General features: G+C 38.7%; 7 protein-coding genes across 10 annotated transcripts; 2 read left to right on the plus strand and 5 right to left on the minus strand.

Annotated features, from left to right (window-relative positions):
• Positions 1-47,607: 47,607 nt before the first annotated feature.
• On the plus strand, positions 47,608-81,351 carry nckap1l (NCK associated protein 1 like). The gene is made up of 31 exons (XM_042506038.1): positions 47,608-47,781; positions 49,228-49,338; positions 50,125-50,217; positions 50,843-50,899; positions 52,435-52,577; positions 53,978-54,068; positions 55,691-55,828; positions 57,061-57,109; positions 57,508-57,664; positions 58,730-58,786; positions 58,916-59,012; positions 59,292-59,401; positions 60,378-60,510; positions 60,675-60,756; positions 60,865-60,923; positions 61,008-61,153; positions 61,275-61,407; positions 62,447-62,566; positions 63,025-63,164; positions 64,539-64,670; positions 67,004-67,222; positions 68,910-69,040; positions 70,478-70,575; positions 72,068-72,161; positions 73,778-73,860; positions 75,052-75,132; positions 76,348-76,441; positions 76,551-76,667; positions 77,275-77,384; positions 78,754-78,843; positions 80,798-81,351. The coding sequence occupies exons 1-31, from the start codon at positions 47,692-47,694 to the stop codon at positions 80,912-80,914; spliced, it is 3,372 nt and encodes a 1,123-aa protein (XP_042361972.1). The 5' UTR covers positions 47,608-47,691; the 3' UTR covers positions 80,915-81,351.
• Positions 81,352-86,998: 5,647 nt separating this feature from the next.
• Positions 86,999-106,084, plus strand: LOC121957469 (calcium/calmodulin-dependent 3',5'-cyclic nucleotide phosphodiesterase 1B-like). Its single transcript, XM_042506049.1, is given in 15 exon segments — positions 86,999-87,202; positions 89,230-89,343; positions 93,128-93,310; positions 93,755-93,821; positions 93,955-94,071; positions 94,442-94,582; positions 95,443-95,543; positions 97,959-98,084; positions 101,176-101,277; positions 101,474-101,594; positions 103,855-103,936; positions 104,126-104,243; positions 105,066-105,202; positions 105,595-105,649; positions 105,651-106,084. Coding segments are annotated over 15 exon segments (1,557 nt in total). The 5' UTR covers positions 86,999-87,149; the 3' UTR covers positions 105,691-106,084.
• A 17,877-nt stretch (positions 106,085-123,961) lies between these two features.
• On the minus strand, positions 123,962-166,472 carry LOC121952994 (protein phosphatase 1 regulatory subunit 1A-like). Of its 3 annotated transcripts, XM_042499900.1 has the most exons (9): positions 166,317-166,472; positions 165,847-165,936; positions 157,849-157,940; positions 142,221-142,281; positions 133,268-133,305; positions 133,040-133,103; positions 131,383-131,565; positions 128,594-128,719; positions 123,962-124,929 (listed from the first exon to the last, which is right to left on the minus strand). In XM_042499900.1, exons 2-9 carry the CDS (start codon positions 165,881-165,883, stop codon positions 124,850-124,852), a joined length of 681 nt encoding a protein of 226 aa, XP_042355834.1. In that variant the 5' UTR covers positions 165,884-165,936; positions 166,317-166,472; the 3' UTR covers positions 123,962-124,849. The 3 variants fall into 3 exon arrangements, with proteins under 3 accessions (XP_042355834.1, XP_042355850.1, XP_042355842.1); XM_042499916.1 differs by lacking the exons at positions 165,847-165,936; positions 166,317-166,472 and adding an exon at positions 158,194-158,236 and having other exon boundaries at positions 157,849-157,936; XM_042499908.1 differs by lacking the exons at positions 165,847-165,936; positions 166,317-166,472 and adding an exon at positions 158,194-158,236.
• Positions 166,473-169,567: 3,095 nt separating this feature from the next.
• Positions 169,568-172,701, minus strand: npffl (neuropeptide FF-amide peptide precursor like). Its single transcript, XM_042494689.1, has 3 exons — positions 172,428-172,701; positions 171,501-171,616; positions 169,568-169,693 (listed from the first exon to the last, which is right to left on the minus strand). Exons 1-3 carry the CDS (start codon positions 172,572-172,574, stop codon positions 169,573-169,575), a joined length of 384 nt encoding a protein of 127 aa, XP_042350623.1. The 5' UTR covers positions 172,575-172,701; the 3' UTR covers positions 169,568-169,572.
• Positions 172,702-177,184: 4,483 nt separating this feature from the next.
• itga7 (integrin, alpha 7) lies at positions 177,185-221,578 on the minus strand. Its single transcript, XM_042506082.1, has 26 exons — positions 221,093-221,578; positions 200,257-200,384; positions 199,347-199,426; positions 198,882-199,137; positions 197,422-197,553; positions 196,624-196,731; positions 192,281-192,488; positions 191,380-191,576; positions 190,640-190,728; positions 190,402-190,529; positions 190,069-190,164; positions 189,822-189,883; positions 189,370-189,539; positions 188,889-189,035; positions 188,012-188,127; positions 187,035-187,221; positions 186,839-186,913; positions 186,515-186,594; positions 186,277-186,354; positions 185,469-185,571; positions 185,110-185,325; positions 184,457-184,573; positions 184,200-184,313; positions 183,485-183,583; positions 182,308-182,433; positions 177,185-178,780 (listed from the first exon to the last, which is right to left on the minus strand). Exons 1-26 carry the CDS (start codon positions 221,302-221,304, stop codon positions 178,625-178,627), a joined length of 3,480 nt encoding a protein of 1,159 aa, XP_042362016.1. The 5' UTR covers positions 221,305-221,578; the 3' UTR covers positions 177,185-178,624.
• A 7,032-nt stretch (positions 221,579-228,610) lies between these two features.
• On the minus strand, positions 228,611-231,743 carry LOC121952035 (protein shisa-4-like). Of its 2 annotated transcripts, none has more exons than XM_042498558.1 (5): positions 231,581-231,743; positions 230,816-230,975; positions 230,557-230,717; positions 229,735-229,884; positions 228,611-229,505 (listed from the first exon to the last, which is right to left on the minus strand). In XM_042498558.1, exons 1-5 carry the CDS (start codon positions 231,645-231,647, stop codon positions 229,366-229,368), a joined length of 678 nt encoding a protein of 225 aa, XP_042354492.1. In that variant the 5' UTR covers positions 231,648-231,743; the 3' UTR covers positions 228,611-229,365. The 2 variants fall into 2 exon arrangements, with proteins under 2 accessions (XP_042354492.1, XP_042354491.1); XM_042498557.1 differs by having other exon boundaries at positions 230,557-230,720; positions 231,581-231,742.
• A 1,413-nt stretch (positions 231,744-233,156) lies between these two features.
• Positions 233,157-245,242, minus strand: LOC121957496 (protein shisa-5-like). Its single transcript, XM_042506094.1, has 5 exons — positions 245,142-245,242; positions 243,825-243,963; positions 243,218-243,357; positions 236,497-236,721; positions 233,157-235,718 (listed from the first exon to the last, which is right to left on the minus strand). Exons 1-5 carry the CDS (start codon positions 245,209-245,211, stop codon positions 235,540-235,542), a joined length of 753 nt encoding a protein of 250 aa, XP_042362028.1. The 5' UTR covers positions 245,212-245,242; the 3' UTR covers positions 233,157-235,539.
• Between the last annotated feature and the right edge of the window lie 396 nt (positions 245,243-245,638).

Raw genomic sequence — 245,638 nt, forward strand, 5'->3', positions numbered from 1 at the left:
GGGTGGCCAGTCAGATTTCAAGGGTTGCCCATGCCATCCCAGGCCACTCCCTGGACATGCCCCGGCTATTGTCGACTCCATTTTTCCTAGGATGATGAGGGCATGATTCTCCCTGCCTAACTCTGCCTCTGGTTTGCATACCTTGACATTCTTAACCTAAACAATCTCACTTCTCTTGCCTAAACAAAGCCAATCTAACCAATGAAAGGAATGAGTAACCCGTCAGAAGGAGAGTAGGGTGAGTCGAAAAGATTTCATCCCCCATATCACTCTGCTGGTTGCAGCACTTCCGTTACTTTTTATTTGATGCTGTTGTTGTGTGTTGCATTGCAAGTGACACAAAGCACTTTACAATCTGATTTTAGCAGCAAGGGCACCCGGACTTAGACACATCTATAGAAATTCATCTAGTTCACTTTCAAACCACTTCTAAATGTAATTCTAAGATCATTCTAGATACTGTATATGCCAAAAAAGGCTTTAGGCTGGCAGTCTGAAAACACATTGTTGGGTGCTTGGCACCCTTCAGAGGCAGTATGAGACACACCAGCAGCAGATTTTTTTTATGCTTTCCAAGCAATTGTCATAGCATATTGATCGAGAAAGTGGTTGGTGAGTGGGTCAAGCAAACTCTGGACTTTCATGTGGGTAGGGCCACTGCAAAGAATCAGCATTTAAAGATTTGGCAGATATTTTTTGCTATTTTCTAACCTTTTAAGTCCAAATGATTGATAGAATAATTGACTAAAGTCATAATACATTTGTTGGAACTATGTTCAGCTGCTCATTTCTTCTTCATCATAATGAAGAAGCATGTCAGCCATGTAGAACAGTGTATTTAACAGTTTCTGGACAACATGGAGCTCTGTGGTACAGAGTTTTAAGATAAACTAGTCTTTAGCTACACAGACACTTTGTTTTGGTTTTATCCCCAATTTAACTCATCTCTTCTTGTGACTTAAGTCTTTTTGCACATCACATTACATCATGTCTGAATCATCGGCCAGCAACCTCTAATTAGCAGCAGTAAATTCTGCAGTCTTGTCAGATGAATTTAGATGTTTATTGATGGAGCATAAAAAAGAGGCTGGGAACCATCAGTCTTATGGTTTTCCAGCGTGGCCAAATAAACTATCCACTAAACAAACTGCAGCTTATTGATGTCGAACATCGCCATGACAGTTATGGACTTATGGGCAAATGGGTTAATTATGTTTGTAAGCAGAGATGCTTTCACTATGCGCTCTTAGTGTTTTGCACTGGATGTTATAATCCTTCCTCTGCTTTGATATTGATATTAATGTGCTTCTGAAAGTTTAATATATTCCCCTGATCAGGAATTGCAGGATTTGAATAGTACGATGTCAACAAGGTCTTAATTTTCTTTAACATATACGTACTAGTGCTCTTCTACAACAGTGAACTACTGACCCAGACAGACTCATAAAAGTATGCTCCCTGAGGTGCACTTTGAGGTGTGGCAATGTTGACCACCAAAGAGGCGCTTTCATTGCTGTTTTATCATATTATTTGTGTGTCTGTGTGACTGAGTGTGAATGCAGACATCTGTGTGTGTATGTTTGAGTGACCACCTCTGTGTACCTGATGATTCAGCCTGTGAGACACCCCTCTGTCTGGCTTGAAGCACATCAGTCAACAACACAGCCCAATTATGTTTGCAGAAGTCAATGAGCGTCTCGCACAAAGCCCTCACTATTTGAATTAGCAGCAGTTGACACCAAAGTGTGAGCCCGAGTTTAAAAAGATGAAGTTACACTCACAGCGAGGGTCATGGAAAGAGAAAACCTTTTACCTAATTTAAGGTAATAACTGATATAACGGTGAGAAGAAATATATTTTTAAAAAGAAGAGACAGATTTCAGATATTGACCACATGATCAGTGCAGATGAGTTAAAAAGACAGAGTCAGAAAGTGAGAGGAAAATAGAGGAAAGCAGCAGAATGTGGCAGCATCTGTGGAAATCTCTTCAAGGAGTCGGGGGCGGGGAGCGCTCTGAAATAGTCCAAATCTCTGGAAGAGCTTGGTTTCAGTGGTCCGGGCATGTGTTTCTGAGAGAGAAAGGGGAGCGATGATGATGAGGGAGAAAGGTGGGGGGAAGGAGTGGAAACTTCATGAGCATTTGTGAATGCTGACGTACACATTACTGAACTGCTTCACATATTTTCAAAAGAAAGTATTTTTTTGAAGTATTTTAAAGTTGGATATCTTCTCAAATAAAGACCTCAAGAGTAATGATGAGAATTCTAATTAAGAAAAGCACTTGCAGTGTTTGGTACGTCTGGATTTGTGAGTATGTAGTAGACAGAAAGACACCGGAGACACCTCAGGTACGAGGAGAATCGATTTTCAACTGGAAATGAAAAATTAAACTTTGATTTAGTCCTTTTTCTCTGAGTGAATGTCTCTTCAGTGGCACAGATTCTTTATTCTCCTCACTCTCTTTCTTCCTTTCTCTGAATGTGTCTGGTTTGTCTATCAGTGTGACCAGTGTTCCCACCTCTCGAACGGGCTCAGCTTTGGGATTTGGGGAGGTTTTTCTTTCTGCAGGGCTGTCAGGTTTCCTGCTAGCTGTTTTCAATACTTCAGACACATCCAAAAAGTCCAATATTTTTCATCCCCAGGAACACTGTATCCTGTCGCAACACTGAGTCCACGAGCCAAAGATAACTGACATGCTCGAGAAATTATAAACTCAATACAACTTTTATATGCTGATGAGAGTTTCTGACTTGCCTCATCTCTGATGGTTTATTTCGGGTGTTGCATTAAAATAATGAAAGCTGCAGTAAAGACATGTTTTGTCCTTTAGTTTCACTTTTTCAGATTTAAAAGGTGACTAAAGCTTTTGTGCCATGCTGTGTTCAGGGACCAGTGTGGTGAATGGTATTAAAGTTACTTACTGAGAGACAACTTGACAGTTTAAGTGTCCATGAAGACACGGGGTCTTGCACGTGTGCCAACCCATCACATCTGCTCTCCATGGCCTCTTGAGATTTCCAACAGCATCCGTCTGAGGAGCTGGCATTTCACTGAACTGTAAACTGCTCTCTGCCTGCTACCTTTCTGCTTTGTATTTTATCCTCGGAGTAACATTTTTAATTTAAAAAAAGTCATCAAACAAATAACCAAGACTTTAAGAAGCAATTGTATGAAGGCGATTTCCATCCACCTGTCCATATGTGCAAATTACAATTTCCACTCTAAAAACCTCTATGCAACTGAGCATGTGAGCAGAGTGGTGCGATGAGAATTTCCATTCCTTGGTCACAGAGCTGTTTGCTTCCCCAGTCAATGCTGCTCAAGTCTCCCTCACTTAGTATCTCTCTGTGCTCAACTTAGATTTCAACCTTCTTCACTCAAATCACTCAGCTGTGTTGTATTTTAATTTTAGCGTACAAGAATAATACACCTACATGACTTCTCAGTTTCCCTGTAAGAGTACCTAACTGCTGAGCTCACAGCAGCTGATTTTTGAAAGACACTGATGTGCACTCAATATGCATTCTTTGTTGGGCATGCTTCAATGTTTTGAGTGGTATTAGAGCAAACTGAGAGTGCGATGGAGAGCAGTACATTTGTTAACACTCCAAGTTTTAAAAGAAATCTGCCTTGTACTCAGTCCAAAATCCCTCTACTCACATGCAGAAAAACTTTTTAACATTTGGCTGAGGTGGAAAAGCTGGTGTATCAATAAAAGCAAAGCAAAGTCCAATGGAAACCAACTTAGCGAAAAAGTCATGATGTACAAAAAGCATGTGACCTTAAAGTCATTCGTCACTAAAGAGACGAAAATTTGTGACATGAAACTGCTCTTTTAAGTACGTCATCTTGCTGTGCGTTCATCTTCTGGAGTGCTTTGATGACATGTTATTGGAGAACTGGTGCCAACAGTTTATCTCTATGATACCAACTCATAATTTTTACATAGCAGTTATTGATGGAAACATGAATTAGTTCACATTTTGCTTTGATGACTTTCAGGGACTTCTGTTAAAATTTACATTCCTTTTTGACTTAAGATATGAAAGGAAAGCTGGTTTAACGAGACAAAATAATGTAAACACTTCATAGACAAGAACTTAAACCATGAACTGACATAGTCAAAGTTAAAAACACTATGAGGGTGGTTATATGAGATTTAATTCCAATCAGCAGTATTTATCCGCAATAAGAGGGCTGTTAATCAACACTGTGGCACACGGGTCATAAAAAGAGTCAGTTATGCAACCCAAACCAATATAATTCTCCTGTGCGGCAGCGTTCGCAAAGGTGATTTTCTTGTTCTTCTTCCATCACCCCCTGCAGATTAACACCCTCACTAAACAAAAAACTGAAGAAAAAAACATGCTGCATATAGGATAATAAAACGTAGTTCAGTGTTTCTGAAATTGTCTCCTCTCATTGGCTATGCTCACTGATTGCGCCATCAACGTGTATGTTGAGAGGCTAATCGGTGACAGCTGCACTGATGTGTAATCCCCATTATAAAAGGCCAAACAAACAATTGGAGCAAAGACGAGGAGGAGCGAGTGACAAACTGTCTCGTTGTAAACTATGAAGATCCATCTGGGAATGATTCACTTGCTCTGATTTAAAAAGATGCTGGCAGCGTATTTATTGCCCTCATGGATGCTTTTTTCTTGGGGGAAAAAATACTTTTCAACCTTCATCTCTTCAATGAATTCCACAAGTGTTACTACGAGCTAAGATTCGATTATGAAATTACATTAAAGTAACATAATTTTTTTTTAAAAAGGGAATCTAGCCCTCTAGCCTATTATGCATTGTTCAGATGATGTTTCACTATGGCGGTCTCATAAAAAAAACACAGTTTAGCACATTCAAAACATGTCCTGGTTGATATGCATCTCATAATTGATGGTTGTGACACAATCAAAACACTGGAGGCCATATTTGTGAGGGGGCACTGTACTGTGTGGTCTCTGTGCCCGGTTTGTATGGAGCTCATTTCCTGCAGTAGATCAGTGTAGGTTACGCACATGAATAGCCCTATTTATGGTAGCTGAGTGGTCCTGAGGATCAAACCAGGTGGTGAAATCTTAAAGGTGGTGAGAGAAGAGAAGACTTGAGTAGAAACTCAAGCTGTTGTTTATTGTGTGTATGATTTTCATGTCAAGAGATTTTGTTAAATTATTAAATAAAGCCCCTATATGTAAGCTTTAAAGGGACAGTTTACCCTCAAAATTCAAAAATGCACATTTTTCCTCATACCTGTAGTGCTAGTTATCAAAGTAGAATGTTTTGGTGTGAGACTGTAAACACAGCCAAATAATAACATATATTTTCCAAGCTCTAAACTTGTGCCCTTGTATTAATTGTTGAGCTATGGTGTTTGCAAAATCCATGGAAAAAACTCACTACTGCTCTGTATCATGCTGCTATTTTGAGTTTAATAATTCAAACTGAAGGATCTGATTTAAATCTCTCTTGTAATTATCACTGTTTCACTCAGAATCACTGCATGTCACACTACAAAAGACCAGGATGTTTTAATTTCTTTGTTACTGACTATAGTGGACTGGAAATGAACATTTACTGTAGTGCTGTCTGTCTCTGCTATGTCTGTAGTCTGTACATGGTGGATCATACTTTCTGACAGTTCCTCATTTGTGTTGTTGCACTCAGTTGTACACATAAAAAGAGACAGAAGTTGAAAACTAAAAATTTAGACCTTGAAAGAGAAATTCAAACCCTTCATACGTTCACACCTCTGCACACCTAGCCAGATGAAGACAAAATTTGATGCACACAGCATCTCCCAAGTCAGTATTCTGAGAAAAGGTCATTTTAGACACTTCTAGTATTTCAGTTTAAGCCTTATAACGCCTTTTCTTTCATGGTCTGAAGTTCAGTGTCCAGGTAAAAAGCAGAAATGACTGCAGCTGCAGTCATGTACCAGGGGTGTGTCTAGGGAGTGGCCTGGGGTTGGCCACCCCTGAAATCTGATTAGCCACCGCAGGTGCCTTCCCATTATGATTTGCTATTAGCCCAGTCAGTTTGAATGGTTTGAGTCCATTTTCGTTTACAGGTGCAATGCAGTTTTAAACTGAGAGGCAGTAATGTGCCAGAGTAGTCTCTAGTCTCAAATTTTACATGCAAAAAAAAAAAAAAAAATCGGAGAAAAGGTCAAAATAGACACTTCTAGTATTTCAGTTTAAGCATTGTTTTGCATATTTGTTAGCACTGTACTATTTACTTATAATAATAATAATAATAATAATAATAATAATAATAATAATGATAATAATAATAATGATAATAATAATAATAATAATAATAATAATAATAATAATAATAATAATAATAATAATATATACCTCTTATATGGCGCTTTACAGAGTCCTTAAAAACGCTTTACATAAGAGGTATAAAAACAAGAAAAAAATAAATGATAGAAAACAAACAGTACATTCTTTAATGTTGTAACAGTCTGATGAAGTGGGTTTTGAGGGCCTTTTGGAGGAACAATTTGTATGGGACTTTTAGCTTATGTTTGTGTGGTGCCACTCTGCTGTGTTGTGATTGGTAGGTCTATTTCTCTTTTAACTAAACTATGAACAGGAATTTAAAACACTGCAATGTTAATAAATAAGGTATCCATGGGTAATGCAGACAAAAATGGTAAATTAAAGCTGTGCCGACATGTGTGCCCACAGCAGCACTCATACTTTATGCCACCCCTGCTGGTCTCTCTGGTCCACATTCTTGCCCTCAGGAACCCCCATAGAACCAGTCCTGGCCCCTCCCCCTTTTTTTAGGGCAACAGCTGTATAAGATGACCTCAACATGCTGGGCCTCCCTGACCGATGGTGGCCCTTCACACATTTGACAGGTTGCAGTGATAAACTTTTTGACATGGTTCACTCAAAAAAACTAAAGATCAAGGAAACACATAGTCACCATGTCTTGTACCTCTGGTCTCTCTTCTGTATGGATCCTTTTTTTTTTGGGTTAGATTTTGCTACCAGACTCTGGATGAATATCATTGCTGTGCATCTTCCTGAAGCTATCAATTATGGTGATGAAAAAGAAAAATATCAAAGTGAGACCACCACCTCTTTAACCAGAAAATTACCCATCAAATGACAGGAAGTCACAGCGACCCGAGCTTTAACTCACCACACCTACATGTGGGAATAATTATAAGGCCGTCAGTCACATTAATTGGTGTCATGTTGCAGGGAACATACAGTACACAGATTCAGACAGTCCTCTCTCTCTCTTCATCTGTCTCACACACTCACAAGAGTAAACTCATACACACACTACTGTATACATATAAATGGCCACTTTCTTCTCAGACTTCACCAAACTTTATTTGAACACGAGGACCTATAAAAAGCCACTGGTACACCAGCCTTTGAATGAGGCAAGTATTCTTGTATATTTTGATAATAGGGTCATGCTGCACAGCCTACAGTAGGTTGGGTAATCCACCAATCACAGCGTCTCCTTTTTAGGGGGGTAATAGTGGGGTTAAAGCACGCCAGAACTTCAGATGACAGATACTTGACTGAAAACATGCCATTAAGTCAAAGAACGCCTGTTTTTTATCCCTGAAGTTACATTTCAGGGGGTGTGTATTCAGTCCATGCCAGTCATTCAGCGCCCTGTTAAATGGGACGGTTGTGGAGACAACTTGGCTCGTAGTGCAATAACGTACATGCCAATTTTATATGAAAAACTAAGTTTTGCCAAAAAAAGAGGAATTCCAAAGTAATTTGAGTCAAATAAAGAAAAAGCTAAAATAGAGACTACTGGATATCTGCATTAAAGCAACTCTCTAGAAGACATTGAGTCTATGAGTCTGGGCTGGGATTTCCTGCGCTCAGCTCTCAACCTGAAGGTGGCTGAGACGGCAGCTGAACAGATTCGAACTGGAAACAAAATTCAACCCTGGCAATTTTCCTCTGGACTGGCCCTGTTGCTTCCCCACCCCATGCTCCACCTTTTTGCTTTTAACATCCTTTATCCATCCCATTTGTGTTTTTATTCCTCATACTCCGCTCTTCTCTTGATTTTATTTATTTTCCGCTTAAACTCTTCTACTTGAACTCTGACATTACTTGACGGACCAATCCACTTGAAGGAGTGGGGGGAGGTGACGATGGCTGGTGCAGTAGGAAGGCTGTAGACAATTTTGGGACTGTGAAATCCCTGATCAGGAGGGCTATTCCAAAATTAAGTGAGAGCAGCCCACAGGTCTTTCTATTTTTTTTCCCCCCAATTTTTTTTCCCAACGTAATAGTGGTGGCCATGCAGCCCACAATCTGGAATGAAGCATGAACAGTGCTAACAATGGTGTTTAACGTGGGGAACCTGAAAGTGCATGTAAGGCTTACTTAGGTCAGAACGCCTGTATCAGTGGTAACCGCCATATGAACACAGTACAGAGTGTGAATTTCTTGCAAGTGGGGTGCACCCACACAGGAACACACACACACGCATACACACACAGAGGGAGCATGAATTCATCCCTTGCTCAGGATGTCATTAGATTCAGATTGTTCATTGTCCTTTAAGGAGGAAATTTGTTTGCACAGTCTGTTCAGATAACACTCAGAAACAGTTAAACACACAGGATGTACACAGACAGAAACATCACAGTAAACATGAACACAAATCTATTGGATCGATGGAGTTTTGCCTCTATCTGCAGCCAAATGGGAGGAGGATGAAGCATGAGTTGGGGGGGGGGGGGGGTACAAGGGTGGGGGGCTTTGATCAGTGCTCTACAGGTGATGGTGGTGTCAGTGAGAGCTGTCAGGTCGGGAGTGGGGGACCAATTATTTTAGAGGATATGCTGGTGAGCTTATTATTGGTGATGGTGAGCATGGCAGGTGGCGCAGTACAGGAGGATGGGCTCGATGATTCTGCGTAGGAGCAGGAGGTGGTGTTTTACCGAGAGAGCTCTGAGTTTGTGGGTGCCAGAGAGTCTTTGTTGGCAGTGTTGAATGTGAACACCACATGAATGTCTGTGGTGTGGTTAAACTTTATCTTTACATAGCAAATAGTTTGCAGCTATATTAATACTGTTGTATAACCTACAAAGGAATAATTTTACATTTTGGTAAATACACTTATTCTCTTCCTTGCTCTCAATCCTCTGATGAGAGGTTTGAGAGCACTCACATGTTTATTTGATAGTAATGAAGTTATGGCCAACAGCCTGTTAGCTTAGCTTAGCGCAAAGACTGGAAACAGGGGAAAATGGCTAGCCTGGCTGTGTCCAAAAGTAACAAAAACAATCTGCCTTCCAGCACCTATAAAGTTCACAAGTTGTAGTTTTACAGAAGTTTTGTGCCAGTTATGTATGGGGAGCTGTGGGTCCCGGCGCTGTAATTTCAGGAGTCACCGTTGAGTGCCTGGCAACCTCACAGTGACAATAATGTGCATATTAATGAACTTTTGTAGCACTGGTGGGTGGATTTTTTATCTCTAAAAAGAGCCAAGCTAGCTGTTTCAGGGCTTTATGCTAAGCGAGGCTGATGGCTATAGCTTCATATTTATTGCACAGACACTAGAGAGGTATCAACCTTCTCATCTAAGTCATGGCAAAAAAGCAAATAAGTATATTTCCTATGTACTTTTCCTTTTCAATATGGTACCCGGAATGAAAAGTGTAAAATAAAGGTACAGGTTTCTAATCATTTGCTGCCATTATACAGCTAAATTAATCATTAAATTTCTTTGCAACAGTATAAAATTATCAGAAATGCTTCAAAAGTTCAGAATATTGTTGTGTTGTGAACGGTTGCATAATCACAAGGCAAATACTGTCAGCTGCTGTTAATGGAATGTTCCACATATAACTGCACTGCAGCTACCGGCCAAAATCCATGAATGATGGGATCGACATACATCCAGGAGCATAGAGAGGGAGAGAAAAAGGGAAGAAGTGGGGAAAAGAGAGTGAGAGAGAGAGAGAGAGAGGGATAAATAGTAGATTTCTCTCCCTCCTGTTTAAGGTGTTGTGGAAAATATATAAACTCTTGGCACAGTTGCATCCATGACAGCTCTGACTTTGAGGGAGTTTTTCCAAAAGAAACAGACCCCAATTTCAAGAGAAGGAGGACAGTTCTCCTCTGGAAAACAAAGACACATTGAGAGCTGTGCCTGTGTGCTGGAAAGATGAACTGATTCCCGGTGCCTCAAGCTGGACTGCGTTAGAGACAGAAAAAAGGTAACCTCGAGTGTTAATGAAAAACAGAAGAGCTGTGGGTTCTCTGTGTCCTGTTGTGGGACATCCTCAGTGTCGCTGCACTGGAGTGACTGAAAGGATTTTGTGATCAGTAAACAAACTAGATTGTTCCCCAGGCACTTTTTTTCCCTTTCTGTCTTTGTCTCTGCTCATCTTTCTATTTATTTATCCACTTCTTTCTTTACTTTTGCACACTTTCTGCACAACCACCCACACTGACTGGGCAGCGTCTCTTCGAGTCTGAGCTGTCATGCCCCTTTGAAAAGCTGTGAAGGATCTCCCCACCTCAGCTCATCCTGACTCCCATCTGGAATCACTTTCTTAATAAACTCAAGCACTAAACAGGCAGCTGTGGTCGGCCCAGCTGCTGTGCCCCTGCAGGTCTGAGGAGAAATGACAAAGAAAACAGGATCAGGGAGTAGAAAAAATGGGAAATAGTTCCTCAAAGCTAAACCAGTACAGGCTTTACCTCAAACAATCCCCCAAGAAAACTTTTCAGTTTGAAGCTTAGAGCAATGAATATTTATTATTATATCTCAGTATTGCACTCTGTGTTACATAACTGTACACACCTGTGTGAAGATTCACCGTGCAGTTATTCCCAATATTCATCAATTCTAATGAATCAACATGCCAGCCAATACAAAACAATGTACAGTACACTAGACTCCCCAGGCATAATTTTATATTCCAAGAGCTGGAGTATCTTAGTTTTTAGGTTCTAGTTTTTAGTATTGGAAGCTAAAATTTTAGTTGTTTTATCATGTGTTTGGTCATATGTGTGTGTGTCTCTGTGTGTTTGCAGGTACCTTACAAACTACTGGACCAGTCAGCCTAATAGTTTGTGTTCACATTTATGGCTGTATGCTTGAGGTCCTCTAATGGTGGCAGTGATCTATAATTGTTGAAAAACCTTTTTTATGGACTGTTTTATGCCGTCATTCACTACTTACTCCTCACCCCCTTAACCAGCCAGTAGGAACCATAAGTTAGTAGCTCACCTGAAAACAACACACCTAATTGTCTGTTGAGGGACACATTTTGGTTTTTGTTGTAGCTCTGAAACTGACATCCATAGTAAGGTTTGGTCTTAATTCAAACCTGGACATCTGCAGATTAATTCCATACCTGATATGTTATGATCCACAAAAATAAGGCACATTAATAGATGAATTACTCCCAGTTATTTGTATCTTCGCTGCCATCTTGATTGTAAGGGAGCTGAGAGGGACGATTGCGCTGGGCGTGGACATGCAGATTTAGTTAAAATGTTCATTTTTCATTAATATTTTTGTTTCTACCATAAGTTAGTGAGAAGCCTCTGAAACTTGCTGCAGTGGATCTGCTGAAATTACAGGAATTGTGTGGAATAGTGTCACTGTAGAGTGCTTTGTTACTTGCAGCACTTTCCCTTTAGGATTGGTAAAATACTTCATCTATATGGATGGTATAGCATATAAACTGAAATGCAGTTTGGCCTTATCTTCTCCTTAACGTGATATTGTTTTAAATGTATGAATATTTCACACCAATGACCAGTTGTGCAGGGAGTTTGTGCAGAATGAAGTTTTGAAGTAAATTTTGTGGTGGAAATCCTTTGGACACTGGCCTGTAGTACTTCTGACATTTGCAGCTCTCTCGCCCCAGCTGAATCAATAAAAGCCAGCACTGTCACAATGCTGCACTCCCGACCCCCCGCCCACTTACAAGCATCCTTGTGCACATTCACACAGACACACACAAACATGCGCTTAGTCATGCAGGAAGGCAGTGGCATACAGACAAAGACACACACTCACATATACAAGACACCAGACCGTTCCCAAATATGTACATTCCTCACACTCAAATGAGATCCTCGGCCTCATGCCCTCTTGGACAAGGAGTCTTGTTGCATGAGTCCAGCTAGCGGTTCTCTTATACACTTTGTGTTTCCGCAGAGAAGTGCTGACATCATGTAGTCAACCGTTTTGATGGATGTTTGGCTCCAGCGCCCTCCAGGTTTTACCAGTACACAGGCCCAAAAAAAATATTTCTACCTTTGAGTTTTAATTCTTCGTCTAATATTATGTCTCAAATAGATTTATGAGCCAAAAATAAAGTTAATTGAGGTATTAACACCTGGAAATTCAGCTAAGGGCATTGAGTATCAGAGAAGTGACAACTCTTCAAATCTGTCAATAAAGATCCCCAACTGGTGCAGCCGTTGATTTGGGTTGTTGTATCACATAGTCAGTGGTTACTAATTGCTTGCAGGGAGAGGCGACCAATAGTCATCAGTCAGACCCTCACAGAGGAGGAGAAACCACAGAGTTGAATGTTGAACTTACCGCAGCAACACTGACAAAAATGTAGATATAAATGCAAAGACACATACCTAAAAAAAGAGCACAGAAACATAGAAAAACACACAGTTATGGTCCCACATACAGTACAGTATATTCATACAGTTTAGCATATTTTTTGCTGCTGAAGCGTTTATACATTTTCTGATGTGTCAAATATAGCAAACCCAATTGACGGTCTCTAGGATCACCGGCAGGCTTATTTGTCTTTGTCTGAGGTTACCAGTGAAATCTTTTCTAATTTACGGAAACTGATTGTGATGTAAAAGTCCAATTAAAATTGAGACTGCAAAATGGTACAAAGGCAGCATGTTCTAAAGATCCTTTCATGTTTCCCAATTAAGACACCATGACCAGATATAGATTTTAGTTTGAAATTGAGAACAATGCATAGAATAATTAGACCTTCATCTCCTCCAGTTCACATTTATATGTATTAGGGCAGATTCGGGTTCTCAGGATGCACTTTAAGGACATGTTAAAACTGCCATGTGTGGTCTGAGAAGCAACCACCATGGCTGAGTGGTGAAGCCAGTGCAGACGCACATTACAGTAATCTGCAGTTCCTCTCATGGTGAATCTAAGAAAAGACTGATGAAGTCACTGGGTAACTTCTCTCCAGCTAATTTTACTTCTTCTAATGTGTGTTTTGGTGGCCATTTTTGTCTTTGGTGGCTTTGTTTTGCTTTTCTGGCTCAAGTAATGGTGAAAAAGATGACGCTGAGCAGTAAATCAAACTAAAATCTTCAGATGATTCATGTAGAAACTTCTTGGTTAAGTCAGAAGTGCTATGTTCTTGTACATAGTCTATGGCCCTGCTTTTGTTATTTATTCTGCTTTATGTTAACATGTGGCCACCTGACATTATTTTAGTAGATAAATTACACCTTGCAAAGTTCAACTTATAATATCATTAATGCACACACCACGTTCAAATATGTAATTCAGTATGAGCATAAAAAAAATTGTTTATCCAAAAAGACTACCTTCTCTTTGAACTAATCTTTTAAAATACATATTTGTGATCAGAAAACAACCAACCATTTGTTTTGAGAGTGACGAATGAGTCCTGAGAGAGCAGGTTTTTAACTTCAAGACCAAAGAATTTCAGGAAACTGAAGTTATTTGTCTTTAATGACAAGTGTTTATAATTATTGTATTTTATTGGGGAACTGCAGCTGATAATTGTTTTGGACAAGAAGAGACTTGGTGTGGATGTGAGCCTAAAGCAAAATACCATGGAAGTGCATTATAAAAGTATTTTTCCCACAGTAAAAGTGTTAAATTAATCTGTTTCAATCATTTATTATAATGCCCTTGTGTTTGTTTAGTTTGGACATTGGGCTTTACTGCTTAAATAAATGAATTAAAATTGTCCTATCTTCCAGTGCATATCGCTGTCTATCTCAAACCCTTAGCAGTAAATAAGCGTTACGCAGCAGACAGAAGTAAATTATGATAACAACATACTGTAACAGCACACGCTAATCTGCCTGTTTTGAAAAGTGATACTCGTGTATTTCTCTCTTTCTCCCAGCTCTATCCTTCCAGTCCTCAGGTCACGCTGAGAGCTCTGGCCGACTCTATAATCTGGCTGAAAGCAGGCCACATGGCTCTCTATCTCGTGAGGAGATCCCTCTGTGTGGCTGCTCATTCTTTTCAGCCGGCATCTAAGCCTCTCAGGAATGCTGGACTCAGACTGATTGTGCAGAGTGTGCATGTGTGCAGAGTAAGACAGCGTTTGTATGTGTGCCAGTGGCATTTGTTGGTGTGTGTATGATGTTCATGAGCCCTTCATTATTATGAGATACAATATAGATTATAGCCTTTTTTGTTGAATTGGAGACTGAAATATCAGAGTAGTAAAGGCTTGACTCTATACTCTTTTTTTAAATTTACACAAAAAAGTGTGGAGATATAACATATAAAGCTTTTTAGCAGTGAAAAAACAACATTGTTGTTCAGACTGCTGGCCCTTCTGGACTCTCAGAGTCTTACAGAATTATGTTTCTGAGTCACACGTGATAATCTCTCAAATGAAATGGGTCCAATTGAACTCATTAACCTTGAGGCCAGTGAAATGGGTCAATTCTTGCACCACAAAAAGTTTGCACAGACTTTCCCTTGTTGTTGCCCTAAAAGGATTTGATTATGCCTCTATAAATAAAATTACAAAAGGAGAAGAAATTAATGAAAAAATTCTGCTTTGTGTTGCACATTTAATTGAATTACCAGTGTTGGAGAGTAAGCACATCATTAAGTACATTCACAAAAGTTCTGTACTTAATGCAGGTATAGTCCTCCCAAGGGGGTCCAGGGAGGGCCATAGCCACCTGACTTGGCTGTTCAATATGAATATTCCAAGATTTGTTTTGTTTTCCATGTAAAGTTTGAACAGACTCAGTGGACTGTACAGTACAGTGTGGCAGTGGCATTCACATAATATAATAAATATGCTAATTTTTTTGCAGACAAAAGCCAGACTTCAGCGTATTACCTTGCTGTGAGCTGTAATCCCACCACCTCTAGACAGAAGAGCAGTCTGTCTCTCCCTCCATGCCAAGTATCTCCTCTGTGCCGCAGCTACTTAATGAAATAATATTGTGAAAGTCAAGAGTACTCACTCCACAGCAAAATCTGGAGATCGAAACGTCCCAAGAAGCACACTGCACAGCACACTGACTGGAGGAAACAAAACAACAACAACAGCAACAAAAAAACTACTGCTCAACTTGATGCAGTCTCAGACAACTGAGGGGTCTCTAACTGATGATTCGAATTGCTACTTTAAAGGGGCAGCCCTATACATTAGAAACCTTGACATGATACATATGAAATGTATAAATACATATTTGTGATATGCAGAAGCATACGATGCCAGCATTTATTTCTGGCAGCTGGGCTGGCTTAAGGAGTTGTTTGCTAACAAGTTCCCTTTATCAATTTTATAGGGACATAATGTGTCAGTGTTGTGTTATAGCTTGTTTTTGCTGCCTCCAAGTGGCCAAAAACGTTCATACAAGAAATGTAACACCAGAAACTCTATATAAAGGAAATTTATGGTAAAGCTACTTTTTACTGACATTTTTGGAGAACAAGCCTGAATTTACCTGGTTGTCTTTACAAAATGACATTTAGAGGCCCACAAATATCTTTCAAAGTCAAAGAAATAAATAAACAAATGACAGTGAAACCTCTCCCGTTTTCACATCAATGCTGAATGCAAAAATTGTTGATTAGCAGCAGGCCAGGACGCTGTGATTCTCTTCAATACAGCCTTTAACTGGAACAGCCTTCTTTACTTGGCTATTTTGGACCCAGTTTGAGTGGCAGGACAGGGTGGAGGTCTTCCCTCTGGCACCTCAGGTATTTTATACAGGAGAACATGGCCCCTCAAAATATACCTCCCCCTCATCCCTCCCTTCCTTCCATCCCTCCTCCTCCTCCTCCTTAAGGTATGCTTGCTCACTGCTTTGAAAGAGTCTCATCAATAGCCTTTTTGAGCAGTGATGTTTGGCTATAAACACTGGTTTTGAAAAAAGGAGGCTGTAGCCTGTTGATGGTGGCTCAGTTCCAAAAGCAGTGGAAGTGTGAGCGGAAGAAAAGTGAACGAATTGTGGAATCGGAGATGGAGGAGAGAGATGGAAATGAGGGAGGAAGTGGAGACAGAAAGAGGCAAGGTGTGTGTGTATGTGTGCGTGTGACTGTATGTGTGTAAAAGCTGTACAGTAGTTTGTGGCCTCCTAAGGTGAGTCCAGCGGCAGCACATGGTGAGAGGTTGGACTGTGCGCTCCCTCCCTAACCCACTGACACAATGGGACTCTGTGTGGCGGACCTGAGGAATGCCGAGAGATGGCAAAGCTTGGGAGACGAGAAGGGCAGAGGGGGCTATGGAGAGAGGGGATGGATGGGTTGGGTACGGGTAATGGATAGGGAATATACTGTGGAGATATGACCGTGAATAAGAACATACACTACATTCACACTGCAAGCCTAAGTGCTCAAGTTTGATTTTTTTCTTGATTTATTTGTTTTTAATGTTGCTGCTCACATTATCATTTAAAATGTGGCCACTGTCAGACTCCAATGTTAACTGGTCATGGCCCTGATGTGGCCCACATGCCCAGAAGAACAACAAGACATCACAAAAGAGGCACAGGCGGTGGGTAAATGAGGCAAAGGACTTTGTTAGTCTCTGCCCATGGCAATTCTCAATGACCATGTGCAATTTCTGATTGTTTTCAACAGCTGTGAAAGAATCGAAAAAAATAGCACTTTATTTTGGTTACTTATGCTACATTTCCACCTTCGACCACAAATTGGGTTGCAATGGCAGAGTGGCACTGTCTGTGTTTTTACACACTGACTCCAGGAGCGACAGAATGAGCAAGTTAACCTTATTCGGAAGTATTTTAAGTATTTTTATACACAGTTAGCACGGCCAGTGGGTGAATGAGACAAAGAGCTTTGTCAGTCTCTCTCTCTACCAATGGCAATTCTCAATTGCCATGTTTTCTTCATTTTATAGAAGGATGTCGTTCTAGATAGATGTAAAAGATGCATTGAACTGAGATACAGGTCTTATGGCTGTTCAGACTGAGGTCACATCTCAAAAAGTCAGATAATTGCCGCAGTTTTTCTAGGGAACCAACTGTCATGGCCATGATGGCTGATAGCTGTTCATACTCTTCACTAGTACGAATATGCAAACCTGTCCCCTTCTGTTATGTAATGTATTATTTGCCTTACTTTTTAGAGATTATTTGCACCATGTCTTATCTTTTTTGAACAGCTTGAAAATAGAGTCTTGTCATGACATAATTAAAATAAATAAATATGAGGGATTGAGGTTTGCTTACGTTTAGGCAGGAAACCCATTAAGGCAGACATGAACCCTGAGCTCTAAAGTAAAGAGAAAAAGTATAGAGAGAGAGAGTGGTGTAGAGTGTGGTATGAGATCTTGGTAGGATAAGAAGAAGAGGAGGGGGTTGAGGCGAGAAGTGAAGAAAGGGCAAAGTAGGGATGGAGTCATTAAGTAGGAGGCGGTCAGTAAAAGACTTAGAAATGGTAGGTATAACAAGGAGCAGGAAATTACTGTACTGAAGTAACATTTTTAGATACTTGCACAGCATTACACTATTTCCATCCTTCACTTTATTCTTATACTCACAGAATTTTAGTGGGATTTTTGTGCTTTTCACTCCAATGCATTTATTTTAGAACTATGTTTAATACATAGACACAAAATTATAAAATATATACAAACACACAAAATCATACAATAAATCACCACAGACATTAAGAAAAGTGGATGCAGTGCAAAATATTACTCAATACCTATTACATTCAGCGTTTGACTCAGAGACACTGAGGCTGCCTAAAATGAGTACTAATAGAATAAACGACCCAACTGTATATAAAAGGTTTTCATATAAACATCTACAATAGCTCAATAAAAAGCTGCTTATTCAGTAATAATGATACAAGAACAAAAAAATAACATAATTTAACACTGGATCATTCTTATAGCCCTTTTCTTTTTGATACTTAAAAGTACATTTTGCTGGTAAAACTAATATATTTACACAAGTAACATTTTTAGTACAGAGCTTTGACTTATAATGGAGTATTTTTACATTGATGTGCTTTTGCTTAAAGGACAGGATGGCTCCAACTGCAGGACATGTAAGAAGAAGCTTGTACAGGGGGACAAATGGATAAGAGCTGGACACAGAGAGCTAAGAGGTGAGAGACAGGATACGATGAAAAAGAGGGCTGAGGGTAGAGATCACAGTGAGGATTGGAGGTGGATTTGGGACAGCAAGATGAACAAGATGTAGGAGGTAGCTGTAGCATGTGATATGTGGGGTGATATTAAGGAAGGTGAGTAAGGTTAAGGAAAAATGAGTAAAAAGGAAGAGTAAGAGAGTCAAGTAAGTGATGGTGGAGAGAGAGAGATAGAGAGAGAGAGAGAGAGAGAAAGAGAGAGGTGATGGCAGATGTGTTTACAGACTCCCCCACACTGAGCAGGCTCCAGGGGTCTAAAAGGAGACTGGGACTGTGCAGTTGGCTGACCTGCCGAGGGCCGTTATAAGGTGTTTTTTGATGGCTCAGATAGAGGAGGGTTTGGATTGAGCTCTGATTGTGGGGTAAGTTTAGAAAAACAACCGCTAGCCAAAAATGTGACCTGAACTGTATCTCATAACAGGGGGAGGTCAGAAAAAAATGTTATCCAGTTTACACAAGGAACTATTGGGCACAGTGTCACGAAATAAGATGTTTAAAAGCACCTGGTAGGGAAAAATAACTACAAGACAGTAAAATGTTCAGCCTATTTGCCAGAAGAAAATGTGGCATTGTACATTTCTGCAAATCACGAACATGTTACCTTTGCGCTGTCATACATTTAACACCTCTAATGTGACGTAATATAAGGTTACATTACCGATGGGAGATGAAAGCGGATGGTGGAAGATGTGCCACCAAGATGAGATCCTGCCAAGCTGCAGGCCACTGTTCTAGACTAAAAAATAACAAATCTTGTTGTGTTTTGGTGACCAGTAACAATATATTCAGCGGGGATAGTGTAACGAAAAACAGTTGTTTTTACTGAGCCAGTGCTGCATTTGTCTATGCCCCCCAAAGCTGAGTATTTTAAAGGTCCCTTGTGTAGGATTTAGTGGGATCTCCTAGTGAGTTTACTAAATATAATTTTTTTCCCATGTGCCCAGTGTGTAGCGGTATGATGTCCGACGTGAAACACTAAAATGTTAATGGCCCCATCGTGTTTGGTTTGTCTGTTCTGTGCTACTGTAGAAACAACATGTCGGACTCTGTGAAGGTGATTACACACTAATGAAAACATAGTACTAAAGATTATACTCCATTTCTGCCTATATACACCCCAATAGACTGGACCTGTAAAGTCCGTTATCTGTTATTCATTTTAACAAGATCACTGCCTTATCTTTGCTTTGTGATGGGATTTATAGTCCAGCAGACATTTGACAACAGTGCAGATTAGAGACTTTAGTTTCACCACATGTTCACCAGACTGCACTGCCGCACACTCCTTCATTTTGCACGACATGTGTAAGTGGGCTGAAGGTTTCATTCACTGTTCAAATGTGAAGTCACTGGGGAAGAGCAAACTCAACACTGAAACCAAAGTGTGAGTGGATTTGATTTCAGCCTGTGTTGTTTATTACATGTGGATTTTGTCATGTACATTTTCTTCATTGCACATTTCAGACAAAAACAAGACAGATGAATAGGAACAGACGACACAATATGTTTTCAATCATGTATGAAAGTGTCTTGCTTTCATTAAATAGATCCACCAAGCTTAATATGACGTGGTAGAGTTGTAGAGGCTGGCTGCATAACTCTGGCACCCAATTTTTTGTTTCTTCGCAGAAAAGCTCTTAATAAACTAACTCAAGCCAGTTATTCTCATGGCATTATGCATGCATTTTTATTTATAGATTTATGTATTAATTAACAGTAACTGTCTGTTAAATCTGACTTTATTCAACATGTGCTGCAAAGGATATAAAGATGCTACATGGGAGAAAAGGATAGAAAACATGGGGATGCATGTGCACTAACATGAAATGTTACTTAAAGCTCTATTAAACAATAACTTTGTTATTAACTTCAAATAAATTATAAAAAGTTTGCTTGCTGCATTGAACTCACTGAGAACTGACAGCCGGCTCTGTGGCTCTATGCAACTATTAGTATTTTTTACCTCACTGATTTGGTTTGTTGTGTGGTTAAGTCTTACAGCTTTCACCATCTGCTGCAGACTTTTTTTTTTTTTTGTAGCAGTTTCAGAAAAAACACCTTAGACTTAAACCATTCTTAAGAGTAAGTGGATCAAACCAGAGCAATAAGATGATTTGGGGGATTTTATCAGATAGAAATAAAAACACCACTGTTGCTGCTGCATTGTGTGAAGTATCCAATTTGGTAACACATAAGTCATTTTAGAGTTTTACTGTGTCTTCATTTTGAAGTTTTTTTGCCCCCAAGTGGTCCATCAATCAGAATAATTTTATGCAGATTTAAGAATTTAGGAAGTACGGTACCACTGCCACTTATATCTCTTGTCTGTCAGTGGACAGATTTTGTTTTTCAACCATATCCTTGCATCTGTGCGAGGTACAGTCACAAAACTTTACAGGTCAGTAGTTGAGATCAAAACAAAGGTTGAGGTCCAACATGGGTGTGGTCCAAGTGATGGGGCCAGAAGTAGGGGAGTAGGAAGAAAGTGAAAGGCCATTGGCGCCCCACTCAACATTCGTTTTAAGCCATGGATCATTGAATCATGGAGTGATCCCATCGCAATACAGACTCTAGTTCCTTAGTGCTACTGGTGGTAAAAAACTCCAGAGGTACCACATGAAATCTATCTGTTTCTCCTTTATTTCCTCCCATCTTATGGTAATGTGAGTTTCTCTGTATCTCTCTTCATACTGGTTTGGATCATCTTGCTATCAAGGCCTGTGCACTCCTCCTGCCACCAGAAAGGGTTGAAAGCCACCTTAATACAGCTCTGCAGTCATCTGTAATCCACTCCACCTCCAGCTGAGAGGAGAAGCACTTAAGGCCATGATCAGGGCTGCTTGGGAAGGCAGGAAGCAGGTCACTGGGCCAGCAGAGAGGGCTACTTGCATGGCTGGACAAAAGGGCAGTGTTCAGTTTATAAGCTGTACATATGGTGGTGATAACTCTTAAATAGATAAAAAGAAAACCAAGTACACATTGGCATATTTGTCCTGTGGTTTCAGTTATTCATAACATGTGTCTGTGAATATGAATCTCTTACACAGAGAGGTGTGTGTGTGTGAGCTGGAAATAGTGAAGCAGCGTTATATTTTGGTATCCTGTAGGGAATGAGTGTGCTGTGTGTGTGAGAGTGCAATTCATAGGCACCTAAAGAGAGACTGTGTATTGTGGTGAACGATGTGTGTGTGTGTGTGTGTGTGTGTGTGTGTGTGTGTGTGTGTGTGTGTGTGTGTGTGTGTGTTTAACCAGGCAACATGCATTCCTAAGGACCAATATTCAGTGTACTGTATAACAGTGTAACACTGCAAAGCCTCAGATTAAAAGGCCCCCTTGTGGAAGAAATGCATGTCGACCTTTCCAGCAAAAGAGCAACAATCCTCTAAGCTGATTATAGTGCACCATTAAACAAAATGAATCAGGAATTTCTTGCCAAACAAGTCGGAGGTATCCAGCATGGCAGCGCTGGCATTATCATCTGTTTTTAATGGGCTTATTCCAGCATAATGGACTTAGTCACACAAAGTGGGGGTTTAATTTTTAAAAGAGAAATCTGCTGTTTTTGGTTCCGTGTTTTTCTTTTTTAAACGAGCGTAATGTTTCTGATGGACAGTACTGTTGTGTGAAAGTACAGTTGTGGAAAAAATATACCACAAGAAGTGTCAAGAAAGGGGTGGATTTTCACGTCATATTACTGTACCACTATACCACCACACTTGTTCACTTATTTCAAATTTTGACTCTTTTACGTGTCAAAAACTTAATTTAACTCTCTACCTTAAAATATAGCATTTCAGCCTCATCTGTTTAGCACCTGACTGTGCGGGTACAGAGTGTTTCAAAGCTCCAGCATGGACCCCCCTCAGTGGATTAGTTTGTTAGACCAGTGAGCTCTAATCGGCCGGTGGCAGAGCTCCAGTAAATAACTTGAGAAATTAGTTGAATGGCTGCTCTGTTCACCTGTGGTGAGTCAGATGAGGCATTTTCCAGTAACTCACATGAAAACAGGTCAAAGAGATCAGAGAGAAGATGTCTGGTGATTTGAGGAAAGGGAGTTGAGTTTTGATACTGGAGTTAAAGAAGTATTTCACTGCTGGATAGGAAGTCTTTTAAAAAAAACTGGGCTGTCTATGCAGTAGGAAGATGCAAATATTTAATAATAATTGGTGTTACATGACTAGAGAAAAAAAGAAGATGACAAAAACAAAATGAGGTTATTTCGATGGCCAGGAGTGGTTTTTTCACCAGCATTGGGGAATAGGATTTGCAGCACATTTAATACAACTAAAATAAGACACAAAAATGACCAATAATGTGGTGTTAGCTGACTGTTGGCAAAACTACACATTTACTTTTTGCATGATTATTTATTTATTTGTTTATTTATGCAGCTGTTTTCTCATTATGTTGGTGATGTCTTTTAAGATCTAACATAAGAATTTGATAAATTATTCAGTACAGATCGTGTAGATTTCTTCCCTCAGTATCTCAAGCATGCGCAGTTGTCTCCCCCAGAGGTCTTTTATTTTGACAAGATAAAAGATATTTCCAGCATAAATTCTAGAAAAGGCACAAACTGATACATAAACACTCACCAGAATAAAGGAAAATTAAGTGTTTGACAATCAAAATTTCCTGGGGGAGGACCTCAAACTCCCTATTTAATGTGTGTGTGTGTGTGTGCGGGCACATGCCTGTGTTTGTGTCCATGCTCTTGTTAAAGACCTTGATGGGGAAAATGCCAAAATGGGCACTGTTTCCTGAACGTGTTGGTGTCTATGCTCGCTTCATTGACTGTAGTTGACTTAACGGTCAGTGAAGCCTGTGTGTGGAACAAATAACTGATTTACTTCTTCCAGTAGATGCCTAATTGATGCACTGGGTGGCCATTTGACTGGCTGAGTAGCAAGTTAATTGGAATTTTTTTCTTAGTGATTAATCGTTATATCTGGTGTTGAGGGACAATTATGGTTATTTGAGCTTCTCCAGACATTTTGCAGGTGCTTTTCTAATCGATAGGTACAATAGTCGTCTCATAAGAAGGCATTTCAGTGCTGATGAGCCCATATTCGGTTTCATCTGGGTCATTTTCATGTGTCTTAAGATGAAGGAGGAGGAGGAGGTGGGGGTGGGAATGTTTGAGCGGAGGGATGACAAACATATCCTCCCTGTGTTTTGGTTCCAAACAGTGCAGAAAAGAAAAAGAGCCGTTGACGTTTGCTAGGGTGCCAGTTGTGATGATTCTACCCCCCACTCTGGAAACTTAATCCAACTGCAGGTTTATTGTGGGAGTAGAAAGTGAAATTCCCTCTCTGGCAGCTCTATTTTCTTTGAGTGGGCCAGGATCTGGGGATTTAAAAAGTCCCCCTGTTTATGATGTTTCCACAGGTAAACTCAGCTCTGGTGCTGAGGTATTTTCTGACGCTGCACAAACTCTGACGGCTGGGATGAAATGTGGCTAGCCCTAGATGCTCTGTTTGCTCCTCCAAACACACAAGTTCAGTACAGCAAATGTTTGATGAGAGCCTCAGTTCCAGCTAGGGAAATAAACCATCCTTGGCTGCAGTCATAATACTGCATTCTCCTGCATAAATGTACATTTTTATTAGATCCGCTCCATTAGCAAGACCATTATACCCTGTTTATTTTACTGGACTTTTGAATTAACAGTGCAGTGAAGGTAATTCTGTGAAAGCAAACACTCACAGACACAGATGAACTGCTTTTGCTGAGTAGCAATATGTACAGATGCTAAAATAATCCTGAGTTATGTCTAGTAATTACTCAACTGACTTTGCTGATTGCCCAGCCCCACCTCCCTTAGTTAATGCTGTTGAGCTGTCCATTCATCACACAGTTTTCAACGATGAACGTGGCAGATTTACAACTCAAAATTCATAAAACACGTCCCTGATTTCAAACACGAGAAGATAAGTCAGTTTCTCAACTCTAGTCTACAACTGTCAATTTTGTCAGTAAAAATGACATTTGTCACTAGCATATTTAATCATCTTAAACGTTAGATAAACTAGCACGCTCATTAAGATGACATTAGCATTAGCTCTATGAGATGTTTACGTGTCTTCAGCTGCATTTAAATAAACAATGTGTTCTCTTGTTGCAGTGTAGTGCCAGGTAGCCCTAGTATCATAAGGATGAAAAGGAAAAATATGAGATTGTACTGTTAAGCCCATTTTATTCAAACACAACCCTGTTTAGATGCTTTACTTATACTTGGACAAGAAAGACAAGGGTTAGATGCATAGGCTTACAACAATGTAGCTAACTAATGACTTGCTATCTGTTTGACTAGAAAGTAACACTGGGTTAGGTTATGAAACTAGAAAGGTAGTTAGACATATCCAATAGATATAGCTGTGACTGATTTCGTGACCTCCCCACCAGCTACTACCTGGCTGCACTATCAGCCTCTTTGGTCTGAAACAGGCCCCCAGGAAAGCAGCTCAGCTTTGCTTTCAATTTTTCCCAGTCCATTGGGAATAAATCCACTGCGGCCCAAAAAGCATTTTCCCCACAGGCCACCAAGTATAAAACTGTTGTCAGGAAAACTTGAACTGCAAACAAGGTCAATTATTACTTTTTTGTTTTTGGTTAATTAATGTTTTATATTTAAGAAAGCGAAGAAAAGGCTTTAAAAATCTGTTACACCATCACAATATAAAGTCCATTAGCTGAGTGGAAACTTGGGGTTAGGGCCAGCAGGAGAAACACTTCTGCCCATATTCAGTGGACCACATACCACAAAATAAAATCCGGAAGCTGAAAAACTTTTTTGGCGTACGCGCCAGCGAGCAATTCCATTGGAATGATAAATGCCATCTTGTCATCTGCTATGTAGATATTTTAAAAATCTATGACATAAACACACCTCCTTTTTCATTCCTTTCAATTTTGCTAGTGAGTTGTTTGTTTTTGGAAAGGCTCTTACTACAGCCCATGGATGTATGAAGAGAACTGGACACAGCGTTGGAGGCTGGGCCCTGTTGGTTCCTATTAAAACTGCTCAGTGGTGCATGAGGCCAAAAAAAGTTCGACTTCTGGGTATAAAACTAACTGGATCTTCTACGTTGTGGGCCTGGGGGCAACCACACAAGCGTTGTCTTTAGTTAAACCCACTGCCTAACTGCTTGGTCTCCTTCACAGTAATGACAATAGGAAAATTACTGTAAATTTACCTTTTTAGTGAATTTCACAACTTTGAAGACACAGTGACTCAAATGGGGGCAATTATTTGAGTCATTGGACAATCACTGTTTGGGGCAGTTTAATCAGATCAAAATTTCTCTTTACCCACCTTCTCTTTGTTTGATTCTCTCTCATTCTCTTGTTTTGTCGCAGATTCTGCTTTAGCATTATCTGCTGAAGCGTTATGTTTATGTTAGTTTATGCATCTAAATATTTATTTGACTACTTAACTTATTTGAGGTGTGGCTGAATGGTCTGCACAGGAATGTTACACAGATTATAGGTGCAGTTGTGCCTGAGCACAGTACCGTATTTAAACACTTATTGCATATGTATACAGCTCTTACCTGTAATGTGCCAGGCAATCACAAAAATGCTTCAATTAGTTTTGTGGCTCGCTCAGAATGAAGCAGCATTGTTTCTGTGATTAAGTCTCAGACTGGCAGAAGGTTGTTAAACCAATTAGACTTTGGCTCTGTGTCCCACTGAAGTCTCCATGTCTGCACAATTACTGCCCAGATTGTTGGGTTTCATAATGACACATTGAAATGGCCTCAAAAGTCTGAGAATAGAAGCACTGATTGAGAAATTCTGGTTGTGTGTGATTGTTGTTGCAAGGTCAGTTATTGGTTGTTATTTTTTAGATTTAGAAGTACACGTAATGAACAGCTTAAATTCACAGTGAAATTCTCACTTGTGTTTCTGAAAGTTCAATCTTCCCACTCCTTTTATAGACTTTTCTATGTCCAATAATTTGTATAAACCTTCATTATGAAAACAGCTTTCCAACCCTGTGCACATTTTTTCTTTACAGAGAGCCCTCTATACGTCCTGCTTGTTGGATCCTTTGGTCGTCGAGGTGGAACTCCGCAGTGCTCAGGTGAGTAAAAGTCTGGATTGTGAAGTGTTCACCGTGCACAGACAGTGACAGCTTTTCAAGCAACAGAGAACAGGCCTGTGTCAATACTGGGCAAGACAAGGTCCTGATTTATCCAAGCCTCTGACGCAGTAGAATTAGCTGAATTACCAGTTTCCAGGCCTATCTGAAATGCCTCCTTTTCCAAGAATTACTTAGTGAAATGAAAGAGAAGCCAGTTGCTGCACAAAATTTCCTTATGGTGTTATAAGCATACAGGAATGACAGAGTAGGAAGGGTTACAGCTCAGCGCTCAGGTGTAATAAATAGTAAGAGTCTATGTTTCTCACGGGGCTCCCTTTATAATAACTGCAACATCAATCAGCCCAAAGTATGTGAAGCAAGGACTCTCTGTTTTTTATTTTCCAGCTCTGAGGAGAGTGACTTTGAAATGCTCCCAAAGGAAACTGAGAAGCAGAGATTCTTGCTCGTGCAGTGAGTGACTCTTTGTGTATAACAATACAACATTCATCCTCGAATATCTCCACTATTGCTGAGGTGATTGAATGAATTTGCTTGCTTGCCTAATCCCAAAACATATTTTAAGTTTTTTTTTTTTATATATCGCTCAGTTCTTAGCTCGACTGTTTATGTATCAGCCTGCCAGAAAAATTAACAGATTGGCTGTACTTTGAAGAACAGAAAGATTTAGGAGAAATTCAATCATAAGGAAGTGCCAGGGATCATTCAGTTTACCCGTCAATGTTTCCCTCCAATCTATTGTCTGATTGGAGGCCAATACTTTATGGCCCATCTGTAGATTGTTTGAGTGCAATGGATAAGATCAACTTTCCTGGCAGCAATTATTCATCTATGTGCAAACCTTCACTGTTCACATCCAGCACTGTAACAACTGGCTCTAGGACGATGAGTTTAGTTATAAAAACTTGTGGAGGTCTGGCTTTTCATTGCAAGCATCACTGCAACAGAATAGCATCAGATGTTATTAAAGTAAAGACCTTAGGTAACCCTTTTTAAAATGTCAGATGAGAGTTAATTTGCAGATTAAGAGCCAAGATCACATCCTCTCCTCCTTGCCTCTCAATTATCTGAACACTTTTATCTGAACACTATTTTAACAATCTATAGTGCATGGTCTAAAGTAGATGGTACATGTGCATTTAAGGGTGTCCCACTCCACTTTGGCTAGCCAATTAGAGTGTCATCTCCCATTCCCTTTTACAGTTACAGTTACAGATTCAGCAAATTGGACAAGCAACGGTTTTCTGTTGAGAGTAATGCAGTAAGAGTCACTGCAGAAAATCTCATGGGACATTTAAGCAGCAAAACTAAAAACTGCAGTTATTAACTTGACAGGGGAAACAGAACTAAACGTACGACTTCTGAAATAATAAAGTTATGCTGTTCCTCATGTGTAAATGACCAGGTTTTTTTTTTTTTTTTTGGTCAATGGTGGTATCACTGTCTACTGTTTCAAAACGGCACCAATGCGCCTAGTCAAACCTCATTTAAAGCAGGACCTACACTCCCAGGGGCACACAGTTGGGCGCAAGTACATTTTCTACATACATTAAGTGGGCACAGGTTGTTGAAATGACAACTGTGTTGGTCTGAAACTAATAGCAATGACCGTTGCAATGTGCTGTGCACCACTTTGCACCAGCTGGGTTTAAGAAAGGGCCCTCGCACACATTTTACACCTGTCCTCTGAGCAACCTCTTTTATCTTCTTTGTTTGCTGCCCCTCTCATGCTGTCATTTTGCCCATTAGACTTGATCGAATTTCACCCATCTAAGGCCCATTTTCACTGATTTCCTCTCCTTCTGTTCCAATACGCATTACTTATAAACATTTTGTTTGCTAATTTAGTCTTTAATAGTAAATGACTAACTTTGTTTTTGGGAATAAATGGGAAAGTGCAGACAACACATTGCAGGTACTATATGGTATAGAAATAAAATGATAGTATTGATATCATATGAGAGAAGTAGGGCCGTATGCACATACACTCATCCAGAGCACCTTTTAAGGTTAATCACATTTTTTCTAGATATATAGATGGCAAACTCACAGGTTATACAGAATATTCTCACTTGCCCTGATGTTGAATTCAAACAGGATATTGCTGAATTCTGTGTTTTTCATACAGTGTACCACAGAAAAAGATCAAATCATGTGACGTCTATCCTTGATTAGAAAGGCCCTCTGAAAGAGCTTGTTGTATTAAGACATTTCTTTTGGGCGTTGAAGTAATTAAACCCCCTGAATTACTGACTGTAGTAATTATTAGACGGATATAGTCGGCACACATTTGAGTGTGGAGGAAAAAACAGCTCCTTTTTTCACGTGCAAGAAATCTCTGAACAGCATTGACCTTTGTCTCATTGTTGGTGTTCAGTGATCTTGAAATCTTTTATTTGTAGATCATGAAACACGCATGTTGAGACTTATTTCTGTGTCTATTTGTGTTGGTGTGATGCAGTCTGGGCTGTGATTAAAAGCCTAAGTGTTACACATGGTATGTTTTATTTAGAGAAAACTTTCACCCATTCCAGTTCAACACCTACATTTTTGGATCGTTTCCAAAAATTAATCAAGCGTCTTCTGAAAGAAATACCGACCCGCTCTACAGCACAGTAGAAGCTCAGACAAAACAAAACACTCTTTCTCTCTCACTTTGAAGCACAAAAAAGACATGGAGCTTGAGAGAGGAAACAAATTCTCCTTTTATCTGTTGCCTCTCTGCATAAACTGAGCACAATCTCTGTGTTGATTTTGGATCAGCAGCAGAAAAGTTCTAACTCAGGAAACCAGAAGTATCTCATAATTCAGAGAGCGGGACACAGCATACAGAGAGCAAATGTACCCATATTCTCTCACCCAAATATAGGTCAGTCCACAAATCCTCAGTTCATATTTCTTGTGATGCAAACAGCAGAATTTAGGACTACTGTAAGTACTTTCACAGCATGTATTTTTATTAACCATGATAGCACCATGTATCTATGGAAGGCAATATAGGTTGGTCATATCATATCATCTTTTTACATGTATTAACAGTGCTAATGGCCATCTAGTGCATTATATTTTTGTATAATGCCATTTTTGATCTTGATTGACTGACGCAGATCTTACTCAAGACGTGAACATAGGATACACTGTTCGAGACCAACAAAAGTTGATGTTTTTTTAATAATAGTTTAGGCCTTGCCCAGCCATTTTTGTAGCAACAAAAGCAGGTGTTTTTTAGTGGAAGTTCAGAACATGCCCAGCCATTTTTGTAGGAACAAAAGCCAGTGTTTATTAAATAGTTTGGGACATGTACAGCTGTTTTTATAGTGACAAAAGCAAGTGTTTTTAACAAAGAGTTTGAGACATATTCAGCTGTTTTTGTAGCAACTGTTAAAATATATGTCAAGCTGTTTTTGGATGAAAAAAGTTCAGTTCAGGAAATATTCAGTTATTTTATAGCAACAAAAGCAGGTGTTTTTAACAAGAGTTCAAGATATATCCAGCTGTATTTGTCATGACAAAGGCAACTTTTTTACTGATAGATCTGTACATATACAGCTGGTTTTGTAGTGAGAAAAGGGGTGTCTTAACAATAGTTCGGAGCATGTCCTGTTTCTGTTGTGAGAAAATCATGTATTTTTAATGATAGTACCTGACATGTCCTGCCAAAACAAAAGTGGGTGTATCTAAGAGAGACTTTGGAACATGTCCCGCTGTTTTTGTAGCTAAAAACAGGTTTTTTCAAGAGAGTTCGGGAAATGTCCAGCCATTTTGTAGCAACAAAAGCAGGTGTGTATGAGAATTCAGGATATGTCTAGCTGTTTTTGTTGCAACAAAAGTGTGTAAGGATAGTTTGGGACATGTCTAGCCTATTTTGTGAGTATTTTAAGCCCAACTATATTGCTTTTATGCCTAAACCAAACCACACATTAACCACAGAACTGTCACAACATCAAATTAAGAGTTTAAATGTAAAGAAATGTAAAAATTTCAACATATCTGCTTATCCAAAATGTACAAATTTAATATGTGAATTTCAGAAACGTGCAACGAACATTGAAGATTCATTCTGGCGATTGGGTTGTAGGTACACCTTTTAAAACGAATGCAGTCTAAAACAACATACCTGCAATAAATCCTACCTTAATTAAGGTTATAATAGTTTTAATTGAAACTATATCTAAATGCATTCCTCCGACTATATGACTAGTCATCAAGCTCTCATCTTCGAGGGTTCATAATCGGCTGACCAAATACTATGCAAAAGTTAGGACACTAACACATTCAATATGCTGCAGAAATCTGCAGTCAAAGTGTAAAACAAGGTCAGCAAATCAAGAGGATTTGTCTGCTTTCATTTAATGGTGTATCAGCAAATCTCTCACTCTGGGAAAACTCATCGGGTAGCTCGATAAAGTCCAAGGGCTCAAAGCAAACTCAACCCTGTATAAATTTCTCTTGCCTCCTTTTGAGGGTCTTGGGAGAATAAAGCACAATAAACAGAAGCCCCCCCTCTCTAAAGGTCCACAACAAAAGCAAATAGCCCCAGCCTGGCTATAGCTTTATTAGTGGTCAGCTGGTTCCCATTAGAAAGGCTTTGTGAACTGCTATCTCCTCTCAAGAATCCCAAACAAACTGACCCTCGGCTCTGTTTGTCTCCCACTAACCTCTCTCTGCATCCGTCATGCTTCCCCAAGCAATATCCCCGGATACCACCGGCCCTCCCACAAACAGGGGTCGGCCTTAGTGACCTCTACGACCACTGATGTCGTTACAAAGCCACTTAGGTGTAGCTGCTGTTGAGTGATTCTGGGAACATCTGTCTCAGTTATGTACTATTGCATCAGAACAATGGCTTCTTGTGATATTTTATTTCCTTTTTTGTTGTTTTGTAAGTTGAAGCTATGTGCATAAATATATATATTTTTAGGAAAATTACACCTTCTGTATTTAGAGGAACAGTTTGACTTTTTGGGAAATAAGTTAGATGATAAGTCGTTTCTGCACAGTAAATGTGATGCTAAAGCCAGCAGCTGGTTAGCTTAGCTTACCCCAAATAGTGGAAAAGAAGGGAAACAGAAGGCCTGCCTCCCTCCAAAAGTAGAAATATCCACTTACCAGTAACTCTAAAGCTCACTGATTAAAACTTTATGTACCATGTTTTTAATCCATAAAAAATTGAAGAATACAGAAATATAAAAGGACTACTTCTCGCAGGGTGTCATAACCTCCTAAAGTCTGACAAGGTGAATAAATTATCCCATTAATTTTAATGTTTTAAGGTTCTAGAGCACAGGTCTCTGGCAGGATATTACATTGAGCAATGACGTTCACATTTGGATTTCAAAGGTCCAGTGTGTAGGATTCCTGGCAGTGAGGTTGCAGAACTGAAACTTTTTCCGTGTCAAGACTGTAGGAGAACTACAGTGGCTGACCCAAAAATGTAAAATGCAGATGACCTTATCTAGAACCAGTGTTTGGTTTCTAACCACACACAGACCTGGTCTGTATGTGGTTAGAAACAGTTAATTCCAAGGTAAGGAAAACACACCAATTCTTTGCTTTTGATGATTAACTTATAGCTTCGAATAATATCTATTCATTTCTGCCCCTAAATTCTTCACATTGGACCTTTATGTAGCTATGATGTTTACCACGTTCAATATCTTAGTTTAGTGTTTTAGCTTGCTAACATTTCCTGCCTAATGTCCTTAAAATGTCCTTAGTTTTTCATGTATTAGGTCCTCAAACAGATAAGTGGATGAATTGAAATTTGACATCATGTTTGTGAAAGATTAAAGTCGAGGGATCCAACAGTTATTTAAACATTTCATTTAAATTCACAAGCCAACCTCTTGTTGGTGCCTTCAGGAAAAGTCAGCAAATCATTAGAATTCATTATCTGGGGATCATAAATATAAGTACAAAAATTTGTGGCATTACATCAAACAGTTGTTGAAATTTTTCAGTTTGTCTAAAAGTGGTTATTAATTTGCCAAAGCATATTTAAGCAAAACGTTTTGGCTGCTATAAAGAACCATTCATAGATTGTGTAAATTCTCTGCATTTAAGTCTAAATCAAATAGAAGTTCTTGGTAAGGAATGTGCTGAAGTTGACATATGGGAGATGAAAACATAGACTCTTTCCTTCACTTCATCAAATAAAGTCGGTCAGGCCTGCAGCACTGAGCATCCTTTGTTGAGCCCTGGCTCTTGGGTCTTACTCATGCTCTGAGACGGCCCCATCTGGATCAAAGCTCCACAAGTCCTGCCCTGTACTTCTTACTTCCTGTGATCATAAGAAGAGAGATAAACAGAGAGAGAGTGGTCAAAAGAAAGGAAAACAGATATAAATCTTTATTGTGTCAGGAGAACAGATGAAGACAAGGTGGTAAGAGAAGGATAATCATAGAGTTTTGGGGGTATGCAGAGGTGGTGGTTGGGTGAGGGTGGCTGAAAGACCTGACCAAACCAACATGAAGACCAGCCAACAAGGCTACTATTCATGTTCTTTCACCAGTGATGGAAAACGTTTCCCCTCCGACGCCGAAAACAGAGCAAGGGGCAAATCTGCAAAGACAACAGAGAGGGAGAGGTCCCCGCCGGTGTGGATTAGGATCTGCTCGCTGTGAGCCACATTCAGATCTCCACACAGGCGAAAGGAACCAGGCATCTGCACCACAGAGTGCAGAGCAGGGAGGAAATGAAAGGCCCGATCGTTTTCCTCCATGGGCAGGGGGATCATATGGCCTTGGAGGCCAGGGGGACCTGGTCTGGATCGTGGGCCTGCTCAGACTGTTCCTCATGATGCTGCTGGGTATAAGTGAATAACATCTTTACTTCAGTTGCCTTTAAATGTAGTGTAATCTGTACCACGATCACAGCAGATAGATTCTACTTCTCAGACTTAGTACAGGAGGATGGACACCAACAAGAATGAGATACAGGGCGAGTCCGATCAGCAGACTGATTGCAGGATGTTTAAAATTTACATATTACTTTTTATCAAAGCACAGTCCCTCTTCATCTTATGAATGAGTTTGCAGAAAGCCTGTTTAACTTGGAACCGTCTCTGCTTCTGAGAAGATATGAAGACACAGATGAGGGGATGATCAAAAGGTTGAAACAGCTTTGGGTGGCCCCCAAGCTTCCGATTGCCCCATATTGTGTTTTGGAAAAACTTAATTTTGTTTGAGGGTCTGAGTCTGCTGAGGGCGCTTGTGTGAGTGAGGACATCCTGTTTCCTGAGGGGAAGATGGTTCTCTTTTTGCTTGTCTGTCCCGAGGTGCTGCCTACAGTGCTGGAGACACTTGAAGGCCACGATTGTTGATTTTTTTATGTTTTTTTAAAAAAGTGTGTTGTAATTGGATGTGAGATCAAAGTGCCCGGCACAGAGGAACTAATTAGATCAATATATCTTAGCTGCTGTCAGTGTGTGGAATCCTGCGGTTATAAAGATAGTGAGATAAACTGTTCAACTTTTTACTCTAGTATGACACAACTGTACCATATACAGTTTGTTTGAAAAGTCAAAATAAATGCTTCTGCGAGAAGTTAAATGTTTTGTTTATTCAAGATAACATCACTTTTAAATTATCTTCTTTGGTATATTACTATACAGCATCATACATCATCCGTTGATATCCTTAACTTTTTTACTGAGGAGGATAGCTTCCGTTAATTAATATTTCCTGTTTTAATACATCTTGGATCTTGATTCTATTGTTTTGATCACCATTCATATTAGTAAACATAACTTTGCACTTATTCAACTAACTGTTGGGAACAGGGCAGCATCCCTGCAAAGGGAAAATGGTGACAATCAAAAGCAAACAATTTAACTAGATGACCCACAAAGAATTAGCACCAAACATTGCTTGTTTTGGTTTAACAGACTGCAACTTAGCTCTTCCGTGTCAGTGCTCTCGTCAGTGTTGTTTCCAGCAGCAGCCCCGGCCAGCTGGATAGGTCAAACAAACACCGGGCTTTCATTCAGGAGGCCAATGTTTGCATCCCAGAATCAACATTAAGTTCTTTAAATAACAATGAAGCCTTTTATGCTAGTATGTGCAGCATAAAACGTGTCTTATGTCACCAAACCATGATACATTTTGTAAATTGTACATTTTGTTAATAGACCTGTCCAAAACATTGTCAATTAAGTTGTTTTGGAGGTCAGTGGAAATCGACCTGTTATCTTGTTCAGGTATGACAGAGCTTTGGTTCATAACATTAACTACTTATAATAACAAATAATAGCTTACAGAGGATGAACAACAAAAGAGTCAACCAAATATTGTATTATATTTATGGAAAGGAAGAAAATACATGGCAGGTAAATTGGCTGAAGTGTGAAAAGGAATATTTTCATTTGATTTTCCTAACATGAGGAAACCCAGGATGTATTTCTGAGCTCTGTCTGCAGCACAGTAATGAGACACCAGTGCTTTGTAGTCTGTTGAAGCTTTGAATTGTATTGATCCTCCTCTAAAACACTGTGCTGTGTCTCTCTCCTCTGTGCAGGTATTTTCACTGCACTTCCCTAAAAGATGTCTCCTCGGGCATCCCTTTCCTATTCACTTTTCGACTCCAAAGAGCAGGTTAGGAAGAAAGGAATGTGGTAATTTGAGTTAATGGTGGTGAGGACGGAGGGGGGAAGTGCAGCTGGGCTGGGTCTCAGGAATTACCTGAGGAATGACAGAACATAGCTACACGCTCCTGCGCTGACAGATGTTATTCTGCAGACTGCTAGGGTGTGTGGAAACAACAGTCCATCTCATAGTGTTTTTTTAGGTAAAACACTGACCGAATTGCTGGGAAAAGGTAGAATAGAACAGTTCAGCCAACATGATGGAAGTGCGTTTCAAGCATGCTTTGGTAAAGGTTTTGATTTGGTTACTGAAAAACTAACATATACAACAATCTTTAAATAACCTTAACCAGGTACTTTGATTGCATAAACATAAGCATAAAAACATAAACTGCTGTAGTTACTACAAGTGGATGTTTTACGAAAAAGACTGAACAGTATTCTACTGTTCTTTTTTTTTTCAAAATGTATTTGCTCTTTAAATTAGTTTTATAAAAATAATTTCTAGGAGACAGATCTAAAAAATGCATACATTAAATCTTATTTTCTTTTATGAGGCATTGTCCTGTAATAAAAAATGAAGTGCGACCAGTCCTTTCATAAAGACCACCAAAATTTTTTATTTTTTTATTTTTAACATACATGGCTTACCTGAGACTCAGACTTTTACTTGGAGGAAACACGATAGCAAGGAAAAACATACGAGTATTTGCTGAGTTATTAAGCATTTCTTGGGAGTCTTGGAGAAGAACTGCTTACTGAGGAGCTCCCTCGAGAACTACATACCCTTGAGGGCTTTTTTTAAACATTTTTTTTTTACTATATTTCCATCCCAAATAGGAAGTGACATATTGTAAACCATTCAGCAGTTGGTATAGCAGTGTCACTTTGCTTTGACATGTCAAAATCACACATATGTTCAGTAAAATATGGACTTCACTGTCGGTCCATTTATTTATGTTATTTTGTTTGTTTATGAGAGTTTTTTGTTTTTTTTGGGAGGGGGGGTTCCTAGAATGATGAAAAAGTTCCTTTGGTCCAAAAACTCCCATTTATTAAATAGAAAAAGACTGAAAAGTGAACCCTAGAAAATAAAATCAGTTCTCAAAATTTCAAGATTTTATGTAAATCTCACAGCTAACATTTTGCAGCTAATCAAATGTTGCATGGCGGCGCTCATTTGGACAGCTGTCTTCTTATGTGCTTCACTGGGCATTATGACGGAGACCTGAGAAGGCAGAGATCACCCAGTCTGACAGACATAATTACCTTGTCGGTCATCACTTCCCTCCTACAGCACCCTCATCAGCTGCCATCCTCGTGTGATGACAGGTTAATACAGCTCGCTGGCTGACCTGTCGACCATCGGGTGAGGGAGTCGCCATGGAAACAGATGGATATCCATGTCAGCTTTTCATAATACAGAAGACAGGCAGTCCCTCCACTCATCTGTGATCCTATGACCTCAATAGTATTCATGTGAGTTGCAATAATAACTTGGATAGACTTATTGTGAGATTACTGTACAATATTTACAGAGTTGCAATCTGTGAGCACATCACAGGCAAGTAAGTGGCAGTAAATGTCAGGGGGAGTTGAGAGATGATGAGGCTATAAGTGTGTTGAGGACTCTGTTTGGTGTAATTAGGACAGAGACAGTAAAACTGAGAGAGAGAGAGAGAGAGAGAGAGGAGGGAGAGAGAGAGAGGAGGGAGTGGGCGGTAACCAGAGGGAGAAGAAAAAACAGAAATAGAGAGAGTCGTCAGGGGGAGCAGAGCAGAGTTTTCAGCCAGTCGCTGAGCTCTCATTCATGGGCGGTTGGATGTGAACACTGGGCACTCTGTCCATGGAGGTGATGTCCACTGGGAGATGCTATCTTTACCTCATCGATACAATGGCCTCATAGACAGCAGACAGTGGGCCAGAGCCACAGGTCTCCATACTGAGCATCAGTGCTCGGCCACAGCGACTGCCAGGAAGAGTGCGCCACCTATAGGTGCTGATAAAGAGTGAGAGTGTGGGACAAAGACAAAGTTTTGGGGGTAAACTGATCAGTCTTTGTGAGCAATTAATGGTATAACACTGTGGTTCCATACTTGGATCTGCTAATATTGATATAATATTGATAATAATAGAAAAAAAAAGTCACAAAAAAGCCATTTTCTCCGGGGGGCCAAGAACGCATTTGTTTTAAAACATAAGGCTGGTGTAAGCCTACTGTATATTTCCTACAGTGTATGTTTATTCTGTATACGTCTTTCTAAAATCTGTTTCCTTCTGACTTTCCTAGTCCTCTGTAGCCATACTTATCTCCACAGTAGTGTGTCAGGCCTGGAAACACACATTATCATTCTGCTATAGCAAAAAAGAAAAAAAAAAAAAAAGAAGCTTAGGCTCATTTGTATTTCTTTAAACCAATCACTTTCATCTAAGCCCAGGATGCAGCAGCTGTGACCTTGCAAAATAGTGTTGGGGTACTTGTTTTGAGGGAACATTTGCACAACAGGAGGCGAGGGCTGTCATTAAAATGGCTAAATCTCTGCCAGAGAAAATGCCACAAAACACAGTAACAGATGTATGCCCACTAAGTGATTTAATTGTTGGGCTACTGATAAAAAGACAAACATAAGGTAATAGTCTTCACCTTGCTCCGGAAGAGCTCACTGGACCTGTTAAACCACAGACAAGCTGTATGTGGCTCTGGCAGAACATTATTACAACGATATCACAAAAAATTGTTTAAGATAGAAAAAACATTACATTAGTGAGTCTAATGTCACTTGTGCACGCTGTTGTCAGCGTAGAGATAAAGATAAAACCAACCTCAGCTGGCTGTGTCAAAAAAATGAATCAACACAGGACATTAGAGTCCTGTGAGACAGAGTGATGCGTTTACCAGTTTTTTATTCATTGTAGATGCCTATAACAATTCACAAAAGAAACAGTCATGCCTTATTGCACAATCCAAATCTTCATAAAATTTGCCATTTCAGAATACTGTACGTGCAAATAGAAGAAGAAGGGTAAAATGCCAAGCTACATAGCTAGTCAATGACAGACTTATAATAACAGTCTACATTCAAGTGAAACGACAAAATGTGTAGGTAACATGTAATATGAAAAGATAAAATGTATTCAAGAAAGTTGAAAGAGAGAAAAAGTAATTGAGTTTCTTTTTTACTGACTTCTAATGTCCTCTGCACAGTAAGTCTCAGCTTTTTTAAAAAAAAATAATAGAGCCTTAGTGCTGAAGCTCTTATAGGTTTGGATGCATGACTGCTAGAGCTATTTCCCCTTGGCACACCTTAACTCTCCTCTCATGACGAGACGTTCTGGCAGGCGGGAGGGGAAGATGAGAAGAGAGACGGGGGCAGAATGGAACATTTGGCTTTTTTCTAAATGAACCGATGCCAGGTGTCATGAAAAAAAAATACATGAAGGCACACACACAATACACTGCAAAACACTGCAAATACTCCCTCAGTCACTTGCTATGTTCCATGTTCAGAGGATTTTGTCAAGAAGGAAACTCTACATCAGTGAAGGAATTTCTCCTCACCTCCTCTTTTTCATGATTGCCTCCTCCCAGTCACTTTTCTCTCCTCCCACCCTCCCACCATTAACATTTTTCTCCTTTTTCACCCTCTGCTGACCCAATTATCTCACTCTCTTTATTTGTAACTTTTTAGCTCCTCCCACTCTGATCATTTTCTTTCTTATCAGCTGATGCTGAGTCCTTAATCATTTTAAAGGAGTGTGTAGTTTTTCAGGAAAAAAAGATCTTGCAACAACTGTAGTTTTTATTGCATTGTGTAAATCAAAAGCATAAATACAGCATTAGGCCTTGCATTGGTAAAATGTTATAAGATGTGGCTAGTGGAGTCAGTGTGGATGATATTTTACTGATAATAACACTCCTAGAAAGACTTCACCACAGAAACCACAACCCTCAAACATTATGCAACTCTGTCATCCGCCTTTACACACACACACACACAAACACAAATCATAAATTATGACCCATGCACTTTCTGCTCCAAGTATCTGCCACAAAGCCTTTCTTTTTATGCTTGAGCTGTCAGTGAGTCAGAGCGGTGGTCACTGTAATGGTAAAAGTCAAAAGAAAACTGCAAATGGAACCACCTGTTATTTAATCTGCGCTACCAGCTGAGCGGCTGGCAGACAGCTGACCTGTTTCCGATGTGGGGCCAGGCCGTCTGTGAGCAATTTGCATTCTTTTCACTGAGGGTTTGACAATTTTCAGCCACCTTGTTAATATAATAAAAGAAAATACATCAGCCTAAAACACACTGACAATAACAGTGTGCCCAAAGGTTTTATAGCTACAAAAGCGGACCTTTGTGAAACATTTTTAGCCCTCTGAAGCACGGCTATGTTGCTTTTTCCTTCAAATTTGGGCAGTCCCAATATTATCTTGCTCACTAAACAGAGACAAAGTAGGTGGAAAATAAAAAGAGGTGGGGGTGTTCTGAGTGGGAGAAACTGGTCCATTAATATAGCTCCAATTTGTCCTTTGAAAAGTGCAATGTGCAGTGAAGGGACACACCCCGGCTAAATGAGCCCTGACAGGCTCTCAGAGATGCCAGAGCAAAGGAGGGTGCAGGAGGAAAAAATACTTGAAATGAAAAAAAAAACCCTGAGATTTTTTCTACCCAGAGCATTGCAGAGATATAAACTTGTGTGTATGTGTGTATGTGTGTGTGTGTGTGTGTGTGTCTGTGTTTCTGTCTTTAATTTTCTTTTATATGTCAAGTGTTAATGTGAATTATATTGTTTGGGTCTAATGTGGTGCATGTGCATTATTTTGTATCAATATTTTGGTTAAAAAAAAAAACAAGACAGTTTAATTAACAGTGTGTAAGATTTAGGTGGATTTAGTGGCATCTAGCTGTAAAGATTGCAGATTGCTATCAGCTGAAGCTTCTTCCAGTTAGAATTCCTTCTGTGTTTTGGAGGATTTTGCTGCAAGCTGAATTATTCACAGAGGTCTCTTCTTCTCCAAAACAAATGACTTGGAGATTTAAACTGGTAAATACACTGAACAAAGCAGTTTCAGTGTTAAAAAAAAATCTGTGTTTTGCCCTTACAGCTTGTCATGGAGGGGCTGCATACAATGGTGGTTAATGCAAAAATGTGAATGGCCCTATCTAGAGCCATGGTTTGGTTTGTCCATTCTAGGCTACTGTAGAAACATGGTGATGCAACATGTTGATCTTAGTGGACAAGAATGTGCTCCCTATGTAGATATAAACATAATGTTCTGAGGTAATTAAAACAAAACACTTCTTATTTTCAGGTGATTATCTACTAAGGAAAACATCCTTAATATATTATTCTCCATTTCGGCCAAAATCGATCAATCAATCAGTTTCGGCCAATATGTCCCCCCTGGATCTTTTACACTGTTCCTTTTAAATGTGGTCCTCTTTGGTTGTGCTGTATTATGCATACACAGGGCCCACATGATCAGCAAATGAAGCTATCACATGACAGTTCTGCTGTGTTTTGGAAAGTCTTGCAAACAGTTGATGGCATTACCATCTGCACAGTGCGAACCATCGAACAATTCCACACATTTCTCAACTTCTGCTATGAATATGCCCTAACTATCAACATGGCTTATTTATCAGTCCTTTGCTATATAAATGAAATCTTTTTCACTATCATCTCTAATGACGCTCTCTCAGTCTGAGTTTTGACCGCATTTTACAGGTCACTTTCCCAGACAGAATCTGGAATAATCAGTTGGTAGCTGAACCCCCGGCCAGGTGAGGGGATTACTGTCTAACTCCATCCTTCAGAAGGCACCACCCTCCTTTCATTTCAGTCCTCTGACCTGCATTTCCACCTCTCATGTCTTTCTGTCTGTGTGCCTGGTTCTGTCTGCCTCTCAGCTGTGTGTGTGAAGTCTTGCCAGGTTATTGGATTTACAAGTCTGTGAATGTCACTCTGTCATGCATTTACTGGAGCTGCCCACTGGCACACCCTGTAGTGTCAAGTAAGTGTGCACTTGCACATATGCCACGTATATCCCCATATTTTGCCCTCCACACTTCATCAGTTCGCTTTGTAATTATCAGACTAAGTAGGAGGGCGGTTCTGGTGACCTGCAGTTACACTTAGCTGAGGAAACCAGCCTTGGGTCATCTAGGTCGTTTGGTCACTCTCACTTTCTCTCTCTCACTTTCTCTCTCTCTCTCTCTCTCTCTCTCTCTCTCTCTCTCTCTCTCTCTCTCTGTAGGTTTTTTGCTCTCTCTCACTGTTTCTCCTGTCGGTCTCTCAGTTTGAATCTCTCACACCCTGCTGTTATCCCACCTTCTCTGGCATTAGTAAGCAGCTGCATTCCTCTGTCAGTTTGACATGAAAACCTGAGAGGAGAAAACTACTGACTCAACATGGAAATACCTCCTAATGTACAATGATAACATGAAGGAGACTAGTAAACATGAACATACAGTAAAGCGTTTATACATTAGAATTCTATGTGAATTTAAATTATTTGTAGAACATAAATCCAGCTACACTGATCCCAGCTAACAGGACCCTGATAATCCAACCATAAATACTCACCAGGGCATGAATAATGGCATAAATTTCTAAAGGAGTTTTCTATTAGTTTTTTAGCAGTCCTGTATAATTTTTGATTGTTGTTCCGTGGTGGCAACAAGTACATTTATTCAAGAATTTTATTTACTGTTACTGTTAATTTGGAAATTGCACTTTACTCCAGTATTTTCACTTGATGCTTTTTTAAATTCTATAATACTCTTAAAGTCTTTTAAAATAATAGTGTCTCTTTTAGTTGCGCTGTGTCTCTTTGAGGTAATTTTGGGTCTTTTTTGTTGTTTTGTCTCTTCAAAGTACTTTTGTGTCTTGTTTAGTTTTATGTCTCTTTGAGGTGATTTTGTGTTTTCTTTAGTTGTTTTATGTGTCTTTGGGGTAATTTTGTCGCCCTTTTGATTGTTTTGTGACTCTTTGACGTAATTGTATATCTTTGCATCTCTTTGCATCTCTTTGTGGTCTTTGCAACTGGGCACTTTGGGCCCCTGCGCTGGTGCCTAGTAGACCTGTTCAGTAAACCATCCATGCATTTTAGATGGAATTAATACACGTTTTAACCCTCTGAATTGGTCTGACAGATATAGTAGCTAGTTACTTCATGATTCAGATTGCCATATGCCATGCAGGCTATTGTCAGTTTACGTAATAGGATGCATTGTCACAGATTAAAGTGCCTAAAAAGTTGTTAGAAATATCACCACTTCAACCACACCACCTAAAATGTGACTTTAACACTGGAAAATATAGGACTTTTACTTTTACCTCAGTAAGGGAGTACTTCTGTTACACTGATGTGCTGATTCTGATGCATATTTTCTATGATGCATTACAATGTTTTTCAGAGTTTGTTTCTTTATGTTTTATCAGTACACTAATAAAGAACACTGCTGTGTTTCAACAAAGGAGGAACTAGACTAAACCATTTAACTCCTACCAGCTGAAGAGAGCACAGACTTTGGTCCTCTTGGGGATGGAGTTTAAGTGCAGTATAAAGAGTATAAATCCAGCCAGCATGCAAAAAAAAGTGACTTTGCGAAAGCCAGTAATTCTTGTAATTTATATATTTAGCAAATAAAGTGAGTCTGATTCTGAAGAGATAATCATCAGTCATGTTTATTTGAACTTGTAGCCTATGCATGCATTTTCACTCATCACATACATTCCCTGCTGCCTGTAAGTAGTAAAAGTGTGAAGATTTAATGCTGATGTTATTGCTGCCTGCCAAAGATGTTTGAGTCTTTTCATCGGCGCTGTATATTATCCTCAGTGTTTTATTTTCCTTTCAGTCTGCTTACCATGTCCCAACGTGTCAAGGAAGAATGCTGTCTCTTTTAACTCCTCTATATGTTTAACCATTTAGATGTGTAATTACATGTTGTGCAGGATGTCAAACCCAGGGGCCAAATTTACTACACTTTTCTATAGAGAGTAACTGCCTAATCCTTTGATAAGTTAATAGACGAGGCTGAAAAAGTCATATATTTACAGACTTGTTAGATTGTTGGTATATCAACACCAGAGGTGGTGTTCTTGTAAACTGTTGCATACTGTATATCTGATCAGTGGTGGACATCAACGAAGTACATTTGGCATGCAGACTATTGTCTGTTTACTCAAGTACTGTACTTAAGTACATCATTTGAGTATCGGTACTTGAGTATAATTTTTTTGGGAACATATTACTTTGACTCCACTACATTTGAAAGACAAATATTGTATTTGGAGTCTACTTAATACTTATTACATGTGCTTTGAAATCAGCAGATTTTTTTTCCTTTCTTAAATGTTAACTGTGATTATGCAGTTCTGTGTTTGGTTTGGTTATTGAAGCAGTTTCTTGTACCTCTGCCTTGTGCATGCACAGCTCAGATTGGACAGCTCATTGGTAGAGACAGGTAGAGCAGCCAGGTCATCAGCAAGCGGTTGTGTTTGGTTAGCTATGGTCGCAGATGGAGATTAAGATTCCCTACCAGATTACCCATGGTGATACCTCAGGTCCATGTTTGAAGTTTTTAAAATGAAAAATTTGTGTCGTCGTAAGTGTTTGCTCTGTTTGCTGCACACAAACTTCATAATGGCATGATGAGGTAGTAAGTAAACATTTTCTTAATTCCAGATTAGTATTTTGAACAAAGTTGTCTGTTCTTATAGTAGTTGCAGTTTTTGTTCTATGTTTGGTCAAATGACTGTTAATGGATCTGACTTAATTAGTCCTTATGTTACCATAGATTGCAGTGCAGCAAACTGTTCTATGACCTTTGGTGTTTCCCTCTACAACTACAATTGCTGTTGGAGCTACCACACCATCAACCACAGTTGTAAAATTTGTTTTTTTTTCTATTGTCATTCATATAAGCCTGAGACTGAACTATTAGGAGTTGGGTTAAAGGAAACACTAGTTGATCGCTCTATGGGCCTGTGGATGTGTAAGTTAAACTTTCAAATGAATGAACAGGGTTAGGTTAAGCCAGAGTCATGGTTTCAGTTAAAATGGCATTGACTTTTAGTTTCACATGGGACAAGCATGGTGGTCTCTTTCTGGTCTTTTACCATGGATGGGTTTACATTGCAGTTAGTTAAAAGCCTGGTGTGTTCTATACAGACACTAAAGGAAGCATTTTGCATAAGTATCAGACACTGAGGGGCATGACCAATTGTTGGTATTTGGCAATCTATGAAAGAGATTGCTTTAATATACAGATGTTTTGATTATAGCTGCTTTAAGCACAAGTGAAGTGTGACAATTATATACTCATACATATTGTCAAATAGTCCTGCGAATATAGAATAACGTTCATACCACAGCAGCCTACAGTACACTTGCCTATATTGTATTTATTAGACAGGCCCATGTGTTTTGCCATCTCTCCCCCTGACATCTGGGCTGCAGCCGGAGCTGCGAGCACTTCCTCAAATCTTTCCCCTATCATTATCATTACCTCCTCCTGCAGCCCTGCTTACACACTGCAAGGAATACCCTGTAGTTGTCTTCAGTGTCTTACGCCATTTTATCTGTTTGTGTCTTGTTTTAATAATGCATGTACACAAAGATTTTTGTGGAATATCCAACCATTCATTATAAAAATCTCCCTCAATGGTTGATTTTCTACTTAAACAGTCACACTAAAAGTAAAGACAGTCAGTCGTCTCATGTGTTTGCCTCTTCTATAGATCCTTACTTTATGACTCAATCATAATTTCTGTTGTCGTGCATAATATGTCATTGGACCTACACCAACAAATGGGTTAGTTTAAAAATTCTTGTTTTAAATACTTTCTGCACTGTCCTTGTAATGTTGCTCTTTTCAAAAACGTATTTATTCTGTTCTACAAAGGGATAATTGATGTAAGTTAATTCAGTATTACATGAGATGTATTGAGCTTTAATCATACCATTTTACACTGGACACCTGCCCCTTTGTCCATAGCTCATACTTTAAATTCAAGCCATCCTCCAAACTGACCCAGAAAAACCCAGTAGTCTATCCAGCACAGCCTAACAGTATCTTTTTTTTCCACTCTGTACTCCACAGTTCAATCCTTAACCTCACATCTGTATTGGTGACCAGCAGCTTGTGCATCTGGCGCAGGTTCCTGGTCTCAGCAATAATGTGCTCATACAGGTCCATGCAGCTCTCTCTTATAATAAGCCATTTAAAAATCCATTTTTCTTACTCGGTTCACAGAGGGTAACAGTTTTATAAACATTGTACCCCCTCATTCACCAAGCCCCATCCCCTGCATACTCTCTCTCCTCCCTCATCCACATCCTCCTGTCTGCTTTCCCAGACAGCCTTGTTAACATGTCTACTGCTCTCTGAGCTTCTGCCAGTAGGGAAATAATAAACAGATTATTTCTTCGAGTCCACTTAACATCAATCATCGCTTCGCTTAGCTCTGCGCCCGCTGTGGTTGACTTTAGTGACTCTCATTAAGAAAATTACTCTCTCTGAGCACTGCAGTACTCTCTGTTGCACTCCTCAGTTTACACTTTACTGAACCTGTCACTAAATTCCAAGAGGAGTTATTGGGGTCTTGCAGGGAAAAAGCAGAAAACAACACTTGGCTGCTGAATAACTTGGGGCCTTTCTAGTTTACATGACAAAGTCTTTAGTCTCAGTAATTATGCTGAACGTGAGAATGGCTTGATGTGGAAATAATCTGACTGCTGCCAGGCTGCCTTCCAGGTAACAGAGGTTTTTATAGCTGTTTGCGCACATAAATGCTGATTTATACGTGACATATTTTTATTATATTGTCTTAAGAGCCAAATTGCAGAGACAAAGTCTGGACTAGGGCCAGCTCTAGACTTTGGGGAGCCCTGGGTAGGGTTTGGTTTGCTCCCACCCCCTTATTGTAATGTGTTCACATGGCACTGAACCAACTTGCATTGTATCATGTATTGTAAATATTTGTTTACACAAAGCACATAATGTACCAAAAGAATGTGAAGACAGAGACCTATAAGCAGCAACACTATCTTTGAAAACACTGCAGTAACTACAGTATTTGTCCATTTGTCCTAACTCGTTCATTGATTTCCTTTTCCTGTCACAGAATCCTGGGAGTGCATCATTGGTAGGGGACATCAAAGTACGTATTTTTCCTGCCTGTAATTGTCCATTTTGCCTGTCTTTATTGGCAAAAATGATACAAAATGAAATACAAAAGTCCAATTTCTGTTTCCTTATTGTCTCTTTTCAAAAACCTTTTAAAGATCAGGGGGTGCTGAGCAACTGCTTATAAAAAAAGAAATTTAAACTGAAAAAAAACAGTGTGCAACTAGTGGTAAGGATTGTAGATTGCAACCAGTCGATACTATTCACATTTGACAAATGTAAATGTGAAAATGTATCTTTCATGACACCTTTAATTTTATAAGACAAACCTTTTTATACAAATATGTACATAATGCACTGTTAATATAGTTCTAGTAGTTGTCTATCCTGTTCTATTCAATCTTATCCTATCATATCAGGCATTGTTGTTATTTGTTACCAGCATGGGTGGATTATTAGAAAGTGGGCCTCTTGGGACAGATATGCAAAAGCCTCCACAACCTCTCCTCCATAGGAGCAAGACACACAGACTGTTGATTTTCCTCTCTTTTTTGTTGTTGTTGTTTTATATCTAGTTAATATGCATGTTTTTGTGGTTTTCTGTCTCTGTTGACATTTTGAATCTCCTCCAGGTCGTGATGTGTTACACTAATTTTAGTGACATATTGCAGATGAAAGCCTGGTGGGCCCCCCTGATGCTTTGGGCCCATTTCCCTGTGCCCGGTAGGCCTGTTCAGTAATCCATCCATGATTATTCTGCCAGAGAAAGGTATTGTCACACACTCACCCTTTGTTGCATAATTGATCCCCCAGTCTCTCAGAAAACACAGTTTCAGTTGGTTAATAGTGCCATCTTGTGACGGCTGCTATACTCAAAGTTAATTTTTTCCTATTTTTCTTTACTGGTTTGTTACTTTATTCCCTGCAAAACTGTTACATTCAGTGCACTCTGCTTGAATAACTTGAATATGGTTTGTACCAACATCCCCTTTCACAGGACTCATTTCCAGAGCAAGAGGAAGTAACTCAAAATGCACACAACAAAGGAAGCAGTTAGACAGACACAGTTTTTCATTCATTTGAAAAACTATATGTTATAACTAATGTATGTGTTCTCTCCAGCATCAAATCAAAAGTTTTGAGTGATAAACACATGAATTGTGAAAACAAATTTCTTCCTGAAAGTCTAAATATAGCAAAGTACTTTAAATACAACACTTCTGCCAACTTATTGTAATTTTGTTACTTTTTTTTAATTTTTTTTTTAAATGTCTTAAATTCATATCCATATTTTGAATTACAGTTACAGTATGTGGCTGATTTTACCTCTCAGCCCAACTCAACTCATGGCTCCACCCCCACCCACGAGCTCATGTGACCGAGTGTCAGGGTGAGGCTCTGGGTGCACTTGTTTCCGAGGGTTTGAACACCACACAGGACCTGGAGGCCAAGGCTTGAGCGGAGGAAAAGGTGCCGTGTTTCTGGAGCCATGGACTACCAACAGAAACTGGCTGAAAAACTCACTATCCTCAATGAGAGAGGGAACGGGGTGTTAATACGCATGAACTACATTAAGAAGGTGAGGGACATTCATAGAGGCAAGTTATCTGTGTAACAGAAATAAGGAACTTGAGTTACATCTCATACGCTTACGTCTGTATTTTTCTCAAAATTTGCACCCACATTTAGTTATTTCACAATACGAAGATACATTTAAGAGTAAACATATCAGTACACGGTTATACACTGCTTAGGAATAAACTAAAATTAAATCATATTTACAATTGTATGTTTTCATTTATATTGTTTGATCACATAGAGCTGTAAAAAAAGGAAGAGCTTGATTGTACAGATAACAATTTGCATTTGTATCTACAATACAAATAATAATGATCGGTAAGACCAAAGATGTTCAAATACTTAATCTGCAATACACAAAAGTACAACATTGTGTAATGATGCAAACCACCAGTAATAACTGATTAATTCACTACTTCTTTAAAGCCAAGAAACTCTCTAGGAACTGTATTTCCAACAATTGTGATAAAATTATGTCAGATAGTTGTAACAACTGTGTATTTTGTTGTTTAGGCAGCACTGTGTTCCAACTCCCATCTGAGCTCATTTCTCAAAAACGGAAGTGCAAACAGGAAGTCTGACTTGTCAGTCACCTCAAATTTCAGTTACTCCAAACTGAATTCTGTGAAACTAAGCCATCAGATCAGGCATGTGCAGAGAGGAAGGCTGAGGGTGCTTGAGCACTTGTCCCCTTATGTACTTGTACTTATGACAAGTGTTTGTGAGGTCTTATGTGTGTCTGAATGCATGCATGTGCATGCGATAGCTGCAATTGAGTATTCATGCATGTTTTGACAACCCAGACATATCTGAGTGTGACATACAGGAAGTGACTCTCATGAGAAAATAGAATATCTTTTGTGTATTGTATGTGTACATGCACACACATCTCTCCGTCTGTGACCTTGTATGAGCATGCATGCACTTTATTATGGAATTCATAAGGGAAAAGAAGTGGACGAACAGCCTTATTTTGAGCCAGTGAAGATGTGCTGAGCATGCATGCATTTTTTATTTTCACAGGCAGACTTCACACTCTGAAGCTGCTGCACAGTATTCAACTGTCAGCCTCTAAACAGGCCCACAGGAGCCGTTCAGCGGTAACTATTCTGTTCAAGGTCACCTTCGGGGTAGTTGCTGCTTGCGGTGGGGAGAGTCTCATTACCCACTCTGCCCAAAATGTCCCCAGCTATCGTGTGGATTCTTCCTCTGGCAATTTTGATTTTCTAACCAGTGACTAGATGCCACTCAAAATGTAAAAAAAACCATTTTAATCCTGTTAAGAGCACCTACAGTGCATGATGGCAGGGCATGAAAATGTGTTAAAAATCAAGGATTTTACTGCCAAAACCTGAGTGAAATATGACAAAAATTTGTCAGGGTGTGACGGTATGATGTGCAAACGTATCGCATGACATCCTCACATCTCTATCTTTTCCTGTTACAGATCTGTGCAGACCCCAAGATGCGGCCTCCCCTCCTGACTGATAAAACCATGGAGTCCGCTGTCAAATACATCAACAAGAAATTCCCCAACATTGACTTCAGAGGAAACATCGTAAGTGCAACTGCAACCCTTTTTTGTGTCTTGCTTTTTCTACAAGGATACGCAAGTACTTGTTTTTTATTTTGTTCTTTTCTGCTCTCAAAAGAAGAAATGTCTTATAATAAAATCATGAAACAACTGAATCATGAACACAAAATGTTAAAAAATGATCAGTGCATGTCTTCTCTGGCCTTCCAAAGCTCTGTAACACAATCTTAACAAGAAGTATTTATGATACGCTTCACCTTAGTGCAGGCAGCAGAGCTGTGGTAGTATATTGCATGATATTTGCTCTGACATACTGGTATAAGCCACGGGTAATTTTAGATTTTTGTTTGCAATATGATAATAATGCATCCCTCTTGTTAACATGCCATCTCTTCCATCCGGTCAAGCTCCAGACACCCTTTGACAGTGGAGATTCTAAAACTTTCAAACGATAACACTAATTTTTTTGTACTCCAAATATTTACCAAAATATGTTACATTACCTAATGATTGTCAGTGAGCTATGACTTACCCATTACCCATTAGCCTTTGAAACAGGGATTGCATGCTATACCTTGGGGGCTGTGTTACACATAAAAGCGCTTAAAAATTAATGACTCGCCCACTGATTATATGTTATTGTTTAATATTTGTTTAATTCATGTAAATATTTGCATGTGGCTGATGGTTTAATTTATACAGTATATTGTTTAATCAAGTAGGACTTCAAGAAATAGTCCACTTGCCACACATTGTGAAGTTCTGTATTACCTGGCCAGTAATTAAAAAGTTGTCATTGTTTTTTTGCAGCAAAATCTGACCAGCATACAGCGACAGAAATCGGAGGTGTTGGCAGCCACAACAAGCTACTATGACTCTTTCTTGGACGTCATCGAGTTCAGGGTGATAATCTCTCTCTTTCTCTTATTTCTTGTCAATTCCAATTATCATTTTTTCACATAACCCGACAAGGACCTGCATAACAACAACAGTGGAAGAAACAGGAGCATAACATAACAAATGTCTACTTTAATAACTAGTGAAAAAAAACAATGAAAAATAAACAATATTCATTATGTCTGAAATATGAAAACACAAATCTGATAATAGAAAGGGCAGTGGTGGTGTTTACAGTGTTTCCTTTATTCTCTCTCTTTGTTTTCTTTCTGCTATTTTGGCTTCCAGAATAAATTTACATATAGAGTGGTTTACTCTTATAGAGAAAAATAATTTATTTTATTCCAAACATCAAGGACAGCTCACTGTGGTTTGGTGTAGTTTGTTACATGTCCCCTCACATTTGCATGTTTCTGTGATGGAGGTAGCAGCCAGGCTATAATGTATCACCAGTATTTGTAAGATTGAGAATAACTCATTCATGTTATAGAAATATGCAAATGTGTAATGATTATTAGGCTACAGGAATCTATGAAAATGAGAAGATGTTTAGGAAATCATATTAAAGGCATAACATGATTTGAATATTTGTCTGTTTTCTAATCAAATCCTTTCTCTGTTATTTATTCAGGACCACGTTTATGAGCTGCTGAACACCATTGATGCCTGTCAGTGCTTCTTCGATATTGTAAGTAAAGGTTACAATATATTTATGTTTATTTATAAGTCGGGAAAACACTGAAGTCAAACAAAACATCTGCTGATAACCTGACAAGCTGTCACTCATTTTTATTCATTATACTACAATGCTGTTTACTCCCTCATGCTTCATGCTGTAGGTCTCTGCCTGCCGCCCCCGGCCTCCTGCTATTCAGTTTGTCAGGTTTTTTATTATCATTATTTAAGTGGCACCTCTCGCCTTGTGCATTGTGTATGTCCTACTGGATATTTCAGTGATCCGTGTCTCTTGTGATCTGATCTGCACAGTTAATGTGAGCATTTTAAGAACCTTACGGTGGTTGGGTTTATTCGGAGAGCGCCTCAGCTCAGGACTTTTTTATTTATTTTATTTTTTAAACCAAATATAACTGCAGATCAACTATAAAAGTGACTTAAGTTGATTTGAATGAATTCTTGTTATTGCAGTTTTACCTCATTTTGCATTCAACTTTCTCAAAATGATTTGTGCTGTAATTCCCTTTTTAAACAGACAAATATTATTAACTGGATATTTTACCTCAAAGTTGTCATAATCTAGTTACCTTCCTCTCGACACAAAAAACATTTTGGAAGATATCATGTTTTGACTTCTTTGGCATCGGTGGCACTATCCTGTCTGGCAACGCAGCAACATATCCTCATGCAATGATTCTTGGGAAATGCACAATCAACGTTTTGTGTGATATCCCATGAAACATGTTAATGTAAAGTTACGTAATTAACATGACGTTACAGAGCTTAGGTTAGGCAAGTAAATTTACTGTGGTTAGGTTTAGGAGAAGAAACATGGTGACAATGTACCTTAAAAGTTCATTCAAAGTTCACATGATTCTGAGCACTGATCTCCTGGACACTCCTGAAATGTCCTGTTGTGTGACCTATGCACCTCCCCCTCAGCGCATTGGTCATGTGATTGCAGCCTTCCCAAATACATGGGTTATTGCACAAATTACTGGCTTATGATTATGTGGGATATTTACAGATTTTGGTGCAAAATGTATGAACAAATAACACGGACAGCAAATCATACAAACACGGTATGAGAACAACTTTAACCCTTTTGTGGCACTATCCTCAGTGAAAAAATGATGCTTAAACACAACGTCACAAAAGAAACATTGATATTATGCAAATGAATCATGAATAAAACTTAATTGTGGTTTGCAGAAATGTGCCAACAATGCCTTCAGGTGACTAGGGTGATGCCTGCCTATTTATGCTAACATATACTGTAGCTAAATATAGTTCTTCCATGAATGCTTAACTAATATTCTCTGTCAGTTACAAAACAGCCACCTTTACAAGTCTGCAGGGTATATGCGTGTCTTATTGTCATTGTTATGTTTTCAAATTGAAAGGGACAGTTTATTATTGGATCCATTCCTGATGTTTTACTAGAAATGTCTTCCTGTTAGGTTTCCATACAGCGCCACTGGACTTACAGCAGTTTGAGGTAGTTTCAGTAATTTCATAGCCTCTGACTAAACTGAAATTTGATTTTAGGCAATCAACTTTGACTTTACCAAGAACTACTTGGATCTGATCATCACCTACACGTCTGTTATCATAACGCTCTCCCGCATTGATGACAAGAAGGCACTGGTGGGCATGTTCAACTGTGCTCATGAGATGACCAACGGGAGCAGGTATGAAAACATGAAACTGCATAAAGAAGCGACATCATACTGTATAAGGAGCACAAATTAAACTGATGGATAGATGTGTTTTCAATGTACTCACTCCTATTGATCAATATAGCATTCAGTCAGGTTGTATTTGCTAAGTGCAGCTTTTTATCTACGACAAACACTCCGTTCAGGAGCTTTAATTAAATCCATTATGAGGTTCCACATCCATCAATACGGCCGTTTCTCTGATCCTCATAATTAATTAGAATTTTAATTGCTGCAGACATCAACAGCCCACCACTAACCTTTAGTGAGTGCCAAGTGGTGATCTGACATTTGAGTCCGCCCACTTTGAATGATATTTATTTATTCCCTCTAAATGGATGCTTATGTCAATTTGAGATGTGAGCAGGGAACATAAGCGCATACAGTGTTAGTTAACATTACATTTGACTTGCACACAACACACAGCTAAACTCAGTTGTGTATTGTAACTGAGTACTGTACTTAAGTACACATTTAAGGTAATTGTACTTTACTTGAGTATTTTTCTTTTTATACTTTTACCACACTACATTTCAAAAGGGAAATATTGTACTTTTTCACTACATTTATTTGACAGCTTAAGTTAGTGTACAAATTAAGATTTTTGCATAAAAACCTTACAAGAGTCTATAAAATATGATGCTTTGTTACCAAATAGTTTATGCAAGTACAGCTGAAATGAGTAGTTGATCAACTGACTGATAATCAATTACCTGGTTGTCAGATAATTAATTGGCCACTATTCTGATAAACATTTAAGTCATTTTTTCTATATTGTTTAAATAATTCTATTTTTAAACAACAATAATAGTTTTTCCCCCATGTTTTCCCTTTTTTGAGTTTTGGGGTGTTTCTTTCTATTTTTTAATAATTTCGAGGGTTTTTTGGGGTGTATTTTTCAAATTCTTTTCAGTTTTTTGGTGTCTGAGGTCTTAAGGTGTTGTTTTTTTCTTTTTTCTAATTTTTTGAATTTTTCAAAAATAATTTTCAGGTTGTTTTTTTTTTAAATGATTATTTTTCTACATTTGGTAATTTTCCTTTTAATACTTTTTCTGATTATACTCACTTACTTTTACTTAATTAACATTCACAGTGCAGAAAATTTACTTGTGATGAAGTATTTTCACAGTGTGCTATTAGTACTTCTACTTAAGAAACTGAGTTGTTCTTTCATCACTGGCTAAACTCTCTGAACTGGAACAGCCTCTGCTCTTAATTTCAGCTTCCCAAAAATGAAACTGTAGAAGATGATTATGAAATCCAACACTTTCATCATCAGTTACATTCTAGATTTACACAGTATTGTCATAATCATAAGGTCTTACTTCTTTTCCTTCTTCTTGATTAATTCCTCACTGTAATTAATCTTGCAGTGACCCGTCTTACCCTCGGCTCGGCCAGATGTTTGTTGAGTACGAGCATCCTTGGAAGAAACTCACTGAGGAGTTTGGCCCCCACACAAGGGTAAGCTCAGTGTGTCACTGATTAAATATATACAGTACAGTACAAAGATACTAAAATTATGGCTGTCAAACTATTATTTTTTTAATGGCAGAATTTCAGTAGTTTATCATGATTAATCACATTTTTTAATCATGTTTCAATTCCATTATTCTGCATTACAAATCAGTTGCAATGTCCATATTAAAAAGGTAAAGCAATTGTTACCAGATTATCTTGATAAGCATTTAAATGGCAAGAAGAAAAAACAAACTGCATGGGACGAGCATAAAGTGGTTTCTGAACACTGCAAATTGGCTGTTTGTTTTAAGTTTGTTGCCTGTTGCTTCTGTGTGAATTTTTATCCTGTTTGCTGTTGTGTTTTTACTGCATTTTTAGTCTGCTTGTTCTTTTACATGAAATTCTTTGTGCTGCTGTCTGGACTCCCTTGGAAGACAGATTCTGAATCTCAGTGGGACTATTCCTGCTTAAACAGAGGTTAAATAATAATAAAAATGTCTGTAGGGCAGACTCATAAGTACCCACAGAATCCATTTTCATTCAGATATCTTGAGGTCAGAGGTCAAGAGAATATTTTTATGGTTGAACATTTCATTCCAAAACCTCTGTTACTGATTTGTTGCTTCACCTCTTATTCCTTTGGCCTCTGGCTCAGGCCTCTGCTTGAAACTTACATGCCCAAAATAAGTGTTTCTCTGCAACTACAAGGGCTATATGAATAAACCTGGTATCATAATAAAGGTAGCACTTGGGAGATTTACTGCAGAGGTGTAAGCATTAGTATAGATGTTACTGGGTCAGAGTAAATGAAGAAATAGGACAGAATACAAGGCAGAATTGTAAAAAAAATCCCTTTGGAAGTACGCGGTCACTGCCAAAAACCTCCACAACGTCTGAATATTACATATAAATAGACAAATGCTTATAAAGTGAAGAAAAACAAATTTAGAGAAGTTTTAATAAAGGCATGTAAGGGCAGAACTTTCAAATTGTCCATTTTAGGTACATTTGTGTACCATCTGTGCCCCTCAGAGAACTGTAAAACTCATTCAGTATCACTTAAATGGCACCAGGTATAAGTATTAATGCCATCTAAAAATAACTTTTTTTTGCATCAGTTTTAGAAAATCAATCAGACCTCTCGACATGTTTCCATTCTTAGAAAACCATAAATAAAAGGGCGAAATAAGAGCTTTAAATGTTCCATATCACGTCTTTATGGACATCACATGGCTTTATGAGTGTTTCAGATGTTAAAACAGGGTCTTCACCAAACTGTTGCCACAAAGTTGGAAGCACAATTTTATCTGCAGTATTATCATGTGCAGTAGAATTAAAGACTTCCCTGAACTGGAAATAAGGAGCCAACTGTCAAAGCTTTATATTGCTTTACAGCTTTACACATGACCACACAAAATATAACAATACAAATAACAGTTACAAGGGTATGTGCAGTGGATCATAAAATAAACCCATATGCAACACAATTATAACAGCTGTTGAGCCTTCAGCTTGATTTCACTATAAATAAGTGTGATATGTCTGTATCTTTGTCTTTTAACGTTCTTTTCCTCTCTCTAACTTCTTTATTCACGTTTCCTTTTTCTTCTCTGTCTCTCTCCTAGTCTGTGACGGCAGCCTTGCTGTCTCTGAAGATGGTCTACCCACGCAGGAACCTGCCAGCAGAGCAGTGGCGGGGCGCCCAGCTCCTCAGCCTGCTCAGTGCTCCGGCTGCCATGCTGGACCCAGCGTGCTGTGACACTGTGAGTTTGCCCTCCCAGCACCTCTCCTCTTTTTACCTCTGACTGAGGGCAAAACAGAGAGGAAGGGGAGGAAGTATCTAAAGCGTGTTTTTTGTAGTGACTTCAGGCACAGAAATGAGAAAATATTTCACAGCTAAATGATGCAATAATAGTATATGTGCTGTTTTGAGGGTCAGACATGGTCTACTTAACATTAGTAGCTCTCTGTCCTCCCATTACAGTGCTATCATTTAGAAAATGATTTATTTTATTGCCCTCGGACCGCTCTGCTTATCCCTAAACTTTTATTTCTACTTACACTGTAAAAAATTTAATGTAAGTAGGGTGAAATATATTAAAGCAAGGCAATATATGCTTTTTTGCTTGACTTCAATGAGGCAAAATGTGACATTAACACATTTCTTTGTATTTACCCAGATGTACTTGTTTTTAATGTACCTGTCTGGTTTTAAGGTATAAATCCTAAACCAAGGCAATGCTTAATTTGAGCACATTTCCCTACATATTAAAAAAATAATTCTTAAGTGTTTTCTTTATGTCTTGACAAATGGACTTGTTTTTAGTATGGCCACACTATTTTTACAATATCTGCAGGTTTTTTTGAGATGAGATATTTTTAAGTTGTTTTGTTTAGTAGAAGTAATATTTTCCTCCATTTTATTGCTTTTTTTTCTTGTTTTTGAGAGCTGACTTTTCGCAGTGCATCTCTCTTTTCTGCAAGGTTCAGTCCTCATTCATCCTCTCCGCTGTCTCAGCACGGCCATTACAGCCCCCGTGATGTAATGTCATGATCCCAGTTGCCTGTGGCCTTTTTCTTATAATAACCACTAGACGAGCCATGAAAGGGACTTCCAGGCAACAATTTCTTATCAAAAGATACCAAATATTTGAAAGCAAATGGCAGCTACTCATTTCAAGTCTATAGAGAATACAGATAGGTCTCTTGTGCTGTATTATTAAATGTGCATTTTTTACCATATTTAAGGAGGGTTGTCACTATTTTTGAGGAAAAAAAATACTGTGCATGACATAAAGATGTTCATATGATGTAGAAGCTCCAAAGACTATAGTCTTCTTTTTCTTTTGAATCATAACACTAGCTATGTCCATGCTGATGACTACAATATAGTTTAACTGACAGGATTCTACTTCATCATACATAGGCTCAGTACATGTACAACTATTGTGAGTGTGTCTGTATTGGCAGTTAATACGCATGTTGTTCACCACAGATGGCATGTGAATACCTGTCTATGGAGGTGATGGAGCGGTGGATCATCAGTAAGTATTACCCATCCTGAATAACTTCCTCTATCTGTTCACTTTATACAAATATTTAAACATTATGCAGCATTTTAAGATATTTGTAGCTCAAACACATTTTAGACATTATCCTAAAAGGACAGTGTTACTTGTGAAAGCATATACCTTCAGAAGCATTGCTTGTTAATGATTGTTGTCAGATTGAAATTTTACTTTGAATACTGTTGATTGTTGATTTTAAATTTTGGTTATGCCCATTAGCATCTTAAGAACTTTCAGATCAAATTTAAAAGTCAGACCACAGTTTTCAGCAAAGGATTTTTAAACCTAATTCATGACTATGTAAATGCATGCAGCAGTGAAGTACTCCCCCACACAGATTGTATCCTAAATGTTGCTGACTGTGCTCCTTGTAGTCGGCTTCCTGTTGTGCCACAGCAGCCTGAACACAAACCAGGCCTCCCAGGAGCTGTGGAAGATGGCTCTGCGGAGCGGTCTCTACCTCATCCTCACCAGAGATGAGGTACTTAACATACACAAGGTCTCTGAGGACCTCTTCGACAGCATCAAAGGGTAAGTGAGCTGCACTGCTACAGTATACTGTGCGAAATACTCCTAGTTGATGAATAAGAATTGAACTGAATGGACTGACCGTTTAAGTAGAGGACATCTTGTCTTGACCCTTTGATTTTTCTCGTAGCGATTGATACAAAAATGGAGGGTTGTTGTATGTTGTTAAGCCCTCTGAGAAAAATTGTGATTTGTTATATCAGGCATTATAAATAAAATTAAACTGAATTGAAGTCATAAGGGTCTGCTTTTAACAACAGCAAAACTGTATCCAAATGTCTATTTATAAACTCTCACACAACTCGTGCAGTATAATCCAAGTCTCATTAAAACCAATTATCAAAAAGGCAGCTCTTTCTGGCAGGGAAAGGAAAGTAAAACTTATCGATGCTCCCTTTAAAGCTAGACTTTATTGGCAAAACCAGTGATTTTGCCTCGCTGAAGATAAGATTTGCTGATCTACTTCTGCCTCAATCGGTTAGTTTATTTGTGTTATTGTGTGACTTTGGTGTTTCAAAGGGTTAGTTCAGATTCACCAAAGTCACACAGTAATACAAGAAAACTACTGACTGACACAGCAGTGGACCAGCAGCTACTGTGTTTAGCAAGGTAAAATAACTGGTTCTGTCGATGGAGTCTGGCTTTGAAGAAAACTTCAAAAAGTTTCACCTTCAGGTCTCTGTCAAAAAGGGCTGCCTGTAAGGAAGTACTAAGCATACCACTGAATAAATTAGACTTGGATTATACTGCACAAGTTTTGTGAGAGTTTGTAAATCAGTGCTTTAATATAGTTTTGCTGTTTTTTTAATGCAGTCTGTAGACATTATATAAACTAGAGGTTCCAGTGGTTACTTATTATTGTGAAAAGTTGCATCTGTATTTCTTTATCATTTTTTCAGAAGCTAAAACCAAAACAACTGAAAAGTTAATACATGCTAAGTCAAAGATGACACGTATTTGAAAGGCCGATATTCCCTGACCACTGAAATAAATGTATCTATGACTGATTACATTTTTTAGATTGTTAATTGGCCTCTCATCACATTTTATTCCTTTTATTTTTTTCAGATATAGCAAGCGAGTCGCAGACATCAAGGAATGTCGTGAGCATGCTATCATCAACAGGTGTGTCTGGCAAGAAACTCAGCAAAGTTTTCACAACTTTTGTATCATAAATATTCGCTGATGTGTGTTTACTTTAAAATGAGCTGTGGGAAGCCAAATGTTCATGTCCATTTCCTGTGTTATTACCAGCGGAGCTTTGCACAGAGAGAGGAGGCAGTACCTGAGAGGAGCGCTGAAGGAATTATATAAAGTTCTGGAGGATGAACCTGGACTGTTAGGGCCAAAGGTAAAAGCGCAGTAAGAAGCATAACAGCTGTGCCTGAGGAATTTAAATGAGTTCATTATTGCCAGTTAAGAGTCCAAAATTAAATTCTGGTTACATGACTTGTGAAAAACCGTACCTTTGATCCAGCCTCCATCCTGAACTTGGACTCTGGGGAGTATTTTTGAACAGTGGGGGGTTCTTTGAATGACCCTTCATTTCACAGTAATGATGACTTTTACCAATGTTAGCTGAGCCTCTTTCATAACATTCCTCCTCCTCTGTTCCAATCAAATCCCCAAGGCTCTGTTTGTCTTCATGGCTCTGTCATTTTCCCGTGACGAGGTCCTGTGGCTCGTCAGACACTCTGAGAATATGCCAAAGATAAAGACGCCTGAGGACTACATTGACAAGTAGGTCATAGGTGCAGAGAAAGTAAACCTCTGTGGAGTTCTCACTGTGCCATTTTAGTGTGCAAAAATAAGGAAGGTAGCCAGTTTTTCCTCACTGCAACTCCATCCTAAAAGGGACAGTTCACTGAAAAATCTAAAATGCATATTTTCCTCTTACCTGCACAGCTTTTTATCAATCTAGATTGTTTTGGTGTGAGTTGCAGATATCAGCTGTAGAGCTATCAACTTTTCCTCCAATAAAATGGAACTAGATGACACTCAGCTTGTGGTGTTTAAAATGCCAAAAAGTACATTTGAAAAATAGATGAGTTAATCCACAGACCTTGTTGTGAGTATTTTCATTGAGGAACTATTTTTTTCTACTGAACTACCACCAACCGTATCACAGAGCAGAGGGAAATCATCTGTTGCTTGCTCAAGTAGAATCACTGAGCTAGCTAACACTACAGCTCAGCCGAGGAGGATGCACATAATGTTTACATCTCGCGCTGTCACGAGCCTGTTGTGTGTGTGTGTAGATGCATAATTCCTTCTGCACAGTCATACAGTTGGTTGGTGTTGTTTGGTAGAAAGAAAATAGTTCCTACATGAAACTGCTCACAACAAGGTGGATTATCTTGAGTAACCGGGTCATGATTTTCTTGCTGCTTTGAGCGACACAAGCTGAGTGCCATCTAGTTTCATTAAATTAGAAAGAAGACAGACATCTCTAAGGTTCATATCTCAGACTCACACTAAAAAAATCTACATTGATAAATACCACTGTGGGTAAGAGGAAAAATATGTATTTTTGATTTGGGGGTCAACTGTCTCTTTAAGATGTCTTCACAGTGCAGCAGCTTTGTAGTTTTTCATCAGTGCATTTAACCCAGAAAGTGTGCACAAAAGATTCTATAATGGCGTATTTATACAAATTTTAATTATAAAAGTAAAGTTGCTTGGTGTTAATTTCCTTTGTCTGTTTTTTTTTTCTCAGTCAGATGGCAGAGCTGCTGTTCTACATGGAGAAATTAAGAGGCCTAATGACAAAGTACAACCATGTGGTTCAGCGCTACCATATCCAGTACCTGGCACAGTTCGATGCCTTGGTTCTCAATGACACCATGCAGGTACCTGTAGATATAGTGTGATGTAAAATTATGTGCATTTGTCTTTCAAAAACAGCAGTGCAGAATGTGGCCAAAGGGGAAAAGCTAACAATGCTTTTAATACTGAATGCACCCATATATTTTTCTTTCACAAAATGAATAAATCATTCTTTTGTCCACTACAGAACATGTACGTGTGTCCAGAAGAGGAGTCGGTCCTGATGACTTCGTTCGTCTCAACCCTGTCTGCTTTGTCAGTCAAACAAGGTGATCACAAAAAACAAACAGCAGATTATTTTAGCTTCTGTGCACACATTTAAAATTTGACCTAAGAAATTCATTTTCAGTAATGATAGATTCATTTTTACTCTGCAGTTGAAAACAAAGAGGAGTTTGATTTCAGAGCTCTGAGACTGGACTGGTTGAGATTGCAGGTCTGTTGCAGCATCATCAAATATCACACAATCATCAGTCCAATGTTGTAAAATGGTGAATATTTTTATTTTCTTCTGTTTCAGGCCTACACAAGTGTGAACAAGGCCCCTCTTCCAATCAAGGACTATCCCGACTTAGCGAAGGTGATGAACATGATTCAGTTTCACACCAGGATGGTGGACAGTGTCGAAGAACTTTTGCAGGAAACATCTGAGGTGTCCATACTGGGGTCAGTCCCCTCCCCTCCCCTCCTCTTCTCTTCTTCTTCTCCTCTCTTCCTCTTCTTCACCTCTCTTACAAGGCTGAATACTTTGATGTCTTTACTGTTTATTTTCCTGTTTGTTTCCCAGTTTCTACCCGCGTGTCTTTGAAAAGATGTTTAGCCAGAGCAGTGAGGAGATGACCATGAAGCGTTACCTCATGGCCTTCCCGTCTGTCTGTTCTCACTTCAGTCAGTGTGGACACCCTCTCTGCCCAGAAGAGGTCAGTGTTCAGTCGTTTACTCACCAAACCATTAATCTTCAGCTGAGATGCAATGAAGACACAGGTTACATTCTGCATGAAGCTTGATTTTTAGCACTTTTGCTGCATCATGAAGGCAGCGTGTCATTTTCTTTAATCATGACAACTTTTTTTGAAGGCCAGATGTGGAAACAGGTTTTTCATGAATTGGTCAATTTTGAGATTTTGGGCTATTTTTCCTCCAAATTATGTCCTCTTTCAGCCTTGTGCAGAGAAAACATCCAAAATACACATTAAGGTGTTTATTTTAAGTTCATTTATATTCTGTATATTAATGCAAAAAGAATATATTTAGTTAAATAATGCCTTATTTGCATATTTGAACAAAATTTCAAAGGACTTGTGATACAAAAAAATAATTGTGTAATGTAAGTAATCAATTCGGGAATTTTTTTGTGAAACCTAGTTAAATTGTTTTCCGCTTCATTTTGTCTAAAAATGTATGGAATCTTACAATACCATTTTCTCAATTTTTTTTTTTCTCATTTTATTTCGCATTTTATTCTTAAACACACAAAAACGGATTTTTCATTTCGGTTGGTAGTGGAGTGATAGAAATAGATATCTGAAATCCCCTCTGTAAAAACCTTTGGCTCTCATAGGGTTTTGTCCTGAAAATGAATATAAATCAGTGCATATGATAAGATAATGCATATATATTGAATATTTAAATATAAACTTTGCAAAACATGTAATATAATTGTCTTCCTGTAAATAAACAACTAGGGAAATTTCAGGGTGGTTTCTATTAGTTAAAAACTGTAACCTATTCACCTAAGATGTCTCCACGTGACTTATTGTTATACTTGTTGCAAGTTCAGGGAGTCAGACCTGAAGGAGTTTCTACACAGAAAGTTAAATGTAACATGAGAAAATATGGGACAAAATAAGCCCCCTACCTTCATGTGTGTGTTCAGCATTTTTCTGTGCCTTCTTATATCCTTAACTGTCCTCCATATGTGCACACTAACACACACACTGCACGTGTTTGTGTGTTTAGACCGAGGCGATGGAGAAGCGGATTCTGCGCCTGTGTGTGACCTTCCTGGAGCAGATAGCCAAGCAGACCAGTTGTGTTGTGTTAGAGATATGTGCTGAGCAGTGCAACCTCAATGACCAGGTAAAGTCTATTTCAAATTCGAAAATATAACACAATAAATCGCTTATTTCAGGTTCTTATATATAAAAAAAACCCAACTCATTATCTAGTGCAGATTGATTCTGCCAAACTCCATATCCAAATATAATCACACTCGTCTCAGCTTGGCATCAGTGGGTTTAGCTGGAGGCAGTGGACAGACTTGAGAATATGAATAAAATCATAATACAGGTCTAAAACTCTGGAGTTGATTAATGTGGCGTTGTCTCTCTAATCCCCTGAGGAAAATATGAGGAGTGTTTACTTTTTGACTGAGTGCGTCCAACGTGAATGCAAAACTCCCATGTTTGTATCTGAGCACGTTACCCAATATTTGCTTGGCTGAATTCTTCATCGCTCTGTGTCTCTCTCTTTCTTTCTTCCCCCCCTTTTTACTCTTCTTCTCTGCACCCACCTCTTTCCACTTGATAACCCCTCAGCTGCAGCCCAAACACTGTGCCGAGACCATCAGCGCAGCTCGACACAGAAAGCAAAAGAAGACGGTGCCAAAGAAGGGAGAAGTCCAGAAAGAGAAGCCAGGCGCTGAAAGCCTGAGGAAAGACCGGACTGTTGTTACCAAGTCAGTTTTTTTTATTTTTGTTTTTTCTCTCTTCTTGATCCTTAAGAAAAGTTTCTTTTTGAAAAAGGGAAATTAAAGGAGCAGTGTGTAAGATTTAAGGGAACTTAGTGGCATCTAGTGGTAAGAATTTCAGATGGCAACCAGCTGAAGCTTCTTTTGGTTAGAATTCCTTCAGTGTTCATCATTGAGGACGTTTGTACCACAAGTCTAATTATTCGCAGATGTCTCTTCCTCTCCCAAAAAAAAAAAAAAAAAAAGGCAATTAAAACCGGTGTCTGATACTGTTTGGCATGTCGGAGGGAGACCGCTAGCCCAGCACCTGATAATGAATAATGCAGTTTAATGTTAATAAATTAGTGTTTTTACGATGCTCTTGTCGTGGAAGGTCTGCTAACTACAGTGGCCAACACATAAGCGTGAATGGCCCAATCTAGAGCCAGTTTTTGGTTTGTCTGTTCTAGGCTACTGTAGCAACATGGCAGTGCAACATGTCCATCTCCATATATGATGACCTGCTCCATATATAAATACCTCATTCCAAAGTCAGAAAAGCACAACAATTCTTATTTTCAAGTGATTATAAACTAAAGAAAACACACTTATTATATTTTTTTAATTTCTGTGAATATATCCTCCTAAATCCTGCACACTAAATCTTTAATAGATCTCTGATTTCTGGAGACATTATCAAGTGCTTGTATTCCGGTCAAAGTGCAATTGAATAAACATTTGACAGTGCAAGATTCTGCCAAGGTCTGAAATAGGTTAATGCAGTTCATGTTGGTAGAAATATTTTAATTTCTGTTGACATTTCCAAATGATTTCTGTCATCCCATCTTATTTCTTTGTTATCAGGAAGACAGGATTAAAACGCTTTGAATTACAAGGCATTATTTGTTCTGAGCTTTATTACCCTTCACATCGAATCGGGGCTGACAGGTACTGGATCAAGCTATATTCAGTGTAATATAATAAGAAACAAAACACCTCGGCATATTGGAAAGAAAAAAAACAAACACTTTTACTGGCAGCACATTTTATGTTGGCGTTTCTTTTGTTTTCATCATACTGTGTTTGTAGCCACAGTTATTGTAGAAGGATGACTAATTAAGTCTGAAGAGTTGTAACTCTGTCTCTCCCTCCTCTCAGTTTTCCTCTGCCTCTGTTTAAAGATGTCTTACGATCCTCTAACACATTTATTACCTTATTTGTCTGAGAAAAGCACATCCATACTACCATCATTGTCAAAATATTTGTGTGAAGTTCCTAAAGACCATTTTCTCATTTCTCTCTCTCTCTCTCTCTCTCTCTCTCTCTCTCTCTCTCTCCCTCTCTCTCTCCCTCCCTCTCCCTCTCTCTCTCTCTCTCTCCTAGTGTGGACAAGATGCATCTGATGCTGACGGAGCTCTGCTCCTCCTACAGCCTCTGCAGTGACTTTATTGTCTTCGACCACATTGTTGTTCCAACAGAATTCCTCATTTCTCATCTGGAGACACACCTCACTGAGTAAGCTGAGTGGGGATGGGGGCATTGTTATGTTTCCCTGGTAACAATATTAAAGCTACAGTTGTTAACGTCTAAGAAAATAACTTTGTGTCGTATTTGCTGAAAATGTTACTATTTCCTGAAAGAAGTACATGAGACCGATAGTCTAAAAAGAAATCATGTCCCTCCTCCTACGACCTCTAATGGCATTCTCTAGAATCAGACGTCAGCATTGTCCGAACAACCAGGCAAAAGTCTCTAATGCGGCCGTTAATCATTTCAATCACTGCTCTTTTACTGCCGCCAAACTGTCAAACTTGGCAGCGCTGATCAAATATGAATCAGGACTCTGTTACTGCATTGTCTTTTTCTCACAAAATTAAAAGTTGGTCCAGCTGGCGGGCGGTGCTCCTGTTGAACTGTATTCAGTATGACAATATCACAAACGTTCTCATTTTACAGCTACACAGTAGACTAAAATATGTTTCTGAAAATATTTGAGGTGAGAAATAGGCAATTCAGTATCAGAATATTGATTCATATTTGATCAGCGCAGCCATTTTTGGCAGTTTGACTTTAGTTCACAAGCACTGATTGACATGATTGACAGCTGCATCAGAGACTGCTCAGCCCTGTTGGGTTGTTGCTGACTGCACTGCAGTCTGATTCTAACAGATGCCATTAGAGGCAGTAGGGGTGCATGCCCAGTATGGACAACCAATTCGCCTAAATTTGAATCCGCCCAGCTCCTCTGCTTGCTTGTGTCCATCCAACAATCCCCCTTCTCTACCAACATTTCACATAAGTGTTTTCTTTACAAAAAAGCAACAGTACAAAACTGTCTTCTGTTATATTTTACTACTTAAACTGAAAATGACTGATTCACATGAGTAATGTTTTTGTAACAAAGACATTTGCTGAAAACATGTTTTTTTTATTGTTTTTTTTTTACATGGATAGATAATCAGCTATGACACATTCTTCATTAGTTTCAGTTTAGCATTTCCTGGATTTACACGATTAATGAGAGCAAATTTCTCTTTGAGTTTAGTTGCCTGTAGTAGGCAGGCACTGCAGAAGGGTATGAGGTGCGAACAGTGATTGACATGTTTGACGGCTGGATTAGAGATTCCTGGTCTCTGATTGGTTGTTTTTGTTTACATGCACTAAGGCTAATAGAAATGCTACAAGACAGTAGAGAAGGCTGAAGAGTGATTCCTTTCACAGATTAAATGTCTCATTTAGTGCTGTGTGAATGTAGTGACAGTTTCAGCAAATTATTTTATTGATTTATTTTTTTAAAATAAAAGTTTCAACTGTAGCTCTAATATGATGTGATGAGTCCTGAAGGTGTACAAAAAGACCCTGAGGTGACATTTGCAATTGTCCCTATCTCATGTGCTGCAGAGGTGGTTGGATTTTTTTTTTTTTTGCATGTCACATCAGCGGCTCCATAAACAATTACTGTCAGAAATATGCTAATAACTGACATGAGCGCCTGCTTTCATTGTGAGAGGAACACATTGTCAATGTAATATTGTTTCCTCTGCCAGGGCGAAAATGTGCTGTACAACTCTACCTCAGTGTATTAACACAATGCCGTCATTTCACTGATTTTAACTGTGTCCACACTCAAGCTTAAATATTCACATACATGTTGCCCCCCTTCCTGCTGAACTGGGGCTGCAGAGTTGTTAAACACTAGGATGTAACAGAGTGCTGGGAAATCTCAAAAACATTTCAAACTGCATTTTCTCCAAATCGTCACTCACAGATTTTTAGAATTTTTTTTTCCTGACAATTAGGGAAGCTTGGAGCTTGTCTCTTGTGAAATGTCTCCTCCATCACCATAATGAACCCTGCTTTTCTTTCTGATTCCTGCGTGTCAGACTGTGCTGCACCCACTTAAAAATCTGAGAAGAGATCCATCATGTCACTCCCTTGCTCTGTGTCATTTCAGCGCTAACTGTTATTTAGATTAGGGATTGGTACCAGGGCAACCTGATGTTTCTTTGTGTATGCTCTGCTTAGTCTCCCTGTCTTAGCTGATGATTACCTCCCCTGTCACCCTAAAATTAGCACCATCGAGTAGCAGCACACTCACAGTGATTGGTCCTTCCAGGGCCAAAATTGTAAATCCAGTCTAGTCAGGGAGAGGAAGAGAGCAAATGAAGGGCCCTGCCAAAAAATAAATACATTTGCACTGAAGCCCCGGAGCACTGAATGTGCTGACCTAATGAGTGAATAGTACCATGCCACCATGGCTCGTTTAACCCATTTTAAGGTCCCATCTGACTGCCCTTGGCCCACTCTGGCCTGGTTATAAATGACGTTGGTTAAACATGTTTCTCCAGGATCATCGTGAGAATGGCCAATTACAACCGGACCACCCAGGAGATATCCCGTCCCTCAGACCTGTTGGCAGGGGTAAGAGCCTATACAGCCAGCCTGCACAGCCTCTCCAGCTACATCAATGTGGACGTCACCCGGCTGGTGAAGAACGTCCTGCTACAGCAAACACAGCCGCTGGACTCCAGAGGAGGGCAGACCATCACAACCATCTACACAAACTGGTATGGGAAATATAGATAGCTATATCTACTGTGTGTGGCATGCAAGTGCCCATTTAACCCTAATCCTACCAATATTTAACACACAAGAACTACTGTAATAGCAAAATGTTTTTCTCCATAGGCATTATATTTTTGGGGTTGTCCGTCAGTCTGTCTGTACCATTCCTGTGAACATGATATCTCAAGAATGCCTTAAGGGAATTTCTTCAAATTTTGCAAATGTCCACTTGGACTCAAGAATTAAATGTTTAGATTTTGGTGGTCATAGGTCAAAGTTCAAGGTCACTGTGACTTCATCTGTCTCATTCTTGTGGACGTGATTTCCCAAGAACACCTTGAGGGATTTTTTTCAAGTTTGGCACAAATGCTCAAGTAGACTTATAATAACCTGATTAGATTTCGGTGGTCAAAGGTCATAGTGACCTTGCATTTGTCTAATTCTTGTGAATGCAATATCTCAAGAACACCTTGAAGGGAAAAACTATGCGGTGCCAGACCCCCCCGGTCTGTTCGATGGCCACAGATGGCCCATGTTTTTGTAACACAAGAACATCTTCAAATCAAATTTGACACAAACATTTACTTGGACTCAATGATAAACTGATTTGAATGTTTTGGTGACTTTTGTTGTCGCAAAGTCAAGGTCCTTTTGAAGGCAATATCTGAGGATGGTCTTGAGCAAGTTTCCTCAAATTTGGCACAAACATCTGCCTGAACTCAAGAATCAACTGATAAGAATCTGGTGGAGACAAAATAATCAAATTTTACTTCTAAACTTATTAAATGCTATCAGACTGACTGGATCAAACACAGATTTGATCCAATTAATAATTTTGTGGGGGGTTGGACACAAAAAAAACAACTACCCACTGATTTACAGATGTCTCTATGACAATGTTAGTCTACCAGAAAAAATAATTTTCATGATATCATGTGATAGACCTGGGAGTGTAATAACATAGTTTGGTCATGGTGTCAAATTGGCTTAAAAGTCTGGAGCACTTCCTGGATACCTGCTACCCCCCCTAATAGTGTGTATATATAACAATAGGACCCCTGGCAAACTTAATCTTGATAAATAGTTCTATCTGTTAAAACTGCATCGGCAAAATTGGGTGCATTTGACTGGGGTCTAGCAGAACCTGAATACATAAATACTTTTAAAAACAAAAACTAAAACAGAAAAAAAAAAATGATATGAAGTTAGTAGGAAAAAGTTGATTGACACAATCATGAAGGAATTGGAATGATAAAATAAAGCACCTGTGAAACATGACACATTGTGTACCTGTGGGATTTACAGGAGCCCCAGTTGGTAGGATTAGTGAAACACTAAATATATATTGCTTCATTGAAATATAGCATTATCGAAAGCATCATGTGTGCATATAGCCGAGGGTGTAGGTTTCGTGTCAGCATTGAGAAGGACATGTATGAAACAAGGGCTTTGGGGGTCCTCTACCATTCTGGTACATTTTTATTAACTAATTTGTTCATTTTTGGCATACAATTCTAGTTTAAGTCTCTGCTGCTTTCATGTTTTTATCTACAGTCTACACCTGTGCATGTAGCACAGTACATCCTCGTACTTTTTCTCTCTCTGTCTTGTTTCCCATTTTTCTCATCTCTTTTACTTCTAAGTAAAAGCTAAGGAACTTAAGTTACGTCTGTTTTTCCTGCATCTCAGGTTCCTGGAGAGTCTCTTGCGTCAGGCCAGCAACTCCCTCATCGTTCACTGTCCCACGATGCACTGCTTCGTCAACCAGACTTCTGACAACGAGCCAGGTTTCAGAGCAGAGGAGTTTTCAGATATATCAGGTCGGGCCCCAGAGCTTTATTGCAGTCATTTAATCTGTAGCATAAATCAATCTGTCAATATGAGCCTTATGGTACATCTCTCATTACAGCTAGATGAACACTCATAGCTCTTTTTAGTAAGCTAGAAGTGCTAAGTCACTTCTATCTTTCACAAAGAAGGTGATAGAAGAGACTGGAGACAAATAATATAAAGCTGCTCAAGTTTACATTTTATATAACTTTTTATTGTATGTAATTGCATGTTGCATCGTGGGAGAGATGACAGTCATTAGAGAAATGCAGAGCTCAGTATCCATAGCAACAACTCCAAACTTTGGAGAGTTTTTCTGTGAATTTATCTTATTTTGTGTCTAGAAGTATGTCATTTTACACACTGCACTTTGTGGGGAATTTCACTCATCTGAGAAAAGTTTGCAAGAAAACAAACATCTACAGTTTTTACCATATTTTTTTCCTGTGAGAGCATTTGCACGACAAGAGCAAAGAGGCATCAGTGAGAGAGATTCACTTTTCATAGACATAAGTTTGTAGTCTTGACAGAATTCCCCTGTACTCTAAGGTTTAATGGGGCCCACAGATCCAAAGCATGACTCGCTGTTTTCCAAAACTCGCAGATCTCGTTCACTCCCGTGACACCACATGCAGAGGGAGCATTATTGCTCAAGAGGATGTGGAGCTTGTTATTGTGGTGGTGTGCGGTGTTTTCTTTCACGCTGCCTGTCATGCAGTTTATTCTGACACTGCCTGGCTAATGTAAAGTTCAGAATTGCTTTTCATCTCCCCCACTCTTCCGCCCCTGCCTCGTAACTATTCCAGCATCACTTGTCTCTCCTCCACACAGCCTCCCATTCTGCCTCCACACTTGTAGGAGCAGTTGACCTCCTTATGGCTGCATTAACGCCACGTCCACTCCACTACATAATGCAAACATTATAGAGCTGCATACACAAGGCTTACACACATACACACTCTCACATGGTACCTTGGAGACCACTGCACGTCAACAGACGCCCCCGCTCAGTGTCATCATCATCGTCTATATTTACTTCATAGTGAGGTATCTGCGAGCCTCACAGTGATTCACTCACTGATCCATTAACCACCTCCAATTTTAACCACACACATCCTTATCCATCCATATTCAGTCAGAGATATTGAGTTGAGTCAGAGGTCTAATAGCTGCAGATGTGTTTCTCTCTCACTGTTTCGGCTCACTAATCAAATTTAAATCTGTTTGCTTTGTTTTTTCTGTCACAGGTAGAGAGTCAGGTTTTGTATTAGAGTAGCACTGGAAACAAACAGTACAGCTCCACCTGAGCCTGGCTGTGTTGTGCAATTCTGTGAACAACTTTTGGCTGCTTGGCAACAACATCAATCTGGTCCCTCATTTAATTTCCAATCATGAGCCTTAAATTATTCATATCACCTCCTGAACAGAGTTGCAGGCCCTGGCGGAGCTAATTGGTCCATATGGCCTGAAGTTTCTGAGTGAGAACCTGATGTGGCACATCACCTCTCAAGTCAGTGAGCTGAAGGTACAGTATGATGCAATCAGTGGCCTGCTGAATTCCCTGAGTTACTTTGATGAGTATTACTTGTTTTCAGCAGGTAGATTTTACTATACTGCCCTACAAAGTCAGAAAGCAATAACATCAGAGGCAATGTAGCTGAGATAAAATAGTTGTAACACCTTCATTTTGTGCCCTGATTATTTTAACACAAGTACACACACACACACACACACACACACACACACATAGAAAGTTAAGCTACCTGGTTTTGTTACTGCAAACATGGTTAGAAATGCACCGGCCTAAATAATACCCGCTTGTGTTGTCTGTTGGTCATGAACAGGGGTCTGCAGCTGCCTGCTGATTGGCAGCCATCTCACCTTGGTCACACACCATCCTTTATCCCCTCCTCCTCTTGATGAGAACATTGGCTCACAAAATTGTATCTGTTTAAATTACTTAGCTTGCAGAAAGTTGTACAGACAGGACATTTGGCTTGGTATAAGTTCTGCTTTGTAGCAATTGCAAATCTAAGAGTTGCTACTTTATACATTTCTCTATATATGATACATTTGTGTGGCATAATATCTTACCCTTTTGAAACCTAAGTAAATTGACTTGATTTAAAAAGAAAATATGCTATGAGCAACCAAAGTAGAAATGACCACAAAAATGAGCAAAAAACGGTAAAGAAAAAAGGAAATCATTTGAAAATTCGTTTTAAACAAAAAGCAAAACAAAAAATAAAAAGTCTAATAATTCTGAGATTTAATTTTAAATATGTTATTATGATAATTAGAAATAAAATAACTTTTCCTACCTCCCCCCCTGTTTTTTCTGTAGACATTTTTCCTAGCATTTTAAAAAATACATTTTTCTATTCTATTAATTTCTTGCAATTTGTGGAACATTTCTTATCAAGTTGCCCATTGCCTTTTTTCCCATGTTTTTGAAATAAATCACGCCAATTCACTCAGGGCTCAAAGGTTAAAATACCTTTGAAAGGTGTCTTAAAGCAGCATGAGAAAAGTGATGTCGCTCCAGGTTTCACAGGGTTAATAATGTAAACAAAGTGCACGAAAAAAAATCTGATTGAGGTTCTATCTTTTTTTAAGCCAGATGTATAGTTTACAAAAATGCAGTCTAATCTATGAGCACAGTAGTGAAGCATATAGATGTTTCCTTCCAGATAGCTACATTCTCGTGAATTTTATTTTTTCATAAGTTATTATGAATTCACAAAATTCCTCATTTTGTGGAGTAAAGTGTGTATCTGAAAGCATACTTTGTGCTTCAAAGCTCTGTTTTATCTTGTCAAACTCATGAATCTCTTTTAAACAGTTGCTGCTGCTGTACTGTGTCAGGCTCCCCACTTTGACACCTTCAAGTGAGGAGTCGCACTGCTGCACCTCTGAACTTACTGAGAGACAGATCTGTCACAGCCATGACCTCTCTCTATCATTACTCTCACCTGAAGGGAGTTTATCAGTTATCTCACTTTCTTGTCCTCTGTTAGAAACTGGTGATTGAGAATATGGACATCCTGGTGCAGATGAGGAACAACTTTGATAAGCCTGAGGAAATGGCCCATCTTAGGAAGAGACTGACAGGTGAGAAGTGGAGAGAGGAGCGTGGGAGGACATGTGACAGAAGAGGTAGGGGGGTTGAAAAGGAAAGGAATGAATAGAAGGTGTAGATGTGGAGAAGGTACAGAAAGAGATCAGGTGGTGCACAACGTACAAAGTGAGGAAAGGAACGTGACAACAGAGAGGAGGAACGATAGCAAGAAGCGACGTACTGTAGATGAATCACTCCAAGCAGATGCCCTTATCATGTCTATACTGGCTGACTGCCCGGCAGGACTCAGTCCTTTGTACATCACTAATTTAATTCATAAGAGAAGACGGAACTAACATCACCAACTACAGGCACCAATAACCAGATAAAATGCAAAAAATAGACTAAATAAATGCAAAAAATAAATTGCATAAAACACAGGAGTGAATGGGCTCTATATATTGTCTTTCTGTTGAGTGTTTTGAAATGCTTAGGGGGTTGTCAGTAAGGAGCAAAAACCCATTTAATTTATGCATGGGGCAAGCAGTCACAAATTATCTTTTTAATAATTCTTTCAAAAAAAAGGGTGTGAAGAAGGCACAGCCTGAAATGTCTCTGTGTGTAGTGAGCTGCTGCTAGTGATTTAATTAGAAAGACAGATGTAAGAAGACACTTTTGGAGTACTTATATGCAAAGACTATTTAAATAAATTTAGGGATGTGTCTACGTCTGATCTCTTCCTTCTGAAACTTTAAAGGGATAGTTCGGGATTTTTAAGTGGGACTATATGAGATACTTATCTATAGTCAGTGTATTACATACAGTAGCTGGCAGTTGGCGTGCACCACAAAAGCTCAGCATTACCATGCTGTGAGGGGTTGATATCAAGACATGTTTTAGCCTCTTAAAAAAGGCTTTCCTAAAGAATACCATATCAGTCTAAGTGGAAGCTGTATTGAGAGTGTTTTCAATGTGAAATTTCATTTCAGTCGGGTCGCATAACAGCCACTAACAGCTGCTAACTACACTTTCTACCTGGAAGAGCTGGCCAGTGGCAGATGAGAAATGTAGTGCCAAAGGAAAAGGCTGTGTGACAGCGAGGTAAAGCACTGAAGATACTTAACATACAGGGTCCGCTTAGACTGATATCCATTTATTTAAGTAGGCCTTTTAACAGTGGCTAAAATATGTTTTGATATCAACCCCTATGGGGTGCAAGCCCTATCTGTTTCTGCAAAGCGGGAGCGTGCTGTCTGCCAGCTACTGTATGTAATACACTGACTATACATAAGTATTTCACACAGCCCCACTTTAAAAATACCAAACTATCCCTTTAATCACAAAATCCAGCAGTACAATAATGCTGTTTTTTTTTATTCTTAGATCTCTTTGCTTTAAAAATCTCATAAAAAGCAAAACATATAATCTTATTACTTGGTCGCTTTTACTTGAGCAGCACAGTAACAGTACAGTAGTGTAGTAGAAATTAATTCAAAGTGCAAATAACCATGTGAGCTGTCAGACACTTTAGGATGGTTATTTTATTCGCCCAGTGATTACACGCTCTTACAATAGCAATTTGTCGTGTGTCCATGCACAGTGTTGTAGTGGAGTTCACTGCTTCATAGCGTCACATACACACTCTGATCTGTCTCATATGGACTTGTAGGTGGAGAGAACGTGCTGAAGAGGATGACGATCATCGGGGTGATCCTGTCCTTCAGATCGATGGCACAGGACTGTCTGAAAGATGTAATGTCCAATAATGTTTTCTGGTAGTATAAAGCTGAGTGAAAGTTCATTCTTGACCATGGCAAAAGTGGTCTAACAAATAAAACACTTCAAAAAGGTACCTTAAGATTAACCTACCAGCTTTTCCGACAAGTCCTCAAACCGATACAGCTGTATAAATAATTTGTTCCTCCCCTCTAATACGACCCACGGAAGCGTTTCCTAAAATAACGGTCCTACCAGTGTCATATAAAATGACAGAATAAGTTATATATGACAGAAACTGACGCAGTTGCACCAAAAATAATTTGTTAGGTTTGGAAAAACTAATCATGATTTGGGTTAAAATAACTACACTATGTCACATTTGTTACAAATGTAATGTGATGAATGTCATGTGACATATAACATACAAGAAATAGATCATGTTGCTCGATACGTAGTTAAAATAACTTTGTTGACTTTTGCTTCACATGGGACACAAACAGCGGTCTCTTGGGTGAAAGTCTTGGTTTTCCTGACCCATCCATCCACCCCAGTGTCCTTTCTACATCAACTTTATCGCTATTATGCTACGTTACCTGACTCCCTTTCCTGCTCCTGTCAGAGTTACTATGGCCACTAGAGGTCGCTCCCTAACAAAATTGTAAATATGGGTCATAATAAGCTTGTAAAAACAACCCACATGGTCATCTTTTAGAAAACAATTTCAGTGTTTGAGCTTCGAGCTTTCAACAGCATCTCACAGTCTTCATCAAGAGTTTTCTCTCTTCTCATTATATACAAAAGTCACCTCTTGTCATGTGACTGCAGTTTTTTACCTGAATCATATGATGAAAAATGAGCAACTCTGTAACATGCAGTTAAGAGCTTTGGAAGCAAAAAATACCAGTAAGTGGACCTTGGGTGACAATTTTGTCTTTTTCCATCAAAGTTTAATCTAATTTCAAAAGACTGAATGACAGATTATTATAAGACCAACTTTATAGCTCATCATACACACATCATTGTTATGTATCATCCCTGTTTATTTTATGAGTATTTAAGACAACAGATCTGACACTTTTAATCACAGTGCTTTAAAAACATTTATATAAGAAACAAAATGTTTTAGGTGAATTATGGTCCCATGACAGTTTGACATATTACTAGAATCTTTTCCTCATCCTGTATGATCTCAGCAATATTGTGTCATATAATCTTATAATTTAGATCCTGAATAAGCACTGTCCGTACATGATGGGACCCATCGAGTGCCTGAGGGACTGCGTCTCCCCTGAAACTGACATCAAGGTAAAACACAGCTTGTGTAAGACTGTGACAGCTACACTGTGCAAACAGCATCCAGATGTTTAGATCCCACTGGGGAATTGGAGTGCAGTAATCAGGGTTTCATTGTGCATGTGCATGTGCATGCATGTGCGATCATCCCATCACAGTTTATCAACAATATATTAACAGTTTATTTTCACAGGGCCGACTTATTGTGGGAGAATTTAGGTTGAAGGCATATTATTGTATTTATATTAACTCAAATGTATTTACATTTAAGACTTTGGGGAATTGACTGATTGCCACCAGAGGTTAAGAATGCAGAATATACTGTAGCACAAAGACTGTGTGCAACAGTTGATCTGAGCAGGAGAGCTGCAGAGAAGCATTTTCTTTTCTTTTTTTTTATTCTCTAGTACCAACCGAATTAAATTCCTTATCTCCCTCTGGAGCAATCCATGTGACTGTGACTCATGAACTCCCCCTCCCTTACTTGGGTCTGGCCTCTGATTGAGGCATGACAGCCGTGCCACAGCCTGGGCCAGGATAACCCCAAAGACGTCAGCAGCCCCCTCATGCCTCCGTGAGAGAGACTCTGACGGCCGCTGCAGCTCGGCACTGTAAACCACATCAGTGGAAACATTCTCCCCAGACAGGCCAACCATGCATGCAACCAGAAATAGGGCCAGATCAGAACCTGTGTGTCAAGACAAAGGCAACCACCACTGATTTAGTGTCATTACACACACTGTTTGCAACTTTTGTGGCTGCTACATAAATTGAAAAAACTCACATCAGCGTCCTGCTGGCTGTTTTCCTGTGGTGTTTATCATCCATAAAATGCAACAAAATGATAAAAAATTAAAAGGTGCATTAAATTTTAAATCACACTTCATGTCTGCCTCATGCACATCTTTGCTGCAGAAGCATTGAAAGGACGATTCAAAATCAAAAGTGTATATTTTTCCTCTTAGCTGTAGTGCTTTATCAATCTAGATTGTTCTGGTTAGAGTTGCCGAGGGTTTGAGATATGCCAATTGCCATCTAGTTCCATTACGTTGGAGAGAAGATGGACAAAGATATCTCCAGCACTCAGCAACTCACACAAAAATAATCTAGATTGATAAATAGCGCTACAGATCAGAGGAATTAGATATATTTTTTGTTTTTGGGTCAACTGTCCCTTTAAACGACTTGTTTTAGCTACACTTAACTTAATAATTTGTGACCTTACAGGTGACTCTAAGTGTTTTTGAGCTGGCTTCTGCTGCTGGGATGACTTGCGATATTGATCCTTCCCTTGTTGCAGCTATTGGCAGCATGCAGACAGGTAACATTAAAACTGTTACTGCCAACTCTGTAGACAGCTTCACCTGCTTTGTCACCAGAAGAAGCGAGTGTTCTTTCATCTCTTTATATTTTCTATGAAAAATCTGCAGACAACATGTCAGTTGACGAGGAGTACAAGCTGTCCTGTTTGCTGCTGGTCTACATCGCCGTGTCCCTGCCTTCCCTGGCTCTGGACGCCAACTCTGCCTACAGCCGAGAGCATGGAGGTGCATATTCATTCATTTTCAGCTGCTATAAACTGCTTGCCAAACCTTAACCAAATACTAATAACTTCTTCTTACCAGCTGCTGATAGAGTATATAAAAGGTCCTCCACCCTGAAACATTAGACTCGTTAGCATCTCTGTGCATCAGACTTTCCAGTCCAACTGACATGGTCCAAAACAAAGTATGTTGGTTAATGAGAAACACGTTTCTGTTGAAAGATTTTTGTTTACAGATAAGTTCGGCTGACGTGCATCGATAAAGTTACTTTTGGCATGTGGCCCTGCTGACCCTAACCGCTTGGCTCCAAGCCTGGACTGCAACATTAAGAGCAGCAAATAGCCAAGATTTCTATCAAAGCACAGGGTGGCGTTTGTCTCAGATTATTTTCTTTGTCTCTATTTTCCATTGGCATGTTGGAAATAGATTTACCCTGTGAGCTGGAGGAAGCATGCTCAGTATACTTTCCTCTTAAGTGTTACGGATCATTGAGTGAATTTCTCTAATTGTCAGGCCAATGAAAACATCCTCTCTGTGGCTGAAATTACAGGCCATGCTATAATGTTCTCTCTGTTTGTCAGTGTTGAATTCTCTGTTTTTATTTTCTCAGGCCACAACAACAACATCCACTGTTTAGCTGCAGCAATCAACCAGCTGGCTGCTGCCATGTTCACTGTTCAGAACAAGAACATAGAGCAGCACCTCAAAGAGTTTCTGCTGGTAAGTTGAAAACAATTAACATTATTCTAATTATAAAAAATTTTTTTTAAAAAAGGTCAGATTCATGAAGTTTTGCGGTTACACACATCAGTAAATTAATAAAGTGGTCCCTAGGGGTTACAGCAAGGGGTTACAAGATGAACCTAAAGGGTTGCATGATGCTTACCTTAGTAAATCTACATTTTGCTGCACAAAATTCAAGGTTCCCACAGTCATGAAAAATCTGTAAAAGTCAGGGAAGTCCACAATCTTGTTTGCAAGGCCTGGAGAAGTCATGGAATTAGTAAAATCCTTAAAAGTTTTGGAAAAGTTGTTGAATTCTTGAATTGAAATTCATTGCTACAGTAATCTTCCATAATTAACCTTTCATGAAATATAACATAACGGCAGACTTATTTTCTGTAGCTGCTGATGTACTGTAACAACATTCTGCATAGCTTTACCTGGTACATGTTCATTTTCTCCCCTGTCTCTCGCTCCATGTATGCCAGCTAGCTCAAATTCTGTTAGAATAGAGTTTGAATCTTACATGCGTGAGAAACACCAAAGAAGATGGGCAAGAAATTAAGGTTGTGACAGTAAGATTTAACATGTAGGGGCACGATTCCCAAAGTTCCCATACCTATGCAGCACTAATACTTTTGAATTGTGCTGCATTTTTTTGAGATAGAGCACTTGACATGGGCAGCCCAGGGCTTTCGACTCACTCGGAGCGCCAATTCTCTTTGATTTCATTTAAAATGCTCATTCCATTATTTTGGGAGCTTTTTCTGCTATAATGGACAATGACATAATTACCATTGTGAATACCTTGTATCATATGGCTCTTTTCATGTTGTAAGTGGTGAATGGTCATTGAAATTTGTATTATGGATCTTTAAAATGCTATGGAAAAGTTTTGAAATTTTGTACATGACAATGTTTGGGAACCCTGAAAATTGTGCTTTTCTCTAATCTTTGCTTATTTGTGTACGGAATACTGAATGGTTTTACGTCCTGAGGCTTCTAAAAATTGGAAAAAAAACCAAAAAAAACTCAGGATGGAAATTCACCTTCAGTTAAACAGTGCACCTGATAGACCTCTGTAATGCGGACTGTAAAGCAGAAATTCCTTTGCATCAAGATCAGGCACCAATAAATCCTTTTACAGATTATGCAGGGGGCATGTTGCAAAGAATCTTAGTAAAGCCTTCAATTTATTATATCAATGATGAGAGATGAATTGTTTTTTGGGCACATCACTTCGACAGTATTTCAGTTTAAGAGCTTTCTCAAGACACTGCCAACCTTTGCCCCAGCTGAGATCACGTCCAGCAGTGTAAAAACGTTCCAGTCGTTTGATCTTTTTTAACGTTGTGTTTTTCCACAGCTGGCCTCCTCCACTCTGCTTCAGTTGGGACAAAATGTGGAAAGAATGGAAAGCAAAAACAGAGATTCCATCTACCTGCTCCTGCACATGGTAGGCCTGCCTGTACAATACTAATAATGTATTTTCAGATTTACGGTAAGACATATTTGGTTTATTAATGGAAACCTGTAACTAGAGATGTCCTAAACAAAGTTTTTTTTGCACCCAATCCTGATCCGGGTTATTTAATTTTGAGAATCTGATGATACCGAGTCCCAATCTGATATTCATATTTACCTAGATAACACAGCTGCACTACACATTTTAAGTACTTAAAGTAAGTTCAAATTAATCCAGTGTGTGTGCTTGGCAGTTTAATAGCTCTGTAGTGCAATACAATGGGAACATCTGCATCCAAACACTTCCTTTTGGGTTATCTATTTATCCATTTATTTTTATTTTACAAAATAGTAATGTTATTTTTATGACTCTTATCACAGTTCCGCTAAGGGCAGCATTTGTTTTTTCAACAAAGTAACAAAGAAACAAACTAAAATTTGTCTTCAGAAATTGCTCTCAAATCCACTAGCATTGGAAAAGTACAGTTTACTTTAAATTAGTAATATAATCACAATTCCACTTCAGTAGTCGTGTTATAGGTTAACTTTAACATTCCCTGTCACAACAAATAAAAATCTGCCACAGCTCCACTTATTTACAGCAGAGTAGTTCACTTGAAATGAACAAGATGAATAAACAACAAAAATTCTAATTCCACATAAAGTGGCATAGCAGCTTAAGTTTAAAATGAAAAAAAGGCTCTACTTAGTAGAGTAGCAGCAATACAATAAAATCTGAATATCTCCAGCAAATCATGCTCTCTGTTTACAACACCTGTGTGATGGAGGACATAAACAAAGGATCGGGCAGGGCGCATGCTCAAAATAACCGATCAGTTTAAAAATGCGTTGATAAGGCCCGATAGCTGTCCATCCAATCCGGTCAAGACATCGCTACCTATAACCCTAAGTTAACTGAGGTTTTTCTCTTTACAATAGTCATCATGGCTGCAGTGGCTTCAATAAGACTAGTTATTATTATATTAGTTATTATCTTAAAGCACTAATAAATAAGTGAGTGAGTAACAATAAAGTCATGAAGGACATCTCATAAAATCTATATAGTAAGTATCCATATGTAATTTGGAGATAAAATTCCAAATAAATGGAGAGAGTTTTTTTGACTTTATTAAGATTTCAAAGAAATCTCAGCCTACACTGAAGTGCGCAATAAACACATCATAAACGCCATCATATCCTTAACATATATTAGGGTAAATCTGTGTTTAGAAAATAATTACAGTGCAAATGTTTTCATTGTATAAGACTTCTGGTAATCAATGTGTTTGAATTGTCAACAAATTCCATGAAAATACCCAAGCTGCCAATGAATTGATCCTACCTCTGCTCTTGTCCCAGAAAAATTAAAAATACATCAGTGAGCCTCTGTTGCACTGAGTGAAATGTTCCTTCAATACAATAATCGTGGGTGCTGTAGTTGATTTTAATTAATCCCATATACAACATCTACTGCCTTAATTGCTCGCGAGTATGTCCATAGAAAAATATTTTTGCTGAGGAATGCTGCACAGAATAAACATATGGACTTGTGCCTACACCAAAGCCATGTGAAATATATAATAATAATCAATAATCAATAAATAATAGCTGAGGTCGGAGGCATATGTTTTCGGGTTGTCCCTTTGTACGTACATCTAGCACATTCTTGTGAACAGTATATCTCAAGAATATCTTGAGGGAATTTCTTCACATTTGACACAAATTTGGTTTGGGAAAGCCCTAAATTTGTATTTGTTCATGTATAAAAAGCCCCCAACAAATGCTCTATTTTCTCCTGTTGTGTCCTAAAAACTCCAGTGCCCAGCTGTTTTAGGAAATTAGTTGAAATTACTATGTATTGCTTGGAGTAGACCGATTTTGGTCTTTTAATGGGATTTGTACAGAGCATCATCAGTTTTAACTCTTTCAACACTTTATTCATTCAGATTGTGGAGGAATCACCATTTTTGAGCCAAGACATGCTGGAGAGCTGCTTCCCGTACGTTCTGCTCCGAAACGCCTACAGAGAGGTGTACAGGCCCTTCGTCGTCACTTTGGGCTGAAGACTTTGTTATATACTTTTCACCTTTATTTATCCAAGATACTATTTTAATGTGCATGCATGTTTTGTCAGTCTCTTATCCATACAGGTCTGCACATTCAAGCAAGGTTAACCTTAACAGCATTATAATGCTTCCTTTTAGTCAGTATTCCTCATGTACATAAAAAGGACCCTTCGTCATTTTAAAATCTCTAGACTTACTTTGATGGTGCCAGTCTACCAGTATTATAATGCAGATTAATGACTGCTGTATGATTACTAATATCAGCTTCAATAATTCTCTAACATCCTTTTTTATCTTACACATCAGCACCATAACACAAAGGAAACATGTTTTCAGAAAAAAGAACACAAGATTTTTAATAGATTATTGTATTAACAGTTGGTGTACAACATTATTTCTTACTCATTTCCCATGAATAAAGATAATAATAATAAGGTAATTGTTTTCTTTTTGGCTATTTCAACAACTGTTCCTATTTTCAGTCCGTCCTCCACCCTCAGTACCCTCCTGTCCTTCCTCTCTGGATGAGAGTCATTTTTCATGTACAATTTAAATGATGCACTCCAGTTTTGCAGAAACCAAAAGTGCTTGTTGCTAATTTTAGATGCCCCTTCAGTGATTTTATTTTGCAGCCAGCACCGTCCTTCTTTTCTCCATTTCCTCGTCCTTACTCAGCCTGTTCTTCAGCTCTATTCATTTGGTTGCCACACTGGAGATCTGGATGTTCACATCTGTGTGTGTGCATGTGCGTGTGCGCAAGTTGTACTGAGGGCGTCTAAGGCCGAGGGACCCAGCCCTCTCACAAGAGCATAAGAGGTTCAATTCCCACTACAGGCAACACTTACTTGTATACGCAGTTGAACATTCATGAATAAACAAATGACAGATTCTTAAAACACCACATTACCAAATCAGATACTTGATGCAAAATCACAGAAATAAACAGTGTGAGTGTGTGTGTGTTTGTAAGAGGTTAAAGTCCCACAGGCTATTAAAACAGACGGTCCTTAGTGAGATAAAGAAGTATATAAGGTGCCATTGGGGGGAAAAATAAATGATAATGGTCAAACTACAAAAATAACATCTAGTTTATGAGAAAAACATTGTTTCTTTCATTTATAATTTCTTTTATGTGCAGAAGGAGCAGCCAGATATCAGCTGGGAGGGTAGCTCATTCTTATTTCATCATGCTGTCCATTAGGCACCAGCCAGACTTGTAAGCTGCCCCTTTTTTGTGAGATCCTTAATGCTTCTTTTATTTCTTTTCACTGTTAAAGATTTTATGGGAATCTTTCCTTGCCAGCCTGTGTCTCATCACCATTTGATTTGACAGTAGCACTTTACTATATACAATAATGTAAGCAGAAGTTCATGTGAATAAACAGAAAAAGAATGACATAATGGTAAACACACTTATGTCTTAAGATATGTCTTCTTAGGCGAATTTAACAAATACTGCACACAAACAAACAGAGCGACGGTTCACCCCCAAGTGTAGGAGATATCATCTATAGAGATGTCTGCCTTCTCTTGAATATAATGGAACTGGATGGGACTTGGTCTGTGATGCTCAAAGCACTAGAAAAATATATTTGAAAAACTGGTCTCATTCCCAGGTCATTGATGCATTTTTTGATGCTTCAAGCAACAACCATTATATAAAGAGCAAGAAAGCCTGTATAGGGTGGGTGGGGGTGACGGTGGATGGGTCAAACTCTGCACTTTCACCCTGGAGTCTGCTTTTTATTTTCCATGTGAAAAGAAAAGTCAGTTGAGTCATTTTATTAACAATGTAGTGCATTACTATATAAGTAAAGTTATATTACGTTCGTAACAAACATACTCATTTGATGCCAAACTGTATTGTTATTTGCGACCATGTTCTTTTGTTGCCTAAACCTCAGAGAGTCCACCTTTTTTTCCATTTAAGTCTATATATATATATATTTTTTAAATCTATATGTATGCATTTGACAAACAGTAACTGTACATTTCCAGGTAAAAATAGCAGTTCATGACCAAGCATCAGTATTGGGAGTGAGAATTTGTTGCAGAAGGAAGCGTGCATCAATGGCTGGCTCACCTAGCACTGCTGAGGTAGGCAACATTACAACTCAGCCGAGGAGGATGGCACAAGCCTCTCATTCATGAGTAGATAAATGCTTCTTCTGCACAGTGATTTGTGTGTGTAGTTTGATAGAAATAAAATAGTTCCTACATAAAACTGCTCAAAACAAGGCCTGTGGATTACCTTGAGTAACTGGGTCATGATTTCTGGGAAGAGACATTACTGTTGAGTTTTTCAAAAGTATTTTTTGGCGGTTTGAACACTGCAAGTGGAGTGCCATCAAGTTCCATTATATTGGAGAGAAGGCAGACATTGCTACAGCTGATATCTCCAACACTAGGCAACTCACGCCAAAACAATCTAGACTGATAAATAACACTACAGCAAGGAAACATAAGCATTTTTGGGGGTGAACTGTCCCTTAAAATGTCCTTTTAAATATGTGTGTGTTTCCTACTTATTTTTTTCTTTCCAATACAACAGCGTCTGTGACTGCTCCAAAACATCAACACATCAAGGTAAGCTGATTCTTTTTGGCTCTGTTTTTTTTTCTTCAAAATCTTTTAAAAGTAGTTTTTTTCTTTCTTTTTTTTCTGAACATAGTTTAAAAAAATGAATAATTAATCTACCTTGTACCTTGTTTCAAGGCTTTGCATGCAAATGAACTATTGCCCTGCAGCTCCACAGTGGATCCTATCCTGAGACCCTGAGGACAGTTAATGGTGGAAACTCTGGTCCTGATATAAAGACTCTGCTGATTGTGTTGGTGACACAGAGGCTCTCCTGCTGACACAGGGGATCTTTCTCTATGTCTCTCTCTCTCTATCACACACACACACACACACACACACACACTCCACACACATACTCCACACATACACACACAAACTACAACCTCTGCAAAATACAGTATACATAGACAGAGAAAGGATGTATCAGAGAGTGTAAACGCAGAGCAGTGTAGATTAACATTAGCTACAGCCCTGTATACACACACTCAAACAGAGGACACATTTACAGTAACACAAAAAGGCACAAAGATCATTCTGTGTCTCTGCAACACTTTCAGTCGCACGCATGGTCTTCAGCAGCATTCAGAGCCACAGGTCATGACACCAACTTGCAAGATACACAGAGCAGCTGATAGACATCTCAGTCTTGTGACATGGAGGACCACACTGGGGCGGTAAGACTGCTTTTAATGGTTTATTTTTGTTGCTTCACACTTCAGTGCAGTTTTCAATAACATTCTCAGGTTTTGTTGACCATAAAAAAAATTATTTATTTACTCAGTTAATGGTGTGTAGTGCAGTTATGTGTCATTGTATTTTGTTTTGCAACATACTTTGTATGCTTTTCATTGATGATATGACAACTAATGTCCCATAATAGTCAGGAAGTTGTCTTTTCATAATGAATTCATTGATCTTGAAGGGTTAGGTCTCCCAAATTACAAACAAACAGATCTACCCCACTGGCTGAATGATATTTTACATATTCAGCAGCAAAGTATGTACAATAGGAAACTGTGTTGATATATTACTTTTACCTTACAGGGTCAGTGCACCATTATTACAAAAAAAAAAAAAAAAATCAATTTGGCCTACTGAATTGACCCCAGTGCCAGTGAAAATTTTGGCATTGTATATTTCTGCAAACCATGGATAAGTTACATTTGTATGTTATTATGTTGTAGTTACACTTAAACTTTATGTTTTTAAAGGCTAAAACACTAAAAGGTTATGGGTAGGCAAAGATACAGTTTTGGCTTAGACTGCCAACATATGGCTGCACAAAAGTCACTTAGAAAAGTTGCGACAGGTTGTTAAACATCAGGGTGCCAAGTTGGGTGGCAGAAAAGTCGCTGAAAAGCGGCAACTTTTGGTTTCGTATTGGACACACACCAATCTCCAGCTTTTCGTGGCACAAACTCTCCTGGGTCAAAGTCCCATGTTTACTAGACCCATCCATCACCCTAGCCTTGCTTCCCACGTGGTCACTCTTTATACTGTGTGACTTTACTTCCTCCTTTGCTCTGATCATATGAGGGAGGACAGCCTGCAGCACACAGGTCATCTCAGCCTCCTACCTCAATTATGTAGGATAGGATACGGTACAATACGGTACGATACAGTACAGTACAGTACAGTACGATACGATACGATACGATACGATACGATACGATACGATACAATACGATATACTTGATTGTCCCTGTAGGGAAATTCATCTTGAATTTAGATGTTGCGCCCATAAAAGCCCTCACAGTCACAATAAAACAAACCACATATGAACAAAACAGCACTAGCTGTACCAAATCACACCAATAAAGTCTGCATAGTCTGAAATGCACATACAAATTATTGTACATACATTTCACATAACACATATTGCACACACCCTACTGTTAAAAACATCATGGAACACTGTACAGTCCTTGCAGCCTTATGCAGCATGAGCATGAGCATTGCATACAAATTGTAGTGCATTACTTTAAATAGGGAAGTACTAGGGTACTAGTGTCCCTTAGCACCCTCCATCTCTTGAACATCTCGTTCCCATACAGGGACAAGTCACAGTTAGATGTGATTTATGGTGCACCATGGTCAGATTTCTCTCTCTCTCTGTCTGTGAAGTGAAGGGCCCAGTGAGTAATAATTGGCTTATTTCACTGAGCGGTCAGAGAGAGAGCGTTCGTCATCATCAGAGGGAGGCTGAGAGGATGACGGAGTAATGGAGAAAAATAACATAAAACAGTTCAGAGTGTAAAGCAAGAAGTTGGCAAGCAAACAAAGGAAATACAGTTTTGCGTCTTTAAAGGATTGTAACTAGATTAATTACTTTTCTGTAATTTACATTTTTAACTGACATTGCAGAATAAATATAAGTGTAAGTGTACCAGGAGCATCAACCTCTGGCATTTTGTTTATTCTCTTTCTCCTCACTGCTTTTTGGAACAGCTCAAAGTGACACAGGAGACAAAGAATCAAACATTGTGATGTTACTTCTCTTCATTTTTGCAATATGTTGAGCCATGTCAAAGAGCATGGGAGCATGGGAGTCAGTCTGACCCAGCAGCCAAAGCAGGACAAGCAAGGAGGGAGGCGGATGACAGGCAGGGGGTTTTCCCATGTAAGCCACATCATCACAGAGCTCTCACAATACTCTATAAATAAAGACTCGTAACGGTTTTAGGACATCAGACTATGAAATTTTTTAGGGACGACTCTCATTGTCTTGTCTGATCTTGTAGGTTTCTGTGCTTTCCTTTTTTGGTGTCTCAGCCGACAGAAAACTGCTTTTACTCCTCAGAAAACACACTGACATTTATTGATGTGGCAATTTCAATGAAAATATTTTGACTCAGCTGTTAAAGTAAATTATTGACACGCTTTTTATTATGATTTGGGCCTCTAAGCTGTTGATTGAAGCTGGCTCTGTCACTGCAGGTTTTGTATCTTCTATAAAAAGGAAGTCGGAACACCATGTTTATTTTTTTTTAATCATAATGAATTCTGTGAATCAGCGAGAACGTAGTGGTGGGAAAAAAAGGCAACCTGTCAAAACAGTCAAAGAAAATTTATTTACAGTGTAAGAGTGCCTGTTTTTTTCACCTCTCCTGTTTTCTGTGCACAGCAGTATCAAGAACAGCATTTAACCTATCGGGCTGTTGTGGGTGGCTTTCGAGGACAAGCTTTGTTTATGTATTTTGGTTCGGGTGACTCTGGTGGGGTTTCTGTGAAAGACTCTCTGTGTGGTTCCCTAATTTGCGGCTGCGGTGGAAAATTCTCATTTGGGATTTGAGTACACGCGGCTTGAAAGCCTCGCAGTCAACACTTCATCAGTGAGTGAGGTCAACTCACTCGCACTTCACACAACGGGTGTACACATATACACAAACACTCAGTCACTGACAAAGACACACACATACACACTGACACAGTTTGGGCCTGCCCAACCAATCAGAGTGAAGTGGAGTAGGTCCCCCCAGAAGTGGGTGGGAGAGCTGGTGAAACAGAAGTCTGTCTCAGGACACACAAAGTTTGCGTTGGTGGTTTGGAGAACTTTTCTGCTTACAACTTCTCTGCAATCATTTTCTTTTTTTGTCCTTTTATTGTTTTTTATTGAACTCTGGGGTCCATTGGGGCACAGCTTGAACGTGGAATGGCTGAACTGGTGCGAATCCGTAAGAAACGGCTACAGATCCCCATCTCTAGGTAAGACAGGGGGTTCAGGATCAGTACAGATGATATCATAGTTCAGTCTTTCTGTGATTGCATAAATACGGCTGGAGGACTTTTCCAAACATGCATCTTTAATTTTATATGATTGATTGTTGTTGGGTGCAGTAAGGCTATCTGGATCACACTTTGAAATTTGTTGTTTTGCAGTAATGGAAATATGTGAGTCAAAATCCACCCTGTGCTGCACACTGATGAGAGATAACGCATCGGCCGTCTGCTGTTTTTCTGACACATTTTAACTGCAGATCAACGCAAAAGCAAACAAAAGAAGTTTAATCTTACCTTAAAAAGTCTTCTTCTCAAAAAGAGTGCTGCTTGATTGTGGTGGATTTGACAGATTTTATGCATTCATCAAGATTTTCTCAGACTATACTTGGCAGCATGAAAGCTTGTCACTCTAAGTGGCTGTGTGAACACTCATCTCAGTCATGCTTATGCTGTGGGAGGATGAGGTGCTGCAGAGGGTGATGGGTCATGTGGTTTTGTTTTGGTTAACACATTGATGTATTAGTGCGTGGTTCAGAGCTTAACACCTTGTTTGGTGATTTTGCATCATGACAGCTAATATTTGCTGGTGTTGACTCATAGGACTTTTCAGATGATATGAGATATGATGTGATGTTTAAGTTTTCGTTTTCTTCCTTTTTCTCAATTAAATCTATGCAGACAAAAATCTATTGAGAGATTTGTGCTGACAAAGCTGATACCATTCAAACTCTTCTACACTGCAACTCATAAGTAAGACACTATGCAGCGTGTAGATTCAACAAAGCCTGAGCCAAAGGAGGATTTGTCATTTCTCTCTATAAACACAGTTTCATGAGTGCACTTGACAAGTAATTTCCTGTAAACGTGCTGTCAGGGACTCTTCTACTGCGAACAGTTGAAACAAAAAGGCTGTGTTATCACGAAAGATTACTTGAGATTGAAAGAGCAGTGGCATTCAGATGCATGCTATTTTTATGACTCAACAGCTTTTGAAAGCCCTTGCCAGCGTGATAAACACTTGAAAAGCTGTGAGCGTCTCATCCCCAGGAGCTGGCTCTGCGGTGTGGCCTGGCGCAGTTTGGGCACAATCATTCTAGTCACCGCAGCGTAGACACCAAAATGTTTTAGAGAAATAATCTTTGGAACAAATATGATATCAAATCAAATGGGTTTTTCTTTTCAATGCTCACAGAGAAAAAAATCCAATCAGAGTAGAGAGATTCTTCTATAAACGGAGTATGAGATTTTTCATCAGAGCTGTTTTATGTGATGACAGCTTTTGGATTTATTACCGTGATGAGATTACATTAACACGCTGCAGGTGGGTTACACTGAAGGTGACATGTGATCCAAGCATTTGCTTTTTATTACACTGCAGGAGATTAATTTTGTTCCACCAACTCTCTATCATAATTCGATTAAAAGTTTCAAATTGAGCAACATGTTCTCAGACAAGATCAGAATGAGGCCAAGCTTTAAAAACTCCAAAACATCATTTTTCACGGAGTTTACTTTGACAAAATGTGGGTTACATAAGACCTCAACCATGGGAAGTTTTCCTCTCATGGAAAATTTGGCACTAATGATGCCCTTTTGCCACTGGCTCTCTTTGGACAGCTTGGCATTTAAATCACTTCCAAATGAACTCTTTCCTTTCATGATGATTTCTCAACTTGTTAAAGCACTCCTCAGACCTTGTCTCACTCCCTCGAGACAATGACAAGTGCTGTCAATTTCTAGAGCTGTGTTTTGAAAGCTTGTAAGTCCCATTTTGTTATAACTGTCTGTTCTTTTGGAGCTCTAATTTTTTTTGTCTGTACCCGCTGTGATTTAATGTGAAGTCTTTGATGCTCAACTGCCATAGCCTTCAATCATTTGCACGCCAATATTACCTTTCTGGGATTGTTGTTTTGAGAGGTAAAAACTTCAGTTCCAGTACTTTCAAAAAAGGGGCATCTGCTATTTTATTTTGTTGCAGTCACATCCAAATAAATGATTGTTTTTCCTTCCAGGCTAAGGAGCATGCTGAAGCAGCTGGAGGAGAAAGATGTCGACTTTGAAGAAATCAAAAAGAATCTGGATTTCACAGCATCGTTACTGGAGGCAGTTTACCTCGATGGATCAAGGTAGGATAATGAAGAATAATGCGATGTTGACATTTTCAGCTGAGTAGAATTTTTATACAAGCTCTTTTACCTCCTTAAGAAAACAGTTCATTTCTTTAAACTTACATAGTAAAGGTCCAAAAGAATGATGAGAACTAATATCATCCCATTACTGTATTAATGCTCACTTATTATTAGCGGGGTTACAGTGGACTGGAGCTCATCCCAGCTCACAGTGGGCAAGAAGTGGGGTGCACCCTGAACAGACTGCTGATCACAGGGCCAACCCTGTTGGCCTGTTGTATGAAATGTGCTTTACAAATAAAGCTACCTTGCCTAACACATACAGACAGACAACCATTTGCAGGTTGTGGGAGAAAACCAGAGCACCTGGGGGTTGTGAGGTGAAGCCTTATCCAAAACTACTTTTTCTTTTTGTTTATTTGAAAATAATTATTGACAGTACAAAAACAGTGGTGTTTGGACTGCTTTCCTTTTCTCTTCAAATCACCCACTAAGGCCATAAATATCAAATTAACACTTATTATGAGGTGTCAAAATGCACGTAACATCACATGGTATCATAGAGTGCATTTAGTAATTTTACACCTATCACTATTGTTATATGACATGCATTTGTTATTGCTGTGCATCTCTCCCCCTCTCGACCTTTCTTTTTTGTCATTATTGTAATTTAATTGTTATTTCTGACATCTATTGCACATTTGTCTGTCCTAGAAGAGGGATCCCTCCTCAGGCGCTCTTCCTGAATTTACTCCCATTTTTTTCTCCAGTTACAGGTTTTTTGGGGGAGTTTTTCCTTAGGCAATGTGAGGGTCTAAGGACAGAGGGATGTCGTATGCTGTAAATCCCCCTGAGACAAACTGTGTTTTGTGATAATAGGCTTTTTGAAGTCACTTTTAGAATTTCAAGAAAAAAGTCAATATTAACTCTTATTGCTTTGTTCTTTGTTCTTTAACATTTAGTTCAGAATTTAATGTTGATTTCCCAATGTAATGGCAACAGAACAATGACAAAACTGCATTTAAATTGGTTTGCTATTAGCCTAGCTTTCACCATGTAATTCTGCTTGCTTCCGGATATGATCCTATGGGAAAAATGACGGCGTGATTTACAGCACAAATGGAAGAAACCATTGCACAACAAAAGCAGGAGGGGAACTGTGCTGTTTGTTTGGTCCAATACTAGCTATCCACAGAAAATAATTAATTTTGTAGTAAACAAGTGATTTTGAAGTTGTCATTATTGTTTACAGTAGTAATGTAAATGGCAGGGAGTGGAAAGGGTCCTGTAGAATAGCATCACTGGATCAACATTCAGGTTGGCATAATTTTATGTTAAGTCCATTGATTTATAGGTCGACCTGCTTGTTACAGTAACTGTGAAAGTTACTGTAGCGCATTTGAAATGAATGTCACATTATTTGAGCATTTATTGTAATTAATGCTCAAATAATATTAATATTAATACCAATACTACTACTACTACTACTACTACTAATAATAATAATAATAATAATAATAATAATTTATTTGAATTAATTTGATCATTTGATCCTGTATTTTGAGTTATTTCTCAAAGCACTTGAATGTAGGTGATTCACGACAAACAGAATCCAAAGCAATGGTCAAAATCAAGTAACGCTAGATTTCTTATGTTTTAAAACAAGTTAATTATGACTGTCTAAAATACTTATAAAATTACTTAACCTTCTCAGTGAAAATACTTTTTTCTTCTCTCTTCAATTCTGTGTGTGTTGATGATGATGTTCAGTATTGATTGCAGGTCTATCGATAGTTGCTAAGCTCTGAGGGAAAGGGAAAACAATCAATCCCAGTAGTCTTCACTGTCACTGGCTGACAGTGGTGTCAACGTTAATACTACTTGGAGACGCTAGAATGAAAAGTTGAATACTTGTAGCTTCCCACTTTAACTAATGTGTTGCTAATGTGACACATAATCACTGTAAACAATCAGGATTTATGTCTAATGTCACAGAACATTTTATAGAAATTGACATATAGTGATCAATATTGTCAAAACTGGTACAATATTTCTTCAGCATCCTTAAAAGTTTTATTTTTCTTAATCCTCCTCTGAAATAACGGCCCTTGCACTCAGAGCCTTATCATTGTCAGACCAGTAGCCAATGGGTTCAAAGACTGAGGGACTGATTTGGTTTTAATGTAGTTTATTGGATCTCTTACACAGAGCATGCCACTGTATGATGGCAGTTAACCAGACAATATCCTATCATACAAGTGGCATGCTCTATGTAAGAGATCCAATAAACTACATTAAAACCAAATCAATCCCTCAGTCTTTGAACCCATTGGCTACTGGTCTGACAATGATAAGGCTCTGAGTGCAAGGGCCGTTATTTCAGAGGGTCTTATGTAGCCAGTGGATATCGATTTCACTATAATACATCCATGGTGGATATCCGCACAACTTCCTCTTTTACAGGCTGTGCTACAATTTTCTTATATTATTATTTTCCCAATGATGGCTAAGGCATGGCCTACCCTGCTCACTCTCTGATTGGCTAGTGCTCACCACCTTTGATGATTGGGTTGGTTAAGTTTAGGCAGGGGTGGATGTAACTGCCTCTCATCATCGGGTTAATTATTTCTTTTTGGGCTGTTGATCCTGGTTCTGTTTCCTATGGGTAACAGTAGTAATCTGAGAGGCGGAACTAATCACCGCTACGCGAGTGTTCCGCCCGGAATTAATTATACGAACACCTGCTGAGCGTGGCGCCAAAATACGTCAGAAAACGGAACAGAGACAGCTAAGCAAATAATAAACATGTAAACAGATAAACATAGAAGGAAGAATACAAGGACAAGAACAGACAAGGATGATTTAGCCCCTCTGAAAGGATAAGCAGCCTATGAGGTTTGTTGATTGTCGTTCATGTTTGTTAAAATGTTTGCAATAACTGAGTTTTAGCAATTTCACATGCTAGGTGGGCTCGGTGTATGTAATTTTAAAGTGCAGAGAAAAATGTTTTTACAAGTGAATAATCACTTAAAGGCAAGCTATGAGTTCATTCATTGTTTTATTTATTGAATTTTGTTTTTTTTTCTCTCTGTTTAATTCAGTTCTGGTGTTGGGTTGGTTTTGAATACTAAACCCAGTTTTTTAATGAAGATCGTGTGCCTGTTCTTGGAGGGTGCTACAGTGAGATTAGTTAGAGTTGGGGCACCAATGTCAGGAAAAGCCAATCAGAAGCAAACTAGGAAAAGAAAACTCTTGCACTGGTCACTTTAGTTAATTTTTTTAAACATGTACATGGATGCAGATGAATCAAAGAAAAGTACTAAAAGTTAAATCATAGTCAGACGATAGCCAGTGGGTTGCGAGATTACATTTTAGCCAATGCATTCTGCCTCTTTTGCTCTCCACACAGACTGATTACCTGCTACTCAAATGTGATTGGTCATTACTGCTAAGGCTGCAAACAGGAACCAGACTTGGATCTGAAAATCTAATACAGATACTGCATACCTATGCATATATGTTTATAGAGATAGACACTTAATTGTTTACTCTTTTGAGTAATGAATTGAGATTTTGTGTAAACTTACTGTTGCTGACAGTAATGGATCTTAAATGGATTGACTGGAAGTTTTTATAATTGATAAATACAGTGCAGTGCAATAGGGACTGATTTTGGACACTGCGACTGATCCTGCAGTGCTTGAATCCAGTCTTTGTCTATCACTATGTGTTTTAATAACATATGTCTTAACAGTCACTGTTTGTGTGTTGTCTCTCTCAGACAGTGTCTGGAATCTGAAGATGACCTTCAGCAGCTGCAGTCAGATGGCGTGCCGTCAGAGGTCACCGATTGGCTGGCGTCCACCTTCACACAGAGGGTTCGACGGCCTGTACGACGCTCAGACGAGAAGCCGAAGTTTCGCAGCATTGTGCATGCAGTGCAAGCTGGAATATTTGTGGAGAGGTGAAATAACACTAATTTTAATGTCTATTTCAGCATTTTAAGGTTATGATCATTTAGAGGAGGCCTGTATGATTTGTCTGTAACAATGCAGCTGGTGCTGAAAAGAACCATGCAGCTATATGTTTTATTTATGAGACTTATATGCAATAAAATAGGTTAACTATAATCTCATACCATAAAACTCCCATTGTAAATGACTGATCTCCACGTCTGCACTATAAGTCTAATATAAGCTCATACAGTATTGTTACCATCACAGCCACAGAAAACACAGACAGCTGCACTGGACTGTGAAACATTAGCCTTCTTTTCTCTTTAAAACATCCTTCCAAACGGGAAAGGGACTTTGGAGGATTTATATAAACAGCTCCTGAGACGAGTTCGCTGCACAGTGTCAACATCTGAACTTTAACTGAACTCAACATAAACATTGCATTATTTCAGGATGTTCAAGAGGGCCTACACAGCAGCCATGCCAGACCAACCTGCAGCGGTCGTAAACTGCCTCAGAGTAAGCCTCCACTAATCATAAATCTCTCTGTGCGTCATGTGTTTGTGCAATAAATCGGACATCACATAAGGGATCGTATATACACCACAAGTATGCATCAATAACGCACACACTTTCTCCTCCTTCTCCTCAGGATGTTGACCGCTGGAGCTTTGACGTGTTTGCTCTGAACTCAGCCAGCTCTGATCACGCTTTACGAACTCTGTTCTTTGAGCTGATCACCAGATATGGCCTCAACAGCCGCTTTAAGGTCTTTTAACTTTGGATTTCTTTGCATTGCACTTCACATACAATATGTTACAACAGGAATGCAAGACTGTCAGTGCTTTAGATGAAATATCTTACAGCAATATGATCATTACTGTCCTTGTAGCCTCTGCTTCTGTGGGAAATGTGTGTTATAATTTCAGATATAATCAGGCATATGGGTTTTATTATCAATTTGGAACAATGCATTGCCAAGTTATGTGTTCAAATCACATGCATCATACCGTCAGTCCTAACCCTGTTTTTATTTCAACATTCAGGCTGTTTTGGCTTTTATTGTTGACGCAAACTTTGCGAACCATGGATTTTCAAACAAGACTTTGACTTTAATGATCATGTTCTGCACTTTGCAGATCCCCATCTCGTGCCTGACAGAGTTCCTGTCTGCGCTGGAGAGAGGATACTGCAAACACAGCAACCCGTACCACAGCCACGTTCATGCTGCTGATGTGACGCAGACGCTGCACTGCCTGCTACTGCGCTCTGGACTCGTGGTACACTGGGCTGACTTTATTACTTTTATTTTTTGTCCTGCATAACTTTCTATTTCTGTCATTTCCAGGAGAGACTGTCTGAAATTGTGCACCATTGTTTTACAATTAATCAATCAATCAATCAAACTTTATTTATATAGCACTTTTGATACAAAAAAATATTGTAGCACAAAGTGCTTTACAAACCAACAGAGTAACGTCATATAAAAGAAAATACAACCCGCCACCCCACCATCCACCCCTCACCCTGCATAAGGTTAAACATTAATCTACATCTACATTAATAAAACTAGGTAACAACAGGCATTATCAACTGAGGAAACACTGTCTCAGATGAGGAAACACTGGAGGTATCAGGAAAGATTAAGAATAACAATTAAAAGATTGTATAAAGATAATGCAAAATAAATACAAATAATTAATTGAATAAATAACTATTTAAATAGATAAAATTAAATGGCATTGTGTCACCCTTCTCCATGATGATCTGCTTTTCACTCTGCCTTTCATTGTGACCTTTTGGAAAAACTATATACTTTCCTTTTCAACATGATTGGACAAAATATGGTATTAATTAGGGCCCACACACCAAAACACCACTAAATAACTAATAGAATCAAAGGCCAACTATTGCTCCACCTCATGTCACCTCTGCCAAAAATTTGCTTGAACACACTATGAAGACTACAACCAGCAATCAGCTGTCCATTGTTTTTCCTTTATTTTAAAAACATTACTTAACATCACTCTTTTAGGGACTATGATATATATAGTATAGTATACTATAGACAGTATGTGCACCCTGAGATCTATACAGTATGTTTTTATATCGATTTGTTCTGTCTCTTGTGTCTTGAAAGCACTGGCTGTCGGAGCTTGAGGTGATGGCATCACTGTTTGCTGCCGCCATCCATGACTATGAACACACGGGAACCACAAACAACTTTCACATCCACACAAAGTAAGGCTTTTTTTTTTAAACTTACTATCTTAACCCTGTCTTATAAAAATCAAGCTATAGCCTATATATATTGCTGCATCCTGTTTTGACATTTTTAAGTAGTCAGCAAATGTAGGAATAGTAAGGTAGTGTTTCTTTTTGCTGCAATTTTAGGCAGAGTGGAGGGAGAGAGGGAGAGCGCTGTAATGCAAACACATCTCCATGGAGGGAATGCAGTATTTTTAGATGCCGATTTTCCACATAGGAGAGCTAAAGAACGCAGTCTCTTGGCACCCATCATCATCATCATCATGCTTTATTTTGGGAATAATTATTGTCCACCCCGAATATATCTCCTCAGAGTCAAACACTCACCTCCTATAGGCTAGAAAAATTGGCTGTTTTAACATAAGTGTTGTTTCTTATCTCATGAAGAACACTGGCTATGGTCAGCTCCAGAGAAGTATCAAAAACAAAAACTTTCAAACCAACCTCCAGCAGAATGCATTTCCCCGGTGTCCACCTGTGTGCTCCAAAAACTGAACATTTTGCCAAAATATGACTAAATAAACAGCTTCATGTTGTGTTGCATGGGGCTCTTCACAGCTCTGATGCTCTGATTGAAGCTGTGTAAACTCCTGCAGGACTAGACTGAAATTCATTTGAAGTTTCAGTCCACCAAAAAAAAAAATTTTTTTCCCCAAAATAGTCGAAGTACAATTTTTTAAAAAGCCTTTATTTTATTTGTTTGTATGTCCTGTAACAGTTTATGTCATGGTTACTGTATAGTTTCCTACGATATCCTGAAAAGGTAGGCAGTAATTATAATATATCTCTACACTGAAGGGGTCACACCCCTTCAAATATTTAAATATGCCCCAAATGCTCTTCCTAAAATATTAATTAAAAAAAATAAAGAAAAACAATTGCCACAAAAAGCCGCCATGCACTAGCATCCAAAATAACCATTAGTTCCCAAAATTGAAGCCAAAACATCTCGATTGTTCCCTGGTGGCTGGCTGCAGGTCATAAACCCTGCCCTCTCTGTGTTAGTTATGTTATATTATTGGATGTACTTGGGCCAAACTGAAACATCAAAGTCAAACTTTTTTTTTTGCCAAAGATGGTGTCTGTCATTTTAGGTAGTTCTTATCACCCTGATGTTTTTTCAAGTGTTCATTTTTCTGCCAAGTTTAGTTATAATTCGATACATGATGGGTTTGACGTCACGATTGACGGCAGTGTGGGCCAGTTGGTGTGCTCGTGATCAGTGCAGTTGCTTGCAATTAGTTAAAAGAGTGGGCGGGAAATCAATACTCCAGTGCAAGTTGGTAGTGGCTGCATGCAAGTTATTTTGTCTTCATTTTGGTTATTTTGTCCATCTTCATATACAGCCACTGATCAGAGCACAGCAGCTCAGCAGACTTTCGAAATATGTCAACAGGCAAGCATGCAATTTCTTAGAGAAAGAAGAATAAAGTTTCCATTAATACAATTTTATGATAAAAATTTAAAATATATATTTAATATAGTTTAAATTGAGCAATTCTTTAAGGGAAATTTCTCTGGAAATCAATGACTCCTTATAAACTTAACATAATATACATAAATAAATGTACATAATTAAAAACATCATTTAAGAAAATCATAGGAGACAAGGTAGATTACTTCCTTGTTTAGTCCATGTTGATCAGTTTTTTAATAGTTTGTTCCTCCCTCAGGGGATGGAGAATCTTTTTAATTCACGTTCAGTATAATTACAGGCAAAGTACAAAGTTTTAACCAGGACTCTATATCCCCGGAAATTAAAGGTATTTGAAAATTACGGATCCATAAAATGAAGTGGCACTTGAGGTTTTCTTTCCACCGTGGAATGTTGTAAGAATCATTATTTAAAACCATTGTAATCATCATGAATTCAAGCTGGCTGCGGCCACTCTCTCTCTGTGGAGGAAACTATAAACTTTTAACAGCCCCCAAAAGACTATTTTAACACAGCTGAACATTTTCTTTGAAGGCATTTTCAAAAGTGTTTTATTTTATGTTTGGTTTTACAAATAATCACTAATTGGAAAACTTTTCATAGCGTACTTTGTTACCATTTCAACAGTCTAATATAGCAGATTATGCAAATTAGAGGACACTGGATTCCTGATTGAGAAATCAGTTAATTAACTTGCTATATTGAGTCATTAATACCCACATGGTGCCAATTTTTATCACACCCCACTCCCTCCTCAGTACTTCAAATTCATCGTTTTGGACCTACAGTAATAGAGCTTAAATTATTCCCCGAGGAGTCTCTTTTTATCTCGTCCTCACCTCTTCCTCCCCTCACCACGACAGAAATGTACAGCTACACTTTAATGCACACTCACACTCTGTAAACTCTCTATCTCTCTCTTCTCTGTGCCGATCTTCTCCTCTGTCTGCCAGGTCAGAGTTTGCATTGATCTACAATGATCGGTCGGTACAGGAGAGCCATCACTTGAGTGCAGCGTTTCGCCTGCTGCAGGACGACCAAATGAACATCTTCACAAATTTGACCAGAGAGGAATGGATGTAAGATGACTATGGTTACTATCTAAAACTGTGTAGTTTGTTATTGTTTCAGTTAGAAACACTTTATGTAACATATTCACTTATTTCAAGGAAGTCACATTTTGTGGAAAATAGTTACACAGTTTTGGCAGAAAAGAGCTCTGAAGGAATCAGAGCAACAAATCAATCCAGTGCTTCTTTCTACAGCCAATGCACGGCAGCTCACTGCAGGCTGTATTTTGCCACTAGTCAGTCAATTTTCAGTATCATTCCTCTTAAGAGGCTCGTAGTGGCCGCAAGTTATCAGCAGAATCATGTAGCAAAACCATAGAGCTAAAGGCTTTCCAGAGAAATGTTTAATTTCATTTTTAACCAAGCATCTGCATATTTTTCCATACCTGATATGTTACGATCCACTAAAGTAAGGCACAAATAGAGATGAATAAATACCTGTTTAATTGTCTTTGTCAACATCTTGAAGGAAGCCGTAGCCACCTGGTGCAAGTGCGCTGCATGTAATGTCTAGAGGGGCTGCAACCATCTCCAGCAGGTGCTTGGAGGGGATTTGTAACATACTGAGTGCATCTTTCTAGTTCTCATTATGATTTTTGTAGTTTATTTTTGATTTTGTATTTCCTGTTGACTAATGGTCAAATGAGGTTTTTCAACACAGCGACAATGAAATCTGGTTCTTTTGGCCATCTAAATCATTGATCATTCATTATGATTCTGTGTTTTGCACCAGTATTCAGACCAGAGAGAAATCCATCATAGACTAGGCAGAGATTACTAAAATGAACCCAACAGGTCAGGGTGCATTTTAAGCAAATGGTATGATGAGCTCCTTTTGTGGGGAAAACCCAGCCTGATCTCCACCTACATAACTACATAGCTGAGTGTGAGCAAACTTTCTGTTTTTGTTGAAGGGCATACTGAGAACTAACTTGCTGAAAAAGAAAGAGATTAGAAAAGTTAGCCAACAACCTTCACGTTTTGTACACCAACAAGACGAAAATAAGGCAAAACAAGGCAAGTTTATTTATATCGCACCACTCAGACACAAGGAAATTCAAAGTGCTTCACAAGGGCGCAATAAAACATTAAATATGAGAAAATAATGACACTTTCTGCAAGGAGAGAGTACAAGCAGAGGTAACCATTGACAAAATCCAAGATTTTTTTAAAAGGATAAATTTGGCAATAAATGCCTTTTTTCTTTTTCTTATTGTCAAGTAATCTTAATGAAAGACATGCGTATCTTTGTATATATTCCTTTATGCCTTTGACCTCCGTTGTCCAAAAATGGTTAAAAACACATTAATGAGGCTCAAAGTTACACTGTTTTGAACCTACATGATCATGGCCACTGTAGTTTATTTTGCATTCATCCCACATAAACTGTCTTCCTGATGTACCGTTTATACTCACAAAAGCACCAAATGTGTATTAATCCGCAGCTGAAAATAGTTCCAAACAAATGAGCTATTCATACCTGTTGGAGTAATTTTTGGTAAAACTACAGCGCCTTGCTGTTTTATTCATTCATTATCTGTAACCACTTATCCTGGTTCAGGGTCGTGGGGGGCTTGAGTCTGACACATTAGCCCTTTTTACACAGAGATCACACTATAGGGTCTCTACTGAATCCCTTCTTTCTGCCGCCTTTGGATTTTGACACAGAACCAAATAATGGCAGCATCATGCCGCTCCACTGAGTGGTTTTAGACAGCATGCCGACATCGCAAAATCAAAAGAGCCTCTAGTGTGACATATTTACTGTGCGTTTCAGTAGCTCTTTATAAATAATAGCGATAGCATAACATAGCAATAACAATCATTTACCGTCTCTGTTACATGGCAATCGATCTCGTCCTCTCCTCAGAGGTTATGGAGCTCCTGAATATCATTGTTTTCCTAATTTGCAGTTGCCGTGGTTGTTCTTTGAGTTAACTGCTTACTTCTTTTACGTGCTTTTCAAATCTCCTGTCACCTTTCCCGCCCATGTCAGTTTGGGTCTTTTCACAAAATTTCTTGACAGTAAGGAAAACATAGAACAATGGAAGCTTTATTGTTTGATATATACATAAGTGGTTAAGTGGTGTAGTTGTATTGGTGGATTTTAAATGGCTACAGAGTGAGATATTGCAATAGAGAGAGGGCAATTTTCTGTCCAGCACAAATCAAATGTCCTTAAATGAGATTTTGAGTCCTTACCAGCAACAAGGACACTCCTCTAGCTGTTACTGACCTCTGCCCTCTTACGATAAAATGTCTCAGTTAGGAATCAATAAAGGATCATGTTACTATTTTCATTTTGTGACTCACTCACTAATCAGCAGAGGGATAGTGAATGAGTCACTGTGTGCTTCCTCTACAGTAAGTGACAATCAGAGATGCCCTCAGTGGGCTAAAATCATTGTATTTTATCTTGAACTTGAACTATGTGATATGCAATGTACATAATCAAAAGTAAAAAACTCAATTATAGTCAATGAGTATTTGCATCATTGGTATTGGCACTGGAGGTAACACAATGTCTCTATCTAACACAGTGTAATACATTCAGTCCACCTACCAGTTTTTTTTTTTACTTATGATCTAACACTGAGGTATTATCCTCAACAAAGATTTTTTTTTTTTGATGTATGAACATAGTAGATGATTGCAGGTTTAGAAAGCAAACTTTATTATGTTAAATTTGTGTTTCTGTGACCTTCAAAGGGCCAGAAAATAGCTGTGTGTCAATCAACCCGAGTCCCCCCATATATATTTTTATGAGTGTAAACAATCCATTTTTGCACTGAAACACAGTTTTTGATGAGAAAATATTCCAAGATTTTTATACTCATGGAGGCCACTGCATCTTACATCATAGACACAGTATGTGACTGTTTTCATTCATGGGAGCGCTCTGCAGATATCGCCAAAGATAAACAGCGGCAGCATTTTATGTTGTGGGCTTTTCTAGCAGTCACCGTTACCATGGGAACAAGAAAACCCATCAGGAAATCTAAAAAGGTTACCCCTCTGAGTCTGCTGTTATACTCAGCACAGTCACTTCCTATAATGCAAGGTCAACTGGTAAACTGTGTGTGTTTGTTTTTGTTTATAGGGAGCTGCGATCACTTGTTATAGAGATGGTGCTGTCCACAGACATGTCCTCGCACCTACTTCAAGTCAAAGGGATGAAATCCTGTCTGCAACAACAAGAACGGTAATATACTGTGCCGCTTGTTCACGCTGTGGCGCACAATCAAGAGGTCATAAAAAAATGCTCAGAGCAGATTCAGTTGATTCAAACATCCTGCACAAAGAGACACATTGGTGTCATGCTGGCTGGTGTCAGGTCTGCTTTTTTTTCTGAGAACACAACAACAAAAACAAGAAGTGCATCATGTTTTCTCTGACAGGATTGACAAGCCCAGAGCGCTGTCTCTGTTACTCCACACGGCTGACATAAGCCATCCATCCAAGCCCTGGGCACTGCACTCTCGCTGGACCAAAGCGCTGATGGAGGAGTTTTTCAGGCAGGTAGGAGTTCTAATAGACCCGAACTGACAATGTGACTCTTTCTCTGCTTCTCTTCTCTTCCTCTGAGCTCAAGCATTAGCATTATCAGACTTATATTATTGTGTTATGATATGCTCAAACACAACAGAAAATAAGATAGTTATAAGGCATACTTGTCGAAGGAATAGCTGGGGAATGCGGGTTTGCTGTATTGGCTCTGTTCAAAGGTAACAAAGGTAAAAAAAAAAAAACCTTAAAAGCCAAGAAATATGTTGCCTCAAAACCAACTGTAAAACAGCAACTTGTAATTTTGAACTTTGGTTCTCTATGAATTAAACAAAGGAGAATCATTGTGTTAATTACTGAAAGTATCCCATCCTAGAAAATTGACATGCGGTAAAGAAATTTGCATTAGTTGACTGCACTTCAAAACAGAATGGCTGTTTCTTTATGTAATTGAAACAAGATATTGACATTGTACATTTCTGCAAACTATGAATATGTTACATACATTTCATATATAGCTGTTATGTTCAAACTTTACATCAAGTTTCGCATCTTATTTTATGTTGTGACAAGGCTGTGGTTATCGTGTTGTTATGTTTGGGCAAAAAAACAAAAAAAAAAAACACTTGTTGAGATTTTTAAAAAAAAAACTTAAATTACTCACTACATTTTTTTAAATGCTAATTTATAACAGTGATGCATAACTCATAAGAATATTATTAAGAATAATAATTATCACTACATTGTAAGTGAAATTTAGGGAAAAAAAGAAGCAGTTCACTGCAGCTACAATGCTGTCTCAGTGTTATTGCATGATTACAAATTCTGGATTCTGAAGTCTGAATATTTGAGTGTTTTTATTTTAGTGTTTTTCAGAGTACTTTGCTGAAAAAAAAATATTTTAAACGAGGCACAATATTGACAAAAACAAAGCAAAACACTGGTTTAGACCATCATGTGAGGACATGGAATTTATAAAAAAAATTACTTAAAAGCTAGTAAAAAAATAAACAAGAAAGATTAAAGATTAATCTTATTGTGTACAACTTAGAATTTTGAGTTATTTTGTTGTTTTTATCTCAGTAATTTTAGTTAGTATTGTCAAGTAAGTCTGTGAGTGTGGATATCAGATCTTACATGTAACACTCACTGAAGTGTTGTAGGGAGAAGTATTACCTCCTATAGGCTCAGATCATTTCAGCTCTGTTCTTTCATGTTCTACGTACGTTACTCTTTTCTGACAGGTTGGTCTGTTATCATCTGTGCATGACTGATGTGTCAAAAGGTTGGATGCCTAATATCAGCTCTGCAGTTTTGTAAATGACTCATAGGAGCCTGAAAGGCAGAGTGGGAAACCTTCAAAGAGGTTTATGACGTCAGAGCTAAAGAAAACCAAATAAATAGCACCTCAGGTATGAAGCGGAGACAGTCAGAGAGAGGAAAGTCTCTTTGAAAGTTTATTGAACGTGTAGTTTGCGTACTTGAAGCGACACTAGATCTTACAAGCTCAGACTTTGCACAAGATTTAAGTCTTAAAAAAAAAAATCCAGTGTGAATCGATTATGCCAGATATGTCCCAAAACATTTAACCTTGTTGAAATGATGATGTTGGTTTTTTAAATACTCCCAGACCTCACAAAAAAACTGACCATACAAGTTATTCTTGGCCTTTGGGAACAATATGTGTCACAAAATGATTAAGCTAAAAAAGGAAAAAAGGACAGTGAAAGTTTAGTATTTTAAGTACAAAAACAATGCTGATTTCATTAGAAGGCTAAGATTAGCCTCTTTCTCACAGTGTATCACTTACATGTTTTTATTTTCTCAGCTCAGCAAGGGATGCAGTCATCCAGTCAGGTGTCAGGAGGAAAAACTCTCAATCTCATGTTCTTAAAAACTACGCCCACTGACTGCAAGATATTAGCTGGAGAATTGTGAAGCTGGCACTTTGACTGAGTGGATTTCTGATACATGCAGCAATAAGTGTATATGTGCTGTCATCCTCTCTACTCTAATTTCATCTCCTGGACTTGAAGAATAAATAGAATAGAGGAGGTGTTGGGCAGCCCTACACCGGAGAAGCTAATCCCTGAATAGGCTGTTTCATGTTGGCTGCGTTAAAAACACAGAAGCAGTGTATGATATTCTATGAACAATCTGAAAGCCTCAGGTGGCGAGTGAAAGTTGGAGTCAAATAACCTTTAAAAAGTTATTTTCAGTTGACGTGTGGGATGCCCTTTAAAATATCTTCTCTCTCTCTTTCTATCTTTGTGAGGGTGATAGAGAGGCGGAGCTCGGCCTTCCCTTCTCTCCTCTGTGTGATCGAAAAAGCACCCTGGTAGCCGAATCTCAGATTGGTAGGTCTCACAAAACACTACATTCTGTAAAATGATCAAGTTCCTATCCATACTCCTGTTTGGAGTCTTATAGCTTTAATCATTTGAATTTCAGCTGAATAACTACTATCCTGGTTTTAAAAAAAAAAATCATATTTCAACAGCTCTGAAACATTTTCTTTTCACGTGTTAATATTGTGACTTTTGCAGGTTTTATAGATTTTATTGTGTATCCGACATTCTCCCTGCTGACGGACATGGCCGAAAAGATTGTTATTCCTTTGGTGGAAGAGAACCCAGGTCCACCAGACCCCTGCAACAGACACAGGTAACACACAGGGAAGGAGTGATATTTTTGAAAAAGTATATTTTTTGGTTGGTTATTCAGTTGGTTTGGTTTTGGCGAAAAAGACTTGAAACCATGCATTGAGAGAGCTGCATATGGCACCCCTTTTTTTTTCTCTCATACTATACTATGACCTTTTTTTGACATGCAATACAATAACCTTTTAAAGACTTTTTCCCAACATGCTGTACTAAGATTTCTTTTTCTCTTTTTTTGTGACTTTTGAAGGCATGATATAGCCTAGTATAAACTTTTTTTATGACATGCTATACCATGACTTTCTTTGACATGTTAAGACATCTTAATGACTCTTTTTGGCATGCTATATTATGATATTTTAATGACTATTTTCTACCCTTTTAACATGCTATACTATGGCTTTTTATGACACAGGACCTGCTAACACAATAACAGTATATTTTGAAATGCAACACTATTCCTGTAACAGACATTTAGAGAGACAAAAACATGATTATTTAAAAGGATGAAAGGACAAAATTTGTAAAACAAAATTTAGTTCTATAGTACCTTATCATAATTTTAGAAAAGTATAGGAATAAAATAACATTTATAGCACAGGTAAGTTAAGTTAAGCGATTAGTTTTAATAATGGCTACATCTGGGACATATCTTAGTTCCTTAGGGGAAACTGATTCCATCAGTGGGCAGCATTATGGATAAAAGCTATTTCACCTCATTTGGAGTCAAGTGTGGGCACCAGCAACTGACCAGAAAGAAAGAAGGTAAGTAAGTAAAGCTGGGGGAGAAAAGTACAGCAATGACAGCACTGTTTTTTCTCAACAGTAATCTGTGGAAGGAGAGCTCCAGAGGTCTGCAGTGGAGTCTCGCTCATATCACCGCTGAGCTGGTGAGCTTCCGCTCCACTTGGACACGACACACCGAGGACAACAAGCTGAAATGGAAGGAGAGTGGCTCCAATGGTTTGTCATAATCTCATTCTATCATTCATGTAATTTGTGTACTGTATTCACTCTGTAAAGTCACAGCTATCACAGCATGGCTTAGCATTTAACATTCCTGCAAAATCATTATACTTTTCTGTCATTTTTTACAACAATTCAGAATTAAAATGATCACCCATAAGAAGTTTGACATCCTCTGCTAACACAGGATAAAAGATCTTTGTTCTAGATGTGTGACTTCTTTGGCAGACACAAAGCCACTCTGCTCCATAGATGTGCTCAGTGTCCCTGATTTGATTTGTTAACTGCATTCATTTCACAGTGATCTCATGAGGAGATTTACAGATATTATTTCCCATTCAGCTTAACAAAATTTTCCAATGCCTTTTCCAATCTCCTGTATCCTCCAGGATTTTCAGACCCCGGCGTAACAAAAGAGCCAAGATCCAGACAAGAGGAGCTGTCAAAAGTCCCTGCAAGACCCAACTACAGATACAAAACAGTAGACAGGACTCCATTTACGACATGTGTATGTGCTTTTGGTCATAGAATATCTACAGCAGTTAACTGAGGTGAATGCTGAGTCACTGTTTGTAACAAAACCACAATGCCTTCTTGTATAACGATTGAGGGAGCTATGGAGGAGGGAGAGTTTAAGGTACACATCATCTTCCCAAGGTAAGATGCAGTATATTCACAGAAATGTCCTGTTCCCATTTCAAGTTTAGTATACTGTGATTATTTAAATGAAAAGTGTACATGCTGGCCATGTCATACAGTATAGTGCATGTTATTAATTTAATTTGTCACTAAAACACCTGTAAGAAACATTTTACCTAAATAGTTTGACCTGTACACAAATCATTTAGCCATGCAATAAACATTTCAAGTATGCCAGTTTTTATATGAAGTATATTGATTCACATTAAGGCTGGACCTGTTATGTTGGAATATTGTTTCATGTTGTATTAAATGAAAACATATATCAGATTCAACTGCAAGGTCAAACAACCAAACCAGTTCCAAGTCTGCAAAATGTAGGTAGAGCACATTTAGTGGCTTATTCAGCAAACCAATAACAATAAAATACAAGCAGATTATGTTCTGCAATTTCAGAACTACAGTAATTAAAGAAGAGATGATGTTTACTGCACAAGAATTATTTACTCTGTTTGGATTTAGTTAGTCGACACATCACTACCAGGAAGGTGCTCATTAAGTTACACTTGTGCTGTTACAGCTGTACAGATCAGAGGAGTAATGTCTGCTTTTAAGCCAAAATAAGTGAGCATGGAAACATCAACCCAACCCAATCACCAGAATAAATGTACTGTTACTTTTTTGACATGATATATTGTAACATTTTTAACATTTTTATGTCATACTACTACTATGGCTTTTTTCCAATGCTGTACTAATGCCTTTTTTGACATCTCATCCTCTTTTTAATGACTTTATGATCTAATCTATATATATATATATATATATATATATATATATATATATATATATATATTGCCTTGACATCCTATACTTTTTTTTTTATAAAGAGACTGATTTTTTTTTATGACTCTTTTGGACATACAAAGTCATATGTCATATATAGAGCATGTCATGATATAGTAAGGATTTTTTATCCTATATCCTATGACTTATTTAGACTTGCAAAACTACGACACACATAACTTTTTATGACAAACTATTCTATGACTTTCTGACTTATTTCTGACACTGTACTGACTATTTTGCCATGAAATACTTTTTGAATGACAACTTCTGACATATACAATGACTTTTTTTATATGCTTTACTATGATTATTTATGATACCTAATGATGTTTATGGCATTGGTGAGATATAACATTTTTTTGACATTATTTACATTTGTAAAATTTTCTGACAAAAACTGTATTATGACTTATAATGATGATGAGCTATACTGTAAAGATTGTCTTTACTTGTTTGACATACAATCATTCAACTCTTGATATTCTGTACTATGACATTTTGATGTGCTATACTGAGACATGACTTTTTAGACATGGTTTTCTATATTTTTTTTAAATACTATACTACTGCATTTTTGAGGAACCATATGATGATTTTTTTTTAAGATATACTATATTTCACTGACATTTTAAAACATTTTTGAATGCCATACTATCCTATGACTTATTAATTTTTGGACAACAAATTATACTATGTTTATGATTTTTTGAGTGAACTACTATACTATGGCATTTTAGGGATATTTTGATCGACATACCAAACTGATGATTTTATGACATACTGTACTTAGACGTTTTGATGTTTTTTTGGAAAACATACTATACTATGAAATTGTGAATTTTGGAATGACTTTATTATGAAGTTTTCATGATTTTCATGTTGTGAAGTTTTAACAACATACTAAACTGAGGCTTTTTTTTTTTTTTTTTACATTTTTGACAACATACTATATAATGATGTTTTGATGACATTTTTGACATCATACTGTACTGACATTTGATGGCATTTTTGACATCGCACCATATGACATTTCGTGATATTTTTGACAACATACTATATTATGACATTTTTGTGGCATTTTTGACAACATACTATACTATGACCGTACAACATAGTATAGTGTATCGAAAAATGTCACAATATCACTTCTTGAAGCCACTAGAGTTCCAGTGTTGGGGGTCCCAGTGTTTGGGTTCACAGCGTTTGGGATCCCAGTGAACACTACTCCAGTTCCAGCGTTGAGGGTTACAGCAGTAGCCACACCCTCCATCCCTGCTTCCGGCTGAGCCGACACCGCAGCCTGTTCCACGCCTCGGGGTCAGGTGGTGTCTGCGAGGACCCCTGGCAGACGCCACACCCTCCATCCCTGCTCCACAACTCTGGTCACCTCCTAGGCCGATCGCTGTCCCTGCTACATGACTCCCATCAACGCCTGGGCCAACCTCCGTCCCTGCTCCACGACTCCGGTCGGGGTCTGAGCTGATCCCCGTCCTTGCTCCATGACTCTGGTTGCCGCCTGGGCTGATCCCCGTCCCTGCTCCGTGACTCTTGGCAGCTCCTGAGCCTGCTCCCATCCCTGCTCCACGCCTTCCGGCTGGGCCGAAGCCACAACCTGCTCCACGCCACCTTCCGGCATTGGGGGTCCCGGCAGACTCCCCGTCCCTGCTCCATGACTCCGGTCGGGAGCCTGGGCCGATCCCAGTCCTAGCTCCCTGAGTCCAGTTGGCGCCAGGGCTGACTCCAGTCCCAGTTCCTGTCCCTACACCCGCTCACCACAGCCACCTTTTGCTCCAGTTGGGCCGCAGCCATCCTCTGCTCCGGTTGGGCCGCAGCACACCCTGGTCCTGGTCCAGATCCAGTGGCCTCGCAGCCGCCCCCTGAGTTACTCAGCCTGCCTAGTTGCCCCCCCCCCCCCCCGAACTGCTGGACCTGCCTGGTTGGCAACTCTGTGTTCCCACTCGAACCTGTTTCCCCCTCGAACCTGTTTCTTCCCCTCAGTCCTGCCCTCTTGTTTTTCCCCAAACTTTCTCTGCCCTGCTTCCCTCCTCCAGGCCCCGTCCCCCCCCTGTATCGTTTAGACTTGTTTGGACTTTGAATGATGCAAAAACAGCCAAAAACACCATAATATCAAATGTTGGAAAAACGACCCAAAAAGCAAGGCTATAGTATGGCAAAAAAAGTCAGAAAATGACATTTCCCAAAAACATCTCAAAACAGTATAAAATAGTATGCTGAGACACACCATAGAATAGAATTTTTTACAAACAACCAATAAAAACATAATATGGCATGATGAAAAAATGACCCAAAAACCAAGGCTATAGTATGGTGAAAAACGTCAAAATGACATTTCCCAAAAACAGCTGAAATCAGCTAAAAAGAGCATAAATACGCTATGGCGTTTGTCGGAATGCCTAAAGTGTTGCAAAAATGGCCAAAAACACCATAATACCTAAAAAATGACTCAAAGAGCAAGGCTATAGTAAGGTGAAAAATTTCAAAAAATGACATTTCCCAAAAACAGCTGAAAACAGACTAAAGTAGCGTACCAAAACACGCCATACCATAGAATGTACTAAAAATGGCCAAAAAACGCAGAAATATGACATGTTGAAAAAATGAGCATGAAAAAGCACGGCTATAGTATGGCGAAAAATGGCAATAAATGACATGTCCAAAAACAACTTAAAACAGCAGAAAATCGCATTAAATAGCGTGTTAAGACATGCCATAGCAAAGAATGTTGCAAAAACACCATGATATGGCATGTTTAAAAAAAATTACACAAAAAGCAAGGCTATAGTATGGTGAAAAATGTCCATAAAAGAACTTTAACCAAAAACAGCTGAAAATCACATAAAACAGTGTGCCAAGACACGCAGTAGCATAGAATGTTGTAAAAACAGCCAAAAAAAGGTAATATGGCATGTTGGAAAAGTGACCCACAAAGCAATACTATAGTATGGCAAAAAATTTCAAAAAAAGACGTTTCCGAAAAACAACTGAAAACAGGATAAAATTCCATGCCAAGACACGTCATAGCATAGAATGTTACAAAAATAGCTAAAACCACCATAATATCGCATAATGGAAAAATGACCCAAAAAGCAAAGCTTAAATATGGCAAAAATGTCAAAATTTGACATGTCCCAAAAACACGCCAAAATCAGCTGAAAACACCCTTAAACAGCATAAAATAATGTGCTGAGACACACCATAGCATGAAAACGTGTAAAAATGGCAAAAAAGCACCATAATAAAGCATGTTGAAAAAATGACCGGAAAGGCAAGGCTATAGTATGGCAAAAATGTAAAAATTTGACTTTTCCCCAAAACAACCGAAAACACCTTAAAACAGCATAAAATAATGTGCTGAGACACACCATAGCTATAAAGCGAGGAAAAAATGGCAAAAAAACACCACAACATAGCATGTCCCAAAAAAACGACCAAAAAGAAAGGCTATAGTATTGCAAAAATGTCAAATTTGACATGTCCCAAAATCAGCTGAAAACACCTTCAAACAGCATAAATAAGCGTGCTAAGACATGTCATAGCATTAAAAGGTGTAGAAATAGCAAAAAACACCACAACATAGCATGTCGAAAAAATGACCAAAGAAGCAAGGCTATAGTATGGCAAAATTGTAAAAATTTGACATGTCCCAAAACACAATCAAAAAACACCTTAAAACAGCATCAAAAAATGACACAAACAACCAGAGACACGCTATAGCAGTTAAGAAAACGTTTTAAAAAGAAATGCAAAAAACACAATAATATAGCATGTCGAAAAAATGACAAAAAAGCAAGGCTATAGTATGGCAAAAATGTCAAAATTTGACATGTCCCAAAAACAATCAAAAACACCTTAAAATAGAATAAAAATAACGTGCTGAGACACACCATAGCATTAAAACATGCAAAAATGGCCAAAAACACAATAATTAGCATGTCGAAAAAAACAACCAAAAAAAGCAAGGCTATAGTATGGCAAAATTGTCAAAATTTGACATGTCCCAAAAAAAAGCTGAAAACACCTTAAAACAGCATAAAATAGCGTGCTAAGACATGTCGTAGCATTAAAATGTGTAGAAATAGCAAAAAACCCAATAATATAGCATGTCGAAAAAATGACCAAAAAAGCAAGGCTATAGTATGGCAAAAATGTCAAAATTTGACATGTCCCAAAAACTTAAAACAGCATAAAAAAAACACCTATAGCATTTAAAATAGAATGAAATAACGTGCTGAGACACACCATAGCATTAAAACATGCAAAAATGGCCAAAAAAGCACAATAAAAATATAGCATGTCGAAAAAAACAACCAAAAAAGCAAGGCTATAGTATGGAAAAAATGTCAAAAAATGACATTTCAAAATTTTCCCAAAAACAACCAAAAACACCTTAAAACAGCATAAAATAGCGTGCTAAGACACACCATAGCATTAAAACATGCAAAAACGACAAAAAAAACACAATAATATAGCATGTCGAAAAAATGACAAAAAAGCAAGGCTATAGTATGGCAAAATTGTCAAAATTTGACATGTCCCCAAAAACAGCTGAAAACACCTTAAAACAGCATAAAATAGCATGCTAAAACACATGCCGTAGTATTAAAACGTGTAGAAATAGCAAAAAAACATAATATAGCAGTCGAAAAAATGACCAAAAAAGCAAGGCTATAGTATGGCAAAAATGTCAAAAAAATGTAATTTCCCAAAAACAACCAAAAACACCTTAAAACAGCATAAAATAGCGTGCTAAGAGACATGTTGTAGCATTAAAACGTGTAGAAATAACAAAAAACACAATAATATAGCATGTCGAAAAAATGACAAAAAAGCAAGGCTATAGTATGGCAAAATGTCAAAAAATGACATTTCCCAAAAACAACCAAGAACACCTTAAAACAGCAGAAAATAGCATGCTAAGACACACCATAGCATTAAAACATGCAAAAACGACCAAAAACACAATAATATAGCATGTCGAAAAAATGACTAAAAAAGCAAGGCTATAGTATGGCAAAATTGTCAAAATTTGACATGTCCCCAAAAAAGCTGAAAACACCTTAAAACAGCATAAAATAGCATGCAAAACATGCCGTAGTATTAAAACGTGTAGAAATAGCAAAAAACACAATAATATAGCATGTCGAAAAAATGACCAAAAAAGCAAGGCTATAGTATGGCAAAATGTCAAAAAAAATGTAATTTCCCAAAAACAACCAAAAACACCTTAAAACAGCATAAAATAGCGTGCTAAGACATGTTGTAGCATTAAAACGTGTAGAAAAAATAGCAAAAAACACAATAATATAGCATGTCGAAAAAATGACCAAAAAAGCAAGGCTATAGTATGGCAAAATGTCAAAAAAATGTAATTTCCCAAAAACAACCAAAAACACCTTAAAACAGCAGAAAATAGCATGCTAAGACATGCCGTAGCATTAAAACGTGTAGAAATAGCAAAAAACACAATAATATAGCATGTCGAAAAAATGACCAAAAAAGCAAGGCTATAGTATGGCAAAATGTCAAAAAATGACATTTCCCAAAAACAACCAAAAACACCTTAAAACAGTATGAAATAAAATACTGGAGACACACCATAGCATTAAAACATGCAAAAAATGGCCAAAAAACACAATAATATAGCAAGTCGAAAAAATAACCAAACAGCAAGGCTATAGTATGGCAAAAATGTCAAAATATGACATGTCCCAAAAACAGCTGAAAAACACGTTAAAACAGCATAAAATAACGTGCTGAGAAACGCCATAGCATTAAAACGTGCAAAAATGGCAAAAAACACAATAATATAGCATGTCGAAAAAATGAACAAAAAGGCAAGGCTATAGTATGGCAAAAATGTCAAAATTTGACATGTCCCAAAAACATCAAAAACACCTTAAAATAGCATAAAATAACGTGCTGAGACACACCATAGCATTAAAACGTGGACAAAACGTGCAAAAAACACATAATATAGCATGTCCAAAAAAAAAACAACCTAAAAAGCAAGGCTATAGTATGGCAAAAATGTCAAAATTTGACATGTCCCAAAAAACAGCTGAAAACACCTTAAAACAGCATAAATAACGTGCTGAGACACACCATAGCATTAAAAAATGCAAAATAGCCAAAAACACAATAATATAGCATGTCGAAAAAATGAACAAAAAAGCAAGGCTATAGTATGGCAAAATTGTCAAAATTTGACATGTCCCAAAAAAGCTGAAAAACACCTTAAAACAACATAAAATAGCGTGCTAAGACATGCCATAGCATTAAAATGTGTAGAAATAGCAAAAAACACAATAATATAGCATGTCGAAAAAATGACCAAAAAAGCAAGGCTATAGTATGGCAAAAATGTCAAAATTTGACATGTCCCAAAAACATCAAAAACACCTTAAAATAGCATAAAATACGTGCTGAGACACACCATAGCATTAAAACGTGTGTACAAAACGTGCAAAAAACACCAATAATATAGCATGTCCAAAAAAACAACCAAAAAAGCAAGGCTATAGTATGGCTAAAAAAAATGTCAAAAATTTGACATGTCCCAAAAACAACAAAAACACCTTAAAACAGCATAAATAACGTACTGAGACACACCATAGCATTAAAACGTGTAAAAATAGCAAAAAAACACAATAATATAGCATGTCGAAAAAATGAAAAACGGCAAGGCTATAGTATGGCAAAATTGTAAAAATTTGACATGTCCAAAAACAAACAAAAACACCTTAAAACAGCATAAAATAACGTACTGAGACAACCATAGCATTAAAACGTGTAAGAAATAGCAAAAAACCCAATAATATAGCATGTCGAAAAAATGACCAAAAAAGCAAGGCTATAGTATGGCAAAAATGTCAAAATTTGACATGTCCCAAAAACAATCAAAAACACCTTAAAATAGCATAAAATAACGTGCTGAGACACACCATAGCATTAAAACATGCAAAAATGGCCAAAAACACAATAATTCAGCATGTCGAAAAAAACAAAAAAAAGCAAGGCTATAGTATGGCAAAATTGTCAAAATTTGACATGTCCCAAAAAAAGCTGAAAACACCTTAAAACAGCATAAAATAGCGTGCTAAGACATGCCATAGCATTAAAATGTGTAGAAATAGCAAAAAACCAATAATATAGCATGTCGAAAAAAATGACCAAAAAAGCAAGGCTATAGTATGGCAAAAATGTCAAAATTTGACATGTCCCAAAAACAATCAAAAACACCTTAAAATAGCATAAAATAACGTGCTGAGACACACCATAGCAAAAACGTGCAAAAATGGCCAAAAAACACAATAATATAGCATGTCGAAAAAAAACAAAAAAAGCAAGGCTATAGTATGGCAAAATTGTCAAAATTTGACATGTCCCAAAAAAAGCTGAAAACACCTTAAAACAGCATAAAATAGCGTGCTAAGACATGTCATAGCATTAAAATGTGTAGAAATAGCAAAAAACACAATAATATAGCATGTCGAAAAAATGACCAAAAAAGCAAGGCTATAGTATGGCAAAAATGTCAAAATTTGACATGTCCCAAAAACAATCAAAAACACCTTAAAATAGCATAAAATAACGTGCTGAGAGACACACCATAGCATTAAAACGTGCAAAAATGGCCAAAAAACACAATAATATAGCATGTCGAAAAAAACAACGTAAAAAGCAAGGCTATAGTATGGCAAAAATGTCAAAATTTGACATGTCCCAAAAACAGCTGAAAACACCCTTAAAACAGCATAAATAACGTGCTGAGACACACCCATAGCATTAAAAAATGCAAAATAGCCAAAAACACAATAATATAGCATGTCGAAAAAATGCAACCAAAAAAGCAAGGCTATAGTATGGCAAAAATGTCAAAATTTGACATGTCCCAAAAACAGCTGAAAACACCTTTAAAACAGCATAAAATAACGTTCTGAGACACGCCATAGCATTAAAACGTGTAAAAAATAGCAAAAAAAACACAATAATATAGCATGTCGAAAAAATGAACAAAAAAGCAAGGCTATAGTATGGCAAAAATGTCAAAAAATGACATTTCCCAAAAACAACAGACCAAAAACACCTTAAAACAGCATAAAATAACGTGCTAAGAAACGCCATAGCATTAAAAATGTGCAAAAATGACCAAAAACATAATAATACAGCATGTCGAAAAAATGAACAAAAAAGCAAGGCTATAGTATGGCAAAAATGTCAAAAAATGACATTTCCCAAAAACAACCAAAAACACCTTAAAACAGCATAAAATAGCATGCTAAGACACCATAGCATTAAAACGTGTAGAAATAGCAAAAAACACAATAATATAGCATGTCGAAAAAATGACCAAAAAGGCAAGGCTATAGTATGGCAAAAATGTCAAAATTTGACATGTCCCAAAAACAATCAAAAACACCTTAAAATAGCATAAAATAACGTGCTGAGACACACCATAGCATTAAAACATGCAAAAATGGCCAAAAAACACAATAATATAGCATGTCGGAAAAAATGAACGAAAAAGCAAGGCTATAGTATGGCAAAATTGTCAAAATTTGACATGTCCCCAAAAAAGCTGAAAACACCTTAAAACAACACAAATATAGCGTGCTAAGACATGCCATAGCATTAAAAATGTGTAGAAATAGCAAAAAAAACACAATAATATAGCATGTCGAAAAAATGACCAAAAAAGCAAGGCTATAGTATGGCAAAAATGTCAAAATTTGACATGTCCCAAAAACAATCAAAAACACCTTAAAATAGCATAAAATAATGTGCCGAGACACACCACAGCATTAAAACGTTGGACAAAACGTGAAAAACACCACAATATAGCATGTCCAAAAAAAAACAACCTAAAAAGCAAGGCTATAGTATGGCAAAAATGTCAAAATTTGACATGTCCCAAAAACAGCTGAAACACCTTAAAACAAAGCATAAATAACGTGCTGAGACACACCATAGCATTAAAACGTGTGCAAAATAGCCAAAAACACAATAATATAGCATGTCAAAAAAATGACCAAAAAAGCAAGGCTATAGTATGGCAAAAATGTCAAAATTTGACATGTCCCAAAAACAAACAAAAACACCTTAAAACAGCATAAAATAACGTACTGAGACACACCATAGCATTAAAACGTGTAAAAAATAGCAAAAAACACAATAATATAGCATGTCGAAAAAATGACAAAAAACGGCAAGGCTATAGTATGGCAAAAATTGTCAAAATTTGACACGTCCCAAAAACAGCAAAAACACCTTAAAACAGCATAAAATAACGTACTGAGACAACCATAGCATTAAAACGTGTAAGAAATAGCAAAAAAACCAATAATATAGCATGTCGAAAAAATGACCAAAAAAGCAAGGCTATAGTATGGCAAAAATGTCAAAATTTGACATGTCCCAAAAACAAGCAAAAACACCTTAAAATAGAATAAAATAACGTGCTGAGACACACCATAGCATTAAAACGTGCAAAAATAGCAAAAAACACAATAATATAGCATGTCGAAAAAATGACCAAAAAGCAAGGCTATAGTATGGCAAAAATGTCAAAATTTGACATGTCCCAAAAAACAGCTGAAAACACCTTAAAACAGCATAAAATAGCGTGCTAAGACATGCCATAGCATTAAAACGTGTAAAAATAGCAAAAAACACAATAATATAGCATGTCGAAAAAATGACCAAAAAAGCAAGGCTATAGTATGGCAAAAATGTCAAAATTTGACATGTCCCAAAAACAGCAAAAACACCTTAAAACAGCATAAAATAACGTGCTGAGACACACCATAGCATTAAAACGTGTACAAAATGAAAAAAACCACAATAATATAGCATGTCCAAAAAAAAATGAAAAAAGCAAGGCTATAGTATGGCAAAAATGTCAAAATTTGACATGTCCCAAAAACAGCTGAAAACACCTTAAAACAGCATAAAATAACGTGCTGAGACACACCATAGCATTAAAACGTGCAAAAATCGCAAAAAACACAATAATATAGCATGTCGAAAAAATGACAAAAACGGCAAGGCTATAGTATGGCAAAATGTCAAAAAATGACATGTCCCAAAAACAGCAAAAACACTTAAAACAGCATAAAATAACGTACTGAGACACACCATAGCATTAAAACGTGTAGAAAAAGGCGAAAAACACAATAATATAGCATGTCGAAAAAAACGACCAAAAAAGCAAGGCTATAGTATGGCAAAAATGTCAAAATTTGACATGTCCCAAAAACAACTGAAAAAACCTTAAAACAGCATAAAATAGTGCGTGCGAGACACACCATAGCATTAAAACGTGTTCAAAAAACAGCAAAAAACACAATAATATAGCATGTCGAAAAAATGACGCAAAAAGCAAGGCTATAGTATGGCAAAAATTGTCAAAATATTGACATTCCCAAAAACAGCTGAAAACACCTTAAAACCGCATCAAATGCCACACTGAGACCATAGCATTATAAATGTTGCAAAAACAGCCAAAAATACAATAATATGGCATGTCGAAAAAATGACCCAAAAAATGCAGGCTGGGGGATGCATTGTGCAGTTGTGTTTGTGTGTGTTTTTCCCTCCTGGTCAAAATTTCCACTCTGTCTCCCAACCTGACTGACCTGCACACCTTAAAGTGTGGCATACATTCGGACTGGCCAAAGACACCCAGGACTTTGGACCTTGCCTGTAAGTGATCGCTCTCTCTGCCTAATGGAGCAAAAAGTTGTTGTGTTGAAAAAGTTACCAAAAACTGGCAAGGCTATAGTATGGAAAAATGTCAAAATTTGACATGGGTCCCAAACAACAAAAAACTCCTTATCTACGAAACAAGATTTTAAATTTGGTGCCACCTCTGTAGACACACCATAGCATTAAAAACGTTCTTTTTTAGATAAGAGAGTCAGGTCTATTGTATAGAGTTTTAGCATGTCCAAAAAAAATGAAAACAGAAAAGGCCCTGTTTTATTGTATTTTGGCAAAAATGTCAATTAGGAACACCCCCCTCATCCCACCCTCCCCTCCACAAATGTGATTTCCCAAAAACAGCTGAAAACAGTAGTAGTAGCGTTCCAATAAAACATTAGCATTTGTTCCAAAAATAGCAAAAACTCCACAATAATATTGCATGTCATGTCGAAAAAATCCCTCCAAAAAGCAAGGCTATAGTATGGCAAAAATGTCAAAATTTGACATGTCCCAAAAACAGCCAAAAACACCTTAAAACAGCATAATATAACGTACTGAGACACACCATAGCATTAAAACGTGTAAGAAATAGCAAAAAACACAATAATATAGCATGTCAAAAAAATGACAAAAAAAGCAAGGCTATAGTATGGCAAAAATGTCAAAAAATTTGACATGTCCCAAAAACAGCTGAAAACACCTTAAAAACAGCATAAAATAGCGTGCAAAGACATGCCATAGCATTAAAACGTGTAAAAAATAGCAAAAAACACAATAATATAGCATGTCGAAAAAAATGACAAAAACGGCAAGGCTATAGTATGGCAAAAATGTCAAAATTTGACATGTCCCAAAAACAAACAAAAACACCTTAAAACAGCATAATATAACGTACTGATACCATGCAGTGTTGAAAAGACATTCAAAAACAGCCCAAAAACCCATAAAATCGAAGGTTGAAAAAAATGACAAAAAAAAGCAAGGCTATAGTATGGCAAAAATGTCAAAAAATCACATGTCCCAAAAACAGCTGAAAACACCTTAAAACAGCATAAAATTGCGTTCTAAGACATGCCATAGCATTAAAACGTGCAAAAACGGCCCAAAACACAATAATATAGCATGTCGAAAAAATAACCAAACAGGCAAGGCTATAGTATGGCAAAAATGTCAAAATTTGACATGTCCCAAAAACAAACAAAAACACCTTAAAACAGCACAATATAATGTACTGAGACACACCATAGCATTAAAACGTGTAAAAATAGCAAAAAACACAATAATATAGCATGTCGAAAAAATGACCAAAATGGCAAGGCTATAGTAAGGCAAAATTGTCAAAATTTGACATGTCCCCAAAACAGCTGAAAACACCTTAAAACAGTATAAAATAGCGTGCTAAGACATGCCATTGCATTAAAACGTGTAGAAATAGCAAAATACACAATAATATAGCATGTCGAAAAAATGATCAAAAAAGTAAGGCTATAGTATGGCAAAATGTCAAAAAATGACATTTCCCAAAAACAACCAAAAACGCCTTAAAACAGCATAAAATAATGTGCTGTGACACAACATAGCATTAACACATGCAAAAACAGCCCAAAACACAATAATATAGCATGTCGAAAAAACAACAAAAAAAGTAAGGCTATAGTATGGCAAAATGTCAAAAAATGACATGTCCCAAAAACACCTTGAAACAGCATAAAACAGCGTGCTAAGACATGCCATAGCATTAAAAAGTGTAAAAATAGCAAAAAACACAATAATATAGCATGTCGAAAAAATGACCAAAAAAGCAAGGCTATAGTATGGCAAAAAAGGCAAAATTTTGCAATGTCCAAAAAACAGCTGAAAACCACATTAAATGGCATGCTGAGACACATCATAGAATAGAATGCTGCAAAAACGACTATGACGTTTTGGCAAAATTGTTCACACCATACTAAGCTATGATTTTTTTTGGCGAGATTCTTGACGATTTTTTTGAATGATAAATACAGTGACATTTTTATGATTTGTTTACTGAAATAATTCACTATGACGTTTTGTGATGTTTTTGAACGACTTACTAGACTATGACTTTTTTAAGATTATTTATATTTATATGACTTATTTATATGACTTTGCATTCAATACTAAGACTTACTGATTTCTTTCTTGACATTCTCTGGTTCGATTTCTTTTAGATATGCTAAACTGTGATTTTTTTTAAATGACTTTTTTAAGACTTATGTGGACATTCAATTCTATGTTTTTTAATGACTTTTTGTGGTGTATGGTATATTAGTACCACTTTACCATATAGTTCAGAGATCTGCAAGGGATTCATTTTTTACAATAAATGTAGCAGACATCATGACTTTTTTGTCCTTCATATGAGTCAAGATCCACATGCATAAAAACCTTGTCAACATGCTTCACATAATACAATCAACTCTGAAAGTGTTTTTTCGTTAGACCCTCAGAATTGAGCATGAAAACAAAAAAACGTTTAATTCAAGTGCTACTTTGTCTCATGCTGGGTAAAATTTAAGTTCTCTGCTCTGCCAGCTGGAGGAGCTGTAGAACAAAGTGAGACAAGTTGCTCTAAAGCTAGCCAGAAGGTTCAGCTTCAAACACATTTTCTTTTTTTAACAGTGGTCAATTCAGGAGTTCACATCTTCAACTGACTTCATTTCAAGAGACAAATGAAAGTGAGCATGCAGTGCACATAGATTTATAAACCAACCCTCAGCAAACACACATATAGATATATAATGCAAAACCGTGAAAAACACCCATCTTGTCACTTTACACATATGATGTGCATATTATGTATGAGAAATTTGCAGAGTACCACTAAAGCTAAATAAGAATAAATTTACTGCATAATAGCCTATTTTTCTAAAGGTGTGGATCCTCGCCTCAAGCTAATTTTAAAGTTAACATCAGAGTGCCCTTTACCCTGCTACAGAAAATTAATAAAAGCAGCAACTTGGTCTTTTACTCTGAAGAAATCCTGCAGCAAACTTGCAATAGAAGTGTCCCACAACAGGCCATCTTAAAAAGGCTACTGGAAGTGTCATGTAGCTTTACTTGCTGCAGCTATATAAAATATATTTGTGAAACCAGTGCTGTGTATGAAAAATGAATGCTTTAATGCTCCTGGCTCTGAGTACATTGAATTATTTATTGGCAGAGTGCCTATTTATAGGGTAGAGTCAAAGTCAACCCCTCTGAACACGTGACCAGTGATGCAGTGATGTCAGACCCAGTAAGCTTAACTTTTTACATCAGGTATTCCCCTGAAACAGTGGTTCCCAACTGGTGGGTTACAGTCCAAAAGGGGGTCATGCATAATTTCATATCATAAAAAAACACTTTATCGTGAAGTAAAAGTGAATTTCTGGCACAAAACTTTTTGAAGAGCTGCTATTTCTTTGCATTGTAATCCAATTTTGTGTTTAATGTTTGTACTTTGAACTCATGACTAATGGGAAATCTGGACCCCATGGATGGGCCAGTTGGAAATCATTGCCCTACCATTCCTATTTTTGACATTTTAATGTCAAAAATAGTGCAGATACTGGTTGATGTGCTCTGGACATTCAAGACTCTCAAACATGCTTTTAAAGAGATGGTTCAGATTAGTTGAGGTGGGGTTGTATGAGGTACTTATCCATAGTCAGTCTATTGCCTACAGCAGATGGAGGTCAGCACAAACCCCGTTTGGAGAAGCAGGCTGGAGTCTGACACAGATGCCACAACAATTTACTCCTCAGGATAGGGTCCGCAATCAAATAAGTTTTAGCCACCTAAAAAAGTCCCACCAAAAACAATCAATATCTGTTTAAGTGCACGCTATATTAAGAGTACTTTTACTGTTTTACCTTTCTGTCAGACAGACATTTACCCTGTAAGTTGATAATGGCTTCAGTTCCACATCTATGCTCTATTTTGGTGAATCTGAGCTATCCACTTTAAATGCCAAAGTCACACAATAGCAAACAAACTGATCAAGGCCAGTGTCTCCTGTGTTTGGGGATGTAATTTTTTTTTCTTACTGGAGTCGACCTTGAAGAGAGCAATATAAGGTCTTCATTTCCCCATTGGAAATCGCTGTCTTACTGAAAGATAAAGCCATAAAATTATCTCAAAATATAGTGCACAACTAAAGTGATATTGATTGTTTTAGGAGGCTTAAATACATTTTGTTGCGAACCCCATCCACAGCAGTAAATTGCTTAGCGTCCATGTCACTCCATGTCATGTGACTCCAGCCTGCTTCTCCTGGAGGCGTGTCAGCTGACATCTACTGCAGATGATACATTGTCAATGGAGAAATACCTCATAGAGCCCCACTTTAAAAAATCTGCACTATCCCCTTTAATTTTATTGGTTACAAAGTTGATAGACTGCAAAAGTAAAACAGCCAATCACCAATTTAAACATTTTATTGTATCAAACAAATTTAGATTACGCATGTAATCATCAATCAATTCAAGTAAAATTGGAACAAAACTCCCCAGATTAATTCCATGTAGTACATTATTACCATTCAAAAACAGAACAAACATTACATGGTTCATAAATACACTGCAGAGGAAAATCAAAAGCTTGCACAGGAATGTTTTTTACCGTATTTCTTGTTCATTGTGGACATAGTGGTCACTGTTGGGATCAATACTAGGGTGGTTTTAGTTTTCTGTTTCAGTTTTCGTTCAGGCATGTTGAGTATAATGTGAAGGTTATGGAAGGATTGTCACATAATCTACATAATAATGCCACTTCAGTGATACAATTAACAGATGAAATTACATTTTAAGAGTGTGGTAATGACTTTATAATGTTCTTGTTTCATACAAAACTTGAGTGAAAGGGAATGTCTGTAATTACAATTTGTGCCCGTTATTTAAAATATTTGATTTGCTGTTTTAATTAGTTCTCGTACAAAATGAAGCAGAGTAAAGAAAAATCACTGTTGATTCAATGTCATGCAGGAAAGAGTTTTATGACCAGGATTTAGATTCCCATAAAGCATTCAAGTGTCAAATATGAGGGTGCACTGGGGTTGGCTTTGTCCTTGTTAAATCAAAATATGTAAATGCATCTGCAGACAAGACTCTTATTAACATCCCTTCTTCCCGAGATTTACATCCACACAGTTAAGCTGGTGAAAGTCTGGTTATTAATGTATGTTGAAACCAGACATGATACCATTGTTGTTAACTGGAAAATTAGCAGTAATAACTAGCTACTTTGAAGTCCAATAATGTCAACAGGTTTTGTTTTAGGTGAATTGTGAAGAGTTGCATAATTAAGTAAATAATCAAAAATGTCTTAAAATAAATAAAAATAAAAAGTAAAATATAAATATTTTTCACCTCAGCAGCTGGGGGTGTGTCTGTGTTTGATTGACAGCTTACAGGTGACCTCTGGAGAGACAAAGTTGACAAATTAACATTGGGCAGGCAGGGTGTTGTTAGTGTATTTAAGACAGAAGAGAGTCTGAGCAGACATTTAACAGGTATGTTTACAAGCTGTTTAACGTGCTGCAACTGAGCTGCTAATTAAGGGTAAGATAGGGAACGCTATCTTAAGGGGCTCCGTAAATTAGTTATCTGACTGCAAACTTGAAGTACGATAGTAAGTTAGAGCACTATCTCCCAGTGAGTGTTTGTTTGGTGGCTCATTCAACAAGCTAATGTTGTGGGACATGTAGTCATGAATGTAAGTTGGACCACGTCCACACAAATATGTTTTCATTTTAAAACTTTGTTTTAAACAGCAATGATCACCGCAATCACAAGTGTTTAAGCGCCTTTTCAAAAATAATCTTCATCCACACTTGAAAATGGATGTCACATGACAATTCACACACTAGAAGTATATGTGTTGATGTAAACAGAAAGCAAAGTATAAGGCATTCAAGATAACAGATTGGGAGTTGATGAAAAGCAAATACCGCAGCATTATGGGAGCATTATCAATCGCAGGAGGAAGTTAAGGAAAGGAGTACCCATACAAAAGGAATAAAAATGAAAGAGGTATGGAAGATAGGCCTATCTATAATGTTTTGACTTGACTGACTGATAGTCATGACTGAAAAGATCCAACATGGAAGTGAATATGGGGGTCTGCTTCATAATTTTCACAAGTCCCCGTTTCCACCTGTCCAGACTAAAACACAACCCCAGAGTTTTCAAATTTTTAAAGCAGTCAGCACCATTTTTTTAAGATTTAAAATTTTAGGGGTTCTAAAATGCCGGAGAAGGTTGAGTGCTAGACATAAATGTGGGAAAAGTTTGCGTTTTAAAATAAAAACATGTCAGTGTAGATGTAGCCTTAGATAACAAGGAGACATTAGCAAGAAAGCTACAAAGTGTTTTTGGAAAGAAAAAAAAAAGTCAAATTTTGGTTTTATACCCCCCCCCCCCCACAATTTTTTTTCATTAACTAAACTGCCAATGATTCTCCAAATAAATTAAACCACTTTATCAATAAAATGTCACAAAATAGTAAAAAGAGTTTGAATATGATGTCTTCAAATGTTTTGTCCGACCAAAAGTTAAAAAAAACGAAATATTCTGTCTCTAATATTAGAAGACGAAGGAAACCAGAAAACCCTCATGGTAGAGAAGCTGAAATCAGAGAATCATGACATTTATTCTTTAAAAAGACGACTTAATGGATTAATGGATAACCCGAATAGTTGGAAAGAAATTTTCTGTCAATGACTAGCCATTGCAGCTTTATATGCTATTGTAGAAAAATATCATGCGATTTTATTTCAGTTATACTTTATGAAAGTTTTTGTAAATGTCCAATCCAGTGTTAACAAAAATCAATATATTTTTTCATTTAAAACTGTCAATCAACCCAGATGTGCTACCCAATCATTTCGGATTCAGCATCAAACTCACTAAAATAATGGCATTTGATTTTAGAAGTGGCAGTTTGGGTCCCAGTTATTTATGAGGTACAAATACATTTTTATTGCTCTGAGATGGAACGATGATTGCAGGAGTCATGGCACATGTTTAATGATGAAAATGGTTGCATGGAGAATATTTATTACCTTTGAACAATAAAGGGGGCATTATGCATGTGAGTGGTGGTAGATTATGATAATGATTGCGTGACTGAAACAGGAAAAGACTCTTTCCCATTCGCTAGATACAGTTAGCTAGTTTAAGTTTTAGTTTAGTGCTGGAGAAGCTATAGAAAACCAATATAATCATAATTAAATAATTTGCACAGGATTTTTGACACAAAATAAGTGTAGAAAGCTTTGTTCTTGTTCTCAAGGTGGTAACTAAGGCCTGACTGTAGAGGAACATAGATGCCCTGATGTATCTAAAAAGTGGATCTGCAGACACAATCCTCTGTCATTGTGCTGGGCTGGCTGAGCAGATTGAGCAGCTTTGTGTTGTACAGAAGACAACCGCTCTATTTCTCTGTCTCCAGGCTGCATTTCTTTGTTTTCTCCTCTGCAGGCTGACTCGGGCTGAATGCTGCTGCTTTTGTGTCTGCAAAATATAGACAGAGACATGAAAGTCTGAGGGACAATAAAAGAAAAAGAAGAGGCAGACTCGGGGGATTTTAATGGACTCCTGCAGATAAACAATAAATAAATATTCAGGATCACTTTTTACTATTCCAGCAAAAGCATGGCTGTTTCTCCAAATGGAGAGAAATTACACTCAGTTTTTTGCTCTTTAACTACTTAGAAACATTACATACATTCTGTCCATTAGCCTTTAAAGGAGAAAGTAGAAGTTCTGTATTTTAGTCTCACTTTATCTTTTTGGTTGTTTTATATATAATTTGTATATATATATATATATATAAAATATGAGATAACATGGTAAACCTACTGTTGTGACTTTTGATCAAATATGGTGGGAGTACATATTAATAATTCAGCGTTCTTTAAACCCCAAAGCAAAACAGTGATCGTCAAATCATAGCTTAGCAACTGTAAGCAGGCACTGCATGCTTGTCAAGCACTGGATCTCCTAACTTGCCAAAGGGGTGTGCATGGGGCTCCAATAAGAATGATACATGGCATTTTAAGAGGGGAATGTCTTTTTTTTCTGATATTTTTTGGGTGTTTTTGCTTTTAATTGATAGGACAGCACAAGTGTGAAAGGGGGAGAGAGAGAGGGGGTGACATGCAGTAAAGGGCCGAGACTGGAATCGAACCCGCGGCCACTGCGGTGAGGACATAACCTCTACACATGAGGCGCCTGCTCTATCTACTGAGCCTCCAGGTGCCCCAGGAAAGTCTTTTTAACCTTTATTCCAAAACTAGAGTGTTCCTAGTGCAGGAGCAAAGGTGTGGGAGACGTAATAAACAGGGTGTTTGTTTGCTCTATGGAAAGTTAAGTTGTAAGCAAGTTAGTACGCCCGCTAACAACAGTAGCAAGCTCAAACTACTGCCAAGACCAAGGAACACAAAGTTATCTAAATAAATTATGTTGTGGGCATTAGAGACACCTGTTGTCTGTCCTGCTTTTCATCTAATTTGGACAACTTAGGCTATGTTCACTGTAGGCGAATCAGATGTGTTTGTCAAGTCAGATTTTTAGGACTGTTTACACTGTTATTTGCAAGTGATCAGATTTGTGTGTCCAGACATCACCAAACTTTCTACATGGGTTGCTACGGTAACAACAATAAACTGTATATAAAGATGGACGACACTCCCCGACTCATCCCCATTATGCTTAAGTGAAGCTCAAATATCCCAGATACAGCTGCTGCCATCTTGCGCTGGTGACGTCATTTGAAGCCAGAGTCTGTGCAGCAGTGATATCTGTGGTGGGGTAGTTCCAGCCAAAACACCCGTCCGACCAATCATGAGCAGCCCCATTGAACGCAAGCAGATAGAGCTGCCGTCACAGTTGTCAATCATGGTGTAAAATCCCGTTTTTTTGTAGAACTGAATAACTCATTAAAACTGAACTTATCATAAAAATGATCACTTGAACAACCACAGGGTGATGAGAACTACCTTCAGTGACAGAAACCATCTTTGGGGAAAAATGTAGTTGGTGTGTACTTTGAGTTTTTAGTTTGGCCCATGTCCATTCACTAACATGGAGGGGCAGGCTTTATGGCCTATACTGCAGACAGACAACAGAGGGCGATCGAGATTGAAAAGCTTTACTTTGGGGGAGCTGACATGTTGTCCATCTTTATATACAGTCTATGGCAATGACGTAGGCATCAGTAGCTAAAGCCTCATTCCCACTGCACAAAAAACCCGCTAACACCCGCTGACATCTGGCTTTTTTATGCAATGGGAATGCATACGATCAGGATTCACAACGCTCCTTAAGCTCTTTAACCGGTGAGATGCAATGACTAATCACTAATTAGTGTCGATCTCCTCCTAAGCAGCACTAAAACACAAATCCAAATACATCTACACTGGGTTTGAAAGAGAGACAGAATAAGTAAAAGATATATAACCAGAAGAAACCACAAAAAAAATTTCGAAGACCTCCTGCCGCTGTCTGCATACACCCTCGCCGGCTGACGGAAATGCCGACTCGCTCTCCAGCGGTAATTTCAGTAGCAGTGGGAATACAGCCATTTAGCAGGATTACCTGTGTTTAAAAAACCCGCATTCACATGCTAACTGCGGTGGGAATGAGGTATAAGTAGCTACACTGGAGATGCGGCTTTCCCGCACAGAAGCATGTAAATTTAGGTATATCATTCCCCCCCCAAACACTCGCACTGTCACTGTGTTATCCTCCTTAACGCTCTGCTAGAAGCAGAGTGGGTTCTGTTCAGCGTTCGCGTCACCCTGGATTTGATGTTGTTGTGATGTGTTGTATGTTGTGAGTGATGCAAAAGACATTTCGAAATCCGATTTCATCGTCCAGCATATCCAAACTGAAACGCATCTTTAGAAATCCCATTGGAATCGCATTTCAAACCCCTTCAGATGTGATTTGAATCTGATTTGCAAAAATCGCATTTCATGTGTTTGTTTGTTGCCCAGACTTTCAACCCAGATACAATCTGGATATGCCAAAAGACAGATATGGGCTTGCAGCAATGCCTTAGAGCATAGTTACTGAGAATTTGAGCAAAAAAGAAAAAATCTAAAAATAAATCAGATAGAAACATTCAAAAGGCGGTATATGTTGATGATCTTTTGTCCCTGATCCCGACCTGGGTCCTTTAGTACATGGTATCTGTCAATGCAATGTCCAGTCTGATGCTTATATTACCTAAATGTTCATTAGGATTTATCTGACACACTAAGACAACAGCTGTAGTCTACTAAACTAAAAGAATGAAATTAAAAGGATTAAAGACTAATGCCTAAGTTACAGCTCCGCAGCTGTACACCTATAGCTCTTTGCGGGCTGGTGTGAGCACCTCTCGCCCATGGACTAGGGATGGGTATCGTTAAGATTTTAACAGTACTACTACTCCTAGTGATACTGCTTATTGATCAGGTACTTCAACTGCACTCTTATCTGTTCTTTTTAGGGGGTATCTCTAATACCGGGTTTCGGTACCCATCCCTACTCATGCCCTGAGTGTGAAGGTTAGTTGGACTAACCCTGCAGTGTTACAGGGTAGATCTTCTTCCCTTATACATTATCTTGAAACATTTTTATCGCCTTTCCTAAATTTGTGCGGCTTATCTCGTCTTTCCATAGACTTTGTATCTGATCTTGCTGCCTCTAAAATCAGCTTTATGATCTGTTTGAACACACTGTAACACCTCCATAATTCCTAATGACGGATACATTACACCTGTGTTTTATATTTACACACTTTAATTGCTTTTAGCAGAGTAAGCCAACAATTTGCTGCAACTTACTACATTTTCTTGATTAATAGGTCCACAAAGATCAATGAGAGAAATAAATAAACAAACACAGTCTACAGCGACGACAGAACAGCCTCCGTATCAGCTCAGCACCATCAGCCCCGCAAATTTTTCCACTTCCGTATGAGCTGCTTCCCAGGGTACTTCAGCCGCAGCAGTGCTCTGAAGTGTGGATCAAAGCCACTTCACAGATGTTTGTTGACGAGCCATGATTACATGACACCAAGCCAAGCCTGTTGCACTGTTTAACATCTCTAAATAAACCCTGCCCCGTGAACGGATGATGAAGAGACCCCTGAGGGAAAGGATTCCTGTGTAAACGTGGCTGTTTTTACCTGCTTGTTCGTTGTTCTGTTGCGATGAGGGATCTGCTACGTTGGCAACACCGGAACAATCAGCCTTCTCCTTGGAGAGGGGGCACTCGAGTCCACCAGCTGCTTCTAGACTCTCCCTGGAGAACTCTGCAGGGGGCATATAGAGGACAACATGAAGGTGAATAGAGATATAAACAAGCAGAAAAGAAACAATGCACCTTCACTCATCCAGCTGTGTGCATAAAATATTCAGAACTACACTACATCAATCAATGTCACCTGACATTTACGGAAACATGTTTTTAGCCACACTGAGCAAATTCAAAAAGCTGATCTTTGAGTGAAACCACCGCTCGGCTGGGCTGGTGTTAATGGTCATCGATTTGTTTTTCCCAGCTTCCCCTTTGCTCCTTTCATCAGCACTGACAACTTAATTAGTAGCCCCTCAATAACATTGGAGCCATCCATGAAAAACCCTGCTCATCTCATTATAATGTGTGTGGGTTTTTTTTTAGCTTTTACGCCACAAAAAAGATGTGTGTCTGTGAATTAAAATGAAAATAGATAACATGAACAAAAAATCTATTTTGGCACTTCAGAAAAGCAGCTCTCGTGATGCATTAGTGCTGGGCAATGACTGAATGTGTGTCTAGTATGTGCTGTTCTCTGTGACCATCTACTCACCTTCCATTAAAGTAAATTATATGGCCTGAGAAGAAAAGCTGAGTCTGTTTTATCTCATCAGATGTTAAGGTATTTGGCACAGAAAGGAGACGGTATCTGCCAAGGTGGCACTCTGAACCATCTCAGTGTTTTCATTAAAGAATAATTCAATTATTCACTTTCTAGCAGAAAGTTGGATGAGAAGGTCGTTACCATTCTGATGTTTTTAAGATAAAAATGGAGCTACAGCCAGCAGCTGGTTAGCTTATCTTAACATAAAGACTGAAATCAGAGAGTGGTGTCACCATATTTTCAAACCCCTAAACCTTAAAAAAGTATTTCACAGATATAAAGAGGGTCCTCGCTTAAAGCTGTCTATGCAGTAGAAAGATGGTGCTACATGACCAGAGAAAACTAAGAAAAAGGACGCTTTTGCTCAAGAGGTAAAAAACCTACAACTAACAGAATGCAATGCGCCGCACCAGACCAATAAACACAACTGCTGGTGGGTGACATAATGTTGACTGGTCTGTGTGAAACAAAGGTGACCATCTGGATCTCATATTACAGTTAACTGGAAGGCTAAAGCATGTTTTTAAAAATTGTGTACTACAGCGTTATGCACAGACACATGTATGTGCTTATGCATGCACCACAGGCATTTTCAACAGGATGGGGAGCAAACAGCGCTCAGCACACCTACGTAGCCCACCACAAAAAACAAAAATAAAAACACATCAGGTTTTGTCTCCCAAAACAAACCAAAAGTTTTTTTTTGAAAACTGTTTAATAACACCAAAGCACACAAGAGCAGCTGACGGTCAAATATAAGCTAATGCTTATATTTGACCATCTTAATGTGATCTGCTTACTGGCAGTTGGCTCCATCTATACTCAGTGTTTAGCGTACAAACATGAGAGCTGTATCAGTCTCATCATCTAACTTAAGCCAAGAAAGCAAAAGACATATTTCCAAAAATGCATGAATATTTCTTTATGTATTCCTCTCCATTTCCTACCCCCCCCATCCCTTTGTTTCACTTCTTTTAATTCTCCTCTTTCTCCATAACCCTACCATCATTTACATATATCCCTTCCAGACATTTTATTGCTTACTTCCTCATTTTCTGCTTTACTTTACTGCTCCCCTTTTCCCCCCAATTCTACACCCTTCCCTCATGTTAAAAAACTGTATTCGGCTTCATCCCTCCTTTAATATAATTCCTCAGCATCTTCTCCCTCTCAACTCAAGCAACCACATTTTTCAGATGTCACAGCTGTGACCTCCTTTTCTGTCTGTCTGTCCTCCCTTCACTCTCACATCCTTGTGTGTCCCTCTTTTGCTCGTCCTTTCATTCTTTTTCTACTCATTTTCTTGCCCTCGATATGCAGACTCCCCTTTGGCCCTCTTCATACATTCATTCATGTTCTTTATTCATTCTGCGAGCTGACACTGACTGAATTGCACAAGTGAAAAGTACATTATTTCATGCACTATGCTAACAGTGAGTCTAATTTTGATTTATTTGTACTTACTTATTTTTTCCTACTTTCTAATTTACTAGAGAAAAAACGGACAATAAACAAAAGAAGTAAAGTAAAAAAACATACCAAAATTGACCACAGACAGATAGATAGACAGACAGATAGACGGATAGATAGATGGATAGATGAATAGATAGATAGATTTTTCATTTTTCACTTGTTTTTGATATCTAATAATTCACCCAGCTATTTTTCAGGTCTTTTTCATGTCACCTTTTACTATTTTTTTGCAGTTAGCCAAGTTGTGTTTTCAAATTAAACAAAGCAAGGTTTCAGAGGTTCAAATTCTTGTGAAACACATCTGAACTCAGCAAAGGAAAACTGATGTCTATCCACATTTTAAAGGGTCAAAAGTAGAATATTGTCCTTTGTTTAGTTTTGTACGCATACTTCCTACTTATGGTCAGTTTAGATTGTGTGGAGGAAAAGCACATAAACATGGAAACTTCTTGCTGTAAAATTTCATACATTTACAGTAAGTGTCTTATTGTACAATGTTGAAGTACTCCTATTTGTGTCAGTTTTAGCTGTCAAAGGAGGTTTGTGTTCTCAATAGACAGCTGCAATGCTGCAAATAAAATCTTCACAGTCTCCAAACATACCCTCCATTTGGCAGCGCAGTTTCTCAAAGGCCTCTGCAGTGGCCTCATCGTCGTGTGGGAGCTCCTCCCCAGTGGGAACAGAGTCGGGGCTGGGACGGTCTGACAGGCAGCTCTCTGAGGAGCACTCGTCCCCGGCTCCCTGCTGCTGCCTGTACAGGTGGTGCTCTACCATGAACTGCAGCTCTGGGAGGAGGGAGGTGGAGATAAGAGAGGTAAGAGAGACTCGGGAGAAAGAAAAGTTGGTTAGGAGAAAAAAGTTAAGATTAGGAGAGGATGAGAGAGGTAAGTAGAAAGCACAGAATCATTGGGGAAATGTTGGAAGAAGGAGGACACGCAAGAACAGAAAGTGGAGTGAGATGAAGGGAACCAATGGGAGAAAAGACTGAGGTGTCTGAACAGTACACAGGAAAGAGAAATGAAGGTGGAGACTGAAAAAGAGATCTAGCACTTCAAAAGAATATTGTAGGTTAAGCATTTTTAATCAAGTAGGAAGTTTTAATTAACATCCAACAGTGTTTGGAGTGAGGGGGCAGGTAAAGATACATTTGAGTTGGGAGGTGATTTGTTTAATCGCCTTCTTCAACCTCCTTTATCCACGACCTTATTACTCTTAATCTCCTTGTACTGGGAAACTAAAGCATGCTGATTATTGCCAGGGTTTTCTCTAAGAAGTGACTCATCACACTCTGAGCCGTTTAGCTGTGAAACTAATTGAAGAATAAACATCCTTGAGCACTAAATTTCACTTATCTTCTCATTATTGTTGCCTTGTTTCTCTGTTGGACCTTATTCTCTGTTGTATTGTGTGAATCATTACATCCTGTATTTGTGTTTAACTGGAAATTGACACTTGAAATAATATTTGCATTGCCTTTACAAAAACAGCCGACAGAAATAATCAGGTGCTGGAACACTTCTCCCACTCTGTGGGGGCGTTTTTATGTTAATCATTGAGAGTTTCTTTAGGTGGTGCAGGACCCCAAATGGCCTAATCTCACACAGACCCTCTTTTATGCCCAGAAAATGGAAATTGGGAGAAATTCTGGTAGAAAAATAAAGGATAATGAGTCCTTGCTGAGGCAAGTGGAGCACTGATTGGCTCCGAGGCTGAAATAAGACACTCATGGTAGAGCAAACTTCCGTCATTAGCTTAGATACTTCACCAAGTAAGTTCAAGTTTTCTGACATCCTTGACTCTATTCGACATACTAATAGCTTTGTCCCGTTAAAAGACAGGTTGGCATTTTAACAGGTTTGCCTTGAAACAATATTTCAGACCCATATGTACGAGCATTGAAGCACGTTTTGATTATGATGATGTAAGAGAAGGGACAGTCAGTTCTCGCTGAAAACTGAAGGTGGTAATTGTGGTATACTGTCATTGGACAAAATCCAAGTATCACAAGACATCCAAGGCAGGTGGAGTTTTTAATATATTCATTCCAATCCACCTGATAATTAGAATGAATTATGATTCAGTTAAAAGAGTAACTGAACAAATCGGAGATGTAATGGAAGTGGTGAGTCAGAAGTAACAGGCCTGTACAACAGCAGGAAAGATTGAAAATAATGATTTTATAGTTGTTTCATGGCAACTAGCAATGTGACCTAACACATGAAATGTCAAAATCACACATAACTACAAGACCAAGTCTACCTTTCATTGTAGGTGTCCCCTTTTGTCCTTTTCGCCTTTGTCGAGGGGAGTTCAACAAGGCTGCCTGTAAAACATCAATGTTTTATATCAGATGGGCAGAGAGCTCCTAGAAGGAGGGCATTGTATTTATACAGATGGAGCTGATTTAAAAAAACAGAAATCACATAATTCTATTTCTGTAACCTTATTCAGATAAAAATGACCCTCATAAAGCATGAATTACATTACCTTGTACAACTGGTTTGGGAGACGATCTTCATCTATCTCTGCAAGAAATAAAATATTCAGTTATAAAGTGTTCATAATAAAACAATTTTTTTTAAAAAAAGAGTTTAAAGCAAATACAGAATGAAAAGGCAAACATGCAGTTAAGTATGCAAAACTGACTGGTTCAACATATTGTGCAGCCTTGATATTGTCCATAACAGCACAGTTGACCTGATCAGTGTGTCAGTGTACTGCAGCTGGAGGGCTGCTGTGTCTCAAGACAATGCAGAGCAGTGACCTCCGGCCAGACGGTTACCTGACACACTACAAACCAGTGCAATAAGTGTCCCCTCAATTTTTTATCAAGCATGGTGGGCGAAATTATTTTATTTTTTTATGCTGCACTTTCTTTGTGAATAAACACAGACTCTCTGGATGATTGTTTTTGTTAACAAAGGGGATCCTAATCCGCTCTCATCTTCTTCCTAATAGACTCCCGTGTGTTGCCAACCGCTGATGATAGATAAACAGTAAAACACTGTTTCTCCAAAATCTCTTAAGGGAACTAAGTGTGTAACACACTCAAGTGTAGTCTGGAGCTGAGATGATTTACACTTGAATTCACAAAAGGATAACATGGTTGTTGCAGCTGCTAAAACCCACAAAAATAAAACAAAAAGATACTGTGTGATTCTCAAAGCCCAACAAAGGTTGAAATGCATCACTAACTGTGCTGCAAAGCACATAGCATCCTGGTGTTCCTGTGCTATTTGCACATATTTACATTAAGTAATATAAATATATTTAATGAAAAGTTTGCCCTGTTCTATGCAAATGAGCCTCATTGCAAAAGCAGTCAAATTCACAAAGATCAGCACTAACAGCCGCAACAGTAAAAGTATAATTATAAGCATCTTCAGAGAGTTGGCATTTACTGTAGCACATTTATAAGGAGTGTCAAAGTCCCTCTCTGTCACATTTAAATTCCTTGTCTGAAGTTTAAAGGAATGCCTCTGCACCCCTTCAGTCAGGACCTGCAAACTGCACTCATTTATTGGGTGTCTTTTTGCTGTAATATCATTAGCCCAAATATCGTTGAAGCACATAGCTTTGTAAGTGATGCACAATTCAGGGTGCATCGCTGAAAACTGAACGAATTCATCAGTGGTCGAGTCCATTGTTTGTGAATTTGCCCCTCAGTTGGCGGAGTATTAGGTACTAAAACCAATGCAGCCTGAAGTCTACAACAACAATCCTGCTACACATCCTTCCTTCATGTCAGAGATGGGAACACGTTATTGTTTTGCAAGTCACAAGTTGAGCAGACGTTTATTTTTGTTTGTTTGTTTGTTTGTTTGTTTGTTTTTAATTGCTTGTCAGTATACTTCTGGGGGCATTTTGGTCCCAAGATTTTACAGCAGAGTGAGCACTCCTGACTTTGACTGTACTTGAAGCTCATGTGACTCCTGCTGGATAACGATTCATAATCTGTTCTCAACATGTGAAACACGACTCTGTGGTCACTATATGAAACGATTGTAATAGACACTAAAATAACTTGGCTGGAGTACACTGAAACCATTAACTTTGATCAATAGTGAGTGCGTTGAACCCGCATTCGACTCCGCGTATCCAGCCTGGCAACTTTATTTCTAGGACACCACCTTGTTGCTTGGCAACCTATGCATCCCTAGGCACTAGGAAGGCACTGTGTTAGTGCCTCTGTGTATGTGTGTGTGTGTGTGTGTATGCGTGTGTGTGTGAGTGCATGTGCATATATTATCCCTACTTTAAAGTATGTGCCAGGCTGTTCAAAATGCCACTGATGTGCTTGTTTCTTTATTCATCACTCTCTCTCTTCCTCTCTGCACCAAACACAAACTCAGTGGCGTATAAAAATCTGACACGCAAACCATTACATTTCATTTCAAGAGGGATTCATCTTTACAACGTGCGTATTTACAGCGATGCTCGAAACTCAATTTTATTTTTAGTGTCTCCCTGGAGTTCGAGAGTGTTCATACATCCGTTATGGATTTTGTTTAGAATCAATCCCAGGAAATGGGCCATGGTCCTTCAAGATACAGAGTGAAGCTGAAGCTTTATAAACTGGTATTTGACAGGCAGCTGCCAAACTGTATCAGTCTGAAATTAGAGTTTCATCACACCTGTGCAAAGCGTACTCTGAAACATTTTGTGTAGAAATAATGAAGACTTTCTGCATGTTTGAAAAAAGAAACTGTGAATATTAAAGAAATCTTCAGGAAATGTTCACAACAAAGCATGGTAAGTGAATGCTGTAGGCTGTGTATGAATAAATGCAGGTTTTAAATATCTATATGAATAAATACCTTTTTTATTGTATTTTCTAGACTGGGTTGGTGTATTTTGTGATCGGTATAGGCGTGATAAGCTCTGGTGTTAGCCTACACCTTTTCAGTCAATGCTGTTATTTTAAACTGATCATCAATTTCACTTTGTTGCTCTTTAAAGGGATAAATGTGAGATTTTCAACTAGCTTGGTTTGCACACACACACCCCCACATTCTATACCTATTTTAAAAGTATTTGCGACTTTCTTCTGAACAGACAGCCTAGTTTTATTTAGAGACCACCTTCCCAGCAGTGAAATACTTTTTAAAGCTATTAAGCTATTTTAAACCAGTATGGTTGCCGTTGTAACTGCAGAATTATTGCATCTTAAGTAACTCCGATGATTAAACATGTGCAGATAGTCAAAGAAGATACTGTAATTACAGAAAATGAGTATCTTGACCATGAAAAGATCAACCTGAAGTACCTGTGCTGTGAAAGTCTGAGATTTTAGAGATGATAATTAAACATTAGCGCAGCACAGATGGGATGAAATAGGAGCTCAGGTGTCTTCTCAGGTTTTCATTCTATGTTTGAAATTGGAGCAGGGGATCAATAAACTGTAGACTTAAAATCTGTGAGTGAGCAGCTGTACTTGAATTTGAAAAAAAAGCCTTGTTAAAATTATCAGTAATAGTAGCAGTAGAATTCATAGTGGTAGTAGCAGTAGTAGCAGATATGTTTGATGTATCACTTGGGTCAAAAGACATGAAATATGGCTTTCACTCGTCTGATATTAAGATCGTTTTCTATGTGTATCGAGCCCATCTGTGCTGCAAAATGAAAGAAAAGGCCAATAAAAAAAAGGCCGTTCCGGCAGTGATGAGTCTATCACTGCAACTCCCAGCTGACTGACTGTCTGACACAAAGCCAGACGAGAACACAGAAAATCTTCTGACTCCACTTTATTCAGCCAAGCCGCTTTAATTTAGCTGCCAACTGTAGCTGGTGTCAATTTATATTTTCTGTACTGAATTTGTTGAAGAAAAACGAGCATATCAAGAATGTGCTTGAACTGTGTGTTAAAAAGGGAAAAGAAAAACACGTCTTCACACAGTCAGTCATGGATTTGAGAGGGTTGTTTTATCTTTTTGCAGTTTAATGTTGCTATGCAAGGAGAAAAAAATGTGGGGGAGGTAGATGTCTTTCTCCCTTTATGCACAAATAACATGAAGCTCCTTGTTTTTAATGTCAAAGAAGACATTCAACACAAACTGTTTTCAAACAGATATCTTATTAGCAAAATAATTAAAGATTCTAATAATGTTACTGCCTGTTACTCTAACTAGAGACGGTTTTATCCTGAAGAAAGTGTGTGCGAGCGCTGACAAGCAGCAGCTGTTGATTTGTTGAGCACAAATTGACACAAGAAAAGCTGCATTTACCGGAAAAACAACAGGCCGTGATTGTTCACAGATTATGATTATAGCTCACGAACATGACATGTCTAATCTACGTATCTGTCCCCTGGCACTGCAGGGACTTTAACTTATGATACTCAATCGACAAAGTGCAAGCTGTGCCAAGAGAGAAAGAAATGCGTGTTGTACAAAAAAAAAAAACAACAGTCTGCACAGTTATTAAAACTGATTGATTTTGTGTAATGAATTTAAATTACAAGACCATGGTTGTCAGGAACATCTTCATGAACTGAAATTAAAGTTGCATGATGCAATACACGTTCAGTTTCTTGAGAAGTTTGCTTACAAAACAAATATTAAAGCCTGTAGCTCTGATTTTCGGATTATTGGTGGCAACAGGGTGACCCTGAGCATGAGGATATAGGCTATTTTATAGTGAAGAGACTGTTGTAAGAGTGAGAAAAAGGTTATAAAACCTTTGTCACAATGACAGTGAATGGATGAGTGACACCATTTCCATTATTGTATCTTCTGAGTCCATTTTAAATTGAAAGACACACAGATTGCTTTCCTGGGCAATTATAGTTGTTGTCAATGCAATGTGCACCAGCACTTCTTTTCCTTTTTTCACTAAGGTCTTGGAACAAAGATAAATCAGTCCATCTAGCCTTTTCTTGCAGTTAGGGTGTCATACATTTGCCAAAGTGCTTCAAGTGGCAGCACTCACTCCACCGCAGAACCGCAGACCAGCTGCTGCTGGTGCTTGTACAGGTGAACTATCACACTTAAAGGGCACTACAAAACGCTGTCATTATATGTGGCATTAACGGTTATTTCCTCCTCCTTTCAAAGTATAGCAGTGCTCTGCTGTTGCTCATCAGGAAACACAAAATACCAAAGTAGAAGTTCATAAAAAGGTATTTTTCAACGTTTCATCTACTACAATAATAATAAAATTAAATAACTATTTTTCTTCGAGATTTATATAATTCCACTCTGTCTTTCTCCGGCAATCAATAAAGACATGAATCCTCCTCTTCATGGAAGATTCAAATCAGGCACACTCTTGTAACAATTCCTGCTCCCTCATTATTTAGCCCCTGGCTTGCATCTTAGTTGTCTGTGGCTGCTCCCCTGATGTGCTATTGGGGTTCACAGTGCACAGGGCAGAGCAATCTGCAGAGCATTAAATAATGCAGAGCTCTGTCTGATGTGGGGCACACCATTACTTCACCAGCAGCGCTCCTCTCCCTCATCATCATATCTATTCCTCCCCATCCCCCTCCTCTCTGGCACATCCTCCTTTTACACACACAACTGTAACTGTCTCGGTCTCAGACTTGGTGTTCAAATTCTGAATCTGTCCATGGCATGGCTGTCTTTATCATAATTTCTCAATTTCAGGACACACTCACAATGAGATGCAGCCCAGTATGAGATACAAGCAACTATAGGGAGTTTGAAGCATACTCAGTTTCACACTGATATTTCTATATGACCTAGATAAACAAACAAGACCATCAGCAAGAAGACTGGGTATTTTTATATAGTTATTTTTTATGCCTGTTTGTCCAAGGGGTTCAATTCTCTGCAAAATCAGATGACATAATTTATGGCATGCAGATCAGAAGGGCCTCCGTTCACAATTTTCTTAAGCAAAGTTTGTAAGTGAGTAGCACCTTAACCTGTAAAAGGAAGCAAAAGATTTTTTCTTTAGAGAATGTTATTTTTGACATTATATTTAGTGGTTGTGACTGATTCTGAGACAGGAGAGAAAACAAAGCTTAACTAAAAGATGAAAAAAAAGCTAACAAGAGTACGGATAGAGCACAAGCAAACAGATGTGTCAACCTTGGTCAGTCATCCAGCACAAGGAGAGAATTGTGGGACTTGAAAAAAGGATGAGGCCAGTGTGAAATTTTCAAATTGGTTAGACATTAAGCCAAACACTGACCAAGACTGGTTTACCAAATTTTGCCAGGTGTCCTACTTGACTTAGCAGTCAATCCTGAGTGGAACTGACACTGTGTCCCAACAGAAAACAAGTGTCTAACTTTCACATAACATCGACACCAGAGCTCTCTGTCAAACTGAATGCATTAAATATTCACTTCTTTTACTTCAGGTAAACAAACCGTAGCTATCAGGTGTGTGATCCAGATCAGACCAGAAACTTACACACCTTAAACATGGGTGAGTAGCCTACTTGCAATCTTCCTATGTTTGTAACATTACTTTTTAAATCAGAACACATGTTTTGCGATGTGTTATTGACTGGAAAATACATACAATATAGTCAACAGCAAGTAACTTTAGCCTAGCGCGTTTTGTGCAACGGTCATTTACCTCAGCAGAAACTTTGATCTTCCCAGTGATTTCTCTAGGCTATTTTAACTTCATGAATCAGCTAGTCCTCGTCCACTGCGGCTCTTGCAAAGCGAGCCTCAGATATAATTAGAAACATTGTGTCCTTCAAATGTTCAGCTAACAACAGGGCTTGCATCCAGTAAGAAGAGCTCTTTCTTTGGCTTCAAATCCAACATGTTGTCATATTGGCGCAGTTTAAGTCAAAGAGAATAACTCCATGTTACCATGTGTCCTCTTGTCACCAAAAACGAAACAAACAGTGTGCACAGCATACAGCGTGAACTGTAAAAAAAAAAATTATTTGCGTTCGTCTTTCACTGCTTCCATAACACATGCAGGCGCCCCCCAGATCAAGATCTTAATGATAAGAGTTGGTGGACCTCTTGGAAACACTACCACTTTTGTCCACAGGGGCTGCCAAAAGCAAAACAAAAATCAAAGTACCTTGTGGATGCTTTAAATACAAGACCATCAAAAGCAAACACCTCTTCTTTAATATATACTGCTTACTTGCCAAACATTGTTGCCAGTAAATAGAGGGCAACATTTGGTACTTTATTTATTCCAGGGGGAAACTAGTTTGGTTGGATGGAGTAGGGACTGGTTGGATTAAGGGAAGTTTACCACAGTTTAATTACACATATTACCCGTAATGTTTTGATACCAAAACTGGTTGAAAATCGACGAAGTATTCCCTTAAATGAAATTAAATCTGAATTTATTTCAGACTCAGCTCTTTTTATGTTTTCATCAATGAAAGCAGATTACTCTAACACTAAAAACAGCAAAATTAATATGACTACAAAATAACGCGCAGCAACAAAATATATTATCGAATAAATAACACACTTCCTCCTTTACTGTGATCCTTTATACTTCATCTCAGTTTCTCTGTTTTTCTTATTCGCTTCACATTTCTCTACTTGAGCGCCTTCGCAAGTCTCCTCTTTCTCTTTCCTCTCCTCTTGTCTCTGATCTACTGAGCGGGGAGGATTGTTGAGGGTTTTCTCTGCACTTTTATTCAGAGATCAAGGTTGACTCTGAGACACTCCACATGCTCAGTGTCCAATTACTGAATCAAACACATGCAATCACGCAGAGAGACACACACAGACATACACACTACGCAAACAGATCACAGGCAAAGAATTTTTAATCAGACCTAATTAGATAGACTGTTGTCTGTAAGATAAAAAACACTAACTGCTTCAAGTTCCAGTGATAAAATGCTGCAATTTACTCAATATAACAATGGCAGTCTCTGCTGGTCTCTTCAATGACGCATCAGCTCTTAATTTATTCATACAACACAGAGAATACCACCCTCCGTTTTCTCACCTGGAGTACATTACACTCGCTGCACTATATTCCCAGCTGATCATCTTTTAATTTGGGTCACATTACACACTCACATACTGAAGTACAGCAGAGTCAGGGAGGGAAGCAGGGAGCTGCTGGATGACTCATAAAGGATGATAATTCTCCAGGGGAGCGCTGTTGTGTTTGATCATTGAGTTCCCATGAGAGGAACTACACACGGCTGTTTTTGTTGTTCTAATGCAGCAGGAAGCTTCATTTGGTGCATAATAGACTTGTGATGCTGCATCACAGCAGTTGTAATAAGACAGTGGTTCCCTACTGGTACCAGCTACTGGGTCCAGATTTCTCTTAATCAAGAGTTCAAGGTCTGCACATAAGTGAAATTACCACATATTCAAACTGATTTGACAAAATGTAAATAAAACATGGACCCTCGACCCATTTTTGGACCACAACCCACCAGTTGGGAACAACTGCAATAATACATGATAGTGTGTGGACCAACAGGACACACTGAGGGAAAAAACCTACTGACAAAGTCATATTATTGCTCCAATCTGAGGACACAAAGCCAATACCCACAAGGTTAGGCATTTATTCAGTGTGTTTAGGTCAGCTGAGGGTTAAGTGAGATGAGTTTGGGCATGTTGAGGTTATGGTTAAAATAAATTCTGCTTTATTACAACTAAGGTCTTATTTTTGTAGTTTTGGCAATAATTTCCCTTGATCAGAGTATGTGAGTGTTCTGGAGCTGTGAGAATTTCAGCTCCTTGCTCACAAAGCTGTTTATACCCTCAGCTTCCCACCCCAGGCTGCTTCACTCAGTCATTACATATCATTCAACGCTACCTCAAGACTCCTTTTGAAGGTACTTTGTAAACTCCACTGTAGAGATCGCAGCAGCTAATATTTGGCAGAAAATAGTGTGCGTAATACACAGATGCACTGAGTTGGGTGTGCTTGGAACTCATGGTGTGAGCTGTACAGAGCAAAACTGGAGTGGAATATAGGAGAAGATAAGAAGACTGCCCAGATTTTTGAGAAAAATGCTTGGCGCTCTATCCAAAGATCCTTCTTCTCACATGCTACGCTATTATTTCTGATACCATTATACTAATGGATGTAATTGCTGACATTTGGGGACACAGACAGGGCAGACAGGGCAGGAAACACGAGAAGACGGATGAACAGACAGGTTGTGACAAGACAACAGCTCAGCCAGAAAGATGAACCAGGAATTCTGTCCATTTACAACTGACAGCCATTTCTTTCTTTTTCTAATATGTTCACCTAAAGCCATGGTCAGACTAACTTCAACCCTGTGGGAGGACATTACTTTGCAACAAGCAATAAGGGTGCAAATATGGAAAAAACCTAAACCGACAAATATTCTTATTTAACAGCCAAATCTGATGCAACTGACATAAGCCCTAAAGTTTAGGTTGAACTTCAAGACAATGAATGTAAGTCGATACAATGATCTCATGTGACATAAACAGTGTGTGTGTGTGTGTGTGTGTGTGTGTGTGTGTGTTTGCATTTCAGTGCCTTACCAGGTGATGACTGATCACTGGATGCCACTAAAGTTGCAGGTGTGGGTCTGCGTCTTCTGATCTAAAAAGTAAAGCAGTTTTGATTTAAAGGGAGAAAAAAAACATGTTCTGGTAAAATGCAAATGTTTTCTGTCATGAGTAAGTAAAGCAAACTATGAAACTGAGATAGAATCATTTTAAAACCTTCACTTAAGGATTTTTGAGGATCTTCATTTTGAATGTTGATTTATAAGTCACAAGTACTTCCAGGCTGTAATTTCACACAGGCTTTGACCTCTAATGGGTTACATTGGCTCAACCAATCCAAAACTAATAAGTGCACTGATATTTTCACATTCTCATTAATCAGGCAATCAGGGAGAGAGAACCCCTTCTCCCTCAGTACTGGTCTTATGACCAGCTCAGCTTCCAGTTTCTCTCATGCTACTGGCAGCCCACGACACAGGCAGTGGGATCCATATTTTGGATTTAGTTGTCTCTGAAGATGCCTGACTTGTTTGAGAGCAATGCTGGATCTCACAGTGCTGTGCAGTGAGATCGGCTGGGCAGCCTGCCACCACCTACTTGCTTCTTGGCTCGTGAGTAGCAGACTGTGGCAGCTATGGACCATTCTGGGATAATACATGAAAGAACTTGCACATTTCACTGAGCTGTGCAGGAGCTGGACTGTCCAAACCTACAGTAGAGCTGTTTCTAGGAGGCTATGCATGTGGATATCAAAACTAAAGTTGCTGTATAACCTTTGTTATTTTTAAATGCTTCAGTAACACACAGAAGTATCAACCAGTATTTATCAATAAAAATGTGTTGGGTGATGCAAACAGTTTTTTTATTATAAAGATATCAGGATTGCCATAGTTTCACTTAAGAAAGTTGGATTTAGGTAAAAAACTAAGTTGCTAAGATCAGTGTCAATTTCCTCAACAGTTTTGCCAACGAAATTTGTTTTATTATCATTAACAAGAGGAAACAAGATTAAAATATTGGTGTTGGTTTCACACAATTTTTTGTATGAAACTTATTAGAAAAATGTTTTAAGCTCGGAGGCAGAGAACGACTGTGCTTGCATCTTTTAAAGCCTTTTGAGTGGTATGACATCCGAGCGCTGACTAGCTGGCCAACTCTAGTAAAAAGTCACTGCAGGGATGTTTGTCTAGCTGGTAAAACACTCACAGCGGAGCAGCATCAGCACTTAGCGCGAGTTGTCAGATGTAATTCTGCCGAAAATAAGCATCCGGTTAAAACTGACCTTTGTTTTAGCATGCATCAGGCTCTTTGGCAATGTAAAACTACAAAAAATGTTAATTTGACTGCCAGCCTAACTCTAATGTCCAATAAAAAGGGAGATGAAAAAGAAGGCCAGAAAATAAATGATAACCCTCTCAACTGTGAGCAACAGCAGTACATTTTATGTAATTTGTACCTATGTGACAGAAAAAATGTTTTTAGACCTCTGTCCCAAAACACCCAGACGGCACTCTGCATCACCATACCCTGTTTTGACTATATTTATCCAAAACCACTAGTTTTGCAAAATGATACAAAATATGCTTTATTCTGTCTTTAGGTACAACTCCACACCACACGTTTTTAGTCCAAGGGCTACCCTTGAGCACAGCTGCATTTTTAATGACTTTAACTTTTGCATCCACGATCTAAAATGTATTTTCTATCCCACAGCTGATAAATAGTTTCATAGTGAAATATTCACTGCGTACGTCTGCAAAAATAGAACAAAATCAGTTCTGCATCCATGTCCCCAGAACTTTGCAAATAAAGGTTTTTGAGGATGTCCAGAGTGATTAATTTTATACTGCCTCCAGTATCAGGTGATTACTTTTCCATTTTATCGCTTCATAAACCTAAAAGGCTGTTAAGTGGGAATTTGAATAGAGAGTCAATTACACACACACTCACACACACACACACACAGAAAGACAAAGACAGAGAAATAGAGAGAGAGAATGAAACAGCAAGAGAGAGGGAGAGAGAGAGGGAGAAAGAAAGAAACAGAAAGAGAGAGGGAAAAAGAAAGAAAGAGAAAAAGAGAGAGAGAAACACTAATGCACTCCTCACACATAGCTGACAGGGTTGCTGACTAATGCTGGAGGGCATGCGAGCTCCAGTCCTCCATGCATCTTTTCTAAATGCTGCTTGTGCACTTACAAAGCTGTGCAGTCTTCTCCAGCCAGCCATATAGTTTAACCTCAGCCAGCACAGTGCAGCATCACTGTATTCTTTGAGACTGCTAAAATCCAATAATAAAACTCTTTTCTGTCAATATGAGAAACTAAAAGATTTGCTGTGATTCTACAAATAAAAGAGTAAAAGATCTGACTCCTTTATAATACAGGTCCATTCAAAGTTCAAGGTGAAAACGTTAGAGGATCCAATGTGTAGGTTTGACTTTGAGGCTTTGCTGTGCTAAACAAAATACATGAGGAAATTAGTTAATAACACATAATGGTTAGAAGCATGAGACATCGCTTTAGAATCTGTTCAGTACAAAAATACAAATGTAACTGCAGAAATAATGTGCAGTAATGAAAACTGAGCAGTCAATAGTATCTCTATTGCACAGACTAATTGGGTATTCAAACTTTAAGAGGTTTCATCTTCATTACCTTTCAAATCACAGCCGAGCACAAGAAGGCTATGTTTGAATAAGAAGTGTCATTGAGTGACTTTTCTTTTCTTTACCAGGCAGATGTTGAACAATTTGTACTCTTTTCCAAGAGACGCACATCAACAATTCAGTCATCTTCCTGTGGCACTACTACCTCTTTTCTGTATCTGCATGTTCTCACAGTAATGTCTGTGTTTAGGCTGATGTAAACACAGGTCCAGGTAGATTTCAATTTGCATAAAACTTTGTCTTGTGTCACTGGATAGCAATCCAATGCTCAATTGCTCAAGCTATATTTACAACTACATCTGCCTGAATACAGTGCAGTGTGTGGTGTTAAAGCAAATGCATCCCTAGCACACTGGCAGCAAATGACAGCAAAAAAAACAAAACAAAAAATAACCATGTTAAGGTAATAAGTAATCATTACTATCCTCTTCTCTGTCTGCATGTTGTAACTTTTTTTTATTATTATTTTAGAAGACAGAGTCTAGAAGAGTCACATTTTTCCCAGATAAATGAAAATCTCGCTATGGAGGCAAAATCTAATAATAGTTATCTGGATGCAACACACTAATCTGAATCTGAATTACTGTTACCGTTACTTCTTACGGCATCTTTTTTGAAATGGTGATCTTACACATCCCGTAAAAATCATGCTGAAATCAAAGACTAATTGATTCAAAACTTTTTCCACTAAATCACAACAATGTGAAATCTTAGCCATCAAGATGAGGCTTCAGAAATCACTGAGCCACACCAGGTTTCCCCTTATCTTTGTCACTATAATCTGAAAGAAGTACATCTGACAGTCTGTAAAAAAAAATTACTATTACTATTACTACTACTTACTATTGCGCTAAAGCAGTCACTAGAATCAACCGCAGGTGATCTAATATAAATGTTTACAAAAAGATATTTTAGTGTACTGTTTAGCTGTAAAATGAGAACATTTGTAAACTGGCCACAATAATGTAAACAGTCAAGCCATTACAGAGAACCACCCACTGGCCAGACCAACTTTCTCATTTTAATGCTCAACTGTACATGAAAACATGTTTCTGACAACACTTGAGGCAAAAAAATAAGCAATGCAGTAACAGAATCTTAATTCATATTTTATCAGCGCCGTTTGACAGCAGCTCACCAGCAGTGATTGACATGATTGACATCTGCTTTAGAGACCCTCGGTTGGTTTTGTTTATGTGCAGCAAGGCTGTTAGAAGCAGTAAAAGGTAACAGAGAAGCCAGAGGAGTATGTTTTTTTTTCACAGATTATCTGTCTTATTTAGTGCTGTGTGAGTACAGAGACAGTTAAAGCAAATATTAAAAATTGTATTTTCTTTCAATAAAAGTTATGGCTACAGCTTTAAACTAAGGGTCTGGAAGTTCAGAAGGCTCTATGCAAAGTCCGTTACATTACTCATCCACTGAGCAAAGTTTCTTATGTAGCTGCATCACTATTAAAGCCTGAGACTACACATTGTGCTTTACATTTCTTGATTGCAGGTTATTGACCCTACAGGTCAGGTCAGCAATATCTATGGAAAGTTTAAATCATATCAAACTATAAGTCTTGTTTTTATTGACCTTTCCTGAATACCCCCTTTTGTCAGGTTCTGTTTATATATATATATATACTCCGTTCTGTATATTTATGTGCAGCACTTAGGGGATCGAGTTTTAAAAACTGATATAGAAATCAAGTTTTATTTAGACTCTTGTGTATACTATAAATCCATGTAGTAATAATTTAGTCCTGTGTGTGTTTTGTTGCCCTTCCAGAAAATCCACCTCCAGGCCCACATTAAAGCACAACGAGCCGTGGCTGTGTAGAAGTGATTATGCCCAGAGTCATTGTTATTCTCCTCACCCGGCAGCAGAGCAAACTCCCTGATCCTTCGCTCACACAAATACCACCGCTGACTGGACAGGCTCACCCCTCAAACCACCGAGCCTGCCTTTCAACCCACAGTCCGTTTAAAATGCACTTCTGTCACTTCTCACAACAGCAAACAAAAACAGCCTTCGAAAGTGATGGGTGGGCAGGAAAAGCCGTGCATGCCTGATATTCTTGAGTGGGGGCAGCAGCCAAAATACCCTTGGCAGAGAAATATAGGTCAGGCCAAGAGACAGCAGAGACAAGGCCCTGTTTCATAATCAACACTTGTGTTTAGTTGACATTAGGCATTATCGAGGCCAAACAGTTCTGGGGACTCCCTGAGGAAGTAACCACTGGAGAGCTCTCCTGAGAGCTACACAACTTCAGTGTCTGTGTTTTGCAAACATTTCTAGTAGAAATGGTGAAGTGATGTCAGCTGGCCAGCGATTGATATAGCCACATCTCCTCTGTGCAACATACAGTAAAACCTGGACTGCACTGCCAGTCCATTTGTCCATGTTTTCTTCAATTTTTTCCAATTACAAGCTGTTGTTTGTGTATCATGTCATCTGTTATTTACACAGCTAAGTTTTTGAAAAATAGTGTTTGCTCCTTCCACATTGGCTCATGTGTTCAACCAATCAACGTACATTTAACACCACTCAGCGTTCCTCTTGTGTGTCTTGTGTTTTGCTGCCTCAGTGGGCAGCAAAACACTAATGGATGTTGTTGTATTTAGTATGTTGTTTGATTTTGTCCACGTTTAGTATGCCCACTGTCCTTTCACATAATACATTTACATTTCAGTGGAGGTGAATTAAGAGGACTGGAGGAGCTACAGCTATTGTTCAGGATTAAGACAGATTTGACCTTGTGAACTCTTTTCATATTGTGGAATAAGCAAACTCATAACTAAATGGGGTGATGGAGGAAGAAAAAAGGTTTATAGTTCAAAATGTGCTCATGGAAATCTTAAAGCGTAAAGCCTTTACCTTTTAACCCCAATTTCGCTTTGAGGAAAGTCAGTGGTAGTTTTGTAATATTTGCGCTATCAGAGTTGCCCTGTGACCTTCACAAGAGCAACGTGCTGGCACCAGTCAGCGCCATGAATCAGAAAAGGGCACTCACACCCAGTAAATTGCTGCAGAAATAAAGGTTAAAGAAACTTACCCAACACCTTGTTACTGGGTGGGCCAAGGCAGTACTGAGCTGTCAGTGATTCAGTACAGTGCGCAGACAGGAATTCATGTGATCCTTCATCCTGTCATTTGAAATATGGTCTTGGTATTGTTCAGGCGAAAAACAGCTTCGGTTATTAGAAATCCTCACACACTCTCTCCAACTGTGGTCTCATTTGGCGCTGAATAGAGGAAATTACTGTATTCATAGGACACTCCGAACCCAGATCACTGACTTCCACTTTCTTTTATCTCAGTTTCTTCAGTCCTCTGCCCCCCTCTCACTTTCTATCAATCCTTTGTCTCCCCTCAAAACAACCCTCTTATAATCGTCTCTTTCGCTTCACATCATACAACCAGCTGCACCGGGAGAGCAGGGGTTAGATGCAAAACACAAGCTGTAATTTCATTGCCTTAATAATAGATTTTTGTTGAGAATGACAATAAATAGCAGCAGTTTATAATAGAATACATCTTGGGAGCAATGAGGGCTAAACATTGTGTTTTCACTAAAAGCAGCATGGACAGTATCTGCTCAGGCCTGTTATTGCAGCAGCTGTGAACCTGTGTGAGTGTCTGTACTTGTGCCTCATCTGACAAAAACAGGACCAAATGTGTAAACTGGTAATTGTGAGTCCTTGATCGCAGACAGGACAAGACAAAAAGCTTCTTCACACTTCTCATTTCTTGCCAGAAACTGTCATTTTTTCTGCTTTAACAGTTGTCATTTTATGAGCTGTAGCTAGCTGCCTAATTACGCCAACAATGGCTCTATGAGTTGGAAACTTTGTCTCCATTTGACTTTTTAATCTTTCCTGCTGACTCATTTAAAAACAAGAATTTTGTTAAAATGGGTTTAAGATATAAAATGGTGGCTACCCACCATCCTAAATGACTGAGGCTTAGTAAAGACTTTTGTTATGCTCTTTTTTTATAACCCAGTTTGGCTGCTGAGCTAAAAAACATTCTCATATTTCCTAACTGTGGCCTGTTTTTTTTTATATTAAACATACATGTAGTGCTGCCAGAGCACACTGGAATGACACTTTTTCTCTCCAAGTGAAGAAATGAAATATCAACAGTTTGCATAATAAAGTTGAAATTCACATACATTTTTTAAGCGCAAGAAGATCCAAGTAATCAGTAAAAACTTATGCAAGAGCCAATAAAACCAATGGAATGGTCACAGATGTCATATTGACATTTGAGTTATGTTGATTGATTCACAATATCAACTTATATATGAGTAACCTTCAGCAAAACATTCCACATTAAATTAGCGAGTTGCTGCCAGTAGCCTTTGAGCTACATAGTGAATAAAATCATTTCTCAGTCAAGATAGCTAACTTTATATGAAATGTGCATCTCTCATCTGATGGTTTCTTTATTTGTGATCCATTAGCAAAGTAAGATTACAAAGCCTGCCTGTTAAATTTGGCCCCCTTGTACTGCATTCATAGTGCCAGCAGGAAATAAGAGCTTACTTTGCAATGTTTTAATAGCTTTGGCTATCAGATGAATTTGATCTCTGGCTGCACTGTAGCTTTTCCTCAGAATGGATATTTTGAATGCCGCTTCATTTACTCAGCACAAGAAAGTCAATAAATCAGTCAAAACACAAACTACTTGTGTCCATGCACCTATACTGCTTAATAAGCACACTCATTACTACATTCATGGTTTTACCTAAAACTCCTGAGCAAACTGTTTGGAGGACTGCCATGCAATTTTTAAAACTAGTGGTAAAGTCCATCAAGCCTTTGATCATGTGGTCAGTTATACTCGACTAAGGTGTGTAAACACATCATTGTTGTTACATAGGTTACATAACCTTTGAAACGCCTTTGAAATGCCAGTCAAATCAGATTTGGCAGTTAAATACGAATATTTGACAATGTGTTTTGTTTTCCATTACAAAGTTTTTATGTTTGAAATGGCTCAGCAGGATGTTTAGAGTTACAGCTGCATTGACGTCAAATACTAAACAGGATAACGGCACCAACGGGTTGTATATGTGCAACAGCATTTTTTGACGATTCCAGATATAAGACAAAACCCAGTGACTGTATCATACTGAGTTGCTGTGAGCTGTAAATTCACCACTTCTAGGCAGAAGGTTCCCTCCTCTCTCCCTCTGTGCCACTGCCTGTAACTACGTCAATCAAGAGTAGCGTCAACATCAAGAGCACTCGCTCTGCAGAAAAAGCTGAGGACCAAAACATCCCCAGAAGCACACTGCACAGCACACTGACTAGACTTGACACTATCTAAGTCCACTGAGGGGTCTCCAGTGAAAAATCTCTGACTTTCAGGGGGCAGCCCTGATTGCAAGTGTAGGAAGCATGTTAGCTGGAAAAGTTTTAGAAAAGCTTATTCTTCAGCATGTGAAGAAACCAAAAGCTCAACAGGCCTGCGGTGCCTAGTTACAGTTTCTATGCTATGATTGGACAATCACTACTCTGGGGAGGTGTTAAGCAAATGGCCAAGGGGCAGTATCTCCTGGTTAAAACCATATATTTCAGTTTAAGCGGTCCTGATTACCTTAATGTGCAAGACATATATGCATGGTGTGATAATAAATATAATCTACTGCAGTTCTTGCAGAATGTCTTTTTGGAAAATGTCCCTCCTGAGGCAATACAGAGTAATGGTTATGTTCTCAGTCAAGGACAAAGATGGTCTGACACATCAACGTAGGGAATACGTGGGAGGACATTGTCAGCCCTGAAATGCCTGTAATAAAAGATCACCTCAAAATGTCATGATTCATAATCCCACCAAGGATTTTACTGCCTTCATCCATGGATTTAGTTTTACCAAGCAGGTTTACTTCATCTAAATAATAAAGAGATAATGAAAGAGTTCAACATGTGAACAACATTGTCATCAAACCTGTAAACAAGCAAAGATAAGTTTAATTTAGAGGAAAACCAGCTTTATTTATCATTTCCATTTAATGTGAAATAATAACCTGCTGTTAACATTGCTGCCTCACTAATCAGACTGCTGCCTCAGTCTGGCAATAATGGAGTCATTAGTGTGTACGATCTGAATATTATGTAGACATCATGCAGACATAGTTTGACATTTGGGAAATATTCACTCTGTTGTCAGGAGTTAGATAAGCAGGTCGATGACACATTTATATCAGTCTGTTAAATTAAATGCTATGGCCGGCTACCAGTTAGCTATGCACAAAGAGTGGAAACAGAAAAACTCTTGACGGATCAGCGAACAGTTCACATTGGGAAAGAAACGCCTGTAAATCAGTGGATACTTTTTTTGAGCATCAAACCCCCGCAAATTTAGTTGTTTCACTATCAGGATTTAATCCATTCTGTCCAATAACATTTAGAAAGTCCAGAAGTGCTGCGTGATAAAATCATTTCATCCCCATTTCAGTTAGAAGTGCACTAAACCACAGGTTAGCTGTTCAGCTGGCAGAAGCTGGCCACTCAGGTGCATTCAGGCATGCTTGGCCGCCTCAAGTCTCTGGTTTGCATGCTCTATGGGCCCCAAAATGTGGGAAATCCAAGTACTTTCAAAACACAGAAATGGAACATTTTTGGCCACATGCACCACTGAGCAGCTCTCATAGGAATGAACAGAGTTCCACCTTTAATGCTGTATCCAGGTCAACATCCATGCTCTAATGTTTGTGAAATATGTATATAAAAGAAAGGATGTCCCAATCCAATCTTAGACGCCGGTATTGGGGCCAATCAAGGTATTTTTTGACTGATCAGGATCGGGATTATTTAGCTTATAGAGCCTCATTTGATCCTTTGTTTTATGTCAGCTGTTTTAATTTCACGCACAGCAAGATGAAGCACAACCCTCAGCAACACTCATCCACTCAGCTGTCTCGTGTGTGTGTAAGAAGCGATAGCACCACCCGCCGCAAAACACGACATACGATAAACAAAATGCAGTATGAGACTGTTCATGAGCACCCGTTTAATTTCAGCTTGATGCGATGCGATGCGGAGTTTACTACAACCTCACTCACCACTGGCCACTGCAAGTACAAAAGCAAAACAACTCAACATGGCTTATATATTATGTATTATCTGCCCTGAATTGTGAGCACAACAAAAAACAAATACTTAATGCAACAAAGTTCAGTCAGGTAAACCAGACACAAGCTGCACTGACGCAACAAACACCGGAGAATAGGCCACCCCCTAATTTTAGCCCCTTTACCAGCAAGATGCAATGATGCGCCAACAGAAAATTCCGTCGGTCTCCGCCTACGCAGGACTAAAACATCGATCCAAATAAGTCTGCACTGAGTTTGAAAGAGAGACAGAAGAAGTAGCAGATATATGAAAACGATATACGTAAATTTTTCACAGACCTCCATCTATGCTGCTCTCTATTGTTTAACTGTTCTCCGGCCTGCCAAAACATCAAATGTGACACACCAAAAAAAAAGAAAACACACACACACACAGAGAGGGAGAGAGAGAGAGAGAGAGAGAGAGAGAGAGAGAGAGAGACACATTCTTATCTGCTGCAAAGTCGTGTACACAAATCTGGTCTACTGGCAATGGGAAAGAAGTCCATTGCCTATGTTAAACAGGTTTACCTTGTGTTTTAAAAAAAAATGCTTACATGCCCTAATACTTGGTGGAAAATGAGTATAAAATAAGCAGCTGAGAGTCTTCTGGCTCCAGCTTCATATTTAAGGGACAGATGGGAGAGTAGTATCTTATTGGGATAAGCCTATTTCCAAAAATGTCAAGCTATTTCATCAAATAATCAAACTGCACCACAACCTATTCCTACCCCACTAGTCAGCAGAATTTCTAAGAAATTGCATCAAAATAATCTGGACACTACTATCCCCCGTCACCATCAGGTCTTGGCCTCCATGAGTACAGTCAGTTTGTGCTCATAAGTACACAGTGAGCTCTAACGTAAGGTTACGATAAGAGTGGAACACACTGTATCTGTGTGTGGATAAGAGAGTGTGTGCTGTTGTTGAGAGGGTCAGACCTCAGGGAGGCAATTCTGACTGACGTGCAGGTCTCCACGGAGGCTGATTCACCATGTTGGTGGGAGTCAGGTTGCAGAGATTACTGAACCATGGGTGAAGCCCCCTGGCGTGACATTCATAAGTGTGCTTGCACGGCCACAAGAACACACCCACGTTTCCTTTTTGTGTTTTTTTTTTTTCTTCTTTTTCTTCAGTGACCACTCAGATTGGTCCTCGAATAAATAGCATATTCAACAAGGGCATAGTCTCAGTGGCAATCAGCCAAGCTTTGGTCATGCTTATTGAGGCTAAGAGCTAAGAACTCTCTCGGGTCTTTGCAGAAGACACAAAGTGAATTTTACTTGGAGCTAAAAGGAGATCTGTCTGCTGGCAAGGAGAAGTAGGTAAACACCAGGCTGGAGGTGTTTAAGCTCGTATATAGAACGTCTGCACCCTGGGATCAGATGTGCGATTGAATAAATACAGACAGTGAACACCGGCTCCCTGACACACAGACACCAACAGGACAGACAGGAAGACTTTAATTACGTCTGTATCTTTTAGAGAGAAAATAAGAGACAAATGCACTGCAAGGATGAGCATTGTTAAAGATAGAGAGACACACACATAGCTACACAAACACATTTTTTTAAAATAAATGACCCACAGGCACCAATTTACAGACACAGTGTCCCTAATATCACTTGGCCAATTCCACACATAATGATGAGTCTTAGTTCAAACGGCAACATAAACTAACAAACAGCACAAACTAATAAGTTTCAAGCCTGGATAATCACGCAATCCAATCTTTATGCTCATCTCCTAGTGGTTTCATTAAAGTTATAATCCTGACGATTTCAGTCCTGGTTGATTTGGCGGTGCCTGTGGTTACCATAGTGATAGCAAGTGTGATTTGACACTACAGATCACAGGATTCTTATTCATTCAGTACTTGCTTTATAATATCATCTCTGACAGGTGTAGAGTTGCTCAACTGTAGTTTTCAGATCCAGAAAAAAAACTGGAGCATTACACTGTTAGTAGAGTAGTGTACATGCCCTTGACTCTTTGTTTCATTGCATTTAGGGCACAGCACAATGAATAAACACAGACACCAAAATAACAATGACACATTGCTCTATATATTTAACAGGGAGTGATTTTGTACCCAGCCTATGAGAAATAAATAATAACACTAAAGCTGGCTTAACTCTTTGTAGGCAGTGTGAATTCAGCTAGTTTGACAGCTAGATGGATCGATGAAATACTTTATTAATCCCTGTTACACTACATGTTCCCCAGGGAACTTGTAGTGTAACAGCACGGAAGCTACTTAACATGTATTGCAAAAACAAATGAGGTATGTGAGAAACAAGGCCATATTATATACCTGAAATGGACTACATGTCCAAAATCTAAATACACTGTGCAAAGTAATACACTGATTGTTAGTACAAATAATGAATGGAGATGTAATTACTGAATGTAAACATGCCCCCACACAATTCTCAACATGGAGGTGGTTAAGCCTGTGGCTTGCTAGCAACATAACAACAGTATTCACAGAGCTAATGGTATTAACATGAGCCAATGCTATTGTGTTACCGTACTAGCTCTACCTGCCATATGAGCACAGGCAGAGCAGCGGGAATTAACAAGCCAGTGGAACACACAGGTATTCACATGCACTGCCACGCACATGCAGTTAGACCATCTACTAAAGCACACAACATACGAGTTCAGATTGCAACACACACAGAGGAACGTTCTTTACATGGCCTTTCGTTGTTTGCTGTCATGTTAATGCTCTGAATGTCATATACAGCACCTTTAATAGTAACATTAATAACAACTGCACTCTATTTAGGTTAGCTACTTGCAGGGCTTTGATATTGTGAATGCTGGCTCACTGTCACGGCTTACTGGGGCACAAAATGAAACTGAGTCATCCTTAATGAAGTCTGTTTCACCTGTGAATTTCCTGCTATGGAAACACTCCCCACCGGGTGGGAAAACAATCCATCACTCTCCACTGACTTTGTATGACTTTGCATGGTGCCTCTGTGTCTTTTCCATCTGCTAGCAAACAACAGACAAAAAAACTAAAATGCGCTGTGTGATGGGATGAACTACCAATGATGTAAACAACCAAGAATTAAGTTTTTATGAGCTTCCAAACTAAGCTTTTAAGATGAAAAAAGTGGATACAGAAGTGAGGGATCAGCAGAGGGAATGGAGAGAAGCTGTGGGATCCTGACACTTAATATACCCTGAGCAGCAAGTATTTCGAAAATTTGACCAGACAAACTGTAGAGGTTGAAGCTAACAATCACTCTCCATCTCCAGGAGACTTCAAGGTGTTAAAATATACATTTAACTTGCTAGTATCTAATGCTTTTAGCTAGCTACAGGCATTTTGTTAGCATTCCAGCACTTGTTTGCATGTTATGCTGCTGACAGTATTCCTTTTCCTTTGGGTGTTGTTTCTGATATATGACATGTTGGGCTCTGTCTCTATAAGACAAGTTAAAATGTCTGCTGAGTAAAAGGCCAACTGGCTGCACCAGTGATGATTTGGGTTTGCCCTGTTAAAGGGGGTGAAACACTTATTCTGCACTTTCAATTCATTACTAATTGAGATCATTTTGTAGAGGTCTTAACTTTGACATTTAAGTTATGTTGTTGCTTTATGTTGTTGCTTTGGTGTCAAAAAAGCCACATTAAATCCTCTTTTATTCACATAAAACATGAAAACTATGGTACTTGGACAGATGGTCTTTTTGTACTCTTTTGTAATTTGGGTTCCTAAAAGAACATGTTAACTTGTTTTATTATTTTAAAAACACTTTATTTTCTTCACACTGTCTAAGCTGAACAGCTCTATTCAACCTCTGTCTGAAACACTTAATTTTAGCACCTGTCTCTTTAAGCATCAATTCTGAAAAAGCCCAGTCGGCTCTGATTCGTCAGCATTTCCGGGTCTTCTGCGGCGTCTCTGCACTGCCCTGCAGCGGGCAAGTGATTGTAACAGAGGACCTTCTATTGTGATAAATTACCAATAAAAGCTTCTGAACATAAACTGATAACCATATAAAGAATCTGTCATTATCTGAAGTCAGCTTAAGGCCAAAGAAGAAAAAGAGTCAAAAAACAGATAGTCCGAGTGATCTGAAACCTGAGGTTTTGGTTTAGAGGGATTACTTTTATATACTTTTACCTCATTATTTGAAACTTTGGCTATGCTTATGAACATCCAGCACTGAAACATTAAATATATTTATATTTGACAGCTTCTGTTCATCTGGTGGTACAGCAGGTTGTGCACTGATCCTAAAGGTCAGCAGTTAGATCCCCAGCTTCTCCAGTCAGCATGTCCAATTATCAATGGGCAAGATAATGATATCAAAATTTGGAGTCGACAGATTATCAGCCTGGACATTCATCAGGGCTGATATCTGACATTTTGCTGATTGTCTGTATCGGCGTTTTATTTTAATGATCGCTGATAAAATGAATTAATGAAAAAGCATGCGTATTACACCCAACCAACACCTGAGAAGGCAGTCTGCAATATTGATTAAACATTTGCCAAATGCATTTAAACAAAGTTTTGTGTTGGAGTTTGTTGTATTCCAAATTCTAAATTTCGTTAGGAATGTTTTTATTGTTCCTGAAAATGCATATTGGGTTATCGTGTTATTAGTTATCGGTCTCATCAAGTACTAATAATTGTTATCGCTATTGGTATGGGTATCGATATTGGTCCAGAAAAACCAAATTTGGGTCGACTCCTACTTAAAATTGAATGTTTGAACAAAACTTAGTTGCAGGTGGCATCTTGCGCGAGCCTTACCCCTGACCATACTATAGTCCCAACCATCCAATAAAATGTCCTCACAAGGACAAACTCACATACACACATGCACAACACAGTCCTCCTAAAATCTCCTCTCTTACAGTCACAGTGGGCAAAAAAGTGACCCGCAGAAAAAAAGGGAAGTATAAACGGGGTGCAGTCAGACTCATAAATCGTTGCTGGTTTTACTTGAGGCTCATTTGTTATTAATGACCTGTCCTGGTCATGTTATATTTATAAAAGTGAGAAAATGGGACACGTCTTTCCACTACAATCTCTGAAGACACCTGAATTGACCCCACTGGGTTTTTCAGTCACTAATAAGAGTTCTTTTTGTGTCTTTCAGGGATGCTGAGTTTATGAGATCTTAAAATAGGTGAATAAAAGACCTTTCCATCATTCTAATATTCTCCATTGAGAATCTGCTTTAAACTGAGCCATGCCATCCAGCATAATTAAGATCAATGTGGCAGAATTGTCACATTGCAGACAGCAGTTTGATTTAGTCAAATCTTAATTAATACCAGGCAACTTTTAACAGTATTTCACTGCTGTATAGTGTGTGCAGCCAGTCACTCAAACCAAAAAAAACACCAAACCCACTGGAGACACATCTATACACTGCAACACGCCTATTTAACACTGCTGAGATACTGTGTCTCTCACAACCTGCTACTCTGTGAGTGGAGGTGGAAAAATCAATCTTAAAATCATCATGGTCACTTTAGCACTGCATCCAAAAGAGACAGCTTGCTAATTAGGTGCAGGGGGAGTAATAAGACACTGAAATTGTGGTTTCTTTAAGGCAGCAATTTGTCATCAGTCTATACACGCATTTTGGACACAGCACACTGCGCTTTTTATTCCAGTTGAGTTGCTCCGCTATGTCTGCAGCCGTTTGCCTTGATGACTGATATCAATGTTTTTCAGTTCTCTGTGACAAACATAAACATATCACATCTTTTTCCACAATGATGATCTTGCTAAAAGTCCATTCATGCCACTGATGCATTAAAGATTTACAAGCCTGAAAGTCCCACATCACCCTAACCGCCTCCTCTTCCCCCCCCCCCCCTGCCTCCCTTCCCCTCTCCCTCCTCCTCACCTGCTCTGCTGCCTCCGGGTCCAGGTGGGTGTCCAGTAGGGGGACAGTGAACTGTATCTTCCTGGGGCTCCCGGTGTCCATGGTGGCTCTGTCTGTCAAAGAAGAGGACAGGTTGAAGAGGAGGAGGAGGGGATGAGCCGTAGAAGGAAAATCCGTACAATAAAGAAGGGTAAGCTCAGTGAGGGAGGCTGAAAAAGAAAATAAGTGGGATCCTGCTCAGAAAAAAATAAGATTCTAATCTAGTTTCAGTTTTACTATTTTCTGCCCTTGAGTTTTATCTTTTAACACACTTTTCCCTGATTTAAGTAGCTTTTTTGGCACCCTGTTTGTTTCTATCCTCAGCACCTGCTGGCGTCTCTACCCCCGGCTTCACTCTCCTTCCTCTCCGTCTCCCCCGGCTCTCAGCACTGAGGCAAGGGCATTCTGGGCTAGGAACACCTCTCCTTCACTCTCATTCGCTGTACTCCACTCCTCTTACACAAGTCCCACCCCCTGTTCACATTTCTTTCTGACTGTATTGGATGTCTGAGATCGGGGCTGTTCTCTGCAGCAGCCCCTGCACAGCCGGGAGAGAGAGGCTGACAAAAGACATACTCTCCCTCTCTTTCTCTATCTGTTGGATAGGTAGGAAAAGATGCATGATCGGGCCTCTGCTTCATGAGAAAGTATTTTTAAAATCACCTTCCTACACATGCTTAAATATAGCCTATATGGTATTTCAAATACAGAGACTCACTCAGAATGAATCATCTCCCTTACACTTTATGTACATACACCTCTGACAATATTTAATACACTAATTTCACCCATGAGTCACAGACAAATATGTTAACATGTTTTTTTAATGAATAACAGCTCTTTTACTCACAACACTACAGTATATTTCATAAATAAGAAGGTCACAGGATGACAGTTTTGAGTCTAAACTCTAGCTCCTAAAGCTGATAAAGCTGTTTCAATGATCATCTGAGCTTTGTTCATATCTGTCCAAGCTTGTCCTCACTGCTGCCTGGACAGGACAATCTTTATTGATCGCCTCTTAGCCTGAGTGTCCCTACACCACACGTCTACTGGGCCCTGATACCTGACACCAGCCAAGAGGCATATGACTGCTGTGTCGTTACAGATTTGCTGTACATTATGAGGGGCGAATGAAAAATAAGCCAGGCAATTACAAGCAAATGTATCCCACTAACTTGAATTCCAAATTTTCAAACAAATTAAAAATTAGAATTTAATTCAATAGCTTAAAGCTCATCTTGGAAAGTGATGAAAATATGTTTTCACAGTTTCCTCCAGACACTGACTAGCTTTATAGATTATTTATAGAGGATGGCAGTCACATATTTAGACCACTTTACTATGTTTGTATAAGCAATATACGTACATTATATAAGACATTTTTCTTTTGTAACAGTTGCACACTGCGTTACAGACAGTAAAAAGGGGGGAAAAAAGAGCCAAGAAAAGGAGGGTGTGGGTTCGCTCACAACAAAGGCCCCCAGCTGGAATCAAACCAGGGACACTGCGGCCATATGGCACAAGCTCCAGACCATCGGCCACAAGGGTGTTTTTAAATATGTGCCTTTTAAGTCAAGTGTCGGTTTTTATTTGCCTATATGTACTCATTTATAGTAACTGGACAAGATGGGGAGAAATCTACAGCTAGCTGGATAAAGAGAATATTTTCATCATCTAACCTGAAGGACTCCCTCTCTCTAAATTCACGTATATGTAAAGCGGTGTGGTAGGACCCAATTGCAGCACAACAGAGCAGGTAAGTAGTTGGTAATGAATGTTATTTAATCTTTTGGCAGGTTTAATGGAGCAAAGGTAAGTACAATCAGGTTGCAGGTAAGTACAGACAGTTATCAGTTCTGGGGTGGAGCAGAGTTCATGGGTCAAGCAGAGTTGTAGAGTTGGAGAGAAACTGGGGCGAGCTCACGTTCAGAGTTTGAGTGGGGAAATTGCGAACGTGGAGCGGACTTGCAGGTGAATGTATCAGGTAAGTTGCAGAAACACTTACAGCAAGGAGCGTGTGGGAAAAGCGGGAACTCCAGAGAGGGGCAGGCAGGGTTCGTGGTCAAGGACGCAGCAGTTCGCGTCAGGCAAGCATGCAGCAGAGCAGAGGAATCCAGTAGGAGCAGGCAGCAGGATCAACAAAGACATGCGGGGAATCAATGTTCCATCAGAACAATAAACACCAGTGGCACTAACATGGAGATGTTTCACGTGGTGGGAGGCTCTGAAGACGGCCGGAAGAAAGACAATCTCTCGACAGAGCCAAAGCAGTAGAACACCGGACAGCCGCAGGCAGATGAGAACCAGGGAGTGCACAGAGTCAAAACCAGGGCAACAGTTCGAGGAGAAGGGGGTGGAGGAACTGCTGGCACCAGTGGACTCTCATGGATCGGCTTCACCTTGGACACGTAGAAGGTGGGTTGGATGCGCATGGATGCGCATGGAGCAAGGAAGCTTCAGTCGCACTGCCGTCGGAGTGATTGCCCTCTGGATGGAGAATGGGCCAACGAAATTGGGAACGAGCTTCTTGGATTCCACCCGGAGAGGTAGGTCCTGGGTGGAGAGCCATACCGTCTGACCAACCCGGTAGGCCAGAGCAGGAGATCATCGCCGATTGGCCGAAGCAGTGTAGCGATCCACGAAGCGCTGAAGGGCTGAGCGTGCCTGGACCCAGGTTCGGCGGACAGACGGGCAGGAAACCTCTTCCTTCAAGTCTGGGAAGAGCGGAGGCTGGTAGCCATAGGCACACTGGAAGAGTACGAGGCCTGTGGCGGACCTGGTGAGGGAGTTATGGGCGTACTCCACCTACAGGAGCTGCTGTGACCAGGAGGAGGGATCCAGAGAGATTGGAACTGCCAGGACAGGACATCAGGAAAGTAGACGGTAGGAAGTGAAGTGGAACCGGGTGAAGAAGAGGGACCAGCGCGCCTGGAATTCAGTCTCTTGGCTGTATGGACATATTCCAGGTTCTTGTGATCAGTCCAAAACAAGGAGCGTTCCTTGGTGCCCTCCAGCCAGTGCCGCCAGTCTTCCAGGGCCATTTTCACCGCCAGCAATTCTCTGTTCCAGGTGTCATAGTTTCTCTCAGCAGAAGAAGGTGCAGAGGTGGAGCTTATGGTCAGAGGCCGATCTTTGGGATAATACAGCTCCCACCCCAACATCAGAGGCATCCACATCTACCACGAACTGGCGCTCAGGGTCAGGGATCTGGAGGAAGTCTGGAAAGAGTCTGGAAAGCCCAATCAGCAGCAGGGGTCCACTGGAAGGGCGCCTTAGAGAGGGTGGGGTTGGTGAGTAGGGTGGCCACAGAGCTGTAGTTGCAGATGAAGCAGTGGAAGAAGTAAGCGAACCCCAGGAATCATTAAAGTTGTTTGCCGGAGTCAGGAACAGGCCAGGAGGTGACTGCAGAGACTTTAGCTGGGTTCATCCGCACCTTCCCTTGTAGCCAGCAGGCCTAGGCGTAGGTGAGGAGGAGGAGCCGGAGCCGGGGAGGAGAAATGGTCAGAGGCGAGCCAAGTTGAAACCAGGAAAACAGTACGAGAGTTAGTGCTGGAAGGTCAGGCATAGAAGCAAGGGCAAATCTGGCAGAGTAAGTGGAGTGAGGCTGCTTAAATACTGGCTTAATTGGAGATAAAGGGCAGCTGGGAGCACCAGGTGGAGGTGATGAGGCTGAAGAGGGGGAGTGGCCGGGTGGAGAGAGAAGTGGGAGTGGAATAAGTGGAAAAAATCCCACAGCAGCAGGAGAGAGGCAGAGCGGAGTGTGACAGTATAAATAAATGACAACATCCTTTTTCCTTTTTTTAACCTGGTCGTGATGTTGCTCCACTAGAACTGCACATAAAACCGTAAAAGACACATATTCTTTTTCTTGTAGCTGTGAGAGAAAGAGTGAGAGTGACAATAAAAAGTTGTCACTTTAACAAGAGCTTTTTCCTGAATGTTTTTGTCATCAAAGCAGAGAAGGAAGTTAATAAAAGACCACATGCTCTGTGCGCGCGCGTGTGTGTGTGTGTGTGTGTGTGTGAGACAGAGAGAGAGGGAGACAAAGAGAAAGAGGGAGACCTGCGTATCTTATACACCCTCTCTCATGAAAGGAAAACACTAGTAAAATTGTACAGTCGTTGTTATCTCCTATTAGAAGCACATTGTTTGTGTCTCTGGTTGGGAAAGCTTTAAAGAAAAGGAACATACCAGCAGTTTTGCAAGTATTACTGTTTTACAAGTTTAACTGCAAATCGTGAAGACTTTCCCTCAAGGTTCAAAATTAACAACCATCCAGCAGAAAGATATTGCATTTGGTGAGTAAATCTCAGCGGGCTCTCCGCCACGTTGTCGCATGAATGTGTGTAACAAACAAAAATTATGCTCTAACTCATTTTGGTGCCATTTAAGGGCAATCACTGCTGCTCCTCTGCTTCTCTGCTCCCAGCGCTGGAGTTTCACACACACAGACAAACAAACACACACTACAGGTGTGTTTCATGCATGCCTAAACTCTGACAAAACTGAGTTTCTTAAGAAAGTCTAGTTTTACTGAACTGTTAACCAATAGTTAAGCAACTCTACACCTTGTATTCAATATAATACCTTGCTATTTTTTACAGTACAAATTAATGTATATGTGTCTGAAAAAGGCAATTTATAATTTTGGCTTGTGAAAAATATGCTTGGCCTGTGGATTTCTTTCATCTACCAGTCTCCTTGGCAGAGTCAAAAAGGTCATTTCAGACACTCTCTTCCCAATAATTTTCAGATTCATGTGGTACAAATTCTGTTTGTATATATTTTCCCAACTCTTCAAAGCAGTTATTGGTTTTAATTTATGTCAGTATGGTCAGAAAGTCTATGAAAAGAAAAATCTTGCAATCTTTAGCCCTTTATACTACGCATCCCAGGTCTGGATAACCATCTCACAAAGCCCAAAACATGTTTGTAACTCAGAAGTTCAAAGACTGTTTAAGGGTGTTCGCTTCATTTTAACAGTTGGGGGGTCGCATGTGAAAAGGAAAATTTGGTGGTCCTCTGCAGGAACATTTTAAGCATCTTAATTTCCTTTATTCTGGTGATTTTTTTGGAACAATTTCTGTCTTTTCTGCATCAATTTAGGGTGTGAATGTCTTTCACTATGCTACCTTCATGTTTGTATTGAAGGGGAGAAATACACATGTTCTAGATATTGAGGGGGACAACAATGACAGTTTTACTTGAACAATGTGGAAATACAAACTCACTGAATGGTAGCAGTCTTCTTACAACTTATGGTAAAACACCATGTCAAAAAATACAGGGACCGCCTGGAATGGTAAGACAAATCTTCAACAGCAGCGTGACTTGCAAAATGTTGAGCCATAAAGTAAAATAATTGTGCTTTTTCGTCATTTAGGACAGCACAACACTAAAGTTTACCCTTTACACTGACATTCCTTTTTTTTTTTTTTTACAGAGGATCCTTCACTCGCCCTGTAGCCATTAAAGCCTGTTGTGTGTGACAAATTGTGCTGTGTCATGGTCACGGTCGGTAATGGCTGAGACCTCCCTCTCCAGTGTTAAAGATGGCTGCCTTCCAAGATGATGACCATTAGGGAAAATGGGAGGGGGGTCGAGTAAAGGTCAGCGAGCCATACAGTGGACAGAGAAGGACATCAGAAAGGTAGTTCATATTTTTGTTAGTTACTGCAAACAGTAGGTGGCAATAACAATCCCTCCTCCTCTCTCAGTGTCATCTCTCTGTCTGTCTCTGTCGGTTATAATTGCTGCACACACAGAGTTTTTGTCTGAACCCCCTGCAGACTCATGAAATTCAGATTGAATCTTTCTGTAACTCAGCTGTGCAGATCAGAGGCTACAGCTGTGTGATCAACAGCACCCACGCCCTGATCTCGCTCTCTCTCTTTGTCCTATCTTTTTGTCTCAACATGTTTCTGGTTACCTCATATTTACTTTTCATATCTCATTGTCACTGCCCTACGTGTACTCCTACTGCACACTCAGACATCCTGGTGGGGGATCCCACTTTAAATCTTTTCACTACAATTTATTTCCTTCTCTCAAAAAATGATCAGGTTCCCTTGTCTTCACTGAGGTTGGTGAAGTAGGCAGAATGTCGTTATGCTTTTTTTGGTTTGCATATTAAATGCATACTTGTGTGTTTATGATTGATTGATTATTTTTAACTGGGCTTGTCTTGAAGTTCCCTTATGTCTATCTTCTTGAAATTGAAAATTCTGTTTGAAAACACTGCTAATAAAGTTTAAATCTCAGCTCTGTATAGCTTGTCCAAGTAAGTTTTCTAATACTGCGTCGTCCTCAACTTATCATGATACGGCAAGTCATAATAGTGCTGCAGGGATGTGGGGGTTTTTTAGATGGCCATCTGGGATGTTGGCATCGTCCTGGTTCCCTTGCCTCTGGGATTTTTCCATTGGGTTTTGGATTATTGCAGAAAATTAGCTCTGTGGTGAACAAAAGTTGATATATGATATTTGCAATTTTTGTTCAGCAAGATAATCTTCACAAATGAACAACACTTTTAAGATTTTTGAAGCGTACATGTAATCGTCAGTAGTGAAAAGCTAACGTTAGGCTATGAGCAAACAGAGCAAACAAACTTTAACATCACAACTACTAACTGTACTAGCGAGTATATGCTCAGTGTGATGACTATTCAGGGCCTTCAACTTCAGAAATCTCAGCCACTTGTTAATAACAGCCTTTTTAAGATATTTAAGAGCTTTAAATTTCACAAGTGTGGTTTAGTGATTCGTACAATCTCTTAAACTTGTGTGAAAATCTTGTAAAGCTTGTGGCCTATTTCAGGCATCTAACCAAATACCCACTGACTTCAAGAGGATCCAGAGGAGAAAAAAATGCTATTCTTTTTCCATGTTTTAGGATTCCTTTTGTAGCACTCTATAGGCTCATTACTATATTGATGGCAGTTTGTTGTTGATGGATTGTGAGAGCAGACTCCCGTTGCTCCAGGCTCTGAAGCCTATTTGACATGGTGGCCTTACTGTGGAATAACAACTTCTGGGTCTGACACATGATGCAATGGGAGCCAAAATATGTTTTCCCATAAATTTACATGGCGGAAAAGCCGTCTATAAATCAGTGAATACATTTCGGTCTTATAACATTTGTAAAGTCTTGAAGAGCAGTAGGAACAAATAATTGTATCCCTACTTAAGTTAGTGGAGCGCTAAACTGGAATTTAGCTGTTCAGCCAGCGGATGTCAGCCACTCAGCAGCGCTCAGATGCCACAAGTCTCTCTTGCACCTGCTCTAAAGGCTGCAGAGTGTGTAAGTAGCACTGATAATAACAGGATCATCCCTTTTGGGTTTATATGCTACTGATCAGCTCTCACAGGAATGAATGCTGTATCCAGGTCTGTATGGCTAAATACTGCTAAATACTATAGCTAAATTAATCAACAGTTACTGAATAACAGTCCTGATAGTAGCCCACTGAAGCAACCCACTTCATTATGGTATTTAGCAACTTTGCCACCTGACTGTTAGTTCCTAAAAAAGAATCATTCAAATTGTGTAAAACAATGGTTCCCAACTGGTGGGTTGTGGTCCAAAGTGGGTCACGGGTTCTTTCTGAATGGACTGCAAGTGACTTGTAAATGTGTAAGGTTAATGAAAACACACTTTCTTTTGAAATACAGACTTTGTTAAGAGCCTCATTTATCACATCAACCAGTTTTTTGTTGTAGTTGTTTGTCTTTACCACAACAGAAACTATTTCATTGCCTTCTTCTTGGTATTACTTGGCCTTATAACATGCTGTGCCTTTGTGGTGTTTTTAAGTCACCAGTCTTGAAGTAATAATATGCACTTTTTTGGTTGCAGTGCTACATGTCAACACAATTTTAAGTAACTGCACTTTATTTTTGCAATTTGTAGCCCATGTAGTTAAACTGTGTGAAATATCAAACTTGTTGGAAACCACTGGCTTATATAAATAAGTCTTACCTTTTTGTGGCATATTCCCTCCTTCTGTTTTGCACATTGTCCCACACACTCTTTGACGCTTGTGTTTTGAAGTACAGGATAGCAGCCGCACTGTAGACAGACAGAAAGTTGCTAGCTTAGCAACATGAGGGCTACAAACAATAACAACTCATTAATATTTTTGTTCTGTCTGTCTCCTTATCATTAAGTCTAGAAAGCTACAGCATTTAGCATTATCTCTCAAGCTCAGGCATACAGCTACTATTTTTCTGACATCTCGTTTTCCTTGCCAACACTTTTACTTCGGCTCAAAACTATCATTACTTCGCTTGCTAACAGTGTTACCATAGATACAATCCATGGATACCGCTTAAAACATCAGAAGCTAAGCTAACTGCTAAGCACACACCACAGTATAGACAGCAGGCTACTGATAAACAAACACACCGAATCACAATGTTTGTTTGCAACAGCTTCTGCTGAGGTCTCACCCTGTCGGCAGACAGCCTTTTCCGATCAGAAACTGAGACTCGCACACCGTTTTACTACGGTTTCCGTTGTTGTACCGAAAAGTGTTCCCCTGTCGGAAAGCGTTTCCTTCTCTTAATGCGCAGCGCCGATGGAAAATACCTCCACACGAGACCGGCTGAGCGACATGTTTCCTCAAAACTGATGAAGCGGGTGGGCGTTGAGCTGCGATTTTCTCTCGTTTGGGTGTGTCAGACCCAATCAGCACACCTGGGCTGGTTCAGAGCAGGGGCACGCGATAGGTCAACGTCATCTGGTTGGTCTGGGAGGAGGTGTTTTGTTGTTGTTTTTTTTTGTTGTTGTTGTTTTTTTTTTGATGATGCTGAATCCATTTGTGATATTTCCAAGATTCAAAATGCATGTTTTAAACCAGACGTCTGCATATTTTCAGTCATTTTATTTTGTCAGGTACAAATATCTATCAGAATGGCCCAAAACCTGTGTAGAGTTAAAGGTAGCTTAGGTCATTCAGAATGACCTAACACCTCTCCAAACAGAGTTAAATGAAGAGTTGGGCTTTTTTGTCAGGGAAAAATATCTATCAGAATGATCTATCACCTGTATACATAGAGTAAAATGCAGAATAGGTCAATCTGATAGGTAGAAATGTCTATCAAAATACCTACCAAATGCATAAATAGAGTTAAAGGTAGCAAAGGTCACTCTGTCAGGCGCAATGTCCATCAGAATAGCCTACCACCAGTATAAATAGAGTTAAATGCAGAGTAGGTCATTCTGATAGGTACAAATGTCAATCAAAATGGCCTTCCATCTGTATAAATAAAGCTCCATTATTATTAGGCAGGGATACTCAACTTTTTTTGCTTATGAGCCAGCTTTGTAAAAATGACAGGAGGCCAGGCGCCAGTCACAGAAGCCCCATACATGTTTCTATAATGTTCAACATTTCTTGGATTTTAAGAAATTTTCAAGTTTTTAGAGTGTTTCCAGGATTTTAGGACGTAATTATGATTTTAGGATGTTAATTAGATTTTTAGATGTTTCTAGAATTTTAGGACATTTTAAAGATTTTAGGATATTTTATAGGCTTTTAGGACATTTCTAGGATTTTTAGGATGTTTCTCTGATTTTAGGACATTTGTCGGATTTTTAGGACATTTCAAGTATTTTAGGATGTTCCTAGGATTTGAGGATGTTTCTTTTTGATTGTAGGACAGATTTTAGGACATTAGAGGCTTAGCTATAGGACCTCTGCGAGGGATCCTCCGCTGGCACTTTTTGAGAAACAACCTCTATTTTATCTACACATCTGATTTGACTGATTGAAGTTGAGCATTCTTGACCTAATAACTGTGTGTATTTTCAGTTTATTAGCCTGTTTTGTATCCTGCTTCCTGTGATAATAATTGTTAAACTAGGTTAGTAAAAACAACTACATTGTTATCCACAGATTGGGTTTTTTTCACGCTGAAAAGTACTCTTGATGGTGAAATGCTGAAAACTACACTCAAGAAAGAGATAACTAGAAAACCTATGTTGCAACTGCGTTTTAGGCTAAATGATGCAACAATGCATCTTGATTTAAACAGAAATGGTCAGGAAAACAAAACAAACAAACACAGATTAACAGGAACCTAAGGGGGTGGGGGATTAAGAGGTCATGGGTCAATAGTCTCCAATCAGCACCAGTTATTCTTCATTTTGTCTTCTGGCCACATAAAAGAGGTCAGGCTAATAGAAGACTCTTCCTAAGAGGGATTGACGTGCTTTCCTTCCCCAGTAATTGGCTGCGGAAACCGTGAAAGCATAGAGTAATTGCATGTTGCTGTGTTTTAATTAGTGCTGAGGCTTATTGCATGCTGCTTCCCCAGGTGGCCCGTAAATTCACCACACACAAAAGCATGACTGCCACTGCTAGTCTGTACAGAAGAGCTGTGCATCACTGTACATTAAACAGATGATAGCTGGATAAAACATTCTCCATCCACGTCCCAGGAGACCTAATCCTGCGCACAGCTGTCTGTGGGTTGTAGAGATAAAATTGCAGAAACTAAATGTCCAGTGATATTTCTCCAAGCAATATTTTGTTTAATTTATGCTTTGCACATTTTTTTGTGTCCGTCACTAAATTTACATTCCTCTGATGTCTGAGTGAGCCAAATTTAATGTGGAAAAATGATTATGTACTTGTATTGCAGATGTTCATATTGTAGAAAATCTGTTGCAGCAACATTTTTATGTTTTTTTGCGTACCTTACAAATATAGCTCTGTGCTCTAAACCTCCTGCTAATCAATTTGGAAAATGTTTTACAAACAATTACAACTGAGCAGCTGTTGTAAAACCACAGAAGTTGTCCAGCAACCAAATCCAAATAACTTGGAAAAATGACAGATTAGGCACAGCCTGTAGACTTGCAATTATTTTGACAGTACTGCATAAAATCCACAATAAATCATATTATTTTAAACATATTATTAAATGATTAGTCTATTATCAATGACCATTTTATATATACTTGCTTATCAAAGCTTCTTAAATGGAAGCATCCACTGTTTTTTATTCTGTATTATTTTAACCTAAATTCAAACATTTTAGTTTTTTGAAAAAATGTTGTGTGTTGTGATGGATATACATTTTTTAATATTATTATTTTCTGACAATACAAAAACTAATGAGTTACTTAAGAGAATATAATAATAAGTGGCCTTAATCTATATTTTCAGCATATTTATTCAAGTTAGTTTTTTTCCTTTTAATCATGCAGATTTCAAAACCCAGACAGAAAATTCGGTCTTTACAATCTCATCATTTGTATTTGATTCAGTAGTTTGAGCAAATAGTATTTGATCAAATTATTGTAATCCTGGTCTTTGTCTTTTGACCATTTTGATCACACAAATACACACAAGTTTATCTTTTCCAAGTTCAAAGCTCCTTTATTTACCAGAGAATAAAAGAATAACAAAAAATCTGTATCAATCAATTTACAGCAAACACTTTTGGACCTATATATCGTTCCAGTCTGGACAAATGGTGCCCATCAACATGCTTTTGGGAAATCAGCAAGAAAAAAAGAAAACTGAAGCTTGTGTCTTAAATTAAACATTTGGTGTCAAGCAAAGCCTAATGGACAATGGTAAAAAAAAAAAAAAAAAAAAAAAAAAGTATAATCTAATTCAGATTTATTCATTCAAATTTTGTCTTTCCACAGTTGCGTGCTGCTTGGCCTGATGCTAGGACATCAGTGCCTGCCAGACTATTTCTTGCCGAATCTCTGGGGCACAGCCATACTCCAGATCTGACCAGGGGCAGCATCCCAGTCGCGGGAATTTATCTGATCCTCTGTCACTACCTGCCCTCTGGAGCCGCGGCCAAACCTGCGAGGGTGGAGAAACAGGCAGGAACTGATGTTGTAATATATCATTTAAATGGAAGACTTTTTTTGAAAAAGATTTTTATACATAGTGGACCTCAGCAGAAACATTGTCCATATATTTGTCCATTTATATAATCATAATATAATATATAATATAATTCACTTGCTGAAAATACAAAATATTTTGTTTTGTAAGCAGCAATCACCAGAGCTGAAAAATAAATCCACTGCAGAAGTGCTGCAAACTGCAGTTCCTCTAATGGCCACTTGAGGCTGACTCCAAAAATGAGTCAATCCCTGTAGACCCCCATATTAAAATGCCCCAACTTTACAGCAGAAATAAACATATTTACAGCATGGTACAAAAACACTTTTGGTCTATAGCTAATTTCAACACTCATGAAAACTGTACAGGGACATTTTTCTATAACTCATCTATTAACTTAACACATATTTACATAATTAGGAGGTGGCCACTGTCTGAGAGGCATCACCACAGTGTGTGAGTACTACATCAACCACTTCTCACCCATATATGGTCACTTCAGGCTCCAAAAAAAACCCCTCAAATGGCCACAGCCAAGATGCTGAACTTGAGATCACTACATCCATTATTTTACACAATATTTTGTTAGTTTTTGTCAAACTGAGCAGAAAGGAGTGTTAAACAGGAGGTCAGTTAAAGTTCAAAGAGGAAACAGTTTTAGTGCAATGCTGAAACCCTCAAAGCTGAGACCACAAATTCAGTTCAACCTCAAATATATGATATTTAAAGTTCTATCATAATTTGTTTTAACATTTTAAATTCAGATATTGAAAATAGAAGCAAAAAGGTTTTTATTTTATCTGCACATGAAGCAGGCCCCGTGGAAGTCAGCTTAGTGTTGCTTCCAATTTTTTCCCAGCAGCCACTCACACTAGTGCAATGAAAAAATTACCCTGCACACCAAAAAGCTTTTTCCCGTAGTCCAGCACTGTAAAAGAGACATCTGTATAACTGCTGACACCTCAAACTGCAAACAAGGTCAATTATGACTCTTTGTATTTTTAATTTTTAATCCATGGAGGTTTTATAGTTGTAAAATTTTCCTCAAACTAAGACAAGTAATTAAAAAATCATTCCATAACATCACCACAACGTAAAGTCTATGGGCTGAGCGGGAACTTACGGCCGAGGCCAACAGGAGAAACATTACCGTACATATTCAGTGGGCCATCTATCAGGTACTTAAACCCACGTTTTTTGACGTATGCACCAGAGGAGCATTTCTGATTGGACAGAATTAACGCCATCTTAGGGTCCACTATCTAGGTATGGCTGTACATCTGTGATGTGGGGCCGCAGCTATCAGTAGATGATACGTTGGTTGACAGAAGAACTACTTTAATTTGCGGTGAAGTCCATTTTCAAACCAAAATATAAAAAAAATATTGTGTGCCAGCTTTTAAAGTGTAAATATTGGCAACTTTTGTTTTCTTACATTATCAGAATATCTTTGGCTTTTGGTATGTTGGTCGGATAAAAACAAGATATTTGATGGCATCCCCTTGAACTCTAGGAAACTGTGATAGGCATTTTTCAGTTTTTTACATTTTACAGGCATAAATGATGATGACAATCTTGTAGTGCATCAACAATATTTTTTTTTCTTTTAAAAATCAGAGTCCATTTGAGTCATGGATGATGTTGTACTGAAGGGAAACTGCTATAGAGAGTTGAAATTGTACAGTGTTATAGATGACTTATGTCCTGTGTGCTTGTTTTTATGTATGTGTGTGATGATTACGGGTTATATAATGGCTCTGACCTCTGTGGCTGATGGAGGACAGAGTTCCTGGTTTCTCTCTGGGATCCGAGCAGCAGAGCTCTCAGCACCGCAGTCAGCAGACGATCATCGATGTTGTTATCCGTGTTTTCACTCTCCTGCAGCACAGCAGCATGCACACAGACAAATGCAAAGCTTAGCATCAAAAAGCTTGTGTTCTATTTATGAAAACCCCACAAAAATTTCTTGGGACAGTATCAAGAACCTTAACTGTATCCAATTCTGGGTTGCAGCACAAACCCCAGGGGTTGTAACTGCAGCCAGGCAGTCCTGCTGTGGCGAGGGACCTTGGGATGTAGATATCAGTGTGCAAAGGCGGAGAAATGGACCTCATGCCTATCCAAATAAACATCCACCCTTATCTTTATGCAAAATAAAACCCTGATCTGTCTGTTGTGCACGCCACAGAGGGAAAACCTTCGAATTTTCTCCAAGATCTGAATCCTCTTCTGTCTGACTGTCTGTTGACCCCAGAATGTATTACAGTGTATTTCACACTGTTGCATGAAGACGAACGCTGTCTGAAATCTAAATGAGTCCTGTGATTTAGCTTGTCTCACTTGATAAAAACTGCTCAAATCCCATTTACATACTCTATCACATGGGGTGACAGACTTCTCAGAAAATGTTGGCATGACTTCTAGTGGTGCACAGAATATTTCATTCAGTCTAACGTGGCTCAGCAGACAGCCCATTTTTAAATCCTGCCTAGAGACAGACTGAGTATTTAACACATAACCATGTGTGACTGAGATAAGTCTCAAAATTAGCTTTTTTATTTTCAGATGCCAACATAATTTCTGGCAAATTGGACTGGGTGCAGCATGAATTGTATGGGAGAAATGGTATATCTACTTGTCACAGCAGGTTAAAATCACAGACTAGAATTGAAGTGTTTTGTTGTCTCACCAGCCCCAGCAGGTGGTCGGCCACGTTCTCCTCTGAGCCTGGCAGGATGTCATTTTTGTCCAGACTGCCTTGGATGTGAAGAGCCTGACTGACGCCAGCCATCGCCACAACCAGTGCCAGAAGAGTCGCCACCGCAGCTGTGTCCATGGTCTCAATCTGAAGGTGAGGTCAGACAAGTACTGATGATAAAGGCAGAGGATTTTTACACCTGTTGACCTCAAGAGACTCAGCTCCACGAGAACAGAGGAAACACTCGTCCTGGTCAGGGTTAAGTGTCCTCTTTGTGCAGTGTCCTGGCTAACTTTGGTGGTGGTAATATCCTTGCCGGGTCTTATATACACCTCATAGTCAGCGGCTGAAAACCCCCAGGAGAGCTGGAGAAAGATCCTACTGAACAAAGGGGAACAAGGGACAGGATGGAGGAAGAACCAGCCCCCTAATATGAGACTTAACCAGGTCCATTTAGCAGGATCAGGGCATTAGTGATGACTGAGCGCCAGAGTGCGTTATTATGTGGCCCTTAGGGTAGTGCAACACAATTCTCCCAGTTATTAAACAGATAAATCCCTGCAAATGGACTCTGATCCACCAGTCCCTGCTGCCCAGTAGTCCAAACTGCATGTACAAACAATACGTGCGAACACTCACTTAATCAAACACTGATGTTAAACTGATTAGACGACTTCAGTGATCTTAGGCAACAAAGTAATGGACCTAAACACAAAAGAGTCACAAAAGAAATGAACAACAGAGTGGCAACTAATTAGTTTTGGGGGGTTTTTAAAAATATTTTTGCTCCAGAGCTAATTTCTCAGAACCACAAGATGAATCTACAATATCATCTTACACCTTAGGGTTTGCAATAATGTTTCAGATTCATTCATCAGTGAAGGATCGAACACAGAGTTTCTATCTTAATGGCGTCTCAGATTAATGTTGGTGATTTTAGGGATCGTTTTGCAAGTGTGGGCTGACTTATACAAGATCATGTTCAACAAAGCACATGTACACTTAATTTACAGGGTTGTTTTCTTTCTTGTTTTAAAGTTAATTATCACAGAAAATGATTATTGGTAGAAATGTAAAACAAAATATGGTTCAGTGGTTGCACCATTGATCAAAGGCCTTTGCTCACACAGTCAAGAAACCGTTTTATGAGTTTCTTCTTTTAACATGCTGATGAAGGGATTTTAGAAAACAAGCTTCCCCCAAAGGAAACAGTTTATTAGAATAAAAAAGCCGTCATTTGTTAAATGTCAGTGTCCTTCGTTTTGTTAATTTTAAACAAAGACTACTTTAGGCTTGATTTGTGAGTGACACCGGCTTCATTAGTGCTGTATTTGTTCACTTTGTCTCTGTCTTTGACTCTATGTGTGTGTGTGTGTGTGTGTGTGTGTGTGTGTGTGTGTGTGTGTTTGTGTAATGATTAGTCACTTCCCCAAGACTGGATGAGACATCAACAGATGGCTCATATCAAAGTGCCCCCTAATGGGTGACAATCCGCTTACATTGCAACACAAACACACACACACTCCCTGTTTATCTGCCATAGCAACCAGGATGACATCTGACAGACACCGAGGGGAATTTGTTTTCATTACTATAATAAGATCATCAGCTTATGGATTAGAGAAAAATAATTCATAATTCACTCATTCTGACATGATAATAAAAAGCATGTATATGTTCAGTTTGTTTTGTTTAAGATTCAGTTATTTTTAATCATGAATAGGGGCCAATCATGAAATTAATGTGTTTTAATCAACAGACAAAAAACAAGTACACAAATGATAACTTATTGTCAAAAAGCAAGGGAAAAATGTCCAGGAAACTATATTCATTATTCTCTTATAATTCTTTCTTGAGGTCATTTTTTTTGTTTCTCTCTCTCTCTCTCTCCTTTTACCTTTTTTCTTATTTTCAGGTAATTTTGTTGTGATTTTACTAATTTCTTACAAAGTTTTGGGCCATTTCTTGCTCTGTTCTTCTTCCCATGTTTCTGAAAGAGCCAATTTGCTCAGGTTTCAAAGGGTTAAGGATGACCTCACAATACACATAATTAAATGTACATGTTTCCATGTGAACAAAAAAACTGAAGATTGTAAGCTTTGCGAAAGAAGAATTAATTGCATTTGCACTTGATCCCATGTTGGTGGGCATTGATTTAGCTCAGATTCAAACATGAAAAATGATTTGATGTTTTAATTGTTTCCATCTGTCTTAGAACCTGAACATACTGTACATCTGAATGATCTATAACAGTGTCTTCAAACATGAAGCTGGTAACCACAAAACCAATACACAGTTCTGCATTCTTCCACTGTACAGCTGATAAATCTACTCATTTCTATCCTTCACAGATCTGGAGAAGGTCATCTGTGCTTAAATCAGATCTTTTTTCCATCCTGCTGCAACACTCATGCAAAGTAAAACATCTCTCTCTAACACTTCGCTGGATTAGCTGTGTGTAGCTGGTACGATTTAAACTGCCGCCAAAAGGAAAGACTGTGTATGACCAACTTAATCATCACCCTGCTGGTATAAAACAGGAAATGAGCCGAGGATTGAAAGCTGAGGTCAGTCTGACCTCCAGCTATATGCAGCTGATCTTTATCTTCTTTTATGAATCAGAGCAACGGCTTGAGGTCCTGGCCTCTGACGTTTTCACATATTGATCCTGATGACGATTGTTATTACTACATGACAAAACCACTATAAGTTTCCTGTTGACCTGTTGTTATTTTCATTGTACTCACACACACACACACACACACACACACACACAAGTCTACATATTGTATTCCACAGAAACAAAACAAAATACCTTAATTTCTTCTTAAAAAGGGGTGCATTCAAAAGCCAGCCTGGTTTTACTCTCAGGGTGTCAAAATATATTGCTTCTGCTGTGTTCAGACACCGACTTGACAGGAAATCTCCCACAAATTTCAAGAAATTAGAAACAGGTGACAAGGATATAACCTCAAAAATAGATGGAAAAAAGGGAGGAGTGTTAGAAAAACAGAAAAACACACAAAAATTATATATATATATATATATGTTTTCGCCAATTACCTCGTTGCCTTGCTTCATGTTTTTGCAAGAAGTCAGAACCAAAAGTTTTAGATGGTTAACTTAACCGGCGACCCCTTGTTTCCAGCGACTCCTGATGCGGCAAAATACAACATAAGAGGCTGCCTTTGGCATCATTTTGGGCTTCACAAAGTATCACAGGTAGGGATGAGATCATTTTGTGAAAGCAAAGGTTTTGTTAAAAAAGATAAAAAATGAATCTGCTCTTGTGATGAAATATATATTTGTTCATATTGACAAATTCAAGTCACACCACAAGGTTACCATACAACCTTGTAACATTACCACACAAATAAGAACCAAAATAATGCAAATTTATTCCATAAAAGCCCTGTAATTACCTTGTAACTGTTTTTCTTCCATACTTTTTTCTATATCAGTATGGATTTATTTTGTGTATCGCATATACTTTTGTTTTTACAATAAATTAATAAAAATAAAAATCCTTAACAGTACAGAGACGAGAGAGGTATTTCAGTTTTCAGACTTTTGCTGCCATCTGGTGATCACAGAGTGAACTGCAGGTTAACTAGTATTATATTAATAATACAAATATTCTACTGACAATGACACAATTTACATTATCTCATGGGTTTATTTTGTTTTATTTTATTTACAATGTTAAAACAGTGCAGCCAAACATAAAATAAATAAAACACTGAATCATGACAAAAAAAAACAGAGGGTTAATGTCAGAACAGCAACAGGAGCGTCATGCAGCTAATACAAAGATTGTCCAGCAATACCTAAAACCAAGCTGACTCTTCATGCTTTACAGCCACTTCATCGACCCAAATTAGATCCAAAGAAAGTTTGTCTGGTTCCTCGCTGACATATTCTGCTCTTCTGGAAATCTTCTCTCCACTCTTCATGCTTTTTTTAACTGTTGGAAGGATATTATTTGTCCGCAGGTGTCCAACAGATGATCCACAGCCTGACCTAATCTGCAAGGTGCCTCGTGTTCTTAACTTCAAAATCTGCCGTTTTTACCATAAGGCACTTGTATGCAGTTAGAAATGTCACTACTGAAATAATCTGACCCTGGCTGGTGTGAGTGTGGTACAGAACCAGGGTCAGTGCAGCACGCAGGTTAATGTAGTTAAACTAAAAAGTCTTAAAGGTATTTATACAAAGGTCATGATGTCTCCCGGTGAAACATTTTTACATCTCAGTAAAAAATAAAAAAATAATAATTAAAAAAAAAGTGGTGTTTTTTGAAAACCTCATAATTAGGACATATCTACTTCTGGCATACATAGTATCATAGGTTTTAAAGGAGCAGTGTGTAGGATTTAGTGGCATTTCAGTGTTTCACACAGAGTTAAAGAGAGTGTATGTGTGAGCAGCAAACCTTTTTTCTTTTTTTTTTTTTAAAATGTGTATGTCCCTTTGCATCATTCTGTGTCCCCTTTCTAAATTTGGAGATTTTGCAGGTCCTTGAACGTTTAAGAGTCTGGATCAGTCGATCCGTTCAGAGCTAATCAGATCAGAGCGATGTAGGAGAGGATAGAAGAGGAATATAAATTTTTAGACGGTTAAGTTTCACTTCCAATGCGCCTGACGCTCTACTGCTCCATCTGTGCCCAGAGTACACTCTCTGAGAGTGTAGTACAATGAATAACTGAATGATAAATATTTTTCAACAGTGCTCCTAATGAACGGTCAAGCTCTAAAAATAGAAAATCTATTTGTGACGGCAGATGTTTTAATCGTGGCGGGCCGCCATAAATAAATGAATGTGTTGGAGACTCTGCATTTAGCAAAGTGAGGATCGCTGATTGCAAACTGCTGAAACTCCCGGTTAGGATTCCTTTAGTGTTCATTACTCAGGTTTTTATCAGGCTTAATTATCTGGATGGAGGATGGGCTGCTAACTACGTTGGCCAACACGTAAATGTGAAAAACGAAAAGCGAATCTGGACCCGGTGCTTGAATTGCACAGTCTGTGCTGCTGTAGGAACACATGCACACATAAATGCCTCAATCTTAGATAACGAAAACATGAAAATTATTATTTTAAGGTGAAATATACACTCTTATTATATTACTTTTTATATATTTACTCAATTTCTGTCAATATATTCTCCATAAATCCTACACACTGGACCTTTCATTCGAGACTATGTTTTTGCACATAATCATTTTACACACTGGTCCAAAAATTTAAATGCTTACACTGCATATGTGCAGACCATAGAGTAAATATTGCTTTGCTTTTCTTACATGTTTGGTTTTCATGCGACTACAGCGCTATGGCCGTGGTGTCATATAGTGACATTTTTTGTTCTTTTTCAAGTTCACTCAGGCAATAAACTATCAATGTACAGTACACCTGACTGACATATTAACAAAAAGTGAAAAAAGATATTGACACAAAAAGGCAATTTCTTTTCCTTGAATAAGGAAATACAAAAAACTATCATGTGAACTTGTTTTCAGAGCAATCAGCAAAACCAGACAACACTCAGTGTTCGGCAACATGTTACTGATATCTTACATACTGACATTTTCCCATTGCTTACCAGTGCTAACTAACAGAAAATCCCAAAACATAATTTCTATTTTAAAAAAATGCATTATTTCATTGCCCATATCAGTCGTCAGTCTTACAGTAGTTAAGGCAAAAAGTAGTGTTTGTCACAGGCAGTGGCTTCCTCATCAACAATGTCCAGTGTGTCTGTATGCATCTATGATTATACTGTATGTTTGTGCATTCATGCATGTCTTTGTGATTTTCTGTCCTCCTTTGTCCTGATGACAGACTGTGAAGTCCATGTGAGCATCAGTACTTCTTCTGCAGGTTGCAAAGCATCTTGAGCAGCTAGACTGGCTCTGATTTCTCATTGGCCTTCAGTTTAAACTGTAACACACTGATATAGATGCACAGCATAAATAGACTATGCAAGGCCAGCCATCAGCGGGCTACAGTATGAGAGATCCAGTCACACTGTACGAGGCCACCAGTACTGACACAGTACAGAGTGCACAAAATGTCATGATCTCAGTTTATGTGCACTTTCTTAGTCCGTTAGTTCCAATGCAAAGACAGAATGAGAGCCACACATGGTGATTCGAATAAATTCAGTCAGTCAGTGCTTTAGAGAGAGTTAAGAGGTACCGTCGCTCCAGTGTGTGGCCCATTCCTTTTTATGGACAACTCCTGACTTCTCAGTCTGGAACTGAGGCCGGTCCTCGCGAGGAATCTTCACCGCGTGGTACTGAGGCAGTTTGTCTTTGTAGTGGGCCCGTTGGAAGAAACCACACTGTTGGTGCAGGAAAGAGGAGTGCAGGTAGCAGCACATGCAGAGGAAGAAAGGGAGTGATGGTCGAGGGGGCAGGAAGGAAAAAACAAAGAATTAACTGATGTCATATATGAGAACATATAGGAGAATTGTCTGTCCTTAAAGGGACAGTTTAATGTTTTTATGTGGGTTGTAATGTGGTACTTGTCCATAGTCGGTGTGTGACACACACACACACCCAGTTTGGAGAAGCAGGCTGGAGTCTGACACAGAAGCTAAACAATACACTGACATGATTGGGGTACAGCAACGAACCATATTTTAGCCACCTCAAAAAAGTCCCACCCAAAAAGAAAAAAGTGTATGCTATACCGGGAGCATTTTCGGGAGCTGCTGATCTACGGCTGCTTCATTTAGTTAGTTAGTTTGTGTTGTTGTGTGACTTTGGTGAATCTGAACTAACCCTTTTAAATGCCAAAGTCACACAATAACTAAAGCAAATTAACTGAGGCAGCGGTGCACCAGCAGCTCCTGTGCTCAGTGATGTTAAATCTCTGTTCTTCTCAGTGGAGTCTGGCTTTGAGGAGGGTGATACATTTGGCTTAATTTTCCCTGTCTGACATTAATGTAAAGCAGTGAAAATACTCTCAAAATAGCATACACTTCAACTGATTTTTTTTTTTTTTTTAGATGGGACATTATTTAAGGAGGCTGAAATACGTTTTGCTGCTGACCCCATCCACAGTTTTTAATAAACTGTCTATAGATAAGTACCTCATACAACCCCACTTCATTAAAAAAATCCTAACCATTCCTTTTAATTCATTCTACTTTCCAATATCATGCCTTGTAAGAGACTAATAAAATCTCATTTATTCTATTAAATTATATCATATTTATCTGTTGACATTGTGCAGTCAAACTGACTTTAATAAAGAGGCACATCCACCCAAAAAGCACATCTGCATGCTCTGCATTTCAAATTCAGCAACAGTCTTTTTAAGTGTCCTTGATTAACACACCAACACGCTGCCAAAGTGCCATTAAGAAAAACTGCACACTTAATGTGAACAAAAAAAAACACCTGCTGATACAAATGACAAGTTGATTCTGGCACCTGTGAAAAAAACAGTTGGTCATGAGGTGAAAGTCAAATAGGAGTGTTAATAGACTGAAAAGTGCATGACAAACACATCAGGCAAATGAATAGTCTGCACAGACTGGTGCCAGAATGAACGAGTGTGGATGATTAAACTGTAACAGCAGAGTCACGACACACAGCACAGCGGGCACCAAGAGCCCTGAAGGAGAGGTGGCTGGATGGTGTTCAATAAGCACAGGTTAAAAAGACAAAACAGAATTAAATAATAGGAATCAATTTGAAATTATAGATTTTTTCCACTATCTGTGATCTAATAACAGTGAGCTCCACAGTGGTAAAAGTTGTATGTTGATTCAGCCAAATGCCTCATGGCTTAAAAACTATAACAATATCCATGAGCACAGCTGGCCTCAATTTATACCATAACCATAATTGACCAATTGCTAAACCACTTGCCCAAGCTGCAATTGCCCAATCATAGTAACCAAGCACAGTGAACACCAAGCTCTGAATTCCTCCACGTCTTCACATGTTGAAGCTGTGCACTTGCGAGTATGTAGTTGATGGTATTTTAGCTTTTTTTCTGAATAAACACAACAGCAAAAGTGTAATGATACGGACTTAACAGCCTGTTTGTCTGCTCCACTGTACTGTGAATTTTAGCATGGCTGGCTTACCACTGTATCTGCAGGAGCTGCATAATTTAGCATTAACATATTGGACGGCCATAAACTAGCTAACTATGTTTTGCAGGATTGCAAGTTAAAAAAGGCCCCCCGTTCATGACAAACACGTCCACTGTGTGACGTTAGTTTTTCCTCTATGCGTAACAGAGTGGTGCAGGAATGGGTCCTTAAACCCAGGAATGAGTTCTGGTTTCATGGTTCCTTCCATGTTTTTTGAAAATAGATTTTTGGTTAAATATCTGAAATAAGGTCTGTAGTAAAGAAAGACTTGGAAATGTACATCTCTTGAAATCAATGTTTGCTGACAAGTGGCTAATGTATAGTATAATTTTAACAAGTCTGTATGCATTTAATTCTTGTTAATAAAAGGTTTTAAGGCTGATCATTGTTTGGTCACTCAAAATAGCACTGCATTTTAAATAAGTAATGCATATTTTGCACAGACATGTTTGGAGTTTTTCAAGTATATACTTTAAACAACAGCCAAAACAAAACATATTCATAGTTTTTCCAAAATATTCTGTTAATTTCAAATCACCTCCAGGCCTGCACAACAGTTTTCTTAATTTCATAACTTTTCCAGGAATTTAATGACAGTGGGAACCCTGTAAAGCATAATTTAACTTCTTTTCAATTATGTCCAGTTTTAAATGGCTTATTTTAAAATAGAAATGAAATCTTACTTTTTTATTTATCATACTAGCTTTTGACTGCAATACAAAAACATTAACTGGTGCAAATTTAATTTAATTTGAACACATGTTGAAGCTTCAGCCTCTGTCAAGTGCTTTTTAATTGATTGCCGATGTTGACAGGCTCAAAAGCTCGCTGAGCAACCTCATTTAAAAGGTTATTGTTTAAAATGAGTCAGCTGGAAGATTAAAAACTCAGCCGGAGAGAGCATTTCCACCAACACATGGAGCTGACGTTAGCTTAACAAGGTAGCTAGAGCTGATAAAATCTGCCAGTGTCAGTTGAGTGCCAGAGGCGCAGGGCTTAGGAAACAGTCGATTACCCACCATCCCGCTGCCACAATATCACATGTGTGTTTTTGTTATTAACAGTGCCAAAATTTAATATTTCACACTGTAATGAACACCACCAGCCACACCACAGTGCACCGAGGAACAAAGCGATTGAGGGTGAGTATTTTACCGCTTGGAGGGAGAGGAGGAGGGGAGAGCAGGCCAGAGTGAAATATTTTTTCTTATTATAGTTCTGATGCCTGCTTCTCCGCCTCCGAGGGTTGGACCCCCAAATGAGCGCGGTAGTACTCCGTCTCATAGTGTCGGCGCCGCTCACTGCGTTTGAAGAACCCACACTGGGCAACAGATCACCACAGGGGAAACAATGGGAAATGAATGAGAGAGGGGATTTAAGGACAGAGAGTCCGCAGATGGAAGAGAGAGGAGACAAAACAAGAGGGATGACACACAGAGGACAAACAAAAGAGGAAAGGAGCAGATGAGAGTGAGCTGGAAGTAATAAAATGATTACAGGGCAGAACAGAACAAAGCGGATAGAAATAATTGGACTACCACGGAAAGCGATAAGAAAGAGTAATGGCCAATGAGGTGACAGGGAAATTAAACTATAACGACCTTTTGTATAAAGGCCATTGTACTACATTTATCAGTATTTGCTATTTAAGAAAATCTTAATTCATTGTTTGGGACACAGAGCACAACGGAGCGTATAGAGAGTACAACAAAGTGGTGACAGTTCCTCTGTGTGTGTGTGTGTGTGTGTGTGTGTGTTACCTTCCACAGTATGCAGACCAGCAGAGTCAGCAGCAGGATGCCTGCCAGGACGGCTATGAGGATGATCCACCAGGGGATCCAGTACTGGTCAGTGAGACCAGGCTCAGGATAGATCATCACTGGAACCTAGAGAGGAAGGGAGGACGCAAAATGAAAGGACAAATCAGCGAGTCAGGCCTCAGTCACACATACCTGTAATCAGGGCACCTACAGCTTAAGGCACATTAGATTTAAGACTTTTCAAGACATTTTAATTGGCCGCTTGGAATGAAATTTAAGACCAATTTCACAATAACTGAAAAATACAAAAAACAAAAAATGGGGTTATAGACAATTTTGCCAAAATGTTTATTACAATTTCAAACATGATTCCAGTTGGTTCTGCTTCCATGATCTGCCTGAGGTTAACGCCAGAGGCATTTGGTAATTTAAAAAAAAAAAAAAAAGATATATTAAGATAGATATTACTACTTGTTTTGAGATTTTAAATGTAATGTCAGATTCAGGATTCATGTCCCAAACAGTATTAAGACTTCTGAGAGGTTGTTTTAAGACATTTTCATACAAATGAAAGCCTTATTTTTTGATGAATTCAATGAGGGTCTGCAGGAACCCTCTGTAATGATAACAGGTGTTTTTTTAAAAGAGTCAAAACAAATGCAGACTAACTGTAAATTAACTCATACTGCTGATAAGAATTTGTACAACTTTTTACTTTTAAAGCTCCTCAAGGCCTGGCTCCAGATTACATTTCAGACTTTTAAATCCTCATGAACCTTTGCATAGTTTGAGATCCTCAGGCAGAGGTGTTTAAGTCTTTCCTAAAAATGTATTTTGATTGGAAGGCATATCCTGCTTTATCTAAATTGTCTATTTTATTGCTATCTTATTGATTTCAATTATTATTATCATCTATATTCTAATTACTTAGATTTAATTTTCATTCTTCTTGTATTTTTATATTTAAAGACATTTTATTTAATTTCATTCTCCTTGTGTTTTCAATAAGTTTAGTTTTATAATAAAGCACTTTTTAGCTTTGTTTTGAAAGGTGCTATATAAATTAAGTTTATTACATCATGATAATTTAAGGCGACACCAAATTATATGCCCATTTATGTGGTTAAATTAAAAACATTTTGAGGATACATGTTACATGGACTGAAGTGTACTGAACCTTTGCAGCTGCATCCTTGAGGACCAGATGTTTGATGCTGGACTTGACAGTGATGTTGGCTCGGACCAGAAGCTCCAGAGCACTTACGGCTGGAAACTCCTGACAGACGGAGAGAGGAACAACAGTTAAAACTTGATGAATCAATTAAATACATAAACTGTTCAGGGTAACATTGTGTTTCGTTTATTCAAATACAGCTCTTAAAAAAATCATCACATCATCCTGAAGACGCCAACTGATAATCCAGGCAATAAAATGTCACTTCAGATTTGTGGTTTTGGCAATCGTTCATATTGGCAAACACATTCATCTCATAGCATACCATATAATAGGAGTGATGGGTAAAACCTTGACAATAAGACCCAGGTAAAGTAAGTTATTCAATTTCATCAAGTTTCCTGAGTAAATAAGTCAAGCCACAGAAGAAAACTACGATCTAAAAATCATGTTAATTGATGATCAATAAAAAAAAAACATGTTGGTTATATTTCTCTTATTACTCTTGGATCTGAATATCAAACACACAGACACACTTCACAGTTTCCTGACTGCCTCGACATCAAAGATCTCACTTCATTATGGTGCAGTTATCATTTATTAAGTTGCATCAGCTCAGTGTGAGCTGCCAGCAGCAGCTGTAACAGCTGGACTGAAGCTGAGATGGAGAGAGATGTGCAGTGAGGTGCTGATGTAATGATGACAGGATTATTTTTACCTCTATGAAGCTGCTGTTCCACAGCCTGGCGTGGATCTTGAGGACAGCCTGACCGGAGAAGCTGTGGAGGGGACACTGGAACACGACACAGCGTGCCGACCCCAAGAGACAATCCTGGAGGAAGAAGTGACAGCTGAGCACTCTGCAGATTTCAAATGAGCTGGAGACAGACGTAAGCAGCTATAACAGTATTTGAAAACAAAAGTAACAAAGCTTGCATCTTCCCTTTTGTGCAGCTATATTTTTCTTTCACTCACCAGTTTGAGCGACTTGCGTCTGTCTGAAGCCGCCACAGCTGGGGTGGTCCGTCTCACACTGTCTTTTGTCATCACTTGACCTTCCTCCTCTGGGTGGGAGCGACGTGTTCGCCCCTCCTGCCATAGGGGACACATTCATCCAGGCAGAGATAGATCATGGTTGATTAATGCTTTTTAAAATAGCATTAAATTGTCAGTGTGGACACGATGTAGCAGTATAAAGGTGTAGAAGGAGGATGATGATGCGGTCAAAGTCTTGAGACCGTATTTCAAGTTACATGCTAATAGTTTCAGGAAAGAACAACCATTAAAAATGATATCCTCTCTCCTTTTTTAAACACTTTTCATTAACAGGATGGGAACTGCTATATAAAGTGAAATAAATATAAAGCACATTAATATCTGAAAAACTGTGAGTAAGACTTTTCTACTGCATTGTTACTTTTTTCTTTTTTTTTTTTTAACAAAAAATCAACCTGTATTAAAAGCAAGCCAGCTATTGTCATGGCTGCAACTGACCTTTCAGTTCATTCAGTTTAGGAGCCTTCCAGGCCAAATATTATTCAACGAAAAGGGATTTCCTGTCATCTCTATTGGTGGTGTTGGAATCAAATTTCCTGATTTTGCTTTTTAATAAGCTCTGCACTACATACCACGCGATTGACAGGCCGTGGAAGGTCTGCAAGTGAGGAGCTGTATAGCTTCAGAGGATTTAAGGCCCCTGTTGGGGTGCACTGTGTGTCTGGGTGACCCTCGAACTTCAAGCTGGCGGGATACAGGAGCCACTTCTCATTGGTCAACTCGTAAGGCCACATTATGTTGAGGAAGGCCGAGCCGAGTGTCTGCAGGGCTTGTCCGGGATTCGCAACCTAACGAGGAAAAAAATCTACATGAAATACCTGTCATGACTGAAAGAACTAATATAAAAATTGAGAGCAGAAATATCTCATACTTGGATAGACCACTTATATTAAGATGAGTGTCTGCATACACACACACACACGTGTCTCACCACAAACTCAAAATCCACAGGGCTGCCGATGTCCTCCAGACTGGTCATGGCACTCTCTCCCTTTACTGTCCCGCTGAAGAACAGCTGGTGAGGACGAGCAAGTCTACAGTAAAACACGATCACATCAGTGGGTCAGACAGCTGCAAACACACTAACACAACTTCGTACAGCATACATCTGTTTACTACCTAGAGAAGCTGTATTTTGTAAGCACCTCAGTAAACATGGAATTAAAGTATGCCTCTCATAAATGTCAGACAGCAAGATTATTTTTTTTTTAGTCAAACTGATGCATTGCTGCATCCCACATAACCTTATTTTTAAACAAGATGAGACGAGATCCCAACATTCCCAATAATACCATATCATTCCAGAAATGTCTCAAAAAGACCACAAAGAGATACAAAAGAACAGCAAAGATGCACAAAACAGCTACAAAACAACCAAAAAGAGACACAGATGACTACAAAGATAGACAAAAGAAACTCGAAGAGAAACAAAACAACTTCAAGGAGACACAATTCCCCCAAAAGATGCATAACAACTAAAAAGAAATGCAAAACTGTGGCAGAGGTGGTTGGTGCCCTTTGTCCTGTTATACCCCCATGCAAATATGTGTAATGTGTATAAAATGATGCACAGAATTTCTAGTGTGAACATCATATAGCGTCACTAAAGAGTTGATCAGGCTGATATAGGATAACATCAATTTAACAAACTTAAAGCTAAGGAAAAACAAGGTTTCCTTTCTAAGGCAAATACAATTTTTAAACACTGATGGAGAAAGAGTTTTAAAATGTTTACTCACCCGCTGACAGACAGAGGGAGCTCTATCACCACTTTAGCAAAGGCTGTAACCGGTGCCAAACCAGGCTGCTCACTGATCCTGAGGACAAAACCACGAACAAACAGTGTGATTATTTGGTCTGAACAAGTCAAATATCTGCAGCTAAATAACCAAAGCTTGATGTGAGTGAAATGAGATGCTTCTGTCAGTCATGGCATCATTTGACTTTTCTCTGTCAGAGAAGATGTAGAGGACTTACGTTGACAGTGAGAGATCTGCTGTCAGCTCAGTGGTCTCAATTGTGATGTTAGATGTGCTCAAGTTGATGGAGAATTTCAGCTGATAAAAAAAGCAAAACATGAAGTGATATTTCAGATAAAGCAAGGGGTGAACTGGCTAAAACAATTATACATAATTACACTTAATGCTGAAATTATGCTGATTTTGTTTCACACTGAGGGAAAGAAATCTAAAATAGTATGCAAGTATATAACATTAATAAGCAATTTACATTTTCTTACATAAAGTTTAATCTCTTTTTCCTGACATTCATCCAAGCTTTCACACTGTTTTGTTTCCGTACCTTCGTATTTCGTTTCACAGGGTTTCCCAGGTCACATTCAACTTGAGAGCCATTCTGGTTCGCTTGGCATCTCATCTACAGTGGGTCAAGAAATCAAACAAATACTATCAGCAAAAACCAAACATCCAAACATGCACATTTTTGGTATATGAATCCACCTCTGCCACCCAGAGATTTGTCTTATTACAGCCCATACCTGTGGCGGGACCCTGGAGCCGGCATATGACAGAGTGTCTGGTAAGGAGATAAGCAGCTGAGCAGCGTGGGCGTCGTCTCCATCCTCCTCAGGGTTCAGGGGGTCAGAGGGCATGTTGGTGACAGTGATCTCTAGCACCACCAACCGCTGGTCTGACAGGGAGAACACCTGCACATCATCCTCGTCTCTACATGAAGAGAGTGGGAAGAAAACATACATTAACAGGTGTCAAGGAAATACTTGACAGATCTCATTTTGCTGCACGCTGAATTAATATAACATGATTTTATTCTGTATGACTTGAGCTTGTGTGAAAAGATAAGAGCCTCTTTCTAGTAAGTCAACACTTATTAAGGGTCCTGGCTGATGTTTATTTTATCTCAAATATGACACTTTTAGCACCTTGGTTCATCAAAAAGTTCCCTATCAAAACATCTAATCACAAGCTCACACAACTCTTACTGTATAATCGAAGTCTCATTTATCCATTCGTATGCTCAGTACTTCTGAAACACATGCATTTTCGGTAAAACCTTTTTTGTTTAAAACATGTCTGTACAGACAGTCTGCTGTTGTAAAATGCAGAAACCTTTTACTTCAATTCTTCAAGAATTTTGTCTTTTTTGGATTTTTTGATTCTTTGTTCACATGGAGGTATGAGAGAAATTAAAGTTGTCTTCACAAAATAAGCAGAACACGCAGTGAGTAACTGATACACAACTGGTCCTTTTTTGGGTGAAGTACCCCTTCAATAAAGCCATCAATATTAACTCATACACTCCGTAGAAAGGGTGCCTTATTATCAGCTGGTACCAAGAGATTTACTAAAATGACTATTAGTAAAACCAGCATTATTACCTCCGCACATACACATTTGTTTGTGCTGAGGGTATAGGTTGCTAGGCAATAGTCTTTCAGACACACTTTATATCATCATGGCCCCCAGCTCACACACAGTGGGCTCTGCAGACACTAACTTTGGCAGAGGGGTGAAGAGGTCAGAGGTTATGGGTCGTGTCCCAAACTGGTAGCTCAGCTTCAGGTTGCTCTGGCAGATTGTGTCGTTCCCGCATCCTTCTCGCCGGAAGTTCACCTTCAGAGGGTAAACGGGACAGACGTGAAATGGTTTATTAAATCTCAAAACACATTCAACATCTAGTTCAAGGTTTTTATTATATAGCAAGATAAATACTGGAATGGTTTAATTTTTATTAGCAACTAAGTTATTGTTTAAGCAAAAGTGCCAAAAATTCAGTGGTTCCAGCCTCGCAAATGTATTTTTTTTTTTAGTTTTTCTTTGTTCTCTATGCTTGTCTTAATGTTTGCTGCAGCCCTAGTGAATTAGCAATGCCTATTATCAGTAGATATGTGGGGTTTAAACTACATGGGATGAGAGATCATGGATGCAGCCAGTGGATGTGTGTGTGAGGAGGTAGGTGAATCAGGATAAAGTTCCAGGAAAGGATTCAACATCTCAGTTAACTGTACTTTATGAAAATGTAACTTCAGTGCTGATGTACCACATTTAACGAAGGTGCACATGAAGTTATAATCTTTTAACAACAGGATCAAATGTGCAATCCAGACTTTACACCATCATGAACCCTATTTATGTAAAAATATTGTTCTGCATGTATAATTATGTATATGTTGTTAAATACTCATTTTTCAGTTAGATATGTTTTATGTGTTATATATTTCATGCTCTAAGTAGCCTGAATTACTGCACAAAAAAGACTGTTGATGTGAAGTGTCTCATAAAGTTCGACTTCTTTATGCAGTAATCTGTGGGCAAGTGTAGCCCATTAACATTAATCCCGACCATAAAATACTTGCTTCCTTTTTGTTACAGACCTCCGACTGCAGCGTATTAGAGGGGGAAACACTCAGTACAGGCGCCAGCTTCTCCAGCCGCTTGGCTGAGTGTCTGCGTGGTGGCACAGGCTTGATAGTGTGGGTTATCGCCACTGAGATGGGACGCAGTTTGTCCCGGATGTTCTCCTGCATGGACAGGGATCATAAAAAAGATTAATGGACAAGAAAAGATTTAGTTAGAGTTTGTTATGTTGGCCTTTTTGTGGAACATTAACTCGAACATCTCAAAGCACTGAATGAAAGTAAGGAATTCAATGCCCTAACACTCATTTCACCAGGTAGAAAAAATCATGGTATACCTTTAACGTTATTATTATTTTCATTCATTTTTTACTACCGAAGTAACAAAAAGAAAAAAATACCTCAAACTGAACAAAAAAAAAAATAGAATTTTTGCAGAATAATAAAAGAAAACTGTAGTTGAAGGTTTCTCATCTGGACAAAAAAGTGAGTTACTGACGTGAAGCTGGAAGGTAGCAGTGGTGCACACAGGGTGACGCTGACGATGCAGCTCCACCTCTTCTGTCTGAGTATACTCCGGCTCCAGGGAACTGCGGCCCAGGAAGTTAATGCGGTGTGGGAGGCCCAGCTTCCTGCGCTCGGTGTCGGCTTCAAAGTGCACAACCAGGGCTTGAAGGGAGTTAAAACGAGGGGGATTTTTTGAAGAGAGACACAGGGGTAGAAAAAAATGTCAGGACACACACAGAGAGCACTTAAAGAGCCCACCAGGGGCAGAACATATATGACCCCCCCCCCCATGTGAGGGAATACAGTATCACACAGCTGTGATTTAATGAAAATAAAGTCTAATGTTACTCCACAGATAAGGTGACTTTCAACTGTAAATAGAAATGACTCCTGTGCCACATGAGAGAAGAACAAAAATGGTCTTGAAACTGCAGAGTGACTTACTAATGTGTGGTGAGTAGTGTTCTGGGTGGGCTGTGAAGGTGAAGCACGCCTTGACCTCCACGCTAAAAAAAGGGAGAGTGGAGAGTGAAAAACATTTTCTGTTACAGTATTACAGATGATGAGATGATGCACTATTGTTAAAATAAAAATCAAAGAGAAAAATACATTAGCAGCTGTTTTTTATTTTTTAAATCTGGGTTTAGTTCAGTTATCCTGAATTATTTGTTATGTTGTAATAATTTCTTACCAGACTCCTTCTCTGCCCTTACAGTTCTGCTGCTTCAGATCAATTTTCCCAGGATCGATAGATATATCTCTGACCACATGAATGACTGGACGAGACCTTGGAGACACACAAAAACACAAAGAGGTGTGTCAGGTACAACACATTATGCTTTATCATGGTAAAACAAATTGTAAACATGCAAAATGTATGATATGATATGAATGTTATGTCATTATTGCCTGCTTAAATTTGGAATTTGATCATGATTTTTCCAACATTAAAAATTAAACATCAGGCATTTATGTTTCCTCTCAGCAGCATATTGTTATAAAACTGATGATCTCATTTTCTCACCTGAAGAGAACCACTGAGTTGTTAAGTGAGCCCACTGCTACATCTGGGTATTGGTTATTATCAATATCCAAACCGCCTGAGATGGAGTATCCAAAACGTCTCACATCAAAGTCACGACCATCCAGCACCTGATGGGATAAAAAACACTCATCAGTCATCATTCATCCAGTCACTCGTGTAGTCTTCCTTTCATTATTCTCTTCTTCTCCTGATTCTTTAACTGTTGTATGAAACTCACCTGAGCAGGTTTTGTTTCAATTCCAGCATTTGAGCCTCTGTAGATGAAAACTTTGCCATCACCATCAAACGGTGCCCCCACAGCAATATCTGAACAGGGACATTAATGATTTAAAAACTGTTGTAAGAGAACATTAAGAAACAAACATCTAATATCATGGTTTATATTCAAAATGTTTTAAACAGAAACACAGTACAAAGAGAGCTACAGAGACATATTACTGCTAAACAATGTTGGCTAAAAGTCAAAGTAAAACTTAAATACCCATCTAGTTCAACCAAGGACAGTAAAATTAAAGAATCAGTCACTTTACATTATTATAGGTGAAAGTGATGATGTTACATCCACTTCAATTGGTCTTGGTAACTTTAAGGAAGCCCTTTGGGGGTTTCTGCCTTTGTTTTGCTCAAAATTGTCCTATGTTTTTTGCTTGGTTAGGGAGTTTAGTATCATTTTGTTTTTTAGTCAGTGTTGGCTTTTGTTTATTATTTTGGCCTTGGAGACCCTCACACCTTATTTGCTGCAATTTTTTTTGTTGGTTTATCTCTGTTAATCATTTTCTATAAAGAGATGTCATTCATTGTTAGACTTAAAGTATTTCAACAGCATTTTCTTGTCATTTTGGTCCCATTTTCCATCCCAGTTTTAGATAAACATGTCATGTTATTCCCTATGTTCCCCTAGACATTATTCAAGGGTTGAAACTGATGATGAACTGTGTGAAAAAATGTTTTTCTCACCGCCGTATCCGTCCTGGTCCAGATCTCCTACATTGCTGACTGTCATTCCAAACATTGAGTCGTAGGTCCCGTTAAGCCGAATCGGCCGAGCCTGATCGTCCCAGTGACCGAAGGGGTTTAGGTAAACATACACAGCTCCACCAATCTCTGCCTTACGGTCAAAGAAATTAGGAGCACCAACAATCAGATCTGTCCAGCTGGGAACAGAAACAGAGAATTAAAAATGAATAACCCCTTTAATGAAGTACTGAACTGAGTTTTTGGGAGACCCTTAAACCTCTTATCCATTTTTTTTTTTTTTTTTTTTTGGAAACCCACTTCTTTTCATCTACTGTTGCCCTGAATGGTAGAGCACAACTAATTACATTTGCTCATGTACTTAACATATTAATCTCATAGCTATTTTTACTAGTTACTTTTCCAATTGAGATTTTACATATAAAACATGGTATCAAATTTATGAAATATTGTGCATCATTACAGATTAAACTATCCTCAAATACATAAAGCAGCAAAACCGAGTCCTCCTCAACCAGCTACAGTAAAGTACTGTAACAGGTCAATGCAATCCATGATAATTTACCTGCGATATAAAAGGGCCTATTCTGCCTAACATGTACTTTTACTTTTGATCCTTTAAAGTTACAATCTCAAAAATGTCCTTCTTGTTCTTTTTGGTGGCATTTATTGCGATAAGCATTAACTGCAGAACAAGACCTCAAAAAACAGTATGCTGCTTTACAAACGTTAGTTGATGGGCAAGTCTGTCACCTCTCAGGTGGGAAACACATCACAAACTGTGCGCTGCTGGCAATTTTGACCAGAAATGTTGCAACAGACATGTAGTTCATAATAGTGCAAATACAGGGGTGTTATTCACTGTTGATCAGTATTTACTTACCCGTCCTTGTTTAAATCCGTTGTAGCTACTGAGTAGCCAAATGAAGAGGCCAGCTCCTCCCCCCAGAAGATGTGCTGTGGCACCAGCCGGTACACGTTGTCCTTCCTCAGCAGCACCACTGCCCCTGTGTGATTGGCCCGAGGTGCGCCTGCCACAAAAGTTAGCTCCCCAAGGCTCATTATCCCCATGGCCGAGTCCACAGAAAACCCTAGAAGACGGGCAGCAGGACCAAGATGGGGGCGAGAGGACGAAAGGGTCAGGGGTTAGTATTGACCATGGGGGCTCAGAGGCTCATCTCCTCTGTGTGTAGCATGTACTACTCATCTTCTTACTAATGAAATGTGTGCCTTAAGTGACTATTGATTTTGTGCCAAACTCATGATGGGTGTAAATGTCCTGTGTGCATGTGTCTGGAGGCTGGCGGACAGATGTGTGTCCACCAGTAAGAGCAGTGAAGGGTTGGTTGTGACGCTAACAGAGGGAGATGTATGGGGCTTCACCTAACCTCTCATGAGATTCATGATGCTGCTGCTCTGTATAAGCTGCCTCAAGTGAAGGCACAATATAAACACAGTGGGTGGACGTTAATCAGATTTATAACCTCTTTTGTGTGGAAGTGTACGTCTGTGTGTGTGTGTGTGTGTGTGTGTGTGTAAAGGAATGTGTACTTGCATATGAATCAGGAAAAGCAAAGGAGCGAACAAGTGGAAAGGGGAGGTGTGTGTGTGTGTGTTTGCTTCAAGACAAAATGTGTGTTAAAATTTTCTCATCAAGCTGTGAAAAACAGCACATCCTTTCAAACATTTCACCTGAACAGAAGCGACCACATGCATTTGCTTCACTGGTTTGAAAACATGCAGAGGGAAGAGTGTTAAATAATCTTTAACGACATAAGGGGGGGGTTGTTAGTCCTGAGTAAACATGCAGGGGGGAGACACAACAGAGACAAACAGTGAGCAGCTCCAGGGTGGCAGGTGAGGAATGCAACAGTCTGCATCACAAGTCCTGTAAAAAATGGCCAGTGGAAACAAAGGTGCTACTTTTTCCACACAGGGCGGCTTTAAACACACGGGCTCGCTACAAGGTCGTCTCTGTAAAACTAAATAGGGAATAAAAGCTAAAGGCAGCAAAGGGTTCTTAAGGGGCCCTGAGACAATGAAAATGTCTCTGCTCTATCTTCATGCGAGTCATTGCACTGTAATTTGTACTACACTACAGTGATATTGCACATATCATACATATTATTGCCAGCCCTGACAATGTCAAGATGGCTGGTATAGTTTCGACCCTGTGAGTCTGGTGTGTGTCATCATGGCAAAATGGAAATGCCTATTGTAGCAGAAGCAGCTTTGAGCACCTTGCCAAGTGTTTATGACCCCTTTCAAACACGCACTGTAATCCCTAACTTATCTGAACATTACCCAGAGGAGCTGTGTGTGAGAACATTAAAGTCCAAATCAGCTGGACCGAAATTTAACAATCTCTACCCTGCAGGGACCCTTGTATAAAGTCTATGTAATGCCCTCCTGCGTGCCATTAGAGCAGGTCATTGTCTGGAGAATCTGCAGCAAGGGAGTGCGCATGTTGATGACTTGTGCAAAACTAGTAGAGTACAAACACCCAGTGATGAAGAAGAACAATTATTTACTTTGACAAAACAACAAAAATGGAGAGGCGACGAGATTCTGAACCTTCTGATGGTAAGGACTGACGCCCAAATCATCACTACTACTTTAACAAAACACTACGGTTTCTGCAGTGTACTTTTTGCATCATGTGCTGCCCTCTGCACGCTCTACCCAGGCCAGGCGCCATTCTTCATCTTAACCAAAAATAGTGTTTTCAATCTCCTGGTGTGTGCTACATGTGTTAAAGGGCGACCCTGGCCATGTCAGACCTGATTCTCCAGACATTATCTGAAAAAGAAAGCTTATGTCTGTCTGTGGACAGATAGTGGCAGGATAGTCATAACTTTGCAAGTGTGTAGTTGAGATCAAAATGAAGGCTGAGTTAAAAGACGAGTGTAGTTTTAGCATGGTTTGTCAGAGGTGGGGGGGTAGGAAGTAAATAGGGGCTATTGCCTATTTTGCTGCTAAGTATTGCCATTTCTCCTATTTTTCTGACAAAATAAGAAAGTCAAGACTTATAAACATGGTGAGCATTAATGTTGTTTTAACCTGAGTAGCAGGCATATGTGTAACAAAACATACTGTTTTCTTTTTTTCTTTCATTATTATTTAAACAAAAACCTGAAACACCTTTGCAAAGGTCGTTAAACTTTGTGTGGGGCATCAAGCCTCCAGAAAACCCGGCTTTGACTGCAATAAAGAGATTCTTTGACAGGATTTGATTTGACCATGATGGAGGTAAAAAAGGACATATGCTTTCATTCAACAATACGCTGCTCCTTATAATTTATATGTGTAACCATATATAAAAAAACAACAAAAAACCTTTGATGTTTTGGAATTAATTATACAAATATTCAGAAATGGCTACAACACTGTCTCTACCGTTTTAGTAAGCATGCAAAGGTGTAGCACATCATCTGGTTAGGATCAATGGAAGCATGTGAGTTATAAATGAAGGCTAAAAGGTCATGTGGGAATTAGTGTTGTCAAGGAGACGGCTCAATGTGGAGAGCAGGAGGGTAAGCAGGCTCGGAGGTATGTGAATAAAGAGATTCATGGTAGATCCACACGCTTAGTGAAAAGCAATAACTGGAACAATAACAATAAACAAGACCTGATAAGCAGAAGATGAGCTGTTATTCATGAACACTAAAAACCGAGAGATTCATAACAAAAACAAACTTTAGTCCATCACTTTGGTCCACGCTGAAATATCTCAACAACTGTTGGATGTAATCACCATGAAATTTTGTACAGATATTCACGGTCCCCAGAGAATAAATCTTCCTGATTCTGTGGATTTCCTGAAGTTTCCTTTAACGCCACCAGCACGTCAAAGTTTTTAATGATCCAGTTAAATATCTTTACATCTACAGATGGATTGGGACACAATTTTGTGCAGACATTCACAAAAAATCCATGAAATTTGGTGCACACATTCATGATCCCCTCAGGATGAACTGTTACGGTAATCTCTCAATTTTCCATCTAGCACCATCATCTGGTCAAAAATGTAAAGTGACAGTTCACCCAAAAATCAAAAATATTTTTTTTTTTTATTCTCTTACCTGTAGTGCTGTTAATCAGTCTTGATTGTTTTGGTGTGAGTTGCCAAGTGTTGACCATATTGGCAATAGAGACAGCTGCCTTCTTCCCGATAAAATGACACTAAATGGCACTCGGTTAGTTCGATAGTAAAAATACAGGTCCTAAATGAAACTGCTCTTAGCAAGGTCTTATATTTGAGAGAGAGAAGGATCTCTACGGCTGATATCCAGCACCTGACACCTCACACCAAAACAATCTTGACTGTTAAACGGTACTACAGCTAAGAGGTAAAAATACAGATTTGGGATTTCTGAATTGAACAGTCACTTTCATGTCCAACATTTTGGTTCATGACCAAACCTGCAAAACTAACAACACTGCCATCATCCTCAGCGGCACTTTGAGTTTATTGCTAAATGACAAATATCAGCATGCTAACATTAAACCTGCTAAACATCAGCATGTTGGCATTTTGAGAATATTTGCATGCTGATGTTAGCATTTAGCTCCACGCACCACCATGTCTTCATACAACCTCACACAGCTGCTAGCATGGCTTTAGACTCTTTGTTTTGTTTGTTAGTTAAACCGGTAAAGCGCTAAATGATTTAGTAAAACTATAACAACTAACAAGAAAACCACCACCACCTGGAAAGCTTCAAACCGACACACACATGCAGACTGACCCAACACACTACAAACAACAGATATCTACAGACAGAACAGACAAACACCTCGCTGCTACTCAAAGAGACAACCATCTCACTGTCATTTTCATATTAGCAGCTAAAAGTGGAAAAAGTTAAAAGTAATCATAACAAAAATTAAATTGTATTAAATTAAATTGTATTAAATTAAATTGTATTAAATTAAATTAAATTAAATTAAATTAAATTAAATTAAATTAAATTAAATTAAATTAAATTCCATAATAAATAAAACAATAACATTATTTAATAATACATTCTGTAGAATAAATGTCAGTAATGAATGGCCGTCTCTTTACAGTAAAGATGATGCGGTCCCACACAGTACAAAGATTACATACTAAAAATCTATCTGAAATTAGCAGAAAAGATTAAGACAAAGACGGAGGAAGAGGGTAGGACTACTTCCACTACAAGCCCAATCCGGTCCAAACAGAGACACCTCACGCCTACAAACCTAAGTAGCTATTATGAGCTACATCCTCAAACGCTGTGGGCCGGCTGGAGGGCTCCAGAGTTTTGTACAGCAGCGCATCTTCAATGGGGCTAGCCATGAACAAGAGCCCTAAGGCCCGAGATAGGAAAAAGAAAGACAGAGAGAGGAAGAGAGACAGGGGGACGAGTGTAGGAGGGGAGTGAGGGGGTGGTGAAATGGTGATAGAGTGAAGAGAGAGGGAAAAAGAAGGGGAGAGGGAGGTGCAGGTGAGACGGGCTGTGATTGATTGGTGTTTTGTCTTTGTGGCAGCGGTTCTGTAAAACCACTGGGTACCTGGTGGAGAGACAACATTTCAGGCTCAGACTGCACCCTGACAGGTTTTGCACCACCCCTTAAACGTTTTGACATGTTTTGCTGGACTTTATTTTGAGAAGAGGGCGGAGGATGGAATGAGGATAACGTCATTGTTAGCTAAATATTTCCCGTGTTCGCCCAAGAAAGGGAGAAGCACTGGCATTATAAGAATTTATGTCAGGTCTAATTCAGCTCTGGACATTTTTCGCACGTCCACCCACATTCACATGGAAAATGTTTAAAAAATGAGGTGGAGTTACATTTAGCTCTCTGTGAGTCACACATAGATACGCTCATCCAGAAATAATCCCTAAGGGGAATGACCAGTTAGAGGCAGTTTGGCAGCTGCTACTGTTCTCAGCTCCTGTGGTTTTGGCAGTCTGAGCCCTGGTGTCGCCCTGCTCCACCGGCCCTCTCTTTCTCTCCTGTGCACAGGCAGCAGTGAGCAGGGAGGGCAAATCCTACCCAGGTAACTGTGGTAGGGCACAGGGATGAGCTGGGCATTAAGTTGTTTCTGATCTGCCACCTCGTAGGGCCCGTCGTCATAGAAACCAAGGTCAAGCAGAGTCTGGTTTAGGAGCTGGGCGCGCATCTCACCTGGAATGGAAACAGGTGAGGGCACAGCAAAGCAACGAGCACACACAGCAGACATCAGAATACAGACACTCATTTTCATTTTTGACCCTATTCTTACTTTAGATTTGTTTTTGGACGAGTACTCTATAATAATTTAATGCAAGTACTTGAATATGGAAACTATTTAAAATGCCCGAATCTAGAACACATCCCAAATCTGTACTATCGATTAATTTGATAGAGTATGTATTAAGTCATAGCATACAGAGTTTTAGCAGTTACTATACAAAAAAATCTTAAATAGACAGCAAAGTGTTTTCCAAGAGATTTTTTCTTTTTTTTTTTGTAATCATTTTATTTCTTTTGTGCACGGCATTGTGAGTGAGTAGTGTCCATTGACAGCGCAATAGAATACTGATACTTTTTAGTATTCATACTGTTTAGAAATTGTTGTTTAGTATGAATTTGGGACAGGTCCCCACACACACACACACACACACACATACACGCCATACTTTCCATTTAGATACATGTTCATGGTGGACAGTGGAAACAGTCTCACACCAGGCTTTATGAATCAAAATTCAATAAAATCAAAATCAGAAAAAGTGGACATATTTTTTTAAGACATGAATTGCATAAATTGAGACGGCCATTGATCCCATGTGGTAGATGAAAGAAATCAATCCAGTAATTGATTACTGCACCAGATAAATCTCAGAGCTTTCTTTGATTAAGTGCATGCCGCTGCTCTGCATAATGTCTGTGTCCAATCACTAGATTGGCTTATAAATCAATTCAAGTTTTTTCATTCCCTAACAGTATTGTCCTGTTATTAGTACTGTTTTAATTACACAGTTTACATGGATTGGCTCTCTTCTCTAACTTTCATTAATTGCTACAGTATTTCTTGTAATATCGTTTTTGCATCAACTGTAAATTGTGAAAACACCCAATAATGAACATGCACACTGTAATGGTGCAGCACTCATGAAGGCAAAAGGGGGCTAATTAATAAAAAAATAGGGAATTTAATTTACTGCATTTCCTACTAACATCACTTGCTTTCTTTGATTTTCATACCTGGTGGATGTGTACAGGTGCAGCACTCTGCCAACAATTTTATCATAAACATCTTTAAAGGACAAAAATAAAATCAATCACAAAGATTATAATAAATATAAGACACTAATACATGCCTTCCTGTTGTTGCCACCTAGAGCTCTAAAAAATATATTGCTTTGCAACATCACAGTGGTAAAAAAAAATCTCTCCAGAGGAAGGAAAATATCAGCATAACTGCCTTAATTTCATGATCCAGCTCTCTGCAGGTCAACCAGACACCTTACCTTTCCAGTTGTAAGTTCCCGGAGCACCAAACAGGATGAAGTTGTTGTCTGGGGTGAAACTGACGGACAGTCCCTGCTGGCAGAAGCCAAACTGCTCGTGGCCCTGCGGCCGGCCCTCACAGAACTTCCACTCCCCTCCATCCAGGTCGTCTCGCTCTGTCAGGTCTTCACTGAGGACGTAGCAGCGTCCGATTGGGTCACGAGTCTCTGAAGCTTGACCCACGCGTTGCCTGAGCTCATACAGGTGAGCGCAGGTCTGGAGAGAGACAGGAAGTGGCATCACAGTGTTTATTATTAGGATTTTAAAGTGCTTGTTAAGATAAGAAAAAACAGTTATGCTTATTATAGTTAACAGATGAACCAAAGCTAAAAGCAGAACAGAAGCAGAACATTTTTATTTTTAAACACAAGACAGACCTAAAGCTTCCTGCACTGATGCATTTACAGGATGTGGACTTTACTTACCACCACCTTCCCTCCAATCCCCTGACTCTTGACAGTGACTCCCAGCCACTGGTTGTCTTTGCTCTCTCTGTCCAGATCCACTGAAGGAAAAAAAAAAGGAAATGGCGATCATTCCTGTTTCCATATTGTAAACCAATTGGGATCTGAGCCACAGAACCAAACAGCTCTTTGTTATTCTATGTAATTATTCGAGTTAAAATTACAGTAACACTCTCTCTAATGCAATGCAAATGACTAAACATAAGTCAAATTAAATTAGATTAGTAGATTTTCATGGAAACATTACTTAGAAGGTTTTGAATAAAAATATATGAAAGCATTTGCAATTACTTAATTAATAATTAAGTTGTTACTTCTGAAACAACTGAATAGATCTAGAAGGGCTTATTCTGATAAATATAGTCAGAGATGGAAGAACACATAACATTTTATCTTATTTATCTTGTCTTATCTTATAAAGTCAAATATAGTCTCTCTGGAAGATTCAAGAAAACAAGCAACAACAAAAACATTTAAAAATCTGCAACAAATGATTTGTTTTCACTATACATACATCTGCTGACTGTTTTCTTAAATAACCGATCAATAATTTGGGCAATAAAAGGTACAAAAATAGTATAAAATGGCCATTAATCTTTTTGTTATAACCGAAGTTGACATGTTTTAACTGGTTGTTTTTAAGCAACCAACAGCTGAAAACCCCAAACTATTCAGCTTACTATAAAGAAAAACAATACAAACAAGAAAAATAGCAAATATTCACACGTAAGATGCTGAAACTGACCTTTTTTTTTGGCAGTTTTGCTTAAAAATGGACTAAGTCGACTAACACAATTTTCGATTCACTTAGCAGCAAATTGTCGCTCCTAATCAATTAACTGACTAATGGTTCCAACTCTGCTTGACTCACCTTCTCCATCAATATCCACCCTCTCACAGTCGTACTCCTCTGGTGTGATTGGACACCTGAACAAAGCTCCTGGACGTCTGCCCTGCAACAGGCCCTGCCCCGCTGCCTGCGGCGCCCCCACGAGAATCCTGAAAGGAAACCAAGAGAAACATTTAATTGACAAAGATTGATCTCTGATTTCACAGAGGTATGTGTCCGAGGTTCATGACAGAAAATAAACATCTCATGTGAGTCTTAGTTGCATTACTTACAATGTAACTGTAGTTAAAGTTATTAATCGCTATTATTAAAGGATTAGTTCATCCACACTATGGCCACAGTTACTCAAGTCACGTTACGTTAAATTTGTAAAGGAAACTTTATTTTTCTTGCATGCCCCCGTTGTGAATGAAAAATCCCAAAAAAGAAGATTCTTTTGGAATATTAGGGGGCTGCGTTAAACGACAAAACTATATCAAAAGTTAAGTTTAAAAACTCTCAAACAAACTCCTGCAGCATAATACTAGTCTCACTTATCCAGTTGTATGCTCAGTACTTCCCAAACCTATTAATTTTCATTAAAACCTTACTTCCACATACTTACATCCACACCTGGATAAGCACCTGTGCTGGACTCATGTCATCCATTCCACTGAGTTGCTGAGGTGTGCTAATTGTTTGTGTATGAGACTGTTTATGCAGAAGTGTTTTAAATAGGAACTTTTTTTAAGCAAAAATGTTTGGGAGGGCCTGAGCATATGACTGAATTAGGGCTGAAATGGCATGAGATTTTTACAGTATGATGACTGTCTGAAAATATTGCTGTTAAGTGGTATCACAGTATCAAGCTATCACAGAATTACACAATTATGACCTTTACAAGTATGAAAACAAAAGGTTTTTCATTTGGTTGAACAAATGTTTTATTACCGTAACTGAAACTTGAAACCATTTTTTTAAATGGAGGTATGAGTAAAAAGTCTCATTTTTTGAAAATAACTTAAAGATGAGATTCTCAATCCATTCACATATATTTTAATACCACAGATAAGCAAATATACACAGTATGATAACCGTCAATTTTTATACCACGGTATAACTTAAAACCAGTATACCGCTGCAGCCATGGAATAGGTAAATGAGACTGGGCTTATACTGCACTTGGAAGTGTGAGTCAAAAAACAGTTTCTTTGATATAGTTTTGTTGTTGTTAAACGCAATCCCCTTTTACATCAATTCATCAAGGATTTTCTCTTTTTTTAATTTTTTTGTTCACTGTGGAGGCAGGTGAGAAAATCAAAATTTTCTTCATGAATTCCAGGTAATTAACTGATATTCAAATGGTAGTTTTTTGGGGGTTAGGTATTCCTTTAAACACTATTATCAGCGTTATTATTTCATACGTGTCACATGGTGACAAAGTTCACACTTCGGCCTCTGCTCACATTAGCCGACATTACTGTAAAGCACAAACACCTGTAGGTCAAGACATTCATATCCTGCTGAGACCACCTACAGTTAAACACGTGATCTTGACTTAAGGTTGACTGAAAACAGCTCTGTGGCGTCTGCGTGTACTGTAACTTGTTTGCATACTGTAGCTTATCACGAATCATCTTTCACTATCAAGGCAAGGAAAGGTTTTATTCTCAGTGAGGTGGTTGCTGATATTTTGAGGCCAGTGTCACAGCCCCTCTGCCTTATTAGGAGTGGCTGATTCAGGCGAGGATGCTATTTAAAAACCGAGCGTTGAGCCACATTCCACCCAACACTGTCAGCCATGGCATATGCATGGGAGCGAGACGTGGGGAAACAGAGGAGAGGGAATAAAGAGCACACTGGACGGTGGGGAAAAAAGTGGAAAAAGTGGATCAACCTTAAACTGAGTGCAACAACAATAGCTATTGCAATGTGCCTGCTGCTTATACAGGCTATAATTATAACAATGATGTATGAGTAAATCGTAAGAGCTGTAACCTCTGTGAGAAGTTCCCACCACCTGCCCCCCACATATCTACCTTGTTATGTACACACTTAAATTAGAGTTATCTCTGTGGCTGGGAAGTATTTTGCCTATAAATACAATGTAGCAAGCTGATAGCACTGCATAAACCCCACACAGACAGACAGACAGAGAAGTAGACGTCTGAGTGGTCACAGTCACTAATCAACCAGCCATAACAGAAGCAATGCATCACACCATCCAATCATCAGAAAAAACATTCATTCGCAAACATTAAAAAAAAAAACATCAACATAACATTTGCACCGTATGTTTCTGCAAATCACATATTATTACACTATGATCTTATCATGCAACCGACATGCTGAAACTTTATGTTTAAACAATTTTGAGGTTAATGTGTGGTTATTTCTGAGCACAAAAACCACTTGATTATGGTTAAGAGATCTTGGTTTGGCTTAAAATAACCCATATTGGGGGCATAATCCCCTCAAGAAAAGCAGTTATTTCTTGGTTTAAAAAAAGCTTTTTGGGTCACAATCCTGGAGGGAAAAGCAGTGATGAAAAACAGCCACTTTCGGGCCACTATACCAGGAGAAAAAGCAACAATGTGTCTCCAAAAAACAACCACTTTTCACGCAACAATAATAGCAGGAAACAACATTTCTGTAATCAAACAACCACTTTTCGGACTACAAGCCTTAAAGGCAAAACATGATGACGTCTCTGGATAAAAACACCTGTGTGCCATAAAACCTGCTAGAAAATCAGCAATGATTCGCAACTGTTTATTTTTGTCGGTCTCCAACAGTGGTCTGCAGCTTGGCAAGCTCATTAAGTCAGCTCATTAATCACGTTACAAACACTGATATGATATATACAAAACCTACAAACGTAACATCTTTGTGGTTTGGAAAAATGTACCATTCCAACATTTTCTTCTTGCAGTTGGCACTCATTTACTCTTGTGCTGGATAACTGAAATTGCTGCTTGATACAGTTTAGTTAAAGGGGAGAGTCAAACATGTTGGACCAGTCTGCTGCACATCACAACATCTTGCTCATTTTACACCATAACAAAAGCTGTCAACCAGACTGAATATCTTTTCTTTTTCCAGTAAGAAAAAACCTTAGTCCTCACTTTCATCCAAACACACACTGACACAGAAACGACCACTGATACCACCCGGACTGCCTGACAGCTCTACTGTCTATTTAATTCTCTTCTCTGACAAGTACTACTGTTGAGGTGCAGCCGTGCGTTGCCTCAGGGATGACTTACCTCACCTTAATGAGTAAGAACATCCAAAGTCAAGACACCTCATGTGAAATAATGACTGCTACACATCATTGGTGGTCCACATGAGAGCCCTGACCAAACAGTGTTAAGCTAAGGCTAACACATGTTAAACAAAAGGGGCTTTAAGAGGAAGAACATATCCCTTAAAAACTGATAAGATCAGATTCCTCTTACAGCTTGACATTCCTGTGGAGCTCTGGTTTACGTTTAGGAGTTTAGGTGATACCAATCTCCCCCCACCCCCCCCCACATGTGCAGACACCCTGGCAGGTGTCAGGGTGTGAGGTGGGAGGTCTGTTAAGCTGTCGTACCGCCAGTATTTGGATGACAGAGTGGGATGGCTCCCAACATGTCCACTTGTCTACATTACATTCAGCCATTTTTGACAGATTCAAATTATTATTCAGAGAGAAAACAACTCAAAAGACATAAACTATGTGCAGCGACGATATAAAATGATGAGGGGCCCTGGCCATCTTTCACCACAAAACTTTGTAACATAAATTACAAAAGTGGCCAAAAAAAAGATAAATCTCTACCTACTGGTGTTAATTTAACTGTAGTGAATGTAGATGGCACATATTTATTTAAGATAAGGGGTTCAAACAATACTTAAAAAACAAAGTCATGGGAGAGGAGAGTAGGGACAGATAGTGTTTGAAAAGTTTAGACTGTGTTATTTCAGGTTTTTATATTTTTTTCATTCCTTTTAGCATGAATTATTACTAATACTAGAAGTTATTATTTACTAGACTCCATTGCAGAATTATTATAATTTTGTATTTTCACCAGTTTTTAGTTTAAATTCATTTTTAATTCATTTAAATTCAGTTAACTATAACAAACTTGCTCCATAGTCTCATTTTTGAGAAAATATTTCAGACAAGAGCTGAAATTAAACTTTATTATACAATTAGTCAATCAACAGAAAAGTAATTAGCAATTATTTGATGAGTGATTAATAATTCCCATCATTTTTCTCAACAAAAATGGTAACTATTACCTAGTTCCTGCTTTGCATTATGAGTATGTTCTTTTTTTTCTTTCATAAAATGTTACTGAATGACTTTGAGTTTTGAACTATTGGTTGAACAAAACAAGACATTTGAAGATGTTGCCTTGGGGTTTTAGAAGTTGTGATGGGCCTTTTTCATTAGTTTCTAACATTTTAGACCAAATAATTAATCAATTGATAAAAAGGGGGAAATAATCATCAGCAGCAGCCCCTTTTAACACCATTCATTCCCCTTGATCTTTCCCGATGAAAAGCATCATTGTGTGGATAAATTTTATAGTTTAAGAAAACAACGACATGTTGTCTGTGTCCTCAACAATCGTGACAGCCCTGAATACTTTATGTGTGACTCGGTTTGCATGAAGTTAAGTGATTAGAGTTAGTCAGAGTTGAATAATGCCCATCATACAGACAGGCACACATGTCCCAGATTTGACACAGATAAAATGTCACGGCTGAGTAATCCCTTCATTTGTTTGCCCCTTACCCACTTCATAGCTCACTTCATTGTTCAGGATTGAGTCAGATATTATGATCATGATCTCCACTGCCAGGCTCATCTTTCAGTAAACCCACATTTGACATGGAGTGTGTGTGTGTAATATGAGTGGTTGTGGTTATGTTATTGCTGCTGCAGGCTGAGCCTGGACGAGAGATATCAGGGAGTTGAGCGTGACGGTGATGGTGAAGTTCCCACATGAACCCGGACGCCACTGAGCCGGCACCAGCATATCTCTAGTGTGTGTGTATGTATGTGTGTAGGGTTGTGTAATTTACATTGCCAGGTTGTATACATAGATAAGACAATGCACCTGGGCCCCACCTGCATCAGTGAACTGATTAAACACAGCTTTAAGAGTCTACAGCCATATCAGCGGCTCCATGAGGCCGTAACAGTGGTGCTTTGAGCTAAATGCTAACTTTTGCATGCTAACACGAGCAAAATGACAACCCTAAGATGATGATGTTAAGTTGGTATTTTGTTTACCATGAACACCAACTTACTTTAGCATGTTATCATGCTAATAAATTTGCACTGAGCAAAGAGTACAGCTAATGATGGCCTTGGACAAAATTACTTTTCAAGCGATTTCACTGTTGCAGACAAATTTCCAATGTCGGAATAAAATCAAGAGTTTTGCATGAGCTCTGTGATCTTGATCATTTGGTGGTGATAAAACTCAGTCTGAGCGATCTTAGCAGACACACCTGTATTTGGTCATTTGTTTGGCTGATTTTGGAAATGTATTTTATGTGTTTATATGTGTATGTATCTTATGAGATGTATTTGTGTATTGATTTACTGGTAGTTTACGTGTATGCACCTGTGGATACATTTGTCTTTTTTAATATTATATTTCTGCTTTTGTTTTTTATTTTATAAAAAAAAAAAGTCTCCTGTGGACAGGTGTCACAAATTATCATTTCGCTACAAACACTCAAGACAGGGCATCAGATTCTTGTGCATAAATGTACATATCTAATCCTACTGTGATTTTCATTTCAAATAAACTATAACTATCGAAATTAAAGAATTTAGCATATAATGCATGCACTGGCAACATTAAGAAATTATGCATAACAAATAAGTTGATTTGATAATAGATAAGACCAGCCAGCCAATCACAGGACCTATCAGACATTCTTCAATCAAAAAATTAACAGCGATCAAAAGATATAAGAAAGAGTTCAAATCAAGTATTATTGTGAGCTAAGGAGGTCTGCCCTAGTGTTTGGTTGTGGGGCCGATCCCTTTTACTATTTATATAAATAGTCTTAATTCAGATATATGACATGAAAACCTCTACGGTCTATGTTTTAGGTGCGTATAATCTTGACAAAGACACATAGCAAAGACAGAACAAAAGCTTACATAAAGTAAAATTGTTATATTATGATGGTCAAAATCAAATGTTCAGTGACTGTGTAATGTTGATTTTGGACACAGCAAAGCATGGAAAATATTTTTTAATCAAGATATCCTGTATTCTTGCATGTGTCTGGTTTTGATTGTATCTAGGAATCATGAATATGCTATGACAGAATTAATTTATCAGCTGCTCTCACTGAAACAGTAACAGTGTATTAAAAAACATTGTCAAAACCCCTGAAATACTCATTTCTAACCTCTGCCGTCAGAGAAGTCATCATTGTTTTTCCAGCTAATCATCACAGACACAAGACAATCACACACAGGACCCTCTTTACACTACACTAATATCCATGTGTCCATTGAGGGGAGCATGTGCAGTGACCCCAACACTCTCCACCATCCTGTCCACCCCTCCCCCATTTCAACCCCCTACACTCACACGATCCCATCCTCCTTCACTCCTCCCCCACTCTCAAGAGTCACATCCCCGCATTCAGCTTCCTATACAAGCAGTGAGAGATGGACTGGACAACAATACATCACACATGTAACCAATATTCAGACTGGCATTCTTTCTCTAAATATCAAGAAAACAAGCCAAAAGAAAATCAGCTACACCCAAGAGTGTTGATCAATCTCATCCTATTGATGACTCACAACCTTATAACATGATTAATTCCACCAATGTTCAGCCTTTCCTAATACATCTGCAGCTTGTAAAATCCCATGTACTTGACTTTCATGTTTATTATTGCAGGATGCATGCTCCTCGGGGGTTGACAAATTCTCCAACACATGCTGCTAAATACCTTTTCAAAATCAATTTTACATACTCCAAAATCCACTATATTAAGCTAAAAATGAGGCTGTCTTTTCTCTGTTACTGAAAACACCCGGCAATAGCAGCATGCCTACATGTAAACACACCAATACACAGTCAAACAGCCGCAGAAACATCTGCAATAATCCCAAGAGAAGTTCTCATTTGTTTGTTAATGTAGAGAGTGGACATTCACACGGACTGAAAAGAGAGAAAACACAAGAGATAAATGATGTGAGAGAGAGAGACAAAAGACTGGAAAGGGGTTCAGACGTTAACAAGATGGCCACACAAGCTCAGTTTGTCAAGGGCCTCAATGTGACTGCACATCATCCAAACAATGTGCTTCTGGTGGCCAAAGATTTTTCACACTTCAATTTAAAGAGCAGCTTTTAACAGCCAATACAAACTTTTTTTTTAAACCCATCCCTCCCCTGGAATTTTCCAGGCGTGGGCCTTTGAAGGCTAATAAAGTTTGTGAAATGTTGAATCAAATACACCCTAAACATTTCCAATATTTAGTTTCAGGACCATTTCAGTTGATCCCTCCTAATCCGTTTGCTTGCACCCTTTGACATCTGTCCGTCAGGGAGCAGCATGAGGCTGTTGCTCTATAGACAGTGGCTCTACAAGATCAGCATGGGGGCCAGGGGCTCTTTAGGCCTTCTGTTATCCTGAGGCAAGACTGTGACCTTTGACCTGGACACACACAAACACACACACACACACACACACACACACACATATATACATAGAAAAGGAAAAACATGTGCAAGCATGCAGACGTTAATAGAGGCATGAGTGTAGAAATGGACCTGAATATTTTTTCATAAACTCACACGTGCAGATACACACCAGACAACAAAAGGCTGTGCAACAACTGTGTAAACTATGGATCAGCACACTGGCTGCAGTCTGTCCAACAACGTCGGCTGTGACAATCAGTCTCATAAAACAGAGCTAAAATCCCCGCTTTCACACCTGACTCTAGTTTCTCCTTTCAGTTTTGCTGATGAGAAAATGACAGCTGAGAATGAGGTGACCAAGCTGTGAATCATCACTTTTTTAACATCTCAACTCTCTCCCACTGTGCGGCAGAGGAGGAAAAGGGTTTGGGTAATGCACAATAAAGGGCAAAAAGAGAGACAGAAACAGCTGCCAGGCTGTGCAAAAATCCCTTTGGGATATTGTGGTTCACTGCCTACAGACGTGACTCAACTTCCTGCTTTGACCATTTGTTCAAGGACATCACAAGGGCAGTTTCGATTTAAGACAAATTAATTTACAAAAAAAAATCTAAACTTCTACCTAGCACTGAAAGTATGTGTCAAGAAGTAGAGAGGTACAAACACTATGTTTAGAGGACAACAGTAACCCTATCCTCACTTCACATGCATCTTTAACAACCCCTGAGCTCACCACCTGCCCCACTACTAATCAATAAGTGAACAGTCATTTCCAGGCATAGATGGGGTAATGATTGGCCCTCAGGTCCAAAGTATAAAAAGGACATAACCCCAACAGCATCCCTCCCCTGTTCCTTTTTATCTCCTTCTCCTGCCCTCATCCACTCCTCCATCTATTGATTCGTCTATCTTGACACACTCTGTCTGCTTTCCATACTTTGCCTCTATTCTAATTGCTCTTTCTTTCCTTCAACCTTTTGGGAAAGGATGGGACAAGCTGCATGCAGCGGGTGAAAAGCAGCGATATACCCTGGACAGGTCTATCACAAGCACATTCAATCAGTCACACCTAGGATCAATTTAGAGTTTCCAGGTCACATGACCTCCATGTCTTATGTGAATGTGTGATAAGACAAGACAGAAACAAAGAAAGAGAAAGAATTACAGAGTGGAGGCACATGGAAAAAAGATGAGCGAAAAGAACAGAGAGGAGGACAAAAAGCAAAGATAGAGACTAATTTAAATAAAGTAGTGAGTGGGTTTTAATTGCTGCTTTGCTATTCTAGTCATATCAGCTCCTGTTCGGCTTTGTTTCAGTATTAGTGAGATAAAAATGCCATGTCGATCCATGTATTAACCCTCTAAAACCTGAGAAAATTGGCTTGACTTTTTTTTCAAAATTCAAAAACATGGCAAGAAGGAAATGAGCAACAAAAGATGAAATTATGCAAAAATCAGCAAGAAATTGTTAAAACAAAATACAGGGAAAAACCTGCTGTTTTTTAAGAAAGTTTCTGTAACATAATTTTAAATATGTAATTCTAATAATAATATATATGTTTCTTCCCTATTCTTTTCCTTTTCTGGAGATATTTTTCCTCCTTTTTTTATTCCATGCAGTTTGTGGAACATTTCTTCTTCTTCTTCCAAGTTGCTCATGTTTCCCATGTTTTTGAAAGAAATCCCACCAATCTGCTCAAGGTTCAAAGGTTTAACCTTAGGAGCAAATCCTTAGTAAGTGTAGGTATTGTTTTGTTTTACTTATGTGTTCCTTTCTGGAGGCATGTGTTCAGATTTTGATTTAGGTATTGTGTGAAATGAAAAAATGATGCTGATCTAACAAATTGTGTAATTTAGTGTAAGACTGTATTTATGACTGTATCTCAGTGTTTTTTAGTTCGAGGCTTATTGTTTTATTTTTGTAAAATTTGTTTAAAATCCTCTCAGTTTGCATCATAATTTGACAACATTTTGTCAGGTCATATTTTATATCACCCCCTATACTATCTAAACAAGTAATTTATTAGCAAGCTAACGTTAAGTTAGTGGCTGTGCAACAGTTAGCCTGCATCTGGGGGTTACAGGGTGTAAATAATAAATTAAAATAATCTCTAAGAACTAGCTTGTGTGGTGCAATCTGTTGTATTTCGAGATGTGTACATCTCCATTTAGCAAACATATAACTAAGTTAAAGACCTGAACACACCAGGGGCAATACTCATCTAGAAATAAATTACAACACAACTACTCATACCTGCAGCAGTGCAAATTACATTAGTTACTGGGGTCTTATTGACCCACAGCAGTGTCTGGCAGTCTGTCTGAGGTAAGTTCTGTAGCCTAAGCTACTTTTACTGAGTTTCTTTTTAGTGAAATGGTATGAGTGAATTTGAGTTTCCTCTGGTAAACAGTTGTTTGGTGTGTATGTCTGGAGCTTTTATTGTGAAAGGAAGGAGTAATCTGGTAGGATTATGCACTACCTTTGTCAAGGCTGAAAGGCGTAACAGAGATTGCATTGCTTTTTGCCATGTAATATTTGTGTTGTAAAAGTACTCATGAAAAAACAGCTGAAAAAATCTATACCATTGATGTGTAAATTAGTCGCAACGAAAAAAAACGTATGAAATTCTTGTCCATCTTAAATAAAACTTAAAGCTAGTTACATTTATGATAGATTCTAAACTTTGTTCTAAGTCCACAGTGTCACTTAGAAATTCACTTGAACCTGACACAAAACACAAACAATGATGACATGATCCATGGACCTCTTCAACCCAGAGCAGTCTGAGGAAATGAGAAAAGTGAGTGAAAGTGATAACTCAAAGGGCATCTTTGTAAGGATTTTTTTTAAATGTAAAAGCAACCAGCCGTTTGTACCCAAGGACCTTCCTGCGTAATAAATCAGACAGACAATCTTCTTTAATAAATACAAACAAAAAGCCTCCACATCCCTTGTAATTTCCTGTTCCTGCCTGCTTTTCACGGCTTCTTTCCGATCTCAGTTCTGTATCAGTTCCCAGCAGAGCCGCCTTCAGCTGATTGATTAAACCGCGTCTTTACTAGAGTCAACTCAAATGGACACACACACACATATAATCGAAGAGGAGGTCTTCCATGATTTATTCATCCCTGCAGCTCCCGTCCCCATCAGACCCTCCACCCCTCCCCCACCTACACATCATACCATATTTATAGTCAACTCAAGGTAAAGCATTAGCCACTGAGTTTTTTTTATCAATTAACATGAAAAGCAAACCTTACAGCAAAGTCATACATGATTCATTAAACCCAAAGACTATTATCATGTATACTGATGACACAACAAAATGCCAGAAACCTTCTCATAACTTTATCTGCCAAGATGCAAACTATCTCTGAAGTGCAGATGCAGATTCAGCTCCTGCTACACTGCCATCGTTTTATCTGCACCTTCATCAGATCTAAGTTGTATGTTTCCTCCCTGACTCTGCAGATTGTCCCTCTCCCTCCACTGACCACGTGGTCCGCGGGGTAATATTCCTGAAAGCTCTCGGCCAGGCAGCGCTGCTTCCCACCGAGCTTTTGTTCAGGCAGCGCAGCGTGGAGGAATGGGAGAATGTTAAATAGACAGAGAGTAAGTGGGAGCTAGTAAAGAGTATTAATCGTATGTGTGTGTGCGTGCATGCTGGACTGTAAAGCCCATGCTATATACCCTCAGCTCCGTCTGATCTCTCCTATAAATGAGCACTGCAACAGCGTGAGCTCCTACATTTACGAGTCTTTCATATGAATGGCCATTAGAAGATTTAGCAACAAGAGAGAGGGAGCAGGACAAAAATCATGAATTGAATTAGGGAGGAAAAAGGGGGAAGGTTCATTCTCTACTCTAAAGCTGAGGCTGGAAAAGCAGCTTTTATTTGGCTATTTTAATGCAAATTAACCTCCAGAAATTCTTCATTGTGTTATGAATGTGTGAGGCAGTTATGCTGGGCCCCATTTACACACATTTATATGTATATAAAACATCAGGAATGGTACTGGAAGGTACAGAGGGTATTGTGTTTAACTCATGGAGGCAAAAGCCAAACACAATGAAACAGCAAAGTAAAAGTTAGCGACCGCAAAAAAAGACTTACAGGAATATTTGAACATTTTGGGAAATAAGCCTGTTTACGTTCTTGCTCAGAGTTAGATGAAAAGAACACCACTCTCACATCTGTACAACAACTATGAGGCTATCGCCTGTTAGCTTAAGTGGAAACAGCTAGCCTAGCTCTGTGCAACAGTAAGAAAATCCACCTACCATCCCCTCCAAAAAAAAGATGAATACTAGAAAAATACTTCAGTTTTTTCATGCATTGAATAAATGACACAATGTATTTTTTTAGTAAGTTTTACAGGTTCTGATATGTGGATTTTGTTACCTTTGTTACCCTGTTTCCAGTCTTAATGCTAAGGCCCAGACACATCAAACCGACATCTGAGAACTAGCGACGACAAAAGCCCCCTGCTGTGTCGCCTCATGTCGCTGTGTCTTGGCCAAAAAGTTGCACATGAACACATCAAACTGACGGCCAACTAGAACATTCTGCACCCGCATGAGAGGAAATACCCCTCCATACCAGCAGACCGTGGTTGTCTGCAATCATAAAAATGGGAGACCAGAAGACCAGAAGTCTGAAAAACCAGAAGTCATGACGCTAGTTAGCCAGTTAGCACATTAACAACACAATCTAATGTTGAACGAACAAAGTATATTTGCCGTGCAGCAGTAAAAAAACAACACAGCTAAAGCTAAAGAAAAACAATCTTACCTTATATTACAAGTTTGTATCAACCTCACTCTCTCTTGACCTTTGCCCTTTGTTTACATTTTTCACTTTCATTTGTCCTCTTGTGTGCTGAGCTGAACAGCCAATCAGAGTGATTTCATTCACCGACAGGCTCCACGGCTGCCACAGATGCTCACCATCAGATCAACATGGGTGGACAATCGACGTGTTGGTGTTTCACAGCCTTAACCGCAATGTTAAATCCACCCTCGTGGTTAGCGCACACGGAGTGGTATCAATCTTTGCACCTGCTTCTTTCTCCTATTAGCTACGATTGCTTTGTACTATGCCAGAGTACATTAAACCCCCTCTCCACCCCCCCTCTATTCAGGAAAAGGACTTTTGGGTCAAGGGCAGGCCTACTCAGATCAGGGCCAGGATCCCTGATGTGAAAGCCCACTAACTCTCCACAGGAAATCAAAGCAAATAAGCACATTTCACAAAATGTCAAACTATCACTTTGTTAAAAAATAAATGCTACCTCCTTTAACTTAACCCTGTGTACTGCTGAGTTTCTTATCTTTTGCATTTGACTTCTCTCGCAATCTCTGTAACCTTTTGGAGGTCATCCAAACATCACATCCAAACTCTGCTCCTGTTTTGTTAGGCTATGTTAATCAAGCCTCCAGTTCAATAAGAGGATTTGTTCAGCTTCGGAAAGCTCTGTTTTAAATTCTTAGACTATGTGTCTGGGATTATATACCTGTGGCCCCACTGGCACCGAGACTCTCCTTAGAAAGGCGCCAAAGCAGGTCCATGGTAAACATGAACCTCACTGCAATCTGAGAGTCTCCACTTTCCCTCACACAGCCAACTCTACGTCTACTGACATCAACAGCCTGACACAGATAAATCACACTCTAATAATGCTGTCAATGTGTGGCTATGCTAGACGCAAAAACAAACTGACATGGTTTGGGGGAAAAACAGGGTTAAAAATGATCAATTTTCCAATAAAAAGAAAGAGAATTAAAAAAGAGAATAAAAAACATAATAAAGAAAGGCTAACAATTGAGTCAGAACAGAGAATAAGCTTAATAGATGCCTGTCATGGCCACATAGAGATTCATCACACATGATTTGTGACCTACATCCAAACTGCCTTCTCCCCACCTTTGTCAAAGCACTCTAAAAAAAGATCTTTACATTAAATCATGAGGCCAATATCCATATAAAGAAATGGCATGAAGTCTCAAGGCCTTCCAGCACACATGGTTACAGTTTGATTTATAAGCCTTTGGCAGTCAGCTAAACATTTCTATATGCAGGACACTTCATGCTATATCATGCTGTCATGGGTTCGCTCAAAGTATATTGATGTATGCAATTAAAAGCTTGCAGAGTCAGCTGATCTTGGGTATAGACTATCAGCATATTTTTTAGCCATGTGTGGTTCTATGAATGGGAATTACTATGAATGGGAATTAGGGTCTTTCACTCTACGACTTTGGCCCTGACTGAAATATTTCAAAAACTACTGGATGGATTGCCATAAACTTTGGTACAGACTTCTGTGGTACCAAGAGGAATACTACTGACTTTGATAATTCCCTGACTTTTCCTCTAGCACTACCATGACACTGACATTTTTTGCAATGAGCAACATGAGTTAACAACAAGGATTTCAAGTAAATTTGGTAAACACATTCACGGTTGCCCCAGGATGAAATGCAATGACTTTGGAAATGCCTTGTACTTTTATCATCATTAGGTCAAACAATCTGCTTTTTTAATACTTTGATTTATCACTAAATACCAGCCACTCTAACCTGTGAACACAGGCGCCAAAAAAAAAAAACAGGTCCCATGATGCACACACACTGCTCACACAGGCAGTGTGGCCTGGATGTTAGACTGACAGAAGGTTTTGTTGGATAGATGAATAGCTTCAGAAACCCCCTGCCACGCTTTCCTGACATTAGCATTGGAGGGCCATGTCCAACCATATCTGTGATTTAATGACAATTGAAGTTTAACCTTCTCTCTTTATCTTTTTCATTCTTAACACAACTGTTTCTATCACACAACACAATGAATGTCTTGCAGGAGAGACCATCTCAAAATGTGCACTGTTATCCCCAAGTGTAAACGATATTGAATTTCCCACTGTGATGACAGCTTCTCACTCCACCTTTAAGTGTTGCCTTCAAACACTTACCTTCACAATCTATTCTCTTTTTATTCATTTTCAAAATGTATCATATCGTAAGACGACTGACATATTTTACTTTTCTATGCATTTAGGCAGTCTTACTACAGTATATAAACAAGCAGTAGCTGGATTCATGGAGATTGGCAGTGGTGGGATGAAGCTCAGGGGGCTTCCTGTCCTCACCAAGCACTAGCCTATTAGCGGAAGCACTTCTCATAGTACTATAAATAGCAGACACACACATAACTCAAACTGAAATACCCTCTCCCCTCATCCTCTGTCTGGCATCAGCAACAGCAGGAGAAGAAGCCCCCTAAGTTCAGGTTTCGGGGCCTTAAGGGCAACAACAACCAACAGAGAAAATAAAAAAAAGTTTACAGAAGTCTAGGAAGACAGATTGAGTGTGGCATACTTTAACTTCCTCACAACATGTCACTGAACAGGATCTCACTTCAGCACATTTGCGAGTATGAGATCATTGTGTCACATGGGATTGACCTCTGCTGCTATACTGAAAAGGAGCTGTATGGTTTGGGGCAGACACAAGCCTGTATTGAAGAGAAACTGTACAGCTGAATAAAAAGACATTCTTTATAAACCTGCCAGCTGCATCTGAAGCTGAACATCTGTTCCCCAACCGGCCTGTGAAGAAACTGCACTGTGGTTTTGCAGCTTTCTCAAGATCCACTCATACAAACAACTTTATACTCTACTCCACGCATCTTTGGGTCCTGAACAATACACCTGCTACCTGCCATGACATAGTTGCGTCAAACACTTAAGTCCCTGCTCACAGTAAAAAACACTGGTGCGATACACTCTGGTTCACAGGAGAAACACCTGAGGCATATTTTAGCCCAAAGTGAAAGGGCCCAGAAAAGCCTTACATTTATTTTTGATGTCTTGATCTGAAAAATATTGACAAGTCTAACTCATTGTGCCCCAAAAATGTACAAAAGGCCCCTATGGTACTGAAAAGATATGCAACTGTATACTTTTTACTTATTGTGTACTTCTTACTTCAGAGGAAAACATTGCAACGAATTTACCAGACAGAGGCGTTACTGATTACGTTGCAGATTCAAAATTTGCTCAAAAAATACATATTATTTACTAAACTATACAGCATAATATATGGCATTGTTTTCTTGTTTATTCAAAATTGGTTAATATTGCACGTTCTGTATGTCCAAATTGCACCAAATTCAACAATGTACATTAGGCCTGAGTTAAAACAATCTCTCCATCCAGTTCAAAGCGATCTTCATTTAAATAATTCAAAATCAATTCATAAACTCCGAGATCAATGTTTTAATATATGTTTTTTCACAGCAATGTGTGAAGCTTTAACCCCGTAAATTTCTTTGGTCCCAGCACTAAATAATTAAATACTAAAGTATTGAAAAGCTCTGATGTTAGAGGTTCTTTTATCTGCAACTGTTAGCTTTCTTTTTGATGTTTGGGTGTAATTTGTTTTCATGCTGCAGCCTCTCCTCCTACCGGTGTCTATGCGCCATGGCTGCAGCTTCACATACACACACACAGACACACAAACATGGAGTGATCAGAGATGCTGCGGTGGAGACAGTGAAGTGAAAATTACTCAAGCTGACAACTATGCTCATTAGTGTAAGTACATTAAAACCTCTGCAAGGAAAAAGACTGTACTTTATCGATACACCTGTTCAACTACCATTAACATGTAAGCATGTAGAAAAGTGACATCTGAATCTGCTCTGCCAGTTTCTCATTCACCAAAATCATGTTTTACACAAGGGTAATGCACTAATTCAGCTAGCGAATTGTTACTAAAAGCTAAAACTACTGTTTATATCTGACTGTTTAGCATAATTTCTAAAATTTACCAGCAGTAACATTACCTTCAGACAGTAATTCCATCAGCAGCAGAAGGAGGACAGAGGACAGAGAGACTGACAGATATTGACTGATGTCTGTTCTTGACTCTGTCTGAAATGTCACTTAATATTGTTAATTAATTTACCATTTAGATTTGTTTCCAGTGAGATACTGAGATACTTTATATAGTGATTAAGGTCTTTTAATATTACTGTTACTGCTCTAGAAATAACATTTAATTATAAAATATTCAGTTCTAATCATGTTCTGAAAATATACTTCTTCTAAAGTAATTCCTTGTACAATTCACAGCATTAGGTCTTTGAGAATCTTGAATTTACATTCAAGAAAACCTGCTGAAATACACCTAAATAAATCGATATCAGATCGAATCAAATATCAAATCGGGACCTTGTGAATAAGAATCAAATCGATTCAGGAAATCAATGATGGTACCCAGCCCTAATCTATGTCCTTTGGTCCCCAGTAATTCACCCATCAAGTGTGAAGCAGAGTGAATGAACAGTTGTTGAAATATGGAAAGGACAGACGGACATACAGACAGAATGGCAGACAGTAAGAGAGTACTTCCTTTAGATACTCATGACTTTGCTGATGTTTTAGGGAAACAAACAACTCAAGAGAAGGAGTAAAACTCTGTAAGTGTGACAGTATGACTAAGCTGATATTAGCACTTCAATGTTATGCGCTGTGTGTGACACAGCTATGAGTAAGCACAGAACAGAGCATCAAAGCAGCGATATCATTTTCACCATTGAATCTGGTGGCACAACACACAATGAGGACAACCCAGAATGGCCACAGGTGACAGTAACCCAAACCTTCATGATATAAGGAGAAAATGAGTCAATGGTATCGAATTACAGACAGTTTGAGGCAAATTGTTTCAAGACAGTATATCAGAGGGGCAGAGATGGTAATAGGAGCATCTTGGAAACTAAACTCCCGGAGAGGGCACTATCATGAAGCTAATGTACTATTCAGACAGGAGAGATAATTGCTGTGTTGCAATCTGAATAATACATTTCTCAAACTAAGAGTGCAATATCATCAAGTCGAAATGTTTTGCGCTCCTACAGTCCACAAAACTGATGAAATCACCATCAAGTCATCAGGGCTGAACCAGTGAGTACTCAGTGAGGTCATGATCGCTGTATTTTGTCTGGGAATTTGGTGGATTGATGAGTATATATTTAAATGGTGATACAATTATATTTGACACCCTTTTACAGCAACAATTATATGAATAAATAAAAAGATTTGAACCACATCCCCAACATAGTTTTATTTCTGGCTGTCTGCAGAGTTACTGGCCAGGTCAACTTGGATAACTGTGAATTTTTAAGATAAACATAAAGTGGGTATAGTCAATATTTTTAAATAAGAATATATCAAATGACAATGTAAAACAATATAAAGACAATATCAAAGGAGTCCGTTGTAGTACAGCACATAGAATTATCAGGATGCAGAGCCTCCCTCTGTGCAGGATTTTCCCAAAAAACAATGTAGCCCATAGACTCATACAAAAGCAATCAAAAGTTACTAAAACCATGGCAACAGTGACAAGATGTACAAATATGGCAAGGCAAAATGCCAAGTGGACAAAACTTGTTCCAAAACAAGAGTGAGCTTTCACTTTTGCTTACAAGCACTATAGGAACATTTTTCTGTTGGACAACAGGGTGCCAGCAATTAGCTTAGTTAGCTCATGAATCCCCAAATTTTCCCATTCATTATCTTATGTACACCACATGGATATAGCACAAGGCTGCAGAGGCAACCGGGACATCTAATTTTCCCTTTAAGAACAGCTAATTTTGGTCAATCACATTACTGTCTCATCGTATTGAGCTAACGTAGCCTATCTACATATAAGTGGGATAGCTATGAAGAGAAGTTTTGTGGGGTGGGCAGCACTAGCTCTTGATCATGCATGTACTATAAAAGAATGTCACGTAGACACTTACACCATATTTGGCAAAAAAGTACCAAAACTCTAATGATTCAAAAGGCTCAATGCAATTACATGTATCAGCTCCAAGGAATCAATACTATGAAAAGAATCAGTCTGCACATCACTGCCCGAGTGGACAGAAATTCAGTTATTGCAAGTTTAAGTATTAAGTGTTTTTTATAGACTTTTATAAACCACTTTGGACACTGGATTATCTTTGAAAACAGGACTACTTTAATTATCTCATAGAAGTGAACGTGTTTGGTTATTATAGGAAAAATGATTACCTCATAATTTCCAGTCATAATAGATACAGTAGATGGTAATAAAATCATTATAAAGTCATCTACAGCAAATGTGATGTCACAGCATACTGGCAGCAGCATTATTCATCCCACTCTGTTCCAGTAGGCACATCACATCAGCACATCAGGTTGGTTTATTGACTTTCTCCTCCTGGCACTAACTCTTCTTTTACTCAGGAGTCTAATCTCTGTTGCACTTTGGCCACAGTAGTGAGCCATACAATACTTTAAGCTCATAGCCTGTTTTTAAAATAAGTTCCAGGAATGTTGCTGGACAGTGAGCAGGTTTCAGACGGGTGACCTGACTCTCCTGACTCTGTGTCTGTGTGAATGCTGATGTCATTCTCCGGGTCTTACACCAGGCGACAGGGTGACTGCAGCCCGAGTAAACTGAGGAGCCAACGGTTAAATATGGAGCTCTAAAACAGACACAGACCTGTAGTAACTTATGCTAACTCTCTTTAAATAAGCTTCAGTGTGCCGGAAAAAAGGAGGATATATTGGCAGAAATTGAAAATAAAATTCATTACGATGTCTTCATTGGTGTATAATCACCTGGCTGAATATAGGAATCGCTTTGAGCCATTTATGTCAGCAAATGGAGCGGGCCATCTCCTGTCTCCCATGGAGTCTGCCGTGTTTTTCCTACAGTAGCCCAGAATGGACAAACCAAACACTGACTCGAGATAAGTTTAAGTTTGTTGCCTCACCACTAGATACCACTGAATCCCACACGACACCTTTCTTTACAATGTGTTTAAATTAATTTTAAACCATGCATCCTACATACTTGTTTCATTCGTAATATTCAAGTGTAAAAATAGTTGTTTAGGTTTGAGTTAGGTATTAGTATTTCCACTTTATACATGATTATACCTTTCCTCTATTTCATAGAGAATATTTTCCCTTTGTTTTAACTGTGTTAATTGGGTTTCAGTTTTACAAATGAGTTTGATGCACGAATCAGTTGCATGTCTTAAACACAAGAGGACCTGCTGTGTTTGTAGATATAAACAGTTGATTGTAAGGTAACAAAAATACAACAATCCTAAGTTGTCAGTGATTGTAAACTAATGAAAACATAGTTATGCATATTATATTCCATTTCTGCCAACATATGTCCCTAAATCCTACACAGATTTACATTTACACTGTGCTACTTTTTCTGTGAATGTTCATATATCCAGTTTTGTGTATGGCTCTTTTGCTACATCATTAATAGGGAATGATAAACAAAACTTTTAAGTAGGAAATATAGGAGTCTGCCTATAACTGTGCTTGCTGAATACATAGTGGAAAATACAGTTTTGATCTCTAGACTGAAAAAAAACTATATATTACAAATCTTTTCTCTCTGGCACCTCATCAGATGAAATACTAATCGAAAAGCTTGAGGTAAATTAAGCCAGTATGTTATTTATACTTATAAGGATTTCCAAAGATTTACGATCTGTTATTATAATTTATTCATGATTACAGAGGGACTGGTATGAGGCTTATGAGTGTTCCAGTCACACTGAAAGACGCAATGAAACAGCTGTTGGCAAAAATATCAGAGAACAAACAGTCACACAGACGAGCAAACACACATCTCACCCATGAAACTACGGGACACATTAGTATCTCCACTCCCCTTGTGTGAAGTCTGCATCAGACCCTAACTGCTCAGGGAAAAAAAATCACTTAAAACTGCTTTTTTTTCCTTCTTCAGAAATCACTGCATGCCAGCTGATTCAGCACAAGATCTACTCTCATCCACTCTCCACTTACTGTAAATCATCGTCTATTAACTCAGGCTGCTCTTGCTGTGCATGCTGCACATAAACATGCTAAAACTCCTGCACCCAGAGTTATGAGAATGATTTAGCAAATCTGGTGCAGCAAAGAAATGCTGACTGTAGCAGCCACAACTTAAATTTCAGCTCCTAACTCCCCTTAAAATGAAGTTAATGGTATTGTGAACATTTTGCACGAAGAGCAGGTGCAAATACAAGAAACCTCACATTTAAACTGAGTGTAAGGTGCAACAAAAAGTCAAAAAGGACGCACACACACAATCAGGGGGCACAAAGCACAGTGCCGCATTCATGCACTCACCAGCTCTGAGGCTCTGGGGTAAGCTGCTGGTGAAGTGCTAGAGAGAAACCAAAAAAGGTGCCACGGTCTCCCAACTTGTGCAGTGTGTGAGTAGTATCCAGGTTAAAGCCCCACACTTGGCTTGAAAGGCTCAGCAGAGCCCAGAGGAGCCAGCGATGAGAGGAGGAAGACGAGAGGGAGACAGTGTTCCCATGTCCCACCGGGGCTGCCATAGCAGGGAGCAGGTCCTCTTTAGCAGCAGAGCAAGTTCAGTTCAAGAAGGGGAGAATCCTTTTATGGCTCCCAGAGAGATAAAAGAGAAAAATCCTGTGTAGGCTCTTCTCCTCTGTGGATGCCACCCTTGTTTTCTCTTTCTCGTCCTCCCTCGCTCTATGTTGCTGCCTCTCAACTCCGTTTGCTGCTGTCAGTCTGAAGAGCAGGCTGTGAAAATGTGGTCGCCACTAGTATGTGTGTGTGTGTGTGTGTGTGTGTTTCTCTCAATGCATGTGCGCCTCCCCCTCCTCTATGCTCAGAGGGAGACAGAGGACAAGTGCCTTGAATAGCCCGCTCACTCCTCCCCCTCCCCTCTCTCTTTCTGTCCCTCCCTCCCTCCCCCCCCTCCCCTGACACCAACACTCACGGGACTGCTGCCAAAATACCAAGCAAGGTTGTCAAGATACTTGGAGGCAATTGAATAGAGAGAGAGAGAGAGAGGGTGAAAAGACAGCAAACCGTTTTATCTGGTGGAGTTCACACGGTCCAAAGTGCCTCTTTCTGTGGCCGCTCTTCGCTGCAGGTGCTTGTAGTCTGAGGAGCATAAAAGGAGGAAAATAACTGATGTTGAAAGTTAAAAAGCCAGACATGAAGAATCCAAAGGTTTTTTTTTTACTCTGAGCTTAAAAGCGCTGACGTCTGACTTGATCTGGAATGAATCAGGGAGACAAAAGAGCCCTAAATGTGCACAGTGACCCAGGAAACTTTATTACAGACCTTTAGCTCCTCTGGAAAGGGAGAGCGGGAGAACTATGTGCTGTGACGGAGCAATGAGACATAATCAGGAAAATTGCAGCACTCCAACAAAGCACATCCAGTGTTATTTTATTCATTCACCAATGTGAATAGTAAGTATTTTCCCCCAATTATTTTCCATACAAGTAGCTCAAACAAAGAGCATAATGCCAAGCTACCTCAGTCATGCCCTCTCACCAACCACAACTGTGGTTTTAACCAGCTGATTTCTGTTTCTCTCCAGTCAATCTGTGTGCAGCTGTCAGCGTGTCACCTCAACTGTTCCACATAATAAACCTCACACACACAACAGTTGCACACCAACAACGCGAGACAATAAAATACTTTTGTGTCACCTTCCCATTTAGGGTTTTGCATGGTAGAAAAATGTTGAGAGGGATGTGACTTTAAATTTAATTCAGCAGTAAGGGTTTTTTAAGTGGATATCCATTCCATTGCCAGAAAAAAGTAGGTATTTTATGTTTCCAAAAAAGAAGAATACTTTTGCACTTTATTATGTTGTGGCAGCAGATATCTTGCACATTTCCATTTTAACAACACTGCGGTAAATGTGTGCTTAGATTTAGTCACTAAAAAACACTTGGTTATGGTTAAGGAAAGATTGTATGTTGACTTATAATACCCGGTGTGGGGCACAATTCAGGAAAAGCAGCAATGCAGCGGTAAAAAACAACCATTTTCTTGGCCCCTTCCCCATGGGTCACTACAACTATGGAATGATTACTAAATGGGACTACCGGGCTCAGGCACAGGTGCCCAAAGTGTAATGGGGCCCCCTGGCCTTCACTTGCAAAATTTAAAATTAACACATACCTATCAGAAAGAGGGTCAAAATGACAAAAAAGAAAAATTACCTCAAAGAGCCACAAAACAACCGCAGGCAGAAATGAATACAAAATGACCACAAAGAAACACAAACCAACAGAAAGATGCATAACGACTACAAAGAGATGCAAAACCACCACAAATTCTGTGAGCCTTGCTCCTATAAGAGAGGTGATGGGGCCCCTTACATATCTGTGCCCCGGGGTCCATTGTCTCATTATCCGCCCATGGCTACAACGCCCACGTCCGGAGCCTAAAGGCTGATGGAAACACAGCAATGACTCACTAAACAGAACTGGTTTTGTTGTCTGATGGTCTTGAACAGCGGCCTGCAGTTTGGCAGAAACTCATTTATAACATCACTGTAAAAGTGCTGATATGATACAGATGAAACACGCAAATGTAATGTATTTGTGGATTTTAGAAATGTACAATACCAACATTTTTGTGGCAAGTGGGCTGGATATTCATATTTCCAATTAAGTGCAAAACATTTTATTTGCAGCTAAAAGTTTTAGATGAATATCCTTTTTTTAACCCTTTAAACTCTAGATGAAAATTAATTTTCTTGTACTACTCTTGTAAAAGTATTTAAACCTTCAAAATATGACCAAATTGGTTTGCTTTCTTTTAAAAACATGGGGAAAAGTTGGTGAGCAATTTGACAAGAACTGTTCTGTAAACTGCAAGATGTTAGTAGATTTGGAAAATTAGTTTTAAAGAAGCTAGGAAAAAAAATATATATGTATTTACAGCATTTAAATTGGGTTCATTCTGTGGAGATTCTTTGGTGTGTAATATACACTCAGTGGCCACTTTATTACACCTGTATAATATAATGCAGTCTGGCGCAACAGCCCTGTTAGGTTAGTGTAATTATTAAGTATATCCTCAATTTTAGATGGTTTGTTTTCTTGCAGGGAGTCAACTAAACCACGTGAGAGACTTGGTGGTGTGATTTTATTGCCTGAAAATTCAGCTGAGATGTTATCTTTGAGCTCTGAGCTTCTTGACAAAACTTGCACATTAAGGAGGATTAAAAGTAAAAGTGAGATTAGTGTCTCTGGACACTATCATCACCAGGTTAGTGGAAGGATGAGCTCCTCTCATGTGATCTGGCTGGCATCATGAATCAGCTTCTGGTGTCAGTTACTATCTGCCCCCTACTGCCTTTAAGCAGTATTAAAATAAAGAGCTGATGAGCTTTCACTCAGCTGCCTCTTTATTAGGTACTGTACATCTGACTAAAACTGATGCTGTCTAATAGACTTTAACAGTCCTGCGATAGATCCTGCAATTAATGACATATTCTTTTGTTATTTTGTGCACCTCATATATAAAATAAGAATAGGCTTAATCATAGAAGCACCCCTGATACTACAGCATCACAGCGACATCTTTTCAGCAGGACTGTTGCATTAGACTGCATTAGTTTAGCGATTAACCTAATACACTGGCAATTCAGTGTATCTAGATATACAGATAGAAAGATATTTCAAACTGGTAAAGCAAACAAACAGAAAAATTAACAAAATGGCAACATCAAAAATGAATGATAACCTACACTCAATGAACAGATACAAATAAGCAACAAGAAATTGCATCTTGCGTGTTCAATAAGGAGTAGGAGGAAGTATAAACTTATTATTTCCTACCCCTTCTCAGCTAATCAGTAAATTAATCCGTGAACTTCATCACTAACATATACATACACTTAAATATTTATGCAGATAGACTCACATGCATTCAAATATACACACATATATCCATATGTTTGCATGCATACATACATTAATGTGCATGCACGTGCAAACAGATCCCACCAATCCACCTGCACAGCCTGCATATGCATGTATATTCATATATATTAATCATAATTAAAATACATACATACGACATACAAGTATATTTGAAGATAATTTAGATTTTTTTAGTAGTTTCCGAGACTTAGCAATCCTTCCAATGACACAAAACCTACTTTGAGACTTCACAGCGATAATAGAGGCTCAGCGAGGCTGTGCTTCGAGCTAAATGCTAACGTTAGTATGCTAACATGTAGCTGTATAATGTTTACCATCTAAGTTTTCTAAGTATAACCATACTTACAAACTAATCAGTATTACAGTGTATGTCGAGTTGAAGCATGGGAAGATACTTGGGGAATGAAAAATGACGAAATGTAGGAAGACTGATTCATTTTATAGAGCGTAAACTGAACTTTAAGCTAGCTCTTATGTATGCTAACGTTACACAAAAGCGAATTAGCTTATATATTTGGAAGTACGTTAGCGTTAAATAACGAGTAAAGAAAATATAAAGCTGTGTCGCTCAACAAGCACAATCGCATTTATCAAACGTTTATTAGCACCATTCGGGAAAGTTTACTTACTTGTTTACGGAAGTGCGTGGCATGACGTCGAGACGCCGAGTGCGCCGCCAGCCTGCCGTTGAACGTCATCTCCTCTGTGTGTTGTTGTCCCGGACCTTTCTAATAAAATACTTGCCTTTTTTCATGTAATTGTATGATTTTATTCATGTAATATTACTATTTCAACCTTTTTTCTTGAAATATTACGACTTTTTTTCTCGAAATATTACCACTTTTCCCCTGTGATAGGCCTATTACAACTTTTTTTCTTGAAATAGTATGACTTTATTCTCATTAAATTACGACTTAGTTTTTTCTTGTAATTTTACAATTACTTTCTGAAATATTACATTTCCTTTCTTGTAATATTATGACTATTTTTCTTGAAATAGTATGCTATTTTTTTATTCTCTCTTGACTTTATTCTTATAACAACTTTTTCTCCTAATATTACAACATTAATATTAGGAGAAAACTACTTTTACTTTTACGATTTTATTCCCATTAAATTGCAACTTTACTCTTTTAATGTTACAACCTTTTTCTCCTAATATTGAGATTTTTTATAATATGAATTTATTCTCATTAAATTACAACTTTATTCTTGTAATATTAGGCTTACAACATTTTTTTCATAATATTACAACATTATTTCATGAAATAATATGAGTATTCTCAAAAAGTTTCAACTTTATTCTCGTAATAATATAACTTTTTTTTATTGAAATTGTATGACTTAATTCTCATTAAATTTCAGTTTTATTTTAGTAATATTATGACTTTTAACATGACCCTAATCCTCTTTCCTAGTGTTCTACTTGTTAACAGTCATCAAATGTTTTTACAATCAATGTTAGAGTCACAATATTGATTGAAACACTAGATGTTGCATATGTCCAATTGTCCAATTTGACATCTACAACTGTGCAACTGTCTAAAGCCCTTCTTGTGTCAGCAGCCATTCTAAATATTTTTCAGTGGGGCAAATTAAAATACACTTCAGCATTGAAAAAGAAAAATCCTATTGCCTATAGGAAACACTGCATAAACCAAAGTATGGAAGCATTTAAATTTTGACTTGATGATTATTCTTCCTGAGGGAGCGTACATCAAGTCTATTCAAAAGCTGTCACAATATTGATAAAAAAAACCAAAATGTCAACCTGCTGGCTGCACTAAAAGAAAAGTCACCAGAGTCTTTAGGATTCATCCTTTGGAAACAATAAGTGTCTTTATACAATATTTAATGGCAATCCATCCAGTAATTGATATTGGATGGATGAGATATTTTAGTTTGGACCACAGTGACCAAACAAACTAACTAATATTTCCATCCCTCAATCAACAAAGCTAATACTTTGGCTTTTTTGTACCTTATCTGGAAATGTTTTATTACACATCTTCAGTGATGAAAAAGATGTAAAAATAGCAAAAACATAAATAATGTTTGAAACGTATTATCACTTATCTGTGGTAATGGAACAGATTTAAAAATACTGAAAGATAAATAATGCTGTCAAGTCAGTTTGTTTTTCCAAGCATGTGGGAAAGTTCAGCATGCATGTATCTCTTTGGAGCATCTTGGGAATGCTTCTGGGAAATTTGTCAGCAGTTGCTCCCACTCACAACTCACTGATTCAATGTCCTGATTAAATATCTAAAACCTGATCAAAAGGCTGATTTCTGATATCCAATTACATAGTGTTTCCCCTGTGCTCTCTGTGCCGGGCAGCTCCGACCTATAAATACCCGAAGGACTCCACAGAGCAGAGGAAAAGGAAAAAGAAGAAAGGAATGGTGTGGGATGTTGAGAAAATGCTGAAAACATCCTAATGGCAGCTCGGGCAGGAGGCCAGAGGAGAATGCCTTCAGACAGAACAAAGCACAGTCAGAGGGAAGGACGGGAGAAAGGGGAAGAGAGAAGAAGAAAGGGATGAAGAGGAAAATTGAAGTGATGGCCGGCTTAAAGATTATCTGCCACGACGTCCATGACACTGGTGGAGTGCTCATTAGCAGTCTGAGCCACACCTCAAGGAGAGAGCTTATTTTAGACGGTGAGCGGGGAGCAGCACACACAGGCAGGGTCATTTTTCCTGTTATAGCCCCCCGTCACTTCTATGACTGAGACAGCCGCAGTCAGCACTATTACTGTATTGATTAATGGATAGTGTGGGATGCTATAAGAGGGAGTGGTGCTTGTTATTATGGGATTAAATGAAAGCACGCCCACTCCTGCTATTTAACTGCACATGCTCCCACAGGAAGAGGCTACGCTGAGCACTGTGGTTTTGTTGCATGGTAGATAACAACATTTAGCCACAACTTTGTGGAATTTTATAACAGATACTGATTTAATTGAAGGGGTTTGAGAAGCAAGCTAACTAAATTTCTTATTTCTATTGATGCATTTCTGGAAACTCCAAAAGATGTTGAGTCGTAAAAACTTCTCATGTGATCTTCATATATGCAAACATTGCTGCAACCAACTCCTTACGCAAGACAGCAAAAAGACAAACAACCATATGTTTCAACAAAGTGCATTTAACCATTAGTTCAAACCTAATGGCTGAGAATGTAGCTTATTCACTTATCCTCCAGGATGTGTACCTAGTAGAATATAAAAGATAACAGCTCTTAAAATTATGAAAAAATCGGACTTTCGACATGAAGACGTACTATAGAGAGGTGGAGTGAGCAGGTAGAGCAATTAAAAGAAATGGAACAACTTACATACAACATCAAGGGAAAGGTGAACTAGTCAGAAAATGATAGTCAAAGTGGGAGACTAACAGTGTGATAGATAGATAAATATTGGCTCGACAGCCAGAGTATGATGTGTATGTGTGTGTGTTTTTTAAACATTATTATTACTATGTGTGCATTTATTGTTTTTAAGTAATTGTTGTTTCTCTCTCTCTCTCTCTCTTGAACACATTATGTTTCACTTTATTTTGAGGAAAATACAGAGAAATGTGGTCACAAGTTCTCAAAGCTCAAAGTGTCCTCCTTCTAACGTTTTTGTCCAACCACCTGTGCACCTGTGATTTTGATCTAATATCTCTAATATGTTTCATCTTTATCAGATGCTTGTTATTTATCATTTTATATGTAAAATAATATGCTCATTAACAATACTTTGTTGCTCCATCAAGCAGCATACAGTATGGCACTGTTTCCCCTGACTGTACAAAATAAAAGCGTAGCAAAGGCGACCTCTAGTGTCAACTGGAGATTATTAAAAAAAGAAACATTTCAATAACATTTCATCACAATTTCAACTGTTCAAATGACACCACAGTCAAAGGTCAAACAGGGCGTATGGTAATCCATCCAAAAAACTTTAATAGGTGCTGGATCAATCAAACTAACTAATGCACAGATCAAACGTAAGCGCCACACATTGTAATAAAAGCTCTCTGCAATTTGGGTTATTTCTTTCTATCTGAGGTCTTTATCAGGCACTGTCATATCACACCACAGTTTAAGGTGCCTCTTATGGGAGGAAAATCCTAAAACTCTTCAGTTGTTCATGACAAACAAAAACTGAGATCAACAATTCAAGTAATGTTTGCTCAGAAAAATGTGAATGAATGAGAATTGTTAAACAAAACAGAATCTCTGAGAATAAATACCACCTTAACAGTTGTGCTCATGCTTAGGGTATTTGTAGTTGTTGTTTTTTAATCATATAATTGTAGATTTTATTTTATTTTTTCTCCTGACTTGAAATGTGTGTTTTGGTTCTTGTATTTCTCTCCTGAAATTCAGTATTTTTCAGCACTCAACACAAAAGTTGCCATATTTTAAAATAGAATACGGATTTACAAAAGGCCATTAATGATGCGTTATTTTTGAAAGGTTTACCCGTAAAAAGCAGAACAAGCAGCAGCAGCAAGATATAATGATATGCTGAAGTAGTCTAAATTGTGGACAAATTGCACGCGAATATAGATTTCCCAAGACATATTTCAGTATGACAGCTTGCAAAGAGGGTTTCCACTGTTATCCACACGTGCTTGTGAGAATGGTGGTGCTGCAGAGTTTTAAGTATGCAGTGCTTTGGTCGAGTATACTATCCGGTTGAGGGGTAAGCAGGGTTGTAAGGCGGTGGTGAATGTTCATGTGATGTTGGTGGCTGTGCAAAAGACGGACCGATGAAGTTCACCACAGGCACCTCTGGACCAAATCCACCTGGTTGGGGAGCTGGACCATCTAAGAGGACAAAAACCCATATATGGGCTGTTATTACTGAAATTTTGTGTTGCTTCCTCATTTTTTAACCTTTTTCAACCGCTAACAGCACTCATGACAGTTTATTTTTTTAGAAAAAACAAGAAATAAAGATTAAAAAAGATATTTTCTAAAGTTGTGTGAGTCATGTAACAATACATATCCCTCTACCAGCCACATCTTAGTTTACAAATGTCTGAAAATAACTCACAAGATCCCATGTGTGGTGGTGGCGCTGAAGGATTGGGCAGACCTCCAAATCCAGGCTGGCCAGGTACAGGCTGGTATCCTGGGTTGGATGGGAAACTGGGGGCAAATGGTTGCTGGGGCCCACTGATTACACTGGTAGGGCCTGTCACAACTGTAGGTAAAGTCATAGATTGAGTTTGATTATAAAATAATGTACACATGCTTTTGACAAAGCCAAGCTAGCTCTTCCCACCTGTTCCCAGTCTTTGTGCTAAGCAATGCTATTTGGCTACTACATATTTATTGTACAGATGTGAAGTGACGTCAGTTTTTTTTGTTTCACATATTCTATTGTATATTGTTCTTCTTACTCATGTATCTTTTGTACATTGTAGTATCACACACATATGTTAGATTTCTAACTTTACACACTAGTTTTAGACATTACGATGTAGCATGAGGCACAAAGTTCATATTTCTATGCACACTCAACACATTATACAGATTTATGATGTAAATATTCACATACTGGTGTAAATTGTTTCTATTATTACTGTATTTCTATTCTATATTTTTACATACTTTGCGCTGGAACTTATTTGTTATTTCTACTTTCTCTGGTTCTCCATGCCTAGCATCAGAGCGACTGTAACAAATCACACTTTCCTCCTGGGGATCAAAAAAGTATCTCTGAGTCTGGAATTTCTCATCTAAAATGCAGCAAGGAAACAAATAAGCATATTGCCCAAAATGTCACACTTTACTGCTTGCACATACAATACACAAAATGTTTTTAATTCTAGTTGCTTGCACAAAATAAACTATGACTTAGTATGTGTCTTACTTTGGGACCCTCGGCTGCGACCTTTTCGACACTTCTTGTAGAGCAAGCAGCAAGGAGCCATACAGCAGATGACGAGACCCACACAGATGATAATCGGGAAAAGGGATCCTAAAATGCTTCCCAGGAGTGTACCAAGTTTGCTTTTTGCTATACCACTACTGCTCCTGGGGGAAAAAAGACACAAAAAGCTATTGTAAATACTTAAAAATGCTAATATTTTTTCTTTAATGGTATATAAAAAATTTTAACACATTCACACCCTCCAGCACCACAGCGTTGTTGCGCTTCTTGAGTTAGACGGTGTCTGATGCTATTGCAGCAGGATCTTGTGTGGCAGTCTCCACAGCAGAAGTACTCGCCACACTGCTGATTTTTATGTTTGTAACCATCTCTGTCCATGTAGGCGCTGCAGGTATCAGCTGTAATATATACAACAAAGGGACAGGCTGAGGAGAAATGATGGTGAGAGGTAAACCCTTTGAAAGCTGACAAAATTGGTTTGACGTCTTTCAAAAACATGGGAAAAGAGCAATGAGCAACTAGAGAATAAACGACCACAAAAACTTGTCAGAAAATTGTAAAAAGTGTAAGAAAAGTGCCTGAAAATTAGCACAAAACAAGAAAGAGGAAAGGTAAAAAAAAAAAAAAAAAGAAAATTACTTTTTTTAAAAGTGCTTATAAAAAAAAAGTATAAATATAAATAAAAAGTTTAAAAAGGCATCTGAAAGCAGCACAAGAACAATTATCACGCTCCAGGTTTCAAAGGGTTAATTTAGGCTTTACAGGACAACATGCACTGATAAGTTTAGCAGCTAAATTGGTTAAATAGATGTATAAAAGCTCAAAACTGGTGTTGCTGCCACTGAAAAGTAAAATCAAAGTAGTTATGAAAGTGTGGCACCTGACAATTAACTCATTTAAACCTGACTGAGTCATACTGGTTTCCCCGTGTGACCGTCTGCATATGACTGAGGACGTCCTAAAGATCCCACACCTGTTGAAAGAACACCAAAATAAAACTCACCCCATGCAGCCGGGAGCAGGATCACACACAGAACACACACAAGAGTGGACAAGACCCTGGAAACCATATCTGCTGTGTTTTAGTGGAATAAGCAAATGCGTTTGACTGTACAGTGCCACAACCGTTTAAACCTGTCAGTCTGTCCCACCCTGTAGCAAGCGGCCCAACAGCATTCCTTTTTTCATGAGAAACACTTGTCACTGGAGGATTTATGAATTTTTTTTTTGCAAAAGGGAGTGCTCAATGTAAACAGACCAAGATGGCAACAACAACAGATACTATGTCGGCAAACAAGCCAATAAACTGTTCCTTTTTAGTCCGAATGTATTTATTCTGCATGCTGGCTTTGTTTCACTTCCCTTAGGCTCCAAACTCAGATATAATGAACGTTTTAAAACAATTTTTGCAGGTTTTACATGATCTTTCCTGTATTTTAATAAAGGAGACCATTGGAATTTAAACCAAAATTCAGACCACGGGTAAATCTGCTGTAGCAATGCTAGATTTCAGTTTCTTTCCCCATGCGATGCAGTTAAGCAATAAGTGGATCTACCCAAACTTGCTTTGAACCAGTGTTGAAATTTGCCTCCACCCAATGTCCTGCCCTGAGCTGTTCTTTTGCACTTCAGCAGTTTTATACTTTCCCATTTCCCAGCTTCCGCCTCCACGCCCTCAATAACTGTACATCAAGATATCATTTTCTCTTCATGTAAAAAAGTATATGTTTAAGGTTACTGCAGCATTTATTTGTGCTCAGAAGTTAAAAACTAGCACATTAAAAACTAAAGCGAAATATTTAAATGATATTGGGGTAAGAAAAGTCAGTTCTTTCTTTTTCTGAATACTTTATTTTTCAGAACATTAAAAACATGTAAACATCCAAAAAAAATGCAAACTACAAAACATGTGAAGATGGACCCCAATTCCTCTCCAAAGCTAAAAAAAGAAAGAAAAAGAAAGAAAAAAAGGGAAATATCTAAAAACAAAAAAACAAATTGCCAGAGCAGAGAACTATTCGCTGGAGCTCAGCCCAAACTTCAGCAGGTCTGGGGTAGATTTTTTCCAATTTACAGCAGCTATATGCACTAGTTTTGAAGTCATCTGAAATCATATAATTATTATACTTGGTTTTGGAAAAACACGGAAATCATCCTATAGAGCCTACATTCAATTTTGTATCTAATTGTTCTACATCTGTCTTCATCATTCTGAAAACAAAACACATCAAATGTTGAAGACGACAAGTTTTTAATTCCACCACCTTTAAAAAGGCAAAAGTGTCAGATGTTACTATTTTCAATAGTCTAATCTAACAGAGGCAGGGCAGGAGTTGTGTAAACAGCCTTGGGGAAGGCCAGGGTTAGCTGTAATGCTTTTGACATTTCTGTCTGTGTCTTGGAGCTCTTTTAAGCCAGTTCATTAAAAAAATGATACAAACTAGTTGCATGTGTCTGCCATTAAATGGTGTAGCTGCTGTCTCTCTAACACAAACAGAAAATGCACTGTTTAGTCTCAAAGAAAAGAAAAGCAATGTTCACTGTAACATATTCTGAAAATTCAATAACCAAAGTTGGGATGAAACAGAAAATATATATTTTATTGAACTCTGCAGAGGAAGTGGTGTGTTCTTAACAAAATAAAAGTAATGTACATATATTCTTAAAGTAGCATCAATGACAATTATTCTTGGACGTGAAACACAGATGGAACAAGAATAAATCTCTGCTGGTATGTCTTTCACACAGAACACAGATGGCTATAATCCACACACACAAAAAAACAGTCCAACTAAAGTCATCTTGAAGAAACAACACTGAAATCACAGGAAGAAAACATTTATAAAGACAGATTGAAGACCAAGAGGCAAGCAAACAGAAATACAAAGACGAGGCGCTCTGGACGCGTGCACATTCCTCACAAATTAACTATTTTGCAAATTAAAAAAGATATGTGAGGACATCTGCTCCTTTCATTAGCTGGCATGTGGTTTCTCATGATAGCTGGTAAAGTAAAATAAGTCACAGCGTGGATGTGACTGAACTTTATTCTGAAATGTGTACCTGTGATACTCACATATAATGAAACATTAAAATGGAATACATAAGGTACTGTATGTTCTTTGACCACAGCCAGTGTCTCATGAGACAAAGTTAAAAATCAGGGTGACTCCAACAAAACTGTGTCACATGAGCAGTGACTGTATTCTGAAAGTACAGCTGGATAATAAGAAGAAAGGTCACTTGAGCTGTTAAAGTCATTTCAGTTATCAGAAAGCAGAAGTGACAAAGCAGAACAGGGCAGGCATATTAGTTTAAAGTTTAGATTAAAAAAAAAAAAACAGCAACAGGCTACTTATTAAACATGACTGCTATGCTTGTAAAAACCGATAAAGGCAATGGTAATGAGAATTTCCAGAAAGAGAGGAAAAAAAAGGATTTGACAAGGCAAATAACACAATACTGGAAAAAAATTGTGACCTTTAAAATTTCATAAATGCACAGTTTAGGTTGTAACTATAGTGTAAAGGCTGCATTTTGCAAATAATGCGGAAGGTTGAAGTAAATGTAATCCTTTATGATGACAGTCAAGTCAGAGTAACACAACACTATGTGAAACAGGCAAATCAAACGTAATATGGCTAAGAAGGCACAACTGTTTCTTGCATTTTCAAAGTATAACATTTCTTTTTGTGAATGTTTGGTGGAAAATAAATCACCTTTGGTTATTTCATTCAAAGCTGCCGATGCATTTTAGTTACTTGTGTTGTAAGATGAAAACAATGAATGAAAACAACCTGAGAAAAAGAGGAGATAATGACATGAAGTCTCCTTTGTACATTAACACAAAAACAAAATGTGTGCAAGGCTTATTTTGTCAGACTGACATGATGAATGTTCCCTTTTTCCGTACAGTTTAAAGAGGACCCCTTTTCCTGAACATTGTTGGTCAACTTTAGACTGTATAAAGACGTGTACATAGTCTTTAAGTTTGAAAAGTGAAGCTAATGCTGAAGTGCCATTAAGTGTATTCTTGTTAGTGGCCAGCAGGGGGCGATTCCACTGGTTGCAAAATGAAGCCTGGTTGCATGTTAATCAATGCAAAAAAGGACTTCTTTTCACTTCTTACCTCAGTTAACATTTTTCTTGGTATTCTTCAATATAATTTTGGAAATTATGGTCCATTTTGAGTAAAATAGATGATAAAGATTTTCACATCTAAATATGGTCACTTCTGGATTTTGAAAAAAACAAGATGGTGATAACTACAGTGCCAATCTCGAGGCTTCAAATTGGTAGTCCACAAACCAATGGGTGACATCACGTTGGCCACTTCTTTTATACAATCTGGTGGGAAGGATTATACACTCTGCATTTGTTCCCAAGTAACACACACAAAGCAATTTAAATTACAAAAAAAAAACCACTTCATCTTCTAAGCACTTCATCTGCCTAAAGTAAACTGGCAGAAAGCAGCGAGATTATGACCATGACCACAGAGTCTGACTGCAATGACTGTAGACAGTGAATGAAGAGGTCAGGCAAGTTCAGCCGGTGCAGTTTTACAGGGAACCAGGAGGAAGATGCTCAGGCATGTCCAGAATGCTAGAAAAAGGACTTTTAATCTGTAAAATCAGACTCAGTGGTTTCATGTGTAATTCACCAAGATGACCAAGAAGGAGCCAACTAAAAAATATGTTTAAAAAAAACAACAACAATCTCACCACTTGTATACTGTAAGTCCATGCATTACGAGCCGAGAGGTATCAACATTTTCATTGGCAACTCTTCGACGGAACAGATGCACTACAACAACATTCCCGTATTTAACCACAAAAACACATGAATCAAGATAATCCTCCTCTTTGATTCAGGTTACACATTTCCAGTTCTGCCAAGTTCCAAAATGTTGCAGCACGTTTAAAGTGGCTGAGAGTGAGGCACTGTGATCTTTTGTCCGATCTAGGGTGGCGGTGCAACATAAGCAGGGTTGTACGCTGGCTGGGCTAGATAGTCTGTGTTTGAAAGTGGAGCGTTGGGCTGCGGCTGATGAACAGGAGGCTGCAGAGGGTACGCAGGCTGGCCGGGGGTGAATGCAGCCTGACTGTAAGGCATCGGGTGGGGCGGGTAGCCAGGACCAGCTGCACACAGAGAGAAATCATGAAGATGAGAGGGTTGAAAATATTTAGACAGTGACCACAAGTTCACTTCCATCACACAAAGTGACCATAAATGTTAAATTTCCTATTTTACAAAATTCAGACATGACCAAACTTTATACCAGCGGCGGATATTCCACCTCCACTTCCGACTGCAGCTATTCTGACGCACGAAATTGCACGTGTTTTTTTTTAAAGCTGCAGTGTACTGTCATTATCCAATGTTAAACACTGTTTTTCTATAGTGCCCAGAAAAAAAACACAGTAATCACCAACGTCATTCCTTTTAAAATATGTATGAAGTATATGAAGAATACAGACAACTATTTATATAGATATATCTATATATAGTGTGTGTGTGTGTGTGTGTGTGTGTGTGTGTGTGTGTGGAGAACTATATATATATGGTGAACTCTCTCAAGCAAACTGCTTTGTGGACCACAATCAGAAAGATGTACATTCTTTTTAAGAGTGGTTACAGGTTAAAGAGTTACGTTTGAGACATGATTTTGTTTCATTTTAGCAGTAGTAGTTTTGACAAAAATGCACAGTAGTTTTAGTCAAGCTTTAGCAAACTAAACTAATTTTCTCTCTTTCATTAGAAAATCAAGTTTGTTATTCCCAATTTATAGGTAAAATGAATGAGCAAAAAAAATTGACTTGATGGCATTAATATTGGTATTAATCACATCCTATCATCACAATCAGACCTGTAACTCTTTGCCTAAGCTATATTAAAAAAAAAACAATCCACACTCACTGGCTTCCTGATATGTTGGTGGCGGCCCTGCTGTGAACTGTTGTCCATGATAGGGTGTTGCCATGGGCTGCGGTCCATAACCCGGCTGCACTGGTACGGGTTGGTAGGGCGGATACTGGCCTCCCTGGTAGGACTGAGGCAGCCCAGGTGTTGCAGTTGGCTGCTGGGGATAATGCTGCGGAGAGGCCGTGACCACAGTGGTGTGGGTGGTGGTGGCTATCACAGCTGTAAGCAAACAACACAGACACAGATGAGAAATACAGATAATGTAGGCTATGTATGAGGTTAAATCACACTTTGATTTGTAGTGATGGGAGGAATAATAAACGGACTAAACGAAAAGTAGTCTTGACCAGAAAAAAGCAATTCTGGTCTGAACTGATTATTTGGTGAAACAGGAATCATGATTATACGCTGGTTTACGTGGAAAATGAGGTCACTGAGAATGACATAACAACTATCAGCACTTCACTTATGCACTAAAATCTCCTCTGACTGCCCAGCTGCTGAAATCCAGCCAAGAAAAGAGAAGAGTAAATATAAATGTTTACACAACTATCTGAGTCAGCTTCAGTTTTTACCTTGTTACACAAATTAAGCGTTATGAACAACGATGTGTGCTTTTTGGGTGTTTTATTTGCTCCGGGCTTTGCCTCTCAGACTGCATACCGTCTGGCCTGTCTTATTAGTGGAAGTTGTTGAGGCCATACACACAATGAAAGTACGACCTGAAGACAGTACTCTGGGTGGAATACTATGAAGCCAGTTCAACAGAGCCAGGCTCTCTTTGACTGAGCTGGCTCGACAAACCTTGCAGCCTCGGTCAGAGCTAACAGGGTACCACGAACAAACTTTCTTTGCTAACTCAGGGTTTCTGCTTCAGACTCTGAGCTTTCACAAAAAAACATTGAACACGTTAAAGAATATTAAAATTACAGCACAAAGCAACACTGTTGTTTCAAATAAGGCAAGTGCTGACAGAAAATGACAATATGGTAAATGCAAAAGTTAATATAGACAATCCATATAGGCTGTTATATCACTCTGTTATTTCTAACATGACAACTGCTCATTATAATCAAGAACTGTGTTTAGGTCTGACACTGTCCTGTAATGAAAGAGACGTATTATCACTTTAATTTTTGGGCAAATCAAAGTAAAATGAATTTTACAGATTGAATAATAAATGTGATAAATACCAACACACTAATCTATCAGCTGTAATATACCAACTGTGTAACAACAGACTTCAGCAAATCAGAAACAAGCATATCCTAAACATAATAAGTGGTAACAGTATGATATGATTTGAAGGAATTATAATGCATTTAATGTGAAAATAACGTCATCCTGATTATAAAGATATAGTGACCCGTTCATGTCTCATGTGATCTATGGCTTTCAAGAAGCTTATTTTTGAGCCACTGAGGGCAAACTGACCAGAAAACGCCACAGACACATTCAGTAATTCAGTGAGAGCCACAATCAGATGAATAATTCTGTCTCAGATTTTCTGCATCTCTGAAAAACTGTAGGCTCCTTTGGGGGGAAAAAAGCTTAGCAATGCATAGCAATAACTGCGCGGCTTTGTTAGGTGGCATTTATGTGACATTACAGCTCAACAAGTTGTATGTATCCAGTGTATTTATAGTGTGTTCAGCTCATACGCTGACACTGATTATGGAGTGACGCTCCTCAAATAGGATGTGAAAGACACTTTTCAGATTATTTCAAGCAACTTCCAACCAGGTTAATTTTGCCACATAAGTTACCATGGCGATCTAGCCAGGTTAAAAGAGAGCCACCTTGGTAGTGCAGGAAACCCTGGCTTTAGACTCAACAAATCTTGCTCAGGCACAAATCTTGCTTTGTAGTATACCAACCTGGACTGAAAAAAGCCCACCGTTTGTGCATGTTTTTTTTCAGACTGAACAGATAATTTACTCTATATTTTATCTTAAAGTAAAGATTCTCATAAAAAAAGACCGTTGAGCATAGGACAGTAAAGGACGGTGCTTAATAAGATACTGCAAGTTCTCCATTAAGGACACTACACGATTTGGTTTGTGCATTATAAATACAGAGATGTACACAGCTGCTAAACTGATGAAATTGTATAGACCAAAACCTCCACCCTCCACCCTAATGTTTCCACTCTAATGTGTAAACTCATTACTGTGTACGTTAAGTGAAACTGAAACAGGGATTTTTTTCTTTACTTTTTATTTTTAAATGCTGCAGGAGGTGGATGTGTGTGAATATCAGTCACTCTCCAACCATGTTTTTTTCCCCACAGAGTGGGAGTCATCATGACCACTTCCTGTAAATGACGTGGGATGGTCTTGAGTTTTCCAGACTGTGGTTGTCGTGGAAACAATGAGTCACACGGGGTGGAGCTCTGACATTCCTGGATGTGATCCCGACATGCAGCAGCCCAAGTTGGGGAATCCACATTCCTGCTGCTGTTTAAGCACATTGCTCTCTCTCTCTGCCAGAACTGAGTCGCTGCACGACAAAGCCTGAACACGCTGACTAAAAAAGCCAAACTGTCAGGAACATCCGTACACGCTCAAGTGCCAACACAAATACACACACTACTCAGGTGCTTTCCTCAACTGAGGGGATTTTTTTTTTTCTGAATTCATTTAGAGAAGTGAGTAGGCCAGACACAAATAAGTGATATCCAACCTAATTACTGGGAAGAGAAGAAGAAATCCAGCAGCAGAAATAATGAGTCCAAGGACATTAAAGACCAGAGCTAAATCCTCTCTCGTGTCATGGAGCAAACACGATGAAGGCCGCCTGTCATTAATTGCACAAAACTCATAAAAAATAAGGCGTGGAAATTCCTATGGCAATGCTTTCCCTGTTAAAATGCATTCTCACTGTAAAGTTTGTAAAGATGACTGCCCACACCACCAGAGCTGAACATATCAAACATACTTAGCCCAATTTATATTTGTATGTCTGAGTTTCCCCTTTTCATCCTTCCAGTACAGTTGTCTCAACATAAACCAATTTTCTCACACTTTTTCTATCTATTAATAAAATTCACATATTGTCAAACCTGTCGTACAACTCATGTTTCCATAAAAAAGAAAAAAAAAAAAGTATAAACACTGATTTGACCTAGAATCATGAAACCATAACCTGGATAAATTTAGAGTTTAAAAATGATACATAAACTCACTAAAATAAAATTTATAACAAAGACAAACTTAATGCAAAAAATAATATTCTGTCCCTCAAATCATTATTATTATGTGTTGTCAATTTAGATATTTAGATATTTTATTATTTTTGTTTGCTTATTGAGGTACAGTAAGAATGCATTTGTGTAGGTTCCTGTACATTATCATCCTCTGCTCCACCTGACAGTGTAACACGACTTACTGTAGGCTATAATATTATCTCATTACATCTCCATGACTGTCACAAGCCTCATATCACAATTAATGGAAATATTATCAAAACCGCAACATGGCCAGGTGCTATATACACATCACGGGAGCTGTCTCTTTGATGAGGGTAAAATGTGTCACAACATACTATTTTAAATGAAGCATATATGTGCTACAGAGATGCACCAACCTGCAAATTTTATTCCACATATAAGGTAACATGCTTGTTTAGTACAGACCCCAGCAACTATCACATCATTATCTTTTTCCCCTAATAAAAGTAAAATGGAAAAATTACTACTATTACTAATTCCTACTAAAATTTTGAATCACAACTGCAATATGACTTAATTACTTTTTTTGCATATCGTGCAGCCTTAACCTTAACATTTTACTTTTTATAAAACAATGCCATCTTTAGTTCTGTCACAGCATGGCAGTGCTCTGATGACATGCTGCTGACAGCTTTACAATAAATATTTTCGAACTGCTTTGGGTCCTAACCACCACTGACTCCACCAAACCTTTTATATTTTGGTTTGCAAATTTGCAAAAGCGGAACCTGACTGTCTGCAGTGGTGTGAAGTTCTAGTTTTTATTTTTTGTACATGAAACTTCCTCATACATTAAGTGGAACAGGTGGCCTAAAATGGAAAATTCAGGGGCGTCAATTACACTAATAATAACCAGTTTATGATAAGTAAGGGCGTTATGTGAATCCGACTTGAACACTTATATAAGAAAACTTGCAGAAAACAGTGAAAGAAGTTTACAATACAGAATTGTTCATGCGTGAGGCTCAGTGTCTTTGTTTGTTTTTCTGCAACGTAACCCAAACTCTTAGTAATTAATTAAATTTGGTCGACAGAGGCCAGGAAAAAAATCATTGCATTTTGTTATATCAAGCTCCGAGATGAAACTACAAAAAGTTGAGGCTTGGTTGCAAAACCTCTTAAGTTTCCAAGGTCTTAAAACTAATGTAAACTTACTCCCAGGAGCCTTCTGAGTCGTCACACTTAATGATGGGGGGCTTTCACACATGAACACTGGTTTAGTTTGTTTCAGACGTCTCATCTCAAAAACTTTTAAGTCTTGTGAGAACACGACGACTGCAGCAGTTAAATCTCGGTATCTGCTGCACAGAGAATAACAGTAAAAGCATATTGACTTAAAATAAACTACAGTGCCCTTGATCATGGTAGTCGAGAAGCATGTCACTCAATGCAATGCTGTGGCGCATGCATGTGTTTATCAGAGAGGAATATAATATGTCAGGCTCTGGCTACACAGACAGTACTTGTTAATATGATCATTTCTTTGTTAGTTTTTTCGGTCTTGTCCTTTTCATGGGATTTGCAATGACAATACCAAAAACATAGAATACCAACAGACTTATCCTCAAAATCAACAATTTGATTAAAACCATAGAATCTTTCCCCTTTAAAACTGTTATTCATCACACCAATGTACTACTAAATCACATCACTGAAAATGAACAGGCCCACACTTGTAAAACAGCAGAATAAATAAAGGACATGATCTTTCCGGTGATAAAACTTGAGCAGTGTTCGAGTCTGACACAAACTCCACAGCAATTATCAGAGATGGCTATACTTGGTCATCAACCTGCGGGATACACAGCTAACCACGGAAGACCATAAAAATCAGGAACTTCACAGTTTTGAACAGAGTTAACTTCACTGAGTTAAGCAACTTTTTGTAACTGTTGTCAGTGTCACATATTGGTGCGATTTGGGGAATTCTCTGTGTTTCAGTGTCTGTTACTAGTAAGACCAAGTCACTGCAGTAATGAAAGTCATGTGGTGGGTGGGCCAACAGAGCTCAAATTAGTCCCCTGATGTTCAGTTTTAAAACTAGACAGACTGATACACCAACACACTGAAACTAAGAGTCTGACTTCTTCAATAAAACAAACCCCAAAAATCAGGCACTGTATTTTACGTAGGTTGAGAAGCTGTCCGCAGACAGTCTGTCTGTCTGTCTGTCTGTCTGTCGTTAGCTGTGTGCAGGAAACATACATGTCTGCAGCTACATGCTGCAAAAGCAGCAGCAGCAGCAACGAGGACCAGCTTAAACTAAATGTTAACTGCAGTTCAGTCAATTTGTAAGTGGCCCTTGTATAACATAAAACCTAACTAATACCTACGAAATATGACAGCAACAATAGCTTGGAATCAGCTATATGGGGGCACTGATTTTGAAGAGTTTATAGTTTATCAGACCACAAATGAGACAAGCTGGTACACGGATGGATTGGGTCAGTGGGTTTATATTTAAATTCAATAATAACTTATAAGTAAGATAAATATGAAGTCTTGTGTCATATGTAGCTTGAAAAAAAAATTTAGGGAGTTTTTTTTTTTTTAATGCAGCTATTTCAAGGTACAAATGTGGAACTTCAATTATGGCAATTTTTTAAATTAATAAAATAGGAAATGCTTGATTTGAGTGTGTATGTAGTCAGAGATGTCCTTTATTTAAATCTATTAGTCATAGTCAGGATTTTCTTTGACAAAATCAAACACTGAAGTAATTTAAGACAAACGCTTAAACGCGGAAATAACACCACAACATTAGGAAACACTATACTTGAACTATTCAGTATATGTAAAATATGCATACCTGTAAGTAAATAGGGGAATAATTCATAATAACAGCTGTGCTGGTGTCTCTAGAATTCTGCGTTATTATTATCTGCACATGTTTTTTGACCGCCTGCTTCCACCCTGGCAAGATTTCAAAAAGATCTTGGCAAAACTTGGGCCAGCATAACTCTATTCCCAATGCAGTTCTACGCTTCAGGGCATTCATGCATTTACTTTCACTTTCCTTTCCGAACCATGTAAGTTTCTGTTTATCTCAAACACTTGTTAAAAGTCCTCTTGTGTTCACCTACATTTACCTGTTCAGGTAGTTTCAAAACATTATTTTATCAGGATTTGGCTAGTGAAATAGAAAATAATACAAAACTTTTATTGTCTGATCATGTAATTCTGGTTCCAGTGAGTAACTTGTGCCAATTTATCACTTAAAAAACACTGAACTACACCTTTAAGATCTTTTTTTCAACCTGGTAGATACAGCAGCGCTACACTGTACACATACTGCAATGTTGTGGCAATATTACATTGTTCTTACATCCCTCTACAGAAGAGGAAGTTGAGGTTTTGCTGATTTAGTCAAGTAAAAATATTTCCTCAGTCCAGCTTCTGGTCAAAGAACTAGGTGTCGGTTCTGCATCTAAAGAAGCATCACCAGCAACAACAGGCAGATTTAATTGCGAGTGGAGGGCTACTTACGCCTTGGCTTGCGGCAAATCTTGTACAGGCAGCAGCAGGGGCAGACACAGCAGCAGATGAAGATAAGCAAAACGACCACGAAGCCACAGATACCAAGGATCATTGGCAATGGTGTGCCATGAGAGTTAAAGGTATAATCACTACAAAGAAAAAAAAAACATGGAAAACAATATTTAAGATGCAATTCCCTTAGTAAATTGTAGTGCTCAGTGTTTGTCACAACAACTATCCCCTGTGCAATGATCACAACCTGAAAACACAATTAATTCTATAATGACATAAATAATACAAAAATACATAGTATAGCCCAGATTTTATAATCTCCTACCCTGTTTATATTGTTGAATACATTAACATCAGATATGTGAACAAAGCATATTTAATGAATCTGTCCCATTTAAGGACACTTCTGCTACTATAAGTTGCAAACTGATTCACACATTAGCCCCAAGCGGGTGGTCGTGCACAGGAAAACACTACTTCCTGTTGCTTGTCTGCAAAATCTTTGCATGACAGGCTGCAATACACAGCTCTACTGATGTTAGGGAAAAAGAGAAACTACAGCTTGAGGTAATTTATAATCTGTTTCAGAAATTAAATGGAATACCAGTCCTCTTGTTCATCTTCAGTAAACCGCCAGAAACTATCAGTGCAGCAGTATCTTCTGAGGCAGGAACCACAGCAAAATCCTCTAGTGCATACTTGGTACGGTTTGTTATCATACGCCTTACAGTCCGAGTCCCCAGCTGTTAAAGGGCAGAGAGAGAAACCAGAGAGGGACAGCGAATGACAAAGCTTTAGGGGTGAAGAGGTAAAATATGGAGATGAATGAAACACACACATGCCTCAACCCATTTAAAAATGTAGGCATCACTGGTAAATTTAGGAGTTCATATATTAGTTTAATGGTCTAGTCTAGGACAATCTAACGAAACTTAAACAATAAGTCAATTATCTACTTATTAATGTGCAGATAAGTGTATGAGGAGCCATTTTTATATGTTTTTTATGCGTTTCAACCAGCAAATAAGTTGTTTGAGTTCATTTGCCCAACTTGAACTCGCACATCCTTCAATGTGACTACTGCGCCAAGCAATATTGATGCTGAAAACTCACCCTGACTTCTCTCTAATGAATAAAGTAAATTCTTCTTGGATGGTCAAAATATTTAAAAAGAAAAATGAAGACAAAGATATGTATTTGATTTGTGACCTGGGAGTACTTCATTACATGATTTTTGTTAAAAAGATCAAATGTCCTGAATTCTGCGATGCTGGGAATACATTGAGTCTATGTTAAATTAAGTAGAAAGTTATCCCCAGTAGATTACAAAATCCTATTACTTTTCCAAAACTTTCAATGATTTTCCCAAATTCTATGACTTTTCCAGGCCTGGAGAATGACATTGTGAAACTCCATAATTATTCCACATTTCCCATAATAATGGGAACCCGAAAAAACGTAATTCCCTCCCCAGTGCTAAAAAACACAATATTCGAAGATCCTCCCGCGTTTTGCAACACACCATCTCTTCTCATAAATAACGAACAGTCCCTAATAACATTATATTGGACAATAGCTGTACGAAACGTTAGCAAAGCACTGTCAACAGTCAGATGTGTCATAATAACGTCATATCTGTCGTTAAGTTCGCCTTCAAATCATAAAAAAAGATATATTGTGACCCCGTTAGTCATTTTAAGTTGAGACAAGCTGATGTTTCGATGTTAAAACAATGTTTGAACAACAGACGTTAACTTTAACAGACAACACAGCCCTCCGTTGTGAAGCTAACGACACTGACATCGCCCTGTGGTCCCCCGGTTTGTAGCTAACTGAGCTAACCGTGAAACCGAAAATGAGACAATAACGGACAAAAAAACATGAAATAAATTAAAATAAGTGAATAAAAATGAAAACTCACCAAATACAGAAGGGGCCAGGACCACACATGACGCCAACACAACAACAACACTGCACAGGCCTGACGCCATGGCTACTAGTCTCCGGGTTCAGGCAAAAAACTGGTCTGAACAGAGCAGAGCTGCTGCAAAGATCCTCTATTCAGGACTGCGTCACTCACATGAAGACCCACCCATGCTCCTGGGTCATGTTTTCACCCCCCCTGTCAATTTCTCTTAAAGTAGCCTGCAGGTATTTGTACTTTTCCATTTTGTACATCTTTATACTCCACAACATCTCTGGGGCCAATATTGTACTTTTAACTCCACCACATTATTTGTACCACACTTATCACTTTTCTCTCATACCGCTCCTGTCCAGAGAAAACCATGNTGATAATAAACTCGAGTATTAACCCTTCAAAACCTGAACAAATTCGTTTTTACAAACTTGGGAAGGAGGCAATTAGCAATGGAAGAAAGAAATGGCCCCATAATTTACAAGAAATTAAGCACCAAA

This window comes from Plectropomus leopardus, chromosome 2 (genome assembly GCF_008729295.1).
Source record: "Plectropomus leopardus isolate mb chromosome 2, YSFRI_Pleo_2.0, whole genome shotgun sequence".
NCBI lineage: Eukaryota > Metazoa > Chordata > Actinopteri > Perciformes > Serranidae > Plectropomus > Plectropomus leopardus.

Bases quoted from the DNA above. Each gene is read 5' to 3' on its own strand.
- nckap1l (XM_042506038.1), top strand. From the start codon at position 47,692: ATGGACTACCAACAGAAACTGGCTGAAAAACTCACTATCCTCAATGAG. The intron at 61,154-61,274 runs GTCAGTCCCCTC...TTTGTTTCCCAG, and splicing joins TCTGAGGTGTCCATACTGGG to TTTCTACCCGCGTGTCTTTG. The intron at 64,671-67,003 runs GTAAGCTGAGTG...ATGTTTCTCCAG, and splicing joins CTGGAGACACACCTCACTGA to GATCATCGTGAGAATGGCCA.
- LOC121952994 (XM_042499900.1), bottom strand. From the start codon at position 165,883: ATGTGCAAAACAGAAGGAGGGAATATGCCACAAAAAG. The intron at 133,306-142,220 runs GTAAGGCACTGA...TATTTCTTGCAG, and splicing joins CAGTGATCAGTCATCACCTG to AGATAGATGAAGATCGTCTC. The intron at 133,104-133,267 runs GTAATGTAATTC...GATGTTTTACAG, and splicing joins TCCCAAACCAGTTGTACAAG to GCAGCCTTGTTGAACTCCCC.
- npffl (XM_042494689.1), bottom strand. From the start codon at position 172,574: ATGGACACAGCTGCGGTGGCGACTCTTCTGGCACTGGTTGTGGCGATG. The intron at 171,617-172,427 runs GTGAGACAACAA...GCTGTGCTGCAG, and splicing joins CCGACCACCTGCTGGGGCTG to GAGAGTGAAAACACGGATAA. The intron at 169,694-171,500 runs GTCAGAGCCATT...CCACCCTCGCAG, and splicing joins GTCCTCCATCAGCCACAGAG to GTTTGGCCGCGGCTCCAGAG.
- itga7 (XM_042506082.1), bottom strand. From the start codon at position 221,304: ATGGCAGCCCCGGTGGGACATGGGAACACTGTCTCCCTCTCGTCTTCC. The intron at 186,355-186,514 runs GTAAGTCCTCTA...TTTTGTCCTCAG, and splicing joins GCAGATCTCTCACTGTCAAC to GATCAGTGAGCAGCCTGGTT. The intron at 183,584-184,199 runs GTAAAAATAATC...TCCGTCTGTCAG, and splicing joins GGAACAGCAGCTTCATAGAG to GAGTTTCCAGCCGTAAGTGC.
- LOC121952035 (XM_042498557.1), bottom strand. From the start codon at position 231,647: ATGGTTTCCAGGGTCTTGTCCACTCTTGTGTGTGTTCTGTGTGTGATC. The intron at 230,721-230,815 runs GTGTGAATGTGT...TTTTTCCCCCAG, and splicing joins CAACGCTGTGGTGCTGGAGG to GAGCAGTAGTGGTATAGCAA. The intron at 229,506-229,734 runs GTGAGTTATTTT...TTGTCCTCTTAG, and splicing joins ACCACCACACATGGGATCTT to ATGGTCCAGCTCCCCAACCA.
- LOC121957496 (XM_042506094.1), bottom strand. From the start codon at position 245,211: ATGGCGTCAGGCCTGTGCAGTGTTGTTGTTGTGTTGGCGTCATGTGTG. The intron at 243,358-243,824 runs GTATTCCATTTA...TTTTCTTTGTAG, and splicing joins GAAGATGAACAAGAGGACTG to TGATTATACCTTTAACTCTC. The intron at 235,719-236,496 runs GTGAGTGTGGAT...CTCTGTGTGCAG, and splicing joins ACCAACATATCAGGAAGCCA to CTGGTCCTGGCTACCCGCCC.